Source organism: Pinus tabuliformis, chromosome 5_2 (genome assembly GCF_031772625.1).
Source record: "Pinus tabuliformis cultivar Carrire ecotype Pingquan chromosome 5_2, CPIR1, whole genome shotgun sequence".
NCBI lineage: Eukaryota > Viridiplantae > Streptophyta > Pinopsida > Pinales > Pinaceae > Pinus > Pinus tabuliformis.
Window position 1 is genome coordinate 251,335,135 of NC_142306.1, and position 288,358 is coordinate 251,623,492.

Here is a 288,358-nt window from a genome sequence, read left to right on the forward strand (position 1 = left end):
GGTAATGAGTGACAGGATCGATACAAGGGAGATGAGAGGAAAGTGGAACTACAAGTAGGTCTTCGTATCTTTTCATCTTATCTATTGCTTATAGGAAAAGTCTAAAACACTTTAAACTGTTGTTCTAGATAAAACTACTTATCTAGGGAATTAGTATTTATCCATAGATACCAAATTATCCAAAACAAATTGGCAACTCCACTTGGGAAGATCCTCTTTCCTAGTATCTTATCCACCTCCTAAGACATCCTTGTAGACCTTATTTGTGTTCATAGATTGTAATTCAACTCTTTACATTGAAAAATTGGTCAAAATTGTGTCAAATTTCCTCTTGAAATGGCTTACTGTCACCAGCGCAGGCTTGTGAGGGACACAATGCGCCACAGAGCACCTCTGGCTTAGGGACAGTGCTTTGAAGCACACTGTCTCCAACTCTGGGCTGTGTCGGTCCTCCTAGGATCAGTTTCCCACCTTTGGAAAGTGTTTTGTGCCAACTTTTCTCTGTTTGTTTTTTTTCTGATTGATCAATGAATGTTATGTCTCAGAAAATAAGTTTCTATCTCCTCGTCTAGCCCAACTTTGATTGGATTGATTAATGTTTCTTAATTTTTTCTTTGTCATTATCGATCAATAGTCAAAGTTAGAATATAGTTGATAAATCTTCATTCAAAATAAAATGTCATAAAGTCTTCTCTTCCTTCGAATTAGAACTATCATAAAAGTCTTCGTTCTTATGAAAGATTGATTAATTGTATGTGCATATTTCCTTTTATTCATATTCACATTAAGGAGCTTGAAAATAAATACATGCATGTTGCATTGAAAAAGTTTGTGTGTGTTCAAAAGAATAGTGTAGGGAAATTGCATTTTGATTGTGCTCTTTGCTCTTTGATCGAAAGAAATTTGATTGCTCTATCCCTAAGTAGCTAGGATTTTCATCTTTAAATTGAATGGAAAGAATGCTTATCATGATAGTTGCATTCCTTGAAATTTCAGAATACATCACGTGGTGAACTTGAAAGGCAAATTCCTAAGCAAGATCAACTTAAAATTAACATCAATTTACCTAATGGAGCATTTTCATTAACGAAAACATTTAGTGGTTCTAGGCTAGAGATGTGTTCTAGCATCGTAAAACAAAGCAGTTGTCGCTAACTTGTTTGCAATACATCCTGAGTGTGATACCTCATTCCACGTACATGAGTATATCGTAGCTTGTCTACCTACCTTCGGGTATATAGGGTAGAGTTACAGTATCTACAGTATATGGGAATGCTCTCACTGTGCGGTTTTGCATTAAACAACGCTTATATGGATTGGGCCTCCACGTACTTTTGGGTATATATGGAAAGACACCACTAGGTTGCTATTCATCCTTAGGTAACCGAGTCGGCTGCCTTGTACACTGTGATACATCGAACACAACATTTGGGGAGATTGCCTGCCCGTACTTCTCGGTTCACTGGGAGGTATTCTGTAGTTCACAGTTGCTTGGTAAACCTTTTGCCTAGATTATCCTTCTTTTGTTTTGTTATGTTACTTTGATTAAAATAAATTTAATTGACCGCGAATAAAAATCCTCCATGCTCACTCCTTAGTTGAACTTAGGTTGAAACATATGGCGACAAATCTGGATTCCACCGATCAAGGAATTCCTTTTGATGGGAATCCTAGTCCTTTTCCTCCTTTCGGAAATATTGGTGCTCTTTATATGGCTGCATTGTCCCTTCCAGGACTTACTATTGGCTTGCCAGTATGGTTGTTTTCAACCTCCTTTATTCAAAATGTCATGATTTCTCTGCAGTCGAGTACACCTCCAACTAGACAAAATCAACCTCCAGTTGATCCTAAAGTTGACCCTTTGCCTTCTTCCTCGGTTGTTTCTTCCTCCCCTTCTTCCTCTTCGCTTGGTGAAATTATTGGTACCAGTAACCAGGTGGTTAAGAAGAAGAAGAAAGGGAAGAAGAAGAAGAAGAAGAAAATTCAGTAGAGGGGAAACCAAGTAACCAATGCTTTGAATGCAACATCTAATGAGAAATTGTCCATCAAGCCTCGCAAAGTTTGATATCCATGCAAACTTTGCATGGGATACCATCTTCTTCAAAATTATCCTAATATTCCTCAGATCTTAGAAGAATGGTCTTCTCGTTCACATCGTCCCGTGTCATCAACTTTTGGAGATCATGTTGGTGACACACCATCAACTAGTGGTAGTAAAGTTCATGGAAAGAAGGGTAAAGTTAAGTTTCCTTGTAGGTTATGTGAAGGGAATCACCCCATTCACCTTTTTCCCTATCTAGATGAAGCCAAAAACGTGTTGGATAACCGTCCTGCTTCACCACAACGACTTCCATCTAGTTATAGGAAACTCTCCCTAAGTCCTTCACTAGCTGATGAATTGACTGACCAAAATCAACCGTCGATCAAACCCACTCTCTATGAAAGTGAATCCTATGAGTCTATAACCGACCCGAATCAACAGGTCGAGGTAACAGTTGACCCGATTTCACCTTCAACTAATCGTACTGTTCTCGAAGGGAGTGAATATGATACCACTCAAGTTCTTTTTGTTTCTTAAGATTAAAATGAGCTTGGGGGCAGTCCCCTGTTCCATCAAGACAGGAGGAAAATCCTCCCACTCTCATAACTCAAGGGGTTAATTCTCCCATTCTTATGGTACCCCCTCCAAGTAGTCTAGTCACTTCCTTTGATTGGAATCGACTGGCAGGATTCTATCTTCCTTCTTATGTGCCTTTCCAGATCATAGTACAAGTTTCTAAAAGGATTGTATTTGGCACTATTATAGATGAAGGTGCATCAACGAGTATCCTTTCCTCAACTTCTTGGAAAGCGCTCGGTTCGCCGCTGCTTGTGCTTGTTACCCAAAATTTGTTGGCTTTTAACAGAGGAACCAACCAACAATTAGGGATCCTCCCTCAGTTTCCTATTACTCTGGGAGGAAAAATCGTTTATTTGAATGTGATGGTGTTGGAAATAATACTGAGAGGGGGGGGGGTGAATCAGTATTATCAAATTCTTTTCAATATGCCTTCCAGATCTATACTTTAATTTATTCTTCAGATATTGATTATTAATTTGTATGTCAGTGCCATATAATAATGAACAAGAACAAGAAAAATAGATAATCACACCAAAGAACACCAGATATAAGGTGGAAACCCAATGTGGGTGAAAACCACCTGCTGCAATATGTCTCTATCTTCTTTCAATTAGAAACTTCTTTTACAAGGATTTTGTACTAGTGTAGTCCTTTACCAGTATGCAGGCTGCAACCTGCAGAGAGCTACAAATCTCTCTCGTTTTCCAGTCTCTCCTAGAAGGGAGCTACAACCCCCTCTGCTCTTTTACTTCTTTAGGGACCACGTTTCATTAATTTTCAAACTGGATTAAGGAATATGAAATAATCATCAAGTACATGCAAATCACCCAATCTCCTTATACAATCAACCAATGAATCACCCAACTTCTCAGAATGCTGTAAACAGAAAAGTAATACCAGAAATCTAAACCCAGAACTCTGCAGCAATAGATAAAATACACCCAAAAAATGTTTCAAGATAGGTACACAACTTCACCAATAGTGGCCTGCGAATACCCGCAGCTCTTCTGTGTCTAAATTGCGCAGATCCGCACCTGGTCGGTCTACTGCTTTGCGTATCTCTGCACCACTCGTTCTACTGCCTTGCGTATCTCTGCTCAGATCCGCACCTGCACTGCCCGTCTGATAGCGTACCTCCACGACTTGTTCTTCTATTTCCCTACGTACCTCCGCACTGTGCCCGAGAGATCACGACTTATCAATAAATTTGCCTTAAATTTTCTCCTTGATTTAGATCTAGCTTTTAAAACCAATCACCCAAACTTTCAGATCTTAAGATATTCAAATTTCACAAGTGTCTAGCCAAGTGATCTCTTTTCCTTTTTATAGGCAAGTGCTTATTCAAAACCATGGGACAAAACCATCGAAAACCAATACAAGGGATCCGAATAGGGGTTCAAATAATTTAGATCCTAAACCACGGGCCAAAACTATAAGATCATGAACGACGGGCTAAATACCAAGGGCCAAACATAAGAAACCCCACGTGAGCGTGCTTCTCTGCATTGGAGTGAGTGAACTGGGGGATCGCACCTTATGAACAGATAACCTGCGGGTATGTCCGCACTTCCTAGACAGTGGACCTGCAGGTCCGCACCTTTTGAACGATGCACCTGCGAACCTCTTATTTTCCATCATTTTGAGAGCCTGAACAGAATTTTGCCACTTAGTGAGTTGCCATCAAGTACAACACCTGTACCATAGAGCCAAACCAGAATCATAATGCCAACAATCTCCTCCTTTGGACTTGATGGCAACCTCAATATCCTCAACGTCATTCTCCCCCTTTGACATGAAGGGCAAAGGGTTATGCTCCCCCTGACTATAAACCAGGTCTACAAAAGGAAAGAAATTTCTTCAAGAAGAACCATAATCCACCAAACACCATAATTGACCATGAAAAAGATAGAGACATATTGCAGCACTATTCAGATCAACATCCATGATCTCCTTCTGTACTTCCTCCAATATCTTCTACCATAATGCCAACAATGCTACCCCTGAACTTGTGCCATTCGATCTTCGACCAATCCGCAACCTAGCAAATGTACGCGTATACCCCATATGAAACTTGCGTACAACCAACAATCTCTGAAACAAATGAGATTCAACAACAGGATGATGCATCAACAACCCCCAGCTTTTGCCTAAGGTATTCAAAGGTCTCCCTCGGCAATGGTTTGGTGAGTAGAGTATATCAACAACTTGTTCCTTAGAAGGAACATACTCCAACTTGACCTTTTGTTCAAGCACTTGTTCCCTGAGAAAGTGATACTTGATCGGTATGTGCTTGGCCTTTGAATGCATGACTGGGTTCTTTGAAATGCTGATTGCACTTGTATTATCACATAAGATGGAGATAGGTGGAGTACAAGTGATTTGAAAATCCTGCAAGGTCTGCATCATCCAAAGGAGTTGAGTGCAACAAGATGCAACAACCACATATTCCGCTTCAGCTGTCGATAAAGCAATTGAACTCTGTTTCTTGCTGAACCAAGATACTAATCTGGAACCCATAAAGAATGCACCACCACTTGTGCTCTTCCTGTCATCCATGCTTCCGACCCAATCTGCATCTGTATAAGCATGAAGTGTGAGATCTGTATCTCTAGGATACCATAAACCATAGTTTTGAGTTCCTTGAAGGTACTTGAAAATTCTCTTTACTGCCTGAAGATGAGTTTCCTTTGGATTTGCCTGAAATCTTCCAACTATTCACACTGCATGCATGATGTCTAGTTGGGTACCTGTCAAATAAAGTAGACTTCCAATCATAGATCTGTAGGTTGGTTGATGCACTGCTGCTGATTCATAATTTGCACTGAGGCTACATCCTGTGACAATGTGGGTACATACTGGTTTTGCATCTTCCATGCCATATTTCTTCAAAATCTGCTTGAGATACTTGGTTTGAGACAAGAAGACCCCGCCTTCATTTTGTTGAATTTGCAGTCCAAGAAAATATGTCAGTTCTCCAAGAAAAGACATTTCGAATTCTTTCTGCATCACCAAGGCAAAGCTTTGACTCATAGCTTCTTCATTGCTGCCAAAGATAATATCATCTACATACACAACAAGTATTAGCAATTTGTCATTTTCAATTTTTATATAAAGATTGCTATCTGCTGATTCCTTTGAAAAACCTTGTTGATGAAGATATTTGTCCAAACGATAGTACCAAGCCCTTGGAGCCTGTTTAAGACCATAGAGAGCCTTTTTTAATCTGCATACAAGATTTGGATCATTCCCAAGGATGAACCCATCTGGTTGCTCAATGTACAATTCTTCTTCTAAGTCTCCATTCAGAAAGGCTGATTTTACGTCCATTTGAAATACTTTGAACTTCTGAAAGCTTGAGAGAGCAAGGAACATTCAGATGGCCTCAAGTCTAGCAACGGGAGCAAAAGTTTCTTCAAAGTCTATTCCTTCTTGTTGAGCATACCCTTTACAAACAAGTCTGGCCTTGTTTCTAATTACTTCCCCATTTTCATTCAACTTATTTTTGAAGATCCATTTTGTCCCTATGACATTCTTATCTTTTGGTCTAGGAACCAACTCCCAAGTGTTCTTCTTTTCGATCTGCTCAAGTTCTTCATCCATCGCTTTGACCTAGAATTCATCTTTGCATGCCTCTCTTACATTTTGTGGTTCAAAGGAGGAGAGTAATGACAAATAGCTTGAGGCTTCTACAATTGTTCTTCTTGTTTGTACACCTACCTCTTTCTTCCCCAAAATCTGAGATTCTGGATGATTCTTCTGAACGTACCTGGATGGAGTCTTCTCTTCTATCGTTACCTCTTCCTCTGGTGCCTCTTGAGGTTCTTTTCGTAATCCCAGTCATACTTCTTTGTTTTTGAGCTTCTCTAGTCATGATTGTCTTATAAGCACCACATTGAGCTGATTTGTGACCGAAGTTATGGCAAGAGAAACATTGGCCATTGAAGAAGCTTCTGCAACTATCAAATCTACTAGCCAAATGATTGTAATTTCTATTGTCATCCATTCTTGAAGCAAATTGAGAAGTTTTTACCTGTGGCTGGTTATAGCTTTTGTTCACCCTTAAGATGGATTTCCCTTGGTTTACCTAGTAGTCTTTGTTGGTTCTTGATGTAATTCGTCCCTGCCTTACCTGGTGATCTCCATTGGGCTTTTGCTCATTCCTCCTAGCTTCATCAAGATAACTCTTTGAGGTGGATGCTTGAGATGTTTCTCCATTATAACCCAGACCTGTCTTAATTAGTGGAGAACGTTGTACATTGATAATCTCATCCAGAGTTTCAGACCCTTTAACAAATTTAAGATTAAGTTCCTTTGTTTTCTCAATTTCTTTTCTAAGGCCAACAATTTCACATTCTAACTTCTCAAGAGATTTTTCTTTTTCATCAAGTTGGAATTGCAGAGTATCAATGATCATATCGTTTTCTTCTAAACATATTTTGAGTCGAGAAATCTCTTCATAAAAACCATCTACATCTATAGCGTCCATGTAATCATCATCTTCAAAGGCCATTAAAAGTTTATAATCATTACCTCGTTCATCTTCGTCACTATTTGATAGGCCATCACTGTCTTCATGAGTGTAGTAACTTTTCTTAGTTGCATTCTGTTTCTTGTTCCATCTAACAGGTTCCTTCCCTTTGTCAATTTTATCCTTGTGAGGACATTTGCCAACATAGTGACCAACTCTTCCACAAGCAAAGCATTTGAAAGGTAACTTACCTCCGAAACGACCAGTATCCCGTTGAAAATTTCTGACAAAATTTGATTCTTCTTCTTCTTCTGACACGTGTCCTGACTCATAGTACTCTCCTTTGCCTGAAGGCTTGAAGGCAGCTTCTCTCCTGTCTGATGGACCTCCTTTCCTCATTTCATAAGCAGTTAGAATTCTGTGCAGCTGTGACATTTTAAGGCTTTGTAGATTCTCTTTTTCTTCTATTACAGAAACTTTAGATTCAAACCTAGGGGACAAAGATCTTAGAACTTTTTCAACCACAACAACCTCTTTTATTTCTTCACCCAAATTTTTCATACAATTAACAATCTCATCTACACGAAGAAAATAGTTAGCCACACTTTCATCATTATGCATCTTGAGATTTTCATACTGAATTCTAAGGGTTTGAAGTTTTGCTCGTTTTACCTGATCATCTCCTTCATAGCTCAGAACAATCTTGTCCCATATCTCTTTTGTGGATTTAAACTACATTACCTTAACAAATTCTGATTGAGATAGGCATCCTAATAGAGTATTAACCACCTTTGCATTTGTTTCATATTTCTTCTTCTCAGCCGGATCTGTAGGAGTTGCTGATGGAAAAGTATACCCTGTATCTATGATATCCCAGACTTCTGTACCAAGAGATTGAAGATAGGCAGTAACTCTTACCTTCCAATAAACGAAGTTTGTCCCATCAAAAATCGGTGGCTTGATTGATGCTTCCCTCTCGTAGTTGCTCATGATGAAAGATATTTCTTCAAGCAATCAAGCTTCTTCTGAAGAACTTGCTCTAATAACAATTGTTGGAAATAATACTGAGAGTTGGGGGTGAATCAATATTATCAAATTCTTTTCAATATGCCTTCCAGATTTATAATTTAATTTATTCTTCATATATTGATAATTAATTTGTATGTCAGTGCCATATAATAATGAAAAAGAACAAGAAAAATAGATAAGCACACCAAAGAACACTAGATATAAGGTGGAAACCCAATGTGGGTGATGTTAGCGCTCGAATTTGCCTCAGGCCGAGGAAGGCGAAACTCAAGGCAACATCAAACCAAGCTCAGCCTCGTAGCTAGCCCTACGAGGACAGGAGAGGGCTCTCTCCGGGTATATCTCGGCAAAACATCTTCAAAGGGGCTGAGATGACCAATATGAATACTGATTTTAGGCTAGTAAATTGATAAATATAGTTTGATTTAAGATTTTAGGGTTTTGTTGGAAAACAGGGAAAGGCAATTTTGGGTGCGGGGATGTGACACAGTTTTTGCAGAGGTCTTTTTGGGGCAAGGTAGGCAATCATCCTGATGTATTTAAAGGAATTGAATGGATAGATATGACTTGTGAGGAGCTAAGGAGAGTGAGAAACTTTCAGGAGTTCTCCTTAAACAGATGAAAACATAGATATTAAACAAACTTAAAGGCAGAGCATACAAGATTATGAATTCTACCTCAACACTTCATTTGTTTAATTTGCAGAAGAGAATAGTAGGAAAATGATACACATAACAAACTTACAAGTGCTGAGAGAAACACACCATCAACACATAAGGCCACATGAATCCCAAATAGTGCTGCAAAACCCTGGTCTATCCTTTGCCAAAATTGCAGAGAAAATATGAACAATAGTGTATCAAGCTATTCCCAAGAGTCCAACCATGAAAATGACTAAGAAAATACATAATATAGGCAAGCTAACACATTCCCTTGCCTCTAGGGGTCGAGCTCATCATCCTAGGAGCTGTTTCAACCAATTCTAAACAAAGCACTATAATCTAGGCAGTCAAAACAACTTGCCTCTATAAGCTAGGAAACCAATTCATTCATTAAATGTTTGCTATTTTATGAATGAATCATCTAGAATAGGTAAATAAGTGTCAAGTCAACATAAAATTACATCAATTACATCAAGGAGGGTGAAAAATCCCACCACAAGTCAAAACTGGTCAAATTGGCTGCGTTTTCCTGAGCTGAAGATGAAAATTTTGGAAAATATCCTGATGCGTAGTGCGCCAAAACCCTACGCGTAGCGCGCCTTTCCACCCACTTTTGGGGCACTTCCAGGCATCCAAATTGGGCTCAGGTGGGCTTGTTGGAAAGGTTTGGATGTCTGCTTTCCAACCCAAGTGGAATTTTTCAATTTGGTGCCCATTTTCCCCTCCAAAAGTGCATTCTCCCAAGGCTGCTACCTGTGTGTCCAAAAATGGGCAGTGAGGTCGTTTTTTGCATGTTTTTTGACCTTTTGGAGACCCAAACCTTGATGAAATGCCTTGGAAGTAGCTGAGCAGGTGTATTTCATCATTAAAAATCCAAAAATGCAAACCTTTCGTGATTTGGACCTCCCAATCTTCAGGGTAGTGCGCGGCGCGCTACGCGTTGAGGCCAAAAACCTGTTTTTAATACAAAAATTTCAAAATTGACAAAAACTTCTCCAAATTTTTTGAAATTTTAGCTGCGGGTGCCTCATCAAGTACCATGCTCCTTCAAAGAGGCTACGACCAAAATTTGGAGTGGATCGGGCCTTTTTCGCTGTTTTAATGCCTTGCTCAATCGCCTTTTAAGGATCTTCATCTTCGCTTTGCAAACATGCATGCGAGCCCAATAATGAGTTTTCATATGTCAGAGCATGTCCTTGTCCCTGTTTGCCTTGGCTAACAATTTCTCTAAATGAGTGTTCAACCGGATGAGCATAGACTCTCGCTCAATAGGTCTCTTGTGGTCCAAGTTTCGGTCTTCTCGGATTTGCCGCAACTCTATAAGTGTGTGCTCATCTTCTAGATGTTTGTTGCGCTGCTCCAAGTAGTTAATTGTCCACCTAGCCATTTCTAACTTTTCTTGCAACAAGTGATTCTCAGCCTTTTGTTTCTGGATGATCTCCTTTAGCTCCGAGCTAGGAGAGCTAGTATCAAGGTCAATGATATCTGTATCCGGATCTCCTGAAGGACCCTCATCAAACATAGGTTGCTTACCCCTATCCTGGACCTGTACTTGTACTGAAGAAGGCGAGACCCTTTCCACCTGATGTGGAGATAATACTCGCTGTGCCGATGAAGTCAACGAGACCCCTTCCACCCTGGGTGGAGATAGTACTCGTCGTGCAGCTGCAAATAAGGCCCTGTGTCCTCGCTGATATGTCACACATGCTGGAGCGCTGACATGCTCTATCTCAGGAATGTCAAACCTTAGGAATCTGAAAGGAAAAACTGCAGTTAAGTGTCTTATACACCCGGGCTTAATATATGGCTCATAGTGAAACCTGTCTAATTGCTGGCGTTTACTCCATTCCTTTCCTACATTTGGTATCCCAGTGGCCTGAGCAATAATCTCGGGTGACAAGGTGAAATTCACTCCGGCAAGGTTTACATGACCATCCTGCAAATGTAGAACAAATAAACAAACTAGTTCTCGGTGATGCTAGATTTGTGAGATCCGCTCACAGTATTCAAAACATGATTGATACCGAAAACAGTTCATTGCAAGTGGACAAGCTTGCAAATGAGCCAAAGAAGTAGGCTCCTCCCTGACATGCCGACCACCTTTGCCACCTTTGTGATACCTCCTTGGCACACTTATTTCCGGTGTAGAATCACTGTCATAATCCTGCTCATAAGCTGACTCGGTCTCTGACATATTGTTGAAGACAAGATGGCTGGAATATATATGCTGATATACAACTGTGTACACAATTTACTGTAGATTCTTCTTTTTCTCAAAATGCTGTGTTTTGATGCTTGAGAAGAGGAGTTGGAGTGCGTTCTGGCGAATTTCTGGACAAAAATCCCAACGCGTAGCGCGCCTCACCCAACGCGTAGCGCGCCCCTGGTGCGTAGCACACATGTAAAATTGCACTGAGAAATGTTGCCTGATGCGTAGCGCGCCACCGATGCGTAGCGCGCCCAGCCTGATGCGTAGCGCAACTTTTAGATGATATTTGGAGGCCTTCCCAGTGTACAAATTGGGCACAAGATAGCTCGTTTGAAAGGTATTTTAGTCTACTTTCCAACCCAACTATAATTTTTCAATTTAAAGTTCATTTGCCCTATCAAAAATCAAATCTCCCAAGACTGGTCAAAATGTGCCAAATGAGGCTGCCTCAAGGCAGAGTGCTGTTGCAGTCAACTTTTGAATGCCTTCCTCAACTCCAAATTAAGCTCATAATAGCTCATTGGAGAGATATTTGTGTCTAGTTATCTCTTGACTTATCAAGTAAGTCATTTGGCCAACCAAGCTAGGAGAAAACTTGATTTTCCCAAGGTCATTTCAGAGGTGCATTCAATTCTCCTTAGGTAACGGTATTTTTGACATTTCTCCAAAACCATTATACCTGTGTAAAAAGTGAAGGAGGGTTTTCTTCCTTGGCATGTTGTGGAGAAAAACCTCTCTCAGTTTTCCAAAATTCATCTTTGATTTCTCTGAAACAGCTTTTGAGTGAAACTTTTCCCGATGTGTGGAACAAGGGATTTTGTCGAAATGAAGCGAAATGAAGGGGATAAGGGGTTTCTAAATTCATGGGGAAATTTTTTGAAGTAGGTAGGGATGTTAGGAAGTAGGGGAAAGTGGAATCTCAGAGATCGAGTGAGGGGAAGGGGTAAAAAAGGGCAAAACACAGGCCTAGCCTAGAAAATTGCCAAGTTGTGGCAAGAAACTAGGGTTTGTGTGAAAATGAGGAATTTGGGGGATCGCAGTGATGGGAAGTGTTTAATAAGGTACATTAAGGATAGGGGAAGGTGTACGAACATCAGGATACAAATTTTTCTGATGATTTGGCCATCCAAGAGAAATTACCTCCAAAACCCTAGGAGAGGGAAATGGACCTTACCAAGGCACAACTGAAGCATGGATAAGCTGTAAAATGACCCTGTGGAACTTGAAATGATGATGAAAACCCTCTGAATGATGATATACTTAGCTGAATGATGACATGGACTGCCATTTGGACAACTTTGAAAAGAGTGAAAACAAACCCTAGACCTAATTCCTAGTGACCAAATTTTGCTTGAAGACTCACTGAAATGACAAAATTTGACCTTGACACTTTAAAATCACTTTGTAAGAGCATGTTTGATCACTGGAGGAAGGCTACAAAGGCTGACACTAACATTGGCTCCAATGGGGATGGTAGCTCCTTGGAGGTGCCAATAACGGCAGATCTTTGGGAGAGCAGACCAGTGCCTTCATCCATTGGGCAATGGAGTCAAAAACTCAAGCTGAAATGCATGACTGAAAACCGACACTTAACAACAAGACTGAAAATTGATTCACAAATGACTCATGACTCAACTAAAAACTGACGCGATACTTAAACACAACCGACAAACTGGAAATGATGCTCAAGGTTGAGCTTATTCATCAAAACCTACTCTAACAGTTTCATTCATCACCTGATCAAGTGAAATGAAACAACCAGTGCAGCCAAGTAAGTATTCCGTTTGCTGTTCAAATTCTCTGCAAGTGCTCACTTATGAACAACAAGAGAGAACTATTGAAAGGAAACTCCCATGACAACTTGGAAACAGATCCGTAGAATGATATGAATTCTCTCTCCACCTCCAAAAACACTGCATAAGGATCTTGAAATTCAAGCACACTGGAACCTAGCTCATCTAATGGATTACTTCTCGTTTCCTCATACCATGAATGCAAACTTTGATCTGAGCCTTGTGACGAGACCTCTGCTGAAAATGAGAAAGAAACCGGCTGCCGGATCAAATTCATATCAGCACATGTTTCAAGCTCACATGTAGTCAATGGAGAAAGACTTTGACTGCAAACCTAATCCCAAACATTAGCTATTGGATCATGAAAAACTTGTAATGTATCCATTGAAAATGTATGACATCCTTCTAGCTATTCATCTTTTTCTTGAGAGATTTTACGAAGATTCTGCCTTATAAACTGAAATGCTTCGAAACAAAAGGGTATAGAATCTTCCTGCATCATCAAATCAGGTATTTCATCTTCCACAGCTTCATCTGTAATCTGCCCTTCAATTTCATTTGGTGGTTGCAAATCTGATGCTACAGGCTGCTCAAGAATTTTGTTATCTGTCTCATCCTCAACATTAACACTGAGAGATTGCTGATTTGTTATAGGCTGTTCATTTGAAGATTTACTATGCAATATACCCTTCAAAAACTGAAATGACTCAAAACAGAATGGTATGGAATCACCTTGAATCATTAAATCATGTGTGTCCACTTCCAAGTCTTCAGCTGCAACTTGACAATCAATGGCTTTTGGGGGCTGGAAATCTGAATATGAAAAGCCTGGAACAAAGTTTTCATGGCGCTCAAGAGGATCCAAATCAAGACTAGTCGATAGCTGATTTCTGATTGCATGGAAGTTGTCTCTGATGAACTGACATGAATCAAAACAAAAAGGCAAAGGTCCTTCACTTACTTCAAAATTTGCTGCACTTTCTTCGTCACTGTCATAGCTGATATGCATCATTTGATCATTGTACTCGAGCTGCTGTAAGTGAACCTCTTCCTCCCACAAACTAGCTGTTGATTTGTCTGCAATATTAGCTTCTATTTGGAGAACATAATCATCATCATACTGATCAAACTGAGGAAAATCATCGGTATAAAACATATCATCAAGCATGCAGGTCATATCAACAGTGCTTTCTTCGCCAAGGTGATCTACAAAACAATCATTATCAGATCTATGACAACTAGGATAAGAAACAAAATGTTTTGGATCAGCAACTTGTTCTTCTTCAATCAGCGAGCCATGGACTTGAACATCATAATCATTTCTTGTGGTGACCTTATGCATCATCTTTTCTACTGCACTTACCAAAATGTCAAGCTTCACCTCTAGAGATGTTGATTCGGCCGGATCTATGTTTTTCATCTCTTCTTCTTTCAACCTTGCCCTTCGGATCAGCAGATGAGCCTCTACATTTACTGCACTGTTTTGCATCTCGTGAAGTGTTGCAATATTCCTTTCTCTCAGCTGAAACTCCATTTCCGGATCAAAGGCACTCAGATAGTGCAAGAGAGCAGATCTAGGAGAAGGCCTTATATCAACTGGCATCGAATAATAAACTTGGTTAAATCTGGCTGAAAACTGTTGTATTGTCTCCCCTGGAAATCTTTTCAGTTGGTTATACTCTTCTACAATCAAGAAAAGGTTCTGCCCGATCATCCACCTGTCGAGAAAAACTTTTATGAATTGCCGGAAATCTGAGATGCTTGCGTCAGGCAGGGCTTTGAACCAACTCTTCACTTTGGCTTGCAAAGAAAGAGCAAAAAGCTTTATACTAACATCTTCGCTATCAACTTCAAAAAGGTCTAGAAAAGACTCAAAATTCTGCACATGTTGCTCAGCGTTGACATTCTTACTTTCACCATCAAACCTCGGCAAGTATACCGAAGGTAAAACAAGAGGTAAAACAAGAGGTTTATACCGATCTGGAATTTTACAAGGTGTAGGGGTATGTACAGTGGGTATAGAATTAGTCTTGGTCTCTTGAGACTCATCAATTTGAAGATGGTCATCACAAAATTTAGAAGAAAGGTCTTGATCAAGCTCAAAGGTATGCAAATCTTTGGTATTCACAATCTTCAAAGGGAAAGAATCAACTGCAGGCTGAGGATCTCTTCTCAAACATAGTATACTTTGCAAAGCCTTCTTGACATTCTTGGGAAAAGAGAAGAAATAATTTATGACAAAGAACAAAATGTCTTGGATGAAATTCCAACTTGAATACCTGATCTGTCCATGTTGTCCTTTCATGTTTTTGCTGGTCGGGATCATCCTCCAGTGGAGTCTTTGGATTTGATCTCGAAACTGATTTAGAGTCGCCAGGTGAATGATTTCAGCCTTTCAAGTGTCTGATCGTTTTCCACCATCAACCATCAGATTTGAACTTGATACATGTACTGGGGCAATTAACAAGTTAGATGTCACGATTACAAGCTAGACCGGAGATTGACTGAAGCAGCGTTTATCTACTTCCGCTAATGCAAAGCAAAAGCGTTTCGAAGGCTACCTGGCATAACTTCAGGCTCCGTCTGTAGCTTATAAAACAAATGAAATCAACAAGTAAACCATTCGTTCCTCCCCAGTATGGTCGCCAATATGTTAGCACTCGAATTTGCCTCAGGTTGAGGAAGGCGAAACTCAAGGCAACATCAAACCAAGCTCAGCCTCGTAGCTAGCCCTACGAGGACAGGAGAAGGCTCTCTCCAGGTCTATCTCGGAAAAAGGTCTTCAAAGGGGCTGAGATGACCGATATGAATACTGATTTTAGGCTAGTAAATTGATAAAGATAGTTTGATTTAAGATTTTTAGGGTTTTGTTGGAAAACAGGGAAAGGCAATTTTGGGTGCGGGGATGTGACACAGTTTTTGCAGAGGTCTTTTTGGGGCAAGGCAGGCAATCATCCTGATGTATTTAAAGGAATTGAATGGATAGATATGACTGGTGAGGAGCTAAGGAGAGCGAGAAACTTTCAGGAGTTCTCCTTAAACAGATGAAAACATAGATATTAAGCAAACTTAAAGGCAGAGGATACAAGATTATGAATTCTACCTCAACACTTCATTTGTTTAATTTGCAGAAGAGAATAGTAGGAAAATGATACACATAAAAAACTTACAAGTACTGAGAGAAACACACCATCAACACATAAGGCCACATGAATCCCAAATAGTGCTGCAAAACCATGGTCTATCCTTTGCCAAAATTGCAGAGAAAATATGAACAATAGTGTATCAAGCTATTCCCAAGAGTCCAACCATGAAAATGACTAAGAAAATACATAATATAGGTAAGCTAACACATTCCCTTGCCTCTAGGGGTCGAGCTCATCATCCTTGGAGCTGTTTCAACCAATTCTAAACAAAGCACTATAATCTAGGTAGTCAAAACAACTTGCCTCTATAAGCTAGGAAACCAATTCATTCATTAAATGTTTGCTATTTTATGAATGAATCATCTAGAATAGGTAAATAAGTTTCAAGTCAACATAAAATTACATCAATTACATCAAGGAGGGTGAAAAATCCCACCACAAGTCAAAACTGGTCAAACTGGCTGCGTTTTCCTGAGCTGAAGATGAAAATTTTGGAAAATATCCTGATGCGTAGCGCGCCAAAACCCTACGCGTAGCGCACATTTCCACCCACTTTTGGGGCACTTCCCGACATCCAAATTGGGCTCATGTGGGCTTTTTGGAAAGGTCTGGATGTCTGCTTTCCAACCCAAGTGGAATTTTTCAATTTGGTGCCCATTTTCCCCTCCTAATGTGCATTCTCCCAAGGCTGCTACCCGTGTGTCCAAAATGGGGCAGTGAGGTCATTTTTTGCATGTTTTTTGACCTTTTGGAGACCCAAACCTTGATGAAATGCCTTGGAAGTGGCTGAGCAGGTGTATTTCATCATGAAAAATCTAAAAATGCAAACCTTTCATGATTTGGACCTCCCAATCTTCAGGGTAGCGCGCGGCGCGCTACGCTTTGAGGCCAAAAACCTGTTTTTAATACAAAAATTTCAAAATTGACAAAAACTTCTCCAAATTTTTTGAAATTTGAGTTGGGGGTGCCTCATCAAGTACCATGCTCCTTCAAAGAGGCTTCGGCCAAAATTTGGAGTGGATCGGGCCTTTTTCGCCGTTTTAATGCCTTGCTCAATCGCCTTTTAAGGATCTTCATCTTCGCTTTGCAAACATGCATGTGAGCCCAATAATGAGTTTTCATATGTTGGAGCATGTCCTTGTCCCTGTTTGCCTTGGCTAACAATTTCTCTAAATGAGTGTTCACCCGGATGAGCATAGACTCTCGCTCAATAGGTGTCAAATCACCGGGTCTCTTGCGGGCCAAGTTTCGGTCTTCTCAGATTTTCCGCAACTCTATAAGTGTGTGCTCATCTTCTAGCTGTTTGTTGTGCTGCTCCAAGTAGTTAATTGTCCACCTAGCCATTTCTAACTTTTCTTGCAGCAAGTGATTCTTAGCCCTTTGTTGCCGGATGATCTCCTTTAGCTCCGAGCTAGGAGAGCTAGTATCAAGGTCAATGATATATGTATCCGGATCTCCTGAAGGACCCTCATCAAACATAGGCTGCTTAACCCTATCCTGGACCTATACCTGTGCTGAAGAAGGCGAGACCCTTTCCACTTGATGTGGAGATAATACTCGCTGTGCCGATGAAGTCAACGAGACCCCTTCCACCCTGGGTGGAGATAGTACTCGTCGTGCAGCTGCAAATAAGGCCTTGTGTCCTCGCTGATATGTCACACATGCTGGAGCACTGACATGCTCTATCTCAGGAATGTCAAACCTTAGGAATCTAAAAGGAAAAACTGCAGTTAAGTGTCTTATACACCCGAGCTTAATATATGGCTCATAGTGAAACCTGTCTAACTGCTGGCGTTTACTCCATTCCTTTCCTACATTTGGTATTCCAATGGCCTGAGCAATAATCTCGGGTGACAAGGTGAAATTCAATCCGGTAAGTTTTACATGACCGTCCTGCAAATGTAGAACAAATAAACGAACTAGTTCTCGGTGATGCTGGATTTGTGAGATCCGCTCACAGTATTCAAAACATGATTGATACCGAAAACAGTTCATTGCAAGTGGACAAGCTTGCAAATGAGCCAAAGAGGTAGGCTCCTCCCTGACATGCCGACCACCTTTGCCACCTTTGTGATACCTCCTTGGCACACTTATTTCCGGTTTAGAATCACTGTCATAATCCTGCTCATAAGCTGACTCGGTCTCTGACATATTGTTGAAGACAAGATGGCTGGAATATATATGCTGATATACAACTGTGTACACAATTTACTGTAGATTCTTCTTTTTCTCAAAATGTTGTGTTTTGATTCTTGAGAATAGGAGTTGGAGTGCATTCTAGTGAATTTCTGGACAAAAATCCCAATGCGTAGCGCACCTCACCCAACGCGTAGCGTGCCCCTGGTGCGTAGCGCACATGTAAAATTGCACTGAGAAATGTTGCCTGATGCGTAGCACGACTTTCATATGATATTTGGAGACCTTCATGGTGTCCAAATTGGGTGAAAGATAGCTCGTGGGAAAGGTCTTTGAGTCTACTTTCCAACCCAACTATAATTTTTCAATTTGGAGTTCATTTGCCCTATCAAAGATCAAATATTCCAAGACTGGTCAAAATGTGCCAAATGAGGCTGCCTCAAGGAAGAATGTTGTTGCAGTCAACTTTTGAATGCCTTCCTCAACTCCAAATTGAGCTCATAATAGCTCATTGGAAATCTCTTTGTGTCTAGTTATCTCTTGACTTATCACGCAAGTCATTTGGCCAACCAAGCTAGGAGAAAACGTGATTTTCCCAAGGTCATTTCAGAGGTGCATTCAATTCTCCTGAGGCAACGGTATTTTTGACATTTCTACAAAACCATTATACCTGTGTAAAAAGTGAAGGAGGTTTTTCTTCCTTGGCATGTTGTGGACAAAAAAATCTCTCAATTTTCCAAAATTCATCTTTGATTTCTCTGAAACACCTTTTGAGTGAAACTTATCCCGATGTGTGGAACAAGGGATTTTGTCGAAATGAAGCGAAATGAAGGGGATGAGGGGCTTCTAAATTCTTGGGGAAATTTTTTGAAGTAGGGAGGGATGTTAGAAAGCAGGGGAAAGTGGAATCTTAGAGATCGAGTGAGGGGAAGGGGTCCAAAAGGGCAAAACACAGGCCTAGCCTAGAAAATTGCCAAGTTGTGGCAAGAAACTAGGGTTTGTGCGAAAATGAGGAATTTGGGGGATCTCAGTGATGGGAAGTGTTTAATAAGGTACATTAAGGATAGGGGAAGGTGTATGAACATCAGGATACAAATTTTTCCGATGATTTGGCCATCCAAGAGAAATTACCTCCAAAACCCTAGGAGAGGGAAATGGACCTTACCAAGGCACAACTGAAGCATGGATAAGCTGTAAAATGACCCTATGGAACTTGACATGATGATGAAAACCCTCTGAATGATGATACACTCAGCTGAATGATGACATGGACTGCCATTTGGACAACTTTGAAAAGAGTGAAAACAAACCCTAGACCTAATTCCTAGTGACCAAATTTTGCTTGAAGACTCACTGAAATGACAAAATTTGACCTTGACACTTTAAAATCACTTTGTAAGAGCATGTTTGATCACTGGAGGAAGGCTACAAAGGCTGACACTAACAGGTGAAAACCACCTGCTGGAATATGTCTCTATCTTCTTTCAATTAGAAACTTCTTTTACAAGGATTTTGTACTGGTGCAGTCCTTTACCAGTACACAGGCTGCAACCTGCAGAGAGCTACAACTCTCTCTCTCGTTTTCCAATCTCTCCTGGAAGGGAGCTACAACCCCCTTTTCTCTTTTACTTCTTTAGGGACCACGTTTAATTAATTTTCAAACTGGATCCAAGAAGATCAAATAATCATCAAGTACATGCAAATCACCCAATCTCCTTATACAATCAACCAATGAATCACCCAACTTCTCAGAATGCTGTAAACAGAAAAGTAATACCAAAAATATAAACCCAGAACTCTGTAGCAATAGATAAAAGACACCCAACAAAAGTTTCAAGATAGGTCCGCAACTTCACCAATAGTGGCCTGCGAATACCTGCAGCTCTTCTGTGTCTAAACTGCGCAGATCCGCACTTGGTCAGTCTACTGCTCTGCGTATCTACGCACCACTCGTTCTGCTGTTCTGCGTACCTCTGCTCAGATCCACACCTGCACTTCCCACCTGACAGTGTACCTCCGTGACTTGTTTTTTCTGTTTCCCTGCGTACCTCCGCATTGCGCCTTCTCCTAATTTGCGTACCTCGCACTGCGCCTTCTGCTGTGCTGCGTACCCCTGCACTGCGCCTTCTACTGTGTTGCGTACCCCTGCACTCATGCCGTGGATCACCTACGAACCTCTGATTAGGGCCAAATTAATAGTCCTCCAATGTGCCACAGTCAGTCAGATCCACAGATATGATCATGTGCCCGAGAGATCACGACTTATCAATAGATTCGCCTTAAATTTTCTCCTTGATTTAGATATATCTTTTAAAACAAATCACCCAAACTTTCAGATATTAAGATATTCAAATTTCACAAGTTTCTAGCCAAGTGATCTCTTTTCCTTTTTATAGGCAAGCCCTTATTCAAAACCATGGGACAAAACCATCAAAAACCAATACAAGGGATGCGAATAGGGGTTCAAATAATTTAGATCCTAAACCATGGGCCAAAACCATAGGATCATGAACGACGGGCTAAATACCAAGGGCCAAACATAAGAAACCCCACGTGAGCGCACTTCTCTGCATTGGAGTGAGTGAACTGGGGGACCGCACCTTATGAACAGATAACCTGCGGGTATGTCCGCACTTCCTAGACGGCGGACCTGCGGGTCCACACCTTTTGAATGATGCACATGAAAACCTCTTATTTTCCATCATTTTGAGAGCCTGAACAGAATTTTGCCACTTGAGTGAGTTGCCATCAAGTACAACACCTGTACCATAGATCCAAACCAGAATCATAATGCCAACAATCTCCTCCTTTGGACTTGATGGCAACCTCAAGATCCTTAATGTCATTCTCCCCCTTTGACATCAAGGGCAAAGGGTTATGCTCCCCCTGAGAACATGCTCCCCCTGACTATAAACCAGATCTACAAAAGGAAAGAAATTTCTTCAAGAAGAACCATAATCCACCAAACACCATAATTGACCATGAAAGAGATAGAGACATATTGCAGCACTATTCAGATCAGCATCCATGATCTCCTTCTGTACTTCCTCCAATATCTTCTACCATAATGCCGACAATGCTCCCCCTGAACCTGTGCCATTCGATCTTCGACCAATCCGCAACCCAGCAAATGTACGCTTATACCCCATATGAAACTTGCGTACAACCAACAATCTCTGAAACATATGAGATTCAAGAACAGGATGATGCATCAACAACCCCCAGCTTTTGCCTAAGGTATTCAAAGGTCTCCCTGGGCAATGGTTTGGTGAAAATATCAACAACTTGTTCCTTAGAAGGAACATACTCCAACTTGACCTTTTGTTCAAGCACATGTTCCCTGAGAAAGTGATAATTGATCCGTATGTGCTTGGTCTTTGAATGCATGACTGGGTTCTTTGAAATGCTGATTGCACTTGTATTATCACATAAGATGGAGATAGGTGGAGTACAAGTGATCTGAAAATCCTGCAAGGTCTGCATCATCCAAAGGAGTTGAGTGCAGCAAGATGCAGCAGCCACATATTCCGCTTCAGCTGTAGATAAAGCAATCGAACTCTGTTTCTTGCTGAACCAAGATACTAATCTGGAACCCATAAAGAATGCAACACCACTTGTGCTCTTCCTGTCATCCATGCTTCCAACCCAATCTGCATCTGTATAAGCATGAAGTGTGAGATTTGTATCTGTAGGATACCATAAACCGTAGTTTTGAGTTCCTTGAAGGTACTTGAAAATTCTCTTTACTGCCTGAAGATGAGTTTCCTTTGGATTTGCCTGAAATCTTCCAACTATTCCCACTGCATGCATGATGTCTGGTTGGGTACCTGTCAAATAAAGTAGACTTCCAATCATAGATCTATAGGTTGGTTGATGCACTGCTGCTGATTCATCATTTGCATTGAGGCTACATCCTGTGACCATGGGGGTACATACTGGTTTTGCATCTTCCATGCCATATTTCTTCAAAATCTACTTGAGATACTTGGTTTGAGACAAGAAGATCCCGCCTTCATTTTGTTGAATTTGCAGTCCAAGAAAATATGTCAGTTCTCCAAGCAAAGACATTTCGATTTCTTTCTGCATCACCAAGGCAAATCTTTGACTCATAGCTTCTTCATTGCTGCCAAAGATAATATCATCTACATACACAACAAGTATTAGCAATTTGTCATTTTCAATTTTTATATAAAGATTGCTATCTGCTGATCCCTTTGAAAAACCTTGTTGATGAAGATATTTGTCCAAACGATAGTACCAAGCCCTTGGAGCCTGTTTAAGACCATAGAGAGCCTTTTTTAGTCTGCATACAAGATTTGGATCATTCCCAAGGATGAACCCATCTGGTTGCTCAATGTACACTTCTTCTAAGTCTCCATTCAGAAAGGCTAATTTTACGTCCATTTGAAATACTTTGAACTTCTGAAAGCTTGAGAGAGCAAGGAACATTCGGATGGCCTCAAGTCTAGCAACGGGAGCAAAAGTTTCTTCAAAGTCTATTCCTTCTTGTTGAGCATACCCTTTACAAACAAGTCTGGCCTTGTTTCTAATTACTTCCCCATTTTCATTCAACTTATTTTTGAAGATCCATTTTGTCCCTATGACATTCTTATCTTTTGGTCTAGGAACCAACTCCCAAGTGTTCTTCTTTTTGATCAGCTCAAGTTCTTCATCCATCGCCTTGACCCAGCATTCATCTTTGCATGCCTCTCTTACATTTTGTGGTTCAGTGGAGGAGAGTAATGCCAAATAGCTTGAGGCTTCTGCAATTGTTCTTCTTGTTTGTACACCTACCTCTTTCTGCCCCAAAATCTGAGATTCTGGATGATTCTTCTGAACGTACCTGGATGGAGTCTTCTCTTCTATCCTTACCTCTTCCTCTGGTGCCTCTTGAGGTTCTTTTCATAATCCCAGTCATACTTCTTTGTTTTTGAGCTTCTCTTGTCATGATTGTCTTATAAGCAACATATTGAGCTGCTTTGTGACCGAAGTTATGGCAAGAGAAACATTGGCCATTGAAGATGTTGGCATTATGAGACAAGTGTTGTCCTTGATGGAAAATCACACAAATGATAAATTATAGTGCAACAAATTTATTTGATAAATTATTGTGCAACAAAGTTTCCTTCATGTAGAGAAAAGTTCACGCACTTTTATGCAGAGAAAAGTTTATTCCATGTAGAGAAAATTTCACGCACTTTTATGCAGAGAAAAGTTTATTCCATGCAGAGAAAAGTTTATTCCATGTAGAGAAAAGTTCACACACTTTATTCAGAGAAACGATTATTTCATGTAGAGAAAATTTCACGCACTTTTATGCAGAGAAGAGTTTATTTCATGTAGAGAAATGTTCACGCACTTTTATGCAGAGAAAAGTTTATTTCATGTAGAGAAAAGTTTACGCACTTTCATGCAGAGAAAAGTTCCCTTCATGCAAGAGAAAAGTTCACACACTTTCATGGTTGGTTCATGGTATTAGTTCGATAGTTTTTGATCCTATGGTTTTGGTCCGTGGTATTGCATCCAAAAGTGTTGATCTCACGCACTTTCATGGTTGGTTCATGGTATTAGTCCGATAGTTTTTGATCCTATGGTTTTGGTTCGTGGTATTGCATCCAAAAGTGTTGATCTCACGCACTTTCATGGTTGGTTCATGGTATTAGTCCAACAGTTTTTTGATCCTATGGTTTTGGACCGTGGTATTGAGAAAGGACTAAGACTATAAAAGAGGAAGGAGATCATTTGGCAAAGCATCTTCTGAATCATTGAATATCTGATAAAGTGCTAGATCTGGAATATGGTGATTGGGTTATGGTGCAGATTTGGATCTGAATGAAGAAGGAACCTGAGCGTAAGGAGAAGGATAAGTTCTATTGCTGGGTCAAAATCTTAAGGCTGGAATAGTGGTATCTCTATATGATTTTGATCTGTGATATGTGACACATGCTTGATCTATAAATATAATGATCTGGGTTAACTAATATCTAAATATTTGAAAGAATGAATTTATAGATCTGAATTATTGATGCATGTTTTATTGTACACATGTTATGATCTGGGTATGTCTGATGTATGGAACAACTGCAAAGTTATAAGGAAATATTTGTAGATCTGTATGCGGGTTGGCTTTGGTGAAAGCATTGATTCAGTATTGGATAAATCAGAGATTGATGATGCAAGTGTAGTTGATGGGTTTTTGATGTTCTTGGATCCAGTCTGAAAATTAATGAAAAGTGGTCCTTGAAAGAAAAGAAGTAGGGGGTTGTAGCTCCCTCCCAGGAGAGACTGGAAAACGTGAGAGAGAGTTGTAGCTCTCTGTAGGTTGTAGCCTACGTACTGGTAAAGGACTGCACCAGTACAAAATCATTGTAAAAAGGAGTTTCTTATTAAAAGAAGATAGAGACATATTGCAGCAGGTGGTTTTCACCCACATTGGGTTTCCACCTTATATCTGGTGTTCTTTTGTCTGACTATTTGCTTTTCTTCTTCCTGCTCATTATTTTATGATACTGACATACAAAGTAATGATCAATATTTGAAGAATTATTCAAAGTATAAATAAGGAAGATATATTGAAAATAATTTGATAATACTGATTCACCCCCCCTCTCAGTATTATTTCCAACAGAAGAAACTTCTGCGATTATCAAATCTACCAGCCAAATGATTGTAATTTCTATTGTCATCCATTCTTGAAGCAAATTGAGAAGTTTTTACCTGTGGCTGGTTGTAGCTTTTGTTCACCCTTAAGATGGATTGCCCCTAGTTTACCTGGTAGTCTTTGTTGGTTCTTGATGTAATTCGTCCCTGCCTTAGCTGGTGATCTCCATTGGGCTTTTGCTCATTCCTCCTAGCTGCATCAAGATAACTCTTTGAGGTGGATGCTTGAGATGCTTCTCCATTATAACCCAGACCTCTCTTGATTAGTGGAGAACAATGTACATTGTAATCTCATCCAGAAATTCAGACCCTTTAACAAATTTAAGATTAAGAGGCTTTGTTTTCTCAATTTCTTTTCTAAGGCCAACAATTTCACATTCTAACTTCTCAAGAGATTTTTCTTTTTCATCAAGTTGGAATTGCAGAGTATCAATGATCATATATTTTTCTTCTAAACATATTTTGAGTTGAGAAATCTCTTCATAAAAACCATCTACATCTATAGTGTCCATGTAATCATCATCTTCAAAGGCCATTAAAAGTTTATAATCATTACCTCCTTCATCTTCGTCACTATTTAATAGGCCATCACTGTCTTCATGAGTGTAGTAACTTTTCTTAGTTGCATTCTGTTTCTTGTTCCATCTAACAGGTTCCTTCCCTTTTTCAATCTTATCCTTGTGAGGACATTTTCCAGCATAGTGACCGACCCTTCCACAAGCAAAGAATTTGAAAGGTAACTTACCTCGGAAACGACCAGTACCCCATTGAAGATTTCTGACAAAATTTGATTCTTCTTCTTCTTCTTCTGACATGTGTCTTGACTCATAGTACTCTCCTTTGCTTGAAGCCTTGAAGGCAGCTTCTCTCCTGTCTAATGGACCTCCTTTCCTCATTTCATAAGCAGTTAGAATTCCGTGCAGCTGTGACATTTTAAGGCTTTGTAGATTCTCTTTTTCTTCTATTGAAGAAACTTTAGATTCAAACCTAGGGGACAAAGATCTTAGAACTTTTTCAACCACAACAACCTCTTTTATTTCTTCACCCAAATTTTTCATACAATTAACAATCTCATCTACACGAAGAAAATAGTTAGCCACACTTTCATCATTATACATCCTGAGATTTTCATACTGAATTCTGAGGGTTTGAAGTTTTGCTCGTTTTACCTGATCATCTCCTTCATAGCTCAGAACAATCTTGTCCCGTATCTCTTTTGTGGATTTAAAATACATTACCTTAACAAATTCTGATTGAGATAGGCATCCTAATAGAGTATTAACCGCCTTTGCATTTGTTTCATATTTCTTCTTCTCAGCCGGATCTGTAGGAGTTGCTGATGGAAAAGTATACCCTGTATCTATGATATCCCAGACTTCTGTACCAAGAGATTGAAGATAGGTAGTAACTCTTACCTTCCAATAAACGAAGTTTGTCCCATCAAAAATTGGTGGCCTGATTGATGCTTCCCTCTCGTAGTTGCTCATGATGAAAGATCTTTCTTCAAGTGATCAAGCTTCTTCTGAAGAACTTGCTCTGATACCAATTGTTGGAAATAATACTTCGGGGGGTGAATCAGTATTATCAAATTCTTTTCAATATGCCTTCCAGATTTATACTTTAATTTATTCTTCAGATATTGATCATTAATTTGTATGTTAGTGCCATATAATAATGAACAAGAAGAAGAAAAATAGATAAGCACACCAAAGAACACTAGATATAAGGTGGAAACCTAATGTGGGTGAAAACCACCTGCTGGAATATGTCTCTATCTTCTTTCAATTAGAAACTTCTTTTACAAGGATTTTGTACTAGTGCAGTCCTTTACCAGTACGTAGGCTGCAACTTGTAGAGAGATACAACTCTCTCTCATTTTCCAGTCTCTCCTGGAAGGGAGCTACAAGCCCCTTTTCTCTTTTACTTCTTTAGGGACCACGTTTCATTAATTTTCAAACTAGATCCAAGAAGATCAAATAATCATCAAGTACATGCAAATCACCCAATCTCCTTATACAATCAACCAATGAATCACCCAACTTCTCAGAATGCTGTAAACAGAAAAGTAATACTAGATTTAAAGTAATACCAGAAATCTAAACCCATAACTCTGCAGCAATAGATAAAAGACACCCAACAAATGTTTCAAGATAGGTCCGCAACTTCACCAATAGTGGCCTGCGAATTCCCGCAGCTCTTCTGTGTCTAAACTGCGCAGATACGCACCTGGTCGGTCTACTACTCTGCGTATCTCCGCACCACTCGTTCTGCTACCCTGCGTACCTCTGCTTAGATCCACACCTGCATTGCCCGCCTGACAGCGTACCTCCGTGACTTGTTCTTCTGTTTCCCTGCGTACCTTCACACTATGCCTTCTCCCACGCTGCGTACCTCGCACTGCGCCTTCTGCTACGCTGCGTACCTCTGCATTGCGCCTTCTGCTGCACTGCGTACCCCCGCACTCATGCCGTGGATCGCCTACGAACCTCTGATTAGGGCCAAATTAACAGTCCTCCAATGTGCCACAGTCAGTCAGATCCACAGATCTGATCATGTGCCCAAGAGATCACGACTTATCAATAGATTCGCCTTAAATTTTCTCCTTGATTTAGATCTAGCTTTTAAAACCAATCACCCAAACTTTCAGATCTTAAGATATTCAAATTTCATAAGTGTCTAGCCAAGTGATCTCTTTTCCTTTTTATAGGCAAGTGTTTATTCAAAACCATGGGACAAAACCATCGAAAACCAATACAAGGGATCCGAATAGGGGTTCAAATAATTTAGATCCTAAACCATGGGCTAAAACCATAGGATCATGAACGACGGGCTAAATACCAAGGGCCAAACATAAGAAACCCCACGTGAGCGCGCTCCTTTGCATTGGAGTGAGTGAACTGGGGGACCACACCTTATGAATGGATAACCTGCGGGTATGTCCGCACTTCCTAGATGGCACCTTTTGAACGATGCACCTGCGAACCTCTTATTTTCCATCATTTTGAGAGCCTGAACAGAATTTTGCCACTTGAGTGACTTGCCATCAAGTACAACACCTGTACCATATAGCCAAACCAGAATCATAATGCCAACAATCTCCTCCTTTGGACTTGATGGCAACCTCAAGATCCTCAACGTCATTCTCCCCCTTTGACATCAAGGGCAAAGGGTTATGCTCCCCCTGAGAACATGCTCCCCCTGACTATAAACCAGATCTACAAAAGGAAAGAAATTTCTTCAAGAAGAACCATAATCCACCAAACACCATAATTGACCATGAAAGAGATAGAGACATATTGCAGCACTATTCAGATCAGCATCCATGATCTCCTTCTGTACTTCCTCCAAGATCTTCTACCATAATGCCAAAAACTCTCCCCCTAAACTTGTGCCATTCGATCTTCGACCAATCCGCAACCCAGCAAATGTACGCGTATACCCCATATGAAACTTGCGTACAACCAACAATCTCTGAAACAGATGGGATTCAACAACAGGATGATGCATCAACAACCCCTAGCTTTTGCCTAAGGTATTCAAAGGTCTCCCTGGGCAATGGTTTGGTGAGTATATCAACAACTTGTTCCTTAGAAGGAACATACTCCAACTTGACCTTTTGTTCAAGCACTTGTTCCCTGAGAAAGTGATACTTGATCGGTATGTGCTTGGTCTTTGAATGCATGACTGGGTTCTTTGAAATGCTGATTGCACTTGTATTATCACATAAGATGGAGATAGGTGGAGTACAAGTTATCTGAAAATCCTGCAAGGTTTGCATCATCCAAAGGAGTTGAGTGCAGCAAGATGCAGCAGCCACATATTCCACTTCAGCTGTAGATAAAGAAATTGAACTCTGTTTCTTGCTGAACCAAGATACTAATCTGGAACCCGTAAAGAATGCACCACCACTTGTGCTCTTCCTGTCATCCACACTTCTGACCCAATCTGCATCTGTATAAGCATGAAGTGTGAGATCTGTATCTCTAGGATACCATAAACCATAGTTTTGAGTTCCTTGAAGGTACTTGAAAATTCTCTTTACTGCTTGAAGATGAGTTTCCTTTGGATTTGCCTGAAATCTCCAACTATTCCCATTGCATGCATGATGTCTGGTTGGGTACCTATCAAATAAGGTAGACTTCCAATCATAGATCTGTAGGTTGGTTGATGCATTGCTGCTGATTCATCATTTGCACTGAGGCTACATCCTGTGACCATGGGGGTACATACTGGTTCTGCATCTTCCATGCCATATTTCTTCAAAATTTGCTTGAGATACTTGGTTTGAGACAAGAAGATCCCGCCTTCATTTTGTTGAATTTGCAGTCCAAGAAAATATGTCAGTTCTCCAAGCAAAGACATTTTGAATTCTTTCTGCATCCCCAAGGCAAAGCTTTGACTCATAGCTTCTTCATTGCTGCCAAAGATAATATCATCTACATACACAACAAGTATTAGCAATTTGTCATTTTCAATTTTTATATAAAGATTGCTATCTGCTGATCCCTTTGAAAAACCTTGTTGATGAATATATTTGTCCAAACGATAATACCAAGCCCTTGGAGCCTGTTTAAGACCACAAAGAGCCTTTTTTAGTTTGCATACAATATTTGGATCATTCCCAAGGATGAACCCATCTGGTTGCTCAATGTACACTTCTTCTTCTAATTCTCCATTCAGAAAGGCTGATTTTACGTCCATTTGAAATACTTTGAACTTCTGAAAGCTTGAGAGAGAAAGGAACATTGAGATGGCCTCAAGTCTAGCAACGGGAGCAAAAGTTTCTTCCAAGTCTATTCCTTCTTGTTGAGCATACCCTTTACAAAAAAGTCTGGCCTTGTTTCTAATTACTTCCCCATTTTCATTCAACTTATTTTTGAAGATCCATTTTGTCCCTATGACATTCTTATCTTTTGGTCTAGGAACCAACTCCCAAGTGTTCTTCTTTTCGATCTGCTCAAGTTCTTCATCCATCGCCTTGACCCAGCATTCATCTTTGCATGCCTCTCTTACATTTTGTGGTTGAGTGGAGGAGAGTAATGCCAAATAGCTTGAGGCTTCTGCAATTGTTCTTCTTGTTTGTACACCTTCCTCTTTCTGCCCCAAAATCTGAGATTCTGGATGATTCTTCTGAACGTACCTGGATGGAGTCTTCTCTTCTATCCTTACCTGTTCCTCTGGTGCCTCTTGAGGTTCGTTTCGTAATCCCAGTCATACTTCTTTGTTTTTGAGGTTCTCTAGTCATGATTGTCTTATATTAGCAACACATTGAGCTGCTTTGTGACCGAAGTTATGGCAAGAGAAACATTGGCCATTGAATAAACTTCTGCGATTATGAAATCTACCAGCCAAATGATTGTAATTTCTATTGCCATCCATTCTTGAAGCAAATTGAGAAGCTTTTACCTGTGGCTGGTTGTAGCTTTTGTTCACCCTTAAGATGGATTGCCCCTGGTTTACTTGGTAGTCTTTGTTGGTTCTTGATGTAATTCGCCCCTGCCTTACCTGGTGATCTCCATTGGGCTTTTGCTCATTCCTCCTAGCTGCATCAAGATAACTCTTTGAGGTGGATGCTTGAGATGTTTCTCCATTATAATCCAGAAATGTCTTGATTAGTGGAGAACGTTGTACATTGATAATCTCATCCAGAGTTTCAGACCCTTTAACAAATTTAAGATTAAGAGGCTTTGTTTTCTCAATTTCTTTTCTAAGGCCAACAATTTCACATTCTAACTTCTCAAGAGATTTTTCTTTTTCATCAAGTTGGAATTGCAGAGTATCAATGATCATATCTTTTTCTTCTAAACATATTTTGAGTCGAGAAATCTCTTCATAAAAACCATCTACATCTATAGCGTCCATGTAATCATCATCTTCAAAGGCCATTAAAAGTTTATAATCATTACCTCCTTCATCTTCATCACTATTTAATAGGCCATCACTGTCTTCATGAGTGTAGTAACTTTTCTTAGTTGCATTCTGTTTCTTGTTCCATCTAACAGGTTCCTTCCCTTTGTCAATCTTATCCTTGTGAGGAAATTTTCCAGCATAGTGACTGACCCTTCGACAAGCAAAGAATTTGAAAGGTAACTTACCTCGCAAACGACCAGTACCCCATTGAAGATTTCTGACAAAATTTGATTCTTCTTCTTCTTCTTCTGACATGTGTCTTGACTCATAGTACTCTCCTTTGCCTGAAGGCTTGAAGGCAGCTTCTCTCCTGTCTGATGGACCTCCTTTCCTCATTTCATAAGCAGTTAGAATTCCGTGCAGCTGTGACATTTTAAGGCTTTGTAGATTCTCTTTTTCTTCTATTGCAGAAACTTTAGATTCAAACCCAGGGGACAAAGATCTTAGAACTTTTTCAACCACAACAGCCTCTTTTATTTCTTCACCCAAATTTTTCATACAATTAACAATCTCATCTACACGAAGAAAATAGTTAGCCACACTTTCATCATTATACATCCTGAGATTTTCATACTGAATTCTGAGGGTTTGAAGTTTTGCTCGTTTTACCTGATCATCTCCTTCATAGCTCAGAACAATCTTGTCCCATATCTCTTTTGTGGATTTAAACTACATTACCTTAACAAATTCTGATTGAGATAGGCATCCTAATAGAGTATTAACCGCCTTTGCATTTGTTTCATATTTCTTCTTCTCAGCCGGATCTGTAGGACTTGCTGATGGAAAAGTATACCCTGTATCTATGATATCCTAGACTTATGTACCAAGAGATTGAAGATAGGCAGTAACTCTTACCTTCCAATAAACGAAGTTTGTCCCATCAAAAATCGGTGGCCTGATTGATGCTTCCCTCTCGTAGTTGCTCATGATGAAAGATCTTTCTTCAAGCGATCAAGCTTCTTCTGAAGAACCTACTCTGATACCAATTGTTGGAAATAATACTTGGGGGGGGGGGTGAATCAGTATTATCAAATTCTTTTCAATATGCAGTCCAGATTTACACTTTAATTTATTCTTCAGATATTGATCATTAATTTGTATGTCAGTGCCATATAATAATGAACAAGAACAAGAAAAATAGATAAGCACACCAAAGAACACTAGATATAAGGTGGAAACCCAATGTGAGTGAAAACCACCTGCTGGAATATGTCTCTATCTTCTTTCAATTAAAACTTCTTTTACAAGGATTTTGTACTAGTGCAGTCCTTTACCAGTACGTAGGCTGCAACCTGCAGAGAGCTACAACTCTCTCTCGTTTTCCAGTCTCTCCTGGAAGGGAGCTACAACCCCCTTTTCTCTTTTACTTCTTTAGGGACCACGTTTCATTAATTTTCAAACTGGATCCAAGAAGATCAAACAATCATCAAGTACATGCAAATCACCCAATCTCCTTATACAATCAACCAATGAATCACCCAACTTCTCAGAATGTTGTAAACAGAAAAGTAATACTAGATTTAAAGTAATACCAGAAATCTAAACCCAGAACTCTGCAGCAATAGCTAAAAGACACCCAACAAATGTTTCCAGATAGGTCCGCAACTTCACCAATAGTGGCCTACGAATACCCGCGGCTCTTCTGTGTCTAAACTGTGCAGATCCGCACCTGGTCGGTCTACTACTCTGCGTATCTCTGCACCACTCGTTCTGCTGCCCTGCGTACCTCTGCTCAGATCCGCACCTGCACTACCTGCCTAACAACGTACATTCGTGACTTGTTCTTGTGTTTCCCTGCGTACCTCTGCACTGTGCCTTCTCCTATGCTTTGTACCTCACACTGCGCCTTCTACTGCACTGCGTACCCCTGCACTATGCCTTCTGCTGCACTGTGTACCCCCGCACTCATGCTGTGGATCACCTACGAACCTCTAATTAGGGCCAAATTAACAGTCCTCCAATGTGCCACAGTCAGTCAGATCCATAGATATGATCATGTGCCGAGAGATCACGACTTATCAATAGATTCCCCTTAAATTTTGTCCTTGATTTAGATCTAGCTTTTAAAACCAATCACCCAAACTTTCAGATCTTAAGATATTCAAATTTCACAAGTGTCTAGCCAAGTGATCTCTTTTCCTTTTTATAGGCAAGTGCTTATTCAAAACCATGGGACAAAACCATCGAAAACCAATACAAGGGATCCGAATAGGGGTTCAAATAATTTAGATCCTAAACCACGGGCCAAAACCATAGGATCATGAACGACGGGCTAAATACCAAGGGCCAAACATAAGAAACCCCATGTGAGCGCACTTCTCTGCATTGGAGTGAGTGAACTGGGGGACCGCACCTTATGAATGGATAACCTGCGGGTATGTCCGCACTTCCTAGACAGCGGACCTGCGGGTCTGCACCTTTTGAACGATGCACCTGCAAACCTCTTATTTTCCATCATTTTGAGAGCCTGAACAAAATTTTGCCACTTGAGTGAGTTGCCATCAAGTACAACACCTGTACCATAGATCCAAACCAAAATCATAATGCCAAAAATCTCCTGCTTTGGACTTGATGGCAACCTCAAGATCCTCAACGTCATTCTCCCCCTTTGACATCAAGGGCAAAGGGTTATGCTCCCCCTGAGAACATGCTCCCCCTGACTACAAACCAGATCTACAAAAGGAAAGAAATTTCTTCAAGAAGAACCATAATCCACCAAACACCATAATTGACCATGAAAGAGATAGAGACATATTGCAACACTATTCAGATCAACATCCATGATCTCCTTCTGTACTTCCTCCAAGATCTTCTACCATAATGCCAACAATGCTCCCCCTGAACATGTGCCATTCGATCTTTGACCAATCTGCAACCCAACAAATGTACACTTATACCCCATATGAAACTTGTGTACAACCAACAATCTTCGAAACAAATGAGATTCAACAACAGGATGATGCATCAACAACCCCCAGCTTTTGCCTAAGGTATTCAAAGGTCTCCCTGGGAAATGGTTTGGTGAGTATATCAACAACTTGTTCCTTAGAAGGAACATACTGCAACTTGACCTTTTGTTCAAGCACTTGTTCCTTGAGAAAGTGATACTTGATTTGTATGTGCTTGGTCTTTGAATGCATGACTGGGTTCTTTGAAATGCTGATTGCACTTGTATTATCACATAAGATGGAGATAGGTGGAGTACAAGTGATCTGAAAATCCTGCAAGGTTTGCATCATCCAAAGGAGTTTAGTGCAGCAAGATGCAGCAACCACATATTCCGCTTCAGCTGTAGATAAATCAATCTAACTCTGTTTCTTGCCGAACCAAGATACTAATCTGGAACCCATAAAGAATGCATCACCACTTGTGCTCTTCCTATCATCCACACTTCCGACCCAATCTGCGTCTGTATAAGCATGAAGTGTGAGATCTGTATCTCTAGGATACCATAAACCATAGTTTTGAGTTCCTTGAAGGTACTTGAAAATTCTCTTTATTGCCTGAAGATGAGTTTCCTTTGGATTTGCCTGAAATCTTCCAACTATTCCCACTGCATGCATGATGTCTGTTTGGGTACCTGTCAAATAAAGTAGACTTCCAATCATAGATCTGTAGGTTGGTTGATGCACTGCTGCTGATTCATCATTTGCACTAAGGCTACATCCTGTGACCATGGGGGTACATACTGGTTTTGCATCTTCCATGCCATATTTCTTCAAAATTTGCTTGAGATACTTGGTTTGAGACAAGAAGATCCCACCTTCATTTTGTTGAATTTGCAGTCCAAGAAAATATGTCAGTTCTCCAAGCAAAGACATTTCGAATTCTTTCTGCATCACCAAGGCAAAGCTTTGACTCATAGCTTCTTCATTGCTGCCAAGGATAATATCATCTACATACAAAACAAGTATTAGCAATTTGTCATTTTCAATTTTTATATAAAGATTGCTATCTGCTGATCCCTTTGAAAAACCTTGTTGATGAAGATATTTGTCCAAACGATAGTACCAAGCCCTTGGAGCCTGCTTAAGACCACAAAGAGCCTTTTTTAGTCTGCATACAAGATTTGGATCATTCCCAAGGATGAACCCATCTGGTTGCTCAATGTACACTTCTTCTTCTAAGTCTCCATTCAGAAAGGCTGATTTTACGTCCATTTGAAATAATTTGAACTTCTGAAAGCTTGAGAGAGCAAGGAACATTCGGATGGCCTCAAGTCTAGCAACGACAACAAAAGTTTCTTCAAATTCTATTCCTTCTTGTTGAGCATACCCTTTACAAACAAGTCTGACATTTTATCTAATTACTTCCCCATTTTCATTCAACTTATTTTTGAAGATTCATTTTGTCCCTAGGACATTCTTATCTTTTGGTCTAGGAACCAAATCCCAAGTGTTCTTCTTTTCGATCTGCTCAAGATCTTCATCCATCGCCTTGACCCAGCATTCATCTTTGCATGCCTCTCTTACATTTTGTGGTTCAGTGGAGGAGAGTAATGCCAAATAGCTTGAGGCTTCTGCAATTGTTCTTCTTGTTTGTACACCTGCCTCTTTCTACCCCAAAATCTGAGATTCTGGATGATTCTTCTGAACGTACCTGGATGGAGTCTTCTCTTCTATCCTTACCTGATCCTCTGGTGCCTCTTGAGGTTCTCTTCGTAATCCCAGTCATACTTCTTTGTTTTTGAGCTTCTCTAGTCATGATTGTCTTATAAGCAACACATTGAGCTACTTTGTGACCAAAGTTATGGCAAGAGAAACATTGGCCATTGAAGAAACTTCTGCGATTATCAAATCTACTAGCCAAATGATTGTAATTTCTATTGTCATCCATTCTTGAAGCAAATTGAGAAGTTTTTACCTGTGGCTGGTTGTAGCTTTTGTTCACACTTAAGATGGATTGCCCCTGGTTTACCTGGTAGTCTTTGTTGGTTCTTGATGTAATTCGTCCCTGCCTTACCTGGTGATCTCCATTGGGCGTTTGCTCATTCCTCCTAGCTTCATCAATATAACTCTTTGAGGTGGATGCTTGAGATGTTTCTCCATTACAACCCAGACCTGTCTTGATTAGTGGAGAATGCTGTACATTGATAATCTCATCTAGAGTTTTAGACCCTTTAACACGTTTAAGATTAAGAGCCTTTGTTTTCTCAATTTCTTTTCTAAGGCCAACAATTTCACATTCTAACTTCTCAAGAGATTTTTCTTTTTTATCAAGTTGGAATTGCAGAGTATCAATGATCATATCTTTTTCTTCTAAACATATTTTGAGTTGAGAAATCTCTTCATAAAAGCCATCTACATCTATAGCATCCATGTAATCATCATCTTCAAAGGCCATTAAAAGTTTATAATCATTACCTCATTCATCTTCGTCACTATTTGATAGGCCATCACTGTCTTCATGAGTGTAGTAACTTTTCTTAGTTGCATTCTGTTTCTTGTTCCATCTAACAGGTTCCTTCCCTTTATCAATCTTATCCTTGTGAGGGCATTTGCTAGCATAGTGACTGACTCTTCCATAAGCAAAGCATTTAAAAGGTAACTTACCTCGAAAACAACCAGTACCCCGTTGAAGATTTCTGACAAAATTTGATTCTTCTTCTTCTTCTGACACGTGTCCTGACTCATAGTACTCTCCTTTGCCTGAAGCCTTGAAGGCAGCTTCTCTCATGTCTGATGGACCTCCTTTCCTCATTTCATAAGCAGTTAGAATTCCGTGCAGCTGTGACATTTTAAGGCTTTGTAGATTCTCTTTTTCTTCTATTGCAGAAACTTTAGATTCAAACCTAGGGGACAAAGACCTTAGAAATTTTTCAACCACAACAGCCTCTTTTATTTCTTCACCCAAATTTTTCATACAATTAACAATCTCATCTACACGAAGAAAATAGTTAGCCACACTTTTATCATTATACATCCTGAGATTTTCATACTGAATTCTGAGGGTTTGAAGTTTTGCTTGTTTTACCTGATCATCTCCTTCATAGCTCAGAACAATCTTGTCCCATATCTCTTTTGCGGATTTAAACTGCATTACCTTAACAAATTCTAATTGAGATAGGCATCCTAATAGAGTATTAATCGCCTTTGCATTTGTTTGACATTTCTTCTTCTCAGCTGGATCTGTAGGAGTTGCTTATGGAAAGGTATACCCTGTACGTATGATATCCGAGACTTCTGTACCAGGAGATTGAAGATAGGCAGTAACTCTTACTTTCCAATAAACAAAGTTTGTCCCATAAAAAATCGGTGGCCTGATTGATGCTTCCCTCTCATAGTTGCTCATGATGAAAGATCTTTCTTCAAGCGATCAAGCTTCTTCTGAAGAACTTGCTCTGATACCAATTGTTGGAAATAATACTGGGGGGGGGGGGGTGAATCAGTATTATCAAATTCTTTTCAATATGCCTTCTAGATTTATACTTTAATTTATTCTTCAGATATTGATCATTAATTTGTATGTCAGTGCCATATAATAATGAACAAGAACAAGAAAAATAGATAAGCACACCAAATAACACCAGATATAAGGTGGAAACCCAATGTGGGTGAAAACCACCTGCTGCAATATGTCTCTATCTTGTTTCAATTAGAAACTTCTTTTACAAGGATTTTGTATTGGTGCAGTCCTTTACCAGTACGCAGGCTGCAACCTGTAGAGAGCTACAACTCTCTCTCATTTTCCAGTCTCTCCTGGAAGGGCGCTACAACCCCCTTTGCTCTTTTACTTCTTTAGGGACCACGTTTCATTAATTTTCAAACTGGATCCAAGAAGATCAAATAATCATCAAGTACATGCAAATCACTCAATCTCCTTATACAATCAACCAATGAATCACCCAACTTCTCAGAATGATGTAAACAGAAAAGTAATACCAGAAATCTAAACCCAGAACTCTGCAGCAATAGATAAAAGACACCCAACAAATGTTTCAAGATAGGTCCGCAACTTCATCAATAGTGGCCTGCCAATACCCGCAGCTCTTATGTGTCTAAACTGCGCAGATCCGCACCTGGTCGGTCTACTGCTCTGCGTATCTCCGCACCACTCGTTCTGCTGCCCTGCATACCTCTGCTTAGATCTGCACCTGCACTGCTCGCCTGACAGCGTACCTCCGCGACTTGTTCTTTTGTTTCCCTGTGTACCTCCACACTGTGCCTTCTCCTACGCTGCGTACCTCGCACTGCGCCTTCTACTGCGCTGCGTACCCCTGCACTGCGCCTTCTGCTGCGCTACGTACCCCTGCCACAGTTAGTCAGATCCATAGATCTGATCATGTGCCCGAGAGATCATGACTTATCAATAGATTCCCCTTAAATTTTCTCCTTGATTTAGATCTAGCTTTTACAACCAATCACCCAAACTTTCAGATCTTAAGATATTCAAATTTCACAAGTGTCTAGCCAAGTGATCTCTTTTCCTTTTTATAGGCAAGCCCTTATTCAAAACCATGGGACAAAGCCATCGAAAACCAATACAAGGGATCCGAATAGGGGTTCAAATAATTTAGATCCTAAACCACGGGCCAAAACCATAGGATCATGAACGACGGCTAAACACCAAGGGCCAAACATAAGAAACCCCACGTGAGCACGCTTCTTTGCATTGGAGTGAGTGAACTGGGCGACCGCACCTTATGAACGGATAACCTGCGGGTATGTCCGCACTTCCTAGATGGCGGACCTGCGGGTCCGCACCTTTTGAATGATGCACCTGCGAACCTCTTATTTTCCATCATTTTGAGAGCTTGAACAAAATTTTGCCACTTGAGTGAGTTGCCATCAAGTACAACACCTGTACCATAGAGCCAAACCAGAATCACAATGCCAACAGATGGTAGTCCTAGTCCTTTAAATTACAATTTACTTCTTGGGCATGACTATGTTTATGACATGGGAGCTATTATTTCAACACTCTTTTGAGTGATGTGTTTCTTTCATGAAGGAAAAATTGTCATCGTTGACTAGCTTTCATTTCCCGGTCCAAATATGGCTTTGAGCCAACCATCTTCCCTAAATGGTCCTTTTGTACCATTCGTATCATCCCTGCCACAGGTTAATTATGTGGCAACCAGTTCCATGCCTACATCAACGGATGATCAATTCCATGATGTTGTACATTATGTACTAGGGGCATTGGAACTAGATCTATCCCTCCAAAGCATTGTTCTGCCATCAGATGAGAACCTCTTGGAAGTCATGACCTCCTACCATGGGTTGTGAATAAGGAATACGAGGATAGTTCTTTTACTGTGTCAACCTCATTAAAAAATGAAACAGCTCCCATGAGGACAGTTCCTAGTCTTGTGTTAACCTCATTAAAAAATGAAACAAGGAATATGAGCATAGTTCCTTGTCTTGTGTCAAGCTCGTTAAAAAATGAAACAAGGAATCTGAGTAGAGTTCCTTGTATTGTGTCAAGCTCATTAAAAAATGAAACAAGGTCCCCTGGAGCAAAGTTCTAATTCAAGTCTTTCGTTAGATCTCGTAGAATCCCAGTCAAGTATTTCACTTGATCTCGTAAAAGAACCTTCATTCCATCCACCTGATAGCCATGAGTAGTCTAATTAGGTGAATGTAATGAAGCTTTGGGGGCATGCACCTAGTGATAAAGTTAAAATTCCTTGTAGGTTATGTGAAGTGAATCACCCCATTCACCTTTGTCCCTATCTGGACGAAGCCAAGAAGGTGTTGGATAACTGTCCTGCTTCACTACAACGACTTCCATCTGGTTATAGGAGACTCTCCCTTTCATCATGCTAGGGGCATGTAAACTAATCTCAAGCATAGTTCTTCATTTCAAGCTTGTGTAAAAATGAAACTGAATCCAAGCATAGTTTTTCATTTCAAGCTTGTGTAAACATGAAAATGAATCCAAGCATAGTTCCCTATGGTTCAAGCTTGTGTAAAAATGAACCCATCTCCATTTTAACCCTCGTGATTTTCATTCTATCAGCCTCTTCTATCAGATGAGACTTGGTTGTTTTCATCCCATCGCTACCATCCCTTTGGTCGATCATATGGTTTCACTTGGTTGTTTTACCCTTTTTTGAGGAACGATTGCAATGAGTGGTCTTATTAGCTAGCCTATTCACATAAATCAACATGTTTTGAGAAGTTCCAACATCACCGGAACTAGTTGCTATCCTAGACACCACTCGTTCCTCAAAGTGGAGTCATCTTTAAGCTCTTTTCAAACTCTCTAAACATGAAAAGATTGTCGAGCACTTGTCCTTTCCAGCTCATTAACATATTGGAAATGATATCTCTCTTGTATTATTTTATTTTATTTTGGGCTTGAGAGATTAATTTATGAAAAAAAACTTGTGGATTTTTATTTTTGTACCTTTTCAAACACTCTAAACATGAAAATGACCAAGTTATCTTTGTCGTTAAACTTGTTAAAACATCAAATAGCGACAAACTTGTCCATCTAGACAAGACCAAGTTTCACCATCTCTAGACTCGTTAAAACATCAAATAATGATGGATTCGCCCGAAGGGGGAAATTATACAACAAACATATGTTATCCTCCTCAAGCTTGATAAAAATAAAGAGGTACTGGTAAGCAATGACTGGGGAAAATGGGAAAAAGGGGAAAACCACTTTATGGTAGCAGGTCGCTCTTGAAAATTACACATTCACTTCATCACCATAACTATCTGGGTTGGGTTATTAGCTTGATGGTTATCACATCATTGGTCTATCATCCCATCCATCACTTTTTTTTGGGTCAATGCTACCAATTCATTTCAGTGTCGCCGACATGTTCAAGAGAAGCCATTCAGTCAAAATCCATCCTTTGCAATACCATAAACCTTCATTTTCATGATTGCCATTCCTGAACCTTATGTCGTTAGACAAATTCCATCTCTAAAATCACTACACTCATTTCATGTCGTTGATGTGGGATACATCAAGGCCCTCCTGCGACGAGTTGCTTCTTGTCGACGTCAGCACATTATCCAAGAAGTTGACTTAGAAACACCCTTCCAGTACCTTGAGGCTTGCATGCATCAAGGACATGTTTCTCGCTTTCGACGATAGGCATACATCAATGGCCTTCAACTGAAAGACTTTGTATGGTGTTCGACATCAAATCATCCATTCACACCATGCAGAATGTACTACAGTACCTTGAGGATCATTATCATTATCAGTGATTTCTCTCGCATTTGTTAACAGCTTACATCATTGGCTGGTAATCAGATGGTGTCTTCCCATGTTCAACTTCAGATCACATATTCACATGGTTAGACTTGTACTTGAGTGAACGATTGAACGAGATAGAAGACCCTGTATCTAGTTTCATCTATCCGGGCTACGATTTCAGGAGTACTAAATCATATGTACAATGGCTTTACATTGATGGTCATTCTGATCATGTGTCTATATTTGTAGACAACTGTTTATGTACATGTAATGAAATTTTATAAGCTGAGCATGGGTATGCCTTCCCTTAGAAATTCATGTAAAATCAAATATCATGATATATGTATTGTAATTGATGCAGGTCACCTTCCACTTCACTACCTCCTCATCACATCGTAAAGCATTTCATTCGACATTGGCATTTTTTCCGACTTCATGATTTAGGGGTTAGCTGTTACAGATCCATTTGGGCACATCAAATCCCAACATCCCTATCAGTGGTTTAGGGCTCATCAAACCCTAATTTTAGTTGCTTCATGCCCTAAATAAGTCACCCCTTTGAATGCCTCCTTCCTAGATATTTTCATGACTTGAAGACATCCGGAAATAGCCTCTAGAGGGACAAGCATTGGTAAGCCCTTGAAAGGTGGGTTGTAGAGTAGTTGAGTCCACTGCTAGCGTGTTCTATAGAGCACTTAGGCTTCCTTTCACTTGCACTGGGTGAGGATGAGTGAAATTCACATAGGGTTTGGGGAATTTCTTATCTTTTGGAGTCATCAAGAAGGTTCCCTCACTTATCAACTCCTATGAGCTCGAAAATGAATGAGGACTGAGTTAAGGTGCATCTTGTCCTCTCATCCCTTCCTCCATGGAACTAATTCTAAGTATGGAAGGCTATTCAATGCCACCATTTATGACAAAACCTCCTTCATCTTCCAATAAATTTACCACTCATCTAAGTGATCAGGGGTTGGATTATGTTGAATTGTAAGGAGATAATGCTGCTATGAGATTTGGCTTTGAAGCAAGTATTATAATGCTACAATTTTGTCATGCTTTTGATTTGATGTGGATGGGATCCAAGCTGGAGGAATGACTTTGAATCAGACACCAATGGTTGTAATTCCTTCTTCTATCTAATAAAGTGTTTGAACCTTTTTCCCATATGTTTGTATTGTTTCATAATTCTTATATGTGTGAATTGTATCTGATTCCTTTCACTTATATTCAATAGATTGTATGCTTTGATCGGTTCTTTGTTTTCTGTTGTGTTTGTAGGGTACTTCTCAAGCGTATTAAGTATGGGAAGGAGTGACAGGATCGATACAAGGGAAACGAGAGGAAACCAAAACTACAAGTAGGTCTTCTTATCATTTCATCTTATTTATTGCTTATAGGAAAAGTCTAAAAGACTTTAAACTGTTGTTCTAGATACAACTATTTATCTAGGGAATTAGTATTTATCTGTAGATACCAAATTCTCCAAAACATCCACCTAGGAGGATGTGAGAACCCTATAATACACCACCTATCACCTGAAACAAGCTCACAATATAGACATCAAATACATGAAAGGAATCAAACCAAAGTCCTATCCATTTCTAGGATGGAAAAAATCCAAATTGAATTAATGAACTAAAACATAACAAAATTTGGAATAATTGAAATAACAATGCATGAAAATGAAATAGCTGAAATAAAATGGGAATGCAAATGAAAAATGGAAAATAACATGCAATACTCTAGTGCTCATAATATAATCTTATTCATCCTATCCTAATCTAATATAAGAGAATGAAACATGTTAAGTATAATGAAACACGAAACATGTTGATGTGTGGTGGGGACATACTTGATAATTGGATGGATTAGAATTTATATTGTCCCGTTTTCTTATGATGCTAATGTGGTTGGATGATGTGTTGTAGTAGTGAACTTTGCTTAATTGGATTTCCCTAGTTGATATGACTATATATTATGGAATTTTGATGGATATTACCTAGACGGTAATGCATTTCATGATGTTATTACCCCTTTATATGTACTTCTTCCTAAATTTGAGTTTGATGTGCAGGTACTACATACATCTTTGATTATCAAGCCTTATCCTAAGGTTTTTTGAGGTATTATCATGTTACAATATTTTGATGGCACACTTAAAAGGAAATATAACTTATTTCCATGACACAACACTTGTTGGAGTGTAGCCCCCCTCATTAGAACACATGGTCATGTTGACATAATTAGTTGATTACTATTGAGAGGTTGGACTATGGTCGTATTTGAGCATTAACATTTGTGCACACATGTTGAGGTTTCTTTAACCATTTAATGTTTAATTTAATCCATTTATTTACCTTAGAAGTTAGTTACTTTAGCATCCTACTTCACTTGGTAGTTGTTTACAGTAGAGGGGTTCATTTGGAGGATATTTAGTGATATTGATAGATTGGGGATTCATCGTCCCTTTTTGTCCTCTTGCAACTTCTTGGTGTTTTAAGCATTATTTTCATACATGTTTACATTAAAAATGCATCGTGAGAATGTTTACTAACTTGGTGAGTGGTCAATGTGTCCTAGCATGCAAAAACACATGACCAACATACATCTAAGTCTCTAGACAAGTTATCACACAAACACACACACACACACACACAAACACACACACATGGTTTTGTGTATACTAGGGGTTAAAACCAAGGCATCAAATTTCCCTCCCCCTTAGTTACTACTAACATTGGTGCAATATAAAAATGAAAAAAGATGGGTAGGCCTCCCTCTTGGAATATTAGAATTTATATGTCTTCTAATCAATGTTATAATATTTCCATTGGACCTTTACCTACTTGATGAAATTGGTCCATTAAAATGCTAATTTGTAGTCGAGAATGCATAATTCTTATTTATGGAACTCTTCTTTTGGTTCCACCTTAATCAAAGGCCAATAAATTATATGGTTAGGGTCATATACATATTTCCTTAAAAATGTGCATGAAACACATTGTTATATTTTATATTAGTAGGCAATGGACTCCTATCGTGACAACTTGTTCATCCATTTTCTTGAGTATTTAAAGAAAACCTATAAATTCATTAGGGGAGTTTTGAGGTCTAAAATGGGCCTCCTAAGGAAACTATATAATAATAGTGGAAATGATACATTAATATTAGATTACATCATCAAATTTTAGAGGTAAAAAAGAAAAAACTATTTTTCCTCGTATTTTCAACTTATCTCCCTATGGATTTACTCCAATTTCAAGCGGAAACACTCATTGGATGCATAATTTGAATCCTCATCCAAGGAGTACACATGTTGCATACTTTTGATGAAACCTACTACATGAAAAATGGGAAATACATGAAAAACATAATTGCAATCACATTATTTCATGTATTTCTCATTTTTTGTGTAGCAGGGTCAATTGAAAGCATGAAATATGGGTACTCCTTGGATGATGAATTAAATTTTGCATCTAATGAATACTCCTGCTCGAAATTTGAGTAAAACCTTAGGGAGTTAAGTTTAAAATACGAGTTGAAAAAGTAGTTTTATTATTTTATTATATTTTTACTTTTTTACTCCAAAAATTATGAATCAACTCCCATGGTTGACATCATCATCTTGAATCTTATTGATTCTTATAAAGTATATTTTGGTTGTACATTTTTCTTAGGAGGCCCATTTTAGACCTCAAAATTCCCCTAATTAGTATGCCAATTTCACCCCCAACAAACTAGGGTATCTTGGTTTTTTCCATGTAATACTTCAAACATACTCATTCCTAAAGAAGTATGATTTCCATTTTTGTAGCAAACTCCACCAAGTACAAACATTCTTTCCACCTTGATGACTTATCTATTTTTTTTTTTCTCGATAAGACTAATTCTATTAAGCAGTAAAATATTGTACAAGAGGATACATTCCAGAGAAGCAGGAAACCGGCAACCGGAAATGATAGGACTATCAACCTCGGTTCCAGGAAAAGAGTGAAGCAAGCAAGGAGCTACAACTAGTCACTGAAAGCTTAAGAAGCAATGAATGCTACCCTAAAAGAGTAGGGGTTTCAACACGAAGCTTTTTCCCTTTCCTTTTTTTAACTTCAACCCAACCACTTTGGGGTGGATGGGCGATTACAACTTGCAGATTGGGGTCCTCCACAGGGGGGCTCTCCTTTTCTGAGTCCGAGGAAGAGGACAAATGGACACGTTTCTAAGCAATGGCTGTATCAGAAGAAGGTGCCAGGCCATCGGTGGAAGGGGCCACAGAGTGAGGGGCCTGATTTAATTCTTCATCGCTGTCTTCATCTTCAGAACTGGAGGAATCAGAGTCCCCGACTGGAGGGGGAGAGCATGGAGCCCATCGTTTGGACTTGGGCTTGGAGTCGTTGGCCTTGTTCTTTTTTGCCGGGCGAGATGGGCAAGTATTCTGCAAATGCCCAGATTGTTGGCAATGTCGACACCGAAATGCAGTGTTCTCGTAATCCAGCGTCTGGGTCCAGACAAAGTCATTTATCTTGAGATTGATTTGTTCTGGAAGACCTTTGCTCAGGTCTAACTCCACACACACTCTTGCATATGAGTAGAGACCTTTAGTTTCCCGCCACATATCTCCATGGATGAAGCTGCCCAATGTGTCTCCTATAGCTCTGAAGACACGAGTATTCCATAGATGAGCAGGTAAGTTTGGAAGCCGAATCCATACCGGTGTCTTGGTAATGACTGCAGTGGCTAGATCAAAATCTGGGAACCAGGGAGTCAAAAAAAGCCCTGCAGTTCCCATGAACCAAGGACCCTCTTCTAAGGCTTTTTCATAGTGCTTAATGTTATCAAAGAGAACAATGAAATAACCTTTCGAGAAAAAAAATATCTTACAATGATGTGTCCAGTTTGCCTGGATCCATGCATAGAGATCCTGAGATCGGGGCCATAGACCATTAAATCTGCAAATGATGGCTCTTTCTGCAAATTCTTGATGCTGGGAAGCCAGTTCTTCATGCATGAGTTCAACAGAGGGAACTTCTTCAACTTTTTCAACCAAGAAGGCCTTAGATTTAAGGGCTTCCGGGGGTTTGGGGATCTCGGAGTGGACTGCGTCCTTGTATGAGAAAGGCCGAGTGGAGGAAGATTGTCCCGCTGTACCTCCTCTCAAACAAAGGGAAGCCACTACCGTGCTGTTCCTGGAAATGCTGTAAGCAGAGAGGGATAGTGGGTTTTCAAGTTGTTTACCTTGAAAGAGAAGTCGCAGAAGGCTAGATGGGATCCCCATTTTGTGCTCTAAATTCAGTATGAGGTCCTGCACCAGGTCTGAAGGGCGAACCCATTGCATGATGGTCCTACCTGCAGGCTGCGAAATCTGGATCTGAAAGGAGTCAGATAAGGGCTTTGACCCCATGCATAGCTCTGGATCTGGCCAGAGCATGGGTTCTTCGGCCTTCTGGATTACCAGATCTGGCTGATCTTTGTCCGATCTGAAACAGAGACTGCGATTCGGATAGCAAGTGGTTGCCTCAGATCCATGCATAGACCCTGCGGATGGAGCAATTTCCGACTCTTTCTTGCTTGATTCCAAGGACGGCACGAAGGTAGCAAAGCCAGAGCCTTGGTCTTGGGAACTTTAAGCTCCTGCTGCTGAGGGATCAGCAATCGAATCCCCCGGGGGTTGCGCTTCCGAGCAAGCACAGCAGAGGCCCAGTCGTTGAGAGCGAAATATGCCTTCCTTTTTACTCCTCGCAGGATCCAGTTGGAGTCATGGCATGCATGGGGTGCGGCAAGCTGCTTGGCCCCCAACCTAATCTTCACACCCCTTTCTTGAATGTTGGCCTCGCCCTTAATGATTTTTCTGAGAAACGCGAAGTGACCAGAACTGGGAAGGCCGAAAGGGGGCAGGGGTTCAACATCGCGTGCAACCCAGCCCTGTATGACTGATCCATCCTCGCCGATTCGTACAGCGTCTTGAACAAAGATAGGGTCCGATCGACATCTTGCTGCTCTAATCCCTTGCAGCGCTGATCCATTACGGCGCAGTTTCCTGGTTCTCTGAACGGCGGCAGCACGATGAGTTTCCTCTGTAACCCTAGCCATCTCCCGGATCCCCACTCTTTTAATCCAAAATCTATTTTACATAATATTTTTTCTTGATGACTTATCTATTACATACATTTGAAATGTATTTTTAATGACTTGTTTCTCCAATTACATAATTTTGATGTCTAAAATGATCCTTTTAAGGAAAACAATAAAATGATAGTTAAAATAATAAAATAATAATTACAAAGTTTTAAAGCGAAATAAAGAAAATTGTTAATTTTTTTTAATTTTATTTTTGACTAATATTGTTATAGGTTTAGTCAAGTTTGAAATATAGGCAATTGTTGGATGTGGAATTCAATTTCACATCCAATGTGTGCCTACTCTTGAAATTTGAGTAAATTTATAAGGGAATATGTCAAAAATGGGATTAAAAAACAATTTTATTTCTTTCCCTAAAAACTCTTTACCCTTGTGGTTGACATCATCATCTCAAATATTATTGTTTTTTTTTAAGTTGATGTTGATAACACTAATTTTTGTTTTGGGGCCCATTTTTTATTTCAAAATTTCTCTAATGTTGTTTGTGTGACCATTAAGCTATGGATGACATCTTATACTAAAATTCAAATTTGTACAAAATGCCTCGAATAATCCTTTCAAAAAATATCAAGTGAACATAGATTCTTTGTTAGACATACTGACCTTTATATTCCAATGATATAAATCCAATAGTTTATTTCATGTAATTGCCTATTATGTTGTTTGTCTTGTATGTGGACTTGACTAGAAAAAAATGCATAGACTTTCTCAATGCATCTGACCACCATGATGGGCCATGTTACCTCAATATTATTAGTAATCTAGTGACAAGATTAATGGTTACCACCTCCCTTTTCCATTATGTGAATGAAAATCATGGTAGTAATCTCATTTGATGCATATGTTCAACTCTAACTTATTCACATTCCATACATTTTTCTTTGTATTCAAAATCATCTATTTTTATTCAAGGAAAAAAGTATTGTTTCTTTATTGCTGCAACTATTTTTGGTGCCTAAGCTGGCTGGAATATGTAACATTAAATATTTCATTCAAGACAAATTCAACTTGAGAAAATTAGGAACATAAATATGATTTTTATGCAAAATAATTCTAGCATCTTTTGTCTTATACTCTTCATACATCTTCTAACATTTGGTTGTTGCAATCCTTCCTTTACTCTCAAGTAATGCTTATTTATTAAAATATTTTCAAGGATTTTTTTCTCCAAATATGATTTGCACATGCTACTTCTTGTTGCATGCATTATTTTCCTGAGTGCATTGACCAACTTGTTCTCTTTTTATTTAATGTATTTGATATCAAAATAAAACTCATAAAGAAATTATAACCATTTTGCTTGCTTAGTATTTTGTATTTATTGATCAAAGAAAATGTTTGACATTGTTATGGTTCATTCTCAACTCAAATTTTCTTCTCATCAAATAATGCTTCACATTTTTAAATACATGCTTGTAACAGATTTCCAAATCATGTGTAACATTTCCAAGATTCATAACACAACACTGACCATTTTGGGTGAGAACTCGATTAATCCCTTATTTGCAAACATGTCTATAAACGAAAAAGGATTCATTTTGGATATGCAAATTTTGGAATTGGAGTGATAAACAAGTTCTTTAATAGAAAAAGTTATCATAAAAGTGCTATGTGTAGTATAACTTTTTTCTTTTCTTTTGGAGAGACGTAATTGTACACGTAAATTGATAAAATCCTTCTACAAACCTTTTGTAATAACTCAAAAGGTCGATGTATGAACTCTATTTGAAACATTATTGGGAGAATGCTACCCTATTATAGATTTAATTTTCTCTAGATATATTACTATTTCCACACCACTAAAAACTTAAGTTGTTAGTATCTTGTTTTTAACATGGTTTCATGGAGGCCTTGATCTTTGATGGAAACCTAACTTCAATTCATTCTTTGGACCAATGAACATCATATATTCTAGGTTAGATTATATATATATATATATATATAGAATTTAATCATCTAATCGCAATCAATGCATAGCTCGAGATTCCCATCTTTCTTATTCATGGATAGTATGGTGCTCCTCGAGGTGAGAAACTTAGGCATATTTATCCTTTCTCTAACAAATCTGTCAATTTTGGTAATAATTTTGTAAATATACTTGGACACAAGAGAGGCTTTAAGAATAATATCAATAAATAAATAATGACGGTTTTTAAAGGTAACCTAGGTACTTCCTTGGGAAAAAATATCTAGTTTCGTATAAGACTGGAAAATAAACATTATGCATGCCTTTATATTTTGTTGGTTCCACTAAATGGATTGCAAAAAATTTAGCCTTTGCTTGAAACATTTCTTCAACTATAATGAAAAAAAATTCCTTATGGATATTGGCCTTAGAAAACCCTTCACTACTCTTTTTCTTCCATGTAAAAAAAATTAAACATTTTGTTGTAAAAGTGATGAATAAAATGGTGTAGAGAAAACCAATACAATCCAATAAGAACATTATGAGATCCAAGTGAAAATATATTTAGTTTCACGAGTATGAAGTCCATATAACATGAATGGAAAATGCTTCACCATCACACTATCTTCCTTTTGCGTTTAGTAGCCAATGGGACCAACCAAGGATTGTTATGCTTACTCTGCTTAAGAATAAAATTATCAACAAGATTAGGAGTAACATAATAACGGAATCTCATGGTATCACCTAAAATCCAAATTAGTTTGCTTTACAATTTTACCTTAACCTTCAATTACATTTGACTTACGGTATGGTTGGAGATTAGCTAATGTTGAATAGATGTGGGGAATGTTTGGTGCTAGATAATTCACTCTAGTCACTTCCTAGATGTTGCAAATACTCCTCATTTTACGTTTGCAATATGGGTAGTCTTTTCACATATGATAATATCCACAACTTCAACATTTACTTGGTTTGCTTTCATTTTTTCCCCAAGTTTTAACCATCTTTGTCCCATTTTGGGCTTGTTGGTTTCATTGGAAAATGTTAGGATCACTTCTAAAGAAAAAAAGGTTTGAAACCCTTATTCCTTTGATCTTGTTTCTCTATTTTATTTTCATTTTAAGGATTCTAAAATTTGATTTTCCTTTACTATGTTCATAGAAATACTTGGATTTTTGGATTCGTATTTTGGGTTCATCAAATTAAATCCCATCCTTGTAGAAAAAAGTTACCCCCCCTCAAAAAAGTGTTGTATCTTAATTTTATCATCTTAGATATACTTAATATATTTCAATAACTCCAAGAATTTTCTTTCATATTCATCCATATCATAAGCTCATGAGACTCTCATATTTTATTTTCATAGTAATGGTAAAAATGATAATTATGCTAGAACTAATATTTTGTAAATTGCATCTACTCAATATTTCTGTCATGCTAGAAGTATTTCCTTAATTTCATTTAATCAATATCCCTTTATTGATCCTCTTTATTTGATAGTGATTATCTTTCCAAATAGAAGCCTTGCTTTGTGAATTATAGATATAAAAACTATCACATTCCCTGTGTAATTGTGAAGCAGTAAATGTTTTCTCATCCACAACATCTAATATTGAACATCCCAGTCAAATTTGTTCTCACCATTAAAGGTAGGCATACTTTTTATACAATTCTCCTTGTAAGATGCGTTTATGGTGTCTCATTATTGGAATTATAATTGGAAATATTTAGAGGTTCATGATTCATTGATCTCTGATTTAGATGGAGATGATGATATGTCACAGCTTGGGAGGAGGTTCTTCTTTTTTCTTGGGATATTCTACTAGGAAAACCCCTTCCTAAGCTATATATATTCCCTCCAACATGATTGATATGTAAATTCTAGTGATATTCCATTGGAATAGTTTTTCCCAGTAGAACTTACAATATTCGAAAATATTTATTATGTAGTTTACTACCTTATATTTGAGATTTAATATGACTAGTGTAGCACTCAAAATTGTTTAATTAACTGAGACCAAAATGAAAGAAACAAGAAAATGAGCACACCATCCACACAAATGAATATAATATGTGACCTAGAAGGTGATGCCGATGCTAGCTATCTTATTTTTAGCTATGAAATGCAAGTATGAAGAAAGGGGCACTCATTGTGGAGTTTCCATGGATGCTATGACCTGAATGGTTGCTACAAAATATTCTACCCCACTTGTCATTATTTAATACCTCTCACTTATATTCTTTGATCAACTATGGAATGATAATAATACCAAAATAATGGAATGTATTTCCTTGCTAGCATCCTAATATTTAACACAACTTGATATTTGTTTAGGGTTTGAGTTGGTTTTTGCATGTCTCAACCCTAAATTAATGTTATGGTTTTGGATCCTTTATAATATCATATAAATTAAACATATGAATAGTCCCAAATGTGAATAATAGGAGTTGACATGGAATCCACTTGATTTAACTATGAGAGGTGTAACTTTTGCATGCATATTCTTATTGAGGTGATTTTTGCACCATTGGAATGATTATGGCATGTAGAATAATATTGAGGGGTTGGGAGGTAATATTGTAAAATTTTGACCCAAAAACATGCCATTTGATGCCTTATACCAAATATGGAAGTTTCCAGACCCCAAATCACCAAAATGAGACTTGCCACTAAAAGGGGTCCTGCAAGCTGATTTCTCCAGTTTCTCACCCACAAAGTATCAAGATAGATGACAAATTATATTAAAGATCTATTTTGAATAAATTATTAGAACAATATCCATATTATAATTGTATTTGTATTTGATTCAAGCTACTAATATCACCTTCATTTTGTTTTGCATCTCTTGAGCTCTAATCATATTTTTGTCGTCTTCATGAAAACTTTGGATCTCAACCCTTGAAATCCCAATGGTTTTCACAAGGTCTTGAAGTTTCTCTTAGTTTCCATTTATTGAATAAATGTCTCAACATTTCTTAGATTGACCTTCTCAAATAACACCCTTCTCATTCTCAAAAGGTCTCATCTTTCTTTTATTCTAACTTATTCATTGATCTTTCACTTCGATTTTGACCTATAAGTATATTTGATTATTATTAGATATGTACAAGTGTTAAATATGTTAAACAATTTTTATTTTCAAACAAATTCAAGATATTTTTAATGAATTTTGGAATTAGTTCACACTAATAACTTTATTGTGAATCCCTAGGTCCAAAAGTTCTATTATGTTTCGAGTGATCATTCCAATGGCTACACTCTTGATCAAACAAGACTTTATGGTTGGAGTAAATTTTTTACTCAAAATAACAACATAAATTATGGACTTGAAATTTATATTAGTTAACAACATTTCAAATCAAGTTCTTAACTCTTCATTGCACTGTTATTGAATCAAAATGTTCTTCATAGTTTTCTATTTCTAAGGATTGCTATGGGTGATGAAGGGTATGCTACCTTTATTGAACTCCATATCTCATTGTTCTAGGTACTTGGAATGGCTCCACTACTCATTATCTATTATCAAAAAGGCCCACCACCATTTACATGCCATGTAATTTGTGGCCCTGTTTATTTATTTTTATTATGGTTTTTGTTTTCCATATGGAACTAACAAAAACCCACCTACCATTAATCTTGTACATTTGGATGGTATGCATGCTTTTGGAATAAATTAGGTAATATGTTAAGATGAAGTACATATTTCCATCCTTCCTAATCCCACGTTACCTCTCCTTATAACCTTGATGTGTACCTTTTGATAGATATGTCAACCCTAATTCATAATGTATATCTACTTGATGATGTGCACCTTAAAGAATGTTAGGGCTTTGTGTTAGGTGTAGTGCATATTTACCTCATGTGTCCTTCCCTTAGCCCCATGTTGATTGTATCTAGAGCTTATTACTTGCGTGGCCATGACCACAAATATGTAGGTTTTCATACTCCCATAGATACAACCTTTTACACTTTATGTGGTCTTCATGGGCCCCTTATACTAGAATCTCCCAACATTCTTCCACATTGTTGATCTTCCTATGCCTACTAGTATGTGCATCTTGGAGATGTGTTAGAGCCTATGTAATAAATCCTAGATTTGGCAATATGTGCATCTTGTAGATGTGTTAGATCCTATGTCATAATGGACTACACATTTGTTTCATGTGTCCCTTTAAAGACATCAAGTTGGCATCATATATAATTTTCCTATCGTGGTTGGATTTTTTTGGGATTTTTCTCTAGCGTGTAAAGGTTACATGATAACTTGGCATGGATCCCTTTGTGATTTTTTAATTCAAACCTCACTAAAATCCATGATTTTTGAGGTGGAACTCCATCATCATAGCTATAAAATCAATGTTGACAGGATTCAAATGAATCCCCTTTTAATTCCTTCCATTGTATCAATATGTCTCTTTGCATCAAGAATAATATTTCATCCATTGTTCATGGCAGGAAAATTCCCTTTTGAAATTTAATGTCCATAACAATGCCAGTGCATATAATTTGTGCTTTATAGAATTCCAAACTTGTGTATGTTCATTGTTGAAGCACCTCTTTAAAATTTTCCTTTCTCCATTACCAACATCGATATATTATCATTGGAATATATGGCTCTAATTGATTATTATCAACCATCTAATGCACACTAGGATGGAATTTAAATGCAAGAAACATACTTAGTGTAAATTCCATACAACAACATAAGTCATTAATTAACAGAATCCATTATTTACCCATTTCATATACAAAATTCACACAATACCATTGCCTCAATGAATAAATGGAAGGAGCTATAAACCAAGTTAATGAAAAAATGACACATTGCTTCAATTTATGCAATTTTGTACCCGTCATTTACCCAAATGCACATGCATGCTTTAATTTCATACATTAATTAGTTTGACATGAATTTGAGGACTAACTAATAAGAAAACATTCCCATTCCAATTGGATACATATTAAGACTATAAAATTCACCATGGGAATAAATAACATGCACATGATTAATTAATAAATAAAGAGACAAACACTTATCTTTCTCTTAAAAATCAACCATCAACTTGCTACAAATGAGTGATTTTCCACCCAACCATAGGCATTTTCTATAGATTCTTCCCCTAAGAAAAGGCTATGAGACCAAAACAGAGAATTATTGAATACAAGCTCTAAATTATCACACATCCCAATCCACAATACTCTGATAGAATAATCCCAATTCTATACTTCACTTTCTCACATTCAAACTACTACATGCAAAATCATCCACCTTCAACTAGCCATATATATTCCCTCTTATTGTACAAAACACTTGGAAAGGTATATCCCTACTTATCAATGTAGTTCCTCATATAATTTTTTACTTCCAATCCTTTAGTGTAGGAAAGGGAATCTCTTTTGCTAGTTGCCTTTGGTTTTTCCTGAAGAGGTAGACATTGGATTTGGCATTTGTTAATTTGGTTACAAGCATAGGATTCATGAAGTACTAATTTTTCCAATCTCTATTCTTCGTTACAACCATGATATTCTACAATAGTTTACAAGGACAATGCTTAGGTAATTGTAGGCATGGTATATTCATAGGGATAAACATCATTGAGGAAAGATATTTAAGAGAAAAAAATATTGCACAAATGAAAACAATATTATATATTACAAAGGTGAATTGAGACCACATATTTCTCATGTTGAAACCAAAGATAAAATTGGAGTGATCCTTAATGATTAAGGTCAAGGGATGGATAAATTTAGATAAAATAAGAGCGTCGATAAAATAATGTTATTTCTTCTCTCCCCATTCCTTCCCATTTGTTGGAATCAAATTCACATGGTGTTTAGTGCAACTTGTTGGTGATTTTAATGTCATATTTGTGTGTCTGTTTACATGGAAAAATACATTGTGGGAATGTTTACCCACATAGTGAGTAGTCAATTTATCATATTATTCTAAAAATAAAATGAGAAAAAATATGAGCCTCCAACCAAGTTATCATTTTGCATAGATATAGCTAATCTTATATAATTCATGGGTAAAAAATGAGGTATTATTGATGCATTTTAAGCTTCCCGTTTTTTTGATGATAAAGATCTTCATCTTGGATTTTGTAAGACAAGTTAAATATTTATGATTTACATTTTTTTGGAAGGATGTAGAAATATCATTTCCCCCCTTTTCTTTTGATAACAATGTTTTTACTAACAGAAATAGATATTTAGAAGCAACAAATATCTCCAACTCATGGTTTTATGATTGAGGAGTTGTGGAATTATGACCCTTCAAATATCATTTCTTAGAAGGTGGGATTTGCATATGGCATTAGTGTATGTGAATAGAAGCAAAGGGAATGAATGAAAAAGTTTTTATGTGGATTAAACCACTCATGATAAAATTTCAATACCAAAGTGCAAATAGAAAAATCTCTAACTATATTTTATTAAACCAAACACTAGCTTATATAGTTTTTCATGAGGAAAATTAACTTAGCAGATTTAGGAGAGAAATGTCACTAGATCCTAAGAACTAGCATCTAAGTAGAATAAAGGAAGTAATTGAAATAATCTCAACTACTCCATAGGATAGGAAACCAAATGTCTTTGTTACTCTCAAATACAATAATAATCCCCTACTCAAGTGAGAATGAGAAGCACATATGCACAAAATACTTATGGTAAGAATAAGGACTTCAGTCCTATCATTCATTCCAATAATAGAATCATGGTCTTTAATTCTTTTAGGTGAGAGGGAAAATGTTGTTGCATCTAGTAGAATGAAATACAATGAGTTTGATGTGCATGCTGATATTTTTTAGAAACAATGTAATAAATAGTGGATCATTGATGAGTTTTTTGGTCAAAAACCTAATCAACATTAAGCATAGGCTAAAAATTGGGAAAACTATTTATGGGATGACTCATGATCTGGTTTGAGAAGATCAACATTTGCCACATCATCGATTCCAAAGTGACCTGACATATCAAGGCAAAAAGCATTGTCAAGTACCCATTGGATTATTGAGTGGGGGCCATATCGAGTAGGTTTGGCCTCATTATATGTTTTTTACTGAAATTGATATTTGTTGAAATGCAATTAGACTTTTTCGACAACTTAGAAATGGCATGGAAAATGATGATGGTCCATGAGTTGTTTATGTTTTTTTTTGAGTCTTTTGAAGAATATGAGTGACTTTGGATTAGAGAGATTTCAAGTGCTATTTTTTGTGTGCCTATTATTGTTCTTTTTTAGGATGTGAAGTAGCTAGAAGAGGCAAAGATAAGGGCAAGTAACGGGGTGCCAAAGGTTGAAAACCAAGATTGAACTCAAAGTGAGAATTCCCAATGGAGTCAACTACTCAATTATATGCATGCTCAATATGGGTGAGACTCAAATCCCATTTAGTTTGATAAGTGTGGTGGTAGATGTGCAAACTTTGCACTAAGGTACTATCAATCACTTTAGTTTGACCATCAATTTGTAGATGAAAGGTAGTGGATATATTAAGATATGTTCCTAATATTTTCAAAAGGGAATGCCAAAAGGGGTTGATAAAATGTAAGTCATGATTAGACATAATGCTAGTGGGAAGACTAGAGGATTGTGAAACATAGTCAAATAATAACTAGGCTAAGTCACCAAAAGAACTAATTTTGCATAAAGAATGAACTTAGCTAGCTCTAAATATATCAAAAATAAAAAAAATACAATCATGGCATTGGATAGTCATTGAAAAGCCACTAAAAATATCCAAAGAAATGCTTTCCCAAGGACAAGAGGATAGGTAGAGGTCAACTCAAACCAAGATCCCTGTTGGTTTAGAGTACAACATATTACACAATGGTCTAGGAAATGAGGAACATCCCACTGCATTTGAGGCTATTAGAAAAAGTGTTGAAGATGATGAATAGTCTTTCACTCACCAAGGTGACCATCATAGAGAATAAAAGATGTTACTTTGAGCATAGTTAAGTGGTGATCATTGTGTACACATTATTTATCAAACTTGAAAAACAATACTTCCTTGTTATGAAAATATTACAAAGGAACTAAGTTTGAAGAGGTTGGATATTGGATACTTTTATAGATGTCCCCAAAATTTGGATCATTTGAATATTGTGTAACCCAAGTTTGACATCAAAGATGTGAAGTTTTGAGAATTATTAATGCATGAAATGAGCGTGGGTGGCTACAATTGGCCATTTTTATTTGTGTTTTCATTTTTTTACTTGATAACCAAATGTAATTGTTGCAACTAGGATGCCTATTTATTTTTTTTAGAGGTGGTTCACGGGTGGCCGCTACATCCATGGAAAATCTGGGCAGATCAACCCCGAAGGGAATCTTTTAAAGCCCTTTGGCCAACTAGCAGGGCCTAACCCCAAGGGCGTCGAGGAGAGTTGACCCTGTGACCTCACGATCGACGAGGTACTTAACAATGGGGAATCGACCAGTTGAGCTAACCCTTGGGGCTACTAGGATGCCTATTTCATATGCTGAGGTTCTTCAATTTTATTTTTGGATAGAAGAAATTTCAAAGGTAAATAATTAGTATGCACAATTTTTTATTTTCCCATTAGATAATGTATCTAATATTTGCTGAATTTTGTATCTATGGTCGGTCTTCATAATAAACATTTTTAACCCTCTCTCTCTCTCTCTCTCTCTCTCTCTCTCTCTCTCTCTCTCTCTCTCTCTCTCTCTCCCCCTCAAGAAAGAGACACCCATTTGGCGTCCTCAAACACTATAAATAGACTACTCTCTCCCCTCCTCTTGGAAATTCAGGTCACTCACACAACATATCTTCTATTTATCTAAGCGAATGAGTCATAAGTCAAGGAGGTCGAGGTCAGCCATACAATCCAACGTTTGAATGATTTTTTTCTTTCACTCTATTTGACCTTGCACATGTGGATTCTATCTCTACTTGGCCTCGCATGTGTGGAAAACATGTCGAGTTTCTTCTAGGAAAAAATACAGAGCAAAAAACTGAGTTTTTGAGGCGAAGAAGAAGGCCGAAATTCGAACTAAATGATCAGACTTGACCAAACTTTTTGGGAAAAAGTTTGACTTGGATAGAAGACAATTTTACTAGGTTTGACCAAGGTTTTATTGTTTTTCCATTTGACTTGATTTTAGACTGGAAATATTAGTTGTATCTCTTGTTGAATTGAATAATTTCTCTAAGAAAAAGGTTTTTTGGTTTTTTTCCTAGAAGAGGGTTTTCCCAGGGTAGAATTTGTGTTGTCTTTGTGCATTGTGATCTATATTGTCCTACTACATTTTATGGTTGAAATTATGAAGTGTAATTGATTAATGATACACTAGAAGTGTTAAAGATAATATCATATCATTAGAACTAATTATTATTTTCAAAATTTTGTGCTTGTATCTATTGGACTTGCAAAATCAAAATGGTATCATAGATTTTATTAAGGGAAGAAGGCATTGAGATCAATTTTGAAGACATTTTCCTTTGTAAATTTAATTCTTGAACTAGATATTTGAACATGGGTTCTTATACTAAGTTTGAGAACAAATTGGAAGGTGCTACAAATTTCAGGGCATGGAAGACAATGATTGATCTCATCCTTGAAGAAAATGATGTTATGGATTATGTGAAGGGATAGGTAATAGAAACTCAAGATAATGAAGGAAAATCAAGGTACAGGAAGTCTGAAATCACAACCAAGAGGATTCTTGTTGAATCCATCAGAGATCACTTTATTCCATATGTTTCAGGGTTGTACACTTCAAAGAAGATGTATGATGCTCAAGTAGGTTTGTATAACATAAATAACATTGATCAGAAAATGATTTTGAGAAACCTAATTTGTGATGTTCATATGACTAGAGATGATACAATGGCATCCTACTTCATGAGGATCTCTCAACTGAGAGAAAAACTCAAGGCTATTAATGAAAACATTGAAGAGACAAAAATTGTGACTACAACTCTTAATGGTATACCTGATTCATGTGATGCATTTGCATCTAGAATTTTTGGTAGAATAGAAATCCCTAAGTTATATCAACTATGGACCTCATGTACTCAAGAAAAATCTGGCCGATATCCAAAGGGAAGATTCAAAGCCCTCAATATGGTGAATCTCAATAATTTCAGCTCATGTAGAGTGGTAAAGCAAGAAGGAATTTTGGAAGATTTCAAAAAATAAATAGAGGAAGAAGAGCTACTCCCAATCATGATGAAAAGAAGAAATATTTCTCAAATATTCAATGTTTTCATTTCCCCAAGTTTGGCCATTATAAAAATCAATGCATTGAAATGAAGGATGATAAGAAAAGGAAAGGAAAATTGCATGCCTCTATAACAACCATTTATGATGAGCATCCAAACCAAACAAAATTCAAGAATGAAAATGAAGAATATTTTGTTTTTTTTTTTTTTTCTCTTTTAGGCACTATTACAAGTAATAATGATATCTGGTTAGTAGATAGTGGTGCCTACCAAGATATGATCGATAACCACAATAGTATCACAAAATTGGAAGAGAAGAGGTTAACACTAAATGTGGAGTTTGGTGATGATGGAAAGTATGAAGTCAAAGGTGTTGGGTCAAAATACTTCCAACTGGAGTCAAGAGGAAATATTTATTTGAATGATGTATTATATGCTCTGTTTGAAAAAGAACTTAGTCTCTACTTCATCTTTGGAAGAAAAAGGATATAGAGTTGCATTTTTTGATGGACATGTTTTTGTTTGGAAGAAGGGCTCTAAAATATATTATTCCAAATTGATTAGTGTTCAAGAAAGAGGCTTGTACAAAATCCTAGGAAAGTTAACTCAAGAATTGGTACGTAATAACACCAATCTATGTGAGGCTTGGCATCATATATTTTCTCACTATTCATTATAAGGATTTATCAATATTAAGGAACATTGTCACATCTCTTCCAAAACTCCAAGTACAACATGAAGGTGTTTGTAAAGGTTGTGAACTTGACAAGAATGCTAAGGGATACTTTCCAAGCATTGGAAACAGATCCAAAGGAATTTTGGATCTAGTCATTCAAATGTATGTGGATTGATCACAATAAATTCCTTGGATGGTTTCTTGTATTGTGTGACATTCATTGATGATTTCTCTCAGAAAACTTGCATATATTTCATTAATGTTGAGAAATCAATTAGGGTAGCATTTATATTTCATTTCTCTAATTTGAAATTTAATTGTGATATTGTATTTGTCTTATGTTGACTATATTGGTTATTCTCATCATCAAATAAATTCCAAAAACATAATGAACACCAGATGCAAGCACTCAACTAGGGAAAAAACCCTAAGGAGGGAAAAACATAGTAAAACTCTTCCTTAGTAGTATCGAAATCAAATTGAGACCATCCTTGAACCATGACCTAAACCTCTCTCCATCCATCAAGTCATCCTTTGAAGTATTCTTCTTCTAGAACAAATCTTCAAGGTTTCTATCCTTCTTGAAATCTCCTGTAATTCCAGAAACTTTGACTTCCTGTAATCATAGAGACTTTGGTTCTTGCACTTATAAACTTCGACTCCCTAAAATTATACATACTTTGGACCTATAATATAGTTTTTCTTGCAATGATGTCTCGGTCCCATGGTTACTTCAAATTTCGCTATCATTTTTCTTCACTTCGCTGTTCTATAATATATCTGAATTCTTCTCTTCTTTTGGTCCAGTTCACCTAGGTATATATAGTTTTTTCTACCTGTAATTGAGCTGACATGAATAATAGGAGTAGCTAACTTGTCAATTAGTTAAGGCAAACTTTTCATCTTGTTAGAGGCCGACTAGTAGACTGTTGAAGAGGCTGACTTGATGGAGAAAGAATAAGACAATAATTTATTTTTATTTCTTGATTGTAAGGAGCCCAAGAAGGGTCTCTTAAAAAAATGACTTTGAATTTGACTAAAAAAATCCTAAAGCACTCAATGGGTGCTTTTACCTATTGAATTGACCCAAGCATGAAACCCATGCTTTAATAAGTCAATAAAATTTTCTTTTATAAATAATATTTCTTTTCTTTCAAATAAAATTTTGAAGACTGATGCTAGTTACATTCTTCAACATTCCCTCTTAAGTAGGGAGGTTTTCATAATTACATACACATAGAGGTACATCGAAGATCTCAAAATGATATGAAGTATGAAAAGTTCTAGTACACTCAGTGTTGCAGACTAGATACCTGACCAGGGTATTCTATCCAGGTGGGACTAAGGGGAATCAAGATTTATCCAGTCTAGGTACCATTAGGCTTTTAATCTCTACCACCAACCCAAGGATCTAGGTTCGTATCCAAGGTCGAATCCTACCATACGATTCTTCATTTATCCTAATCAACTAAATAATATATATCCACCAATCGAAGCACTCTTCAAACGTTCAACCTTTTCTGGATATATCCTGCACAATCACAACCACAATCAATAATAAACCTTTAAATACATATTCAAGTAAACACAAATCTTTGGGATCCTCAGTCATTCAAAAGCTTCTTCTATCATCATCATTTTATCCAATAAAATCTTGTAGGAATCTTTATTTTTCACTTATTCAAACCAAATATAGCCTCAATACTTCTCAAGTCTTTTGATTGAAATTTCATGAATCATGAACATGACTTTGTAGTAATTTCATTCATTTGGTTTCATTCTTACTTCAAGGTATTCCCTCTCTCTCAATTGGGGAGATATACTATTTCTTCAAGCCAGGCTCCCTCTCAACTTAAGGATATCAATGACTTCATAATATCAGAGAAACCTCATTCTTCCAAGGCTTTATTTCTTTCTTATGGCATCAAGGTCATCATGATCATCATCATTCTTATAGATTCCTTCATCATTTTTACTAATATTATCAAGTCATCTTCACCTACGAACATCTTCAACATCTTGAAGATTATGTACCTGCAAAACTTTAATAACAAGTACAAAAAATATATATATAAAAAAGCATGAAGTTAACTATGTTATTACAATGGAAACATCAACTCATTCATGCTTTTAGACATCAAACACCTAAACCTAGTTAGGTTAATAATCAACAAGGGTCATATATTTTATATTCTATACTTCAACTTCTTGTTAGGGTTTTGTCATAAACCCTAGACTCTCATCTTCGAGACACAAAGCCTTAGATATCAGTAATTCAATCAAATAACAATCCTATTATACATATAAGGTTTAAAAAATATGCTTTTACATGTTAGGCTGCTACTAGGGTTTGTTGCAAGCCCTGTATTTTAGCATCAAAGCTAAATCATATCCGATAATATCAATCTCTACTAAGGTTTTGTTACAAACCCTAAATTTCACAAACTATGAGCATCAAAAATTAAGTTAGGATACTTGCCTATACATATCTAAAATGCATTTCATATTGATATCTACTAGGTAAACCCAAGACACAACATTAACACATCAAACTTATATATACAAAAATTTTATTCTGATTAGGGTTTAAATTATACAGAAGCACATATACCCATAGATCCATTTCTAGGATTTTATATTGACTATTACAAGGGTTTAGTCATAATCCCTAATATACTAAACCCTAAGAAAAGTTGGGGTTTCTAGACATCAAAAAGAAACACCAAACGACTATGGTTTCATAACATTAACAAACCGTAAACATCAAGCATAGAATTTCAATAAACCCTAAGCATAAAAAATGGTTTATGGTTTTAAAGTGAACCCTAAAGGTTAGGGTTTCACCTAAATGACCAAACAAGAGATAGTATGATAAGGGTATATTCAATATAATTATTAATCACCATAACAAGAATCTTTATTATTAAATACCCTAGGCATAAGATAGTTAGTAATATGAAGCAAATCTAAAAAATGATCATACTCTTAAATGAAAAGGATTAACTACCAAATCTTGTGGTTTTAAGCATACCTGAAGTTGCCTCGTTTAAAAATCTTGTAGGGCTTCCTTGTTGAAAGGCTCCCTTTAAGAATTTTAATGGTCCATGTCCAAGGATCCAACTTTATTTACCAAGTCTTTATTCTTAAGATCGACATATCTATCTACAATATTGACAAGCACAACCAATATAGTACAATAGTGTGATAATTATCTGAGGTTTCCATTACCATTTTGAAGGATGGATTCCAAGGGATTTTTAAGTATAAACCCTTACTAGCTTTCAATAAACATTATTCAAATTTGTTCTAAAAAGGATTATCATATATCTTTATACACCCTAGGTATTATGAGATAAGATTTTTAATAAGGAACAAATGAATGAGGTTTTTAAAATTTATACTATCTAGCTTTACAATCCTAGATATTCAAAAACTTTTAACGCAATGAGAACTTTCCAACTTAAACCAATAAACGTTTCATGTTAGACTCTTTAAATATACATACCTCAAGATTACACACTTTTTTTTGATATTCCATTGAGCTTGATATTATTTCTTGCAAACTGGAAACATGTGGTTAGTTGATTGAGACATAAAGAACAAAACAATACTTACTTGAAATGGAAGATGACTTTAGGCTAGTCTTCTTTCTCTTGACTATTATTGTAGATTTTATTTCCTAGGTACAAGTGTGGTTATGCTTCAAAATTCGGCTTCCTTTATCATTGTTGTGGATTGAATTATCGATACAAAACTACGTCCAAAATATTTGTTTTTATACCGCTAATTAGGATTTGGATTTGAATGATTTTTCTTGGGTTCCTTTTTTTTAGTATACAATTATGCAAAGGACTTCGTTCTTTCTCAGTTCTATCTACTAAGTGAATATAGCTTCAAATTCGACCTTCCAGCTAGACTTGTAAGGCTTCTAAACAATTCGATTTTGATTAGTCAACAAGTAAATTCTTATGGTAGCATGTAAAGGCTTCTTCTAGTTTACAATGAGATATTATACTCCTTGAATTAATCACCCATAGGCATGTACAATTTCTTGAGCTTTTTAGATCTTTGAGATGGCATAATGCTCAAATTTTAATGGATATTTCATACCTTAATTCTTGAGCACATAACTATGATTTTCTTTTCAAGGATTTCGACCTACTTTAGACTAGAGATCCGACCTTTCGGTTCATGAAATAGGTTCTTAAAAAATCCTTCGTTATTCTTGTTCAGGCCTGTGGCCTAGACACAAAGATTTTCTTGAAAATGTGTGCCCAAAATTTTGTTCTTGATCTTAATACTTACTTTGGATAATTCCATTTTCAAAGGGCTGATTTGGAACCCTTACTTCTCGCACAGGAATGATCTTCTAGCTTCTTATTATACAGTCCTTAGCTCTGATACCATGTTGAGAAATCCATTAGGGCAACATTTGTATTTGATTTCTATGATTTTACATTTACTTGTGATATTTTATTTTTCTTATGTTGATTATATTAGTTATTGTTATCATCAAATAAATTCCAGAAACACAACGAACACCGGATGTAGGCACTCAGCTAGGGAAAAACCCCTAAGGAAGGGAAAACCCTGTCAAACTTTTCCTTAGTAGTATCAAAATCAATTTGAGACCATTCTTGACCCTTGAACTAAACCTATATCCATACATCAAGTCAGCCTTTGAAGTATTCTTCTTCCAGAATAGATCTTCAAGGTTTCTATCCTTCTTGACATCTCTTGTAATTCCAAAAACTTCAGATTCCTGTAATCATAGAGACTTTGGTTCCTGCATTTATATACTTCGAATCCTTGTAATTATAGATACTTCGGACCTGTAATAGAGTTTGATCTGCAATAATTTCTCGGTCTCGTGGTTACTTAACATTTCACTATCCTTTTTCTTCACTTCATTGCTCTTTAACATATATGAATTATTCTCTGCCTTAGGTCTAGTTCACCTAGGTATATATATATATTTTTTCCTGTAATTGAGATGACATGAATAATAGGAGTAGCTGACTTGTCAATTGGTTAAGGCTGACTTGTCATCTTGTTGGAGGCCAACTAGTAGGCTGTTGAAGAGGCCGAATTGATGGAGGAGGAATGAGACAATAAAATAATTTTCTTTCTTGACCTTCCCAAGAAGGATCTCTTAAAAAAATTACTTCGACTTTGACTCAACAAAAATCCTAAAGCACTCAATGGGTTCTTTGACCTATTGACTATTTGTAAGTTTTAACCCTATACAAAAATTAGCTGCAAACGATTTCTTAAAAAAAAAAAAAACAATGGCGAGGGCATAAAACATAAAACTGATATACACATAAATTTTCCCCTAGATCCCAAAACTAGGACCACCAGATTGATTTTTTATTATTTTCATTTAAATGTTACAATACATATATATACATGCTGAAGCATCCAGAAAACCCAATCCATTAACAATGGATTAGAACATAACCATAGTTCCCTTGACTAGATCTACAAAACACATGGGCAGAAAACCATCACGCCCAAAACCATGTGCGAATTCCATGCACAAAGCCATAGGTAGGTACACCCACCTAATATAGAGTCCAATTTTTTCTTTTGGGGGTGCTGCCCTGAACCCTATACAGGGGGGCTACTTCTCCCCTCCAAAACCCCCGACAAGGGGGGCTATCAGCCCCCCTGTGACCTCCCCGTTGTGACTGATACAATGAAGGGGGTGCTAGCCGCCCCCCTCTAACCCTACGACTTCATGTCTAGGGCTAGTCATGGAAAGAATATAACACAAACCCAAAAATATTGACCCAAGAAAGAAATCCATGATTTAGTAAGACTATATATATATATATATATATATATATATATATATATATATCTATATATATTTATAATAAACAATCTTTCTTTTCTTTCAAATACAATTATGAAGGCCAACACTAGTTACATTATTCAACAATTAAGACAAAAGATGAAGTCTTAGACATATTTCAAGAATTCAAGACTCAAATAGAGAACTCAATATGAAAGAAGGCCAAAACTCTAAGATTAGATAATGGAGGAGAATACACTTCCAAGAAACTCATTTCCTTTTGTAAAGAAACTAGGATTAAGAGGGAATTGATAGTCCCTTACAACTCTCATTAGAATGGGTTCGCTGAAAGAAAGAATAGGAATATTGTGGAAGCTCTGAAGGCAATGATTCATTATGAAGGTTTTCCTATGTTCTTATGGGGATAAGCATCCAAGGAATCAATTTATGTGCAAAATAGAAGTCCTCACTAGATTTTGGAATTCAAGATACTTGAAGAAGTTTTCACAAGTGAGAAACCAGAGGTTGGGAATTTGAGGATATTTGGATGTCTTGTTTACATTCATGTACCCAAGGAGAAGAGGACGAAGCTAGAGCCTTCTAGAATTAAGGGGATTTTTGTTGGGTACAATGAGACATCAAAGGCCTACATTCCAAGACAAGGGAAGATTGAAATCATTAATAGATACATTATCTTTAATGAGGATGCGACCTTCAGTAAGTATAAGGATGTTGATGATGATGGATAACATGAATATCCCATGAACATTGGCATAGGGCCTTCTGAACTAGTGGAACATCCTTAAGATCCTCAGGAAGACCCAAAAGGGCCAAATGATCTAGTGGACCAACCTAGGGTTGTTGTTCCAGAACCCAAGAAGAGACCAACATGGATTTGAAGTACTTTGCAGGAAGTAGAAGGACATCCAACTCCTCGTGGAACTTTCAGAGAAAGTAAACATCACAATAACTATGAAGAATATGAAACATTAATGAGTCCTATAATTGATTCCAATCCATCTAACTATGAGGAGGAATTAGGTCAACAAGTTTGGAAAGATGCCATGTTGGAGGAATATTAGTCCATCATGAAGAATGACATGTGGGATATTATGCCAAGACCTAAGGGGAAGTCAATGGTGACATCCAAGTGGATCTACAAGATCAAGCATGTAGTGGATGGTAGCATAGAGAAGTACAAGGAAAGATTTGTGGAAAGAGGGTTCTTTTAGAAAGAGGGAGATGATCATGAGTAAAAATTTTCTCTAGTTTCTAGGTACACTTCTATTAGAATTATCATTTCCATTGCTTCTGTTATGGGATAGAAATTAAATCAAATGGACATGAAGACAAAATTCCTCAATGGAGTGATTGATGAAGAAGTGTACATAGAAAAACCTCAAGGTTTTAAGGTACATGAGAGGGAGGATCATGTTTGCAGACTAAAGAAAGCCTTGTATGAACTCAAGTAGGCACCTTGATCTTAGTATTCTCAGATTAATGGATATATGATGAGTCTTGGTTTTACCAAAAGTGATGTTGATCCCAACATTTACTATAAGGTTTCTAGAGGTGAGCCTATGATTTTATTATTATATGTTGATGACTTGTTTATGATAGGAGAAAATAATCTCATTGATCAGTGTAAGATGTATTTGACTACTTAGTTCAATATGAAGGATCTAGGCTTAATGCATTACTACTCAGGATTGGAAATATGGCAGATGCCATGAGAGATCTTCCTTGGTCAAGGGAAGTATATCATTATGACCCTTCAAATATTTGGAACAATTAAATGCAAGTTCATGTCTACTACCATGGTGATGAACCTGAAGAAGCTTAGAGAATCTTATTCATATTTAGTAGATACCTCTATGTATCATCGATTGATTAGTTCATTGATGTATCTGGTTAATACTAGACTAAATATTTTCTTTGCAGTGAACACTCTAAGTCAGTTCCCAGTGGAACCGAGGCATATATATTGGATTGTGGCAAATCATGTGCTTAGATAGCTACGTGGCACAATCAATTATGGTTTGAGATATGTATCAAATAGTGGAGTTCAACTGTAGGGATTCTTAGATTTTGATTGGGCAGGGACTACAAAAGACATGAAGAGCACATTGGGATGTTGTTTCAATTTTGGTTTTTCTATGATATCTTGGATGAGAATGAAGTAGACATTTGTTGCAATCAACAATGCAAAGTCCGAGTAAATTGTAGGTAGTTTGGAAACTTATGAAGTAGTATGGCTTCAAAAGCTACTTGCAGGATTACTTTTTTAAGTGTAGGATCCAACCATGAAACATTGTGAGAATCAAAGTTTTGTAAAGCTTTTAGAAAATATAGCTTTTCATGACAAATTTAAGCACATCTAGATCAAGTATCATTACAACTAGGAAATGGTAAAAAAGGGATCAATGAAGCTACAATACATTTATATATATGAGAAAGTTACTAAAATTCTCACCAAGCCTCTGCCCAGGGTAAAGTTTTTATACTTTAGGGACAAGCTTGAAGTGGTTGAGAATGCCTTCGTCATTGAGAGGTAGTGTTGATGTTGTAACATTAGGAGGCATAAATTCTCCCAAGTTTAGGATATAAATATGTCAAAATATTGACTAGGGGCCATAAAATGTGGCTAGAGAGAATAACCAAGAGAGCATCAAGGCCTAGATTGCTCCCTAGGTGGGTGAGTGAGTGCCTTTAGCACTGGGAATTAGAATTATGATTCAATAAAATGCAAGAGTAATAATAGCCCAGGGTTTCACTCTGGTGTTGTCTAAGTTCCAAATGACCACTTGTATAATTGGTGAATTTATCCAAGTGATAGCTTGCTGAGCATGATTCTTTCCACATGTAGTTGATGGATACATCAACATAGCTAGCTCATTCACTCTTGTCTTAGAGATTTTTTTCAACAAGACCACATTTGAAGAAGTCATTATGAATACCTCCCTCACTAAAAATGTAGTGTTGAATTTTTTAGCTATGGTATGCCTTCATAGTAAAGGTTTTTATCCCTCCATATGTATGATGTGGTTTTAAAGTCAACTTGAAAAGGGAACTTCTGATTTTTGAAATTCAATTTTTTCGTACCAAAATAATCAAGTTTTCCCTCAAGAAAGAGACACCCATTCAACCTCATCAAACACTATAAATAAACCACTTTCTCTCCCATTGGAAATTCATATCATTTACACAACATATCTTCTATTCATCTAAGTGAATGAGTCATAAGTCAAGGAGGTTGGAATTGACTAGACAATCCAATTTTTGACCGAGCTTCTTCTTTATCTTTGTTTGACCTCACATGTGTGGATTCTATCTCTGCTTGACCTTTCACATGTGGAAGATAGGCCAAATTTCTTCGGGGAAAAATTACAGAGTAGTAGATCAAGTTTTTGAGGTGAAGAAGAAGGCTGAAATTTAGCCTAGTAGATTAGAATTGATCAAATCTTTTGGGAAACGATTTGACTCTAATAGAAGAAAATTTGACCACGGTTCTATTGCTGGTTTGTTTGACTTGATTTTTGACTAGAAATATCATTTGTATCTCTTGTTGAATTGAATAATTTCTGTAAGGAAAAAGTTGGGTTTTCCCTTGAAGAGGGTTTTCCCAAGGTAAAATTTGTGTTGTCTTTATGCATTGTGATCTCTATTGTCCTACTGCATTTTATGGTTGAAACTGTAAAGTGTAATTTATTAATGATGAAATCTAAGCGCTAAAGATAATATCATTTAATTAGAGGTAATTATTAGTTCAAAATTTTGTGCTTGTATCTATTGCACTTGTAAAATCAGCAATATTTTATACTTTGAACTATTGCATGAATTTGTTTAACTTAAGTGGATATGTTTCTTTTGGATTATGAAAATTTATCTAAATGATAAGCCATTGGATTTTTTTTCATCAAAACTAATCCAATTGGAAATTGTGAAGCATTAGTCTTAATTTTAAAACACTGTGAGAGATTTTGGAAACCAAGTATAGTTGCATAACACAATTTTTCTTTCAAAAGATTAAAAGCATGAGAATGATCTTGTGCCCACTTGAAAACAACACTATGTATTTTCAACTGATGTAAAGGCAAAGCAATTATGAAAACATAGAGATGAACTTATGATAGATTTGGCAAGACCAAGAAAAATCCATAGCTCTTTTAGATTTGAAGGGATAATTTAATTGCAGAAAATTTCAACCTTAATAGGGTCAAGCTCATGGAAAATTTTAGGGGCGAATTTGGCTAAATTAAGGGGTTTTATATTTTTATTGGGCAAATATTTTGTATCATAGTACATTGTTACAAGTCGCCTCAAATTTAACTTATAAAAAATTAGGTATGGAGGTTAGCCCACCTTATTTTAAGGGAGAGGGTAAAAAAAGTAAATTTAACCCTTGAAATTAGGAGTTACAATCTTCCATTCACCCTCATTTTCAAGAAAATGTATTTATGATAAATATAAATACAGTGGAGGTATGGTAAATAAATAAAAGATCTTTTTATACTTACTCCAAAGGTATGGTAAATAAATAAAACTTCTTTTTATATTTAGTCCATAACCCTCTTTTTATTTAAGAAGGCCAAAAAACGAGGTTTCATTTAAGTGAACCCTATGGGCCAAATACCATATTTATAAAATAGGTATGGTAAATTAATAAAAATATAAATAAAGTGGAGGTATGGTAAATAAATAAAACCTCTTTTTATACTTCAAAGGTATCGTAAATAAATAAAAATATAAATAAACTATAGGTATGGTAAATAAATAAAACCTCTTTCTATATTTAGTCCATAGCCCTCTTTCTATTTAAGAAGGCTCAAAAAAGAGGTTTTATTTAATTGAATCCTATGGGCCAAATACCATATTTCTAAAATATGTATGGTAAATTAATAAAAATATAAATAAACGAGAGGCATGGTAAATAAATAAAACATTTTTTATATTTACTCCATAAGCCACCTTATATTTATGAACACTCAAAAAATGTGTTATATTTAGGTGAAGCCTATGGGCCAAATACCATGGGACAAATTATTATTAATACCATGCAAAAAAACATTATTAACCCTAATATTAGTATTAATAAAAACAAAGATGGCACATGTTATTGACCCATGGTATTCACATGGAATGCAGCCAATTTAAAGGGGGGAATTAAACTAGCATATATCCATCTTTAATCTGGATCAAATATCGCGATATGCAAACTAACATAGAGTGAAAAAATATTTGATCCCTCTCGAGGCTTGGTAGATCAAGAGTAAAAATGGATCTTGTAATTTAATGTCACTTAAACATTTTAACTTGGTTAAAATAAAAATCAATTGTTAGTTTTATTAATTTTGATAAATTACTAATAGTAGTTTTTAAGCTTCAGGTTTATGATAACCCATGGTATTGACCCATGGTAATACCATGGAATTCATGTGAGCATAAACTATTTAAAGGGGAAATTCTATCAGCGTAGATCCAACTTAATTCCGGGTCTACCAAGTGCTAGGAGGGATAAATAGATTTCATCCCGCTAAGAGTGGTAGATGTGGAGTTAAGATGGATAGAGGTTGGTTTTTATGATAATGAAGATATTAAATAGACTTAGGAAATTATATTGGGAAACAATTCTTAAGGTGAATGGTTAAAGCTACATTTAGTCACTTCACAAAATTTAGTAAAAAATACTGATATCTCCATTAATATTGGTTTTTCTGATTTAACAAAAAAAATTCAAAACAATGAAATCTTAACTCTTTCCGCATCACCCTTGCAAAAGAGAGATAGTCGTTGCCTAGATTTCCCACCATTTTTCAAACATTCTCAATATGATATCTTCATGAAAAAGTTAAGGTACTGATCTTGGATTAGTTGTTTGAAAAATATGCTAGTTTGTACAACCTTTCATCTTCTTTGCTATTCTTAGTTTGTCGTAATGATCTATAGGGGTTGGGTCACTACACCATAGTGTCCTAAAAGGTGGAGATTGTGCACCAAAAAGGAAATTAATCCACATGTTACAACACTGTTAAAAATGGTATGAAGGTAGTGAATTATGCTAATAAAAAATTTAGATTGGGAGAGACATAATTAAATTTTATTATTTAATTGAAGATTTCAAATTAAAATAATAATAAATCTACATTTATATATTTATATATTGATTGGAAGGCTTCTGACAATAGTCACTTTCCGTTAGATCCCCTTCAGGCCTTTGGGATACCTGCTACTTCATTATATTATATAGTTGGGGCTTGCTAATTGTTGGCGTGTTGGGGTAAACAAACTTGATGTGTTTTTTTTTATCTCTTAGTTGAAGTCTATGGAATAAGAAAGAAATTTGATAGCTTGGCAAAAGTGGTAGCTTGACAAATGTGGTAGAGAAAACATTAATCTCTCCTACCATGACAAACATGGCCACTAAAACTTGCAACATTGTTTGTAGGAAGTGAAAATTATGTTTCTTTTTTACAAACATGTATGTTAGTATATTACAATTTAATGAATATGTTTGATTATTATCATATATGGTTTCATACTTTAACAAAACATTCGCCAAGACTTCACAATGTTTTATTATTCAGTGAAATATTTTCCAAGATCTTACAAGATTTTATAATTCAGTGAAATATTCGCCAAATATATATATATATATATATATATATATAGATAATATATTAGTGATAAAATTATCTCCCATTTTCCCTATGTATCATGGGGATTCGCCCATTTATTGTACATATAAATTTATGGTGGTTCTTAAAATTTTCCCTGGTCCAGCTTAGTTCCATGTATTGAGAAACCAAGTGTAATGAATTATACCACCTAATTTCTCTTCCCAATAATTACTTGTGAATATTAAATGTATTCTTATTACTTATTATGTCTTCTTCATCAAGAAATTATACACATGTTCAATCTTTCAGGAAAATATAGAGATCACAAAGAGACAAGAGACACCAAAATTAGGCTGCTATCTAGGGCAAACCCCATAAGGGGAAAACCCAACAACCCTTCTCTTATAGAATTAGATAAAAATGAGATAACACAAGACCAAGACCAAGACCAAGACCAAACTGCCACCAAGATACCAAGTGAAACCCTCCTCCAAGCCACCTCTAAAGTCAAAGTCAACTTTGGTAAAACCTCTTCAAAACTAGTCAAACTTCAAGATTTTTGGACTTGCAATTAGAGCCGAATTTTAATATGAAACTATCTTAGAATTTTTGGCCTCTACCACAAAAATTTCATCCTGCAACACATATGAACTATCAAAGTCAAATATTCAACCAACAAAGGGATATTTTTCTTGTCTTTAACCTCTCTCTCTCTCTCTCTCTTTCTCTCTCTCTTTCTCTCTCTCTCTCTCTCTCTCTTGGCTCGAATTTCTCTTCTCCTTTGCTAGGCTCATATATACTTCTTCTTGTAAGAGTGATTGGGCTAGCAAATGAGTTGAACATGTCCTTCATATATAGTTATCTAGGAGCATTGAATAGGTGTCTCTTAGAGGATTATGCTAACTTGTCCAAGGAGGGTTATTTTGGTTATCTTTTGGACTTCTGACTCAATATAAAAATTTGAATTATTTTTCTTTTCAATGTCCAAATGGGACATGACTCAAATACTATTTATTTTGACTCATAATAATTTTTTTTTGACACTCTAATCATGAAGAACATGCTTTGACAAAAATATAACAAATACAAATATAAATATAAATATAATAAATACGTTAATGATAAATTTACGTCATGAAGACTGAACCTAGTTACAACTTGAACACTCCCTCTTAACAAGGGATGTATTCATAATGACTCAACAAGATAATATAAAGTTGAAATATTCATAGAAGAAGGGATCCAAAATGATAAACATCGATATAAACATCATCATAACCAACATTGTCAAACTACCAAGGCCTTGACAAGTACACTCTATCTCTCCACTAGATCATAGCACAATGCTAATAGGAATTTAATAGGATAGCACCACCTCTCAAGGAAAATACTCCTCCTAGGTTCACCAAAGTATGTCATAGGACCATTTCCTAATCCATTGTCACAATACTTGGCATAAGGAAATATCGATTCCCCAGACCATTCTTATACCAAATTAATGTACCTGACTTACGACTGTTAGTCCTAGTCATAGTAAATGTCTCAAGAATGTCGGTTAATGATGGTTATCCAATCCACCGTTATCCCTATCCATGCTCATGAACTTGACTTACGACTATTTGTCCCAACCACAATACATGACACATGGAGAATAAAGGTGTCCATCCTTACTCCCTCTCAAACAGGGAGGAGATCTACACAAGCCCAAGATTGTCTAAAAATACTCATCCTTTCCCTTAGGAATGGACTTCATCAATGCATTGGCTACTTGTTCGTCAGTGGAGATATACTCTAGCTTCATAGCTCCATTCTACATCATGTCACAAATCATAATGCGCTTCAACCTTATTATTTCTATGACAATCTTCATATAGCTTTAATCAATGGAATCCAACATGTCATCAAATAGTTCATGAAAAATTTTATGGAGAAAAATGCTTCATAGTCGATTGTACAAATTTCCATTTCTTCTTTCTTTGCAGTGCAACATAATTGTACTTCATGCTCTCTTAAGAATTCATACCAAATTCCAAGTAGAACCAACCATTAGTAGTAACTTTATTCATCATTAACACTGCTAACATAATTGATGTTTCCTTGAATAAAATGTATCAGGGAACCAATAAACTACCAGTACAATGATGGATTAATAATATTGGAATTCTTCAACTACTGCTAGATGTTGTTTCCATAGGTCTATAATATGTCATCCAACCTTCTTGAGGATATTGGTCACACAATTTTTAGTTTTATTCCAAACCTCAAGTAATAGTGTATCCATCTAAGAAATGTCATACTTAAATTTCAATTCCCTCTCAAGATGATATCTCTAACTCATGAGTTCTTGTTTCCAAAATACAAGGGATTCTTTAGTCTTTCAAGAATCAAGAGTAACCTTTCCAGCTGAGGATTGTGAACTTCTTCCTTTTACTAGGATAACCTTTTCAAGACTTGCTTTCATGGTTCCATCTAATGCTAAGTGCCATCTTATTTGATGTATATGCTAAGTGTCGTCTTATTTGATGTATACTTAAAACTGTTTTCTTCTTGAATCTGTAGAATATGCTCTGCTACATCCTTCTATATGCATCATAAATGTCTACTTCCTGAAATAATCTGCTCTAGCCATCATAGTATCACTGGTACATTCTTTCATGCATAAGTTCGAATTAGATTCATTGGGGTTTGAGGTGAATGTTAGCTCTTTCTGGTTGAAAGAATCTCTAACATGTTACAAGCTAGATATTAACTGCATATTGACTATTTTGCCCTTTTTCCCGACTGCCATCCTTGTTATAGGTCATTTTGTCACATCCACTCAAAAGGTCTGAAAGCCCAAATAAATCAACATCCTTGACACCTTTTCATTATCCCTTTGAAAATCCCTAAGAATTATCTCTCTAAAAAGTCCAAGTTTCTAGGTCAATCAATTCAAAAACTATGTTTTTGACCCCAACACACCTTGCACTCTAGCCTACATGCGTTGGCCGCATGTTTCATAACTGGTCACTTGCACTGACCAGCACATGTTTCTATACTTTGCAGGTGTGATGATTCTATAATTTCCTAAAAATAAAAGATAATTTTGAAATTGCTTCTTCTAGAAGCTTCTAAGATGGTTTTAACCATTTACCTTCAATAGAGATATAGAATTCCTATTCTAGAGGTCTTATCTCTTATCCCTAGAGCTTATCCTCCTTCATATATGGATCTCAAGCCTAGATTGGTAAATCCTAAACTACCATTTTCAACCTATAAATTCACTGCCTTCCATAGAGTCATGGTTTGATTTGGAGATTATTAGTGCCTTCATACTGTTTGTTGTAGTTTTTTCTTCTCAAAGATGTATGAAAAGAACCCACTTAAGATTGTGAATGACAAAAAATCTCAACAATATAAATGGCTGCTAAACATTGTAGATTTGAAACAACTGATAGAAACAAAACCTGTCAAAGTATGGATCTATGCCATAATCATAGTTAAACAAAAAAAAGAAAGAGTAATAACTCCAATTATCCAATGGAAACCAAATATACAACGAATAGTTTTATTATAACACCTATGAAGGGAACAAATAAATGTTACCAATCCCCCTCTATGGGATGGGTTCTTGGCTATCCTCAAACGTCTTCAGCTTGTGCAGAGTCTCTCTCCTCTATAATGTGTAAACCCAACACAAATATGGTGTGCGAAAATGAAAATAAGCAGAGTTAGAACAATGAGTGCAACAATGAAAATAATCGAAAGTGAATAATGAATGGAAAACCCTTTTATTTATAATAAAATATTGAGTTATCTTTGAATAATGAGCAATAATAAAATATTATTGATCTCATTCTTGGAATAACCAACTGGGAATATTTTATTATATTTGTTTAGGAGGGAAATATTATTTAAACTTTTATTTAGAAATAATAAATAAATGAATGATTTATTTATCATCTCAAGGAATTAGTTAAGGAATAATAAATAAATAAGGATTTATTTAATTATTCTTAAGGGATTTAGTCAAATTTAACAAATAATAATATTTAATTATGATTAATTAATTATTCTTAGAGAAAAATAAGATAATTAATGATTTATCTATTTATTTTTCATGATTGGGCAAATATGACAAGAAATAATAATTTAACAATGGTTTAATTACTTATTCATAGAAAAAAGCCAAATAAATAGTGATTTATTTAATTATTCTTCATGGGTGTAACTATAAATTACTTAACAAAGGTGGTTTATTAAGTAATTTCTCATAGTGAAAGCAATTTTACTACGGTAAAATGGGCTTCACATGGTTTACTTTGATCCATCTAGTAAATTAGGCTAGATGATCAATTTTTTGGTGATAACAATGTTTCCTTGAGCTTAAAGAGTCATCACATTCATGCATTAGGGTTGATGTTGAAGGTTCACTTTATTGCAAGGAAGAACAAGACAATTGGGGAGACACATGCAAAGTCAAACATCTATAAATGGTTGTAACTCCATCTTTTATTTATTAATACAAAAAGGAATTTATTTTCCTATACTTGTGTCATGTTGATGCTCATGTATTTCAATGCCATTTGACTCATTGATTAGAGATATTGGATTATGTTATGTGGATATTGTAGTTCCTTTTCTTGTTTTAGTCATTTGTGTAGGTCTTAAATATATCACTTGGAGCTAGAGTTGGAGATTAAAAGAAAGGAGGAGAGGGGGACTTACTAAATATTCTAGGTAGATCTATTTTCCGTATTCTAATATCTCTAAGGAACAATGATCTTTTTTTCCTGTTACTTCTAGATCGAGTCACTAGATATAGGGAGTTCATTTTTGTTCATAGATGTGAATTTTACTTATAACAACTTGGTGACTCCACCAGGGAATGAGATTTCCCTTTAGTGGTATATCCCCAATATGGTCACCTTCCATATAACAAGTTGGTGATTCTGTCGGGGATCAAGATTTCGCTTTAGTGGTTTCCTTGACCTAACATTTTTTTTACCTTTTAAAGAAACCTTAGTTGACTTATTCAGATAATGATTGACCTTAAGAAAATAGAATTCTGAGCTTGGTAGGGTTTGTGTGTCATAGTTTCCACAAAATTAGCCCTAGTGCACTCTCTGGTCTAAGACAGTGCGACCCAACACAATCTCTCTTCTCTGAAAGTGCGATAATATGCATTGGTGCATGTTTTGCACATGCGATGATCTTGTAGAATGAAAAAAATTCTTTACCTGGCTCTGAGTTTTAATTTGATCCATAAGTTTTTCTTGAGTCTCTAAACTTGTCTGTGTCTCCATGAAGCCATCATTATGTTTGCATTTGAATTTTAATGCCTTTGATGAGAGTGTGTTTTATTTTTTCTTCCTTCTTATCAATTAGGTTTAGTAAAAACTTAGCTTGATTATTGATTAGGGAAAGGGATTTTCGTATTGCAGCTCTAGTCTATGTGAATTCTTTGATCGATGATCTAGCTACATTTTATTTTCATTTCATATGAAAATTGGAAAAGGAAAGAAAAGAAAAAGTTTCATTATTTGCATTACATTTAGGGTTTTGAATGAAATTGGAGCAGTTGCATTGAATGATTTGATTAGGAGGTTCTGTTTGGTATATTATTAATTGTTGCATTATTGTTTGTCTCTTCCTTCTCATAGATAGATATTTATTGAAATGTAAAAGAGTTCTTGTTATCATGATAGTTGTGTCATAGGGAATTCAGGTGAATTCATACCCTTAGCCTTGAAAATGAAACATAATTGAAGATTAACTTTACAATTTACTCAATTACCTTAAGGAGAATTTGTAATGTTAAGGACACACATAGTGGTCTAGGCTAGAGGTGTGATCTACCATCTTTAAACATAGGATCTATCATTATTTTTTTTGTATTACATTCTGCGGGTACTCGATATTCCACGTACGTAAGTATATTAGATCATTCTCCATGTACCCTTCGGTATATCAGATGGTGCTCTATATATGAAAAGTATATCGAAATAATTCCTATCGTACATGATACATAAGACAACACTACCATAGAATATGCTTCCATGTACCTACGGATATATTTTGGAAGTCCCCACTCGGTTGCTATCCTACCATAGGTAACCAAGTTGGCTACCTTATCATCTATGATACACCGAACACAACATTTGGGGATATTGTTTACATGTACTGGAAACAATATTTTGCAGTTCACAGTGACTTGGAAATCCTTATATGTCTACTTATCCCTTTGTTTTATTTCGTGTCTTTAATTTATAAAATCAATTAATTAATCGTGGAACAAAATCCTCCGCGTGGAAAAAATCCTTAGTAGATATTAGGTTGAGACTAATGGCAATAGTTCCTAAGTCTACCAATCAAGGAAATCCCTATGAAGGGAATCCTAGTCCTTTTCCTCCTTTTGGAAATATTGGTGTTCCTTATATGGCTATGTTGTCCCTTCCTAGATTTACCATTGGTTTACCAGTTTGGTTATTTTCAACCTCCTTGGTTCTGAATTTCCAAACTACTCCTCAATCAATTAGTCCTCCACCTGAAAAACATCAACCTCAAGTTGATCTCGCATTGACCCTTTGCATTCTTCCCTTGTTGTTTCTTCCTCCATTTCTTCTTCCTCGTATTGTGCAAGTATTGGTGCTAGTAACGAGGAGGCCAAGAAGAAGAATAAAAGGAAGAAGCTGAAGACGCCAAATAAGTAAGGGGACAAAAAAAGCCATTTCCATTGATGTAGCTAGTTGTTCAAAGCCCCATAAAGTCAAATTCCCTTGCATGCTTTGAAAGGGTGACAACCTCCTTATAGATTGTCCTGGTATCCCTCAGGTATTAGAAGTGTAGTCTATGGGTTCATATCATCCCTTGTCGTTAGCCTCTAGAGATCATGTCGGTGACCATCCTTTGACTAGTGCTAATAAGATCCATGTAAAGAAGGGTAAAGTTAAGTTTCCCTTTAAGTTATGTGGAGGGAATCATTTGATTCACCTTTTCTCTTATTTCGATGATGCCTCCAAACTATTTGAAACTCTTACAGCTTCTCAACAATAACTTCCAGTTGGGTACAATAAGATTTCCTCAAATCCTCCACTAGGTGATGAATTAATTGACTCAAATCCATCTCCAGTTAGTCCTACTCTCTCTAAATGTGAATCCCATGAGTTCATTCCCAACCAACCATTGGTTGAGAAAGTGGTTAACCTGATTTCACATTGAGTCAATCACACTTTTCCCATAGAGAGTGGAGATGATACCACTCAGGTTCTTCTTGTTTATTATGATTCTACTGAACAACGAGCCATTTCTCCTTTTGTCATGGAACCCCCTCCAAGTAATGAAGTTATTTATTTTAATTGGATCCTATTGACAGGGGCCTCATATCCCTTCGTACATGCCCTTCCAAGTCATGGAGAAGGATTATATTATGAAAATATTTCACACTTTATTGATGAGGGTGCCTCTATTAGAATTTTATTCTCCACTGCTTGGAAAGCTTTGGGTTCCCCATAGCTTGTGTCCACCGCTAAATCTATTAGCTTTTAACAGAAGAACCAATCAACCTTTAGGGATCCTTCCTTGCTTTGCTGTTACTTTTGGAGGAAAGACTATATGTATTGATGTTATGGTTGACATGGGTCCCTTGGATTTCAATTTCCTCTTGGGGCGAGACTATGTTTACGCTATGAACAAAGTTATGTCCACACTCTTTCAAGTGATATCTTTCCCACATGATGGAAAAATAGTGACTATAGATAAACTTTTGTTCATTGGTCCTGATTTGACTTCCAATCATCTAAAATCCCTAAATTTTCCAAGTATGCAAGTGGTATATCCCCTTCCATAGGTCAATAGTGTGGCAACCTGTCCCACGCCCTTACCTACTAATGCAGATGGTCTTTTCACTATTTTCTCAAGTTCTTTTGACCTAGATCCAATATGTGAAATGATTATCATTTATTGGGGGCATTAGAGACTGATCTTTCCATCAGATCCCTTGATATGGATACCTTCCAGAGTGTTGTTATCCCATTTGATGAGAACCTCTTGGAAGCCATGGCCTCCTGGAGTTCATAATAAAAGGTCCCAGAGTATAGTTCCTTTTCTTATGTCAAGCTCGTTAAAAAATGAAACAAGGTCCCTGAGCAGAGTTTAGGATTTTTTTGTTTCAAGGTCATTAAAAAATGAAACAAGGTGTTAGAGAAGAGTTCCTTTTCTTGTGCCAAGCTCCTTGAAAAATGAAACAAGGTCCCTTGAGCATAGTTGTTTTACTGTGTCAAGCTCATTAAAAATTGAAATAGATCCCCTTCCAATTTGAATCTTTGACTAGATCTCGTAAATGTTGAGTCGAGTCTTTCACTTGATCTCATAAATAAACCTTCATTCCATCTGCCTATTTGTAACTAGTAGTCTACTTAGGTGAATGCCATGAAGCTTGGGGGGCATGCACCTATAATTGTGTTAATATGCTGGGGGCATGAAAACCAATTTCAAGCATAGTTTTTTCCTTTATTCCAAGCTTGTGTAAAAATGAAGCCAATTCTAAACATAGTTTCCACATGTTTCAAGATTGTGTAAAAATGAAACAATCTTCATATTTTACCTCTTGTGATTACCATTTTTTATCAACTTATTTTTCCCAATTGGCACCCTCTGCTTGGTTGATCATACACTTTCACTTAGTTTTTTACCCTTTTTTGAGGAACCACTTTGATGAGTGGTCTTATTAGCCAACCTCTCGACCTTTGTGTGTTTTGAGTAGTTCCATCATGACCGGAACCAATCGCTAACCTTTATACCACTCATTCCTCCAAGAATAGTCCTCTTTCATCTCTTTTCAGACTCCCAAAACATGAAAATACTACCGAGCACTTGTCTTTTCGAACTACCCAATATAAGTTTAACCCTTTTCCGGATTGGGATAGACTTATGAAAAAGGAATACTTTAGTCTAAAATGACTAAAAGGTTCTCCAAAGTATTGTTTTATTCCTTTTCAGACTAAAGAGACTAAATCTACGAAAAGGAACCTTTGGAGTTTTCTTTTTCGCCTCTTTTTCAAACTCTCTAGACATCAAAAATAAGTCGAGTTACACCTTTGTTGGACTCGTAAAATCATTAAACAACATTGGAGGCATCGAACATGACGAGACTGAACCACTCCTTCTCAAGGTTTATTAGAAATACTCAGAAGGATTCATCCGAAGGATGTAGTTATAGATCAAGCATATGTTATCCTCCTCAAGCTTGTAAAAAATAAAGAGGTACTGACCATAAATAGTTGGGGAAATTAGGAAAGAAGGGTACTTAACCTATTAATGATAGTGAGTCGCTATTTAACATGACACTCTTTTACTTCATCTTCGTGACTATTGGGTTGGGAAATCTGCTTGCCTCTTTGGTTAATCACACCATATTAAAAGCCTTCGTAATGAGTTTTAAGTAAATGCTGCTAACTCCATAAAGTGTCATCGATATGTTTAATAGAAGTAATTCAGTTGATATTGGCTACAATACTTTAAGCCTTATTTCATGTCTTCTGATTCTGAACCATCTCTGCATCACCATATTCTGTCTTAAATATTAATACTTGTTTCATGTCATTGACGAAGGATACATTAAGGCCCTCTTGCAGTGGGTCATTTCTTGTTGACACCAACACATTGTCCATGAAGTTGACTTAGAAACTCCTTTCAGTACCTTGTAGCTTGCATACCTCAATGGAAAGTTTCCTCGCTTTCAGTGATAATTTTTCATCATTGGCCTTCGACCAGAAGATTTTATGTCGTGTTCAACTTCAGCTCGTTTATTCACACCACATAGCATGTATTGTAGTACACTAAGAGCCATTATCATTAAAGTGGTTTCTCTCACATCTGTTAACAAATCATACAACTCACATCATTGGATGGTAATCAGATGGTGTCTACCATGTTCAACTCCAACTCATTTTTCGCATGGTTAGACTCGTACTATAGAGTGACAAGATAAAAGACCCCAGATCTAGTTTCATCCATCTAGACTGTAATGATGGCTATGATCATTCAAATAGTCATCCAATCACGGGTCTGCATTTTGTCATTAGTGTATGAGACTTCTTGATCATTGTACATAATATTGTCTTATATGCCGAGCATGGGTATGCCTCCCTCAACAATGATATCATGATGATAAAATGTATTGTAACAGATGATGATCTTGACCAGTTTTTTCTTGACCTAGAATTTTCAAAGGGTAAAGCACTTCAATCCTTAGCCATTTCTTATGACTTTTTACTTTAGGGGGTAATTTGTTACAGGTCATTTTTTCACATCCACTCAAAAGGCCTGAAAACTCGAATCAATCAATGTCCTTAACACCTTGTCACTGTCCCTTTGCAAATACCTAAACATAATCTCTCCAAAAATTACGAGTTTTTGGGTCAATCAACTCAAAAAATATGTTTTTAACCCAAGTGCACCTTTCAATCTATCCTATGTGCGTTGGATGCATGTTGCATAATTAATCACTTGCACTGACCAGCGCATGTTTATATACTCTACAAGTCTGATGATTCTAATAAAAAATATTTTTGAAACTTATTATTCCAAAAGCTTCTAATGTGGTTTTAACCATTTACCTTCGACAGAGATCTCGAATTCCTACTCTAAAGGTATTATCTCTTATCCCTAGAACTTCCTTCTTCATATTTGGATCTCAAGTCTAGATTGGTAAATCCGAAACTACCATTTTCACCCTATATTCACTACCTTCCATAGAGTCCTAGTTGGCTTTTGGAGATTGTTAGTTCCTTTATGATGTTTCCTTGAGCTTAAAGATTCATCAGATTCATGCATTAGGGTTGATGTTGAAGGTTTTCTTTGTGGCAAGGAAAGACAAGACAATTGGGGAGACATCTACAAAGTCAAACATCTATAAATGGTTGTAACTCTCTCTATTTAATAATACAAAAAAAATTGTTTTCCTATACTTGTGTCATGTTGATGCTCATGTATTTCAATGCCATTTGACTCATTTGTGTAGGTTCTAATTATAGCACTTGCATCTAGAGTTGGAGCTTACGAGCAAGGAGGGGAGGAGTACTTACTACAGATTCTAGGTAGGTATCTTTTTTGTATTCTAATTTCTCTAAGGAAAACATTGATATTTCCCCCCTATTGTTTCTAGATCAGGCCACTAGGTCTAGGGAGTTCATTTTTATCGGCAAAAGTGAATTTGCCCTTATAAAAATCATGTTAGCTTCCTTACTTCTAATTGGTAAGAAATGTTAGCTTCCACTAGATGTTCATGATGAAATTTTGGAGACATGAATATTTCTACATTATCTACAAATGTAACTGAAAGCTTCTTCTAGAGTTCTGTGATGGATTATATGTAGACAACAGTCAAGGAGGATCCTCTTCTTATTTTAGTGAGTTAATTCTAATTACTTCATTGTAGATGACTATAAGACCCCCCTTAATTTAGATCTCCATGAAAATACTTAATTTACGAATCCCAATAATATTATAAACTAACACCCCATAAATCATATAACTATCTTGCCATCAATAAATATTATTCTATCTATCATCTTCTAAACAAGAAATAGAAATCAAACTTGACTGCAAACCTGGTACAAAAGTGGATTGTAGAGCTATGTACACTTGTCATATTCTTCATTATCATTAATAGTAGAGATCCTTGTTGTCTTTGACCTTGGGTTTCTTCAGAACCTCTTTCTTCTTCAACTGTTAATGCTTCATGTCTTTCCTTCCTTTTATTGCTCTTATTGTTCTTAGGGTTCTTGGGACAATCTCTCTTGATATGTCCATATTCATGACAACCATAACATTGAAATTTGGACATATCCTTGTTTCTATGAGACTTTTTGAAATTCTTTATGTGTTGAGATCCAAACTTTCCAAAATTCTTTCTCAATCTGACTATGTTGACGCATGGGGGCTTCACCTAATGAACCTTTGACATATCATGTGAATTTGTGGCATACTAAACAATACCCTCATTTTGTCTACATATTCGAAAATATGATCCAGGTGGATATTGGTGGCCACCCACCTATTCCACTTGGACCCTCATCGTTGTTTCTTTTAGTTTCCTTAATTATAGTACAACTTACTATTTTTGGTTATTTTTTTAGATCCTAAACTTTTGGAGCCATTTTGAGGGCCTAAAACACATTTTTTTGGAAAACAGAGAGACTGGAAAAGTACAATATTGGTTTTTTAGTCTTTTTCTGGCCTCCTCTTAGAGAGTTTCGAAATGAGGTATTATGATACTAAAACAAATATCATATGCCAAAGTTATGAACCCGAGAATTTGATGTTCCAACTAACCCTAACTGGGCCCACAAACCTTTGGCACTTCATCTCCTCGGGATAGGTTTTTGGATATTTATGGTTTCCCATTCTTTCTTACTGATAAAATCTCTCCGCTCCTCATTGTAACATAGTTCAGAAGACATGTAGCCACCACATCTCTTCTTAGAGATAAGCTACCATTGCTCGAACTAGTTTATTTCCTTTCTACATGTAACAATTTTCAGTACATTGTTATTAATGAATTAAGTTCTTTTTTCACTGTAACTATGTGTTTCTGTTTATGTCTATATTTCATTTTGTTCCTGCATAAATCTAGATCAGTGGTATTGTAGAGGTCTTCTCTTTCTTTGATTTTCCATGCATGTCCCCAACGAGGTCGGGGTATAAGAAGTTGGGACTTAAATTGGTTGAACCCTTGCAATACCATCCCCGCTGACACTGATGACCTCCCATTGGCGAAGAAAAGAAAAACAAAATGACAAAAGAATGAGATGATGTATAACGTTTCCCAGATCCTTCTATGGATGCCAACAGGTGAAACATCTTCATCCAACAACCGCTTCAGAGGTGCCACCCCCTTCAAGGTACAATTTAACTTTGACATCCCTATATTTGATGGTCAAATAGATGTAGATGTCATAGATAAATTGTTAAATCTACTAGAAGGATAGTTTTTCGTTCATGATTTTTACGATAGGGAAAATATTACTTTTTCTCTCCTCAAATCCACGCCCCACAGCAAGGACTAGTGGGAAACCTACTGTGAGTAGAAGGATGAGAGGGAACCCTCACTATTTTTAGCCACACCAACTTAGAATTCTTTCTAAGACTCTGCCAAGGAACATTATTACCTTGTCAGGAGATATGAAGATAACTACATAAAATGGACCACATTGTGGCAGGGAAGGGACCAAGATGTGCCAAAGTTCATAAATATTTTTCATACCCTTCACAGGAAGTTGGGCATCAAGGGTTTTGGGAGATATCTCATACTCAAGTACCGTGACTATCTACACAAATACATCTAGGAAGAGATGGAGTCCCTGGACATCTCCTTGCTCGACACCACATACTGATATGATATCAATATTGAATATAAATTGGTATAGAAGAAGTGAAACTTTGGATCTGTGAATCCGAAGCAAGGAAAAGGCACCCCCAAAACGAAAAACAAAGGGAAAGGCCAAGGAAGGGTAATGTAGGGTAACCCATCGAAGCAACAAGCAAATAATAACACCACGAAGATGAAGAAGAACACAGATAAGTAGTGTGAGTTCCACAAGAGCCCCACTCACAACAAAAGTGAGTTTCGTGCCAAGTAGTTAGTAGTGGCCGAGCTAGAGGCTTCAGATTCAGATGTTTGTTCCGACTTTGAGTTAGACCTCGACAAGGGTAATGAAAAATGGAAGAAAATTGTTAATGCAGATCCCAGTGCCATTGTTGCCACCACCTATTAACAGGAAAAGTGTCTATTCAGAACAACCCTATCCCACTAAGGTGTGACAGTGACCTTAGAAACAAACAGAGAAAACTACTTTCGTATTCTTCTTTATGAACTATAAACGAAGAGGAATAGGATGAACCAACCTGTGTCTTGCGCTAGTCCTTTGATCCAATCTCTCTCCTCTTTGACAGCTTCCAGCTACCTGCTTCCTTACTTGCCCAGCTTCACCAAGTTCCTGTAAGATCAGAGAAGAAGAAAACTACACAAAGACATGGATTTATATTCATAAATAGCTTAGGATCAGATTTAAGCTAAACATACAAATGTAACAAACATCAATGATACACAAGCATGTAGGAGAAACTCAAATAGTTTTATTGATATAACAAGAAGATCCAGGAGGAGTTACAACCGATGATTCCTGATCCAACATCAACCTCCCAGCAAAGAAGCCTCTCTTCACCTCCAACAAAGCATAAATCACCCAATACTCTGATATCTATCTCAAAACCAACAACAATTATCTGCAATGTACAAAATTCCAGCCTTTGGATCTCTAGGATGAGGGATCCATATATAGATGTATGCAAAGAGGATGAGTCAGCTTATGATTTGACTAGTGTCTTCTCTCTGTCAGTTCTTGCTTCCACTTGGAGACTAAGAGCCTCTTACTCATCCTTGGTCGAACTCAGTGAGGCAAGTGTCATTGGAGAAGATTCTGGAAGCTTCCATTGTCTTTCCACCTCGTGGAATGACACTGCCATTTGTCATTTCCCACTCAACGCACCCTGGTAGTGCATTTAGGTGCGTTGCAACACACCTAGCTAGTGTATTTGGGTGCTATGCAACACAGCTAGCCAGTGGAGCAGCTGAAATGATCCTGATTTGACTGATTTTGAGCAGTTTCTGGTGGAGAACTTCTGGGAGAAGCTGTAATTTGTTGACCTTGTTCCTTTAGGGGTCGGAACAACACTTTTAGGGACTTAGGATCCCTTGGTTTATGGGCATTTCATGCTTAGAGCTGTAAGGCACAAAAATGTCTATAACAGTTGTCCCCTAAAGTATGAGGCTATTTATCAGGTGAAATGCTTTATTAGGAGGATCCGAAGTTCTTTCAATGCTGGGAGGAGACCTGTAATAAGATACAATACAATACATTATCTTCATACTGTTTTCATGATCTAGCTGAGGCGGGCATTCCCATGCTCAACTTTATAAATTCATTTTCATGTACATAGGATAGACAATCGTTTGATGGTAGACTGATGATTCTGATAGAGCCATCATCCTTTTGGTAGGATGATTATCTGTGCTGCAATGTTGTACATTTCAATGTCTTTATTTTCCTGAATATATATCGCAGCCCGGATGGATGAAACTAGATCCGGGGTCTTCAATCTCGTCCGATCTTCACTCGAAGTACAAGTCGATCCATGTGAGAAATGTTCTGAAGTCGAACATGGAAAGACATTGCTTGATTACCAGTCAATGATGTAAACTGTTAACAAGCGCGAGAGGAATCACCGATAATGATAATGACCCTCAAGGTACTGCAGTACAATTCACGTGGTGTGAGTAAAGGACTTGGCGTCGAACACCACACAAAATCTTTCAGTCGAAGATCATTGATGTATACCTGTCGCCGGAAGTGAGAAACTTTCCATTGAGGTATGAAAGCTTCAAAGTACTGAATGGGGTGTTCCTAGATCAACTTCTTGGATAATGAGCTGATGTCGACAAGAAGTGATCCGTCAAAGGAGGGCCTTAATGAATCCCACATCAATGACACAGAACGGAGCAAATGATTTTGATGGAGGTGAAAACAATCTGATGATATACGGTTCAGGATGGCGGTCATGAAAGAATGAAGTATAATGTATGGTAGTGGATGGGACACAGGTGACTTCTCTGGATGACTTCTCTTGAACATGTCGGTGACAGTTATGTGATGGATTCGTAGCATTTACCCCAAATGTGGATGGTATGGTGTGACCATGGTGATGTGACCAGTGAATGAAACAACCCAACCCGATTCGGACATGGAGTGGAAGTGTCATGTTCAAGAGCGACTTGCTACCAATAAAGATTCTTTGAGTTTTCTTCCCAATTTTTCCCCAGTCATTGCTGACTAGTACCTCATTATTTTTGTCAAGTTTGAGGAGGATAACATATGCTTGTTCTATAATTTTCCCTTCGGGCAAACCCATCACTATGTTTTAACGAGCCTAGCGATAGTGAAACTCGTTCTCATCTAAAGACAAGTTTGTCGCTATTAATCTTTTTAACGAGTTTAAAGACAAAGATAACTCGGTCCTTTTCATCTTTAGAGATTCTGAAAAGGTACGTAAAGGTAACTCCAAAATTCCTTTTTCGTCATCTAATCCCTTAAGTCCGAAAAAGTATCAAACAATACACAAGGGATGAATTTTCGATAGTTTTAATGAGCCGAACAAAACAAGCGCTCGATCTTTTTGTGCAATAATCCCTCAGGTCCAAAAAGATTAAAATCTAGAGGAGGGATAGCACTTCCCGTCGCTTTAACGAGCTGGAAGGCCAAAACTCGGCAATCTTTTCATATTTTACGAGTCAGTTGAAAAGAGCTTAAAGAAGACTCATCTTTTGAGGAACGAGTGATAAAATGGGTAGCAGCTGATTCCAGGTAAGGGTTGGAATTTTCCAATCATGGCAGTTGTCACAAGGATGGCTAGTGAAATCACTCTTCGCATCTGTTCCTCAAAATGGGTAAACAATCAAATGGAGGTGAATGATCGGCCAATGAAAAAGTGGAGGTGACGGTGCAAACACGACCAAGGCTTTAATGGCTGAAATGCTACATTCACGGTGGTTATTTACCGGGGAATAGTTCATTTTTTAACGAGCTTAAACGCGGGTGGAAACATTTGCTCATGTCTTATGTTTATTTTTTAACAAGCTTGAACTATGTGCTAAAACTGCTCGAACAATCCAGTCATATGATAAGAATGTCTCATATGAAAACGGCAACTTTTAGATTTTTGCCCCACATCCTTTCTTTATGCAAGTTAGGTGACGACTAATCCTACGAGTTTAAAGGGTTAGAGGTCCTAAAAATTTTAAAAATAAATAGCCGCCCCTTGCTTGCACTCCAAAAGGTTTGCATGCCCCCAGGTATAGAATATGGTTTCAAGGTTACCCCTCAATTTACAGACAAAACATTTGTTCTATCAGGAAAGGCCTACCTCTTATAGGTTACCAAAGATTGTCTTATTCGCGGTGCAAACAAAACACTTCTTCGGCGATGTCTACCGAGATAAACAAAGGTGAGCGACGATGCCCGCCAACTCACATAACTTTGACAAGAGAATCTTATTCTAGAATAACCCCTCTTCCACTGACGGACGGGGTACAGACTAGTCATATTCTCCTGCGGAAACCTACCCTATACCCGAAGTTTTCCTGCCGAAGCAGACCGGGATGCATGCCCCCCGGGTTTCAGTCATATCCCTCCGAATTACTCGCGCTTATCGGGAGGACGGACTGGGGATTGAGACATTTCTTGTGTGAAGAGACCATTTAGGGATGGTATATGACTATTTGCTATGCGTGATCCGGGAAATGAAAGCTGGTCCACGAGCTTGACCACTCTTCCTTCGTGCGGAAAACACATTACTCTAAAGAGTGAGGAGACGATGGCTCCCATGCAATAAATATAGTCTCGTCCAAGGAGTAGGTTATAATCCAATGGTCCTTGAACTACCATTATGTTCATGCGAACTATCTTCCCTCTCAATGTTATGGGCACATCGGGAAGGATCCCTAAAGGTCGACTGGTTCCTTTATCAAAACCTGTCAGATTTCTCATCTCAGTAAAAAGCGATGGTGAACCAAGCGCTTTCCAAGCAGTAGAGGAAAGGATACTCACAGAAGCCCCCTCATCTATGATGGTACCAGCCATGACCATTCTATATATTTGAACGATAATTCGGAATGGTATACTTACTGGTAAACGGGGTCTGCCTAGTTGATTCCAGTCGAAGGAGACAACTAGGTTGCTTGGAGGTGGGACCGAGTAGACGGCCAGGTATGGCTCTGACGAACTTCCTTCCTGCGGTAAAGGAATGGGTAGATTGCCCCCATGTTCGTCGGAGTTTGTGTTGATGAAGAGAATTTGGACGGTGTCATCCTTATTCTCTTCAGTGACTGTATCATCCGAAGATAAAACCTCTGAAGGCAAGACCGGGTCAACTGCCGCCTCGACCTTTTGACTTTCCTCTGGTATGGATTCAGTTGGTTTATCTTCAATGATAGGTGCTTCATCTGACCACTTGAGCGGGCCAGCTGGATTCTCAACTAGCGATGGACTCGGCAAGAGTTTTTTATATCCAGGAGGAAGTCGTAACGGTGAAACCGGATGATCATCCAAAACTCTTTTAGCTTCATCTAAGAAGGGACAACGGTGGACGGCATGACTGCCTTCGCACAATTTACAAGGAAATTTAGCTTTCCCTTTTTGTCCTGGGGCTTCACTTTCGCTAGTTGACGGTGTGCTTTCAACATGATCATCAGAGGTTGATGACACCGGATTGTGCAAACGAGGAGACCAGTCCCTTAGTATCCGAGGGATGCAAGGACAATCTCTGTGAAAGTGGTCTCCTTTACAAATGACACATGGTGATTTAGGCCTGGTCGGTGCAGTGTGTGGATTTTCGTTAGACGACACTCGTTTTCCCCTATTCACCTTTGGCTCCTTCTTCTTCTTCTCTTTCTTCTTCTTTTCCTTCTTCTCCTTAGGAACATGAATTTTGGCTTTGCCAGTCCCATCAAGCGAAGAGGAAGGAGGAGAGGAAGAATTAGAGGAAGTAGAAGGTTGGTGGGCAACTCTGAACTCGTCTAATTGTTGATTTGATTGTTCAGGAATAGTGGTGTTCTGAACGACATTGGTTGAGAAGAGCCATACCGGCAAGCCAATTGTCAGTCCTGGAAGCGACAATGTGGCCATATGGGGTGCACCAACATCTCCCCAAGAGGAGAAGGGACTAGGATTTCCACCAAGGGGAATTCCTTGGTTGGTAGACTCCATTTTCTCAACCTAAGATCAACGTTGGAAAAGAGTAATGAATATTCCGTTTAAAATAGATTTTAGATGCTTTGACACAACTTGTTTTTTCAGTTTTTAAGAGTCGAGAAAAAACAAAAGATGACTCTAGTCTCCTTCGATTTTTAATGAGCCTTAAGTGACAAGTGCTCAGATGGACCTTTTCCGTTAAGGAGTCTGAAAAGGAACGAAAGGGACTGCTCTGGAGATCTAGGTAGAGGGAGTACCAAACCAATCGCAAAACTGCAGAATACTTTTTACGGTACGACAATCAATCTTCCCAAATGTTGTGTTCGGTGCATTGCGATCAGTAGGGCGGCCGACACGGCTTCCTATGGATAAAAGGTTTTAAGCCTATAGGGGTCTCCCAATATATACTCGACGGTGCGTGGGAGCACAAGTCCGTACTGGCACTTATCGCCTCAAAGTGGAGGAATCACCCAACCATCAGTGAGGACAACAGTTGCCAGGCTTTACGACGCCGGAATACGTCTCTAGCCTAGACCTCTAAATGTTGTGCGTTAAGTTCCAAAGCGTTGTTAGATTCATTGAATTTATTTTAAGTTGATCTTTCTTATGAAGTTTGCCTTTTGGGTTCACCACGAGATGTAGATGTAATTCCTAAAATGCAATCTAAAGATGATAAGCAATTATCTCTTTTCAGCAATGAAAATCCTAGCTACAAGGGGAAAAGAAAGACACAATCTTTTCACAAAGAGCAAAGAGCACACTGTAAATGCACTTTCCTAAATCAAGCCAAACAGACTGTCAATATGCAAATGCACATGTGCATGTATTTGTTTTTCACTTTCTTAATATTGATGCCTAAAAAGAAAGTTGATGTACAAATCTGAATTTGCTTTCAAGTGACAAACACAAACAAGCTTCTTTTCGAAATCAAAAGGTAGAGATGATTATGACACTTTATGATTTTAAAATAAATACTCGTTTCGACACTAGAAAGTCACAAATTCAAACCAAAGGCAAAAGTAAAAGCATAATCGACTGTCAACAGCAAATAAACTTTCTCCTAAGATCAAATTCGACACTTGTGACAGATCTAAATCAAAGGACGACAGTATGATTATTCTACTTTTGCAATGTAAAACTGTAAATGACGCCACAAACACATAAAAACATCTACAGTCTTTTTGTACAAAGGAGGCGGAATTACGGCAAAGAAAAGGGGTTTTTAAATAGACACATACACTGGTCACAGGCTGCAAAAATCAGAGACAAAACTGAAAAAATGAAGCAAAGAACCTCAGCTGCACAAAGCTAGGCTGATCAGCACACCTCTTACACAGAGAAACTACATTTTAGCGCAGGTAGCCCTCTCGGGAAGTGCGTTGAAATGCAGAACCTCTTCAGAGAGCCTGCGCTGGGGCAGAAACGAGAATTCTATCTGGGTTTTGGGTCACGGTTTGCAGTTTAATCTATGGCTTTTGGCCGAGTAAAAGCAATCAGTAATGCACAATCAGAGGGTAGATTTAAAGAAGGTGTAAGAGCTATCACAAAGGGAAATTAGATCATTTGTGAATCAGCTGTTCAGATCATAAACAGATCCAGTGAATGGATTGAAGTAGCAGATGTCTACTTTGCACTTGTTAATGGCAAATGCAGTTCGATTGCTACTTCTAAGTTTATCAAACAAACAACAAGAGAAACACAAACAAACTAATTAGACACGATCCCCAGCGGAGTCGCCATTTTGTTAACGGGAAAAGTGTCTATTCAGAACGACCCTATCCCACTAAGGTGTGACAGTGACCTTAGAAACAAACAGAGAAAACTACTTTCGTATTCTTCTTTATGAACTATAAACGAAGAGGAATAGGATGAACCAACCTGTGTCTTGCGCTAATCCTTTGATCCAATCTCTCTCCTCTTTGACAGCTTCCAGCTACCTGCTTCCTTGCTTGCCCAGCTTCACCAATTTCCTGTAAGATCATAGAATAAGAAAACTACACAAAGACATGGATTTATATTCATAAATAGCTTAGGATCAAATTTAAGCTAAACATACAAATGTAACAAACATCAATGATACACAAGCATGTAGGAGAAACTCAAATAGTTTTATTGATATAACAAGAAGATCCAGGAGGAGTTACAACCGATGATTCCTGATCCAGCATCAACCTCCGAGCAAAGAAGCCTCTCTTCACCTCCAACAAAGCATAAATCACCCAATACTCTGATATCTATCTCAAAACCAACAGCAATTCTCTGCAATGTACAAAATTCCAGCCTTTGGATCTCTAGGATGAGGGATCCATATATAGATGTATGCAAAGAGGATGAGTCAACTTATGATTTGACTAGTGTCTTCTCTCTGTCATTTCTTGCTTCCACTTGGAGACTGAGAGCCTCTTACTCATCCTTGGTCGAACTCAGTGAGGCAAGTGTCATTGGAGAAGATTCTAGAAGCTTCCATTGTCTTTCCACCTCGCAGAATGACACTGCCATTTGTCATTTCCCGCTCAACTCACCCTGGTAGTGCATTTAGGTGCGTTGAAACGCACCTAGCTAGTGTATTTGGGTGCTATGCAACGCAGCTAGCCAGTGGAGCAGCTGAAATGATCCTGATTTGACTGATTCTGAGCAGTTTCTGGTGGAGAACGTCTGGGAGAAGCTGTAATTTGTTGACCTTGTTCCTTTAGGGGTCGGAACAACACTTTTAGGGACTTAGGATCCCTTGGTTTATGGACATTTCATGCTTAGAGCTGTAAGGCACAAAAATGTCTATAACACCACCAAGGTCCAAAAGATTGAGTCTGGAGACCCAAAGGAAGGGGAGAATCTCTTCCACTCACATATGTGGGAGAAGGATTTGCTATTGCAGTTCATTGTCTATATCAGGAGCCAAAAGAACCTCATCTCAAAAGAAGTCGTTAAGCGGCTAGGCATGCTGACCACACCACACCTATAGCCATACACCATTGGGTGGCTCCACCAAGCACGAGATCTTCACATCAGCCAACAATGCCACCTTCCTTAAAACATCAAACCCTTCACAGATTAGGTATTGTGATGTTTCTCCTCTTGAAGTTTGTGATGTATTATTAGGCCAACCATACTTGTGGAAGCGCCATGCTATGTATGAGTCTAGGCCTCACACTGTTATTTTTACTTTGGGCAATAAGTTATACGTAACACTGGAGGTAGCCCTTCCTACCACCATCTATTTGATCTTTGCTAAGAAATGCAGTAAGATCATCTACCCGACTATGAAATTTGTTTTCTTTCTAATTCACTCTCAAAATAAGGGGAAGATCATGGCCACATCCATGGCCCCCAAAAAGGGTTACTCCACACAATAGAGGCAGTTATATAAGGTCATGGAAGAATACAATGAAATCTTCTCCTCACCCACATGGGTGCCCTTGCACTGCTAGGTCAAGAATTTGATCGATATCACTCATGGAGCACCTCTCCTATGGGCCGATATACTGCCACTCCATTCTTGAAAATGACGAGATCAAACAATAGATCGAGAATTTCCTGCAAAAAGGGCACATCTGACCAAGTTCCTCACCTTGTGGGAGCTCGATTTTACTTGTACAAAAGAATGATGGGAGTTGGAGGCTCTGAATTGATTATCGGGCACTAAAAAAATCACTGTCAAGAATAGGTATCCAATCCCACAGATTGATGACCTTGTAGACCAGCTCAAGGGGCCCAAGTATTTTAGCAAGACTGATTTGAAATCTAGCTATCAACACGTACCAATAGAGCCCATAAATGTATGGAAGACCACCTTCAAATTCAAGGAAGGCCTTTTTGAATGGTTGGTCATGCCTTTTGGGTTGAAAAATGCCCCTTCAACTTTTATGAGGCTAATGGATGACATCTTATGACCCTTCACCAACTTATTCATGGTTTTTTATTTGGATGACATCCTCATCTTCAGCAAGAGTTGGGAAGAGTAGTTGCAACACATTTGGCAGGTCCTTTAGACATTGTGCAACAAAAAAATTGTGCCAACTTGGAGAAATGTACCTTTGGCATGTGCCATGTCTAATGTTTGGGTTACATCATAGATTAGTAAGGAGTGTGTGTGGATCTAGATAGGATTTAAGTCATTCGGGATTAGATATCCTTAACCACTCTAATAGAAGTTCACAAATTTTTGGGCCTTGCGAATTTTTATCAGAGGTTCATGTTTGGATTCTCCCATATCACTTGGCCTTTGAGTCAGATCACCAAGGGCGGAGCAAAATAAAATCTTTCCTAGTATGAGTCCCAACAAAATGCGTTCATTGAGCTAAAGGACTTCCTATTCTCTGAGAGAGTATTCACATTTCTAGACCTGCAAAAACCATTTGAAATTGAGATAGACACCTCCAACTATGCTATTGATGAAATCCTCACCTAGCAAGGGCATACGATGGCCGATCATAGTGAGACACTTTTCGATACAATTTAGGAGTACCCCACCTATGATAAAGAGATGTATTCTACCGTGTAGGCTTTCTGACAAATGGAAACATTACATTATGGGGAAGGAGACAATCATCCACACTAATCATTGACCTCTTTAGTTTATACAGACATAAGGGAAGTTGTAAAATGATTTCCATCAAAATTGGTCTACATATCTACAACAATTCCACTTGAACATTAAATACAAAAATGGAAGAACCAATCATGTTGCAGATTGCCTCATTCGGCCCCCAGTTGCAGCACTGAATACTATTCTCAACTCTTGTGGCAATGAGACCTTTGGATGGTCACAAATGTACAGAAAGGATCGAGAGTTCGCCACCACTTAAGAAATGCTAGTGGATGGTAAGAAAGTTTCAAATTTCCATTTCCAAGGCACATTATTATGCTACCTTGGCAATCTTTGTGTTCCTTTAAGAGAGCATGCCAAGATGATTTGGGAAGCGCACTACAGTCGGGTCACAAGACACTTTGGTGTGGAGAAAACTATGGTCTTACTACAAAATTATTTTTATTGGCCCAAACTCTGATAGGATTTTGGACAATATATCAGATCTTTCACTGTCTGTGCCATCACCAAGCTAACTATAAAGAAGTAAAGCCTATACACTCTGCCTACTCCCAGAAAGCTCTGGGAATCTATCTCCATGGACTATCTGTTTGGCCTCCCCTCTACCAAGCATGGTAATGACTATCAATTTGTGGTCGTGGACAGATTCTCTAAGATGGCTATATTGGTGGCCTACAATAAGATTAAAACAATAGAGGACATTGCCAAACTCTTCTTTGAACGAGTGTGGGTACATTCTAGGATTCCATAGACCATTATATCAGATCAGGATAGAAAGTATTTTATCACATTCTGGTTGAGCCTCTGGACACTATTGGATACCAAGATCACCAAGTTGACCACATTCCATCCCCAGACTGATGGCCATGCAAAGGTTGTCAATAGGATGATAGTGCACATACTCTGCATGTCCAACTCCAAGCATCCACGAACCTTGGATGAGAGCCTTCCCTATGTGCAACACAACTATAACAGGGCTCTCCATAGCTTGACTGATCGTAGTCCCTTTTAAGTGGGTCTAGGTTTTCACTATTGTGTTCGATTAATGTTATCATGCCTCATGCAACTACAAAGACAAAATCCACACATGTACAGTCTGAGGCTAAAAAAGCAACCAAGTTTATTGAATGAATCTAACACATCTGCTAGTAGGTTCATGAAATCTTAGAGAAGTCCAATGCCAAGTACAAGCAATGACATGATCTACATCAGTTTCCACATAAGTTTCAGGTGGGCAAAAAAGTTTGGTTGCATTTGCAGAAATAGTGCCTTGCTGGAGCCCATAATAATATATGACGACTCCAATACGAGACTTACACCATCACTAAGCCTTATGGATGAAAATGCTTTTGTGATAAAAAATCCCCCATTCCTTGGCTTGCACCCAATGTTCAATGGTGACAACCTTTGTCCATACTTTCCACCATTACCGGACACATCAGACACTACAAAACAAATAACACCAATAAAACTCAACCCAAACTACATGGAACATGCCACAACTGATCAGATTATGGACACACAGATCAAGACTACTCGCCAACAGAAGATCCAACTATATCGGGTTGTCAAAGCTAGCTACAAGTGGCTCACTAGGCACCAAGTTCAGCAAAAGTTTCCCCATCTCATGGGGGCACTCAACGCAATGGGGACCATTGATTCCTAAGGGGGGAGGACTTATCTAGGAGTATATTGGTGGTCACCTACCTATTCCACTTAGACCCCCATCGTTGTTTCTTTTTGTTTCCTTAATTATAGCACAACTTACTATTTTTAGAAGTTTTTCAGGTCATAAATTTTTGGAGCCATTTTGAGGGCCTAAAATATGTTTTTTGGAAAATGGAGAGATCAAAAATAGTATAAGATCAATTTTCCCATCTTTTTTCGGCCTCCTCTTAGAGATCTTCGAAACAAGGTATTATGATAGTGTTGACGGAGTTGGAAACTACCAACATACAGGGGATCTCCTTGATATAAGGTCCCAATTATACCTTAAACCATTTGGTGTAGGAGTCCCATTCAGAAAATGGCCCAACTACCATTTACTTAAATATATGCCTTGGATTTAGCTATTGACATGAAAGAGAAGTGAAAATTTCATTTTGAATGAGCAAGCTAGTGCGCCTTGTGGATGTTCGATTGAAAATGGATCAAGGTTCTCTCACTGTGGAGGGGAAAATTAAGTGAGCCTCTAAGATAGAAGTAATAGTACTACCCTAATGGAGACACACGTAAAAGAGAGAGGTTCGTCTAACATTAAGCGAAATAGTTCACAAGGATGTGACAATCATGATAAACATAACAACATGTTTCCAACAAGAAGCACCGAATTCATTGAAATAGTTCAATTACTCCAGACACTACTAATGAAAGTAAACAAGAACCATAAACATTCAAAGAATAGTCTTAGAAATATTCACAATCCATGTTTGAAAATGTGTTGGCCTAGAAAGCTTCAATATTAAGAAAAAGTCCCAAGATACATAAATACAATGAACACAACTAGCTCCAATAGTGGAGACTCGTTAGAGCCATTGTTTACTCCCCAAAAGTACTAACTCTATCTCTCTAATGCCTTGTGGGAGAAGCCAAGATTAAAAGTACTTTACATGAAAAATGAGGATCTTTTTATAACTTGAGGAATGATCTTTCACATCCTAATGCATCTTGACTTTTTAACTTCTAGTAACCTTTGGACTTCTACAACCTTTGGAATTCCAAATGACTTTTGGAATTACATATGACTTTTGGTATTACATGTATTTTGGAGTTCCATGACTCTTTGGTTCATACATGACTCTTGGTCTTCCACTTATTTGTCTTTTACAATGATTACAATAATACATCATGACTTCCACATCATCATATGATGAGACTTGACATGTCACTATCTTGGATGACTGAGACTAATAGTGACTGATGACATGGAATTTCTCCAGTGGTGACATGGCTGCCAACTGTATCTTCATTCTTCATGCAACTTCAATCGTTGATGTCCTCTACCCTCCAAAGGGTCTCTAATCAAATGGAGTCTTCGAGGTGCTTTGATCATCAAGATTCAAGTGTGTTCTTCGTTCTTTCCGAGCTTCTTTTGTTTGTTCTCCTTTCCCAATCTTCCTCATGTGTGCTTGCTACAATGTTTCTGGAATACTTGTATCTGAAATCACTCATTATAAACAACTACCAGCCTGAAAATATCATATTCTACCATGTTTCATGCAGATCTTATGTCCATGCTTTTCTGGTGCATTTAAGAGGGATAAAAGGGGATTTAGGGCACATGGGCACACTTTGAAAGGTTGTAGAGATGCAGATGGGAGGCTATGGGGCTTCAGCGTGTGCTCATGCGCTTAAAGGAAGAAGACATTCAAGGCAGGGTGCATGTGCAAGTCTGAATGATAAAAGGGGAAGCTTCGGGCTTCCCAAGTGTGCTATGTACTCAAGGGAGTGATGGAGGGCACAAAGTGCACTCCTGGAGGCTGAAGGATGAAGGCTTCAGGCCTTCGGGGTATGCTCATGCACTCAAGAGGCCCAAGAGGGCATAGGGCACACTCCTGAAGGCTAAAGGTTGATGCTTCATGCCTTCAGAGTGCACTCATGCACTCAAAGAGTCCAAGGGGCTGCATGACGCACTGGGGAAGGATGAAGGGATGAGCTTAAGGCATTTAGGGCATGCTTATGTGCTTAAGGAGGGCACAAAATTTGAGTCGAAGGAGTGTGCTCAATTAAGACTTAGTCTCTAGGAGGGTGGAGTTCGGAGTGAGGAAGGGGGCAGAGGGTTAAGGAGTGCGCCTTGCACCTTGGGAGGGTGCATGGAACGCTTCTGAAAAATGAAATATTCCCCTTCAAGGTTTTAGAGCATGCTCATGTGCTCTTGGCCTTAATGAGTTCACTTTGAAACCACTAAGTCTAGAATATGAGGTGAGGGGTGAACAAGATGAATTTAGACATATAACCATGTTCGAAACATATTAACTCATAAATAAAAGTTAGAAAAAGTTGACCAACGATGAATACACATCAAAACGCCACTTTATACACATTCCCCCAATGCAACAAGTGTAGTATGTGCTAATGTGACCTAGAAATTCCATTTTGCAACAAAAAAGATGTTATGACCACGAAATGCATTAAAAGGTGTTCTGATAAATGCAACGACACTTGATACCATTCAAAGATGCTTGAAACACATAAAATACCATGAAACAATAATTGGTGATCAAAGCGACTTTATATTTGATGGTGATAGTAGGCTCCAAAATTTAATTCTAATGAAATTTCAAAGGGTGTTGTAGCAGTGACAAAAAACAGTCAAACATAGATCGTATGCCAAAGTTATGACCTCGAGAAGTTGACGTTCTAATTAACCCCAATGGGGTCCACAAGCTTTTGGTGCTTCATATCCTAGGGTTAGGTTTTTGGATGTTTAGGGTTTCCCATTATTTCTTAATGATAAAATTTCTTCGAGCCTCATCATAACATAGTTCAAAAGACATGTAGCTTCCACTTCTCTCCTTAGAGATAAGCTACCATCGCTTGAACTAGTTTATTTCCATTATACATGTAACAATTTTTAGTACTTTGTTATTAATGAATTAAAGTTTTGTTTTCGATGTAGCTCTATGTTTCTATTTATATCTATATTTCATTTTGTTTCGACATAAATCTGGATCAAAATACCTCTAAAAATCATTATTTCACTCCCTATCAATACAAATGCAATACACCTTCCCCATTAAAAAAACCCCTACTTTCACTAGATATTGTAGGTATCATTTTTTTCTTCAACATTTTTTACACCCCTTTATATTTTTTCATTAACTTTGAGATCCTTTTTTATACATTCCAATATAAAAACCCTTTACTCCCTATTATATGATCAAAATATTATGTCACTTTTTCCTCAATATATATCCCCAATATGAACACATGTGGTATGGCATTTATCCCCCAGTGAAGGCCCCGTGTGTTGACGCAAGTGTTTTCACGCCTAAGTCAAAAAGGAGGAAGTGACCTAGACTGAGGCTCTTTAATAGTCCAAGCCATTTAGAGTAATCACCCCTGACAGATTTATAGGCTTCGTTGACCTTGGATCCTTTCTTCTTACAAAGGAGTGAATATGGTAAAAGCCAATCCTAATCTAAACTAAAATTATCCTATACTAATCGAAATTAATCATACGCTAAACCATGGTTAAAATAAACTAAAAATAAATTATTAAGTTAGCTATACAGATAAAAATGATGAGAATCTAACAACCTGAATCTAATTTAAGCATGAAAACAAAATGCTCAATGATTCATTGTTAATGAAATATGATATACTAAATAATTATAGTTGATGTATTTGATTTAGAAATTAAATTAGAAAATATAATATAATAACTACTGCTATAGAATCAAGATATGATACATGAATATTTTACAAAAAATGAAGTAGGCCAGAACATAACATAATTGGCTCAAAAGAGAGATGCATTTACAAGAAACTTTGTAAACAATATTTGTAAAATGGAATTAAATTATGCTCCTAAATGAATTTGCAAATAGAAACTATTTCTCAATGTAAATACTAACAAAACAAGTAATTGTAAATTTACAGATTGCTTATCCTCGAAGAAAAACACAGATCAACTATATTTTCTTTCAGATCTTACATTAGGTATAAATGCAAAGGCTAAATAATATATAATTCTAATTACTTCTTAGCTGAGACTAATAAAAGGGAAAACTGTAAAAGATCCCTTTTAAATTCATATACTTTAATCATTGGCTTTATGAAAATAATAATAAAACTTGCTAACTAAAGTAATGCTATGAATGAGATAAACATCTACATCACCAACACTATTATCAACTTGTAAAGAAGAAATGACATTTTATGTCAACTTGAATATCTAGAAAATATTCACAGAAGTTCAAATTAAACTAATGCCAAGATTAATACTACTTCTTAGGACACAGGTCATTGAAGAAGAATATCAATAAGGTGAAATAATTAAAAATTGAAATCATAATTTATCAACAACGAAATGCAATAAGAATAGTTTTTTTCTTTAAGAATAAAATAATCAAGCAAGCAACATCATATTCTATATCTCAAAAATAAATTCTGGGAGAATAAAGAAGATAATCACATGAATATGGAGCATATTGACAAAATAACCATATTGAGTGAAATCAAATCAAACTTATATTAAGAAAGGTATTTCGTAATCAATATTTCACCAACATTTCCTTGTCCAAAAATTTCCCTTTCTGATCCCCATTTTGGATCAAAATTATGGGTATATATACACATAGGATTATAGCCTTTTGAGATCAAATAAAAACTAAAATTGTATTTTTAAAAATCGGTCATAGAAATAAAAGAAAAAATATTGTAATTTTAGGCCTTTTGGCCGAATGACCAAATTGAAATGAAACAGGTGGTAGACAAAGTTCCCATATGAAGCTAAGAGCAGATAGACAATGATCAAGAGTACTGCAGGTATTGAAGTTTGAGAGGAATATCTTGCACACATGGAAGCCCTGCCACAAAAACAAACTAAAATTAAATAAACTAATAACAATACTAAAATGAGGCTACTACAAAATCTCTGATTATGTAGCATCCTTTTATTTAAAAATATAAAAATGAATTGAAACAAATCATACTTGAAACACTTCACATATATAGACAAAAATAAATTCACTATTTATCTGCATTATATCCCTCTAATTATGAGGAATAATGACTATGGGATTCAAATATTTAATCATGATGTGAGTGTCCTTGGACTGGGTTGTACCCTCAACACTAGGTGAATTTTGTTCATTAGATTTATCCTTTGCTTGAAATGAGGCTCTCAATTGTTATTCTCATAGATTAGTTGGTTGATTCGATGTTCTAGATGAGGGACCATAACCATTATTTTTGTTTCCGATATATTGGAAATTAAATCATATGAATGAGGAGTAACTGAGGAAGAATCATCACAATTGGCCATGTTGTCGTGACACAAGGAGCTCCCCCATATTGGGGCTTGTTTTATTCAGCAATGGCTTAGGATTAGTTTCCAAGTCAACCAAGGGAATGTCCACAGGGGGACTTTTATGCCTTTTCCTTATGGCTTGAGAAATTATTCTTTGAAGTTTCTTTGTTTTAACCATATCCTGTTTAATTTGACCAATTATTTGTTCTTGTGTAGGCTAGGCAGAATCTGGTTTGGGCCAAGGAGACTTTATGGAGCATTTTCAATCATGGGCTCTTGACACACTTCTGGTAAAACGAGGAGAGGTTAAAATTTTTGAAATGGAAGTCTAACTGTCATTAGAAAGAGGTGACGCCAATGTTTGAATAGAGGCCTCACACTCATGTTTTCGATGTTCATCAGCGAATGATGGAGGTGAACTAATAGGAGAGGAATGAGGAGCCTTTGTAGTAGAAGATTGAATAGGGTCAAATCACAAAGTCTTATCATAGCCATTGTGAGTAAGAAAAGAATCACAATTATCACTAATTTGAGCCAAATGATGTTTAACTAAAATGCAGATTAAGCTATGGTGGAAGAGGGACCTTTCAAGGTTCTTATGGTCGTCTTGATATGCCCTGGCCATTTTATTTAAATTCTTCAAAAAATAATAAGGCAGGTTAAGCTTTCATCTTAAGAAAACCATTAACAACATGATATGATACATAAAAAGTATGTTATACTGTCATTCACAGGTTATATACCTATGGATTAAGTGCAACAACTGATGAAATTTTGGCATCAAAGATGATACAAGCATACCTTTAACATGATACTAACAATTTGTACTAGAAAGCAACTTCCTCCATGGAACCTTTCAAATTTCAACATTCTTGGACCAACATTCACCTTCAAGAGGAAGGTACGTGGCTGCTGCTACAAATTCTAACTTGATTTTAATATCCATATTGTCTACACAAGCTTTCCTCTCATTAAAAGAGGCAACAAAAGCTTTGATGACTTCATTGTTGTGTCCCTGAAACAATTGCAAACATTCTCACCAACCAACTTGGTGGAACAAAGTTAGGCACTCATCATTTGCTTCAACAAGTTTCACCCCAACAAGCTTGATTCGCACTTTGGGCTGCATATTGAGGGATGAGACTAGAAACGTAGTGAAATAGGCTTTGATAAAAAATAAATACTAGCCATCAAAACCTAAGTTGTAAACCGAAATGAGAAGAGATGGAATGAGGATTTTTGGGAGAACCCTCTTGAAAAACGACTAATGAATTCAACAATTGTCAAGTACTAGCTTGAGTCAGGGTCCATGATGGCCTAGGGACATGAGCGATGAATGGTGGTTGTGGGATAATGAGCCATGTAACAATTGGCATCACCATGAGTTGACACACAAGACTTTGGGTTCCAAGTTGGTTGATGAATAAGCATGAGAACATAACACATCACTCGAAACCAGTATTTTCCATAAGCTTTAATCCATAAACAAATCGTCAAGAATCATATATTTAATTCGAGATCAAAGGACCATTAATCGATGGGCTTGATATGATTGAACTATTAAATGATGTAAATAAAATGTTTAGAAAACATACAATTCCACCAATATAGGGTATAAAACTTACGTTATGACCATTGTTTTGAACATTAAAACATTTAAACTGACACATAATACATAGATAGAAGGATTAACATAAAAGTCGATTTGATAATTAATATCCTATTAGATTTCAAATTGAATTAGGGTTGCCACATAATCTCTGATTCTATAGCGGCCCATAAACAAAACATTTTCTTGCTATTGTGATAAATGCATTAATCATAAAAATCAAAGGAAATAACCTTTACATCACTGATGATTGAAATAATAGGCCATATGATGTAACACACGTCATGAACAAAATAGAAATCAACATAAAGATCAAAATTATGATTAGTGGAAAAGAAGCAGAAATTAATCCAATCAAATCAATCGAACCAAAAGTGACAAAATTAATAACAATATCTAGGAGGGCCCTTTATTTTTTCAAAATAAAAGGGAGTAGGTTGGCTAGAAAATAGGCGAAAAAGCTGGAGTGTCTTCATTATTAGGTTGAGTATCAAGTTTATCCTTTAGTCTTGATTCCTCTAAACCACATGAAGCCCATAATTCTTCAAAAGTAGGAGCTTAATTTTTAGGGTAGATGCCCCTTGCAAAACTATCCCAAGCTGGAGGTAAAGCATTGATTACATAAGTGATCAATTCAGAGTCAGATATGGTTTCACCAAGCCCTTGAAGTTGATATTTGATTTTTGATATCTTCATAAAGTATGAAGCTATGTTCTCTTCTTTTGACATCCTTGTTCCATAGAGTTGATTCCTTAGAGATATCTTTTGATCGGTTGTGTTGATGGAGTATAATTTCACCAATGTATCATAGAATTCCTTGGATGTAGACAAATCTAAAACAAAATAAATGAGATGGTCTTTGATGGACTCAAAGAGAATCCTTTGAGCTCTGATTTCTCCCTTATTGTATTTGGCTACTTCTTGAGCATTGTTTTTATCTAGTATTGGAACATTGCCTTCAACGAATTGCATGGATTAATTTTCTTTAAGAACTAAATCAATCCTCTTCTTCCAAGATTTGAAGTTGGATGCTCCATCAAGTTTGTTTCCTTCCTTGCAGATAGATGCCATTTGATTAGAAGTATTAGACATAGAGAATAGAAGAGTACTTACTTGAAAGCTACTACAAGAATATCTTCAAGGATGTCTTCAAATGAGTGAGAGTTGTTGTAATGATGTCTTCAAGAGAATGATATTCAAGCTTCCTTCCTTAGCTTTTGTCAGGCCAGGGTAACTCCATCAATTAATGATCGCAAGACAGAATTGATGATTTTTATTCATTAGACAATTGTTATTTATACATATACAAAACGGATCAGTTCATCTTCTAGATCACTGTCCAGCTTCACCTCATCCGTTTCGGATTAGGTGTCAACATTCCCCCCCTTAATCTGAAGGGATGTTGGTGAGTCCAAGCATCGTTCTGAATCTTTCAAGCTTTTCTCTTCCAAGCGCTTTGGTGAAGATGTCTGCAATTTGCTCGTTTGTGGAACAATGACGGAGATGGATTGTTTTGGCCTCAACATGATGTCGGATCAGATGATATTTAGTATTGATGTGCTTAGTACGATCATGGAACTTTGGGTTCTTGGCCAACTTTTTTGCAGAGGTGTTATCAATCATGAGTGGAGTTGATTGTATTTGTTTTACCTGCAAATCTTCAAGAATTTTCCTGAGCCACACAATTTCTTTCGTTGCTTCAGCTGCTGCCACATATTCTGCTTCTGTTGTGGAATCTGCTGGTACTGATTGTTTGCATGATCTCCAGGAGACAGCTCCTGATCCAAGACTCATAGCATATCCTGAAGTAGATACCCCAGTTTCTTTGTCTCCATCGAAGTCTGAATCAGAGTATCCAATCAAGTTGAAGTCGTCCACCTGTGTATACTTGATTCCAAGGTCTTGAGTTCCCTTCAAGTACCTTAGAACTCTTTTTGCAGCAGACCAATGTCCCTCACAAGGCTTTTGCATAAACCTGGAGAGGATTCCAACAGCAAATGAAATGTCTGGTCTGGTAGTAGTGAGGTAGATGAGACTTCCTACAAGCTGTCTATACTTTGTTGCATCCTCAAATTCCTTTCCTTCAATAGATGTGAGCTTCAAGTTTTGTTCCATTGGAGTAGAAAGGGGATTGCACTCTGTCATGCCAAATCTGTTTAACAAATCTCCAATGTATTTCTTTTGAGAAAGAAATATGGACTTTGGATGTTGGGTTACTTCAATGCCAAGATAGTAATGAACATAGCCCAAATCAGTCATTTCAAAAAATTTTCCTAATTCTTTCTTTATGGATGCAATATAGCTTTCATTGTTCCCTGTCATTAAAAGATCATCTACATATACCACAAGATATACAACTGTTTTGCCAACTTTCTTGACAAATAAAGTTGCATCATCAAGATCAAAATGTTTGAAGTTGAGTTTCAGAAGATGCTCAGTTAGTTTTTCATATCAGGCTCGTGGTGCTTGTTTGAGGCCATACAAGGACTTCACAAGTTTGCATACTTTGTGTTCATGTCCTTTCACAGCAAATCCTTCATGCTGGGACATAAAAACGTTCTCTTTTAGATCCCCATTCAAGAATGCAGTTTTTACATCCATTTGATGGAATTTCCAACCGTTCTGAGCAGCTAGTGCAAAGAGTGTCCGGATGGTGGCCCATTTTGCTGTGGGAGCAAAAGTTTCCTCATAATCGACCCCTTCCTTCTGTGAAAAACCTTTTGCCACAAGCCTAGCTTTGTGCTTGTCAAGTGAGCCATCAGCTTTGTACTTGTTCTTGTAGACCCACTTGCAGCCAATTGGTTTGGTTCCAAATGGAGGATCAACCAGCTTCCAAGTGCCATTCTTTATGAAGGCATCATACTCCTTCTGCATCTCTTCTTTCCATTCATTATGAGAAGCAGCTTCTTTGAAGGAAGTTGGTTCAAAATCTGTAGACAAGTTCAATTCACAATCATAAGTAACATCCATATCAACAGGTGAATTAGAGTTATCTACATCACCTCCATCTTGTCGGTTTGTATTTCTGGTTCCTGTTTTTCCAATTTCATCAGGATGAAAACTTTCAAGTGTCTTTGTCAACCACTTTGGGGGACCTTTCTGAGATGGTCCAGGCTGTTCTGTTGATTGAGTTGGGTCTGAATCAAGATTGAGTCTCCCAATTCTATCAATTACATCACTTGAAGCATCATCCGTTGTTGGAGTGTCATGCAGGGGAGATTGTTCTTCAGAAGAATATTCCACATGTTGATCTAGTATAGGAATCCCCCCTTCAAGATGTGGAATCTGATTATCAAACTCTTGGAATGATTTCGGTTTTGTGAATCTATCCAATCGATCAAGTTGCCGCTCAACAACACTGTCAGATTTGGATGATAAGAAAAATGACATCTCTAGATAAAAAAACTTTTTATTTACTTCATCATAAAGGCTGTATGCTTTAGATGTGTTTGAATACCCCAGGAAGATACACTTACGACTTCTAGCACCAATTTTGTTTCTATGTACCTTTGGTATTAAAGCATAACAAGTGGAACCAAAAATCCTGAGATGTTTTACCGAAGGAACATGTCCATACCACAATTCATAAGGAGTCTTGTTTCTTATAGCACTAGATGGACATCTATTCTTTATATATGCAGCACATAGAACAACATCAGCCCAAAACATTGTCTTTACATTTTTGAAGAAAAGCATGGATCGTACCATATTCAAAATTGTTCTGTTTATTCTTTCAGCTACACCATTCTGTTGAGGATTATAAGGCACAGTTGTTTGATGTTTAATCCCATGTTGGCGAAGATAGTGCTCAAATTCATTTGATGTATATTCTTTTCCATTATCAGTGCGAATAGACCCAATATGAGATTGTGCATCATTTTCAATCCATTTATGAAAATTCTTGAATGTTTGAAAAGCATCAGATTTGTTCTTCAAAAAATAAACCCAACACATTCTGGTGTAATCATCAATAAATGTCATGATATATTTATTTCCATTTGCAGAAGGAACAGGCATTGGACCACATAAATCGGAATGAATAAGTTCAAGCTTCCTATGTGCTCTTGAATGTGAATCATGAAAAGACTGTTTGCTGTGCTTTCCTAGAATGCAAGAATCACATTGTTTATGTTTTCTAGGAATTGTAGGCAAACCAGCAACACCATTTTTCTTCAACAAGCGGAGACTATCATAGTTTAAATGTCCAAATCTAGCATGCCATAATAAACTTGATGGAAGTGCACCTTCTTCATGATGAGAAATATATGAGAAATGCTGTGCATGAGCAGAGGTTCCTTGCAGTTTAAGGAGTCTTTCTTCTTCTATACCCCTCATGACAAGTGAGTGGTCAGATGCCTTTCTTACCTCAAGCTTGCCATCAAACATGTGAATGGAGTGACCTTGCTGGCGGATGTGGACCAGGGACAGCAAGTTTCTCTTGAGATGTGGGAGATATAGAACATGATCCAGAAGAAAGTCTGGAAGACCAGGCAGTTTAAGCCTGATTGTGCCAAGCCCTGATGGCTTGATTTTTGACTGATCTGCAAAGTATACTGCTCCATCAACATTGTCAGTGAAATCTTCAAAGAAATATTTCCTATGAGTCATATGACAGGTTGCTCCTGAATCAAGCAACCAGTCATTTTTCGAAGAAGCAAGTGAAGCATTAAACAAATCTTCGTTTACTCCAATGTTACATTGTGCCTCAATATAGTGAGCGGATTCAGGTGCTTTACCTTTGTCTGTGTCATCAGTTTTACCTTTCTGCTGATTTCTTCTCTGCTCAACTTTGTCCCATGGTAGCTTGCATGTAGAAGCATCATGTGATCCATTTCGTTTGCAGCGAATGCAATGCAGATCTGCCTTTTCTGCTTGAGGATGTCTGCCCCCCCTGCCTCTGAAGTATCTTCCTCTTCCTCTTCATCCACCTCTTCCTCTTGTAGAATCTTGAGTAGGATGCTTTTCTTTATGAGCAAGGCAAACAGTCTCTTCAGAAGATTCAGGGACTGTTTTCTTTCCAAAGGCTTTCTCTCTTTTAGCAAACTTTTTCACAAGAGTGTCAAAGGTTATATCTTTAAGATTTCCATTTGCTTGTAAAGACTCAAGATAGTTAGAGTAGGTAGGATAGAGTGCTTTGAGAAAGGAAATAAGAGAGATATCCAGCTCAACCTTAGTGGATTTAATATCATGCACTATAGACTTTATTTCAGATGCAAGAGTAAGAGGATCATTATTTTTCAGTTCAAGAGTGAAGAGTTTAATCATGAGCTGAACAGCTTCAAGTGCAGAATGTGTATCATAGAGTTCTTTCAGCTTTTGTAAAGCTTCAAAGGTAGTGGAATAGGATGAAATATGACGACTTACATCCTCATTTACAGATGCTGTGATCAATATAAAGGCTTTGCTGTTCTTGTTTTCCCAAATGGCGAGTTCTTTGTCTGATGTGGGCTGCACAGGGTCTTTGTCTTCTTCTCCGACACACACTCCTTTCCACAGCTCATTGTAGATGAGGGTGTGTTTTACCATCCGAGACCATTCTAAATAGTTCTCCTTGCCAGTGAGAACTATTCCTACCATAGAAATGATTGAATGCATTCTGTAAAAAAAAATCTCTGCCAAAAACTTCTGTTAAAAAAATCCTTATATCATAGCCTTATGCATTTTAACATCAGCATCACCATTAATTATACCACTTCAACATATATCACTTCAATATATATCAATGCATATCATGTAATACTACAGATGCTTTAGACCCAAAACTGCTCAACCACAAACTGCTATCATCACATAAAACTGCTCAATCAAAAAAGGCTGTGGAATATTTAAAGGCTGGTGCTGCAAAATCAACAACTCATAAAAAACTCAACGCTTACATATACTGATGACAATACTCTGGTCATGTCACAGCAATTCCATGGAAAACACAGTGATACCAATAGATACACAAGCAACGCTTCAATAGAATCTTATCAAAAAAATGCAGCGATACCACAGTCTTTACAAAAGCGCAGTCACAATGAAGAAATATACAGTTGAAATATTAAAGGCGGTATGAACACCGCAATGAAGAAATATACCATCAATATTCTACCATGTCAATATTCTAATTTCCAGAATCTTTGTTAGTCCTCATCAAAGTGGGGAAGAGCTTGGCATAATACACATAATACACCAAGTATTTAGATGTAATATTTGACATGGGAGAAATCAAGAATTGCAATGATATTCAACTAACTTTGAGGCTGCCCCTTTGTCAGCAAACCAAACCAATGAATGAACGCTACACAGAAACCACCTACCCCAGCAGGCCGCGGGGATTATTGAGAAATGAAAAGGAAAGAAGCAACTGCCATTGTCTCGTTCCACTAACTCCCATAGAAAATACAAAAGGATAAATGCAACGCAATGCAGGTCCGGTAGGATTAGTTAAATCGGCTGCAATCTTGTCTGATCTCGCCCTGGAATCCCGTCTTCACTTCCACACGCCCCAAGTTCCTCATGGCGCTCACGAAGGCCGTGTTAAACGCAGTCACCATACCAGAAAACGCAGTCACCACAAGAAAACAGTCTTCAATACAACGCAGTCACCATTACAGCAATACAACGCAGTCACCATATACCAAAACGCAGTCACCATTATATCAATACAACGCAGTCATGAAGATGGCATGGCTTTGATACAAAAACGCAGTCACCATTTACAAAAAACGCAGTCTTCATTACAAACTCCAATATCATTTTTCAAAAAAACGCAGTTGCATTTTCACCAAAAACGCAGTCATGGTTATGACAGCAGAAACGCATCAACGCATACTTACATTCAACAGCGCATTCCACGCTCACCGCACCATATTTTGTCAGAGGCGCTCAGAACACCGCCAGAAGCACGCAGTCTCAGGACAGAGGTTTCATGAGGCAGCAGAAACCTGGCAGAGGAGTTACAACTATTTAGGGACTGGGACCTGGGCTCTGATACCATGTCAGGCCAGGGTAACTCCATCAATTAATGAGCGCAAGACAGAACTGATGATTTTTATTCATTAGACAATTGTTATTTATACATATACAAAACGGATCAGTTCATCTTCTAGATGACTGTCCAACTTCACCTCATCCATTTCGGATTAGGTGTCAACAGCTTTTATGGAGAGAAATTTGCTACAAGGGTGTCATCAAATATGCCAACATATTGTGATCTTCAAGCTTCCTTTTCTCACCTTAGCATTAATACCATGTTGAGAAACCAAGTGTAATGATGTCGAACACATAATTTCTCTTCTTGATAATTACTTGTGAATATTAGAGGTATTATTATTACTTCTTATGTCTTCTTCATCAAGAAATTATAAAAATGTTCAATCTTTCAGGAAAATATAGATATCACAAAGAGATAAGGGACACCAAAATTAGGTTGCTAGCCAAGGCAAAACCCACAATGGGAAAACCCAACAATCCTTCTCTAATAGAATCAGATCAAATGAGATACACAAGACCAATACCAAGACCAAATTAGCCCCAATATACCATGTCCAACCCTCCTCCAAGTCACCCCCAAAGTCAAAGTCAACGTTGGTCAAACCACTTAAAAATAGGTCAAATTTAGGATTTTAAGACCTGAAATTAGGGCTAAATATGAACTTGTAACTATCTCATAATCTTCTGCCTCTACCACAGAAAAATTGTCCTTCCACACACGTGAACCGTCAAAGTCAAATATTTTGTCAACAAAGGGAATTATTCCTACCTTTATCTCGTCTTTCTTTATCTTTTGACTCGGCTTCCTCTTCTCCTTTGTGAGGTTCAAATATACTTCTTGTTGTATGAGTGAGTCAACTACTAAATGATTTGAACTTGTCCTTTATATATATCTCTCCAGGAGGGTCGAATACATGTCTCTGGGAGGACTAGGCCAACTTGTCCAAAGAGGGTCGACTTGGTCATCTTGTGGACTTATGACTCAATATAAAAATTCAAATCCTTTTTCTTTTTAAAATGGAACATGACTGAGATAATGTTTCTTTTGACTCATAATAAATTATTTTTGTCTCTTTATGAGTCTCTAGGCATGAAGAACATGCTTTAACAAAAATATAAAAAATATAAATATAAATATAATAAATACATTAATGCTAAATTTACATTATGAAAACCGAACCTAGTTATAAATTCAATGCCATGTGCATCAATAATAAAAGAAAGGTAAGAGATTGTAGTTTAAGCTAAAGAGCACTTTAAGAGATGAGAGATTAGCATAAAATTGAATTTGTCTAAGCTAAGAACCTATTCCAAGTATTGGAGGTATGTGTTCCAAGTGTTGGAGGTGTGTCTTCCAAGTGATAGAAAACAAGGATGTCATCTAAATAGGTGATTTTTTTTTTATCAATACAATCTTTGAAGATATCATTCATTAATCTCATAAAGTTAGTAGGAGAATTAGTGAGCCCAAAAGTCATCACTAGTCATTTAGAAAGTGTTGGGTCCTTATAATACTAGTGATTACCCCATTACTATTGTAGTTATACCCCTTATTTATATTGTTGTGCCCCCATTACCCCCATATTGTTATTAATGTGCCCATAGAATCCCTCTGTTGTTATTTTTGTGGCTTTATATTATTATTGTTAGGTCGGCTGGATTATATTGTGACTCCATAGACTCCTATATATAGAAAGGAGGTTTTGTCATTTGTATCATCCAAGAATTGTTCATTTATGTAATGTAAAGGAGGTTGCCCCCTCGAAAAGGCTGAATTCTAAGGCGTGTATCTCTCTTTTCTATCTTTTTGTGAGCTGGTTTCATAACATTTGGTATCAGAGCTTTGGATTCTAGGGTTTCGCTGCTCCAAACAGGTCATCGTGGAATTTTCGCTATAACTTTTTTTCTGTGACGTTTCAGAAGTCGCAAAAAAAACCCATTTGAGAAGAAATCACACTGAACCTTGGGTCCGAATTTCAGAGCTTTTCACACGATATTTTTGGAGATATGATCTCAGGAAGTTGGTCTTTTTGCAGACTCCTGAATTACACTCAAAACAGGTGACCTGGGGAAAATCGTCATAACTTTCTTTCTGAGCATCGGATTGAAATTTCGTAAGAAGGTAAAGAAAGAGGACAGACTGTAGTGTTCTTTTATATATTTTTCAGAGTCAAAGGTTGAAACAGTGACATGTGGAACTTCATACGAGTTCGCTCTATTGAACTAGTCTATAATCAGGTCATTGCGAGAGATTGGGCATAACTCTTTCATGGAGAATCCAATTTGGTTCAGACTAGGCATTGGAAATAGGACATAGAAGGCTACTACAGGCCACAATTTCAAAACTGGATGATTCGAAATTACAGAGATACATCAGATTCAATATCAGGCTTCTACAAAGTAAAAAAAGGTGTGTAGTTTTTATTTTTTATTTTTGCATAATCTTGGTTTGAAGGAATTCAAAGGGCATAGTAAAACATTATTATCGGTAACTGATGCCCTGAGGAAAGAAAATGCAAACACCTAGTAAGGAACCTGAAAGCTCTAGTATGACTCATGAAGAAGAGGAAGAAATGCTACATGATATATCAAAATTACAAGAACAAGTGCAACAAATGTCACGCTCACAAAAGCTAACAGATGCTAAGATAAATGGCGTGGAATCTAAGATAAAGGGTATGGAAGCTAAGATGTAAGATCTGAAGACAGATTTGAAGACAGACATGGAAGATTTGAAGACAAATTTGACAAATTTTCTACCAGAAATACTTACTAATGGTGAAAAGGTTGTAAAGGAAACTCATGATGTGAACAAAAGAAATGTTAATCATGATTCCATAGACTCTAATGTTGGATCTAAGACCCACCATATTCAAAAAATCGATATGAGGAAGTTTCATGGCAAGGATTCCGCCACATGGATATTACAGATGAAGCAGTTCTTCGATCTCAATAATGTGCAAAACACACAAAAGGTACGTATGGCAACTTTATATTTGGAACCAAATCAATTTGTATGGTATCAATGGCTTTGCTCTTGTAAACAATTTATCACTTGGGCAATTTTTACGGAAGAATTGATAGCACATTATGAGGATACAAAAAGCAACACTTTTTTTAGCCAATTGATAAGTCTCAAACAAAAGGGTTCGATAATGGAGCACATTGAGGAGTTCCAAAAATTGAACATAAGGGTAAAAGATATTCCAGAGGAGCATAGGATTGATGTGTTCATAGGGTCTTTAAAGGATAATATCCAACATGATGTTCGACTTTGGGAACCTGATTCATTAGAGAAGGCATTCAGGTTAGCAAGAAAAATGGAAAGAAAAATTATGGCAACCAGGAAGCATACCACTCACAACTATAAAGACGGAAGTGTTGTTGCCTCTAGTCTTCCACAACCTATAAGGTTGACACCACAACAATTGGAAGAAAAAAGAGCAAAAGGGCTTTGTTACAGTTGTGATAGCAAATACACTAAAGGTCATAAGTGTGCTGAGAAGAAATTATTCTACATAGATTGTGAAGAGGAAGAAGAAAAGGAGCAAGAAAGGTCAAAAGAAGAGGATATATTCCAGAACAAAGCCTAGATGAAGAACAAATAAATCTGACCATATCTTGTAATGCATTGGCGGGAATTACCACTCCTCAAACCATCAAGATAGAAGGACAAATCAAGAAGAAAAAGGTAATAGTGTTGATTGATTCAGGAAGCACCCACAATTTTATTCATTGTAGGGTAGCAAAAGAATTGAATTGCTTCCTATATCCAGCACCAGAGTGTCAAGTGATGATTGCAAATGGAGGAACAATAAATTGCTCTGGAAAGTGCCATAATATCAAGCTATCCATGGGAGAATATGTATTGACTAGCCCAATGCTTTCCATTCCAATGGGAGGTGCTGATGTTGTACTAGGAGTCCAATGGCTACAATCCTTGGGTACAATAGCTTTTAATTTTCAAGAACTTTTCATCAAATTTTCTGTGGAAGGAAAGGAAGTTGAATTAAGGGGTATTGCAGGGAAACCAGGAAAGATAATCAGCTCTAATGGTATGACAAAGCTTCTAAAAAAGGAGCAAAGGGGTGTAATTGCACAATTATGTTCGCTAGATGTTTCCACATTAGAATCATCTATTTCTCCAGATCTCCAAAAAGTCCTGGACAATCATTCCAAGGTATTTGAGACTCCCAAAGGTCTCCCACCTATGCGTGATCATGATCATGCTATTCATCTGATTCCAGGAAGTGTTCCTCCAAACATCAGGCCGTACAGATATCCCTATGTCCAAAAAAGTGAAATTGAACGTATGGTTGCAGAAATGCTAGAGGCTGGTATAATTCAACCGAGTCAAAGTTCTTTCTCTGCTCCAGTAGTATTGGTGCACAAGAAGGATGGATCATGGCGCATGTGTCCGGATTATAGGGAGCTCAACAAGCTCACTATTAAAGATAAGTTCCCCATTCCTGTCATTGATGAATTACTGGATGAATTGCATGGATCAATTTACTTCACCAAGTTGGATCTTCGTTCAGGATATCATCAAATCAGAATGAAGATTGAAGACATTCCGAAAACGGCATTTAGAACTCATGAGGGTCATTATGAATTTTTGGTCATGCCTTTTGGCCTTACCAATGCACCTTCAACATTTCAAGGTTTGATGAATTCAATTTTCAAACCATTCCTTAGAAAATTTGTGTTAGTATTTTTTGATGATATACTAATCTACAACAAGTCTTGGAAGGATCATGTTGAACATGTTGACAGGGTGCTACAACTATTGGAGGAGAAACAATTATATGCCAAAAGATCCAAATGTTTCTTTGGAGTCCAGGAGGTGGAATATTTGGGTCATATTGTATCTCATGAAGGAGTTAAGGTAGACCCTAGCAAAATTAAAGCCATTAAGGAATGGAAAATCCCCACATCCATAAAGCATTTGCGAGGATTTCTTGGGTTGACAGGGTATTATCGCAAGTTTGTTAAGAATTATGGGAGAATAGCAGCACCTCTAACGACATTATTGAAGAAAGATGCATTTTCATGGACTCCGGAAGCAACAAAGGCCTTTGAACATCTTAAAGAGGCAATGTGCCAAGCACCGGTCTTAGCTACACCGGACTTCACAAAAACCTTTATTGTGGAATGTGATGCTTCAGGAAATGGAATTGGTGTTGTTCTAATGCAAGATGAAAGACCCATTGCTTTTGAAATTCGTCCAATCAAGGGAAAGTTTCTAAGCAAAGCTATTTATGAGAAGGAAATGTTGGCAATACTCCATGCACTTAAGAAATGGCGACCCTACCTAATGGGAAGACACTTCAAGGTAAAAACGGATCATGATAGCCTTAAATACTTTTTAGAACAAAGATTATCCTCTGAAGAGCAACAAAAGTGGGTCACAAAGATGTTGGGTTATGACTTTGAAATCATCTACAAAAAAGGGAAGCAAAATGTGGTGGCAGATGCACTCTCAAGAAAGGATGAGGATGTGGAAGCATTGTTGTGCGCTATTTCTATCATCCAACCAGATTGGATAAATGAAGCAAGGGAGGAATGGAAGAATGACGAAGAAGTGTGGGCACTTATTCGAAAGCTACAACAAGATTCCAGTACGTCTGATACATTTAGCTGGAAAAATGATTCGTTATGGTACAAATATCGCTTATACCTCTGTAAGAATTCCCAGCTAAAACAAAAGATTCTTATGGAATTGCACACTTCTCCGTTAGGAGGGCACTCAGGATTTTTAAAAACTTACCACAGGGTTAAGAAGGATTTTTTTGGGATGGCCTTAAATCAGATATTCAAAAGTTTGTGGCAGAATGTTTGGTTTGCCAACAAAATAAAGTTGAAACAATTAAGACACTGGGTCTATTACAACCTTTATCCATTCCAAGCCAACGTTGGGAGGAGGTATCAATGGATTTTATCACAGGTTTACCCAAGTCTGAGGGAAAGAGTGTCATCATGGTGGTAGTTGACAGAATTACCAAGTATGCACACTTTTGTGCATTATCACATCCATTTAAAGCCAGTACAGTTTCTACTGCATTTATGGAAACAATTCAAAAGCTACATGGAAACCCAAAGATTATTGTAAGTGACAGAGATCCCATTTTCACTGGAAATTTTTGGACACAATTATTTTCTTGTCTTGGTACTCAGTTAGCTCATAGCTCATCTTATCATCCTCAATCTGATGGGCAAACTGAGATAGTAAACAAATGTTTGGAAGGATATCTTCGTTGCTTTGTATCTGATAAACAAACACAATGGGTCAAATGGTTGCCTCTGGCTGAATGGTGGTATAACACTTCCTTTCATACAGCAACAAAAATGACCCCATTTATGGCACTTTATGGGTATTAACCACCATCCATCACATCATATTTAAGAGAAAATTCTAAGGTTCAGGCAGTGGAACATCACATCGAACATCAACAACAAGTCCTCCAACTCTTAAAGGATAACCTCGTGTTGGCACAGAATAGAATGAAACAACAGGCAGATCAACATCGTAGTGAAAGAAGTTTTGATGTAGGTGATTGGGTATTCCTATGGCTACAACCATATAAGCAAATGTCCCTCAAGCAAGCTAAGAAGGATAATAAATTATCACCAAAGTATTATGGTCCGTACAAGGTGTTGCAAAAGATTGGTACTATGGCATACAAATTGGAGCTTTCTGCAGCTTCTTGATTGCACCCAGTTTTCCATGTTTCATGCTTAAAAAAGGTTATAGGCTACAAGCTCCCAGTTCAAACAATATTTCCAGAACTTGACAAGGAAGGAAAAATTATATTGGAACTGGAAGCAATTATAGAAACAAGAACTCGACAGCTACGAAATCGATCAATTTCAGAGTACCTTATCAATTGGAAGAACTTATCCGCTGAAGATTCCACATGGGAGGATGAGAATTTTATGCAGAAGTATCCAGAACTACTCAAGCGTTGAGGACAACACTTTTTTGAAGGAGAGGGGCATGTTGGGTCCCTATAATACTAGTGATTACCCCATTACTATTGTAGTTATACCCCTTATTTATATTGTTGTGCCCCCATTACCCCCATATTGTTATTAATGTGCCCATAGAATCCCTCTATTGTTATTTTTGTGGCTTTATATTATTATTGTTAGGTCGGCTGGATTATATTGTGACTCCATAGACTCCTATATATAGAAAGGAGGTTTTGTCATTTGTATCATCCAAGAATTTTTCATTTATGTAATGTAAAGGAGGTTGCCCCCTCGAAGAGGCTGAATTCTAAGGCGTGGATCTCTCTTTTCTATCTTTTTGTGAGCTGGTTTCATAACAGAAAGACCCATTTTGGTTTTAAAATTTATTTTCCTAGAATCGTTTGCTTGAACCTTGACCTGATGATATCCACTTTTCAGACCAATTCTGGTGAACAATCGTGCACCTTGAAGTTGATCAAGAAAATCATCAATGCAGAGAACTCAATATCAATTTTTTAAGGTGATTTTATTTAATGCCCTCAAATCAATATAGAGACACAAAGTTTCATTTTTATTAATTATAGGCAAGATTGGTGATACATAAGGAGAAATGCTAGTCTAAATGAAACCTTTAATCAATTGATCATGAATTTTCTTTTTAATTTCATCACTTTGAATCTTTGAAGTGTGATACATAGGTGCATTGGGAAGAGATATTGTGTGAAGAAGATCAATCATATGATTGATTGTTCTTGGCAGACCACGCATTGTCATTTTTCAAACGCAATTGAATAAGTTTGAAAAATTTGACTGAGATCTAAATGTGGTCTATAAATTGTAATACTTGTTTACATTTCATGAGATTGTGGCCTTGAGAAAATTAATGCCAGTGGTATTTCTTGATCAACTACTTTACTTGGGTGCGTGCAACTAAGTGCCAAATTAGTTGATTTTGACACACTTTTGATTAGTTATTTTCTAGTGTCTTTCTATATCGTATATGTATTATTATATGCATCATAATAATATTTCCTATCATACTGATAGGGATTACCAAGAAACAAACCTCAATAATCCATACTAGTCACATTTCATGTGACTTTATCCACAAACACATGACCAAAAACAAATATCATAATGTATGTGTGTGTGATTTCTATAGATGACCTGTTATTTTTCCATCCAAGTGTGTATGGATGAGGATGAGCGTCCATTGGTAAATGTAGTGTGTCAAAGATGGCCTTTGCAATTATATTTTTTTGCAAGTCATTGTTTATTATACAATCCACTAAAAAGTAATGTGAGGTGGGAATGAGTGACAAACAAATTGTCATGACCCCCCTTGAATAGGATGGTGGTGCATCAAAGTAAACTTATTGCGTTGGCCTTTCAAATCTTCATAAGTCTTATCATCACTATGAAAATCTTGATAGGAGTATCAATAGCTCATCGTTCTTGAGACAGTTCAAGTGATGATTTCTTATTTAATTTAAAACATTCGAAGTTGTCATGTCATGTTTTATTACAACATTTGCAAAATTTTCCATTTTTCTTGGTGTCAAAAGATGATGATGAAGAAAAAGATTGTCGTGACACAAGCTGTAGCCTTTGTGGATGTTGTCATGTGCTTGTTGGAAGATGATGACAATTTTTAAACTCTATGGTTATCATAAATATTTTGTTTGGCCAACTGTGTGATATTATATGTAGTGTCAAGTGTGGCAATCTATTCCTGCAACTGACCATTATATTTAAGAACAATATTTTCATTTGAATTAGAAATTTCAAGAAAGATTGATCACTGATTAAACATGTTAATGTACTCTTGTATAGGCACACTGAAACCATGATGCAAGCAAAGCTAGTTAATGTTCATATCTTGTTTTAAGTTGGATGGATAGAACACAAAACTAAAGGATTTCACAAATTTTGTCCAAGTGTTAATTAGATTTTGATTTACTACATAGTTTACAACCAAGAATTTGGCAACTTCTCTAAGCTTCAATTTGATAATGGAATCTTCTTGTGGCTAGGGATTAACTTGTAGTCAAACTTAGTATCCATATCAAAAAATGTAATTGCCAAGTACTTTGGAATTACAAAATCTGTCATAGATAGGCACCTTATATTTGGCGTGTGACTGTTGACTAACCATGATATCTTTAACCTTTGCAATTAATGAGACAATGGTGTTGACTAATTTTGCCACCTTTGTACAAGCAACAGTGTTACCATGGTTTATATGGTTGCTATAGGATGTGAAAGGCAACTTGCAAAGAAAAAGAAAAAAAGCTCCCACCAATAGATTTAGCTTTCCTTTAAGATAATCTCTTATAAAAAGATGAGTAAAGAGATTTAAAAGAAAAGAAACTTCATACATATCAGAAAAGTATCACATGAATGAAATCTCTCTCTTTACAATGACCAAGACAAACTGTTTACATGCCCTTTCAGATAATTAAAAGGTAGAAGCACGTTACCTTTCAAATAATTAAAAGGTAGAAGCACGTTACCTTACAAAACCATGAGATCTTATAAACTTTTGTCATTTTCAACCAATATATTTAGTTTTGCATGTGATGCTTTTTGAAAAATGAATCTATAAACACTTGAATTTACAAGAAAGAAATGTTGGTTTTATGACCTCCCAAATAATGAACACCAAGCTTGCAAGGATCGTGTAGTCCAGACCATATCTACGACCTCCCATTAACTCAATTATTCGCATGTTTATTCTTCTCATGACAGAAGTCCACGTGACCTTTAAAAGCAATGCCAATTTGAGTGATTTTATTAACTATAGCTCGAGATATGGCCTTTTAAAATTTGGGTTACAACTATCATTATATTTCTTTTTTTATTATCCTTGGCCATTAGATTTGGTGGTTAGGCCTTTATACCATAGGGATTGGGTTTGTGAAGTATTTATTCTTTGTAAACAAAAGCACCCTTCCATATTTGTATTTGAGCGATAAGTTGTCTCTATAGTCCTTGTCCCTCATACCCATGATAATTTTAGGTCAACACTATCACCCCTAATGAAACATTTTCATCGATGAAATTTGTTAATTTATTTCTAACCTATTACTAGATGAAACACATATTCTAATTCATTTTGTGAATTCCACATTTCCTCCACTTAATGTTTATCCAACATTGTGTATGAGTTGTTTGGGAATGCCATGTAGAGGATATGGGGAAATGGTAAATGATTTGGTTGGGAGGTGAGACATACCTTTGTCCTCTACCTAAGGGGAAGGTGAAGTGTAGAGTGTGAAAAGGAATTGTGGGGTAGAGGTATTTCCTGGATGGAAATAAGTCTTATCGTCACCCTCCACCCTCTTAGTCAAGTGAAAGAGAAGGAACATGGTGCAAAATGCGAGAAAGGGATAGATGCTAGTTTTAGGGATAAGGTAGTGGCGTGGGAGAAAAGGGACAAGGTAATGGGTTGGAGGCTCACTTGGACTAAGAAGTGAAAAATGAATGTTGTCTTCCTCATTCACGTGTTAAGAAGTAAGGGATGAAGGATGGGCTCTCCACAACCCCAAGGAAATGCCACAATAGTTACGTTGGAGGGGATAACTCCTTTAAAAACTGTTGAAAAATAAATTATATGAAGCATATAAAAAGAGTTATAGGAAAAAATATCGAGTACCTATTGAATATAATAATATTTTTATTTAATGGGTTGTCATGGCTTCCCAAACATATTGAAAAACTCCTTTCCCTTTTAAAATGAATTTCAATAGTGTTTTTACATGAATAATCTTTCCAATTTTAGGTGGTAACTCTATGGAATTGATTATATTGGTAATATTAAGCAAGGATCTTGGAGGGTGCATGATGTTGAAAAACACCCTAAAGGTATAGGTCTTGGAGATGATAAATATACTACCTTTAGAAATAAGTAAGAGTTGGCATATGTTTTCCAAAATGTAGCTTCCACCCAAAATATTGATGCTATCATTGATGTTAGCATTGGAACTGCAGTTACTAATACTTAGTTCCAACAAGAAACCATTAGTCAATATCCAAGTGTTCCTTCACCTCTCACCAAGCCATAAAATAAAAAAATAATTCAACCAAAGAGCATTGAATTTTATAGATATATTGGAGGCGGTGCCCCACCAATTGATGGAGGTGACAATAGATATAAAAATGAATACAAAGGAAAGGGTAAGGAGGATAAAAAAGTAAAAGGAAATGAAGATAATGAATATTGACTTGATCTTAAGAAAGAGAAGAATATTGGAGAGGAATTTGTTGTTAACATTTTGATTGAAATCCAAAAAATATGATAACCTTGTAGTTACTACTTCTACATCGTCATCCACCATTGTTGTTATATTATTACATTAAATAATTAATTTGTCATGGATTCCTTTGGTAATAATCCCTTTTTTGTTTTCTACTACATATATGTTTAATATTACCTTCACAAGTTGTTACTTATCTCCTTTCACTATTTTTCCAACTTTCTTTCTCATGATCTTTACCTACATTGGATTGTTGAATAAATAATTTTCTAGTCTTGTTTCATCTATAATAACTCATTATCCAATGAAAATATCTCAATTTTTTTTTTCTATTTTCTAGTGTATCCCAATCCCAACAAGCTATGGATGTGATTATGCTGAAAGAAGTTGTCATTGATGTCAAAGGATGTTCAATAAAAAGAGAATTTGATACCATTTATTTAAATTGAATTTTACTCCACTGACCTAGCTCACATTGAAGCATACCATATATGGTTGGAAAACTTATTATGATACCTTTCAAATGGTATATGGCACTCCATCTAACTCCTCATAGTTGAGGAGAAATAATTTTTGGATTTTTTATGCCCCATTTGGATACCTCATCTTTGAATGCATTTTAAATCCATTTAACTAGCTCAAATAGAAGTATAACATATATGGTTGGAAATGTTATTTCAATACCTTTCCAATGATATATGACACTCCCTATAACTTCTCACAATTGAGAAGAAATGAATTTTGAATATTCACCAGGGAAAATTTTAAGAACCCCCCTAAATTTATAAATATAATAAATGGGCGAATCTCCATGGTATATAGGAAAAATGGAAGGCGATTTTATCAATAATATAATATGTATATATAATTTTTTTGGCGAATCTCTCACCAGGCATGGCGAATATTTTTCTCAATTATAAAATCTTGTAAGACCTTGGTGAGTCTTTCACTAAACAATAAAACTTTGTAAAGTCCTAGTGAATCCTAGCATAGGCTGCATGATGGTTTAATTCCCCCATTTAAATAGGCTACATTCCAGGTGAATACCATGGGTCAATACCATGTGCCATTTTGGTGAATACCATGGGTCAATACCATGTGCCATTTTTATTTTTATTAATTCTAATATTAGGGTTAATAATGGTTTTTTGCATGGTATTAATAACAATCTAGTCCATGGTATTTGTCCATAGTATTTTGGCCATAGGTTTCACCTAAATATAACCCATTTTTTGAGTGTTCGTAAATATAAGGTGACTTATGGAGTAAATATAAAAAAATGTTTTATTTGTTTACCATACCTCTCATTTATTTATATTTTTATTAATTTACCATACCTCTTTTACAAATATGGTATTTGGCCCATAGGATTCACTTAAATAAAACTTCTTTAAAAGAGGTTTTATTTATTTATGATACGTCTAGTTTATTTATATTTTTATTTATTTACCATACCTTTTGGGTAAGTATAAAAAGACGTTTTATTTATTTACCATACCTCCACTTTACTTATATTTTTATTTGTTTACACCCTTACATGTATATAAGGTGACTTATGGAGTAAATATAAAAAAAGTTTTATTTATTTACCATACCTCTTATTTATTTATATTTTTATTAATTTACCATACCTCTTTTATAAATATGGTATTTGGCCCATAGGATTCACTTAAATAAAACCTATTCTTGAAAATGGGCGAATGGAAGGTTGTAAGTCCTAATTTCAAGGGCTAAATTTACCTTTTTTACTGTCTCCCTTAAAATAAGGTGGGCTATTTGAGGTGATTTGTAAAAATGTACTATGATACAAAATTTTCGCCCACTAAAAATTTAAAACCCCTTAATTTCGCCAAAGGGCGAACATTCGCCCCTAAAATTATCCTTGATATTCACTAGACATTTTGTTAGTTGCACAAGCCAATCTAGCCAGTGGACAAGTCAACCTAGCTAATGGACAAGTTGGTCCGTTCTAGACCTCAAATGCAATATATATAGGAACAAGAAGGAGAATTTCAATTCATTCACTCATGAAAATTCGGTTTTGTTAAAGGAACACAAAAAATAAGGGTTTCTAAGGTTCATAGCTCATGAACCAAAAGTCAAGAAGAGTTGATTTGGTGTTTTTCTTAGGGAACATTTTTAGCACATGTTTAAGGGTTTTTAGGATTTTTTTAGACTACTTTGAGGACTGTCTTTTGGAGATGATTTCTTGGGAGGAGAAAAACAACCTTAGATCATCTTAGAGTCTTTTGGAGTATGTTTTGGCTAATTATTAAGGTATGATATGTAATAGATTTTTCTCTTGTGCAATGTATGTGAGAGGGCCAATATCCTTGGTACGAGAGTCCTTATTTCTATTTATTAGAGCAAGGATGGCAGGGTGGTGCACGGTAATGGAGGCATAACTTCCTTTAGGTTGAAGTCTATAAATTAGGACGTTGGAACCTCTTTCCATTAGGTGATGGTAAACTAGGGGCTTGTAGCTTCCTTCAAGTTGGTACTTGTAAACATTGAAACTATTTAAGATAAGTTTCATGCATAAATTAATGTGTTGTTGTTAAGTATTATTTGCATTTTTCCTTTAAATTTTTAAATGATTGTTAAAATATTACAATACTGATTCATACACCCTCTTAGTATTGGTTATATTTTTAATATTTTATTACCTTGTTACTAGACCGAGTAAAACACATAACTTGGAAAATGAAAAAATTATCTATTATAGATCTTAATTCCTTTGCATTACGTAGATTACTCTCCAATATGATCTGTGATAACAATATTTTCCATAATCAATTTGGAACCATATATTTTAAATAATTTGTCAATATGAAGATTGAGTATTATGATGTGAAAGAAGTTAAACTTGATATATTTGATGTGAAACTATAATACAAATTAATGTTTGACAAGGCTAGTACCCAAAGTGCTTACAATTTCTATTCCATGACATCACATGAGAAAGAATAATGGTAGAAAAATATTAAATAATTGAATGGGGAAATTTTATATCTAAATATTACTATCACATATTTGGAATACAAATTAAAGCAGTTGTAGTTTAACTATTGATTAAAGAAACTATAGATCATCCTAACAAAGAAAATCAAGTTTATAATTACTTTGATTCAAAGAAAAAATACATCAAATAGTTCAATCTTTAGCCTTCCTCCAAATCTATTGATCCACTTAAACACCTCATTATTATTATACTTTATGCAAAGGATTCATTGGAAAGGGAAAATGAAATAATTTCTAATGGATATAAGTAAAATGCAGGAATATATTGATGCTTTGAAGAAATAATCAATAAATATAACTTCGTATGAAATAATTCACAACCCTAAATCTAACACAAACCTTGAACAAAAATATCAAATAAGTAGAGGTGATCTCATGATTAGGAGATATGGTGCCCTTACAAAAAATAAGCAGTCACTAATGAACCAATATGACGAAGAATGACTTATAAGAAGTGAATGTATAAACGACTTGTAAGGTGTGGTTCCTTCATTAATAAGGGGGTTATAGGCCCACATAAATGTTGGAAATACATAGAGGGAGGTGAATTAGTATTTCCCTTTATTTTACACATTTGGTTAGTTTATTTCCTTAAACATTTAGAGCATATCACATCTATGAAAATGCACAAAATATGTCATCAAGAAAAGATTTTTTATGTATGATTACATACACATTTACCAGTTGAACTAGAAGGAAGTATAAGACTCCCAAAGGGTTTTACCAACAAGCTAAAAGGAAGAAAATTCTCCCTGAGTTTGGGCTCCCATACTAGGGACAACGACCCAAATATAATCTCATCAAATTGTAGCCTCCACTGCTACACTTCACTACCACTGCTACCTCCATTTCTACCATTGCTTCTACTATTGTCCATTGATTCCCACAGCTTGTCTATTCTCACTACCACTAATGCTGCTGCAATACCACTATCCAATCCTCCTATGCGTTGGTGCCTCGGCTGCTACTAATATCACTCCTACTTCCACACTTCTTTCTCTTCACTATTGTCGTTGTTGCTACTTCATCTATTCGCTACCACTGAATCTGGTGTAGCTTCACTTCACTACTACCACTGTCGTTGCCTCTCTTACTTTTGTGACTTTCAACTACTCCACTTGCTACCAAGGTTGTTGCTTCTCAACACCAAAATTCCACATTGTCACTATTATAATATTGCTACCATGCATATTGTCAAATAAAGGTCTTTCCATAAAATATTACTACCATCAATATCACAACAATGTTTCCATGTTTCATAGTGTCACTGTCATACCAAGATTTCTGTCATAGTCAATAATTTTAAAAAAGTATCACTGTAATATAAAGTTATGACCAGTTCACTGTCATATCAAAAAGTCAAATAATATAGTCATTATATCATATAAAATTTCTTGCTTCAATCCTAGCAATGCACTTCAAATCAAGTCATCTTCTCCCAATAGGCCTTTCACAAGCATTGTTGTCATCAATAAGGTTATTGATTTATATTTGAAACGCAATAAATTCTCATTTTTAAGGATGGAGGATCACTATTGTGGAACAAGATCCAATTCATTGCAATAGAATCACTATCATGGTCATACAAGGGTACACTAAGGTTTTTTCAGTTACTTCATCACAAATCATTGTCAAATGTCATGTATTATAGAGCTACTATCATGCATATGTCACTGTTGGTTACTATCATGTCTCAGGAACAAAGTCTAGTAATCATTGAGAACATCCTGCCATATATCTACAGGAACTATGATATCACAAAGTCCAACCATAAATCTCACCCTGCTATGTAGTAAACTTAGTAAAAAGGCCCCATTATAGTTAGCAACTAGAAAAACAACGCTTTTTCAAGCATATGATATGACTCATGGAGACAATACAAACTTATGCAATAGTTCACTGACAAAAAAAATCTTGTCTCTAGTCAAATACTCAAGCCTTGATCTTCACAAAGGTTAATTATCATGATGTTGTCATCACAACATATTAACTCAATTCAACTCACAATATAGGGCTACTAATCAACAAGTTCAACAAATCATTTCAACCTCAGTCTAGTTTACTAGGACATATTTTCTTATATCATGTACTCTATCATGCCTTAAGTAATTAATGCACTAGAAAATACTTTGCACATGAAATACTAGTGTCAACCCTCTGCTTAGTATCCAACTACTAGGTCAACCAACATATATATAGTGTTGTCATACAATTTTTCAAGTATATCTTTCTCAAGTCATGATTGAAACTCATTGAATTTGGTCAGCTACAAGGTTGTTTTATGTAGCACTAAATAATTTCTAGAAATTTTGTTTACTTTGGTCATATCAGAATTTGGATCTATCTCCAATAAAATTAGAAATTTCTGGCAAATATTCAAGGACACTAGCTCAAATTTATCTCAAGATAAATGTGTCCATAATTTCATTATGTTTCAAAAAGGTGTAAAATTCAGAAACCTTGGTTGCATCAATGAATCATTAAATAGGGACCACCTTAGATGTTGAGAGATCTAGGACTCGAAATAATGTCAGTTAGGACACATTGTTCAAATCAAATTCAAACATTTCCCCTAGAGAACCGAGATGTCTCTTCCAAATGACAAGAGATCAATTAGCAATGCAGGTGTTATTTTTCTTGTAAAATCAAGGTGTAGGTAAGCTTAGAAATGAACAATTTATGATGATTATGCTTTGGAACTAATGCCAAAACTTGTGCAAACAATGAAACCCTTTCAATACGAACATTAAGCCCTTGCTTCCTTAAGGCTAAAACATCATGCATGTTCCAAATATACCTTAGAATTGTCCAAATTACGAGACCAAGAGAGGTTTGCAAGTTATGAAGACAATTCCTAAGTCAACCCAATGTGATACATGTTGGAAATATGTTGTCATTGATGGAAACAAGGTGTCCATTGATGTCAGCAAGTGGCACATGTGTCAAATAAGTCCTCAAGAGATCCAGTTCAAAGAAGAAATATAAATAAGAAGCATGGACGAGAGTGGTGCATAGAATTTGGAACCAATTTTGGTGAAATATATTCCCTTAGACATAGGTCAAACCAACCTAGATGGAAAGAGATTTCGAGTGGTATGTGAAAGTCATAAAATGGCCTCCTAGATCAAAATATAGATCTATTCAAATTTTGGTGACCTAAAGTCAAAGATAGTAGGGATAAGAGGTGGTTGGATAAGCTTTGGCGCATATCCAAAGGTGGAATAAGTGCCAAACCTAATGAAGAGGTTGGAAGAGCTGTTATACAAAGCTCTAGGATGACATGGATGGACAATGCAATAGAGGGGGGTATTTTTATTGGCTCAGACAGAGCACACCCGGTAGATGTACCCCGATGGTATGGAGATGGTCGTAGTGAGACACGAGACAGGAGCGCCATCCAATAAAAAAAATGAGCGACAGGCCCCCACTTCGACAGCTTAGCCAGTTAAGTACTATCTCAAAGATGCATCCTGGAGGGATAACAAAGAGGCAACGTGAAGGAGAGTTGACCTAGCAGAAACCTATGCAGAATCCAAGAAAATGGCTGATAAGCCTTGAAAAAAATTAATAAATGATTTTGTTGCAAAATAGGTCTCCAAGACCCCCTTTCTCTCTCCTTTGAGAGGATAGGTGGCACCATACAATTTTCCTGGATGATGCAATTGATGACATCAACAGGTTAGTCAACAATGGATACATAGAACTCATATTTGGCATTTTTGGGCATCCAAAAGGTTCATTTCTAGGTGAAACATGTCACCAATCATTAGTCAACACATGGCATAGGTGACAATGTGATGTCATCTCGTTGGATGGTGCCCGACGATTTGTTAATAATTTGCAAAGAGGAAGTGTTAGGAAGGAGAGAGTCGGGACATGTCAACACTGACAACACACAAAAAAAAAACTAATTAAAAAGGTGTGTGGCAGTTCATACAAGACACAACAAGCTGACGACATGACCCTGTCAGATGTATAAAGAGGCACAATCTTGGTGCACTGAGAGACAAGTGTTGAGACACAGAGGCATTGTGACGACCAATGAAAAGGGCAACAAGCGGACCCAGGGGTATAGGTCAATGTATAGGAACATGCTTGGAGAATTCCTTTAGTGCATCATAAACAAAGTGTCAGGATAGAGGGAGCTCTGGCCTTAGTGCCATGTACAAGTTATATGTAGTTGCAAAAGACCAATGACACAGAGCCATTAATAAATAAATTTATCCCTCGGAGCTTAAGGTGCAACAGGTTTGGCAGATTCATTGTTTACAATAATGTTATTATAAAATATTTCAAAACTAAAGCACCAAACAAAGGGGCTCTAGGAATAAGCGCTGGTTATTTCATGTAGAAACAAGACCAAAGGTGTGAAGCATACACAAAGGAATTCAACCCTCAATAGGTAAAAAGTGGATTAGTGCCTAAAGACCTAGCTAGTGGTCATGAAGACCTGGTCTTATGGAAGAAAATAGGTAAAGAACTAGAAAAAAGTTGCTGAAGGTCAAAGCGGAAGAATTGGTAGCATTCATTTAATATAATTTGGCAACAAAATTTAATAGTGGCATGGATGAGAAGACAACTATTTTTGGCACCACATTGAGCCAATGGTAAAGTGACAATTTAGTCACATAGTTGGAAGTTAAATCCAAATGTAGAATAACGTTAAATGCATGAACAAGTTGGCAGCAAATTGGGCAGTTAAGAAAAAGTTAACTGCAACGAATAATAGAAGAAGCACTGCTAAAACCTGTTAAAAACCCAAAATTGAAAATATAAGTAGAAAAACTAATAGTTTGAGTTTTGAACAACAATATTAGAATCTGGAACTTAAAAATAACATCCATAGGATTTAGTTGAATAGGAAAAAGGAAAATTATAAGAATGTATGGAGCAATACAAAAAAGGAAACCAAAAATATCAAGCCAAAACTCTATAAAAGAAGGCTTGAGCAAACTTGTTGGAAGAGATGAACAAATAAGAGACATGAGTTCTGTGAGTGAGTTGTGGTCAAGGTGTTGGTGTTTTCTTAGTAATCAGAGATTGTTGAAGGTGTTCGTGATTGAAGAATTTGTTTAATTTATTTTGGAAGATAGAGAAGGAATTCATGGCTCTAGTATGAAAATGGATCAAAACATGAACCATTGAGGGACAATCAAGTTGTAGCTAGCAAATCAGGGGTTGGTGCTCCTTCAAATGGGTGTTAGTAAATATTTTGGGTAGTATCTCCATTAATTTGTGGCTAATAAATCAGGGAGTTGTAGCTTCCTGTTGGTTGTAGCTAGAGAATTGTAACAACAAGTTGTAGCTTGCCTTGAGAATGAATTAAAGAGAAATTTTGAATAATTTAGTTGTTCCTTGTGTGTTCCATTGATTCCTATCATGCTTATTTAAATAATTTTCCGAAGTATTTAATGGTGTCCTATTGTTCTTTCACAGAGTAAAAGAAAGTTTTTAAAGTGGTAAAAAACAAATTCCTACAATATTGATTCATCCCCCCTATCAGTATTGTCATGTTTCCAACAATTGGTATCAAAGTAGGTTACTTCAAATAAGTTTAACAATTGGAAGAAAGATAAAGGACCATGGAAAACCATGAAGGAGGATTTACCAATAGGGCGCCCATGATCAATGGAACAAACTATGTGTTCTAGAAAGTGAGGATGAAGACCTACATTTAATCACTTGGAGTTGGTGGGTGGGATGTTGTGGAAGAAGAATATTAAAAGCATCCAACAGTGGTTACCAAAGGTTATAATATGAAATTTAGATTCCATGCTAAAGCAATGAATGCCTTGCTTGTTGGCTTACATGAATCAAACCTTGTTAAAGTAATGGACTGTACATCTGCCAAATATATTTGGGACAAGATGAGAAACTACTATGTAGGAGACAACAAGGTAAATAAATCTAAAATCTAAGGGTATAGGATGAAATTTGATTCTTTATGTATGCATGATGATGAAGATATTTCCAATTACTTTTTAAGAGTTCATGAGGTTGTGAACACCATAAGAGGGCTTGATGAAGAGCTAGATGAAGATGTAGTAGTTTAAAAGGTGTTAAGATCTATTCGCTAAAAGGTTTAATCCCAAGGTCTCAACCATTGAAGAGATGTATAATTTGAATACTCTCACTCTAGATCGACTGTTTCATATACTCACTGCCTATGAGATGAGGATTTCAAAAGGAAAGTATCCAACCAATGAATCAACCTTCAAAGTAGAAAATAAGTGCAAGGATGAGCATGATGACTCATGTTGTAAATAAGATGAAGAATAATCCAACTTTGTAAGGAAGCTTAAGCATGAATCAGGAAAGTATAAAGGTAACCTACCCTTTAAGTTTTTTAATTGTGGCAAAGTCAGTCGTTATGCATCAAAGTGTCTTGAAAAGTAAAAGAAAGATTATGATCCTAAAGTAAGATTCAAAAATGTTCAAAAGGATAGAAAGAATGCTAAGAAGAGGGGTTCCTATGTTCAAGAAGATATCTCCCCAAAAAGTGAACCTGAGGAAAGATATGATGAGAGCCCTAAAGAATTTATGTTGATGGAAATAGAAAATTGGCAAGTCGAGGCTATTAATTCTGATGATGAAGAGGGGGAATTAGATCATGAAGGAGAACTGGTAAGTGCACTTTAGGAAATAGAGAGGCTAAGGAAGAAAAACAAATCCCTAAAGGAGTCTTTGATAAAATTAAAAATTGAATTTTTTGAGCCATTGCTCTTGAAAATAGAAGAAGGTAAGAAGATTCATGATTCTCTGAACCAACAACTGAATGACAAGGTTCAATCACGTGAGAGGCTGGAAGGAGAAATCATGTTGTTGAAGAAGGAGTTGGAGAAGGTTAAAACACAACTCAGTTTCAATCAGAAATTTGGAAAAGACACTGAATATTTAAATGAAATATTTGAAGCACAACGAGTCTCTAAAGACCATAATGGTCTTGGTTTCTAAGTAGAGTTCAGCGCAACTATAGAGCTAAAGGGAAAGAAACAAATCACCTTTGTTATAGCATCAAATGAAGGAACTGTACAACAATAAAAGGAGATTATGCATCCCAAGAAAAATCAATAACAATAAAAGAACAATGCTGACCAAGCAAATTGAACTGCCCAAAATTAAGCTTAGTGTAGAATTTAACCTTCTAGGTACAATGATATTTTTCTAGGGTATTGTTTCACATGCACGAATTATGGTCACATAGTAGTAAGTTGCAGAGTCAATATTTACTAGAAGCAGCTTAGATCTAGAAGAATATTTTAGCAAAGAAATAGCAGACCCATGTATAATAATTATTTTTCTCCTCTGAATTATTTGGTGCAATGTTTTAAATGTAAACATTTTGGGCATATAACAGTCAATTGTGGACTTAAGGAGAGGAAGACAAAGCCAATAATTGAGAAAATTGAACAAAAACCTAAGGTATAGAAAGAAAAGGAGAAACCATAGTAATGTAATATTGCTTTGTGTGCTCAGAATGGAGGGAGAAATTGGTATGTGGATAATGGTTGTTCCAAGCACATGTCAGGAGATAGAAGCAAGTTTATGACTTGGAAACTAGCTGACAAAGGTAATGTGACTTTTTTGAACAATTCCCTAGGAAAAATAATTGCAAAGTAGTGGCTAGTCTATCAAATGGAAAATGTAAAGATAAAAATGTTTTATATGTTGATGGGTCGAAGCACAACTTGCTTAGTGTATCTCATATGTGTTATCAAGTTGGCTATGATGTAATTTTTAAATCCAAAAGTTATTAAATAAATTCCGCATGCACATGTGAGATAGTTGTTGAAGTTGTGAGAAAATATAATAATGTTTATGTGCTCAAAGAGAAGACAAACAGTTGTTATTTGTTAAAGATCTTCGAGAGTTGGTTATGGCATAAAAGACTTGGACATATGAACTTTGATCAGATATTCAAGCTTAGCAAGAAAAACAATGTCAAGGATTTTCCTAGGCTTTCTAAACCACACAACACAATTTGTAAAACTTTCCAACTAGGAAAGAAATCTCAAGTTCCATTCAAGGCCAAACATAACTCATCAACAAATCTATTGCAGCTGGTACACATGGATCTATGTGAACCATCTAGAACACAGCCGCCCACAAGTAAATTATATTTTATGATAATAATTGATGATTTCAACAAGATGATGTGGGTTTCCTTCCTTAGAAAGAAATATGAATAGTTTAAGAAGTTTAAAGAGTTCAAAGCCATGGATGAGAATGAAACTGATTGAAAAATCAAAAGCATAAAGTTTGAAAATGGAGGTGAGTTCACTTTAAAATAATTTGATGAATTTTGCAAGAAAAATGGAATCAAAAGGTAGTTTAAAATAACAAAGACTCCCCAATAAAATGGTGTAGCAGAAAGAGAAAATAGATCAGTGCAACAATTAGCCAGAGCTACGATGAATGAAAGAAATGTACAACAGATGTTTTGGGCATAATCTATTCATAAAAAAATGGTCATCATCAACAAAGCTAATTTTAGATTGAATAATGAAAAAATCCCTATGAGCTATGGTATGGCAGACCTGCAATAGTCAAACACTTGAGAGTTTTTTGGTAGCAGATGCTAGCTCAAGAGAAATGATGAGAAACTTGGAAAATTCATTGCAAGAGTAGATGAAGGAATTGTTTTGCGATATTCACACAACAACAAAGGATACAAATGCTATAATAAAAGCACCAAGAGGATCCTTGAATGTATTGATGTCAAAGTGGACGAATACATTGAGAAACAAGAGAAACTGTTGGAAAATGTAACTATGTTTGGTTTTCATTAATGTACTGGAGTCATCATGTAATGTACTTGTCAAAAGAATAAAGAAAATGATTTAATTATTATTATTGTGACTTACTAAAGCATGGGTTTCATGCTTGGGTCACCATGTTTTAGATCAAAGTCCCCATTGAGGAATGATAGGATTTATTATGAGTTAATAGAGTGATTGTACTTTAAAAGAGACCCTTCTTGGGCTTTTGAATCATGTCAAAATGTTAAGTATTGAATCAGATATGAATTATGTAATCTACACACCATGTCAGCCTAGAAGAAGATCAAGTCAGCCTAAAGACCCTATTTGACCTCACATGAGCCTATAAATGTAAGCTCATTGAATTCGTTTAGAGCATCATTCTCAAACACAAGTTAGATATCTCTTGTATCTAGGAAGAAGTGAGAAATTCTCATGTAGTTGGGAAGAAGTGCAAAATTCTCTTATAGCTGGGAAGAAGTGCGAAGTTCTCTTGTAGTTGGGCAAAGGTGAAAAATCTATTGTTGGGAATCCTAAGTGAATTTAAGTTTGGGGAATTCTAAGGAGAAGATGAAAATCAAAATTTTAGTGTTTCTCTCTCTATGTTTCGTGCTCTGGATTGGGAGATTGAAGCCTTCCAAGATTGTCTATTACCAGAAGTTGTCAGTTGCCAGAAGTTGTTACCTTGTCAAAGTTTCTGGAAACTGGTTGAAATTTTGGGAGGCTGACTTGGTGTGGAGGAAAGGTGTTGTCTTGGTCTAGGGTGAAGAGTCTCAAAGGATACTATTGAAAGGGAGAATTTCTTGACTGGGATTTCCCCTCGAGGGGGGGTTTTTCCCTGGCACTGTGCCTACATCTAATGTCTATTATTTTATGTGTTTTTGATTTGGTAATTCCTTGATGAACTAAAGGAAATAAGATATTAAGAATCTTAATAACAAGAAAAATCATAATTAATTATTAAGAATAAGAAAATATTTATGCCTTTCTGATTTTCTAACATGGTATCAGAGCTTTGGTGAAGAAGGAAGTAAAAGGCAGTCTGAAGCACTTTATCAAGGAACCATTCAAAAGGACTATCTTAGGGAAGGAGTCTACTATATTCAAGGAAGATGTCTAACATAATCAAGGGAGAGAAAAAACTTGAAGGGAGCTCTAACTACAGGTCTTGGAAAAAGAGGATTGACCTAATCCTTGAAAAGAACAAGGTATTGGACTTGGTCAAAGGAAAAGTAAAGAAGCCTACAGAGGGTTCTAGTGATGCTGACAAAGTGAAATATATGGAATTAGAATTGGTGGCCATGACTGTGATGGTAGAAGGAATAAAGGACAACCTTGTCCCATTCATAGCTAACATCGATCATGCCCAGGAAACGTATGAAGCCCTGTAAAATTTATTTACTATTAATAACATTGGTCAATAGCAAGTTTGAAGAATGAGCTAAGGACCACAAAGATGACTAAAGAAGACACTTTGGCAACCTTATTTGTGAAGATAGCTACAATCAGGGATGATCTCTTGGCCATTGATGAAATTGCTCCAGACAAAGAACTCATGATCACTACCCTATTAGGATTACCACATGCTTGGGGTGCATTTGTTGTAGGTCTTAACAATTGGATGAAATCTCCAACTTTTGAAGAACTATGGACTGCCTGTAGTTAGAAAGAATTGAGGATCTCTTTAGTTTCCATTTCTAAAGGTGTTTCAAATTATTATTTTTCTCAACATAAAGGAAAGAGATTGAAGGGACCAACGAAAATAATTTACATGTCTAAGATAGAGTGCTATCAATGCCATAAGAAGGGTCACTACAAGAGTGACTATCCCAACACTCCAAAGAACAAGAAGAGAGATGGAGATCATGCTAATTTTTCTAAGGAAGGAGACTCAAAGAAGGCCAAGCCCGAAGAGTCTGACATTAGGGACTTATAGTACTAATTCCTTTGCTTGTAGCTTTATATATCCTGTTTTATATGTTTTAAAATTTATAGGAATTTAACATATTTTGGAAAATACATTTTTTGTTGTTTTTATAAGTTTTTAGGTATCCCGCAAGCTTTGGAGGGAGCCTCCAACAAATCCCAAAGATAAGTATCTCATTTCCTTTTAGTTTTGGGTTCATGTATTCATTTAGTTTTGATTATATTAAATAATAATCACCATTCTATCTCTATTATATTGATTAGGAAAACATCTACAAGAAGTATAAGGAGGACCTCTCAAGACAAGGTTGGTAAAGGAACAAAGGTATTTCTTAAATACATTGTTGAAAGGATTATTCATTTGACAATATATTACTAACATTGTTAGGTCTAGCTATATTGAATCATAGTGATTCTTGCTTTGGGTTATTCATCACGTGTTAAATCTACCCACCCCAATCATATTCTTGACTGATTATGTAGAACCATAGATAAGTTCTGGAAAAACCTAACCAAAGGGTATGCTAATGTAAATGTTTGAAACCCTAAGTTTCTTAGGGATATTGTGAAATGCTATTTGAAGATGTCATGTTTGGGATTTTGGTATGATCAAGAAAACCTAACTTGTTATGGTTGAATGATAAGGTCTAAAATCCCAAACCCTTGAAGTTTTGGTAATGTTGAGTTTGCTATGTTTCTACATTAAAACCCTATATCTTTAGGGTTTGGTGGAATGTGTAAGAAAGACCATTATAATGTCTTAGAAATGATTTCCTTGATATGTGTTTGTTTTTCCGATCAAACCCTAGTGTAGTCAATATTGTTGTGTGTCTAACTCTTATTGATATTTGTGAAGATGGGTTTGACTAACACATGATATGAAATGTATTTGTATGATGATAAAATATAGGCATATATAGATATTTCCTTCTGGCTGAAACCCTAGCTTGATCCATGTTAGATGTATTAATGTTGTCAGACATATGATATGCTTATGTATGATTATGAATTCCTAGATATGTGTATTGACCTAGTTATTGATGGTCATAAGTCTTAGGATTTGATGGAACTCCTTGTATGAGATACTACGATGATGATATTTGGAGATCTAGGGTTTTCAGCTAAATCCTAGTGGTAGTCACATTGTCAGGTATGTGTGATATAAAAATCTGAGATTTATTTATTTAATGATTGTTGAGATTGCGAAAAATGGAATTCTAGGGTTTTTGGATTTGAACCTTAGTAGAAGTAAAATCTCTAATGTATGATGACTGTTAACACTCAGGTTGTTCCAAAAACTTGTAAGAAAGGGAATATAGCCGAGGTAACCACAGACCAATCTTTTAGATACAGATTCTAGCCAATCTACATCCAGAGAGGACTCTCTCTTTATGATTTAGCTTCGTTTTAAAGGTATTAGGCTAGTTATGAAGTTCAAGGGTTTTGTTTTGAGTTTGGGTGATGAGATTCAATAGAACGGTGAGGCAAAACTGAAGAGTTTAGTCCATTGGGCATGATGGAGTCAAAAGAAGGATGGTTTCCTGGATTCGGTTTCTAATAGAGGATGGCATCACAAAGCAAGGTACTTAAACATGGAACGATTTAAAGGCTGGAACCAGATGGAATGGACTCAAATGGGTGAAGGACAGTTAAGAATCCTTCATCATATTGACAGAGGGAAAATGGATGATTACTGTTAAGGAGAAATTAAGAATTCCTTAGCAAATACTCAACGTGAAAGAATCAGGGGAAACATGAGCAATTAAGAATTCACAGTTTATTCTAATTCTGAAGAAAACACAGAGAATAGTAGAGACTGAAAACAGAGTGCAGCTAAGCAAATTCTGGATTAATCTTTTTCTTTAATATTCAAATCATGAAACATAGATAATATAACAGACAGGAAGACTGTAAAACACAAAGTAGAGAATACTTATTGATCCATGGGTTGATTCGAGAATTTTGTAACAAGTCCTCAGTTTTGATTCCTCATCCAGTAGACCAGACAACAGTTTGATCCCAACAACTTTTTATACCAAAGTTCAGAGTTACAGCAAAGTCTAAGAAATCTACACAGACCCAACCTCTTCAAAACTCTAATGAAGGGGATATTTATACAACAAATATGTACAACAGGATGTCTCATCAAAGCTATGAGATAATCCCTAAGTTTAACCTGAAGTAATTTACAAGAAAAGTAGAAACAGCTAACTTATGTTGTGCTGGAAGCTGACTCTTTAGGGTTCGGCCTGCAGCTGTCTGAAGTAGCTGTGTGCCGACTCTCTGTCTTAACTGATGAATTAATTCTGATCTACTTTTCTTAGTCGGCTTAGATACTCTTTATTACTGATTTGATTTGCCTTTAATTCTGTGCTGATACTCTTTATGGCTCCTCTGATACTCTTTGACTTTAATCATCTTCTTTAATGCTCCTCTGATACCTGATCACCGCTTTCTGGCAATAAATGAAACTTCAACATGTCTTCTCACTGCCTTTCCTCTGCAACTGAGGTCTCTGCAGGTTTTCACTGGCCAGAGTAGCAAAACATCCCCGTTTATCCTGGTTTCTCTCTTCTGCGAGCTTGGGAACGCTTTGCTTTCAACTGTATTACAGAGGAAGAAAACTGTATTGTTAGATTGGCTGAGGGTGAAAGCTCATTGCTGGAGCTTTCATGGTTGGGAGGTGGTTTAAAACATTGGAAATGTGACCTCGGCTGACATCAAAACCCAGAGCACTGTTCGTAGTAAAATTTATAACAAAAATGACCTTTTTACCATATATTGAACAAAAATGATTTTGGCAAGAAATTTTCGTTCAAAGTATGGATGACGTCAGCAGAGGAAAGTTGATGTCAACGGATGACGTCAGCTAGGGGTCAACGGGAGGGCGGTAAATGGTTTTGCCCGCACCGCTTTTGGATTTTGGCAGTTTCGGGCGGAGGGGTAGCGAACAATCTGGGCGCGCGACACGTGTTCTGATACGAGCGGCAATACTGCTAATTCCCCGGGACTTAACGTGTGGCAAATGGGGGGTAGAGAAATGGATATGGACCGTTGGATGTGGAGGTCCAGATCAGAGAGTTGGCGTTAAATGGAGATGGCAGAGGCTTAACACTGCGGACCCGATCAATTAAATCAAGGTTTTTAATATCCCGGGACTATTTTGATTAGGTTTGCGGGGTGAATGGTTAGGTTATTAATCAACTCTAATGATGATTAATTCCATTATATGCGTGCGGTGGGTTATTAATCATTTCCAAATGAAATATTAATCCCCATTTGGAATAGTGATATACAGTTATAGCTAACCAGGGCGGGGAATATTAACATTTTGGGTTTTTTATAGTATATATACATATTATGGGAAGGGGTTTATATATGGGAGTTATATAGTAAAGTTAGGGTTAATATGAATTTTGAAATGGAGCACTAAGTTATAAAAATATTTTAAATTTTGTAGATAAAACTTAGGCTAGAGTTTGTAAAGGGTTTTTATGGAGGATTGTTTGCCATTTTCCTAAGCAAAACAGAGTTTCACTTAGGCAATGTTGATGAAATGAGATAAGTGTTTTTTAGTGATATCAAGCAAATCTTAATACCATTAGGGGGAATTAGTAAATGATTGGGGAAATAGTATGAGGAGAGTTAGTCATGCCTCACTTGAGTTGCTACAAGATACGAAACTACCATGGTACCTGTGATAGAGGTGAAATTAACACTTTGAGAGACAAACTTTATCACAAGTCTCGTTCTGCAACATCAAAAATCCCTACCCTGCCTACATTTCCTAAAAATTTTTCTTCTTTCTTTTTGGGTGCATTTAGACTGACAAACCCTTATCAATCTTTTCTTTTCTTTGCATGGTAAGCCTACCTAAGTCTGTACTTATTTCTTTCAAGGGCTCAGATTAAAAAGTTGAGCTCCTTTGTTTCTCTACCTATCTACTTATCTGCCAAGTTTAAACAGTTTGGATAGATATTTATTATCTATCTCTAAAACAGGAAATTGAAACATGAACTGGCCAATTATAAGCTGTTTGGCCATTCCTCAATGGTGGAAAATTTTTTTACAAGCTGTACATAATGCTTTATTTACAGGAAATGAAATAGTAGTGGCATTTGGACTTGCACACTTTCTTGGTCTATTTTTATTTGGGGTTCATTTATTTTCATTTTTTCTTTTGACCATTTATTTTTTTCACCCTTTGATTTTTCTTTTAGGGTATACCCTCTTCACATTTTTTAAATTTTTTGATTTTTTCTTGATAATATGGAAACCTTTACAACAAGGAAAGGATGAACATATTACAGAGCTCAATCAGTCAATCATGAAATATGACACCTATTACTATAGGAGTATAACACTGGCTCCACTTGGGGATGGCTTTCCCTCATGGAAAGTCAAGAATACCAGGTCAGAGAGCTTTATGAATAACTTGGACTGTGCTCTGAAATTTTCCCTTGCTGAATGTAGAAACTGTACAAAAAAGCATGATGTAAAATATATACACTACTCTTTAGCTGATTGCAAACAATTGTACATCTATTCTGGATAGTCTTCACTTGGATTATTTCATCTTATTTTTTTGCTCCCAAGTCTTCTTTTGCAATCTCTGATAAACTAAAAATGAGGCAAGACAAAAAGGTTCATTCACTGATTTCAACATTTACTGCACTTTCCTCCTTATTCTCATCACTTCAAAACACAAGCTTATCACATCTTTCAAGCTGTTTAAACATGAATTTCCTTATGTACATGTTAGAGTCAGAATATATCAACAAACTAGATCAAAATAATGTTTCAGCATTCGACCATTCACTGGTCCTTCTTCTATTTCTATACCATCCAGGCTTTTTAGAAAGTAAGTATTGTTCCCTTGCAATGCTTGGATGATAAATGGCCCTTTCCACAGGAATTCAAACTTCCCATGTTTTCCTTTGTCTTCTCTCCTGGAATACCACTTTAGAACTTTGTCTCCAATGTAGAAATCTTCTGCCTTGGTCCTTTTATCAAATATCTTCTTAAGTTTTTCTTGTAACACTTGGGATCTTTGGTGCACTTCTTCTCTGGTCTGCTGCAAATGGATGGTCTGATTTATTCTTCTTTGAATGGCATTGGGTTCCACTTGAGCCTCTTGCAGTAATTTCATCACAGGAACTCCTAGAGATGAAGGAAACATAGCCTCCATGCCATAAACTAGCTCATAAGGGTTGGTTCCAATAGATCTCTTTGTAGTAAGCCTGTCTACCCATAGTGCATTTATAAGCTTTTTGTGCTAGTTTTTCTTATTCTCTTCTAGTAATTTCTTAATAATGTTGATCAGGATTTTATTGGAGGACTCAGCTAGACCATTACCTTGAGGGTAATAGGCTGTGGAATGGCCTAAAGTGATATGGTATTTGCTGCAAAAATTTATCAGTTTCTTGGATTTAAAGGCAGCAGCGTTATCAATTATGATTTTTTGAGGGCAGCCAAATCTAGATAAGATGTTGGTCTCTAGGAATCCTATGATCATTGTATCATTGGCATGTCTGGCAGGGATGGCTTCTATCCATTTGGTGAAATAGTCTGTGGTAGTAAGGATCCATTTATGCTGGCCAGATGAGGGAGGATGGATTTCTCCAATGAATTCTAAACCCCATCGCTGAAATGGTTTTTCAGTGGAAATTGGTCTTAAGGTCAAAGGTAACAGTTTCCTTTTGCCTTCAAAAATTTGACATTTATGGCAAGCAGTGACAAAGTGCTTCACATCAGCAAACAAGGATGGCCAGTAAAATCCAGCCCTTAGGATTTTGTCTGCAGTTGGTTTCCAGTAAAGGTGTCCACCACAGTACCCTACATGAAATTCTTAGAGAATTTTATTAGCTTCTTCTTTTATCAAACAATTCAATAAAATATATTCATGATTTTTCCAAAAAAGAGAACCATCTAAAGTACAGAATTTTGATGCTTTCATCTTTAAAAATCTTTTCTTTGTTCTGGATAACCCTGTAGGAGCCTGCAGGTTTAATAATACATGAATTATGTCAGGATACCAAGGTGATTGTAAGAAGGCCTAGCTGATTTGTGGAGTCAACATCTCCTGTTCGTTATCCAGTTCATTGATATCTAGGGCTTGAAAGTTTGTTTCAGTCATGAGTTTAGCTAATCCTTGTCCTTTTATCAGCTTTGTGGGTTTTATTTCAATGTCATACTCAAATATTTTAGCTATCCATTTACCTCGTTTGCCCTCAATTATGTCCAGAGTCAGGATATCTTTTACAACAACATTTGGCACATAAGCTATTACATGTGTGTACAGTATATAAAATTTGAAGTCGTGAATGGCTTTCACAAGTGCATAAGCTTGTTTTTCCATGATTTTGTATTTCAGAGGTGCATCTCTAAGTGCTTTACTAAAAAAGGCTAGGGGCTTCTCACATCCTTGATCATCTTTTTGAAGTAAAACAACTACTATAGTGTGTTCTGATGCAAAGGAGAAAACTATAAAATCTATGTCAAACTTTGGACTTGTGAGGACAGGTGTTCTGGTTAAAGCCATTTTAATCTCTTCAAATGCTTGTTTGGCTTGTTCTGTCCATTTAACCTTTGAATCCTTCTTCAACATTTTGTTCAATAATCTAATTAATTCAGCCAAATTGGGTATGAATCTTATAAAAAAGTTAATCTTCCCTAGGAAATCTTGAATTTCTTTGACATTCCTGGGGTGAGGTATTTGCAGAATAGCTTGAATTCTAGCAGCGTTAATTCGGATGCCATCTTTGGAAATGATGTGGCCTAACAGTTTACCCTCTTTTAGACCAAACAAAGGTTTTTTAGGATTCAGCGAAATACCATATTCTCTGCATTTTAAAAACACTTGTCTCAAATGATCTAAATGTTGCTGGTCTATTTTGGAAAACAAAATGAGGTCATCTAGATATACAACCATAAAATCGTGAATCTCTTAGGCAAAAGCTATGTCCATGGCTCGTTGAAAGGTTGCCCCTGCATTCTTAAGTCCGAATGGAATTTTGACATATTTGAATGTACCCCATGGTGTTGTGAATGCAATTTTGTCTTGGTCATCAGGATGAACTAGAATCTGATTGAAACCCGAAAACCCATCCAAAGGTGAAATCCTAGAAGCACCTACTACCATTTGTAAAATGTGATCCATCTTGGGTAAAGGGTAGTTGTCCTTCAAAGAAACCTTGTTTAAATTTCTCAAGTCTACACATAATCTGATTTCTCCTGTTTTCTTCCTTGTGGGCACTAAATTAGACACCCACTCTGAAAATCTAATTGGTGCAATTATCCCTGCATCATGCATTCGTCTGATTTCTTTTTCAATTAAAGGAAGCAGTACAGGGTTGATTCTTCTGAGCTTTTGTTTGAATGGTTTTTGATTTTCCTTGAGGGGTATTGTATGTTGAAATACAGAAGTTTCATAAGATTTTAGGTCTTCATAACTCCAGGCAAAAACATCTTGTAATTCTTTGATCAGTTCAACATACTCCAGCTTTTGATCAGGGGGCAAAGATTTGGAAAATTTTACCATTTTTGGATTTTGTTAAGTTCCTATGTTGTAGTCTTCAATGTCTGCGTTTGGAGGTTCCATTTGAGGTTTCTTTGGAATGTCATCCATGGTACCTGTGAGGTGAAATTAACACTTTGAGAGACAAATTTTATCACAAGTCTCATTTTGCAACATCAAAACTACCTACCCTGCCTACATTGCCTAACATTTTTTCTTCTTTCATTTTGGGTGCACATAGACTGGCAAACCCTTATCAATCTTTTCTTTTCTTTGCATGGTAAACCTACCTAACTCTGCACTTATTTCTTCCAAGGGCTCAGATTAAATAGTTGAGCTCCTTTGTTTCTCTACCTATCTACTTATCTACCAAGTTTAAACAGTTTGGACAGATCTTTATTCTCTATCTCTAAAATAGGAAAGTGAAACATGAACTGGCCAAGATTAAGTTGTTTGGCCATTCCTCAATGGTGGAAATTTTTTTTACAAGCTATACATGATGCTTTATTTACAAAAAATGAAATAGTAGTGGCATTTGGACTTGCACACTTTCCTGGTCTATTTTTATTTGGGGTTCATTTCTTTTCATTTTTTCTTTTGACCATTTATTTTTTCACCCTTTGATTTTTCTTTTAGGGTATACCCTCTTTACATTTTTTTAATTTTTTGATTTTTTCTTGATAATATGGAAACCTTTACAACAAGGAAATGATGAACATATTACAGAGCTCAATCAGTCAATCCTGAAATATGACACCTATTACTATAGGAGTATAACACTAGCTCCACTTGGGGATGGCTTTCCCTCGTGGAAAGTCAAGAACAACAGGTCGGAGAGCCTTATGAATAACTTGGATTGTGCTATGAAATTTTCCCTCGCTGAATTAGAAACTGTACAAAAAAACATGATGTAAATATATACACTACTCTTTAGTTGATTGCAAACAATTGTACATCTGTTCTAGATAGTCTTCACTTGGATTATTTCATCTTATGTTTCTGCTCCCAAATCTTCTTCTGCAATCTCTGATAAACTGAAAATGAGGCAATACAAAAAGGTTCATTCACTGATTTCAACATTTACTGCACTTTCCTCCTTACTTTCATCGTTGCAAAACACAAGCTTATCACATCTTTCAAGCTATTTAATCATGAATTTCCTTATGTACATGTTAGAGTCAGAATATATCAACAAACTAGATCAAAATAATGTTTTAGCATTCGACCATTCACTGGTCCTTCTTTTGTTTCTCTACCATCCAGACTTTTTAGAAAGTAAGTATTGTTCCCTTGCAATGCTTGGATGATAAATGGTCCTTTCCACAGGAAGTCAAACTTCCCATGTTTTCCTTTGTCTTCTCTCCTGGAATCCCACTTTAGAACTTTGTCTCCAATGTAGAAATCTTCTTCCTTGGTCCTTTTATCAAATATCTTCTTAATTTTTTCTTGTAACACTTGGGATCTTCGGTGCACTTCTTCTCTAGTCTGTTGCAAATGGATGGTCTGATTTATTCTTCTTTGAATGGAATTGGGTTCCACCTGAGCCTCTTGCAGTAATTTCATCATAGGAACTCCTAGAGATGAAGGAAACACAGCCTCCATGCCATAAACTAGCTCATAAGGGCTGGTTCCAATAGATCTCTTTGTAGTAAGCTTGTCTGCCCATAGTGCATTTATAAGGTTTTTGTGCCAGTTTTTCTTATTCTCTTCCAGCAATTTCTTAATAATGTTGATCAGGATTTTATTTGAGCACTTAGTTAGACCATTACCTTGAGGGTAATAGGCTGTGGAATGGCCTAAAGTGATATGGTATTTGCTGCAAAAATTTGTTAGTTTCTTGGATTTAAAGGCAACATCATTATCAGTTATGATTTTTTGAGGGCAGCCAAATCTAGACAAGATGTTGGTCTCTAGGAATCTTATGATCACTGTATCATTGGTCTGTCTGGCAGGGATGACTTCTATCCATTTGGTTAAATAGTCTGTGGCAGTAAGGATCCATTTATGCTGGCCAGATGAGGGAGGATGGATTTCTCCAATGAAGTCTAAACCCCATTGCTGAAATGGTTTTTCAGTGGAAATTGGTCTTAAGGTCAAAGGTAACAGTTTCCTTTTGCCTTCAAAAATTTGACATTTATGGTAAGCAGTGACAAAGTTCTTCACATCAGCGAACAAGGATGGCCAGTAAAATCCAACCCTTAGATTTTTTCTGCAATTGATTTTCAGTAAAGGTGTCCACCACAGTCCCCTGCATGAAATTCTTTGAGAATTTTGTCAGCTTATTCTTTTATCAAACAATTCAATAAAATACATTCATGATTTTTCCAAAAAAAGAGCACCATCTAAAATACAGATTTTTGATGCTTTCATCTTTAAAAATCTTTTCTTTGTTTTGGATAACCCTGTAGGAGCCTACAGGTTTAATAAAGCATGAATTATGTCAGCATACCAAGGTGATTGTAAGAAGGCCTGGCTGATTTTGGAGTCGTCATCTCCTGTTCATTATCCAGTTCATTGATATCTAGGGCTTGAAAGTTTGTTTCAGTCATGAGTTTAGCCAATCCATGTCCTTTTATCAACTTTGTGGGTTTTATTTCAATGTCATACTCAAATATTTTAGCTATTCATTTACCTCGTATGCCCTCAATTCTGTCCTGAGTTAGGATATCTTTTAGAACAACATTTGGCACATAAGCTATTACATGTGAGTATAGTGTATAAACTTTGAAGTCGTGAATGGCTTTCACAAGTGCATAAGCTTGTTTTTCCATGATTTTGTATTTCATAGGTGCATCTCTAAGTGCTTTACTAAAAAAGGCTATGGGCTTCTCACATCCTTGATCATGTTTTTGAAGTAAAACAACTGCTATAGTGTGTTCTGATGTAAAGGAGAAAATTATAAAATCTCTGTCAAACTTTGGACTTCTGAGGACAGGTGTTCTGGTTAAAGCCATTTTAATCTCTTCAAATTCTTGTTTGGCTTGTTTTGTCCATTTAACCTTTGAATCCTTCTTCAACATTTTGTTCAATAATCTAATTAATTCAGCCAAATTGGGTATGAATCTTCTCAAAAATTTAATCTTCCCTAGGAAAGCTTGAAGTTCTTTGAGATTTCTGGGGTGAGGTATTTGCAGAATAGATTGAATTCTAGCAGGGTCGATTCTGGTTCCATCTTTGGAAATGATGTGGCCTAATAGTTTACCCTCTTTTAGACCAAACAAAGATTTTTTAGGATTCAGAAAAATGCCATATTCTCTGCATTTTAAAAAAACTTGTCTCAAATGATCTAAATGTTGCTGGTATGTTTTGGAAAACACAGTGAGGTCATCTAGATATACAACCAGAAAATCGTGAATCTCTTTGGGAAAAGTTATGTCCATGGCTCATTGAAAGGTTTCCCCTGCATTCTTAAGTCCAAATGGCATTTTGACATATTTGAATGTACCCCATGGTGTTGTCAATGTAGTTTTTTCTTGGTCATCAAGATGAACTAGAATCTGATTGAAACTCGAAAACCCATCCAAAATTGAAATCCTAGAAGCACCTACTACCCTTTGTAAAATGTGATCCATCTTGGGTAAAGTGTAGTTGTCCTTCAAAGAAACCTTGTTTAAATTTCTCAAGTCTACACATAATCTGATTTCGCCTGTTTTCTTCCTTGTGGGCACTAAATTAGACACCCACTCTGAAAATCTGATTGGTGCAATTATCCCTGCATCATGTATTTTTCTGATTTATTTTTCAATTAGAGGAAGCAGTACAGGGTTGATTCTTCTGAGCTTTTGTTTGAATGGTTTTTTATTTTCCTTGAGGGGTATTGTATGTTGAATTACAGAGGTGTCATAAGATTTCAGGTCTTCATAACTCCAGGCAAAAACATATTGGAATTCTTTGATTAGTTCAATATACTTCAACTTTTGATCAGGGGGCAATGATTTGGACAATTTTACCATTTTTGGATTCTGTTCAGTTCCTATGTTGTAGTCTTCAATGTCTGCTTTTAGAGGTTCCATTTGAGGTTTCTTTGGAATGTCATTGAAATCAAAGAGATCTTCCAAAGGATTTAATCCTTTGGGTAAATGATTATCTTTCAAATGGACGACTTCAGATTCTTCTTCAATAATTTCATCAACACGTGTTTCTTCAAGCTCCTGAATTTCCTTTTTGGTAAATGTTGTTGGATGAAGCATTTGAGTCACGTTTTCTATTGAAATCTCTATCTCTATCTGATTTGCTGAATCAATTTCACTGTCCGCGTCTTCATCTGCGTTAGTACTGGAAAATTCATCTTTTAGGGTCAAAAAATTGTTGATCTATATATCATTGTAAAACACTTGCTAGTTCTTCAAATTATCAGGTATGGCTGGCCTGTGTTTAATTTCTACTGTGCATTGATGATTTAGTTCGAAAGGAAATTTACATGTGCTGGAAAACATCGCTAGGCTGTGAGCTTGCAAGTTATGTTTTCTTGGAATTTTGGCAAGCTGAGTTTCCAAAAATGTGTTAAGAATCTCTATGGTTGTCCTTATGTATTCTCTAAATCTGGGATCATTTGTCAAGAACTTCCCTTTTATCTGTTGAATGATTAAATTAGAATCTCCTAGGACTGACACTCTAGTTGCTCCTAACATTTTTAGTAGTTTAAGACCTAGCAGTAGAGCTTCATATTTAGCCATATTATTAGTGCACCTAAAGTTCAGCCTGTAGGCATGGCCTTCAACATGTTTCTTCTTAAGGTTGTGCACCAAGACCTCTACCCCTACCCCTGCTCCTAATTTGTTCACAAAACCATCAAACTCTAAGTACCAAAGGATTTCCTATTTATAATCAGCATCTAGAGTTGCAAGGATATTTTCAGCAGGGAGATCTGGTTTTTCAGACTATTTTGGTTTATCCATCGTTTCATGATTTTCAGAGATTTCTTGGATTTGGGAACTGGACTTTTCATGTGATGTTTCTTTTGTTTCATCTGCCAAAACTTTTATTTCATGTGGGGGATCGATTTCAACATTGTAAAGGATAAAAGAATCCATGTCTGAATGCACTGAGTAGATAGGGAAATTTTGAGGTTTCTCTTGACCACTAACTACATACTTCATAAGGGTTTCTTTGTATAGTCTCTTGGGTTGACCAAACACTGAAATAGTAGTGTACGACGTGTCTAACTGTAGAGATCCCTGAAGCTTAGCACCCCAAGATCTAGACAATAACATACCATACTTTGGAGGAATATCAACTACTACTATGTCCATTAAGATAGTTTTGGCAGAATATTGGACAAGTGACACACACAAATCTTTGATTAAACCCAAACATTTGACTTGACTTGAATCAAAAGAGAACAGATCTTTATATGGCATGGTGATGTCAAGGTCAAGCTTTTCCATTACAGATTTAGGCATTAAGTTATGGGAGGCACCATAATTGAACATGGCGTTATGGAGTATCTTATCATGTATTTTTAAAGCCACATAAAAAGGAGGAACTTGTCCCTCTGCTATTTTTCCGTTTACTTCAGGGCTAAATATCAGTTCAGGCTGCTCATCAAAAACATTCACTGACTCTTCGTTGAGAGAAATTTTGAGTGATCTGTTGATTTGACTTCTGTAGACCTCGTGTTTAGCTAATTCTGATAAGGGAACAACTATCTTTAGTTTGCCTACTTCTGTCTCAAGATTGAAAGGTTTCTTGGTCTGAATTTTAGTATTTCAGACAGCTGAATTTTCTGCTTTTTTTTCTTCTTTTGGAGGCGTAGGTTTATGGGCTGAAGTTTTTTCTGAATCATGTTCTAGAGGTTGTTCTTCTTTTTCTTTAGAAGGAACATCAGTGGAAGGTTGTCTATTAGGTGGCTGATTTCCTAATATATCTTCAACAATTGGGTTATCAGAGTTAGGACCTGTTCTGGCAAGAATATGTATAGGGGCTTTATTGATCTTATCTTTGTTGGACTGTTTGGTATCTTTCTGTTTGCTGATTTCAGGGACATCTATTCTCCCACTCCTCAGATTGTGTTGTTTGTGGACTTCATAAATGGTTGTATCATATCCCTCCCTAAATTCAAATGATTCACCTGACTGAGTTTGGAATTGTTTCACAATGTGAGTTTCTTGATCCTCTTGGGTCAAGAAAACTTGTTGTTCATTGTTGAGTCCCATCAGATTAATTTGAGTACCTTCTGTTGGTTCATTAGAAGTTGAGGCTTCAGCATAATTTTCTTGAAATAGGGGCCTAATATTTTGGTTAGGCCCTGTATTTGTAGTGATATGATTTTGGTTCTTCCTGAAATTTGGATTTCTCACAATGTTATTTGGTTGACCATCCCAAGGGGATTTTCTCTCAATTGTTTCTACTCTATCTCCAATTTTGTGCATCCCATTAAGAATTGCATCTAATTTCTTCTCAAAGGTAGAAGGTTCTTCCTTGAAAGGTGTTCTTCTTTCAGCTCTGGCTCTAGATCGTTTGGATATCAAGTTGGCCTCAACACTGACAGCTATACCCTACATTTCTTCTAAGTTTTAGGGAGCTCTTTCCCTAAGTTGGTATGCCATATCAGAATCAAATGCATCAGGGAATTTGATCAAGGCTAGATCTGGAGGAGGTCTGAGATTTTGAGGGATAGCATTGTAGATACTATTGAATCTGGTGCAGTAATCTTGGACAGTTTCTTGTGTTCCTCTTCTTAGGTTTTCATATTCTGATAGAATGTGGAGAGGATCTTTCTTCTTTTCCCATCTGTTCAAGAAGGTCTGATAAAGAGCTTGCGGGTCATTAATACTATTTGCAGGGAGGTATCTAAACCAGGTTCTAACATATCCAGTTAAACTTTGAACAAATACTTTCATTCTTACATCATCATCAACAATCTCATAGTTTTCAAAATAGTCGGTCATTTTCTTAGTATGTTGTTGAGCTGTGTAAGTACCAGTATAGTCAAAATAAGTGATTTTTCTTTGATAACTTTCAGGCATAGCACCTGGATTTTCTAGTAAGTTCAGGGGATTATATCGGTTTTCCATGATTGCAGAGATGAATGTGACAGCTGGAAGAGCAAGAATAACAGTGGGAATAAGAGTTACAGATGGAGGAGTGGAAAATATGGCCAGAGGTGCTGATGGTGAACTAGGAGAAGTTACAACAATGATAGAAAGGCTCGGTGTTTTTTCAGAGGTAAGCTCAGATTGAATGGGTTTCTGCAAATTTTTTTCAAGGTGTGAATTAGCATAATTTTCTTGGCTCTCTTGGCTTCTAAGGATCCTGGGAATCATATTAGGATTTTCAAATACAGGAGAAGGATTAGGAATAGGATTTGATCTGGTGTAACGAATCTTTTTCGAAGCCAGTTTCTAGGTATGTTTTTGGTTTTTTCTTAAAATAGATCTGATAATACAACTTTTAACGGTTTCTTCTGGGAGGTTTCGGATATGGGAATTTTGAACTTTCCTAAAAGATTTATTTGAAAAGAGGAACTGATCAAGTATTTGCAACCAATTGTCTAATACATAAACTAGACCGGAGATAAATTGAAGCAACGTTTATTTACTTCTAGAATTGCAAAGAAAAAACAGTTTCAAAGGTTTCCAGGATCAGTTCAGGCTCCATCTGTAGCTTATACAATAAACAATAGTAACAAACATTTATTCGTACCCTGTGGATTCGCCAATGATGTTAACACTCAGGTTGTTCCCAAAAGTTATAAGAAAGGGAATACGGCCGAGGTAACCACAGACCAATCTTTTAGATACATATTCTAGCCAATCTGCATCCACAGAGGTCTCTCTCTTTATGATTTATCTTTTTTTTTAATGGTATTAGGCTAGTTATGAAGTTCAAGGGTTTTTTTTTTAGTTTGGGTGATGAGATTCAATAGAATGGTGAGGCAAAACTGAAGAGTTTAGTCCATTGGGCATGATGGAGTCAAAAGAAGGATGGTGTCCTAGATTCGGTTTCTAATAGAGGATGGCATCATAAAGCAAAGTAATCAAACATGGAACGATTTAAAGGCTGGAATCAGATGGAATGGACTCAAATGGGTGAAGGACAGTTAAGAATCCTTCATCATATTGACAGAGGGAAAATGGATGATTACTATTAAGGAGAAATTAAGAATTCCTTAGCAAATACTCAACGTAAAAGAATCAGGGGAAACAGGAGCAATTAAGAATTTATTGTTTATTCTAATTCTAAAGAAAACATAGAGAATAGTAGAGACTGAAAAGAGAGTGTAGCTAAGCAAATTCTGGATTAATCTTTTTCTTTACTATTCAAATCATGAAACATAGATAATATAACAGACATGAAGACTGTAAAACACAAAGTAGAGAATACTTATTGATCCATGGTTTGATTCGAGAATTCTGTAACAAGTCTTCAATTCCGATTCCTCATTCAGTAGACCAGACAACAGTTTGATCCCAACAACTTTTTATTCCAAAGTTCAGAGTTACAGCAAAGTCTAAGAAATGTACACAGACCCAGCCTCTTCAAAACTCTAATGAAGGGGCTATTTATACAACAAATATGTACAATAGGATGTCTCATCAAAGCTATGAAACAATCCCTAAGTTTAACCTAAATTAATTTACAAGCAAAGTAGAAACAACTAACTTATGTTGTGCTGGAAGCTGGCTCTTTAGGGTTCGGCCTGCCGCTATCTGAAGTAGCTGTGTGCCAACTCTTTGTCTTAACTAATGCAATAATTCTGATCTGCTTTTCTTAGTTGGCTTGGATACTCTTTATTATTGATTTGATTTGCCTTTAATTTTGCGCTGATACTCTTTACGACTCCTCTGATACTCTTTGACTTTAATCATCTTCTTTAATGCTCCTCTAATACATGTTCACTGCTTTCTGGCAATAAATGAAACTGCAACATGTCTTCTCACCGCCTTTCCTCTGCAACTGAGGTCTCTGCAAGTTTTCACTGGCCGAAGTAGCAAAACATCCCCGTTTATCCTAGTTTCTCTCTTCAGCGATCTTGGGAAATCCCCCAGTTTGCTTTCAACTACATTACAGAGGAAGAAAATTGTATTGTTAGATTGGTTGAGGGCGCAAGCTCATTGTTGGAGCTTTCGTGGTTGGGAGGTGGTTTAAAACATTGGAAATGCGACCTCAGCCAACATCAAAACCTGGAGCATTGTTCGTAGCAAAATTTATAACAAAAATGACCTTTTTACCATATATTGAACAAAAATAATTTTGGCGAGAAATTTTGGTTCAAAGTACGGATGATGTCAGCAGAGGATAGCTGACGTCAACGGATGATGTCAGCTAGGGGTTAGGGGGAGGGTGGTAAATGGTTTTTCTCGCACTTCTGTTAGACTTGGGTGGTTTTGGGCAGAGGGGTAGCGAACAATCTGGGCGCGTGACACGTGTTCTAATACGAGCGGCAATACCGCTAATTCCCCGGGACTTAATGTGTGGCAGATGGGGGGTAGCGAAATGGATATGGACCGTTGGATGTGGAGGTCCAGATCAGAGAGTTGGCGTTAAATGGAGATGGTGGAGGCTTAACACTGCAGACCCGATCAATTAAATCAAGGTTTTTAATATCCCTGGATTATTTTGATTAGGTTTGCGGGGTGAATGGTTAGGTTATTAATCAACCCTAACAATGATTAATTCCATTATATGTGTGCGGTGGGTTATTAATCATTTCCAAATGAAATATTAATCCCCATTTGGAATAGTGATATACGGTTATAGCTAACCAGGGCGAGGAATATTAACATTTTGGGTTTTTATAGTATATATACATATTATGGGAAGGGGTTTATAGATGGGAGTTATATAGTAAAGTTAGGGTTAATATGAATTTTTGAATGGAGCACTAAGTTACAAAAATATTTTAACTTTTGTAGTTAAAACTTAGGCTAGAGTTTGCAAAGGGTTTTAATGGAGGATTGTTTGCCATTTTCCTAAGCAAAACAGAGTTTCACTTAGGCAATGTTGATGAAATGAGATAAGTGTTTTTTAGTGATATCAAGCAAATCCTAATACCATTGGGGGGAATTAGCAAATGATTGGGGAAACAGTATGAGGAGAGTTAGTCATGCCTCGCTTGAGTTGCTCCAAGATACGAAACTGCCATGGTACCCATGATAGAGGTGAAATTAACACTTTGAGAGACAAACTTTATCACAAATGTCATTCTACAACATCGAAACTGCCTACCCTACCTACATTGCCTAACGTTTTTTCTTGTTTCTTCTTGGGTGCACTTAGACTGACAAACCCTTATCAATCTTTTATTTTCTTTGCATGGTAAGCCTACCTAAGTCTGCACTTATTTCTTCAAAGGGCTCAGATTAAATAGTTGAGCTCCTTTGTTTCTCTACCTATCTACTTATCTGCCAAGTTTAAACAGTTTGGACAGATCTTTATTCTCTATCTCTAAAACAAGAAATTGAAACATGAACTGGAAAAGATTAAGTTTTTTGGCCATTCAATGGTGGAAAAAAATTTTACAAGCTGTACATGATGCTTTATTTATAGAAAATGAAATAGTAGTGGCATTTGAACTTGCACACTTTCCTGGTCTATTTTTATTTGGGGTTCATTTCTTTTCATTTTTTCTTTTGACCATTTATTTTTTTCACCCTTTGATTTTTGTTTTAGGGTATACCCTCTTTACATTTTTTAAATTTTTTGATTTTTTCTTGATAATATGGAAACCTTTACAGCAAGGAAAGGATGAACATATTACAAATCTCAATCAGTCAATCATGAAATATGACACCTATTACTATAGGAGTATAACAATGATAATATGATAAATTGAGACTTGTGTAAGATTGTTGAAATATGAGTTGATCGGAAATCTAAGGTTTGCAACTAACCCTGGTGGAAGCTGGTCATGTTAATTCTTTTGTATGAAATATAGGATTTGTATGAAACCCTAGTAAGAAGTCTAACATATGAATTTTGAAAAGGTTGTTAGATGTTGTGTAGATCTATATTTGTTTGAATTGTTTCTATGGGTTGCTATATGTTGAAGTAAGGTATGTCATACCTTTGAAAGGAACATTGAAACCCTAGATGGAATGAAAGTTTTTGTGAAGTAGTCTAAGGTTTATGACTAAGTCTCTAGCAAGATGTTGAATAATATATCTCTCTTGTTTAGTTTGGGTATCTGATATGAAAAAACTTGAAATGCTTCCGTGATTTTGATATGGATAATTTCATGCTTCTATAGACTTAATTGTATTTTCTATCTAAGTTGTCAAGCACACAATCTTCAACTTGGTGAAGATTCTCATTGATGTGATAAGAATGATGAGGATAAATCTGATGAAATAGTTGGAAGCTACAAAAGATTCTCTGATGACGAAAAGAAGAAGATGATCTCCCTGAGGAATACTGCATAGAAGAGATGTCCCTAAGATTAAGAGGGAGTCCGGATGAGGAGGCGCTTCCTGGTTGAGAAGGAAGGGATACCTTGGTGTTAACTGAAGAATAAATTTTGGAGGGTATGTTGCTACATGAGAAGTAGGAAAGGAAAGTATGTGATTGCAGAATCCTTTTTCAAATATTTGGTTGATAGCCCTACTGAGTTGAGGAGAAACATCTAGAACGACCCCAGAGTTTTGTATGTAATTATGTACATAAGAAAGTATATTATTAATAGGGGTTGTGTGTGTACATGTGAATATCTCAAAGGTTTTAGCATGTTGGTTACCGAACAGTTTGATTAGGAGATATTTATGGTCCTTGATCTTCCGGATCAAGTGGTGTTGAGGCTTTGTGAGTGAATAATTTCTTGGGAAGACATCTGGCTAACACTTTTTGCTGATGTCTGGTCCTGAAGTTGGAAAGGTGGTGTTGGTTATTGAGCTATGTTTTGATACACACTTGGTTTTTTGGGTTAATGGTTAGAAAGTAAGCCTGATGGTACCTAGAGGGGATGAAAGCATGAGTCCACCTTATTCGCACTTGGATAGATTTCCCTGGTCAAGAATCTAGTCCATGGCATTGCGGTGCTTAAATTGTTGAGAGACCACTTGGATAGATTTCCTTGGTTAGGAATCTAGTCCATTACATTACGATGCCTAAAAGTTCTTCATGGTTCATATAGTTTGAGATATTCCATTGTATTTGTACATTATGAATACCTCCCTATTTAAGAGGGATTTTTGGAAAATGTAACTATGTTCGGTCTTCATTAATGTACTTGAGTCATGATGTAATGTACTTGTCAAAAGATTGTGCTGTTTGTGGACTTCATAAATGGCTGTATCATATCCCTCCCTAAATTCAAATGATTCACCTGACTGAGTTTGGAATTGTTTCACAATGTGAGTTTCTTGATCCTCTTGGGTCAAGAAAACTTGTTGTTCATTGTTGAGTCCCATCAGATTAATTTGAGTACCTTCTGTTGGTTCATTAGAAGTTGAGGCTTCAGCATAATTTTCTTGAAATGGGGGCCTAATATTTTGGTTAGGCCCTGTCTTTGTAGTGATATGATTTTGGTTCTTCCTGAAATTTGGATTTCTCACAGTGTTATTTGGTTGACCATCCCAAGGGGATTTTCTCTCGATTGTTTCTACTCTATCTCCAATTTTGTGCATCCCATTAAGAATTGCATCTAATTTCTGCTCAAAGGTAGAAGGTTCTTCCTTGAAAGGTGTTCTTCTTTCAGCTCTGGCTCTAGATCGTTTGGATATCAGGTTGGCCTCAACGCTGACAGCTATACTCTACATTTCTTCTAAGTTTTAGGGAGCTCTTTCCCTAAGTTGGTATGCCATATCAGAATCAAATGCATCAGGGAATTTGATCAAGGCTAGATCTGAAGGAGGTCTGAGATTTTGAGGGATAGCATTGTAGATACTATTGAATCTGGTGCAGTAATCTTGGACAGTTTCTTGTGTTCCTCTTCTTAGGTTTTCATATTCTGATAGAATGTGGAGAGGATCTTTCTTCTTTTCCCATTTGTTCAAGAAGGTCTGATAAAGAGCTTGCAGGTCATTAATACTGTTTGCTGGGAGGTCTCTAAACCAGGTTCTAACATATCCAGTTAAACTTTGAACAAATACTTTCATTCTTACATCATCATCATCAATCTCATAGTTTTCAAAATAGTAGGTCATTTTCTTAGTATGTTTTTGAGCTGTGTAAGTACCAGTACAGTCAAAATAAGTGATTTTTCTTTGATAACTTTGAGGCATAGCACCTGGATGTTCTAGTAAGTTTAGGGGATTATATCGGTTTTCCATGATTGCAGAGATGAATGTGATAGCTGGAAGAGCAAGAATAACAGTGGGAATAAGAGTTACAGATGGAGGAGTGGAAAATATGGCCAGAGGTGCTGATGGTGAACTAGGAGAAGCTACAACAATGATAGAAAGGCTCAGTTTTTTTTCAGAGGTAAGCTCAGAGTGAATGGGTTTATGCAATTTTTTTTCAAGGTGTGAATTAGCATAATTTTCTTGGCTCTCTTGGCTTCTAAGGATCCTAGGAATCAGATTAGGATTTTCAAATACAGGAGAAGGATTAGGAATAGGATTTGATCTGGTGTAACGAATATTTTTCGAAGCCAGTTTCTAGGTATGTTTTTGGTTTTTTCTTAAAATAGATCTGATAATACAACTTTTAACGGTTTCTTCTGGGAGGTTTTGGATATGGGAAGTTTGAACTTTCCTAAAAGATTTATTTGAAAAGAGGAACTGATCAAGTATTTGCAACTAACTGTCTAACACATAAACTAGACCGGAGATAAATTGAAGCAACGTTTATTTACTTCTAGAATTGCAAAGAAAAAGCAGTTTCAAAGGTTTCCAGGATCAGTTCAGGCTCCATCTGTAGCTTATACAATAAACAATAGTATCAAACATTTATTCGTACCCTGTGGATTCGCCAATGATGTTAACACTCAGGTTGTTCCCAAAAGTTGTAAGAAAGGGAATACAGCTGAGGTAACCACAAACCAATATTTTAGATACATATTCTAGCCAATCTGCATCCACAGAGGTCTCTCTCTTTATGATTTAGCTTTTTTTTTAATGGTATTAGGCTAGTTATGAAGTTCAAGGGTTTTTTTTTGAGTTTGGGTGATGAGATTCAATAGAATGGTGAGGCAAAACTGAAGAGTTTAGTCCATTGGGCATGATGGAGTCAAAAGAAGGATAGTGTCCTGGATTCAGTTTCTAACAGAGGATGGCATCACAGAGCAAAGTACTCAAACATGGAATGATTTAAAGGCTGGAATCAGATGGAATGGACTCAAATGGGTGAAGGACAGTTAAGAATCCTTCATCATATTGACAGAGGGAAAATGGATGATTACTGTTAAGGAGAAATTAAGAATTCCTTAGGAAATACTCAATGTGAAAGAATCAGGGGAAACATGAGCAATTAAAAATTTACTGTTTATTCTAATTCTGAAGAAAACACAGAGAATAATAGAGACTGAAAAGAGAGTGTAGCTAAGCAAATTCTGGATTAATATTTTTCTTTACTATTCAAATCATGAAACATAGATAATATAACAGACATGAAGACTGTAAAACACAAAGTAGAGAATACTTATTCATCCATGGGTTGATTCGAGAATTCTATAACAAGTCTTCAATTCCGATTCCTCATTCAGTAGACCAGACAACAGTTTGATCCCAACAGCTTTTTATTCCAAAGTTTAGAGTTATAGCAAAGTCTAAGAAATCTACACAGACCCAGCCTCTTCAAAACTCTAATGAAGGGGATATTTATACAACAAATATGTACAATAGGATGTCTCATCAAAACTATGAAACAATCCCTAAGTTTAACCTAAAGTAATTTACAAGCAAAGTAGGAACAACTAACTTATGCTGTGCTGGAAGCTGGCTCTTTAGGGTTCGGCCTGCAGCTGTCTGAAGTAGCTGTGTGCCAACTCTTTGTCTTAACTAATGCAATAATTCTGATCTGCTTTTCTTAGTCGTCTTGGATACTCTTTATTATTGATTTGATTTGCCTTTAATTTTGCGCTGATACTCTTTACGACTCCTCTGATACTCTTTGACTTTAATCATCTTCTTTAATGCTCCTCTGATACCTGCTCACTGCTTTTTGGCAATAAATGAAACTGCAACATGTCTTCTCACCGCCTTTCCTTTGCAACTGAGGTCTCTGCAAGTTTTCACTGGCCGAAGTAGCAAAACATCCTCGTTTATCCTAGTTTCTCTCTTCTGCGAGCTTGGGAAATCCCCCAGTTTGCTTTCAACTGTATTACAGAGGAAGAAAACTGTATTGTTAGATTGGCTGAGGGTGAAAGCTCATTACTGGAGCTTTCATGGTTGGGAGGTGGTTTAAAACATTGGAAATGCGACCTCGGATGACATCAAAATCCAGAGCACTGTTCGTAGTAAAATTTATAACAAAAATGACCTTTTTACCATATATTGAACAAAAATAATTTTGGTGAGAAATTTTGGTTCAAAGTACGGATGATGTCAGCAGAGGATAGCTGACGTCAGTGGATGAATTTCAGCTAGGGGTTAGGGGGAGGGTGGTAAATGGTTTTGCTCACACTGCTTTTGGACTTGGGCGGTTTCGGGTAGAGGGGTAGCGAACAATCTGGGCGCACGACACGTGTTCTAATACGAGCGGCAATACCGCTAATTCCCTGGGACTTAATGTGTGGCAGATGGGGGGTAGCGAAATGGATATGGACTGTTGGATGTGGACGTCCAGATCAAAGAGTTGGCGTTAAATGGAGATGGCGGAGGCTTAACACTGCGGACCCGATCAATTAAATCAAGGTTTTTAATATCCTGGGATTATTTTGATTAGGTTTGCGGGGTGAATGGTTAGGTTATTAATCAACCCTAACGATGATTAATTCCATTATATGTGTGCGGTGGGTTATTAATCATTTCCAAATGAAATATTAATCCCCATTTGGAATAGTGATATACGGTTATAGCTAACTAGGGCGGGGAATATTAACATTTTGGGTTTTTATAGTATATATACATATTATGGGAAGGGGTTTATATATGGGAGTTATATAGTAAAGTTAGGGTTAATATGAATTTTTGAATGGAGCACTAAGTTACAAAAATATTTTAACTTTTGTAGTTAAAACTTAGGCTAGAGTTTGCAAAGGGTTTTTATGGAGGATTGTTTGCCATTTTCCTAAGCAAAACAGAGTTTCACTTAGGCAATGTTGATGAAATGAGATAAGTGTTTTTTAGTGATATCAAGCAAATCCTAATACCATTGGGGGGAATTATCAAATGATTGGGGAAACAGTATGAGGAGAGTTAGTCATGCCTCGCTTGAGTTGCTCCAAGATACGAAACTGCCATGGTACCCATGATAGAGGTGAAATTAACACTTTGAAAGACAAACTTTATCACAAGTGTCATTCTACAACATCAAAACTGCCTACCCTACCTACATTGCCTAACGTTTTTTCTTGTTTCTTCTTGGGTGCACTTAGACTGACAAACCCTTATCAATCTTTTATTTTCTTTGCATGGTAAGCCTACCTAAGTCTGCACTTATTTCTTCAAAGGGCTCAGATTAAATAGTTGAGCTCCTTTGTTTCTCTACCTATCTACTTATCTGCCAAGTTTAAACAGTTTGGACAGATCTTTATTCTCTATCTCTAAAACAAGAAATTGAAACATGAACTGGAAAAGATTAAGTTGTTTGGCCATTCAATGGTGGAAAGAAATTTTACAAGTTGTACATGATGCTTTATTTATAGAAAATGAAATAGTAGTGGCATTTGGACTTGCACACTTTCCTGGTCTATTTTTATTTGGGGTTCATTTCTTTTCATTTTTTCTTTTGACCATTTATTTTTTTCACCCTTTGATTTTTGTTTTAGGGTATACCCTCTTTACATTTTTTAAATTTTTTGATTTTTTCTTGATAATATGGAAGCCTTTACAGCAAGGAAAGGATGAACATATTACAAATCTCAATCATTCAATCATGAAATATGACACCTATTACTATAGGAGTATAACAATGATAATATGATAAATTGAGACTTGTGTAAGATTTTTGAAATATGAGTTGATCGGAAATCTAAGGTTTGCAACTAACCCTGGTGGAAGCTGGTCATGTTAGTTCTTTTGTATGAAATATAGGATTTGTATGAAACCCTAGTAAGAAGTCTAACATATGAATTTTGAAAAGGTTGTTAGATGTTGTGTAGATCTATATTTGTTTGAATTGTTTCTATGGGTTGCTATATGTTGAAGTAAGGTATGTCATACCTTTGAAAGGAACATTGAAACCCTAGATGGAATGAAAGTTGTTGTGAAGTAGTCTAAGGTTTATGACTAAGTCTCTAGCAAGATGTTGAATAATATATCTCTCTTGTTTAGTTTGGGTATCTGATATGAAAAAACTTGAAATGCTTCCGTGATTTTGATATGGATCATTTCATGCTTCTATAGACTTAGTTGTATTGCTGGCATTATGATTCAGGTGTTGTCCTTGATGGCAAACCCATTCAGATGATAAATCAAGAAGGACGCAGGAATCATGTTCAGCAAGTGCGTCCCCGCAGGTATACCATACAGAACCCGCGTCCAGGGACGCAGGCCAGCCGTTCAGGAGGTGCGTCCGCCCAGTGCACACATTTCAAGGCAGAGAAAAGCACGTGGGGGTTTCTTGTGTGGTATCTAGCCGACGGTTTTGTGTTTCTATGGTGTCGGCTCGTGGTATTGTTCCATGTTTTGGGGAGAAGCTTGCCTATATAAAGCAAAGGAGTTCATTTGGATTAAGTATCATCTTGGTTGAACATCTCTTGGTGAGATCTAGTCTAGATCTATAAGGGCGAATCTTCTAATGGACTATGATCTCTATGGCGCATGATCAGATCTGTGGATCTGAGTGTTTGGGTTGGTTCTGAAGTCCTCATATTTCTCATATCTGAAGGGACGCAGGTTCAGTGAAGAGCAAGTGCGCCGGGACGCAGTACAGTAAAAGCTCAGGTGCGTCTCTGAGGCAAAGGACGTGGCGCGACTGTGTTATTGGATGCGTCTCTGAGGCAAAAGACGCGGCGCGATAGTGCTGCTGGGTGCGTCGGTCGCAGAAAAGCTTAGAGGAACAGTGCGTCTGCACGCAGAACAGAAGAAGGTAGACTGCGTCCAGTCGCAGGCCACAGAAAGAAAATATGCGTCCCGGTCTTAAGATGATCTGTTGACTGTATATTTCTGTTCATAAGGTGTTCTGGGTTGTTTCTGTAATTACTGATCTGATATCTGTAGTGGACTGTATCTGTTGTATACTTGTTGATCATTTGTTTCTTCATAAAAAGAAGTAGGGGGTTGTAGCTCCCTTCCAGGAGAGACTGGAAAACGAGAGAGAGTTGTAGCTCTCTGCAGGTTGCAGCCTGCGTACTGGTAAAGGACTGCACCAGTACAAAATCATTGTAAAAAGAATTTCTTGAAAGAAGATAGAGACATATTGCAGCAGGTGGTTTTCTCCCGCATTGGGTTTCCACCTTACATCTTGTGTTCTTTGGTGTGACTGTCTATTTTCTTTATTCATGCTCATTATTTTATGGTACTGATATGCAAGAATAATTCAAAAGATCAAATAAGGAAGATTTGGTAAATTGCTTGATAATACTGATTCACTCCCCCTCTCAGTATTATTTCAACAATTGGTATCGGAGCAGGTCCTTCAGAAAAGCTTGATCGCTTGAAGGTAGATCGTTCATCATGAGCAACTACGAGAGAGAAGCATCAATCAGGCCACCAGTTTTTGATGGGACAAACTTCAATTATTGGAAGGTAAGAGTTACTGCATATCTTCAATCTCTTGGTACTGAAGTTTGGAACATTGTAGAAACAGGCTATGCTTTTCCTTCAGCTACTCCTACAGATCCAGCTGAGAAAAAGACATATGAAACAAATGCAAAAGCAGTCAGTACTCTATTAGGAAGTATATCCCAAACAGAATTCATGAAGGTCATGCACTTCAAATCAGCAAAAGAGATATGGGACAAAATGATCACTAGCTATGAAGGAGATGAACAAGTAAAGGAAGCTAAACTTCAAACTCTCAGGATTCAATATGAGACTCTCAAGATGTATAATGATGAAAGTGTGGCTAATTATTTTCTTCGGGTAGATGAGATTGTTAATTGTATGAAAAATTTGGGTGAAGAAATAAAAGAGACTATAGTAGTTCAAAAGATTCTAAGATCATTATCCCCAAGTTTGAATCTAAAGTATCTGCAATAGAAGAAAAGGAAAATCTCAAAGTTCTCACTATGTCTCAGCTACATGGAATTCTAACTGCTTATGAAATGAGAAAGGGAGGACCATCAGACAGAAGGGAGGCTGCTTTTAAAGCATCAGGCAAAGAAGATTACTATGAAGCAAGCCATGATCCAGAAGAAGAGGAAGAAGAATCAAATTTTGTCAGAAATCTTCAAAGGGGTTATGGAAGGTTCAGAGGTAAGCTACCTTTCAAATGCTTTGCTTGTGGAAGAGTAGGTCATTATGCTGCAAAATGCTCTTATAAGGATAAAGGAAAGGAACCAGTTAGATGGAACAAGAAACAAAGCGCAAATAAGAAAAGCTACTACACCCATGAAGATAGTGATGGCTTATCAAACAGTGATGAAGATGAACAAGGTAATAAATATAGGTTGTTAATGGCATTTGAAGATGATGATTATGAGGATGCTGTAGATGTGGATAACCTTTATGATGAAATTACTAGACTCAAGAGATGCATAGAAGAAAAGAACATGATTATTGATACTCTACAATTCCAAATTGATGAAAAGGAAAAACATCTTGAAAAATTAGAAGGTGAAATTGTTGGTCTTAGAAAAGAAATTGAGAAAACAAAAACTATTAATCTCAAGTTTGTCAAAGGATCTGAAACTTTGGATGAGATTATCAGTGTGCAGCGGTCTCCACTAAATAAGACAGGTTTGGGCTATAATGGAGAAACTTCTCAAGCATCCACTTCAAAAAGTTATCTTGATGCAGCAAGAAGAAATGAGCAAGAACACAAGGAAGATCATCAGGTAAAGCAGGGACAAATGTCAAACAGAAACTATCAGGGGCAATCCAGCTTAAGGGTGAACAAAAGCCACAACCAGCCACAGGTAAAATCTTCTCAATTTGGTTCAAGAATAGATGAAAATAGAAATTACAATCAGTTGGCTGGTAGATCCAATAATCGCAGAAGCTTCTTCAATGGACAATGCTTTTCTTGCCATAACTTTGGTCACAAAGCAGCTCAATGTGTTGCATATAAAACAATCATGACTAGGGAAGCTCAAAAACAAAGAAGTATGACAGGGATTACAAAAAGGACCTATAACAACTTTTCAGCTCTTGAAAATGAAGTTGAATGTTCTATTTGCAATAATTTTGGACATAAAGACTTTGAATGCAGAAGTAGGTTTCTGGAAAGAAAGGTACAAGAGCAGAAAAAGGAACAAGCCTCAGGCACCAAAACATGGAGAATAAAGGAACCTCAAACAGAAAGATGTGGGATAGCATTTTATGCAGAAGGACAAGAAAATCTATGGTACATTGACAGTGGATGTTCGAAGCATATGACAGGTGATAAAGAAAAACTTGAGTCTTATTCTAATTTAGAAAAGGGAAAGAAAGTCTCTTTTGGAAATGATACTCCTGCAACTATAAAAGGAAAAGGTATTGCTCCTTTAAAAGAAGATGTTAAGGCTGGAAATGTTTTGTTTGTTGATGGATTGAAGCATAATCTGCTAAGTGTCAGCCAGATGTGTGATCAAAGAACCGAGGTTATATTCAGATCAAATGGATGTCTTGTTCGTGATCTTGATACAGGTAAAACAGTTCTCAAAGGGAAAAGAACTCCAAATAATCTATACATATTTGAAGAAGGACAACAACAATGCTATCTAAGCAAGGATGAAGAGCACTGGTTATGGCATCGAAGGTTGGGACATCTAAGCTTCTCACAAATAAGGAAAGCATGTAAATATCAGGCAGTTCGCGATCTTCCAGATATCAAAATTCCTGACAACACCATATGCAGATCATGTCAGTTTGGAAAACAAACCAGGACTAACTTTCCAGAGAAAGAAGGATCAGCTAGCATGCCTCTTGAGTTAGTACATACAGATGTATGTGGACCATTCAGAAAAAGAACACCTAGAGGAGAGGAATACTTGATATTATTTATTGACGATTTCTCCAGGTTTGTTTGGTTAGGACTTATGAAGCACAAAGATGAAGCATTCGAAAAATTCAAATCCTTCAAAGCCTTGGCTGAAAATGAATCAGGTCACAAAATTAAGTGCCTCAGATCCGACAGAGGTGGGGAATTTACTTCAAATGAATTTTTCGATTTCTGTGATGAACATGGGATAAGGAGAGAATTCTCTACAGCTAGAACTCCTCAGCAAAATGGAGTTGTTGAAAGAATGAACAGAACAATCCAACAAATGGCTCGTGCTATGCTTGATGAATCAGGAACTCCCGCAACCTTCTGGGGTGAGGCTGCACATACTGCGGTTATTATTCTCAACAAGACAAATGTCCGGGTGAACAGCACTCAAACTCCTCATGAGCTCTGGAGTGGTAAAACTCCTTCAGTCAAGCACTTCAAAATCTTTGGGAGCAAATGCTATATCAAGAATACTGAGGAGCAGCTTGGGAAACTTGATCCTAGAGCAGATGAAGGCATTCTTCTTGGCTATTCTCCACATAGCAAAGCATACAAATGCTATAATAAAAGACTTGGAAGAATTGTTGACAGCATCGATGTGGTGGTTGATGAGAAGGGATACATTCCTAGGCAAATACATCGTGAAGACATCGAAGAAGATGAAAGCTACCCTCAAAGACAGAATGATGAACAAGAAGAACCTCACGAAGACACAGAAGAACGAACAAGAATAGAAGAAAAGACTCCATCCAGATATGTTCAGAAGAACCATCCAGAATCTCAGATCATGGGACAGAAAGAAGCAGGTATACAAACTAGAAGAACAGTTGCAGAAGCTTCAAGCTATTTGGCGTTACTTTCTTCTACTGAACCACAAAATGTGAAAGAGGCATGCAAAGATGAATGTTGGGTAAAAGCAATGGATGAAGAACTTGAGCAAATCGAAAAGAATAACACTTGGGAGCTGGTTCCTAGACCAAAGGATAAGAATGTTATTGGAACAAAATGGGTCTTCAAAAATAAGTTGAATGAAAATGGAGAAGTAATTAGAAACAAAGCCAGACTTGTTTGTAAAGGGTATGCGCAGCAAGAAGGAATAGACTTTGAAGAAACTTTTGCTCCTGTTGCAAGACTTGAGGCCATCCGAATGTTCCTTGCACTCTCAAGTTTTCAGAACTTCAAAGTATTTCAAATGGACGTGAAATCAGCCTTTCTAAATGGAGACTTGGAAGAAGAAGTGTACATTGAACAGCCAGATGGGTTCATTCTTGGAAATGATCCAAATCTTGTATGCCGATTGAAAAAGGCTCTCTATGGTCTCAAACAAGCTCCAAGGGCTTGGTACTACCGGTTGGACAAATATCTTCATCAACAAGGTTTCTCAAAAGGCTCAGCAGACAGCAATCTGTATATAAAAGTTGAAAATGACAAATTGCTAATACTTGTTGTGTATGTAGATGACATTATTTTTGGCAGCAATGAAGAAGCTATGAGTCAAAGCTTTGCCTCGGTCATGCAGAAAGAATTTGAAATGTCCTTGCTAGGAGAACTGACATATTTCCTTGGTTTGCAAATCCAACAGAAGGAAGGAGGAATCTTTTTATCTCAAACCAAGTATCTCAAGCAGATTTTGAAGAAATATGGCATGGAAGATGCAAAACCAGTATGTACACCCATGGTCACAGGATGTAGTCTCAGTGCAAATGATGAATCTGCAGCAGTACATCAACCAACCTACAGATCTATGATTGGAAGTTTACTATATCTGACAGGTACCCGACCGGACATCATGCATGCAGTTGGAATAGTTGGAAGATTTCAGGCAAATCCAAAGGAAACTCATCTTCAGGCAGTGAAGAGAATCTTCAAATATCTTCAAGGGACACAAAATTATGGCTTATGGTATCCTAGAGATACAGATCTTACTCTTCATGCTTATACAGATGCAGATTGGGCCGGAAGTGTGGATGACAGGAAAAGCACAAGTGGTGGTGCATTCTTTATGGGTCCCAGACTGGTATCTTGGTTCAGCAAGAAACAGAGTTCAATTGCCTTGTCTACAGCTGAAGCAGAATATGTTGCTGCTGCATCTTGTTGCACCCAACTCCTTTGGATGATGCAGACCTTGCAGGATTATCAAATCACTTGTACTCCTCCAATCCCTATCTTATGTGACAACACAAGTGCAATCAGCATCTCAAAGAATCCGGTTATGCATTCAAAAACCAAGCACATACCAATCAAGTACCATTTTCTCCGGGAACAAGTACTTGAACAGAAGGTCAAGTTGGAGTATGTTCCTTCTAAGGAACAAGTTGCTGATATTTTCACCAAACCATTGCCCAGGGACACTTTTGAATACCTCAGGCAAAAGCTGGGGGTTGTTGATGCATCATCTTACTGTTGATCATCTTCCTATTGGTGGTATAGGCTCAGGGGGAGCACATAATGCATTGTTGGCATTATGGAGAAGGAGATCTTGGAAATAGCTGCAATATGTCTCTATCTCCTTCATGATGGATTTCTGGTTACAGATCTGGAGAAGCATGAGCATAGGGGGAGCATACCCTTTGCCCTTGATGTCAAAGGGGGAGAATGAAGCTGAAGAGAAGATTATGTGGTTGCCGAAGAGAAGATTATGTGGTTGCCATCAAGTCCAAAGGGGGAGATTGTTGGCATTATGATTCAGGTGTTGTCCTTGATGGCAAACCCATTCAGATGATAAATCAAGAAGGACGCAGGAATCATGTTCAGCAAGTGCGTCCCCGCAGGTATACCATACAGAACCCGCGTCCAGGGACGCAGGCCAGCCGTTCAGGAGGTGCGTCCGCCCAGTGCACACATTTCAAGGCAGAGAAAAGCACGTGGGGGTTTCTTGTGTGGTATCTAGCCGACGGTTTTGTGTTTCTATGGTGTCGGCTCGTGGTATTGTTCCATGTTTTGGGGAGAAGCTTGCCTATATAAAGCAAAGGAGTTCATTTGGATTAAGTATCATCTTGGTTGAACATCTCTTGGTGAGATCTAGTCTAGATCTGTAAGGGCGAATCTTCTAATGGACTATGATCTCTATGGCGCATGATCAAATCTGTGGATCTGAGTGTTTGGGTTGGTTCTGAAGTCCTCATATTTCTCATATCTGAAGGGACGCAGGTTCAGTGAAGAGCAAGTGCGCTGGGACGCAGTACAGTAAAAGCTCAGGTGCGTCTCTGAGGCAAAGGACGTGGCGCGACTGTGTTATTGGATGCGTCTCTGAGGCAAAAGACGCGGCGCGATAGTGCTGCTGGGTGCGTCGGTCGCAGAAAAGCTTAGAGGAACAGTGCGTCTGCACGCAGAACAGAAGAAGGTAGACTACGTCCAGTCGCAGGCCACAGAAAGAAAATATGCGTCCCGGTCTTAAGATGATCTGTTGACTGTATATTTCTGTTCATAAGGTGTTCTGGGTTGTTTCTGTAATTACTGATCTGATATCTGTAGTGGAATGTATCTGTTGTATACTTGTTGATCATTTGTTTCTTCATAAAAAGAAGTAGGGGGTTGTAGCTCCCTTCCAGGAGAGACTGGAAAACGAGAGAGAGTTGTAGCTCTCTGCAGGTTGCAGCCTGCGTACTGGTAAAGGACTGCACCAGTACAAAATCATTGTAAAAAGAATTTATTGAAAGAAGATAGAGACATATTGCAGCAGGTGGTTTTCTCCCGCATTGGGTTTCCACCTTACATCTTGTGTTCTTTGGTGTGACTGTCTATTTTCTTTATTCATGCTCATTATTTTATGGTACTGATATGCAAGAATAATTCAAAAGATCAAATAAGGAAGATTTGGTAAATTGCTTGATAATACTGATTCACCCCCCCTCTCAGTATTATTTCAACATGTATTTGCTATCTAAGTTGTCAAGCACACAATCTTCAACTTGGTGAAGATTCTCATTGATGTGATAAGAATGATGAGGATAAATCTGATGAAATAGTTGGAAGCTACAAAAGATTCTCTGATGACGAAAAGAAGAAGATGATCTCCCTGAGGAATACTGCATAGAAGAGATGTCCCTAAGATTAAGAGGGAGTCCAGATGAGGAGGCGCTTCCTGGTTGAGAAGGAGGGGATACCTTGGTGTTAACTGAAGAATGAATTTTGGAGGATATGTTGCTACATGAGAAGTAGGAAAGGAAAGTATGTGATTGCAGAATCCTTTTTCAAATATTTGGTTGATAGCCCTACTGAGTTGAGGAGAAACATCTAGAACGACCCCAGAGTTTTGTATGTAATTATGTACATAAGAAAGTATATTATTAATAGGGGCTGTGTGTGTACATGTGAATATCTCAAAGGTTTTAGCATGTTGGTTACCGAACAGTTTGATAAGGAGATATTTATGGTCCTTGATATTCCGGATCAAGTGGTGTTGAGGCTTTGTGAGTGAATAATTTCTTGGGAAGACATCTGGCTGACACTTTTTGCTGATGTCTGGTCCTGAAGTTGGAAAGGTGGTGTTGGTTATTGAGCTATGTTTTGATACACACTTGGTTTTTTGGGTTAATGGTTAGAAAGTAAGCCTGATGGTACCTAGAGGGGATGAAAGCATGAGTCCACCTTATTCGCACTTGGATAGATTTCCCTGGTCAAGAATCTATTCCATGGCATTGCGGTGCTTAAATTGTTGAGAGACCACTTGGATAGATTTCCTTGGTTAGGAATCTAGTCCATTACATTACGATGCCTAAAAGTTCTTCATGGTTCATATAGTTTGAGATATTCCATTGTATTTGTACATTATGAATACCTCCCTATTTAAGAGGGATTTTTGGAAAATGTAACTATGTTCGGTCTTCATTAATGTACTTGAGTCATGATGTAATGTACTTGTCAAAAGAATAAAGAAAAGAATTTTTTATTATTATTGTGACTTATTAAAGCATGGCTTTCATGCTTGGGTCACCATGTTTTAGGTCAAAGTCCCCATTGAGGACTTCTAGGATTTATTCTAAGTAAGAGACCCTTCTTGGGCTTTTAAATCATGTAAAAATGTTAAGTATTGAGTCAGATATGAATTATGTAACCTCCACACTATGTCGGCCTAGAATAAGTTCAAGTCAGCCTAAGGACCCTATTTGACCTCACATGGAGACTATAAATGCAATCTCATTTAATTAATTTGAAGCATCATTATCACACACAAGTTCGATATCTCTTGTAGCTGGGAAGAAGTGTGAAGATTTCTTATAGCTGGGAAAAGGTACGAAGTCTGATGCTGGGAAGATGAAGTGAATGCGAGTTTGTAAAGTCTAAGGAGAAAAATGTTAGAAAATTATATATTACAGAGAAATGGAACACATAAAATATATTGAAAAAATATAAACACAGAAAACAAGAGAGACACAAATATATGTGGTTCACCCAATTTGGGCTACGTTCGTGGGAAATAGCCAATCCTTCTTTTTATATTATCTAGCAAACTGAAGAGATACGACCTACAACAAATCTGTTGAAATTCCCTCTTCACTCTCACACAATATCCTCTCTCTTTCTCACTCAGAATACTGATCTACATAGACATAATAAAATTCCCTCATATATAGTGAGGGGTTTCCTTATAGGGCAAAAAACTCTAAATTAAACGTAACTTATATCGTTAGATCTCTGCCAATGAATGACCAAGATTGAATACGAAATTACAACATTGTAAAAGGCAAATTTACATCTATTTTTAGATTCTGGGGAGCTACCCCTGATCCCCTGCGGGGGGGGGGCTCCTAAATATTATTGTCGTCCCCCGAGACTCCCCTTGCAGTGAAAATATTACGGGTGGCAACGAACTAGGGTCCAATGCGGTGATACCTCTAAATAAAGAAGATAATTAGGCTCCACACCCAACAAAAAGGAAAAACAAAATTTTTGTGTTTCTATCTCTCTCTCTCTTTCATGCTCTTGATTTTGAGATCGAAGTCTTCCAAGGTTGTCTGTTTACGAAAGCTATTAATTGTCAAACGTTGCTGCCTAGTCGAAGTTGCTGGAAAGGGGTCAAAAGTCTGGGAGGCTGACTTGGTTTGGAGGAAAGGTCTTGTATTGGTTTAGGTTGAAGAGTCTCAAAGAATACCATTGAAAGGAAGAATTTGTTGAATGGATTTTCCCCTCAGGGGGTTTTTCCCTGGAACTGTAACTACATCTGGTTTCTATCATTTTATATGTTGTTTCTTTGGTAATTGATTAATTAACTATAGGAAAGAAATATAAATAATCATCATAACAAGAAATATCACAAGTAGTTATCAAGAATAAGAAAATATTTCTGCCTTTCTAATTTTCTAACAAGAACAACCAGTAAATTGTTGGAAATAATACTGAGAGGGGGGGGTGAATCAGTATTATCAGATCAATAAAACTTTTTCAATGCTCAGAAACATATACGCTACTTCAGTTAAGTGAACCAGCGTGTACACGCTACTGTGTCTAAAGAAAACAGCGTATAACCAGAAAACTTATAATTCAGTTAGTTTATCTTCAGTTAAGTGCATCAGGTCATTATTCACCATATTAAGAGTAAACAGTATAACAGAATAGATCATCACACAAAATCCACACACATGAACACCATGATATAAGGTGGAAACCCAATGTGGGTGAAAACCACCTGCTGCAAGTCGTCTCTATCTTTCTTTAATAAGAACTTCAGTTTACAATCTTTTGTACTGGTGCAACCTTATACCAGTACGCAGGCTACAACCTGCAGAAGGCTTCAACCTTCTCTCGTTCTCCAAACTTCCTTGGAAGGGAGCTTCAACCCCCTTTGCTCTTGTACTAGCTAAGATACTACTACGTAGGTGCAGGCCTACAATCTTCTTTCCTTCAGGTACCACTTTTCATACATTTTCAGACTGGATATTCCTGAAGCACAATATTACAATCTGAAGACCACAATTCATTCAACCTTCATAGCAGATTACAAAACAACCAATACTCACATCAACAATCTTTGAATCACTGAACCACTGAAACCCTGTCAAACCCAGTCACCAGAACACAGAGAAGACTATAGAACTCTGCAATAACAGTCAGACCCAACTGCAACCCAAAAATCAAGCTCCAAAAGATATACGCTACTACAATGAAGGCAACCCGCGTATACACGCGGTTTTACCGAAGACAACCTGCGTACAGATCTAAAAATAAGTTTTCATAACTTGCAGCTGTACCAGATTTCAGTGATGCCCAGAACATAACATTGCGTCAGTATGCAGATCTAGAAATACGCATAATAAACCATATAAAGATAGTTCATTTCAAACCGTTTGATCCCGATCTCTCCTTAGATCTTGTTCTCCATCAACCGATGAGATCTCTCCTTAGCTCAGATCAAGCAATACATCATCAACCAGTAACCTGCATACTGGATCTAATACTTCATCAGATATTCAAGACTTTTTCAGATACACTTGCCTAATGATTTCCTTCTCCTTATATAGCCTTAGGCCTTGTTCAATACCAAGGGCCAAAACCATAGAAATCCAATACCATCATCTTCAAAACTAGGGATCAACACGTCCGTCGAGACACCAAGGTCCAAAACCATAGGCACAACTTCCAAGGAATAACCGCCGTGGACCAAAGATAAGTTTTCCACATACACACGCTTTTACTGAAGCCAACCAGCGTGTACACGTGACTTGGTATATAGCGAACCTGCGTATACGCGACTTGGTATATAGTGAACCTGCTTGTATATGCGACTTGGTATATAGTGAACCAGCGTGTATATATTTTTCTTCATACTTGTAGACTGATCATCAATTCCTTGCTGCTATCCTATCAGTGTGATTTGCCATCAAGGACAACACTTGTCTCATAATGCCAACAATCTCCCCCTTTGGACTTGATGGCAACAATACCAAATCAAATCACTCTCCCCCTTTGTCATCAAGGGCAAAGGGCTGTGCTCCCCCTGAGTACATGCTGAAATCTTTGCTTGGCTGTGCTGAAGCATGCTTCCTCTGACTGTAGGCAAGATTTGCAAAAGATGTTCTTCAAAGGAACCAAGACTTATACATCATAAGGGACCTTCCTATTACCAAAAGACTCAATACATACATCCATACTCCCAACCAAGAGGGGATACATCAGAAACAACAATTATATTACATCATTCATCCCAGGCATAGTGGGGAAACCAACATAGGCCGTTACATGACCTTGACACCATAAAAGAGATATCACAGAAGAGATACATGACATAGAGACAATAAATCTAGACCAAGACATATGAAAGTCACAAGCAGCATCTGATACACCTCTTTTAGATCAGCATCCAAGATTTCCTTCTGAGCTCCTTCTCCTGAAACCAACAACAGTTGTGTACTAGAACCAAAAGCATCTAAATGCCAACAATGCTTTATGAGACTTTAATCTGCTCCCCCTGAACCTGTGCCTGCTGCTCCCCCTGAACCTGTGCCTGAAGAATTCTGGCATACCCATCTCAGACCTTCTCTGACCAGAGTCTGCCCTTGTTGTTCAGAACTCCATATACGCGACTTCTCCTGCAGAAAACGGCGTATGCACGCGGATATGCTTTCTGCAACACGCGTACACCATACACGTGACTTTCCCAGTATAAATCGGCGTATATACGCGGATATCCCTTACGTAACTTGCGTATACCAAATTTTCTGTAGAACAGACAAGCTTCAACAGCAGGATGAAGCATCAACTACTCCCAGCTTTTGTCTGAGATATTCAAAAGTTTCCCTGGGCAGTGGTTTTGTGAGAATATCAGCAACTTGTTCCTTAGAAGGAAGATACTCCAACTCGACCTTCTGCTCAAGCACTTGTTCCCGAAGAAAATGGTACTTGATTGGTATGTGCTTGGTCTTTGAGTCCATGACTGGATTATTTGAAATGCTGATTGCACTTGTATTATCACATAAGATAGAGACTGGTGAAGTGCAAGTGATTTGAAAATCCTGCAAGGTCTGCATCATCCAAAGAAGTTGTGTGCAACAAGATGCCGCAGCCACATATTCTGCTTCAGCTGTAGATAAGGCAATCGAACTCTGTTTCTTGCTGAACCAAGATACTAATCTGGAGCCCATAAAGAATGCACCACCACTTGTGCTCTTCCTGTCATCCACGCTTCCGGCCCAATCTGCATCTGTATAAGCATGAAGTGTGAGGTCTGTATCTCTAGGATACCATAATCCATAATTTTGTGTCCCTTGAAGATATTTGAAGATTCTCTTCACTGCCTGAAGATGAGTCTCCTTTGGATTTTCCTGAAATCTCCCAACTATTCTGACTGCATGCATGATGTCTGGTCGGGTCCCTGTCAAATAAAGCAAACTCCCAATCATGGATCTATAAGTTGGTTGATGAATTGCTGCTGATTCATCATTTGCACTGAGGCTGCATCCTGTAACCATGGGTGTACATACTGGCTTTGAATCTTCCATGCCATACTTCTTCAAGATCTGCTTGAGGTACTTGGTTTGAGACAAGAAGATGCCTCCTTCATTTTGTTGGATTTGCAATCCAAGAAAGTATGTCAATTCTCCAAGTAGTGACATTTCGAATTCTTTCTGCATAACCAAGACAAAGTTTTGACTCATAGTCTCTTGATTGCTGCCAAAGATACTATCATCTACATAAATAACAAGTATTAGCAATTTGTTATTTTCAATTTTTATTTAGAGATTGCTATCTGCTGATCCTTTTGAAAAGCCTTGTTGGTGAAGATATTTGTCCAATCGATAGTACCAAGCCCTTGGAGCTTGTTTGAGACCATAGAGAGCCTTTTTTAATTTGCATACAAGGTTTGGATCATTCCCAAGAATGAAACCATCTGGCTGCTCAATATATACTTCTTCTTCTAAGTCTCCATTCAGAAAGGTTGATTTCACGTCCATTTGAAATACCTTGAAGTTTTGAAAGCTTGAGAGAGCAAGGAACATTCGGATGGCCTCAAGTCTTGCTACAGGAGCAAAGGTCTCTTCAAAATCTATCCCTTCTTGCTGCGCATACCCTTTACAAACAAGTCTGGCCTTGTTTCTAATTACTTCTCCATTTTCATTCAATTTATTCTTGAAGACCCATTTTGTCCCTATGACATTCTTATCTTTTGGTCTAGGAACCAGTTCCCAAGTGTTGTTCTTTTCGATCTGCTCAAGTTCTTCATCCATTGCTTTGACCCAACATTCATCTTTGCATGCCTCTTTCACATTTTGTGGTCCAGTGGAAGAGAGTAATGCCAAATAGCTTGAAGCTTCTGCAATTCTTCTTCTTGTTTGTATTCCTGCTTCTTTCTGCCCCACAATCTGAGATTCTGGATGATTCTTTTGAACATATCTGGATGGAGTCTTCTCTTCTATTCTTGCCTGCTCCTCTGTTTCTTCTTGAGGTTCTTCTTCTTCATCATTCTGCCTTTGAGTGTAGCCTTCATCTTCTTCAATGTCTTCATGATGAACTTGCCTAGGAATATATCCCTTCTCATCAACCACTACATCAATGTTGTCAACAATTCTGCCAAGTCTTTTATTGTAGCACTTGTATGCTTTGCTATATGGAGAATAACCAAGAAGAATGCCTTCATCTGCTCTTGGTTCAAGTTTGCCAAGTTGCTCATCAGTATTCTTAATATAACATTTGCTCCCAAATATTTTGAAGTGCTTCACCGAAGGAGTCTCACCACTCCAGAGCTCATGAGGTGTTTGAGTGCTGTTTACTCGGACATTTGTTTTGTTAAGAATAATAACCGCAGCATGTGCAGCTTCACCCCAGAAAGTTGCGGGAGTACCTGATTCATCAAGCATAGCACGAGCCATTTGTTGGATTGTTCTGTTCATTCTTTCCACCACCCCATTTTGCTGAGGAGTTCTAGCTGTAGAGAATTCTCTTCTTATCCCATGTTCTTCACAGAAATCGAAAAATTCGTTTGAGGTAAACTCCCCACCTCTGTCAGATCTGAGGCACTTAATTTTGTGTCCTGATTCATTTTCAACCAAGGCTTTGAAGGATTTGAATTTTTTGAATGCTTCATCTTTGTGCTTCATAAGTCCTAACCAGACAAACCTAGAGAAATCGTCAATGAATAATATCAAGTATTCTTCTCCTCGAGGTGTTCTTTTTCTGAATGGACCACATGTATCTGTATGTACTAGTTCAAGAGGCATGCTAGCTGATCCTTCCTTCTCTGGAAAGTTAGTTCTGGTTTGCTTTCCAAACTGACAAGATTTGCATATAGTGTTGTCTGGAATTTTGATATCTGGAAGACCACGAACTGCCTGATATTTGCATGCTTTCCTTATTTGTGAAAAGCTTAGATGCCCCAACCTTCGATGCCATAGCCAGTGTTCATCATCCTTGCTCAAATAGCATTGTTGTGGTCCTTCTTCAAATATGTATAGATTATTTGGAGTCCTTCTTCCTTTGATCACTGTGTTATCACCAAAATAGGACCCTGATAAGCTGTTGATCAGACTATCTTAGTGTAACTATTTCAAACCAATCTTTTAGCTAAGGCTTAGCCTCCTTAGCCTGAGAGGGCTCTCTCAAAGGGTTAATGATATTGATTAAAGATATGGATATATGGCTAACTCTATGGTTTGTGATTTTATATGTTGGTAGATTGGAAGATGGAGACTTGCTACCATTGGGCTATGGAGTCAGTGACAGAGATAAGGATAAAAAATAGCTCTTCTTATAAAACTGAGGCTTGTATATACTTCAATGAAAGAGTGACACATTCAAGAAAGTCTCAATAACTTGAAGTTCATAGGAGTCAGAGCATGTGGGCATGAATTCTGAGTAATGATACATCAAGGTATTTAAAAGGAAAGAATTTAAAGTGATATATCAGAGTTTAATACCTAAAGGAAGTCAAAGCATGAGTAACCATGAATTCTGAGTAATAAGTATTAAAACATTGAAGAAAAACATCCAAAGATAGGACTCAAAAACTCCATTCACCATAGTTTAACACTTAAAGGAAGTCAAAGCATGTTCCTCCATGAATTCTGAGTAATAAGCATTAAGACTATGGAAGTTAAGCATATCAAAGATAAAAGATGAAGCTCACTGAAGTACACTAAGAATCTCAGCTTCTGAAAAGTCCAATTGCTTCTGTATATATCAATCCCTGCGTAGCATTTACAAAAGTAGTCTTTTTCTCTAACATTTTCCAACCCTTTGTACATCAGTTCTTCTCCCATATATAGAGTTCATGTAGATTCATTCCTCCAGCATGAGGGGAATTCGAATTCCTCCTAATTTGACACCTAATGACATTCAAAACTAACTATTAAATGCAAAGGACAGCTAACTAGGAGTCCTAGAGACCTAATACAACTAGGAGTGTAACTCCTTATTATTATTACAACAAACTTATCTAAACATTTAAAGAATTCATTGACACCTAACACTCCATGAGGTCGAATTTGATGAAGCCTCCCACGTGGTCACCCAACTGCTGATGAGAAACCCTAGAAATTAGGGAACATGTTTCCCTGTTTTTAGGGTTAGATCCTTGAAAATTGCAGAGCCTTTATCTCTTCATCCATGACACATTTTACGAAACTGAAGGAGGTTTTTGTAGCCCATGTTGTCCAGAACAAAAAAATCCCCTGGTTTTTGAAAATATTTCTCCAGCTGTCCAGAAACTGTCCTTGAAAAACACGTGGCAAACAGGGAAAAATCCGTTTTCTGAAATTAGGGTCTCAATGAAAGCTTCTTATCTCCCAATTGAAAACACATACGAATAAAGTGAGATAGGTTATTGTAGCTGGACATGTTATGAAGCGAAACCTCCTTCAGAATTCCAAGATAGCCTTTCATGTGACCAGAAACTGATTTTGAAAAACACTACTAAAACCAGTAGACAAAGCTTGACTTTCTGCAGTTTCGTAGCGCAATGTTAACCATAAATTACTCCCACCTCAGAACGAATTTGAAGAAAATGAAAGAGGTTTTTGTAGTTCAGCATGTTAGGAAGAAAAGACTCTTTCAGTTTGCAAAATTAAGTTCTCAGCTGCTCAGGAAAGCTTTTAGAAATTGACTAATAAAAGCAGAAAACAGAGTTTCTTCAGCTGAAACAGGCTGCTACAGGGGTTTCGCAGCGCGCTGCGAAATCACCTAAAAGATGTTGCGCTGCAAAACTACTAAAAAGGATTTATGTGTTTTACCATCAAACAAATGTAAGACATTTGGCATTGAAATTTTGTCAGTGATAACACACTGTTTTACCTGTATCAAGATCACGAACACAACATCCATTTGATCTAAATATTACCTCTGTTCCTTGATCGCACATTTGACTGACACTCAAAAGATTATGCTTCAATCCATCAACATACAAAACATTTCCAGCTTTGACCTTCTCTTTCAATGGAGCCAGACCTTTTCCTTTTATGGCTGCAGAGATATCGTTTCCAAAAGAAACTTTCTTCCCCTTTTCTAATGCGGTATATGACTCAAGCTTTTCTTTGTCCCCTTTCATATGCTTCGAACATCCGCTGTCAATGTACCATAGACTTTCTTGACCTTCTGCATAAAAGGCTATCCCACATCTTTCTAGTTGTGGTTCCTTTATTCTCCATGTTCTGACATTTGAGTTTTGCTCCTTCTGAATTGTCTTCCGGAACCTGCTCCTGCATTCAGAGTCTTCATGACCAAAGTTATTACAAATAGAGCATTCACCTTCATTTTCAAGAACCGAAAAGTTGTTATAAGTCCTTTTCATGGTTTCAGTCATTCTCCCTTGCTTTTGAGCTTCTCTAGTCATGATTGTCTTGTATGCAACACATTGAGCTGCTTTGTGACCGAAGTTATGGCAAGAAAAGCATTGGCCATTAAAGAAAATTCTGTGATAATCAGATCGATCATCCAACCGATTGTAGCTTCTATTTTCTGGAGCAAATTGGGAAGATTTTACCTGTGGCTGATTGTAGCTTCTGTTTTTCCTTAAGGCAGTTTGTCCCCAAATTTCTTGATGGTCTTTATTTGTTCTTGAGGTAAACTGTCCCTGATTCACCTGATTACTTTTATTTGGCCTTTGCTCGCTTTTCCTTGCTGCATCAAGATAACTTTTAGAGGTAGAGGCTTGAGATGTTTCTCCATTATATCCAAGACCTGTCTTGATCAGAGGAGATCGATGCACATTGATAATCTCATCCAAGGTTTCAGATCCTTTAACAAATTTAAGATTAATAGCTTTTGTTTTCTCAATCTCTTTTCTAAGACCAACAATTTCACCTTCTAGTTTTTCAAGATGTTTTTCCTTTTCATCAATTTGAAATTGTAGAGTATCAATGATCATATTCTTTTCTTCTATACATCTCTTGAGTCTAGTAATTTCATCATAAAGATTATCCACATCTATAGCATCCATATAATCATCATCTTCAAATGCCATTAACAACTTATATTCATTACCTCGTTCATCTTCATCACTATTCGATAGACCATCACTATCTTCATGAGTGTAGTAGCTTTTCTTATTTGCACTCTGTTTCTTGTTCCATCTTGCAGGTTCCTTTCCTTTATCCTTATAAGGACATTTTGCAGCATAATGACCTACTCTTCCACAAGCAAAGCATTTAAAAGGTAACTTACCTCTGAACCTTCCAGAACCCCTTTGAAGATTTCTGACAAAATTTGATTCTTCTTCCTCGTGGCTTGCTTCATAATAATCTTCTTTTCCTGATGCCTTGAAAGCAGCTTCTCTTCTGTCTGATGGACCTCCCTTTCTCATTTCATAAGCAGTTAGAATTCCATGTAGCTGAGACATAGTAAGAATTCGTAGATTTTCCTTTTCTTCTATTGCAGATACTTTAGATTCAAACTTGGGGGACAATGATCTTAGAACCTTTTCAACCACTATAGCCTCTTTTATTTCTTCACCCAAATTTTTCATACAATTAACGATCTCATCTACCCGAAGAAAATAGTTAGCCACACTTTCATCATTATACATCTTGAGAGTCTCATACTGAATCCTGAGAGTTTGAAGTTTAGCACGCTTTACCTGTTCATCTCCTTCATAGCTCGTGACAATTTTGTCCCATATCTCTTTTGCGGATTTGTAGTGCATTACCTTCATGAATTCCGTTTGGGATATACATCCTAATAGGGTACTGACTGCTTTCGCATTTGTTTCATACTTCTTTTTCTCAGCTGCATCTGTAGGAGTAGCTGAAGGAAAAGCGTAGCCTGTTTCTACGATGTCCCAGACTTCTGTACCAAGAGATTGAAGATAGGCAGTAACTCTTACCTTCCAATAATTGAAGTTTGTCCCATCAAAAGCCGGTGGCCTGATTGATGCTTCTCTCTCATAGTTGCTCATGATGAACGATCTACCTTCAAGCAATCAAGCTTCTCTAAAGGACCTGCTCTGATCCCAATTGTTGGAAATAATACTGAGAGGGGGGGGTGAATCAGTATTATCAGATCAATAAAACTTTTCCAATTCTCAGAAACATATACGCTACTTCAGTTAAGTGAACCAGCGTGTACACGCTACTGTGTCTTAAGAAAACAGCGTATAACCAGAAAACTTATAATTCAGTTAGTTTATCTTCAGTTAAGTGCATCAGGTCATTATTCACCATATTAAGAGTAAACAGTATAACATAACAGATCATCACACAAAAGCCACACACATGAACACCATGATATAAGGTGGAAACCCAATGTGGGTGAAAACCACCTGCTGCAAGTCGTCTCTATCTTTCTTTAATAAGAACTTCAGTTTACAATCTTTTGTACTGGTGCAGCCTTATACCAGTATGCGGGCTACAACCTGTAGAAGGCTTCAACCTTCTCTCGTTCTCCAAACTTACTTGGAAGGGAGCTTCAACCCCTTTTGCTCTTGTACTAGCTAAGATACTAGTACGTAGGTGCAGGCCTACAATCTTCTTTCCTTCAGGTACCACTTTTCATACATTTTCAGATTGGATATTCCTGAAGCACAATATTACAATCTGAAGACCACAATTCATTCAACCTTCATAGCAGATTACAAAACAACCAATACTCACATCAACAATCTTTGAATCACTGAACCACTAAAACCCTGTCAAACCCAGTCACCAGAACACAGAGCAGACTACAGAACTTTGCAATAACAGTCAGAACCAACTGCAACCCAAAAATCAAGCTCCAAAAGATATACGCTACTTCAATGAAGGCAACCCGCGTATACACACGGTTTCACTGAAGACAACCTGCGTACAGATCTAAAAATAATTTTTCATAACTTGCAGCTGTACCAGACATCAATTATACCCAGAACATAATATTGCGTCAGTCATGCGGATCTAGAAATACGCATAATCAACTATATAAATATAGTTCATTTCAAACCATTTGATCCCGATCTCTCCTTAGATCTTGTTCTCCATCAACCGATGAGATCTCTTCTTAGCTCAGATCAGGCAATACGTCATCAACCAATAACCTGCATACTGGATCTAATACTTCATCAGATATTCAAGACATTTCAGATACACTTGCCTAATGATTTCCTTCTCCTTATATAGCCTTAGGTCTTGTTCAATACCAAGAGCCAAAACCATAGAAATCCAATACCATCATCTTCAAAACTAGGGATCAACACGTCCGTCGAGACACCAAGGTCCAAAACCATAGGCACAACTTCCAAGGAATAACCGCCGTGGACCAAAGATAAGTTTTCCACATACACGCGCTTTTACTGAAGCCAACCAGCGTGTACACGCGAATTTATAGCGAACCTGCGTATACGCGACTTGGTATATAGTGAACCTGCTTGTATACGTGACTTGGTATATAGTGAACCAGCGTGTATATATTTTTCTTCATACTTGTAGACTGATCATCAATTCCTTGCTGCTATCCTATCGGTGTGATTTTCCATCAAGGACAACACTTGTCTCATAATGCCAACATAAATGTCAATGTTGAGGAACCAGTCAACATTGGTGAAGAATACAATGAGTCTTCTGTAGGAGAAGATGATGAAGAACCCTCTAGTACTCAAGCCAAATATCCCTCAAGGTATGTACAAAAACACCACCCAGTTGATCAGATTATTGGTGAATTAAATATTAGTGTGTAGACAAGAAGGAATCTGTTAAATCTCCCTATGGAAGCACATGTTTCCCTCTTGTCCATGGAGTAACCAAAATGTGTTGTACAAGCCAATCAAGATCAACATTGGTTAAAAGCAACGAATGAATAATTGGACCAAATAGAGATAAAAACAAATTTGGGAACTTGTTCCAAGGCCAGCTAAAAGGAATGCCATTGGCATGAAGTGGGTGTTCAAAAATAAATTAAATGATCATGGAGAAGTGGTAAGAAACAAAACTAGATTGGTATGCAAGGGCTATGCTCAAATAGAAGGAGTGGACTTTGATAAAACTTTTGCTCATGTTGCTAGATTTGTTAGAAAATTATATATTACAGAGCAATGGAACACATAAAATATATTGCAGAAATATAAACACAGAAAATGCATAAAACAAGAGAGACACAGATATACGTGGTTCACCCAATTTGGGCTATGTCCACGGAGAAATAACTAGTCCTTTTATATTATCTAGCAAACTAAAGAGATATAACCTACAACAGATCCGTTGTAATTCCCTCTTCGCTCTCACACAATCTCCTCTCTCTTTCTCACTCAGAATATATATATACATAGATGCAATACAGTTCCCTCATATATACCAATGGTTTTCCTTCTAGGGAAAAAAACCCTAAATTAAACATAACTTCTACCATCAGATCTCCGCCTAATGAATGGCCCAGATTGACTATGAAATTACAACATTTTACAAGGCAAATTTACATTTATTTTTAGCTTCGGGGGCACTGCCCTAATCCCCCGCTAGGGGGGTGGGGGGCTCCAAATAATCATCGTCGCCCCTTTGGCGGTGCACATTTTATAGGCAGCGTTGCCGCCACATTACTAACTAGGGTCCAATGTGGCGATACCTCTAAATAAAGAAGATAATCAGGCTCCACACCCAACAATCTCCCACTTGGAGACTGATTATAGTAACTCCACTGTTGATTCATTTGCTAGACAATGACTCCACTTTGGACTTGGTTTTTTCTCATCTTATTCAACATACTTGAAGGCCAATTGAAACAAAGACAAATCTTAGTTTCTCCCTGGTTACAACTTTTGTTAACATATTTGCAAGATTTTGGCTAGTGTGTATCTTTTCCATCTGCAACTGTCCATCTTCCAACATTGACTGTATGAAATGGTAATTGAGTTGTATATGTTTAGTCTTGGAATGAAATGTAGAGTTCTTTTCAAGATGTATGGCACTCTGGTTGTCACTATATAACTTGCCCAACCCCTGCTTCTTATCTAATTCATCCAGAAACTTTTGTAACCAAATCATTTCTTTACTAGCCTCTGTAGCAGCAACATACTCTACTTCTGTTGTTGAGAGTGCAACAACACTTTGTAATTTTGAAACCCAACTGACAGTTATTCCACCTACAGTAAACATGTACCCGGTTGTGCTCCTCTTGTTATATCTATCACCTACCATATCTGCATCAACATATCTCTGTAGAGCAATGTTTGAACCACCAAAGCATAATGCTTGATTTTTGGTACCTCTCAAATACTTGAGAATCACTTCACCGCCATCCAATGTTCTTTTCCTAGATTGTTCATGTACCTACTTACAACTCCCACTGCATGTGCAATATCAAGCCTTGTGTAGACTATTGCATACATTAAGCTTCCAACTACTGATGCATATGGAACTTTAGACATATAAGCCATTTCTTACTGAGTCTTGGGACACACCTCGTACTTATTTTGAAATGGCTAGTCAAAGGTATACTAACTGGTTTTTCATTCTGCATATTAAATATTTTCAACGCCTTTTCTATGTACTCACTTTGAGACAATGTTAATTTTCAGTTCTTCTTGTAACTAGTTATTCTCATACCAAGGATTTGTTTTGCAGCACCCAAATCCTTCATTGAAAATGAGTTCGCCAATTTTCTTTTGAGCATATTTATTTCCTGCATGTTAGAACCTACAACAGTCAGGTCATCTACATATAATAACAATATAATATAGCTGCCATCATTTTTCCTTTTGAGATAAACACAATGATTAGAGTGACATCTAGTATAACCTTGTTCAGACATAACCCTGTCAAATTTTAGATACCACTGCCTCAGAGCTTGTTTTAATCCATACAATCTCTTCTTGAACTTGCACACTAGTTTCTCCTTCCCTTTTACCTTATATCCTTGTGGCTGCTACATATATATCTCTTCCTCCAAATCCCCATGGAGAAAGGTTTTCTTTACATCTAATTGCTCAATATGCAAATCTTCAGCTACTACTAGACTTGAAATAGTTATGATTGAAGCATTTTAACAATAGGAGAAAATATCTCATCAAAGTCTATACCCTTTTTTCTGTGCGAAACCCTTTACCACAAGTCTAGCTTTATACCTTTTTCTACCTCCATCTTCTTCCTTGAACTTTTAAACCCATTAATTCTACAATGTTGTTTTACCTGCAGGTAACATGACTAAGTCCCAAGTCTGGTTATGTGCTAAGGAGTCCATCTCTTCTTTCATGGCTTGCTCCCACTTCTTCCTGGTTTCTACCTGCACTGCTTCTTCATAACATTCTAGTTCACCAAAATCAGTCAACAATACATAATATAATGAAGGAGAGTATCGTTCAGGGGGTCTACTTATCCTGGTAGATCTTATAACATCACTTTCAAGCATTTGAGGTGCTTGTTGCTATTGTGGTTGTTGTTGTTTTTTCTGGCTGTTGATCATTATGATTTTCAAGCACCTTCACTTTTTCTATGATCTCATCAAGCACTATGTATTCTCTATTTTCTTTTTCCTGTTTCTTTTACTGCATCTGATCCTTATACAAAACCTTTTCATTGAATATGACATCTATGCTCTTAATGATTTTGTGTTTTTCATAATCATAAAAGTGATAACCAAAATCATTAACACCATATGCAATAAAGGTACATTTCTTTGATTTTTCTTCAAGCTTTGTTATGTTTTATTTATTAATGTGGACAAAGGCTTCACAACCAAAAGTCTTTAAAAATGAGTAATTTACCTTTTTACCGGTCCATGCCTCCTCTGGAATACCACCATCCAAGGAACTTGAAGTCCATCTATTTATTAGATAAACAATAATATCTACAACATCTGCCCAAAATTGTAAATGAGATCTTGCATGAAATCTCATGCACCTTGCACGCTCCATTATTGTCCTGTTCATCCTTTCTGACACACAATTTTCTTGTGGTGTTCTTGGAACTGTCTTTTCTCTGCAAATTTCATTCTCTGAACAGTACCTATAAAATTCTTTGCTCAATATTTTCCTCCATTGTCTGATCTAAGACACTTCAACCTTTTTCCTATCTCATTTTCAACCAAAGATTTCCATTTCTTGAAAGTATCAAATAGATCAGATTTATTTTGAATATAATAAATCCAGGTTTTTTTTGTTGCATCATCAATAAAAGTAACATAATAACGAGTGACGCCAAGAGATGATACTTGAGCAGGTCCCCATACATTCATATGCACAAGCTCTAATTTTTCGCTCTTCTTTTCTTTCCCAACTCTGAGGAATCTGACTCTCTTCTATTTTCCATAAACACAATTCTCACAGAATTCTAAATCAACGTGCCTCAAACCTGGAAAGAAATTTCTTGAGTGAAGAATCCGCATCCCATTCTCAATCATGTGCTCGAGCCTATGATGCCACAATTCCGTATCTTCTCCTCTAGAGGTTAATGCATTAATAGAATTAGAAATACCATTGCATAAATGCAATGTACCAACCTTTTCTCCTTTTGCTTATATCAGGGCTCCTTTAGTGACCTTCCAGGTTTTATTTGTAAAAGTAGTTACATAACCTTCACCTCCCCACTGCCCTGTTGAAATTATATTTTTCTTCAAATTTGGAACATGACTTACCTCCTTCAACAACCATTGATTTCCATTTTGTTGTTTTATGAAAATTGTACCCATTCCAATGATTTTACAGGGTTTATCATCACCCAATCGAACTTGTTCAAAATATCCTTGAACATAATCATGAAAATGTTTCCTATCAAGTGTGGCATGGAATGAGGCTCCTGAATCTACCACCCAAGCATCAATAATATTTTTTAATGAAATAATCAAATCATATTGCAACACACCACCTGTCACATTTGCTTCATGATTGTTTTCTTGTTACGCGTCTCCTTATTTTCCCTTCCAAGACTTGTAGTCTTTCTTCAGATGTCCTTTCTTCCCTCATTTCCAGCACACTATCCCCGATCTGGACTTGGATATACCTTTCCTTGACTTACTATGATATCCTAGGCTCTTTCCTCTTTTCATTTTTCTTTTCCTAGTCTCTGTAGTCAAAGCATTACCTGATGTCTCACCAGAGCTTTTTTGTCGCATTTCCTCGCTAAGGATTGCATTGACAACATCATCAAACTTTAAAGTACTAGATCTAGAGATAGAGTTACTAATTGCCATAACTAAATAATTCCAACTTTCTGGCAATGAGCACAGAAATAACAAAGCCCTAATTTCATCATCAAAAGTTACCCTTATAGAACTTAACTGACTGGTAACTATATTAAATTCATTTAAATGATCAACAACAACTCCACCTTCTGACATCTTCATATTAAATAAACACTTCATAAGAAATACCTTATTTGAGGCCAACATTTTTTCATATAGTTTTGCCAATGTTGACATTAAACCCTCTATTGTCATTTCCTTTGAAATATTAAAGGCTACTAATGTTGCTAGGCATAACCGTATTGTTCCAAGTACCTTTTTATCGATAATATCCCATTTTTTGTTTGTCATACTCGTCGGCTTCTTTGTCTTTCCGCTCAATGGTAGGTATAGATCTTTCTGATATAGATAATATTCCATCTACATCTTCCACACCTCGTAGTTTTGGCCATTAAACTTTTCGACCCTAAACCTACCATCTTCTGCCATTGCTCCCACTCGAACCAGGAACCCTTCTCTCCTATGAGTTTATCAGCCAAATAGACCTTTGACTCTAATACCAGTTGTTATAAAATTATATATTACAAATCAATAGAACACATAAAATATATTGGAGAAATATAAACACAGAAAATGCATAAAACAAGAGAGACACAGATATACACGGTTCACCCAATTTGGATAACGTCCATGGAGAAACAACCAGTCCTTCCTTTTGTATTATCCAACAAACTAAAGGGATACATCCTACAGCAAATCTGTTGTAATTCCCTCTTCACTCTCACACAATCTCCTCTCTCTTTCTCACTTAGAATACAAATCTACATAAACACAATACAATTCCCTCATATATAGCAACGGGTTGCCTTCTAGGGGAAAAAACCCTAAATTAAACATAACTTCTACCATCAGATCTCCACCTAATGAACAACCCAGATTGACTACGAAATTACAACATTTTACAAGGAAACTGTACATCTATTTTTAGCTTTGGGGGCGTTGCCCCCAATCCCCTTCCAGGGGGGGGCCTCCAAATAATTGTCATCGCTGCCCCCCTGGACCCCCTTGGAGGTGGACATTTTACAGGTGGCGTTGCCGCCACATTACGAACTAGGGTCCAATGTGGTGATACCTCTAAATAAAAAAGATAAGCAGGCTCCACACCCAACAAGATTAGAAGAAATAAGAATGTTTTGGCATTTTCTTGCTTTAAGAAATTCAAAATCTATCAAATGGATGTCAAATCTTCCTTTCTCAATGGAGAATTACAGGAGGAAGTATACATAGAGTAGCCATAAGGTTTTCAACTGACAAAAAAGCTAGATTATGTTTGCAGACTCAAGAATGCTTTGTATGGTCTCAAGCAAGCCCCTAGAGCTTGGTATTCCAAGCTAGACAACTACCTGCTCAAATGTGAATTCAAAAGAGGTGCAGGTGACAACAACTTATATGTCAAAGAAAAGGATAGAAAATGTATCGTTGTGGTTATACATATGTTGATGACATTATATTTGATAGTGATTCATAATTTTTGACCAATGAATTTGTAGTGGATATGAAGGCCGAGTTCAAGATTTCAATGCTTGGAGAGCTTTCCTACTTTCTTGGATTGCAGATTGTGTAGACCCCCAAAGGATTTTTTATCTCTCAAAACAAGTATCTCAAAGAACTGTTGAGGAAATTTTTCAAGGAAGAATGTTCTTTAGTGAGCACTCCACTGGTGACAAGTTGAAAACTTATCATATGGATGAATCTCTAGCAGTGGACCATAATTTATATAGATCCATAATTGGTAGTCTCTTATATTTAACATCTTCAAGACCAAACATCATGTAGGTAGTTTCTATAGTTGGGATATTTCAAGAAACTCTTAAACAAAGCCATATACTACCAGGAAAGAGGATTGTTAGATATCTAAGAGAAAGAATGGATTATGGACTGTGGTACCCAAGAGGTAAAGACTTCCCATTAATTGTTTATACTGATGTTGATTGGGTAGGTGATGTAGATAATTGAAGCAACACAAGTGGTGGTGCTTTCTTTCTTGGAGAATGTCTAGTTTCATGGTTGAGAAAGAAGCAAGCATCCATTTCCTTATCTACAACTGAAGCGGAGTACATTGAAACAACTTCATGTTGCACTCAACTTTTGTGGATGAAGCAGACCTTACAAGATATACAAATTTTCTATTATCAACCTATTCCCATTATTTGTGACAACATAAGTGCAATAAGCATGTCCAAGAATCCAATTTTTCACTCCAAGACAAAGTGTATTCTAATCAAGTATTATTTCTTGAGAGAGAAGGTTGCAAAAATAGATTGTGAAGCTGGAGTAAGTTCCTACCAAAAAAAAATTGATTATATTTTCACCAATCCACTTCCTAGAGAACAATTTGCGTATTTGAGGCAAATATTGGGAATTGTTCCTCTTGCCTCCTTACACTAGCTCTTCCTTCAAGAGGAAAAAAAGGTAGTTGTTGTACCTTTAGCATATCAAGATTTAAGCTGCCAGGTCCATAGGATCAACATGATCAGAAAGATTGTTGATGAAAGGAGCATGGTGAGAGGGGGAGCATGTTGGTTTCTTTTCCATTGATGTCAAAGGGAGAGAGATCGTAGTGATCATACAAAAATAAAGGGGGATAGCTACATTGTGAAAAAAAATGGAGTGATACATGGTGATCAAACAAAAAAGGTACTTGGTGCAGATAAAGCAAGAAAAAGAGCATCAACATCAACAAAGCATAAGAGAAACACATCTCAAGGGGAGCATACTCAAAAGAAACAATCATATTTGTAAGGATGTTTTATTGTCTCTTAGTGTTTCCATCAATGTCAAAGGGGGAGAATGTTGGAAATATGCTATCATTGATGGAAATAGGGTGATGGCAACAAGGTTTCCATTGATGCCAAAAAATGGCACAAGTGTTATAAGGCCTCAAGGGATCCAGTTCAAAGAAGAAGTATAAAGGATCAACTTGGAAGAGAGTGGTGTAGAGACTTTGGAGCCAATTTTGGTGTAGAAAATTCCCTCAAAAATAGGTCAAACCCACCCCGATGGAAATATCTTGGAAAGAGCTTTCAAGTGGTATGTGGAAGTATGAAAATGGCCTCTTGGATCAAAAGATAGACACAGTCAAAGTTTTGTGACCTCAAGTTAAAGATAACAAAGATACGAAGTGGTTGGATGAGATTTGGCGCATATCCAAAGCTAGCAGAAGAGCCAAACTTGGTGGAAAGGTTATGTTAGGTCTCTATAATACTAGTGATTACCCCATTACTATTGTAGTTGTATCCGTTATTAATATTTTTGTGCCCCTATTGTCCCCATATTTTTATTATTGTACCCCATAGAATCTCTTTATTGTTATTTTTGTGGCTTTATATTATTATTGTTAGGTCGGCTGGGTTATATTGTGACTCCTTAGACTCCTATATATAGAAAGGAGGTTTTGTCATTTGAATCATCGAAGAATTGTTCATTTGTGTAATATAAAGGAGGTTTCCCCTCGAAGAGGTTGAATTCTAAGGCGTTGATCTCTCTTTTCTATCTTTTTGTGAGCTGGTTTCATAACATTATGTATCAGAGCTTTGGATTCTAGGGTTTCGCTGCTCCAAATAGGTCATCGTGGAATTTTCGCTATAACTTTTTTCTGCGACATTTCAGAAGCGAAAAAAAAAACCCATTTGAGATGAAATTTCACTGAACCTTGGATCTTAATTTTAGAGTTTTTCGCACTATATTTGCGGAGATATGATCTGAGGAAGTTGGTCTTTTTGCAGACTCTTGAATTACATTCCAAGTAGGTGACCTGGGGAAAATTGTCATAACTTTTTCTCTGAGCATCAGATTGAAATTTTGTAAGAAGGTACAAAAAGAGGATTGACTATAGTTGCTTTTATATATTTTTCAGTGGCAAAGGTTGAAACAGTGACACATGTCACTTCATACAAGTTCACTCTTCTGGAAAGGTCTATAATCAGGCCATCTTGGGAGATTGTGCATAACTCTTTCTTGGAGAATCTAATTTGGATCAGACTAGTGGCATTGGAAAGAGGACGCAGAGGGCTACTACAGGTCGCAATTTCAGAACTGTGTGATCCGAAATTATAGAGATACATCAAATTCAATATCAAGCTCCTACAAAGTGAAAAAAAATGTGTAGTTTTTTTTTTAAATTTTTGCATAAGCTTGGTTTGAAAATTAGTTTGAAGGAATTCAAAGGGCATAGTAAAGCATTATTATCGGTAATTGATGCCCCAAAGAAACAAAATGCAAACACCTAGTAAGCAACCTGAAAGCTCTAGAATGACTCATGAAGAAGAGGAAGAAATGCAACATGATATATCAAAATTATGAGACTAAGTGCAACAAGTGTCACTTGCACAAAAAGCAACAGAATCTAAGATGGATGGTTTAAAGAAAGATATAGAAGCTAAGATGGATGGTTTAAAGAAAGGTGTAGAAGCTAAGATGGATTTTTTAAAGAAAGGTGTAGAAGCTAAGATGGATGGCATGGAAGCTAAGATGAATGGCATGGACGCTAAAATGGATGGCATGGATGATAAGATGGAAGAATTGAAGATAAATATGAATAAGTTGCTACAAGAAATGGTCACTAATGGTGAAAGGGTAGTAAAGGAAACTCATGATGAGAACAAAAGAAATGTTAATCATGATTGCATAGACTCTAATGTTGGATCGAAGACCCACCTTATTCCAAAAATCAATATGATGAAGTTTGATGGCAAGGATCCCGCAACATGGATATTACAGATGGAGCAATTTTTCGATCTCAATAATGTGCAAAACACACAAAAGGTATGTATTGCAACTTTATATTTGGAACCAGATCAGTTTGTATGGTATCAATGGCTTTGATCTCATAAACAAATTATCACTTGGGCAATTTTTATGGAAGAATTGACAACACATTATGAGGATATAAAAAGCAACACTTTTTTTAGCCAAATGATAAGTCTCAAACAAAAGGGTTCAATAATGGAGCATATTGAGGAGTTCCAAAAATTGAACATAAGGGTAAAAAATATTCTAGAGGAGCATAGGATTGATGTGTTCATAGGGACTTTAAAGGATAATATCCAGCATGATGTTTGCCTTTGGGAACCTGATTCATTAGAGAAGGCATTCAGGTTAGCAAGAAAAATGGAAAGCAAAATTATGGCAACCAGGGAGCATACCAGTCACAACTATAAAGGTGGAAGTGTTGTTACCCCTAGCCTTCCACAAACTATAAGGTTGACACCACAACCATTGGAAGAAAAAAGAGCAAAAGGGCATTGTTACAGTGGTGATAGCAAATACACTAAAGGTCATAAGTGTGTTGAGAAGAAATTATTCTACATAGATTGTGAAGAGGAAGAAGAAAAGGAGAAAGAAATGTCAAAGGAAGAGGATATACTCTAGGAACAAAGCCTAGATATGAGTCCAACCATATCTTGTAATGCATTGGCTGGAATTACCACTCTTCAAACCATCAAGATAGAAAGATAGATCAAGAAGAAAAAGGTAATAGTGTTGATTGATTAAGGAAGTACCCACAATTTTATTCATTGTAAGGTAGCCAAAGAATTGAATTGCTTCCTATATCCAGCACCAGAGTGCCAAGTGATGGTTGCAAATGGAGGAATGATACATTGCTCTGGAAAGTGCCATAATATCAAGCTATCCATGGGAGAATATGTATTGACTAGCCTAATGCTTTCCATTCCAATGGGAGGTGTTGATGTTGTACTAGGAGTCCAATGGCTACAATCCTTGGGTACAATAGCTTTTAATTTTCAAGAACTTTTCATGAATTTTTCTACGGAAGGAAAGGAAGTTGAATTAAGGGGTATTGCAGGGAAACCAGGAAAGATAATTAGCTCTAACGGTATGACAAATCTTCTAAAAAAGGAACAAAGAGGTGTAATTTCACAATTATGTTCGCTAAATGTTTCCACATCGAAATCATCGATTTATCCAGATCTCCAAAAAGTCTTGGACAATCATTCAAAGGTATTTAAGAGTCCCAAAGGTCTCCCACCTATTCGTGATCATGATCATGCTATTCATCTGATTCCAGGAAGTTTTCCTCCAAACATCAGGCCGTACAGATATCCCTATGCCCAAAAGAGTGAAATTGAATGTATGGTTGCAGAAATGCTAGAGGCTGGTATAATTCAACCTAGTCAAAGTTCTTTCTCTGCTCCAGTAGTATTGGTGCACAAGAAGGATGGATCATGGCGCATGTGTCTGGATTATAGGGAACTCAACAAGCTCACTATTAAAGATAAGTTTCCCATTCCTGTCATTGATGAATTACTGGATGAATTGCATGGATCAATTTACTCCACCAAGTTGGATCTTCATTCAGGATATCATCAAATCAAAATGAAGACTGAAGACATTCCAAAAACAACATTTAGAACTAATGAGGGTCATTATGAATTTTTGGTCATGCCTTTTGGCCTTACCAATGCACCTTCTACATTTCAAGGTTTGATGAATTCCATTTTCAAACACTTCCTTAGAAAATTTGTGTTAGTATTTTTTGATGATATACTAATCTACAACAAGTCTTGGAAGGATCATGTTGAATGTGTTGATAGGGTGCTACAACTATTGGAGGAGAAACAATTATATGCAAAATGATCCAAATGTTTCTTTGGAGTACAAGAGGTGGAATATCTGGGTCATATTGTATCTCATGAAGGAGTTAAGGTAGACCCTAGCAAAATTAAAGCGATTAAGGAATGGAAAATCCCCACATCCATAAAGCATCTGCGAGGATTTCTCGAGTTGACAGGGTATTATCGCAAGTTTGTTAAGAATTATGGGAGAACAACAACACCTCTAACAACATTATTGAAGAAAGATGCATTTTCATGGACTCCAGAAGCAACAAAGGCCTTCGAACATCTTAAAGAGGCAATGTGCCAAGCACTGGTCTTAGTTACACTGGACTTCACAAAAACCTTTATTGTGGAATGTGATGCTTCAGGAAATGGAATTGGTGTTGTTTTAATGCAAGATGAAAGACCCATTGCTTTTGAAAGTCTTCCAATCAAGGGAAAGTTTTTACACAAAGCTATTTATGAGAAGGAAATTTTGGCAATACTACATGCACTTAAGAAATGGCGACCCTACCTAATGGGAAGACACTTCAAGGTAAAAACGGATCATGATAGCCTTAAATACTTTTTAGAACAAAGATTATCCTCTGAAGAGCAACAAAAGTGGGCCACAAAGATGTTGGGTTATGACTTTGAAATCATCTACAAAAAAGGGAAGCAAAATGTGATGGCAGATGCACTCTCAAGAAAGGATGAGGATGCGGAAGCATTGTTGTGCACCATTTATATTATTCAACCAAATTGTATAAACAAAGCAAGGGAGGAATGGAAGAATGATGAAGAAGTGTGGGCACTTATTCGAAAGTTACAACAAGATTCCAATACATCTGATACATTTAGCTGGCAAAATGATTCGTTATGGTACAAATATCGCTTATACCTCTGTAAGAATTCGCAACTCAAACAAAAGATTCTTATGGAATTGCACACTTCTCCCTTAGGAGGGCACTCAGGATTTTTAAAAACTTACCACAAGGCTAAGAAGGAAATTTTTTGGGATGGCCTTAAATCGGATATTCAAAAGTTTGTGGCTAAATGTTTGGTTTGCCAACAAAATAAAGTTGAAACAATTAAGACCCCAGGTCTATTACAACCTTTATCCATTCCAAGCCAATGTTGGGAGTAGGTTTCAATGGATTTTATCAAAGGTTTACCCAAGTCTGAGGGAAAGAGTGTCATCATGGTGGTAGTTGACAGACTTACCAAGTATGCACACTTTTGTGCATTATCACATCCATTTAAAGCCAGTACATTTTCTACTGCATTTATGGAAACAATTCAAAAGCTACATGGAAACCCAAATATTATTGTAAGTGACAGAGATCCCATTTTCACTGGAAATTTTTGGACAAAATTATTTTCTTGTCTTGGTACTCAGTTATCTCATAGCTCATATTATCATCCTCAATCTGATGGGAAAACTGAGATAGTAAACGAATGTTTGGAAGGATATCTTCGTTGCTTTGTATCTGATAAATAGACACAATGGGTCAAATGGTTGCCTCTGGCTGAATGGTGGTATAACACTTCCTTCCATACAGCAACAAAAATGACCCCATTTATGGCACTTTATGGATATCAGCCACCATCCATCACATCATATTTAAGAGAAAATTCTAAGGTTCAAGCAGTGGAACATCACATCAAACATCAACATCAAGTCCTCCAACTCTTAAAGGATAACCTCGTGTTGGCACAGAATATAATGAAACAACAAGTAGATCAACATTGCAGTGAAAGAAGTTTTGATGTAGGTGATTGGGTATTCCTACGGCTACAACCATGTAAGAAAATGTCCCTCAAGCAAGCTAAGAAGGATAATAAATTATCACCAAAGTACTATGGTTCGTACAAGGTGTTGCAAAAGATTGGTATTGTGGCATACAAATTGGAGCTTCCTGCAGCGTGTCAAGTGCACCTAGTTTTCCATGTTTCATGTTTAAAGAAGGTTATAGGCTACAAGCTCCCAGTTCAAACAATATTGCCAAAACTTGAGGAGGAAGGAAAAATTATATTGGAACCAAAGGAAAAAGGTTACCAAAACCCATAAAAAGGAAAAAGGTTACCAAAACCCATAAACCCTTCAAGGTGTTTGTTCAACCCAGTGAACAACCAAGAAACCATATTTGCAACATATTTCAAATAGTCTGCTATTGGGAAATTAAGCTCCAATAAAACCTTTGAGTGAACCCATAAAATCATCAAAATGTTCAAGGCACATGAGATAAGCGTTGAATACAAAAATCATGACTGCGCTCTCATTTACGACTAACTTAGTTGATGTTATTTTAGAGATAGCTCCCATATGTTTCTTTGCTTGTGATTAAATGAGTCCCTTTTTGTAGTGATGCAAGAGGGATAAGAGAGTTGACTTAATTATCAAGGAGGGAAAATAAAAATTTAACTTTTCATTTGAATTTAATTTAGGCCCAAAAATTAATTTAATTAAACAAACCTTTCATATATCATTTGGCCCCTTTAAAGATGACATACTTGCCACATCATCATTTTCTTAGGGATTTCAATCAATAAGTCATCATGCCATATCATACTATTTGAGAAATAATGTGATGTCACCTTAGTAGCCCTCAGGGTTTTGTACCATTCGTTGGGGTCACGAACTTTGAATGAGTGTACCTCTCAAACAATGAAGGTCCATGAGACACTCCACATGTCAAAAAAGTTTGCATGATTACTATAATCTAATGGCAAGGGTCTCTGAGGTAAACTCATTGATTTGCTTCTATAAAAACTCCAAAAAATGTGGGGTATATCCATCCTCCAAGGAAACCAAACCCTAGACCTAGGTTTTCATTACTACATCATCTCATTCATGACAACCAACATACTGAGGACATCAATGGATACATACTACACCTGTTTCAATCACTTTGACATCAATGAAAACATACTCAACAATAAATTTCTAGACCAACCTTGTTCTCTTAAAATAATTTAGAATAAGTTGACTATATTAGATTTTAAACCATAACCTAATAATACAATAATCAGGGTGTTTAGCCATGATTTCAAGCAACCATAAGTGAACATTACCATAATTTCAATATGCACATTTCCATAAATATTCCACTGGAACAATTTGTGACAACCTATCTAATAAAATACTTAAATTTTTATTGTGAATGTTAACTCCCTTTAGATCTCAATTTATTTATTTATTTCTTTTATTCTTAAATGAATAAATTAGCTAAAATGTGAGTAATGGACCCTTGAATTGTACATTTAAAGGCCCATATACAACCTCTATCACCTATGAATACATGTACTTATAATCATGATTATTGTGCATTTTTCTAGTTTATATGTCATTTCTTATGTTGAAATGCATGCCTTATGAATTTAACCATACCGATAACTTTCATGATCTTTGGAAGCCTTAGCATCATAATGTGGACAAATTTTTGAAGGCCAACAACTTCATCCAACAACCCACTAGTAGCATGTGGTAAAGATAGGGGCCCTTTCCCCTTGGCTATCAATATACACCTATAGAATTACTAGAAAATCAAAGCTATCAATAGTTAAAGGCAAGGTGGTTTCTTAGCAAGCCATACGGGGATAATCACCATGATTCTAGAGATTTTTGAAGGGAGACACAACCCTCCTATTGAGGAGGCTACTCCCTCACATTTTTTATAAAAAGGAGAACTCGAATAGGTAAAGGAGACTTCCTTTTTTGTGGCAAAGAGAATCATGTTGTTATTTTTTAGATTTCTAGCTTCTACATTTCCATCTTTTGTAATGAAAATTTTCTATTAATGAAAAAAATTAAAAATTGCAAATTTTCTTTGTTGATTTTACTTGATGTTCTTAAGCACCTTAGGGAGGGCCCACCAATAAGCAGTCTAGAACCCTTATTCTATTTTTTGTACTATATTTCCACATGTCTCCTTAAGCTATTATAATTTATACTTGATATACAATTATATTAGCTTAATTTCATATTCCTATAAGTGCTTGAAGATATAAATTCTTATTGGTTGGGTATTGATCTTAGTTCCTGTGATTTATTATTAGTTTATATGTCTGATTTCAAATTTCCTCATTGATTTTCTTCTTTTATATCATTTGTAGAATTTCCTATAGAATTACAAGACTTCCTATAGAAATACTAGTTTCATGTATAGCAAACTTAAGTTTGATGTTTTTTCTTGAATCTTCAAGATTTCATGTTGGTTATTTGTAGAATATTTTAGTTAGTCAATTTACCATGATGAAGGGAATGATGAGGAATTGACAAATAAGTTGCCACAACTATAGGATTATTTGATTGTCTTATTTTAATTTTGTTGATTGGATCACTTTACTTTTTTGTAACATTAGTATCACATAATTTTCCTTGCAAATAGAGTAGTTTCTTAAACTCCATTAGTGTAGTTTGAGTTGTTGCAACTTTTCTTTCTAACACTTTTTACTTTTGCATTTATGTTTCGTTTGATTTATTGCAACTTTAATTTTGTAGTTCTTGCACTTAGATTCTTGAATCTTGACCTTTTTCCAAGCTAGACGAATTAAAGTGACAACTAATTAGCGTTACCACTTTGTTCACTTGATCAAAAGAGTCATAGATCTCATAGATTCGTGTTTATTAAAAGAAAGAAAAAGATGTAAATTGAATACATAATGTGCAATATCTCTCAAGTTTGTATGAAACTTGGGTTGACATATTAAACTTGAGACCTTCAGGTCTAAAACATTGTTTCTAGAATATTGAGGGCCATCGCTTTTTGGTGTTGTTGCTGGGAGGTATCAAATTTTGCAATCTTTATTTTTTTCTTATAATAGAAAAAAATATTATTTTCTTAAAAAAATTCATGCCTTGTAGACTCAATGATCAGTTATGAATTTTTTAACCAAAACTCTCCACTTCTGAGCCTCTAAGTAACAATTCACAATAGTTGGCTGATTGTGAAAAATTACCTTTTACAACAAGGAGTTTTGAGACTTATCTAGAGGAGAAAGCTAGAGAATTTGAAAACTTATTAGGATGTAGCTCCCCTTCTCATTATACAATGGATGAGAATGGAGACCTACCTAAAGTAGTTGAATTTTCTATCAAGGAGACTAATGGACAAGCTAGAATGAAAAACATCATTCCATATTTGCTTCTCAATTTTTATGGACTAACCATTGAGGATCTTGACACTTTTCTATTTGAGTTTGTTATGGTATGTAAGACTAATGATTATCTTATAGACAAATAGAAACTCAAGTTATTTACTTCTACATTGAAAGATGTGACTTTAAGATGGTTCATGATACTTGAAGGGAACAACATTACCACTTGGGAGTAAATGAAACAAGCATTCAAAAACAAATATAGGATTATTGTCAAGTTAGAGACACAAGGGATGAGATATTTCAGATGACCCAAGGAGGCAATGATTCCTTGGTGGATTTTGAGAAAATATTTGATTAAGATACAAAATAGAACCTAAATGCACCTTGAATGATGATTCCTTGAAACTTATTCTTCTAAGAGGAGCTAAGGAATATTTTGATGGAAACATTGAATATGTGAGTAAAGAGGGACATTTACTAGCTATAATATTCTACCATTAAGAAAAATTTCAAAACTTATTACGGGGCTAATAAAAAGATGGTATGGTATAAATATGGCAAGTCCTTATAATTCTTCCCTCATGCTTACAAAAAATGAAATAGGAGGAATTTTAGAAGATATGAAGACAAATATCTTTCACTCTCTAGCCTTGCATATGGATACATGGCACGCTAAGAAAAAGGGAAAAAAGCAGAAAGAGAATTAGCTATCTTTAGTCCTAAGTGCACCAAAAGGCACACTTTAAATGAGTGCTCACTTTATGACATAGAAATATGTGCACTTTTTGAAGAGAAACACTCTACTAACAAATGTCCTTCCTTGCTAGGATTGAATGCTATCTACTAAGGAGTTGAGGGATGCATAGATTCAATATGTTTCATCAACCAAAAGAGGTTAGCAACACCAATCCATTATCAATAAGGTATGTTTTATAACTCTTATTGGTATTTCAATAATTACACTACACAATTTCAACCTCAGTCTTGGTGCCCACCTGGTCCCTCACCTTGGTCCATGCCTGCCCCCTAGTAGTACCCAAGACAATTTGGCATCCTTCCTTGCCAACCATTTTTGAATTAGTCTCCTCAATTGAATATTTCTACTCAAGGATGGAGGCCTCTCATGGCTCAAGAAATAGCCTTAATTCATTAGCCTTAATTCATCCTCCTCAACAACGTACCCTTTCCATGAGATATTAACCATTAAAAATACACATACGGAGAATTTGAATTGCTATGGGATTTGAATAATTTATGTGTTAAGATACCACTGTTACAAGTCATCATCGATACCACTTCCTAAGAGAAACCTATATTGTGCTCCAATTAGCTATAGATCTATAGTCAAGCCAAGGGTATGCTAGAATATGTCATGATTTCCATAGACTCTTTAGAATACCTAACCAATTTCCTAGTTTTACAACCAAAGGCTAAGTTCAATGGATATCCACTAATTTTGGGAAGATCCTAGTTAGCTACAACAAATTCTTATATCAACTTTAGGGTTGGTAATGTGATTATCATCAATAGAAATCCCAAAAGAAACTTGTATTATATCCTCCCACTCAAACTTTGGTTGAGAAATATTTTCCTCTATGGGTGGAATATGATGAAGAAGATAATGTTGTCCTCTCATTGTATCCTGTTTGTACCATTGAAAAATCCCTTAGTAGAAAACAAGTTGATGAAGATGATTTGTTTGATAATTTTCTAAAAATTAGGTATTCTATTGTTATGTAAATCAATGGCTTAAACTATGATCAGCCCTTAGAAAAACCTAGTAGTTCAAATACTTATGAGTGGGAAAAGTTGCTCACTACTTCTAAAGAGAACACTAAAAGTAGTTGAAAATTTCCCCTCCAAATTGCTAAAAATCAACACTTCTCATATTAATAACCAAGAACAAGAATTTGTCACTATTTTAGGGAAACACATTGATATTATTTCCTACGATTATCAAGAGATGAAGGGATATATCCAACCATATGTACCCATAACATTTACATAAAAGAAAGTCAGAAGCCCATTTTCCAACTCGAGAGAAGGATTAAATCTACACTAAAGGAAATTATCAAAGTAGAACTATGTAAACTCTTGGATGTTGGATTCATTTATTCTATTTCTGATAGTGAGTGGGTGTCTCCTTTCATTATTGTTCCCAAGAAGAATGGAAAGTGGACAATATGTGTCAACTATCAAGAGTTAAATAAAACCACTAGAAAGGATTATTTCCCTTTACCTTTAATTAGTCAAGTTTTAAATGTTTTGGCATGGAAGAAATTATTTTCATTTATAAATGGCTTTAGTCGATATAACCAAATTCAAATTAGTCCAAAATACTAAGATTTGACCAATTTCACTTGCCCTTGGGGGACATTTTCTTATAAAACTTTTCCCTTTGTCTTAGGTAATGCCCTAGCCACATTCCAAAGGGTAGTACTTAGTATATTTTCTTATCTTGCTTATGATATAGTAGAGATCTATATGGATGACTTCATAACCTATGGAAACCAATTTCAAAAATATATCACCAATATTACTAGAGTACTTCATAGGTTTGAAGAGATTCTTTGACTGAGTGATGAAAAATTCCACTTTCTCATGAGTGAAAAATTACACTTTGTTGTGATCTACCTATCCTCTAAATGGATTGAGGTAGATCCAAACAAAGTGGACATCATTAAAAATATCCCCGTCCCCAAAAAGCATAAGGGTGTTAGAAGTTTCCTTGGCCATGCAGGTATTGCAGAAGGTTCATCAAGGATTTTAGCAAAATTTCTTCCCCTTTGTTTTCCCTTAAGTTAGCCCCCCTCCTCAACAGTCATGACGGTTTAGTGTGATTGAACTTATATAAATATAAGTCATCCATCCTCCATTTTATCACTAATTCAATTAAGAAAAAGAAATAAATTGGCCTAATGTTATGAAACCAGCTCAAGAAAAGATAGAAAAGATAGATCAACGCCTTAGAATTCAGCCTCTTCGAGGGGGCAACCTCCTTTACATTACATAAATGAACAATTCTTGGATGATTCAAATGACAAAACCTCCTTTCTATATATAGGAGTCTATGGAGTCACAATATAATCCAGCCGACCTAACAATAATAATATAAATCCACAAAAATAACAATAGAGGGATTCTATGGGCACATTAATAACAATATGGGGGTAATGGGGGCACAACAATATAAATAAGGGGTATAACTACAATAGTAATGGGGTAATCACTAGTATTATAGGGACCCAACATGCCCCTCTCCTTCAAAAAAGTGTTGTCCTCAACGCTTGAGTAGTTCAGGATACTTCTGCATAAAATTCTCATCCTCCCATGTGGAATCTTCAGCGGATAAGTTCTTCCACTGGATAAGGTACTCTGAAATTGATCGATTTCGTAGCTGTCGAGTTCTTGTTTCTATAACTGCTTCCGGTTCCAATATAATTTTTCCTTCCTCGTCAAGTTCTGGCAATATTGTTTGAACTGGGAGCTTGTCGCCTATAACCTTCTTTAAGCATGAAACATGGAAAACTGGGTGCAATCGAGAAGCTGCAGGAAGCTCCAATTTGTATGCCATAGTACCAATCTTTTGCAACACCTTGTACGGACCATAATACTTTGGTGATAATTTATTATCCTTCTTAGCTTGCTTGAGGGACATTTGCTTATATGGTTGTAGCCGTAGGAATACCCAATCACCTACATCAAAACTTCTTTCACTGCGATGTTGATCTGCCTGTTGTTTCATTCTATTTTGTGCCAACACGAGGTTATCCTTTAAGAGTTGGAGGACTTGTTGTTGATGTTCGATGTGATGTTCCACTGCCTGAACCTTAGAATTTTCTCTTAAATATGATGTGATGGATGGTGGTTGATACCCATAAAGTGCCATAAATGGGGTCATTTTTGTTGCTGTATGAAAGGAAGTGTTATACCACCATTCAGCCATAGGCAACCATTTGACCCATTGTGTCTGTTTATCAGATACAAAGCAACGAAGATATCCTTCCAAACATTTGTTTACTATCTCAGTTTGCCCATCAGATTGAGGATGATAAGATGAGCTATGAGCTAACTGAGTACCAAGACAAGAAAATAATTGTGTCCAAAAATTTCCAGTGAAAATGGGATCTCTGTCACTTACAATAATCTTTGGGTTTCCATGTAGCTTTTGAATTGTTTCCATAAATGCAGTAGAAACTGTACTGGCTTTAAATGGATGTGATAATGCACAAAAGTGTGCATACTTGGTAAGTCTGTCAACTACCACCATGATGACACTCTTTCCCTCAGACTTGGGTAAACCTGTGATAAAATCCATTGATACCTCCTCCCAACATTGGCTTGGAATGGATAAAGGTTGTAATAGACCCGGTGTCTTAATTGTTTCAACTTTATTTTGTTGGAAAACCAAACATTCTGCCACAAACTTTTGAATATCTGATTTAAGGCCATCCCAAAAAAATTCCTTCTTAACCCTGTGGTAAGTTTTTAAAAATCCTGAGTGCCCTCCTAAGGGAGAAGTGTGCAATTCCATAAGAATCTTTTGTTTTAGCTGGGAATTCTTACAGAGGTATAAGCGATCTTTGTACCATAACGAATCATTTTTCCAGCTAAATGTATCAGACGTACTGGAATCTTGTTGTAGCTTTTGAATAAGTGCCCACACTTCTTCGTCATTCTTCCATTCCTCCCTTGCTTCATTTATCCAATCTGGTTGGATGATAGAAATGGCGCACAACAATGCTTCCACATCCTCATCCTTCTTTGAGAGTGCATCTGCCACCACATTTTGCTTCCCTTTTTTGTAGATGATTTCAAAGTCATAACCCAACATCTTTGTGACCCACTTTTGTTGCTCTTCAGAGGATAATCTTTGTTCTAAAAAGTATTTAAGGCTATCATGATCCGTTTTTACCTTGAAGTGTCTTCCCATTAGGTAGGGTCGCCATTTCTTAAGTGCATGGAGTATTGCCAACATTTCCTTCTCATAAATAGCTTTTCTTAGAAACTTTCCCTTGATTGGACGACTTTCAAAAAATGGGTCTTTCATCTTGCATTAGAACAACACCAATTCCATTTCCTGAAGCATCACATTCCACAATAAAGGTTTTTGTGAAGTCCGGTGTAGCTAAGACCGGTGCTTGGCACATTGCCTCTTTAAGATGTTCAAAGGCCTTTGTTGCTTCCGGAGTCCATGAAAATGCATCTTTCTTCAATAATGTCGTTAGAGGTGCTGCTATTCTCCCATAATTCTTAACAAACTTGCGATAATACCCTGTCAACCCAAGAAATCCACGCAAATGCTTTATGGATGTGGGGATTTTCCATTCCTTAATGGCTTTAATTTTGGTAGGGTCTACCTTAACTCCTTCATGAGATACAATATGACCCAAATATTCCACCTCCTGGACTCCAAAGAAACATTTGGATCTTTTGGCATATAATTGTTTCTCTTCCAATAGTTGTAGCACCCTGTCAACATGTTCAACATGATCCTTCCAAGACTTGCTGTAGATAAGTATATCATCAAAAAATACTAACACAAATTTTCTAAGGAATGGTTTGAAAATTGAATTCATCAAACCTTGAAATGTTGAAGGTGCATTGGTAAGGCCAAAAGGCATGACCAAAAATTCATAATGACCCTCATGAGTTCTAAATGTCGTTTTCGGAATGTCTTCAATCTTCATTCTGATTTGATGATATCCTGAACGAAGATCCAACTTGGTGAAGTAAATTGATCCATGCAATTCATCCAATAATTCATCAATGACAGGAATGGGGAACTTATCTTTAATAGTGAGCTTGTTGAGCTCCCTATAATCCGGACACATGCGCCATGATCCATCCTTCTTGTGCACCAATACCACTGGAGCAGAGAAAGAACTTTGACTTGGTTGAATTATACCAGCCTCTAGCATTTCTGCAACCATACATTCAATTTCACTCTTTTGGACATAGGGATATCTGTACGGCCTGATGTTTGGAGGAACACTTCCTGGAATCAGATGAATAGCATGATCATGATCACGCATAGGTGGGAGACCTTTGGGAGTCTCAAATACCTTGGAATGATTGTCCAGGACATTTTGGAGATCTGGAGAAATAGATGATTCTAATGTGGAAACATCTAGCGAACATAATTGTGCAATTACACCCCTTTGCTCATTTTTTAGAAGCTTTGTAATACCATTAGAGCTGATTATCTTTCCTGGTTTCCCTGCAATACCCCTTAATTCAACTTCCTTTCCTTCCACAGAAAGTTTGATGAAAAGTTCTTGAAAATTAAAAGCTATTGTACCCAAGGATTGTAGCCATTGGACTCCTAGTACAACATCAGCACCTCCCATTGGAATGGAAAGCATTGGGCTAGTCAATACATATTCTCCCATGGATAGCTTGATATTATGGCACTTTCTAGAGCAATTTATTGTTCCTCCATTTGCAATCATCACTTGACACTCTGGTGCTAGATATAGGAAGCAATTCAATTCTTTTGCTACCCTACAATGAATAAAATTGTGGGTGCTTCCTGAATCAATCAACACTATCACCTTTTTCTTCTTGATTTGTCCTTCTATCTTGATGTTTTGAGGAGTGGTAATTCCCGCCAATGCATTACAAGATATGGTCGGATTTATTTGTTCTTCATCTAGGCTTTGTTCCTGGAGCATATCCTGTTCTTTTGACCTTTCTTGCTCCTTTTCTTCTTCCTCTTCACAATCTATGTAGAATAATTTCTTCTCAGCACACTTATGACCTTTAGTGTATTTGCTATCACAACTATAACAAAGCCCTTTTGCTCTTTTTTCTTCCAATTGTTGTGGTGTCAACCTTATAGGTTGTGGAAGACTAGGGGCAACTGCACTTCCGTCTTTATAGTTGTGAGTGGTATGCTTCCTGGTTGCCATAATTTTGCTTTCCATTTTTCTTGCTAACCTGAATGCCTTCTCTAATGAATCAGGTTCCCAAAGTCGAACATCATGTTGGATATTATCCTTTAAAGACCCTATGAACACATCAATCCTATGCTGCTATGGAATATCTTTTACCCTTATGTTCAATTTTTGGAACTCCTCAATGTGCTCCATTATTGAACCCTTTTGTTTGAGACTTATCAATTGGCTAAAAAAAGTGTTGCTTTTTGTATCCTCATAATGTGCTATCAATTCTTCCGTAAAAATTGCCCAAGTGATAAATTGTTTACGAGAGCAAAGCCATTGATACCATACAAATTGATTTGGTTCCAAATATAAAGTTGCCATACGTACCTTTTGTGTGTTTTGCACATTATTGAGATCGAAGAACTGCTCCATCTGTAATATCCATGTGGCGGGATCCTTGCCATCAAACTTCCTCATATCGATTTTTGGAATATGGTGGGTCTTCGATCCAACATTAGAGTCTATGGAATCATGATTAACATTTCTTTTGTTCACATCATGAGTTTCCTTTACAACCTTTTCACCATTAGTAAGTATATCTTGTAGAAAATTTGTCAAATCTGTCTTCAAATCTGCCATGTCTGTCTTCAAATCTGTCCTCAAATCTGTCTTCAGATCATCCATCTTAGCTTCCATGCCCTTTATCTTAGATTCCACGCCATTTATCTTAGCATCTGTTAGCTTTTGTGAGCGTGACATTTGTTGCACTTGTTCTTGTAATTTTGATATATCATGTAGCATTTCTTCCTCTTCTTCATGAGTCATGCTAGAGCTTTCAGGTTCCTTACTAGGTGTTTGCATTTTCTTTCCTCGGGGAATCAGTTACTGATAATAATGCTTTACTATGCCCTTTGAATTCCTTCAAACCAAGCTTATGCAAAAATAAAAAATAAAAACTACACACCTTTTTTTACTTTGTAGAAGCCTGATATTGAATCTGATGTATCTTTGTAATTTCGAATCATCCAGTTCTGAAATTGTGACCTGTAGTATCCTTCTATGTCCTCTTTCCAATGCCACTAGTCTGAACCAAATTGGATTCTCCAAGAAAGAGTTATGCACAATCTCCCGCAGTGACCTGATTATAGACTAGTTCAGTAGAGCGAACTTGTATGAAGTGCCACGTGTCACTGTTTCAACCTTTGACTCTGAAAAATATATAAAAGAAAACTAAAGCCCATCCTCTTTCTGTACCTTCTTATGAAATTTCAATCCGATGCTCAGAAAGAAAGTTATGATGATTTTCCCCAGGTCACCTGTTTTGAGTGTAATTCAGGAGTCTGCAAAAAGACCAACTTCCTGAGATCATATCTCCAAAAATATCATGCAAAAAGCTCTGAAATTCGGACCCAAGGTTCAGCGCAATTTTTTCTCAAATGGGTTTTTTTGGCGACTTCTGAAACGTCACAAAAAAAAAGTTATAGCGAAAATTCCACGATGACCTGTTTGGAGCAGAAAAACCCTAGAATCCAAAGCTCTGATACCAAATGTTATGAAACCAGCTCAAGAAAAGATAGAAAAGATAGATCAACGCCTTAGAATTCAGCCTCTTCGAGGGGGCAACCTCCTTTACATTACATAGATGAACAATTCTTGGATGATTCAAATGACAAAACCTCCTTTCTATATATAGGAGTCTATGGAGTCACAATATAATCTAGCCGACCTAACAATAATAATATAAAGCCACAAAAATAACAATAGAGGGATTCTATGGGCACATTAATAACAATATGGGGGTAATGGGGGCACAACAATATAAATAAGGCGTATAACTACAATAGTAATGGGGTAATCACTAGTATTATGGGGACCCAACACCTAAAGGAGGAGATAAAAGGTTCATATCTTGTAAACCTTGTAGATGATTGAATACAATGTTGTGGTTTCTTGGCTAAGGTTTCTTAAGACTTTCTAATAAGATATTGGAGTAAAACACTGTATATTCTTGGAGCACATATTGGAATCATTTGTGGCACAAGAATTTAGTCTACCAAGAACAAAATTCAATGTATATTCTTTAGGAATGAACTTTATGAACATACTTTGTGCACATAATTTGTGAGAAAACTTTGAATTAGATCAGACCTGCGGAAAAAAGAAGACTCGAACTGTGGAGGTGACATCATACTAAGGAAAAAATTGGACAAAAATGAGAAAAAAATTAGACTGTGGCAGAATCATCTCAGACTGTGGCATTTTAGACTGTGTCTAGCCCTGATATCAGACTATGGCATCTCAGACTAAGTTGACTTGGATCACGAACTATGTACCTTGAGTTGTGGAAAACTTAGACTTATAACCATGGTAAGCCTTGTGGTAGATACTTTGACATTGTTTTTGAGTAGACTTAATCTCAATTTTGAAGCAGCACTTTTTTCATCTTTGGAGTAGAGTTTGAATAATTATTTAGCAGAGCTTGAAGTTCTTTTATAGTAAGCTTTGAACAACCTTGTTGACCATTCGTTGAAGATAAGTTGAAGGACATTTTGATAGAACTTGGTGACTCTTTGTAGGTGACTTGAAGACATCCTTTGTAGTGGCCTTGGAAACATTTGATATAACAGTTGTAGAAGACTTTAATGTAACATCTTTGAAAGACTTTGTTGAAGAAAAATTGAATAATTCTTTGAGAAGGTTGGAGAAGACCTTTTAAACCTCTTTTGAAGTTTATTTGGAACTGATTGAAGACAAGGATGGAGCCTTGAAGAAGTTATTAATTTTTTTCATAGGTTGGAGCTTGAATTTTTGTAAAAGAGGATTGGAGTCGTCACTATCTTTGTTAATAAAATTATTTCTTGTTCTACTTTTTGTGGTATGGTTTAACTTGTGATAAAATCCTACAATTAGTATTTCCAATAGTTATTATCAGATCCAACTTCTTCAAGATCAACTTAACAGATGGAATAGGAATTTTTCAATCATAATGGCTAGTAAAGATGCTATGGTTCCCCAATTCGATGGAACAAATTTTTCCTTTTGGAAGGTCTGAATCAAGTACTACATAATGTCTCTTGGAGTTGAGCTTTGGAAATATATCTTAAATGGATGAAAAATCCCATCTCCTTTACCAACAAACCTGGATGGGAAGAAAGCATATGTGGTAAATGCCAAGGATTTGAATTCTATAGCAAGTGGTTTGTCATATTGATAATTCACTAAGGTTATGACTATAGAAATAGCTAAATATATGTGGGACAAACTCATCAATATTTATGAAGGATATGGAAATGTCAAAAAGGAAAAACTTCAAACCTTTATAAGGAAGTGTGAATGTATCAAGATGAATTATGAAGAAGATATTTCTACTTACTTTCTTCAAGGAGATGAGGTAGTAAACTCTCTTAGAAGACTAGGTGAAAAAGAATGAAAATAAGATTGTCCAAAAGGTCTAAAGAGCCCTTCCATGTCGTTTTGATGCCAAGGTTTGTGCCATAGAAGAAATAAAAGATTTGGAATCTATATCAATGGATGAACTTCATGGAATCGTCACAACATATGAGATTAGGTTAGGAAATTTAACTCACAAGGAAGTTGCATCAAGGCATTAAAGTCATCAAGAAAGGAGAAGAATTGTGATTGCGACAATGATGATTGAATGATTATGATACTAAAATGGTGCAATTTGTCAGGAGGTTGAAGAAAGGATCCAAACTCAAAGGTAAGTTACCTCTCATTTGTTTTATATGAGGTAAAATAGGACATTATGCAACCAAATTCCCTTTAAAGATGATAGTGATGATGAGGATGGACCTAAAAAAATAACTTTCAAGAAGATAGGCTCAAGAAAAAAAATTCCTCTCCAAGAAAGATAGTGATGATTTTGATGAAGAAGAAGAATATGTTGGAAGTAGAGAAGTATTGTTCATGGCCTTCACAAATGAAACAAATAATTCAAAAGAAGAAGATGAAATTCTAGAAGAAGCAAAAAGAAATATAAATCAACTATCGATTAGCGCCATAGAAGAAAATGAGAGACTCAAGAAAAATAATGGAAGGTTATCTTAGGAAATAATCTCTCTCAAAACCGAGAAACAAGAAGCTAAAAGGATAGAAGAAGCCTTGAACAATAAACTAAAGGAAAAGGAAGAAATTTGTGAAAAATTGGAAGTTGAAGTAGTATCTTTAAAAAGGGAGTTGGAAAAATCAACAAGAATTTGAGTTCTTAAACCATGGATTTTTTTCTCAATTCCCAAAGACTGCCACATGAAAATATGGACTTAACTATACAAACAAATCTTCAAATTCAAAGGATGATACCAATGTTCATCATGAAGAAAAACCTAGAAGTTTTGTTGATGTTCTTAAAGGATATCATCATAATAATGTTGCAAGAAACAAGGTTCAACCAAGGAATGAGAAGTGTAATGCCCCATAATAATAATAATAATAATAATAACAACAACAACAACAACAACAAAAATAATAATAACAATAATAATAATAAAATTAAAATAAAGAATAAAGAATAAAGAATGGAAAGTGTAGGGACATTCCTATGATGCCCATTTTTTTTAAAATGTACAAATCATAGTAGTAATTAAGTTACCAGGTATAAGGGCCAAGTCATATTTAATTTACAATACTAAAATAATAAGTAATAATTCCAATCAACTAGTCATTTATCAGCCTTCCTATTATGAAGTCACACACTACTTAAAATTTCATCATTACTAAAAATACATGAAGTTGAGATACCTACATCAATAGCCATAATTTGCAATTCAATCATAATGAAATTCACATTTACATTCTAGTCATTATAAATACATCACTACTCATATAAGAAAATTTATGAATACACAATGTAGCATTCACCAAGGAGTGGAGTTTCGGTTCATGGACTTGTTGCTTCTTACACTCCCATGTTGTCGTCCAAGTGTGAATGTTGATGTTTTTTGACTAAATGTTGGTGACCCACCGGTTTATCTCCCAGCCTATTCCTTGGGCACTCTTCTTCCCCGCGAACCCCCGAGCTACAATAGGGTTGTATAATATAGGAAGATTACTAGCTAATGGAGGTGATCCCTCTTGGCTCAAGAGTCCTTTCTCTAAATATCTCCACCTCACCAAACTCACTATGGCTCATAATCAATCAATGTAACATTAGCTCATCCATTCAACAATAGGGTAAGAAGGTCCCCACTCCCATAGCTTTCCGCTTCTTTTATAGGAGGCTTCATAGGTGACACTTGGAACTTCACACATAATTATTTTTTTTAATAATCCAAAATTTTGATTATTCACCCACCCATGTGTCACCCTCTCACAAAGGCTCTCCAAAATTATTTACTTAAATTTTAATTCAAAAATAATATTTTTCCTCACCCCAACATGACTCCCTATTTCTTCTCCTAGTTGTCTCTTGATCCCCCTTTTCTACTCCTTAATTTGTGTTCATTATTGAAGCCAATTTATAGGTCTTAGATTTGACCCCCAACTACATACTAGATTAACTCAAATTGAATATTATATGGAGATTCTTGTGTTGGCTCTTTCCACATGGAGGTTCTCTAAATTTTCTCTAATTTAATTTATTAATATTTATTTTCATTCACCACCATCTTTTCTTAATGAGGTTAAACTATTTTATGATTAATCTTTCTTATTAACTCTATGTCTAATTAATTATATGTCCATTTCTCCTCTTTTCCTATTAAAACACTTATGCACATCATCTACCTAAGATTTTCCAAACATGGGAAAGGAAGATATCTCAAGTGGTACAATATTTTTATTTCTTCCTATTCTCCCTTTACCCCAAGTTTTATTCTTGATTTAAATAACTTGGTTCTAAAACCTCATTTACCACATTATGTGAATTAGTATTCTTATCATTCCTTGATTATATTTCACTAGCTTCTTCTTGATTCCAAGGGTGGCAAGTTGGTTGTGCCCTTCAAGAAATTCCCTTCGAAGTTCCAAGGGTTCCACACCAAATAGTTCCTTCTTGATGCCAAAGGTGCCAAGCTAGTTGTTCCCTTTAATAACTTCCCATGAAGTCCTAATGGTGCCACGTTGCTTGCCCTTGAAACATCCAGTGACTAGGAGGGGAGAAACTAAGTTCGATGATGGATACCACTATCTTATCCTATGTCGCCTGTTATAGTGAGACTAATGATGTTGGGGATCAAGGAATCCTCATTGATGTGCGCTGCCTAGTAAAATTCTCGTGATTGGCCCAAATTTGAGGTTCACCCCCACGTTATCGTGATCTTCAAGGTGAAGGTATCCCAACACCTTCCATCCTAAGTCATGGTGGGAGTACTAATGAGTGAGATCAGGGACGTTATCCCATCCCTCCCATGAAGTTTCATCTATTTACACATCCCCATCACCCATGTGTGAGTCATTCGACCAAGCAACTAACCTGTTACTGCAGTCAGGATCATGTCATTGGAATTCAAAAAATAACTTTAACTTGAACTTTAAAAATTTCTTGAGACAATAGTATGTAATTCAAGCCAAACTAGAGGTTTTCAACTCATCAAATACAAGTGCATCTGGATAGTCTCCTGCCACACTTAGTAATCATGAGTAATATTTGACTCATAATATTAGTCATCAATATAATTTTGTATGCTAAATCATCATCATGAGATAATCGTCAACATCTTTGTAACCATGAGAAAGAACTAATGTAACCAGACACATAATGAATCCATCACATGATTAGACATAGTCATAAAACATGTCCATCGAATTTATTTTCATTATAACATCAAAATGGGAAAACAATTGTTATCACATCCACTCATAGTAAGAGACAAATATCTAAATCCTCAATTTGAGGTCCTCAAATAATGTATATGTCATAATGAAATTTCAAAGTTAAAATAATGTCTATCAAAGGTCAATTAGAGCAGGGCACTACATAAAATAATTTATTTTTTATTATTATATCAAATTAACGTTATATTGAACAATTATATTGGTAAAATGAATTTGCATAGTGAATAAAAATGATTGGTAAATTTGAATCTACATGGAAATTTACCTTTTTGTTATTTTTTCTTTCTTTAATACCTCTTTCTTAAAAAAATTTCAAAGATTCTTTTGAAGAATTTTATCTAATATGCTCTTAGCAAACACATGATCCATTGTATTAAGGACCTTTAATTGTCAATTTCCCTCATATTAAATACATAAAGGTATTTACATTCTTATATAAAGTGTAATTGATGTATTATCTCTCTTTTGTTTGAATTCTAAAAATATATATATGTGTTAACTTATAAAATATAAGTTGCGCCAAGTGATTTATGCCTTCCAAACTATGAATTATTTTATGATTAAATTTTTACATGTATAATAAGTAGGGAAAAAGAATGTCTCGAGGGGCAACTCAATTGGTTAATTTGAGAAATGTGAAATCGTTGAAACTCAAAAGACCCAGGTTAAAATCCCTCTATTTCAACTCTAGGTATGGGGAGGATGACATATCGCAGCCTCCTAGAGGTTTACTAGTAGTTATGAGTCAGGCGGGTTGTTGGGTTCCTCAGGGTCACAAATTTTAGGCATAAAATTTTTTTAATAAGATTTGGCATGAACGTGGTTCATAGGTCTCCAGAGTTGTAACCTACCTCTGATACCATACGTAACAACCATGTCATTCCCTGTAATAATAATAATAATAATAATATATAAATAAATAAAACAATAAAAAATAAAGAAAATATAATAATAGAAAATAAATAATAAATAAAGAATACAAGATAATAATAATAAAAATTTGAAATCCTAAGTAAATATATATAAAAATAAATGATAATTTTTTTAAGAATAAGAAAAGTTAACAAAAAGTAAAAAAAAAACATAAAATAAGAAAAAGTTAAATTAAGAAAAGGTTGAGTTAAGTAAAACTTAACAAAAAGAAATAAAATATGGCATGTTGACACATGGATTGTGTGCATGCAGACCCCTTTCTAATCCTCCTCCATTTTTGGAATAATATTTTCTATTTAATGGGCGAAAAGGGCGATGAGAAGAATTCATTCATTATTTTCAAAGAAGAGTGTTGTGAGACAAAGGGATCCCTAACAATAGTAGTTGATTGAGGGCTTGGGGGTGGCCAACTATATAAATAATCTATTCATTTGCACCTATGGTTAAGTAGAGTGTCGTCCCCAAAACTTCGTTGTTGTCACCAGGATCCAAGTAGCATTACAACTTCAAACTCACTTGTAAGGTATATCATCGCTACAAGTAAGTCTTCTCTGCTAATAGTTTTGAAATTCAATGCTAATTAGTTGAATAGTTTTTGTTTTGATTATTAATCACATAGATTGATGTAATTAATCATATGTTTGAATTCTGGATCGTTACAAGAAGCATTCCCTCCCCGAAAGGAATATCTTATCAAGGAAAACTTATACTAATATTAGAGAAATTTTGAGGCCTAAAATGGGCCTCCTAAGAAATATTATAAAATAATAGTGGAAATAATGAAATAAGATTAGATTACATCATCAAATTTTAGAGGGGAAAAAAAAAAAAAAAAAAAACTCTTTTTCAACTTATCTCACTATGGTTTTAGTCAAATTTCAAGTAGGAGAACTCATTGGATGCATAATTTAATTCCTCATCCAAGGAGTACCCATGTTGTATACTTTTGATGGACCCTATTACATGAAGAATGAGAAATACATGAACAAGCATGATTACAGTCACATTTTTCATGTATTTTTTCTTCCAGCAGGGTCCATCAAAAGTATGTAACATGGGTACTCGTTGGATGAGGAATTAGATTTTTCATCCAATGAGTGCTCCTGCTCTAATTGTGAGTAAGACCATAGGGAGATAAGTTGAAAATACAATTTGAAGAAGTAGTTCTTTTATTTTTTTAAATTTGTTAATCTTTTTACCTTTTTACTCCAAAAATGATGAATCATCCCCCATGGTTGAAATCATCATCTTAAATCTTATTGGTTCTTATAAAGTTGATTTTGGTTGTACATTTTTGTTTTGAAGCCCATTTTTTACCTTAAAATTTCTCTAATTAAATAGGAACAACTGCTAAGAAAAATAGTTTGATACCTGAGGTATCAAACTATTTTTCTTTGTAGTTGTTTCTATTGTAAATTTTTTAATCATTTATAAAAACATTGCAAGGAATATAGGGAAAGTCACCAAGACAAGGTTCTTGACCTAAACAGATAAGATCAAATCAAAACTTATAATTCCTTTGCTCCACTTTCAAATTATAGTCTAGAATGTTACAAATGCAACAATCTAGGCCATGAAGCACAAAATTGTCCACTAGAGCTAAGAGAGAAAGTTTGGAGAAGGAAGACTGGAGAATCTAACTTTGAGAAATGAAGTCTAGCTTTATGTACTCTGAAAGAGGAAAATCAATGGTTTGTAGATAGTGGATGTTCTAGGCACATGATAGGTGACTAGAAAAATTTCATCTCACTAAGCACAAAAAAGGATGAAAATGTGACCTTTGGAGATAATGGATCTGCTAAACTTGTTAGAAAAGGTACAATGAGTCTCATCAATGGCAAGGGGAATGAATAAAATGCTCTATATGTTGAAATGCTCAAGTGTAATATTTTGAGTGCCATCCTAATATGCAATCGAGGACATGATCTCATATTTCATTCCATGGATTGTGAGATAAGGATATCATCTTCAGGAAATCTAGCAAGAAGAAGAGTAAGAGCGACATATAATATATACATTCTTAGTGAAATTCAAGAAGAAATATGTTACATGATTCAAGAAAATGAAATTTGGTTGTGGCACAAACCTTTGGGACACCTAAGCTTTGATAACTTGGTGAATATTAGAAAAACTCAAGTAGTAAAAGATATCCCCAAACTCTCAAACACAACAAATGCTATTTATGCACCATGTCAACATAGAAAGAAAATCGAGACAAACTTCAAATCAAAGGAATGTTCAACATCAAAGCCTCTAGAAATCATTCATGCAGATCTGTGTGGTCCAACTGAAACTCTAACTCTACAAGGAAAAAGGTACGCTATTTTATTTATAAATGATTATACTAGATTGATATTGGTATTTTCATAAGATATAAATTAGAGGCACTAGATTGTTTTAAAAATTTCAAAGAAACAATTAAAAATGAAAGTGAGTTGAAGATGAAATGCTTAAGAATGGATAGAGGTGGAGAATATAACTTAGGAGAATTCAATGAATTTTGTGAAAAATATGGAATCAAGTGGGAACTTTTTGTAGCCAGGACTCAACAAAAATTGGAGTAGTAGAAAGAAAGAATAGTTATGTACAATAGAATGCAAGAACAATGTTGTTGGAAGCTGACTTACAAGCTAAATTATATAGGGAGGAAGTTGGGGAAATAGTCTATATCATGAACATAGGTCAATTCCGAGTAAAAAGTGATAAAAATGTTGCCTCTGTGAAACACTTTAGAATATTTGAAAGTGAGTTTTTTATGAAGATTAAAGGTGATTCAATAGGAAACTTTGTTCGCGTGTTAAAAAAGGAATTTTCCTTGAATACTCATTAATAAGCAAGGCCTACAAACACTAAAACAATCTTTTATGGAAGATAGTTTAAAGCACTTATGTAAAGATTGATGAGGCTCTTCCTAAAAACTAAGTTGCTCAAACCAATGAAGAAGACCCTATCCTTGAAGATCTAGAGGAAGGTGCTTCAAAAGAAGAAAAGGATCATATTGGCTTGGTGGGTCCTAACCTAGGTTTAGAGTTAGTTGCGCCAAACAAATCGCTACACTACTGACCCTTTCGGCATTAATCCGCGAAGTGCAAACTGAAGTCTCACCCAAAGCAGTATGGGGGGCTACTGGAACCAAGTTTTCACACCCAAAGATCACTGTGATTTCGTTTGTGCCCTAAATCTTCCCTCACGTAGATCGATGGATTATCTATGTAACTTCCTTTAATCAGCCCCTAGACCTCTGCGAAGGTCTACGACTAGCTTTTACGGACCCTAAATAGGTAAATTAACTACTTATGCGCATCAAAGATTACTCTTATCCCAATATTTACTCATATCTGCTTAAGTGTTTGATAGCTTTAACGTACAACGATATAATCTTCGCGTAAACCCTTAATGTCAATTGTGTTCACATAACAATATAGATCCAGTAAAGTTGCGCATCAATACAAAATTATTTCATAAACCCATCATTCATCACAACATAAAGCACATTCATACATAACATAAGTAAATAGGTAAAACACATGAATTTTTGTAATAATCTTCTTTATTAATATTTAGTTCAACTTATAGACTCAAGACTTCCCAACACACTCAGCTACAGGGTTACGCGCACTCAGCTGCGGACTCAACTCTAGGCCTCTGCACACAACTGCATAGCCCTTTTCCTCCTCTAAGACCTCTACGATCTTCCTTCTATTGACCCATTACATTCGTCTTCATCAATATCCTGCCTTAGACTCTCTAAGACACACCTATTTATACAATCCCATGGTGCGTGGACCATGGGTAGTTCTTCGAAAAGCCAACCTAACTTACATAAAGAAGGGTAAAACCTTTTTTGACTCTTTAACTATCTACGCGCTCTATGACCACAAATTATGGATACTTTACATCTTTTTACATAAAAATTGGGCTTTTGCCCCAACACTTGGGCTTTTTCCCCAAAACTTGGGCTTTTGCCCCAAAATTGACCCTAGGGGACCCCATCCCAATATATCCCCAAAACAAAGATCGTGACTTGCCCTTGAGTCACTCGACTAGTGTGGAGATCTTGCTGTGAAGATCCCCCAACTCCATTTCTGCAACCGCTACTTCAACAACGCTCTATGTGGCTTCCTGTTTGATCTATTCCACTAGCTGCTCTGTGGCTGGTCCTGCACTGTCTTGCTTGATCTTCTATTGCGTACTCTGTAAGTTTGCCAATTTTTCCTGAATATTGGTGGAGACTATGTAGGCCTCATCCAACTAAGGCCCCAATCTGGCCTTAAGGATTGCCTCTTTCTTTATCGCTTCTTCCATGCGTGTAAGTAGCTGCTTAGCCTCCTACAGTTTGGCGGGGTGCTGTATTGTAGAAACAGTGTGTGTTGTCGCCCTTACTTCGTCATATTGTTTCTATAGCTCGCGGAACTCTATATTTAATACCTGCAGGGTAGTCACTACTTCCATGTCCTATTCGAACAACGTGGTTCATTCCACCACCGCAGAATCTACGTAGCAACTCCATCCTTGAAAGTGGCTTCATGTTGTTACCTTTCCTATGGTGGGGTTGAAGGATGTGACTTCAGCTCTTGTTCTGTTATATTCATGTTCAACATGAACTGAACTCTAGCTACCTCTGCCTTCGCATCCCGCACAACTGCAGCAAGCTTTCTGAACTTTACCTCCAGCGGTGCCTCCTTAGGGATATGAAATTCTGGCACCATCTTGCATGCTTCTCCCACCGTGACCACTATATGGGCACTTTGCGCATGAATTGTCTTCTCTGCTTCCAGAACCATAGTCTTTTCAGCAAACATCTGCTCGTTGTTCACCTGATACTTGCTTATGAGGCTGAGTGCCTGTTGATCCTGTGCTCTTATCTCCATTGTCACACCTGACTGCAGTGTGTGAAGGTACTCATTGGGGACTATGGCTAGGTTGAGGCCGATGTTCTTCAGATAACTTACGACGACCTTGTCATAGGTTTCCTTCACGCTCAAGGATCCTTTTGGTAGCATGACTGCCCAAAGATCCAATGATCTAACCATCTCTACTACCTGACTAGTCCCGGATGCCAAAATTGTCTGTGCGGCCCTTACCTACCCTGCGCCTACCTAGATCTTACTCGTCTGAATATGCAACTCGTGCAGATCCTTCTGAATGGTACTTAGTGCCTACTGTTTTTGTTGTTCAAACTGTTGGGGAAGTTCCACTATAGTATCACACACCTTATCTCCAATTTTTTCAAGGTCACCTTCTGTTAGAGTGATTGGATCTAGGGGTGGCTTGGTCACTTTAGACTTCTTCCAGGACCCCTCCTTTTCTTGTTCCTTGTACCGCTTCACCTAGAATGGCATGCTCTGTCCTTCTTCTCCACCATCACCCTGCTCTGACTGCTCCTCTTCCTCTGTCTGGGGCAAAGGGGACTTACCACTCTGCTCGGAGTCATGCTCTTCTTGTACGGCCTGCTACATCGTGGCATGCTCCTTTTCCACCTGAGCCTTCCTCGGCCTCCTTTTTGCACTTCTCGGCCAGCTGCTGGACCTTCTACTTTGTTGCTTCCTTCTTTTTCTTCTCCGCGGATATTCTGGAGCCCATGGCCAGATCGGATGGAGTATGTCAATTTGCCAACCAACACTTGATGGTTTCCTAAATGGCATCATCCGTGGCCAAGTAAGGCAGATCAAACCATTTTTTTGCGGATCCTTCCGCAACCTGATATATATGTGGTGGAAATCTGCCTTAAACTCCACGTAATCTGCGAATTGCTCAAAAAATGTTGGGGACATCTATGGCTTCTGGTTGATGGCCATGCGAATGCTTGCCTCCATCAACAACCAGAAAAATTTGGTCTCTGTGACCCACGCAGCATCCTTTGTGGCCCAAAGGGAGGAAAATTGAGTAGCCATCGGCAATCCTTTGTCCATAGGAGGAAACTGACTATCCTTTGGTAGGTCCAAAGCGATTAGCACAATGGAATGCAACAACCATGCATAGTGGAAGGATTTTCTCTCATCCTATGCCTCACGACAATTCGTGAGGAACTCGCTACAGAGGTAGCATGACCAATTGAACTGCATGCCCTTTGCACACTGTGGAACCAATGAAATTATGGGTGCCAGAACCTCGTCCGCGTGGCATTTTCTCATGACCTTGTTAGCTAAGATATGTGTGGCAACTTGTGTTGTTGGGTCGGTGATAGATGTGATGGAGTACCCATGCGGCTTCTTTACCAGCTTGAACTTTTCCTTCATTTTCTCTGCTAGGTCGCGCTCACTCGTCTTTCCGCCAAACTCCTTGGTCAGATTCAACCTTGAGTGTGCAAATAGAATGATCCAATGGATCATCATATCAGTGATATCGATTTGCACGCTCAGCCACAAACATCTATCATGCACCAAGGTCAGCAATTTCTTGATAACAATAAGGTTGATGTTGGAGCAGTGGTAATGGGGCACCCATAGTAGGTTCAACAGCCCCAACTAATTCACTCCACGAATCCATTCCACAAGCTCCAATGCGGTGACACCTGATTCCTTGTAATATACCCTCTTCATATGGTTCTTTTTTATAAGGTGGGGGAACCTCTCGTGGTCTGCCAAATCCCAATCTTCTAGCTATAGATGGGGAATACGTGCCAAGCGCGGACCTTTAACGGTGATGCCCTCTGGTATCAGTAGCATATTGAGGAAGAATTTTCCTTCATCTGGGTCCTTAGGGATTGATGCAAGAGCATCTGACACTCTTCATTAAAGGAGGAATCCAAAGCGGAGCAAGGAGGATGATGTGGACCATCGCAGCAAACCAAGGAAATTCTGTTTAAAACAAAGTAAATGACGGAATGGATAAAAGTCTTGAGAAGACTTGATTTAATGTAATCTGCCATATATATCCATATAACAAGTTGTAGAGAGAATTAAGGGATTTTTTGAGTGATTGTGGGAGGAAATCATGCATCTTAACTGATCCATGTTTGTTGTAATCTCTTATAAAAAGAGAGTTTGTGTGTGTGAGAGGGAGAGTGCAATAGATAGAAAAATTGTGGAAATAGAGTGTGGGATACAATGTAGTTGAAGGAGAACTTGTGCCTAAGGCTGAAATGCCTTAGAATGTAACTGTGCATGTATAATATAAAAGTGTGTTTCAATGTTGATTTATGCACCTATGTATGACTGTATAGATATCTTGTGTGTGTATTCCATATATAGAGTTGAATCCAGTGTTTGTAAGTGTGTTGATCGACCATCGATCACTATAGGATTGATGGTGATCCAATGAAATATTGTTATATATGACTGTTCTGTGTGAAGACAGAGTATGACAGAGAAACAGGGGTTTTATCATAAATCCATCAATAGGTGAGGATCAACAACATAGGTGACAAAGAATGAGAAGCATCGATCGTTTAGATCAACATTCATCGCATGGTGAAAGAGTGCGGAAGATAATCGGTGAAGAGTGGATTTTAAACATTGGAAGTGATATTTAGGGCAGCCTCAAACCCATAAGTGGTATTGAAGGGTGAGCACCTGATTCCACTCATCAAGCGACACGTAGCAGTGAGGAGGTGAGAGGAAACTACCTTTTGGGCAGTTAATCCTCCTGCTTGTTGTCTACCCAAAATCATTGTGAACCGTTGACTCTTGCACGAGTTGATTGACGGTGGAAGATCAATGGGCTATTTTGATATTTCGAAGTGGATATTGACCATTGGATCAAAGGATGAAAAGGACGGTGGAGATGGAATTGCGATATGTCGATGGGCCAATTAAGCGATGTGTCGATAGCTGTTGGATCAGAGAAACAAATGGACCATGGAGATCAGAGATCGGAGATCAGAGAATGCAGAGTTTAGAGAGCACTATGGAAGGGATTGAAGGAGTGGACCTAATGAAGTTATGAGCGTGAGTGTATAAAATTTGAAGTCTGACATATCTGTTCAGGTGCGTTGTTCCCGTGTATCCTGTGTATTTCAATATGAAGTGTGGTCCCAGTTTAAAGGATTAAGGCTTCAAATTTACACTTCCAATATGTTTGTGGGCCATAACCCACAGGCCTCAGGATCAAAAATTCTAAATGAAATGGGAAATTGGTATACCACAAAATCTCCTTTCATCATTTGGCATCAAAACAGGGAAAGATTAAGGGAAAGGGAAGAAGATTTCCTGCCAGAAGGAAGAGTGCAAGCAGAAGGAGAAGGAGGTACAATTGATAAAGCTTGAGAGTTATGATCTTACTATCGTACATATAGCACCAGCAGAAGGTGAGAAGACTTGCAGCAACCTAGAATAAGGAGTGCTCAAATGGTTCTAGAGGAGAGAACCAGAAGGATGCCAAAATACTAAAGCTCAGAGGAGAAATCTTGGTGAGGTATCATGTAGCAGAGGAAGACTGTTACTGCAGAGGTTGGTTGTAGCTCACAGAAGATCATGAAGGCAGTTTCACTGAGAAGTGGGTAGAATTTCTAAAGGATAAGGAGAAGCATATGACCAGGAGGTCATAAATTTTTGTGCCTCGGAAGTCTGATGCAAGAGCATCTGGCACTCTTCATTAAAGGAGGAATCCAAAGCAGAGAAAGGAGGATGACGTGGACCATTGGAGAAAACTAGGTAAATTCTGTTTAAAACAGAGTAAATGATGGAATGGATAAAAGTATCAAGAAGACTTGATTTAATGTAATTTGACATATATATCCATATAGCAAGTTGTAGAGAGAATTAAGGGATTTTTTGAGTGACTGTGGGAGGAAATCGTGCATCTTAAATGATCCACGACTGTTGTAATCTCTTATAAAAAGAGAGTCTGTGTGTGTGAGAGGGAGAGAGAAATATACAAAAAACTATGGAAACAGCGTGTGGGATACAATTTATTCGAAGGAGAACTTGTGCCTAAGGCTGAAATGCCTTAGAATGTAACTATGCATGTATAATATAAAAGTGTGTTTCAATGTTGATTTATGAACCTGTGTATGACTGTGTAGATAGCTTGTGTGTGTATTTCATATATAGAGTTCAATCTAGTGTTTGTAAGTGTGTTGATCGACCATCAATCACTGTAGGATCAATGGCGATCCAACGAAATTTTGTTATATATGAGTGTTCTGTGTGGAGACAGAGTATGGCAGAGAAACTGTGGTTTTAGCGTAAATCCATCAATACGCAGAGGATCAATGGTGTAGGTGACAAAGAATGATAACCATCGATCGTTTATATCAACAGTCATCGTATGGTGAAAGAGCGCAGAAGATAATCGGCGAAGAGTGGGTTTTAAATAGTGGAAGTGGTATTTCAGGCAGCCTCAAACCCATAAGTGGTATTGAAGGGTGAGCACTTGATTCCACTCATCGAGTGACATGTAGCAGCAAGGAGGAGAGAGGAAACTGCTCTTCGGGTCGGTTAATCCTCGTGCTTGTTGTCTACCCAAAATCCTTGTGAACCGTTGGATCTTGTGTGAGTTGATTGATGGTGGAAGATCAACGGACTGTTTTGATGTTTCGGAGTGGATATTGACCATTGGATCAGAGGATGAAAGGACAATGGAGATGGAATTGTGATACGCTAATGGGCCGATTAAGCGATGCACCGATAGTCGTTGGATTAGAGAAAGAAATGGACGATGGAGATCAGAGAATGCAGAGGTCAGAGAGCGTTGTGGAAAGGATTGGAGGAGCAGACCTGATGAAGTTATGAATGCGGGTGTATAAAATTTGAAGTCCGTCTTATGTGTTCGGGCGCATTGTTCCCGTGTATCCTATATATTCTGATATGAAATGTGGTCCCGGTTTAAAGGCTTAAGGCTTCAAATTTACACTTCCGATAGGTTTGTGGGCCACAACCCACAGGCCTTAGGATCAAAATTTCTAAATGAAAGGGGAAATTGGTATAGCCCAAAATCTCCTTTCATCAAAGACCTTCACTTTTCCCTTACGTGGATGGATATAATTTGGTAGTTTGGAGATAGGCTCCACCCCCTCGGCATCTATATCCTTTATGCCTTCTTCATCCTCCAAATCGACCACTTTCCCCTTATTCTTCACCGGTTGTTTTTCCTTCATTTGGGCCTAGGTAGCAGCATGCTTCTTCGGTGACTCACGCACCTGCATTTGCTTCTTCTACTTGTATTTCTTGGGCTTGGGGACTTCCCGCACCATTGTAGGTTTCCGCCTAGGCAACCTCGGTGTTGTAGGCACAACAGTAAGAGCCTCCATGCTAACAACCTCTAGAGCAGCTCCCTTAGAAGCGACATCCCGACCAATACTCATAGTTTCCACAGGGCTTGGTCCTAACATCTTTTCCAGGATGAATGTATGAATTAACTATGATATCTTGGAAAACACAGGGCTCACAACTAAATCCTCCTAATACGAGCGATTCATAAGCAATTGGTGGCACAACGCAAAAATTATAAGGACACAAATTGTTCTTTGTTGGATGACCACGCGTAATTTATAGGCGAATTCGAATTAAAATTCAACCATTCTCCCTAAAATCCATCCATAGATGTTGATTTGGCAGAATATATCCTAAGATTTCAACCTTAAGTTCCTTAAATTCTGCGCCCCCACTCCTCTTAACCATCTCTTGGCAGTCAAATCATGAACAGTGACTGTAACAGTCATTTTCTGGCTATGCTGCACAGTGCCTCCCTCTGTAGCGCAGCTCCCTTTGCGCCTCTGCTGGTACTGTGACACCACCCTTTTTCGCGCAACCCCCTTGTCACGTAGTTCCACCAACTGGGTAGTGTATTTTATAGTCTCGCGCTTCCTTGCAACTACCTAGAGTGTTAAGACTGTGCTACCATCATGTAGTCATTGGGTCAGATCCCTCGTGTATAGCTTCAATTGGCTTCCATTTACCCTTCCCAGAAATGGATCTTCATTAAACTTTGTGTGCTGAACTACTCCACCATCTGTAATTTCTTTGATGACATATGGTCCCAGCCAGTGCACCTAAAACTTCCCTGCAAACTTACTGTCATATAACAAAACCAAATCATTTACCTTGAAGGTGTGTAGTTTGATGTGCCAATCGTGCATGATTTTTCACATTCCTTCTGAACCCACTGATGGAATCCAGCCAAGAATATATTTAGCTATGTGAGCCGTTTTTCTAAGGCTCCACAGTCTGCCATTCCTGTGAAAGACACTATGCATAGACTAGGCACAATGTACTCCATAGGCATTATAGCTTCTATGCCATAGACCAACCTAAAAGGCGGTTGACCAGTAAGCTTTTTATAAGTAGTTCTTTAAGCCGATAACACTACCGGTAAGCGCACATCCTAATCATTCCACTGCATGTTTCAAACCTTTGTCAACGCATTTCTAATATCTTATTAAAAGCCTCATCTGGTCCATTGGCCTGAGGATGGTATGGTGTACTCTTCTGATGGTAAACCTATAACTATTCTATTAGCATGCTGATCGTTTCATTAAGAAAATGTGTACCATGATCACTCATCAAAACCTTTGGGCAACTAAACCTGGTCAAAATGTATTAAAACAAAAAAATTGTTGTTGTCGCCCCTATACAGTCTTTCACAAGCTATGCCTCCGCCCATCTAGTTAATCATTCGGTTGCGGTGATGATATACCATGCACCCGTCTTCTTGTCGGGGGTTGAATTGGTCCTACAAAATCAATTGCCCATTTCTCAAATGACTGCAATGACACAAGTGGATTGAGAGGTAGCTCATCCCTCCGTAATGGCCTGCCCATCCTCTGACATGCATCACATGCCTTACAATATTCTTTAGAGTTTTTAGGCAGCGTCAACCACCACAACCCAGCGCGCAAAATATTTTGCGTTGTTGCTTTCCTTGCATAATACCCTCTCACAGCTCCACCATGAGCTTCAGTGAGGATACTGTTTCTCTCAAAATCAGGCACATAATTTCAAAGTATTTCATTCGATCACAGCTTATACAAATGGCCCACAATGACTGAAAAGTCTATCATGTGAACCACCAATTCTTTCTTCTGTTGACTAGCATATCCTTCTGGAGCTGTTCCTGTAGTTAGGAAGTGGATAATATCCGCGAAGTGATTATATGCTACACACACCATGAAGAGCTGTGCATTAGGAAACCCTTCCTCCAAATTGATAGGCTCCTCTCCTGTTTCAATGCACGACAGATGGTCTGGTCCTGTGTTCAATCTTCTTGGCTTCCCAATTACTTAAAAATCATATTCTTGAAACAACAGCAACCATCTGCATTTCCCCTCCCCCTCCCCCCCAACACAGGCTTATTGACTAGATACTTTAATGTAGAATGGTCTTTGTACATATTGAAATGTCCACCTATCTGGTAATGTCGGAATTTCTGGAGTGCGTACACCATAGCCAACCCTTCGCGCTCTGTTGTTGAATAATTATTTTCAGCTTTTGATAGCTTCCTGCTTGCAAACGCTATAGGATGATCCATCTCCCCTTCATAGGCCCGTGTCAACACTGCTCCCAATGTAATATAGGAGGCATCAACATGCACATGGAATTCTTTCTTCTAGTCCAGGAAAACCAAGATCGGCGCGGTAACCATTTTCTCCTTCAATACATCCAGACTGTGTTTAAATTCTTCATTCCAATAGAATGTAGCATCCTTCTTTAGTAACTTTTCCATGGGTGCAGTAATCTGAGCATAACTCTTGACGAACTTTCAATAGTATCCAATATGACCCAGTGTTGCGTGCAGCTATTTGACACTTCTTGGTGCCTCCAAATTAATTATGACCGCGATCTTAGCAGGGTCCACCATTAATCCTTGCTTGCACACCACATGACCCAGTGAGATTTTGAAAGGGATACAAAACAAACATTTCTTCAATTTTAGCACAACTTGATACCTTTGGCATGTATCCAACATCAAGCGCAAGTTGTGTACATTGCGCTTTACAAGCCCAAACATTTTCCAGACATCAAAATATACTTCCAAGAATTTATGAATGAACTCCTTGAACGTGGTGATGACTACACACAAGAAGATCATCGATGCATTCTTAAGTCCAAAAGGAATCACTGTATACTAGAAACATCCCCACTCTATCATGAAGGTGGTCTTACTCCTGTCTTTTGGTGTGGTCTTAATCTGTGGTATCCAGAGAACCCATCACTGAATGAGTAGACCTCCTGCCCACCAACATTATCCAGTACTTCATCTGTGAAGAGTGTCAGAAGAGGATCATGAACACATGCATCATTAAGCTTCCCGATATCTACGCAAAATTCATATTTCTCCCTTCTGTTTATTTTCTTGAACTACCATTAGACTCACCCAATTAGACTCCTCCACAGGTTCAATAATACCTGCTTCAAGCATCTTGTCCAACTCCAAGTGAACCTTTTCCTTGTATTTGGGATTAAGACGATGTGGCCTTTGCTTAACAGGCTTCACGTCTGGTTTTAGATTTATTTTCATCACTCCCAAATCGCCTATGATGCCTTTCAAGTCCAAAAATTTCATACGGAACAAATCTTGATATTCGTGGAGCAACTCAGTGACTTTATCTACTGTAGCATCATCCCAATAATCCCCAATCTTCACAAACTTTGTCTCTGCCTCTGTGCCAATTTTTACTTGCCTAGTTTTCAATGGTGCGGTGATGTCTGGATTCTCTATCTGTGGTCCCTCTACCTCACAGTGGCCTTTTATTTCTAGAATTTTAATATTCCTTGGATCCACATTGTCTCCTTCAGAAATCACATTATAGCATTCCAACGCATGGCACAACTAGGGGCTCCAATCTAGTTGAATCAATTCCAAGGGATCCTGCGAGATTCAGAAGATTGCTGCCTTAACCTCCTTCAATGCCTCATCAATGCTTTTGAACCCATCTTCAAAGCTGAAGGTCCTCACAAATCCTTCTCTCAAAACATCCCACTCCGCGGTGTCGTGGTGGAGCTCTGTTTCCAAATACTAGTTCATAGGGATTATATCCAGAGTGTGAAAAAATAAGTGTACCCGTTCCAGCTACGGCTTCGTTCCAAAAACCTTAGTCCAATTTGCTAAATGATCATGCAGATCATTTCTCCCATCATATTTCTCAGTTAGCCAAAATTTTGGGTGACCAAACAGCAATCTCATCATTCTTCGGTACTCACGCCATTCTTCAAAACTGTCCTCGTGTGTACACCACCACCGAGCGAGCGTAGTGTGCAGTGCCTAGTCCAACGCCTGGAAACGGTAATCCTCTGGAAATTCTCTTTCAAAAGCATCCAAAAATTTATCCACGTTAGTTAAACCATCATAATAAGGCAAATTTCTTACCTCCGACGACACACAATGCAACGATTTGGTCATCATGTTGCAGTGCAGTGTGGATACTTCATGCAACCTGTTCTACCAATGCTCCAACTCTTCATTTGAATATTATGTACAAGAACTTTCACAGTCCCATGCAATTCCTCCATCAGCTGTCAGATTAACCCAATCTTGGTCTCGCACTGTTATTTTATAGATTTGATCCAGATCATCGTCGATTTCATAGTTGCAGATTGGTTTAGTATAATGTGGTCCTTTTGCAGGGTCCAGTGGGACTACCACACAGAGTGATTTCCTTTCAAATGACATTGTTCACTTCTTCAAATTGATTACCCCGTTCATGTCTATAGCCCAATCGATTCCCAGGAGCACTAGATATGGACTGTTGTCATCAACAATCTCCATCACTTCAAAATCAGCGAGTGTGCTTGCTCCTTCTATATCTACGGTCACTCCATGCAATCACCCCATAGGGATAATCTTCTATTGGTTTTTCATCCTTAATTGAATCGGGGACCATTGCAGATCAGGTCTCCCCATTCTTTCCCATGTCTATTTAGGAAAAACATTTGCATCTGACCCCAGATCCAAAATAACTTGGTCCATCTCATGGTCTCCTATTTGCATGGTGAGCCTCATTTCACACCCAGTTCTCATATTGTGTTTGCATATCTTTCTTACTACACGGTGTACTTCAGGAGAACCTTCCTTACTAGCACACTTATTTATCAGTTCTTGTAACCCTTTCACGGCCTTGTTATCACTCAGCAGGTTCATACAAGTCTCCAAGAAAGTAGTAAGCATGGAGGGGTCAACCTCTTGAGATATCGTGTCCTGACTTCCTAAGGTAGAGGCCTCAGTGAAGCTTTTCTTTTCTTCCATGAATGTTTCCTTCAAACACTCTAGGTCAAACCCAACTTATTTTTCTGGAGCCTTGCAAACCCATTCACTTTCTTCAAGTTGTTTCCCTTTATCATCACCAATCATCATTCCACTTCGCAGCACAATGTTCACATTGGGGTCCTCTTTCATAGGGCTCGGCCCTCATCATTTGTAAATTCTGGGTAGGTTGTTGATCTTGTGCCTTCTTCTCCTACATCTTAGCTATCAATATAGGGCATTCTTCTATCATGTGGTCAAACTGAGTATAATATCGGGATGATGGGCGTGTCTGGGTTGTACACTTACGCACGTAGTGTCCTAGCACTCTGTAATTATAGAAAATAACTTGTCCCAGACCTCTACCAGGTCCTCCTCCCCCTCGTCCTCATCTACACCCATGATATCCTCTGCGCACTCTCCCAGTGCCTTGATTTGGAGGCCGAGTTTCTGTTTGCATTCGATACGCAAGCGTTCTTTCCATCATCAATTCATAACTATGGCAGTTACGCTCATCATGGCCCACTGATTTACAAAAATTACAAAATAATTGTTGCAGCATCTGTACAAACTTCAATAGCAGATGACAATTATTTGTAACATGTTTTCCAACCACCTGAAAAATAATGCACCATAGCACGGGCCCTGTACTTGGTCCTGCTAAAGCTTCTTGCCTTAGAGCCATTGGTCATCCTCCTATAATATAATTCACGAAGACAGGGCAGTGATATTTATCATGCCCCTAGTTTTTACATTTGAGGCACCAAACTTCTTCACGCACCTCTGGCTGAGCTGCTTTCTCCTTTTTCAAGCTCTATAATTCCAAGCACAGATTCTGCAATTCTGCATGAATCTGCTAAACTCCCAAAGCATCGTACTGAATAGGCATTTCATGCAATCTCATCACAATTTCCAGGGCTTTCGTCTGGGTCCCTATCTTTTGCTGTGATAAAGCAAACCTCAGGTGGGGTAGGAGCAAGGCTAAAAACCATTCGCGGTGCTGACTATCTGTGAGATTCATATTAGCTTCACAGATCTAGCACTTCAATCTGTGATCTAATTCCCAGGGCGTTTCACCAAGCCTGATCATTATTTCCTTGAATCCAATGACTGGTTGTGATTCAGACTTAGGCCTACTGGATTCCTTATTCAGAGTAGTTTGAGTGTCCGCTAACGATGCCAACGGATTATCAATGTAGTACTTAATGTACCATGTCAACATGCGATCTTGTAGAGTAGTAACCAACTGCACCTTCTTTATATGATCATCTGTAATATTTTGTACAGTCTATACAACCTTTGTAACAAACCAAAATTGATCTGGGTCCTCACTTCCAAAGCCCTTGAAAACATACAACTTCATGGTATTCAACATGTTGAATGGTGGCAGAGGTGGTGTGGGTGGATGAGGTATTCGCGGAAAACCTTGCCTTATCAACTGTACAACACTTTGCAGTGAGGCCTATATCACTCCCTTGTCGTCACTTGAAGGAGGCTCTATCAATGGGTTATATTCAGGGTTTGTTCTTCTTTGATTTCTAAAACTTCTGCTTCGCGTAGACCCAAACATAGTGGCATAACCCGCTTTTCACACAAGAGATTCTTAATCCAAGTATTCAAAGATCTCAAGTACTTACCTCACGATCCCTTGAAGAAGCGTCACTCTGCTTCACTATAACTGACTGAGGTTTCAACCGCGAACTCTGTAACAAATCCTCTGATGACTCAATCAAGCCAGTGATCAACAGAATGCATGAGCTTATCTTCAAAAGCTTCCAACCTTCGCACTAGCTCCGGGGTCCACACTATTGGACCGTCAAGCCTCCACCTTCCTTGGTTTTTTGCCAATTTAGCGATCCACTCATACAGTTCGATTGGGAAGGTGCAGAAGAAAATTTCATGTATCTTCATGTACAGATATCTATCCAACCATTGTTCTTTTGTCAGGCGCGGATTTATGTTCTCTTGCACTATGAATTCGTGGATATTTCTATCAAACCACTTCTCAATTTCTTGTTTTGTCGAATTCCAGTGATGCGACATCACACATCTCTTTAGGCAGATCCTGGTCCCAGTAACAAAACCATTTGTTGGCTTATTGGGTCCTGAGCCAGGTTCATAGTTAGTTGCGGCAAACAAATCCCTACACTACTGGCCCTTTCGGCATCAATCTGTGGAGCGCAAACTGAATTCTCACTCGAAGTAGTATGAGGGGATTCTGGAACCATGTTTCTACACCCAGAGATCAGGGTGATGTCATTTGTGCCCTAAATCTTCCCTCGCGTAGATCAGTGGCTTATCGATTGAAATTCCTTTAATCATCCCCTAGACCTCTGTGAAAGTCTACGACCAAATTTTGCAGACCTTGAATAGGTAAATTAACTACTTACACACATCAAAGATTACTCTTATCCAAGTATTTACTCAGATATGCTTAAGTGTTTGATAAATTTAACATAAAACAATATAATCTTTGCATAAACCCTTAATGTCAATTGTGTTCACATAACAATATAGATCCAGTAAAGTCGCACATCAGTAAAACATTATTTCATAAACCCTTCATTCATAACAGCATAAAGCGCATTCATACATAACATAAGTAAATAGGTAAAACACAAGAATTTTTGTAATAATCTTCTTTATTAATATTCATTTAAGCTTACAGACTCAAGACTTCCCTGCGCACTTAGCTGTAGGGGTTTGCACAATCAGCTATGGACTCAACTCTAGGCCTCTGCGCACACAACTGCCAAGCCTTTTTCCTCCTCTAAGACCTCTACAATCTTCCTTCTATTAAGCCTTAGACTCTTTAAAACACACCTATTTATACAATCCCATGGTTCGCAGACCATGGGTAGTTCTTCAAAAAGCCAACCTAACTTACATAAAGAAGGGTAAAACCCTTTTTGACTCTTTAACTATCTACGCGCTCCACAACCACAAATTATAGAGAATTTACATCTTTTTACATAAAACTTTGGCTTTTGCCCTAAAATTGACCCTAGGGGACCCCATCCCAACAAATCCAGAAAATCAAGAGGAACCATCTCAAACACCATCAAAATTAAGTTTTGTACAAAAACATCACCCAGAAGACCAAATCATCGGGGACGTGGATGATGGAATACAAACTCAAAGAAACATGAAAAATGTACTAGAATGAATTATCCTCACTAGATAAAGGAATGGTCCTAGGAATATTGCCTTGCTATCCATAGTCAAACTAGATAATTTCACTCAAGCAAGGATCCTCACTAGATAAAGGAAATGGAAGAAGAGATGAACCAAATTGAAAAGAATGGAACATGGGAACTAGTACCTCATCCAAAGGATAATAATGTCATAGGAACCAAGTGGGTGTATAAAAAAAAAATGAATGAATATGGATAAGTCATCAAAAATAAGGAAAGATTGGTGTGCAAGGGATACATTCAATTTGACGTAATTGACTTTGAAGAAAATTTCACTCTTGTTGCTAGATTAAAAGATATTAGGATGTTTTTAGCATTTTCTTGTTCAAAAGGCTTCAAATTCTATCAGATGGATATGAAGTCATCCTTTCTAAATGGAGATATGAAAGAAGTATACATGGAACAACTAGAAGGGTTTGACTTGTCAGAAAATAAATACTTTGTATGCAAATTGAGGAAGGAATTGTATGGATTAAAACAAGATACAATAGCATGGTATGCTATACTTGATCAATCTAATCAACAATAGGGATTCAAGAAAGGATTTACAGGAAGATGGACAAATACAACCTTCTAATCACACTGATATATGTGGATGACTTGATTTTTGGCATCAACAATGATGAACTGAGTCACAAATTTTCTCAAGAGATGACAAAATAATTTGAAATGTCGCTGATTGTAGAAATGTCTTAATTTCTTGGACTTTAGGTAAATCAAGATAATGTTGGAATGTTCATATCACAAGAAAAATATCTTAGGGATATGCTTAAGAAATTTTGGATGGAAGACTGTGATATTGTGAGCACACCTATGACTATACATTGCAATATAAGCAAGGGTGATGAATCTCCTTTGGTGGATGCAACTCTTTATAGATCAATGGTTGGAGGTATCTTATATTTGAAAACTTCATGACTAAACATCATGAAGGTAGTAGGTATGGTGGCAAGGTTCCAATCAGCCCCAGAGGAATCTCACATGCTAGTTGTAAAAAGGACATTTAGATATCTAAAAGGAACTCTTGACTTTGGAATATGGTACCCTAAGTGCAAAACTCTTACCTTGACAACATACATTGATACAGACTGCGAAAAAAAAAATGATTATGAAAAAAGAACCAGTGGAAATGTATTCTTCTTAGGAGACGGTCTTGTATCTTGGTTAAGCAAGAAACAATCATCTATATATCTCTCCACAACTGAAGCCAAGTATATAGCAACAACAAATTGCTGTACAAAAATTCTAAGGATGAAGGAAGCCTTGAAGGATGTTAAAATAGAAGAAAATAATATTATCACTATCTATTGATACAATACCAATGCAATCATCTCTCAAAAAAAAATCCACACTGAAAAACAAAACATATTCCAATCAAATACCACTTTCTTCATGAATAGTTTGTTAATCAGGTCATCAAAATGGAATACATCAAGATTAAGGAACAAAATTTTGACATCTTCACAAAGCCCATACATCAAGAAGCATTTGAATATCTTCGTCAAAAGATGGGGGTCATCTCTCTTGTGTCATGGTAAAGCATCCTTTTTCTATTGATGTCAAAGGGGGAGATCATGATAGGGTGAGTAACAATAATAATAGGGAGAGAAACACCATGACAGACGGAGCAACATGATGTCAGAGGGAGTAGCTTATGAGGAATTTTTTCATCAATAACAAAAGGGGATATTGTTGGAGAAAATAATTGTTATTGATGTCAAAGGTTGTCCAATTGAAGAATAAAATTACATAGGCTTAAAGAGTACTTTAATCCCATTCCAACGAGTATTTACATGCCTCCTAACTCCTCCTCATTGAAGATAAATTAAATTTACAAGTTGAAAGTACATATTTTTTTTATCTCTATTAATTCAGCCTTCATAAGTACAAGTTGGACCCTCTCCTCAAAATTCGTCACAGTTCACTGTGATTCAAATTATATAAATATAATTAATTAATCCTATGTTTTATCACCAATTTGGTCAAGCAGAAGAAATAACTCGGTCTAAAGAAGGGAATAAAAGGTTCAAATATCATGAACCTTGTAGGTGATTGAAGACAAAGTCATGGTTTCTTGGCTAAGGTTTCTTAAGGATTTTATAACCAAATCTTGGAGAAAAATATAATCTATTCTTGGAGCACATCTCAACATCATTTGTAGCACAATAATTCATTCTACCAAGCACAAAATTCAACCTATATTATTTGTGAACATACTTTGTCCACTAAATTTGTAAAGATACTTTGACTTAGATCAGACATGTGGAAAACAATAGATTCAGATTGTGGAGGTGAACTTAGAATGAGGTACAATTTAGAAAATATTGTGAAAAAACTTAGAATGTGGCATCTTCGACTGTGGGAGACTCATCTTAGATTGTAGCATCTCAAACTATGGCATTTCATATTGTGGCTAGACTTGATCTTGAACTATGGCATCTAATACTGAACTGACTTAGTTCTCATATTGTATACCTTGAATTGTGGTAGACTCAGAATTATAACTATGGTGAAAAATTGGCCTTGTGACGAAGACTTGTCGTGGAGACTTCAACATTGTTTTAAAGTAGACTTGATATCAATTTTGAAGCACCCCTTTCTGTATATTTGGAGCAGAGTTTGAAGAAATCTTGTGTAAAGCATGGAATCCATTTATGGTAGGCTTTTGAGCAGCCTTTTTGACCATTTATTGAAGCTAACTTCAAGGACTTTTGAACAAAACTTGGTGATTCTTTGTAGTTGACTTGAAGAGATCCTTTGTATAAACCTTTGAAACCTTTGATATAGCGACCTTCGAAGCCTTTATTTTAGAAACTTTGAAAGCCTTTGTTTAAGTAGACTTGAAGAATTCTTGGAGCAGGTTTGTAGAAGACTTCATAAACCTATTTTGAAGTGTAATTGGAACTGATTAAAGATAAGGTTGGAGCTTTGAAGAAGTTAGTGGTTTTTTGCACAAGTTGGAGCCTAAATTTTTGTAAAAGAGTATTCGAGTCCTCACTATCTTCATTAATAAAATTATTTTCTTGTTCTACTTTTTTTGTTTTGGTTTAACTTGTCATAAATCTTAACTAGAATAATATAAAAATGGAAAGAAACACTAGTTCACCCCCCTCTGAGTATTTTCAACAAGATAATGGGGCATATTTTCCCATCCATTGTATGGGAACATTCTTGCTAAGCCCTACATAGATCTCTATTTGAATAAGTATTATGCCTAGACCATTGGGTGTGGTGCCCTATACATATGTAATTAGTGTATGCTCTTACCTTTTCCTGCTTGTGTGTTACATTTTAGTTCATGCTTATCATGTTTGATACTTATTTTATATATGTCCATATATTTTTCGATCAATGCAGGACATGTTGATGTCACCAACTGTAGTTCATGGAACATTGATTTTGTAGTTTAGGTGTTATTTTCACACACTAATGAACTTTTGAGTTTAGGGGGCATCTTTCTGGCCCTTTCCACTAACAACGTAGTGGAATACAGTGTTATCATTAACTCTTAACCAAGGCCGCATCTTTAGGCGCCCACTAGTTGGTGGTCAATATGGACTCTCAACTTGTGATATCACAGCTAAGTCACATATGTCGTGTTAGGAATCCTATATTATTTCATCATCATCTTAGGGTTCATATTCTTGAGTTCTCATTTGAGTGTATTATTTATCAACATGTCCCTATAATTTCTAATGCATTGATTATTCGTTAGCTAACTATGTGCTAGAGTGGCACCTACCACACATATAAAATCAAGAAAGCTAGAAATTCATGTATATAATACACATGGGATCACTTGCATCATCATTGTAAAACATCCATAAGTAATGTTTGAAACACATATGTATATATGTAGAATACAGTTTTCATACATCATAACAAAATACATAATCTGGTATAGTGCCAAAATTGGGCTCACAGGCCCAGGCTCATAATCCTGTCATTAATACATGAATGTAAAATAACCTACCCGAAGCAAGAATACATTGTCATAATGAGATTTCATGTAGTTAATCATCATATGAGTCTCTATGTGATCACATAAACATCTTGGCCACACGACAAAGAAGTTGTCCCATCTTGTTGGACACACCTACAATGCGGTTTTGCTTGTGTCGTAGTACATTCTCTAGTTGGATGAATGGTACACCCATCATCAGCCCCTATAGGTTCAAGTGATCCTACCCTAGCTCATTTTGGTCACTATCCTCCTCATCTGAATCCTCCTAGGTTAGTAGTGGCTCCACATATCTTACCTCTCCTCGACAAACATTTAAAGATTCTTCCTTTGTTATTTGTAATGCAACATCTATGTAATCCAACATGTTAATAGTTAGTGAATTATACCAAAAAAACATAATAAAACATAAAACCCCAAAAAAACTTCACCTACCCAAGTCTCCCCACTTCTCTCCAATGGAAAAAATTAGGTCTAGGTATGGTAGGAATCAATCCTTGCATACACAAGCATTGACCCATATGAATTTCTCCTCAAACCAATTGAATTATTCATTAGAATATGATCAATTTTTTCCTGTTGCCTCTAACCTAAACATAATATTGGTCCACCAATCCATTTTGGGTGTTTTCCTCCCTGGACATGGTGTAGAAATTTGTGGCCATAGTATCAATACTCACTCAAAGAAAAAATAAATAATGATGTTTCCATATCCAAACCTACTCATCTTTCATGTCCTGCACTTATTTATTTTTTCCTTTAAGCTCACCAGTAGTCCCTAACACCTGTTAAACATTGTTGGGGCCATACACCAAACCACAATGTCTACCTAGATTTTCGATGCCAAGTGGGTACTAGTTGTACCCACCACTTGGGTCATCATAAATAATAGAGTGTAGAGAGGGAGGTATACTATATATCTTATTGAGATCTTCCCACTTTCCTTTCATACAGTGGGAGTGTAGTACTCTTCCATCACATCCTCCATGGTCCTCTCTCCCACTAGTCTGCCTCCAGATACCTTGATAGGGGATCCTTGTCTTGACAGGCCCATGAGAAAGTAGACGTTTTCCACCTATATATTTATCACCTATTCCTATACTTCGAAGTACTCCTCTATAAGATCCCACCACTATATTATTGCCTCCAATAGTCTAGGTTGCCTCTCATGTTTTGGGTTCTAAAGAAATTTAGAATACCACAATTACTAAAGCTAATATTGTCCTAGATTCTTCCATGGAAACTTCATCATAAACTTCATGTTCTTTTTCCCTCCATTCCAAAATCTTGAAATCACTACAAACCCATCATAGGAAACATCAAAACACATCCATATGCAAAAAACTAGGTCCGACATAGGCTTTCCCTCTTCTAGATCTAAGAAAGACTAGCTTCAATTCTTTACCACTAGTTAAAGGGCCTAACAATGTACCCTTTTCTCCATGACAATGTGTTGGAGTGCACACGACTTGCGTAGAGTCTCAATAGCATAGAGTTTTCATAGAAAACCAAGACAAAACTTGCATCAAATGAAAGAGGAGGTTAAGAGCAATAACCTGGTGGTGACAAAATATCGGTTCATGTTGTGATGCTCCCAGGCAGGGAAAATTTTAAGAACCCCCCTAAATTTATAAATATAATAAATGGGCGAATCTCCATGGTATATAGGAAAAATGGAAGGCGATTTTATCAATAATATAATATGTATATATAATTCTTTTGGCGAATCTCTCACCAGGCATGGCGAATATTTTGCTCAATTATAAAATCTTGTAAGACCTTCGTGAGTCTTTCACTAAACAATAAAACTTTGTAAAGTCCTAGTGAATCTTAGCATAGGCTGCATGATGGTTTAATTCCCCCATTTAAATAGGCTACATTCCAGGTGAATACCATGGGTCAATACCATGTGCCATTTTGGTGAATACCATGGGTCAATACCATGTGCCATTTTTATTTTTATTAATTCTAATATTAGGGTTAATAATGGTTTTTGCATGGTATTAATAACAATCTAGTCCATGGTATTTGTCCATAGTATTTTGGCCATAGGTTTCACCTAAATATAACCCATTTTTTGAGTGTTCGTAAATATAAGGTGACTTATGGAGTAAATATAAAAAAATGTTTTATTTTTTTACCATACCTCTCATTCATTTATATTTTTATTAATTTACCATACCTCTTTTACAAATATGGTATTTGGCCCATAGGATTCACTTAAATAAAACTTCTTTAAAAGAGGTTTTATTTATTTACGATACGTCTAGTTTATTTGTATTTTTATTTATTTACCATACCTTTTGGGTAAGTATAAAAAGACGTTTTATTTATTTACCATACCTCCACTTTACTTATATTTTTATTTGTTTGCACCCTTACATGTATATAAGGTGACTTATGGAGTAAATATAAAAAATGTTTTATTTATTTACCATACCTCTCATTTATTTATATTTTTATTAATTTACCATACCTCTTTTATAAATATGGTATTTGGCCCATAGGATTCACTTAAATAAAACCTATTCTTGAAAATGGGCGAATGGATTCATTTAAATAAAACCTATTCTTGAAAATGGGCGAATGGAAGGTTGTAAGTCCTAATTTCAAGGGCTAAATTTACCTTTTTTACTGTCTCCCTTAAAATAAGGTGGGCTATTTGAGGTGATTTGTAAAAATGTACTATGATACAAAATTTTCGCCCACTAAAAATTTAAAACCCCTTAATTTCGCCAAAGGGCGAACATTCGCCCCTAAAATTATCCTTGCTCCCAGGATCTAAAATATAATTCTGACTACAAGATGGTTTCTCCAAAGTTTGTCTTCCTATAAGTCACAAATGAACACAATGGTAAAAAAAAATCCTCTTTTCAATGGTGAATGTGGGTCCAAATTTTCTCCTTTCACATTATCCATACCTCTTTATGTTAAGCATTTCATTCTCAGGGGTATTTTTCACATCTTTTTATTCCTTTATCATGCTACTAATGATTCTGTAAGGAACTTTTGACTGTTTTACACAAGAATATGGAGCTTTCACTACATTTACTATAGTCTCAAGGTATGCTGTTGAATCTAGCATATAGGGTTAGGATTCATCACTCTTGACACTACATTTTTTACCTTTCCCATACTATTCCACTATGCCTTAGGACCCACACTCTTAGGTTGTTGCATTAACCATATATTTACATGTTGTAATTTCTACAATAGATCCTACCCTTCATGGGAACCCTAGAATAACATCTTAGTACTATTTGGCACCCATGTTGTGATTATTTATAGGTTCAAGGATCCTCTTTAGAGCTTTCCATGACATCTAAATTGCGCCTCATGCCTCTCTTTGTCTACTATTTCTGGCCACTATCACCCTTATAGTGGTCCTAACTCTTTTTATCATTGTTCTATGGTTGCCTATGCTTATGGTCTTTAATTTCTTGCTAGATATTGTCATAATGTTTCTTTCCTTCATTCCTCGCATCAACCTTGCAGCCATGCTTGACCTCTTGCCTGTGCATCAGTCTTGCCTCCATTTTGCAACCCATCTCACCCATTCTAAGAGACCACTGTGATGAGTGGATTTCCATTACGAGAAACTTTGTCACTGCCTCCTGCTTTGATTAGGTCAGTCCCGTGAACCTTGAAACAAGATGCATATTGTTATACCACTTGTCTCTCTCGAACAAGCTTTCTTTTGATCTCATTTTTATGCTCGTTAAACAGTAGAAATCCAAAGCTTCTTTTTCTGTCTCTTCATAATAATTTAATATTTAATTTTCTCACACATACATAAATAAAAAATTATAATAATTTAAATTATAAAAAATCATCCTAATAAATTAATCTACATTTATCACTAATAATTTTTTTAATTAATTTAAAATTCAACACATAATCCAATATTATATATTCATTATGAATATTTACATTTTATAACATTTTTTATACTTTAAAATTATTATAAAACTATCTTTAAAAATGTTTTCTTTGCATATTTAATACCCTTTAATTCTATAAGACACTCAACAACCTTAGTATAAACCAATGAAAACATTGTAAATAAACCTCAGCGTTCAACTCTATAATACAACTAGAACCTTCCTTGGTATAGCCAAAAGAACGAATACAATATACCTGTACATATAAAAATGCATTAAATAATAAATACCATACAATTTTTCTAAGTAATTAGAATCATAGATATAAAAAACATTATTTTAATAATTAATATTATAGGTAAATTAAAGAATACTATTTTAGTAATGGATAATATACTTAAATTAAACAAAAATATTTTAATAATTGAAATAATTTGCTAGGTCCCTATAATACTAATGTTTCCCCCAATACTATTGTTATTGTATCGCTTATTGTTTTATTGTGCCCTATCGTCCCTATATTGTTATTAGTGTGCCCCATAGAAACCCATTATTGTCATTGTTGTGCCCTTATGTTATAACTGTTATGTCGGCTTGATTATATTGTGACCCCTTAGACTCCTATATAAAAGGGAGGTTTAGTCATTTGTATCATCCAAGAATTGTTCATTTGTGTAATGAAAAGGAGGTTTCCCTCTCGAAGAGGCTGAATTCTAAGGCTTTGATCTATCTGTCATGCGGAAAGAGTCGATAATGCGGACAAAACGGACCTCCCTAGAAGCTAAGGCTTTCTAGTGACAAACAAGACAAGTAAACACTACCTTTCTCTAAATATGCATTTAGAATACAAGTAATCAGGTGATAATAACATACCTTTAGTCCAACGCTTTGTAGTAGTCCAGCCTCGCCGATCCGGATGAGCTCCTCCTTTTCTTCGAAACCTGCATTCATTAACAAGCCAAAAGATTACATAGCACCTGAATAACTCATAAAATAAAACATATTCATCATACAAACCAAGGAGTATATGAAACAAATCATGTATAACAATCTGTTGAGAAAAATGAGCTTAATTGTATTAAGTGGAAACAAAAGAAACCATTACAACATGAGCCTTGGTGTTGTGCAGGTCCCTCGTAGGGTCTAGCAAGAGTTCTCCTTTACTTTGATCAGCTCACCCACTTCCAAATGAAGCTAAGAAAGGATGGGAATCTCTCCTCTCAAGCTCTATAAGGGAGTCCTAATTCCAGCAGCATCTACCCTTAGGAATGTTCAACTTTCATCCTCCCCTCCCTCTGGCCCAATGCCTGTATTTATAGTGCTTTGGAGGAAGTTAATCAGGTCCACCATCAATGGGATAAGCCCCTCTTTGAATGGGATAGCTCCCCTCTTGATGGGATAAGTTCCTCTTTTATAGGGATACATGAACCATCTGGAGGCGCTCAATACACATCAAACAAGCTTCTAGAATGCTCTAGAAATGACCACAAGTAACTTTTTTGAAGTGAAACTTGCGCCTTTTGACCTTTACAGGAGTACGCACCCACCCCTTTACAGACAGAGCGTACAAGTACGCAGGTATTGTGAACTTGAGGTGCGTACACGTAGGTAAGGCTAAGAGAAACTACGTACCCAGAGATATATAGATTTTTAAAGACTTTCTCTCTTTCTTGGAGTTTGACATGAAGAGCAGAGGTATGAGACTTGCCAAGGAGGATAGTATGACAGTTGATGGAGCCATACTAACTGCAAATAGTCATGGTGACAAATTTTAGTGTAACAGATTGCCCCCTAAAGTGCGAAGCCTGTAGTAGATTAGGGTTTCATATCATCTAGGAAGGGTGAAGTACTTTATCATTTCAAGGATTATCTTGTGGAGAGCCTAGTCAGAACCTGCAAGTATTCAACACAAAATACATATATAAGATTATATCATCGCTGAGGTAGGCATTCCCATACTCAGATCAAAAACTTTAACTAACAAACTAACTACTGCTCTGATACAGGAATGATTTTGCAGTACATCATAATCATAGACTTGTGTAGACATAGTATGGACACAGCCATCTGTTTATAGTTGGTCTACTATACAATGAATACAAAACTCCTCGCAGCCTGGATGGTGGAAACTAGATCCAGGGTCTTCATTTCTACTTCCCGAAATAGTACGATTCTATCCACGCGAATAAATGAGTTGATGTCGAACATGGTAGAAACCACTTGATTACCAGTCGATGATGTAAATGTTAACAAGTGTGATAGAGACCACCAGTGATGTCAATGGTTCTCAAAGTACCCAGTACAATCCATGAGATGTGAATGAATGAGTTGATGTCGAGCATTTCACAGAATCCTTTGATCGAAAGTCAATTATGTAAACCGTCGTCAAAGGCGAGAAACCTGCCATTGATGCATGCAGATTTCAAGGTACTGACGATTTCTAGGTCATCTTTCTAGATAATGTGCTGATGTCGATAGAAAGCGACCCGTTGCAGGCAAGCCCACAACACGAAATCATAGATCAAGTTGAAGAAATGTAGCTGTAAGGACTAACTCAGGGATGGTTGAGATGGATGACGGGTATTTTGCAGATGAATGGTTTATTTGCAGTGACCTCTTGAACACATAACGACACGACAGATGGCTTGGTGACAATTGAACCAAAGTTAATACCCAGAACCGGTTGAAGATTTTCAATGTGGTTTGATCAACTGTTAGGCAAAGGATTTCCCAACCCAGGTGAATGAAAAGTGTCGTGTTCAAGAGTGGTGATAAGGCTTCTTCTGAGACAAAGGATAACAAATAGGCTCATTTTTCTCTCTTTTCCCCCACCATTTCTGGCAAGTACCTCTTTATTTTTTACAAGCTTGAGGAGGATAACATATGCTTGATTATAAGCTCATCCTTCGGATGAGTCCAACTTAGTTTTGATTCAAACCCTAAGAAGGAGTGGTCTGTTCCTGTTTGTAATCGAACAGGTCCTTTACTGTGAAATTTTAACGAGTCCAGCATAGGAGAAACTCGGCGTTTTTCAATTTTAGAGAGTCTGAAAAAACTTAAGAAGACTCCAGGGTTGAACTTTTTCGTAAATTTGTGTCTCCCAAGCCCGAAAAAGTATAAAATAATACTTGAGAGAACCGCTTGATCTTTACGACCAAGGAGTACTTTCATGATTAGTGTCTCTGATCTGAAAAGTAAAAAGCGATCAAGGACACGTCATTTTATTTCCAATATCGAATTTGAAACGAGAAAAATCCGGCAATCTTTTCATGTTTTTACGGTCAGAAAAGGGTTGTAAGAGGACCGTCTTTTAGTTCCGTTTTAACGAGTTTAAAAGAAAAACTCGGCGATCTTTTCATATTTTGAGAATCTGAAAAGGGCTTAAAAGAGAACTCCAAGGTTTCACTTTTTCGTAAGTTTTAACGAGTTCGAAAAAATGATAAAAATGTACTCATGGTTTTCACTTTTTTGTAAGTTTTAATGAGTTTGAAAAAATGATAAAAATGTACTCATATGGCCGACTTTCAATTTAATTTATGAGCAGGAAAAGATGGAAAGAACTCGGCGTTTTCATTTGTTTTACGAGAATGAAAGATAGCAAAATAATCTCGGGATTTTCATGAGTTTAACGAGTCTTGAAAATAACTAAAATTGACTCGAGATAGGTTTCATTTTTATAAAAGCTTGAAACTGAGAAAAACTATGCTTCAAAGTAGTTTCATTTTTACACAAGCTTGAAACAGAGATAAAACTGTGCTTGATGCCCCCTAAGCAAAACTGCTAGAGCGCATGCCCCCCCAGCTTCATTTCATTCAACTAGTTGGATGAAGTGAAGGTTGAGTTACGAGATCATTTGAAAGACTTGACCTAAAACTGTAAGAAAATTATGCAAAACACTGAAATAACTAGTTTAAATATACAACTTAACATTTATGAGATCTAGTCAAAATCATGACTCAATTAGAGGAGGATTTGTTTCATTTTTTAACGAGCTTGACATAGGAAAAGAACTATGCTCGGATTCAGTTTCATGTTTATGCAAGCTTGAAACGAAAAACTATGCTTGTTAAAAGTTCACATACCCCCAGCATAATGGCACAAAACGAGGTACATGCCCCCCAAGCTTCATTGCATTCAATAAGGTGAATGGAATGAAGCTTTACTTTCAAGATCTTGAAAAGACTTGTGGGAGTTGTTTCATTTTTTAGTGAGGTTGACACAGGAAAAGAACTATCCTCAAAACCCTTGTTTCATTTTTTAAACGAGCTTGACACAAGATAAGGAACTATGCTCATAACTACTCTCTACAATCTACCTACCAAAAAACTCTACTCTAAAAAACCTTGATTCATTTTTTAACGAGCTTGACACAAGACAAGGAACTATGCTCGAAAATCCTTGTTTCATTTTTAATGAGCTTGACACAAGACAAGGAACTATGCTCATGACTACTCTCTACAATCTACCTACTTAACCTACCCTTGTTTCATTTTTTAACAAGCTTGACACAAGACAAGGAACTATGCTCAAAAAGTTTGCATGCCCCCAGTATAATGATGCAAAGCGAGGTACATGCCCCCCAGGCTTCATTGCATTCAACCAGATGGATGGAATGAAGGTTTACTTTCAATATTTAACTTGAAAAGGGAGTTGTTTCATTTTTAAGGAGGTTGACACAAGAAAAGAACTATCCTCATACCTGATTCATTTTTTAACGAGGTTGACACAGGAAAAGAACTATCCTCATACCTGATTCATTTTTTAACGAGGTTGACACAGGAAAAGAACTGTCCTCATATTCATTGATTCATTTTTTAACGAGGTTGACACAGGAAAAGAACTATCCTCATACCTGATTCATTTTTTAACAAGGTTGACATAGGAAAAGAACTATCCTCATACCTGATTCATTTTTTAATGAGGTTGACACAGGAAAAGAACTGTCCTCATACTCACTGATTCATTTTGTAACGAGGTTGACACAGGAAAAGAACTGTCCTCATAACATTGATCATGGCTTCCAACTGGAAGAAAGACATGTCGATGGAAACTCCTTGATCATGGCTTCCCAGAGGTCTTCATCAGAAGGGAGAAAAGTTCTCTGGAAGGAACAGATGTCAAGGGACTCAAAAGGGATAAGAACATCGTGTTCAAGTAATCCCATAGAGTTTTCCATGTCAATTACTGGATCTAAATCAAAGGAAGATGAGAAAACAGTGAGAGGCTCACTTACATCGGTAACTGAAAACATGGGACTAGTTGCCACATAATTAACCCGTGGCAGGGTAGATACCACTTTAGAATCAGGAACATTTAGGGATGTCATATTATTGGTAGTTGAGACAAGACTAGGGAACGAAAGCTGGTCTACAGTCACAATACTGCCATTGTGAGGGAAAGACATCACGCGAAAGAGTGTCGATATGACAGCTTTCATTGCATAAACATAGTCTCGCCCAAGGAGTAAATTGAAATCCAAGGGACCTCGAACTACCATAAGATTAATACAAACAGTTTTACCTTCCAAGGTAATAGAAAACTTAGGAAGGATCCCTAAAGGTTCACTAATGGTTCTGTTAAAAGCTTTCAGATTCCGCGTAATAGGCGCAAGCTGAGGGGAACCCAAAGCTTTCCAAACAGTTGAGGATAAAATACTGACAGAAGCACCTTCATCTACCTGAGTACGATGTATGTCCCTACTACCAGCCTTGACAATGATTTGGAAAGGGATGGAGGAAGGAAGACGAGGTTCTGTCAGTCTATTCCAATCAAAGGAAAAGACCTCAGTACTTGGAGGGGGTTATGTAGAAACAGGTGAAATGCCCCCCGGCATAAAAGAATTTGATGTAACAAGAAGAACCTCAGTGGTATGAAGTTCACTCTCTAAAGGGAAAGTGGGATCGACCGAATGTGAAATTGAATCGACCACTTGATCAACTAATGGATCATCAACCTGAGTGACATGAGTTTCACTCTCCAATGGAAGAGTGTGATCGATTGTACTTGAATTTAGATCAATCACTCCGTCAGTTGACGGTAGGTTGGGAGAAAGTTTACGGTAACCGGTTGGAAATTCTTGTTGTGGAACAGTAAGGTTTTCCAACAATTTTGAGGCTTCATCCATGTGAGGGCAAATGTGAGTTTGATGACTCCCTTTGCATAACTTACAAGGAAACCTAACTTTACCCTTTTTCCCAAAACCTGACTATCACTGGTTGATGGATCAATGGAAAGTTGATGAGATTTTTCTGACCATACTTCCAGGACCTTTGGAATACCAGGACAATTGACAAGGAAGTGGTCACCCTTACAAAGCCTGCAAGGGTATTTGGGTTTACGATGCATGTCGGAGTTTTCCTCAACACAACTAACACTTACAGTCGTGGTTGGTTGGTTGACTTCTTTCTTATCTTGCTTCTTCTTCTTCTTTTTCTTCTTCCCTTTCTTCTTCTTCTTAGACACCTGGTTACTAGCATCAAGGCTTTTACCAAGCGAAGAGGAAGAAATGGAGGAAGAAAAATTAGGCGAAGAAGGTAAAGGGTCAACAGAAGGTTGGTTATGTTGAGATGGTGAACTCTGTTGAGGTGAAGCATTCGGTTGAGGTGGAACAATTGGAGTATTTCGGGCCAACGAAGTTGAAAATAACCATATCGGTAAACCTATTGTAAATATAGGTAATGACAAAGTAGCCATGTAAGGAGGACCAACATTTCCAAAGTAAGGAAAAGTACTAGGATTCTCGTTAGGAGGGGTTCCTAGGTTGGTAAATTCTGGAACGCTTGCCATTATATTCAACTTCAGTGAATTTTATTAACAATTTATAACTAAAATTAACAATTCACAATTCACACCTACGGTCTCTAAAAGTAAAAACAAACAAATTAACACGCGCTATCAAATCTAGGAGTCAAACCACACACAAACAGTAGCCTTCCGGACCGAAAACACTAGTTTGTGATGAAATCCAACATCGCAGAATTCAGTACAGAAGTGGCGGGTGGAACAGTTACCCCGGCAACCTGCTTAATGAATAGACTGGACCAAGTTCCTCCACTTTAACCGTCTTGAGTGAAGTAAACCCCCCAGAAAATCCAAGTGAGTCTAGCCGATGTCTGCTCCAGGTACAGTGGGATCTTCCCTCCACCGTCACCTTGGGTAGAACCCTAAAGATAATGGTCACTAAGGTCACCAACAGCAAAAAATACACCTGGGGGAACATTCTACGACCCGATAGCACGCAAAAGCAGAGTAACAAGCTCAATCCCCTTTGCCGGCTCCTTGACAATAATCCAAGGTTTACCGACAAGTGACCCCAGGCTCCTCGATAATAATCTGAGGTTTACCGTTTGTAGTACGTGCGTATCTGGCGTCTTTCCCAATGAAGGAGGATTGATCCCCTCACTGGTTCGGACACGGCCTCGTGCTTCTCCTTTAAGAGGAACTTTCCCAGAGCATAAATGTAACAGTTGGATTTATCCTACCACAAGATGAGCTACTTGTTTGGTTTTGCTGTCTTGGAGAGTTAATTACTCTCCTACTCCAAGACACTAGCCTAAGCTATGTTGGTGTATCAGAGCCCTAGAAATGTAAAAATTACTAGATGAATTTTAATTAAGCGTTGTGTTATTTAGGCTGTTATTACTCAAAGGGGTAAATGGATATGAAACCAATGGTGTTATGACCCGACTCAACTGAATGCAATCGAATATGATAATGTAATCCTTTCAATTCGATGAATCCTAACTAAAGTAAGGAGAGAATTTCCATTCACTTCCAACAATGCAAAAAATTGATCACTAAGAGAAAATATAACAAATTCTCTAATGCACTAATTTCATCAAGAAAAACTAATGCAAATCAATTTCAAAACATTTTTTATTTTTATTTTTATTTTTGTGTAAATTCAAATCAAAGAAAGCTGATCTAAATCTACGATTGATTTTTCAGAATGTAAACTATGCAATGGTAATCTAAGCACAATTCACTTGAAAAGTATGCAAATGTAATCTATGCACATTTTTCATTCATATTTTGAAAATTAGAATTCTAATTATGCAAATGTGATCTATGCAAGAGAATTCTCAAACACAAGACGATTCTAATGTAATCTAAGAATCAATCAATTGCAAGTCGAGAAAATTGGGTGAGAGTTCCAAAGATCAAAAAATAAAAACACTCAAAGGCGATTAACACTTATACACAATTTAGGACCCCCCCCCCCCCCCCCCCCCCCCCCGACAAATGAGGGGGAAATTTTTTTGCAAAAACAAAAGCAAAAAGATGCAAAATTGTGAAAATACTGAGACAAACCTCCAAGTAATGACCAAAGGAAATCAAATTAAGAATTTCTCAAAAAAGAGACTCAAAACACCCAATTGATGAAAGCTTAAAGTAGGAATGCCAATGAAATTAACCAAGGAAAGTTTTTGACAGGGAACAAGCAGGCCTGGGCAGTGGCTAAAACTTATAAACAAATCCTAAACTGATAAAAAAGAGAAAAATTTAAAATTTCTCAAACTTTTGACAGGGTACGCAGGCAGCCTGTTTACACAGGTGCGTCCACGCTCTGTGCACAAAGCAAAAGTGCGTACAAGTACGCACTGTGCTTAACTCAGAGGGTGCGTACCTCTCTCAAAACTATGAAAAATAAAAACTAATTCAAAATCAAGTAAAGCTACCCAATCCCACAATCATCAAGTCAAAAACAGAAACCGGAAAGAGTCAATAATGCGGACAAAACCGACCTCCCTAGAAGCTAAGGCTTTCTAGTGACAAACAAGACAAGTAAACACTACCTTTCTCTAAATATGCATTTAGAATACAAGTAATCAGGTGATAATAACATACCTTTAGTCCAACGCTTTGTAGTAGTCCAGCCTCGCTGATCCGGATGAGCTCCTCCTTCTCTTCGAAACCTGCATTCACTAACAAGCCAAAAGATTACATAGCACCTGAATAACTCATAAAATAAAACATATTCATCATACAGACCAAGGAGTATATGAAACAAATCATGTATAACAATCTGTTGAGAAAAATGAGCTTAATTGCATTAAGTGGAAATAAAAGAAACCATTACAACCTGAGCCTTGGTGTTGTGCAGGTCCCTCCTAGGGTCTAGCAAGAGTTCTCCTTTACTTTGATCAGCTCACCCACTTCCAAATGAAGCTAAGAAAGGATGGGAATCTCTCCTCTCAAGCTCTATAAGGGAGTCCTAATTCCAGTAGCATCTACCCTTAGGAATGTTCAGCTTTCAACCTCCCCTCCCTCTGGCCCAATGCCTGTATTTATAGTGCTTTGGAGGAAGTTAATCAGGTCCACCATCAATGGGATAAGCCCCTATTTGAATGGGATAGCTCCCCTCTTGATGGGATAGGTTCCTCTTTCATAGGGATACATGAACCATCTGGAGGCGCTCAATACACGTCAAACAAGCTTCTAGAATGCTCTAGAAATGACCACAAGTAACTTTTTTGAAGTGAAACTTGTGCCTTTTGACCTTTACAGGAGTACGCACCCACCCCTTTACAGACAGAGCGTACAAGTACGCAGGTATTGTGAACTTGAGGTGCGTACACGCAGGTAAGGCTAAGAGAAACTGCGTACCCAGATATATATAGATTTTTAAAGACTTTCTCTCTTTCTTGGAGTTTGACATGAAGAGCAGAGGTATGAGACTTGCCAAGGAGGATAGTATGACAGTTGATGGAGCCATACTAACTGCAAATAGTCATCGTGACAAATTTTAGTGTAACACTATCTTTTCTATCTTTTTGTGAGTTGGTTTCCTAACATTTGGTATCAGAGCTTTGGATTCTAGGGTTTCTCTGCTCCAAACAAGTCATCATGGAATTTTTGCTATAACATTTTTCTGCGATGTTTCAGAAGCTTAAAAACAACCCATTTGAGCCAAAAGCATTCTGAACTTTGGGTCTAAATGTCAGAGCTTTTCTCATAACAATTTCGGAGATATGATTTGCGGAAGTTAGGGTTTTTGCAGACTCCCAAATTACATTCCAAACAGATTGCCTAGGGAAAATCGTCATAACTTTTGTTGTAAGCATCAGATTGAAATTTTGTAAGAAGTTTCAGAAAGATGACGGCCCTTATTTTTTTGTATATTAGTTTTAGGTACTAAGGTTAAAATAGTGAGACATGGAACTTCGTACAAGTTTGCTTTACTGAACTAGTCTATAATCAGGTCACCGTGGGAGATTTGGCATAACTCTTCCTTGGAGAATCCAATCTTGATCAAAGATGTGGGGTTAGAAAGAGGACTCAAAGGGCTACTATAGGAAGTGATTTCGGATATTCGAGATCTTCAGTTACAGAGATATAACAGATTCAATATCGAGCTCTTACAAAGTGAAAAAAAGGTGTGTAGTTTTTTTAAATTTTGCACAAGATTGGTTTGAAAAAATAGTTTGAAGGAATTCAAATGGAATAGTGAAGAATTATTAGCATTAATAGATGCCCTGAAAAAATAAAATGGAAACACCTAGTAAAAAACCTAAAAGCTCTAGCATGACTCGTGAAGAAGAGGAAGGAATGCAACATGATATATCAAAATTACAAGACCAAGTACAACAAATTTCACTCTCACAAAAGGTAATTGAAGCCAAGATGAATGGCGTGGAAGCTAATATGAATTTCATACAAGTTAATATGGATGGCGTGGAAGCTAAAATGAATGGCATAGAAGCTAATATGAATGGCATGCAAGTTAAGATGGATGGCGTGGAAGCTAATATGAATGGCATGGACGCTAAAATGAATGGCATGGACGCTAAGATGGAAGAATTGAAGATAAATTTGAATAAGTTGCTACAAGAAATGGTTACTAATGGTGAAAAGGTAGTAAAGGAAACTCATGATGAGAAAAAAATAAATGTTAATCATGATTTCATAGACTTTAATGTTAGATTGAAGATCCACCATGTTCCAAAAATCGATATGAGGAAGTTTGATGGCAAGGATCTCGGAACATGGATACTACATATGGAGCATTTTTTCGATCTCCATAATGTGCAAAATGCACAAAAGGTACATACTGAAACTTTATATTTGGAACTAAATCATTTTGTATGGTATCGATGGCTTTGCTCTCATAAACAAATGGTCACTTGGGCAATTTTTACGGAATAAATGATAGCACATTATGAGGATACAAAAAGAAACACCTTTTCTAGCCAATTGATAAATCTCAAACAAAAGGGTTCAATGATGGAGCGCATTGAGGACTTCCAAAAATTGAACATAAGGGTAAAAGATATTCTAGAGGAGCATATGATTGATGTGTTCATAGGGACTTTAAAGGATAATATCCAACATGAGGTTCGCCTTTGGGAACCTAATTCATTGGAGAAGGCATTCAGGTTAGAAAGAAAAATGGAAAGAAAAATTATGGCAACCAGAAAGCCTACCACTCACAACTATAAAGATGGAAGTGTTGTTCCCCCTAGACTTCCACAATCTACAAGGTTGACACCACAACAATTGGAAGAAAAAAGAGCAAAAGGACTTTGTTACAGTTGTGATAGTAAATACACTAAAGGTCATAAGTGTGCTGAGAAGAAATTATTCTACATATATTGTGAAGAGGATGAAGAAAAGGAATAAGAAATGTCAAAATAAGAGGATATACTCCAAGAACAAACCCTAGATAGAGAAGAAATGAATCCGACCATATCTTGTAATGCATTGGCTGGAATTACCACTCCTCAAACTATCAAGATAGAAGGACATATCAAGAAGAAAAAGGTAACATTGTTGATTGATTCAGGAAGTACCCATAATTTTATTCATTGTAAGATAGCCAACGAATTGAATTGCTTCCTATATCCAGCACCAGAGTGTCAAGTGATGGTTGCAAGTGGAGGAACTATAAATTTCTCTGGAAAGTGCCATAATATCAAGCTATTAGTGGGAGAATATGTATTGAATAGCCCAATTCTTTCCATTCCAATGGGTGGTGTTGATGTTGTACTAGGAGTCTAATGGCTACAATCCTTGGGTACAATAGCTTTTAGTTTTCAAGAACTTTTCATGAAATTTTGTGTGGAAGGAAAGGAAATTGAATTAAGGGGTATTGCAGGGAAGCCAGGAAATATAATCATCTCTAATGGTATGACAAAGCTTCTAAAGAAGGAACAACAAGGAGTAATTGCACAATTATGTTCGCTAGAGGTTCCCACATCGAAATCATCTATTTCTCCAGATCTCCAAAAATTCTTGGACAATCATTCCAAGGTATTTGAAACTCCCAAAGGCCTCCCACCTATTTGTGATCATGATCATGCTATTCATTTGATTCCATGAAGTGTTCCTCAAAACATCAGGTCATACAGATATCCCTATGCTCAAAAGAGTGAAATTGAACGTATGGTTGCAGAAATGATAGAGGCCGGTATAATTCAACCTAGTCAAAGTTCTTTCTCTACTCCAGTAGTATTGGTGCACAAGAAGGATGGATCGTAGCACATGTGTTTGCATTATAGGAAGCTCAAAGCTCACTATTAAAGATAAATTTCCCATTCCTGTCATTGATGAATTATTGGATGAATTGCATGGATCAATTTACTTTACCAAGTTGGATCTTCATTCAGGATATTATCAAATCAGAATGAAGATTGAAGACATTTCGAAAACAACATTTAGAACTCATGAGGGTCATTATGAATTTTTGGTCATGCCTTTTGGCCTTACCAATGCACCTTCTACATTTCAAGGTTTGATGAATTCCATTTTCAAACCCTTCCTTAGAAAATTTGTGTTAGTATTTTTTGATGATATACTAATCTACAACAAGTATTGGAAGGATTATGTTGAACATGTTGACAGGGTGCTCAAACTACTGGAGGACAAACAATTATATGCAAAAAGCTCCAAATGTTTCTTCGGAGTACAAGAGGTGGAATATCTGGGTCATATTGTATCTCATGAAGGTGTTAAGGTAGACCCTAGAAAAATTAAAGCCATTAAGGAATGGAAAATCCCCACATCCATAAAGCATCTATGAGGATTTCTCGGGTTGACAGGGTATTATCGCAAGTTTATTAAGAATTATGGGAGAATCGCAGCACCTCTAACAACATTATTGAAGAAAGATGCATTTTCATGGACTCCATAAGCAACAAAGGCCTTCAAATATCTTAAAGAGGCAATGTTCCAAGCACCGGTCTTAGCTGTGCCGGACTTCACAAAAACTTTTATTATGGAATGTGATGCTTCAGGAAATGGATTTGGTGTTGTTTTAATGCAAGATGAAAGACCCATTGCTTTTGAAATTCGTCTAATCAAAGGAAAGTATTTACACAAAGCTATTTATGATAAGGAAATGTTGGCAATACTACATGCACTTAAGAAATGGCGACCCTACCTAATAGGAAGACACTTCAGGGTGAAAATGGATCATGATAGTCTTAAATACTTTTTAGAACAAAGATTATCCTCTGAAGAGCAACAAAAATGGGTCATAAAGATGTTGGGTTATGACTTTGAAATCCTCTACAAAAAAGGGAAGCAAAATGTTGTGGCAGATGCACTCTCAAGAAAGGATGAGGATGTGGAAGCATTGTTGTGCACTATTTCAATTATCCAAACAGATTGGATAAACGAAGCAAGGGATGAATGGAAGAATGGCGAAGAAGTGTGGGCATTCATTCAAAAGATACAACAAGATCCCAGTACATCTGATACATTTAGCTGGAAAAATGATTCGTTATGGTACAAATATTGCTTAGACCTATGTAAGAATTCCCAACTCAAACAAAATATTCTTATGGAATTGCACACTTCTCCCTTAGGAGGGCACTCAGGATTTTTAAAAACTTACCACAGGGTTAAGAAGGAATTTTTTTGGGATGGCCTTAAAATGGATATTCAAAATTTTGTGGTGGAATGTTTGTTTTGCCAACAAAATAAATTTGAAACAATTAAGACCCCTGGTCTATTAGAACCTTTATCCATTCCAAGCCAACGTTGGGAGGAGGTTTCAATTGATTTTATCACAAGTTTACCCAAGTTCGAAGAAAAGAGTGTCATCATGGTGGTCTTTGACAGACTTACCAAGTATGCACACTTTTGTGCATTATCGCATCCATTTAAAGCCAGTACAATGTCTACTGTATTTGTGGAAACAATTAAAAAGCTACATGGAAACCCAAAGATTATTGTAAGCGACAGAGATCCCATTTTCACCGAAAAATTTTAGACAAAATTATTTTATTGTCTTGGTACTCAGTTAGCTCATAGCTTATCTTATCATCCTCAATCTGATGGGCAAACTGAGATAGTAAACAAATTTTTGGAAGAATATCTTCGTTGCTCTGTATCTGATAAACAGACACAATGGATCAAATGGTTGCCTCTGGCTAAATGGTGGTATTACACTTCCTTCCATACTGCAACAAAAATGACCCCATTTATGGCACTTTATGGATATCATCCACCATCCATCACATCATATTTAAGAGAAAAATCTAAGGTTAAAGCAGTGGAACATCACATCGAGCATCAACAACAAGTTCTCCAACTCTTAAAGGATAACCTCACATTGGCGTAGAATAGAATGAAACAACAAGTAGATCAACATCGCAGTGAAAGAAGTTTTGATGTAGGTGACTAGGTATTCCTACGGCTACAACCATATAAACAAATGTCCCTCAAGCAAGCTAAGAATGATAATAAATTATCACAAAAGTATTATGGTCTGTACAAGGTGTTGCAAAAGATTGTCACTATGGCATACAAATTGGAGCTTCTTGCAGCTTCCCGAGTGCACCCAGTTTTCCATGTTTCATGTTTAAAGAAGGTTATCGGTGACAAGCTCCCAGTTCAAACAATATTGTAAGAACTTGACAAGGAAGGAAAAATCATATTGGAACCGAAAGCAATCACAGAAAAAAGAACTCGACAGCTACGAAATCGATCAATTTCGGAGTATCTCATCGAGTAGAAGAACTTATCCGCTGAAGATTCCACATGGGAGGATGAGAATTTTATACAGAAGCATCCATAACTATTCAATCGTTGAGGACAATGATTTTCTGAAAGAGAGGGGCATGTTAGGTCCCTATAATACTAGTGATTCCCCCATTACTATTGTCATTGTATCTTATTATTGTGCCCTATTGTCCCCTTATTGTTATTAGTGTGCCCCATAGAAACCCACTATTATTACTGTTGTGCCCTTATGTTATTATTGTTATGTCGGCTTGATCATATTGTGACCCCTTAGACTCCTATATATAGAAGGGAGGTTTAGTCATTTGTATCATCCAAGAATTGTTCATTTGTGTAATGTAAAGGAGGTTGCCCCCTCGAAGAGGCTGAATTCTAAGGCATTGATCTATCTTTTCTATCTTTTTGTGAGATTGTTTCCTAACATAAATACTATCATAAGCATAATTGTTTTTGTGTGAATTATATTATCTCCTGAAACTAAAATTTACAAAGTTTCAAATAGTCAAGTCAGTTTCTTCCTCTGGAGATTTGCCCATATCCAAAAAAAATGCTCTCCTTAAGGAGGAGAGGGAAAACTAAATTCTAATAGATATAAAATTAAACAAACTAGGACTAAAACACTAGCTTAAATGTCCTAGTACATAATAATATATAAAGAAAAAGTAATAACTAGAAACATTTCACACCCAAGTCAAGGGTTTTGAATCTGAGATTACAGCTTGGATAGATCATTTTGGGTCCTCTAAGTTTCCTCTTGTTGTTAGAGGAATGTTGATATGTTGTTCAATCCTCTCCATTCTCCGATCTAGATCCCTTAGATGCTTGTGTAGGTATTCAAGAGAGTGAAGGATATCCATGCATTTCTCATGCCAGTCCAACATAGTTCATCCCAATAAAAACTTCTTCTACTAGTAAAGACCATGTTGTAGCAGCTACAACCACCCTCTAAAATTTTTCCTTTGTTTCATTTTGGAGCCTCCCTACTAAAATCTGAGCAACTTGATTTACACTGCCCAGGTACTTGTGCTTTCATTGAGTTTTATCTTTCCTTTTACAGCTTGTGTTTTCTTGCTTTGCCATCTAACCACAAGCCGACCTGGTGACTAGGTTGCAAATCGGTTCTAGCACTCCCTAGATGATCTACACAATCCTTCATGGCAACTATCCTTTCTCTCAGGAAATGCACAGTGCAACCCAGCAATGAGCTTCGACTCCAAAATGGTGTAAACACAATTATTGGAAGCTTGTCCTCAATTGGGAAACTATGTAGAGTAGTCCAAGCCAGCAAGTGAGCCTTCAGCTCCAGAATTGAGCAAAGCTAGTTGACAACCTACCTTCAACTGGGAAATTGCGCAGAGCCTAAGAGGCAGCCAAGAGCCACTCAACCTTGAAATTGTGTAGAACCTACTGGGCTTAGAAAACTGCTCAGTGCATGAACCAGAGAGTTTCTCGGTCCTTCCCAGAACTGCGCAATCTTTCTAGGAAATGCATAACAATTTTCCCAGAAAGTAAGAAGATAAGAACAAGAGCATCCCTAGGAAGTAGGGATCTATTAGTAGTTTCCCAAAGGTGACACATTGCCTCTTTAGAAGTTTTTGTCAAGTGTCGTTGGTGTCCTTGATCTCAAGTATATGCATCATGAACTCCATTTTTCTCAACTTTATGTAATGGACACCTCTAGAGCTCATGTATACATTTGATCATCAAGCTCTAGTTTCTCTAGGAGATCAAAGGGGCCTTCAGAGCATTGTCATTGCTTTTCAAGGTGGGTTTTTCTTTTATAGTCTTTTGCTTATTTTTTTGTCGCTTTTGTCTATTTATATTGTGAGAGTGTTGTTTCAATCGTTTTGTTAAATGAATGCTGGTGTTTTAACTTTTCTTAGCTTGTATACATGTTGTTTCAAGTTATAGTTTTGCTTTCTAAAGTGTCATATGATTTTCCCATTTTGCACCAACAGTTGAAATTGCGGTGACTCCCTTCACATGCATCATTTTCCTTTAGTTTAACCGATTATTGCACTTGTTTCACATGCATATATCTACACTTAGCCAAATGTTTATGCATCCTCATATCATCCTTCAAATTTTATTTTTTTCACACTCCCCATGAACAGGTTTGGGCCCCCCTTGTCGGGATCTCACATCTCACTGCATTCACTACGCAATCTGGGAGCTCAAGGCCTTTGCCTTGGTTTATGGAATTGTGCAGAGTCTGTCCAAGGATGGCTCCAAATGCATACTACATAGTTCCAAGAGCCAGTACCCCAACTTGGCCACTAAGACTACACAATGTGTAGTCTCTCCCAATCCATGTCCGGGACTAACTACATTGCGTAGTTTTCAGTCATTAAGATTACATATTGACTGTTGGGACTGCACATTGTGCAGTTCCCACAGTCATTCAGTTGACACCCCTTGTCAGTAAAAAATGTGCATTTCCTCTCATCGAATGCCCTGGTTGCTGCATGATCATGTTATAAAGTTAGATTTATAAGAGCTAATGTTTTCTTGCCATGAGTGTCTGTTCTATCCCATAGATACCACACTCATGAATCGCTTCTCTCTAATAGTAATTGTACAATGGCACCAAAGAGATCTTCTTCAAGGAAGACCACTGAAACCTGTACTAGGGAAGCAGTTGAGTAAGTGATGGTTTACTTGCAAATATATAAAGATGCTTAACTATTTGAAGAAAAGGAATCAACACTAAGATGGTAGCAAGACCAACAAAAGAGGTAGAAAGCAGTAATCCAGTACAAGATTAGGGAAAGAGGAAATTGTTGACATAATAAAGGGAGAACTAAGGTGTGTAGAGAAAGTGCATTCAATCTTCATGCAAGGAGCTTTCATATCATAAGAAAAAGGAAGGAAAGGACATAGACAATGGAGCAGAGGAATAGAGAAGAGCATAACTTGTAGGTAGCAAAACTATGATTGCAGCAAGCAGAACAAGAGCCGAAGGAAGAGGGAGAGTTGAGAAGGAAAGAACAGGAAAATAAGAAAAATCAGGAATAAGAAGAAAGTAAAGGCGCAATGACAGAGAACATAGTGCCAATACAGGTTGATGAGCTAGAACAACCAGTAGTTGAGGAAGAGAGTGAATAGATGTAGGTTCCCTCATCAAATATAAGCACAAGAACCAAGTTCAGTTCGATGTCGATAGGTACATGAAGTAGCGAAAGTGAGAGGACACCAAGGATGACCTTGATTTGAGTGCACCAAACATGCAGAAGCACATTGGTGAACCTGTCATGGTCTACACCATGCTGGACATGCTTTAGGATGAGACAAACACAGGTTCCAAGACCATATACCTAGAATCTATGGAGCTCAGAGTCTGCTATCAGGAAGACACCATCAAGTAGTTCGGGGACATCATAGCATAGTACCAAGCTTGGCATCAGTACGTGACCAAGAATCATCAAGTGGAGGTTGTTGAGTTGGTCTTGCCCCAAACTTTAGAGTCATAGTGTTGTGTCTTGTTAGGCTGTCTCTAGCCTATTTTGTCTCATATATATGTGGAAAATGTATATTATTTGTAAATATGTTGTAAGTGAAATTCCAAGTGTCATTAGTGGAATGTGAAAAATCACTATGTAATGTAAAGAGTTATTTGTAAAAGAGTTGAAGATTCATGAGGGTAGTTGGTGAGCACCAGTATTGTAGCAATAATGCTACAACTCCTAGGCTGCCTACTTCACTCTTATAAACCTGGTAGTTTGTAACAAACTTGGAAGTGACGGTGTTGTATGCACAAGTACTAGTTCTTACTGCAGGTTGTGACTTGGTCAGCCGGCGCAAGATCACTAGGAGCTCAAACCAACTTCTATGGATTATAGAAGAATCTCTTTATGTGATGAAAGGAGAGAAAGACTATTCTATAGATACTACTCTAACTGCAGAAAGGAGAAAGACTAAAATGTAAAGCAAACCAAGTAAATCTTAATTAACCAACTAATCCTACTTTTGCATAAAGCACTATGAAAACCATGAAAAGAATGCCATTACCTACTCAAGGAAGTAAACAACATCTAACTAAACTATTTCTAGAAGTAAATGAGCAAAAAACATCTTTTTGGATTTTTAGGTATTTTTATGTGAATTTGTCATGCATGTAATTTATTTGTTTGTGAATGTGGAAGCGAATAGGTGGCGTTAAACGGTGGTTTTGGGACTTGAGAGGATGTAGGATGGTGTGGTTAGGTCGTAGGAGGTCTCAGGTGGCCTTCTATAGGGTTTTCCCATACTCAGCCTTCAAAAGAGAGCCTATAGTAAAATCTACAAGAGGACACAAGAAATCTAGAGGAGGAAAAACAACGTTCTACAGGAGGTCTATAGGAGGAGGTCAAGAGAAGTTTTCACTCTTTTTAAGGTGTGAGAGCAGGTGGAAAAGGTGGATGAAGGTTGGAGTGAGGTTTTAGGGCACCTAGGGTCTACCAAGAATCATTAGGAGAGAGAAGATGATTGAATTTGCTCAAGGAGAGAGGAAGAAAGTCTATGGAAAATGCAGGAAACTAAGGCAGAATGGAGGGGAGACTTCGGTGACCTGTAGGGCATGGACCAGATGGAGGATGGGATGGTTGATAGGTTGGCTTACTACTAGAATATATATGTTGCATAAACAACTGACAGTCAACCAATGAGATTAAGCAAGCAATGAAATAAGTGCATCTAGAAAAATAGAGTTTTGCATCAAACTAGTCTAAACTATGATCTATGAAAGGAAATGCTGAGAAATGTTGCAAGAAAGGAAAGCATGAAAGAAGACTGTTGTAAATAAAGAAGTGAGCATGATGAAGAAGTTCTGAAGCAAAGAAAAACTGGACTATTAACCTACTAAAAAGCTGCAAACACTAGAAGTCCTATGAATGAGGAAAATCTGTGTTTTTGGGGTAGCAAGAGGGTCTTTGCCTCAAATCATGGTCCCAAAGGGAGGAAGAGAGGCCAAGGCACTATTGCTATCCTTTTGAATCTTTTCTTTATCACTGCTTAACCTGCTATAGAAATCACAAATGGAAGCAAACTATTGAATCATCAAAAGCAACCTATTCTTAACCATAAAATAAATGCATCTAATAGCAACCTAATCTACAAATTGAAATAAAACATACAAATACAAGTAAAGAGGAGCTTGGCTACCTGGATTGGGCCCTAACCCAAGAGCTTCAGCCCTCTGAGGTAACTCAGTGTTCGCTCAAAAAGGATTCCATCTTTATTTCCAATATAATAACAAGATTACATGGAAATGTCAAAATAATAAGCTTGAAGTTGGAGGAGAGTTTACATAAGCAAAAATACAACAAAAATCTAACCATAGTGAGGCCCTAGGCCTCTCTACTTATACAAATGAAGCTACCAACAACTTCCTTAAAATCATGGAGGCTTGGCTCCCAAAACCCGAGATAATCATCAGTCATCCTCCACTTACTCAACTGCCTTCTTGTGCATGACTTAGCTACTTGTACTCCGAGCTAAATGAAGGGGAATTCAATGTGAGGAGTAATAAATGAGGGGAATTATCTCTTATAAGTCCTCTCCTTTGTCCACTTCGAGTTATTGTTTCCATTTGTCCACTGGATCCTTGACATTGACCTCAAAAATCATCAATAATCTGCATTAAACACATGTTAGACCACATGGCATCATAACTAACTCAACTCACTCTATAAGCGTAAATATAATTAGAAAATCATACAATAAGCTAAGAGAATGGTTGATTTGACTAGGTTAGGAGGTAAAATGAGCCCATATAATTACCCATTTATGAGGCTCATCATCACCCCCTACTGAAAGTGTTGCTCATCCTCTAAGCAACTTAGTCCATCTCCTCATCTTTTATGGCCCCGGTGGCCTCCCTAGCATCCCATGCTTCTGATGTGGTCTCCTCTTCCTTGTCATAGAATCCTGCCTTCCTGTCTATCTCTTCCCATTGCTCCTGCTCTTCTTCTTCTCTTCTACCTTCCAGCATGCCTAGCAGCAGTGGGGGACTCAATTTGAGGCCAATCCAATTGACCTTTAGCCTCTGCATGGAGTGCTTGTACATTGGCACTCTCCTTAATGCCTCCTTCATCCTCATTGGGGAATGATATTCCCTGATCTGCAGACTGTGTGGTAAGGTGTTCCATCTCCTCATACATGCATGCACACAGTCATCCCCAAGTAGCCTTTCCATATCCTCAAAGTGTGCAATGGATTGTGCCTGATCACTTATATATCTAGGGGAAATCTGAGGATTATTGGCAAGTAGGTTATGTGTGTTGATGAGTGCCATGGGGTCTGATGGCTCAGCTCTAATCATTAATGGCTCATTCTGCTCCTTTATTATCAACCTTCTTATTTCTGCTGCCCTTAACTCTTCATGGTTCATCCATGAGGCCATGGCCATTAGTTGCAGGTCCCCTAGCATGGCATTGGGGTCCCACGCATTCATGTCTGTGAGGGCCATGTTATGTAGTTAGAATTCTGCCATCTTTGCCTTATCTTCTGATGTGCTTTGGTCACACAGGTCCATAAACTGCCTGTAATATTGTAAAGGCATTGTGCCTCTTTGTACCAAAGTCTTTATCTGAAATTGCAACCATTGGTCCTTGAGATACAAGCCATAGGATTTTGTTGGTGTTCTACATTGCAATGCCTCCATGGACCAGCTGGCCATGCATGCCAGTTGGGTCTCTTTGTCCTGCAGCTGCCTCCTTAGTAATTCATTTTCAGTTTCAAGGTGGTTTCTTGTAATTTCTTCTCTGTGTCTGATAGCACTCAACTCTCTACCCATTTCTCTAAGTTTTTTCTCCATATGGCCAATATCCTCAACTCCCTTGGATTTGGCTATTTGCATCCACCTATGTATTCTTATTCTTTCTTTCTCTAATTCAAAGAATAGTGGAATTGCAAATTTTTGTGTAATTATCCTTCCCCCCTCAAGAAGATTGTAGTAGGAGCCAAGACTGGGCTGGGGATCAAGTTCTTGTAGCTATGTTTCTTCCTCCTTCCCCTGTGGCTATCCTTCTATCCTTTTCTCAAGCTTTTGGGTCTCCTGTAGTTTTGACATTGTCTCCTGTAGAACTTTCTGTGCCTCCTGTAGGACTGTTTTTGGGTCCTGTAATTCTACCTTTTCTTTCCATGTGGGAGATCTAGGAATCCCCCTTTCATATGTGATAGGTGCCTTAGAAGGGGATTCCTTTCCTTGGGCAGAGGGTGAATCTTCAATTATAATTGGCACTTTTGAAGAAGGTTGGGGTTTCCCTGTTTTGATTCTTGTGCTCTTCCTAGCCCTGAAATACATGGAGGCCTGCCTTTTCCTCTTTTGTTTTGGCTTGATTGGGGTACTGAGGGTAGTGAGAGCAGTTGCTACCTCTCTTTCTAGAGTCTTAGGGGACACTTCTCCTTGTTCTATCTTTTCTGCCTCTTTTTCTCCTCACTGCCAATAGGACTGATATCATATGTTAGGGTCTTTATGTCATCCTCAGCTGTCATGTTTCGGAATATTTCCCATGCTATAGGGAGTGTAAATGTATGGAGGGCTTATTCCACTAAAAGTTTTATTAACCCATGGTGAGCTAGTTGCTCTAAATATCCTACTTGAACTTTAGTGTTGGAATCAATGAGAGACTGCAGGAGGAAGTAGGGGATGTTGAGCTTCTGAGGGGCTGGAGTGTCCATGCCATACCTTCATTCATGAAGGATTCTAAAGTGGTAACCATAGACAATGTTGTACCTCCCCTCACAGGAAATATATTTGATTATTTCGTAGCTGACCTCATCCCAAGGATATGGTATGCTAGCCCTTCTAATGCCATTTTTTTCCTCTACAGGGGTATCATTGTTTTGGAAGAAGTTTTTCTTAGCAGCCTGGCCAATTGGTTTCTCATCCTTACTCCAAGGCAATCCAAGAGGAAGGGTAGTGACCCTACTGATAAATTCAGGGGTTATCTCCATGGAAAGACCTCTAAAGGTGACAGTGGCATGTGTTCTAGTGTGAGGGACCAAAGAGTGGTCAAATTCCTGAGCAATTTCCTCATCAAATCCTCGGAATTTCTCAAAAAAGTTCATCCAATTTTCTCTTGTGAATATGTCCACTACTTGGGGATGTGCATGGAGCTTGGAGGAGTTGATGGGATCCTTCCTCATAAAACCTCCTGTAATTTTTTTTATGATTCTTTGGAAAACCAAATGTGGAGATGGAGACAACAATTTTTGAAGAAAAACAAAGAAACAGAGAGACTGTGTTTTTTTAAGAAATAAGAAGAATTTTTTTTTATGTATTTCCTCCTCCTAAAGACTTTATCTCCTCTTCAAATTTAAACCACTTCTTGCATATTTTGATATTCAATGGGGGTATGCATGGAACTTGCCTCTGCAGATCAAAAATCGTGCTAAACCTATGTTTTCTCCTCTCAAAACAGCTCACTGCCCGTCCTGTAGAAGCCTGTTGTCCCTCCTGTAAATTCGTGTAGGTGCTCCTGTAGAACCTGTAAGTGCTCCTGTAGAAAACTCCAAGAGCAAGAATATGGGAGAGATCAACGGAGAATGATGGTTACGAGACTCTGGGGGCACGAGGAGATTTGCAGGAGTGGAGTTTCGAGGACAAAATGAAGGAAAAGTTGGTGAGAGTGCTCGGGGAGGAGTACTTATTGCCCTTTATGGATATTTCCAGTGATGGAAGGTGAGCTAGAAAAGTGTAGATTGGCCATATTCAGACCATTGGTCCCCACCTGCCTTGTCATCATGGCCCTTTCCTCGTAATCATCCCTCATAATTGCATCGAAGTTCACACTTCCTCCACTACTTGTCCTTGACATCTTTCTTGATTTGATTGTGCGCACATGTGGGTGACATCTTCGGATGAGCGGAGTCAACTAGATGAAGGTAGCCAAGTTAACTGGACACCTTTCCCTCATTCAAACTCAAACATCTCATTGTTGTTGCATGCCTTCTAATTACACAAATGCAAACAGAGGAGCAAGTTAGTTACTTACCTGAGATCCAAATGCATTCGTTGTGAGGTGTTGTGGCTCTCTCTCTCTGCTACATGCCTTTGTTTCTTTTGATGCATGTTGTTTGCTTGCTGATGTGTGGTTGTTTCTTATGTAGGTTCTTCTCTGGCTAGATCTGAGCTTCAGGTGTCTCCTTCAACCTTCATGTTTGCATTCTCTTGCTGCTGATGCTGGATTTTAATGGGATCAGCTGCTACAGGAATTCTTACAGGAGCTCATGTAGTTGCTTCTCCCCTTGAAACTTCAGCTTCTTCCTGTGCTTGGAGCTGTGAGGATGATGCCCGAGATGTAGATAGAGATGGAAAGGTAATAGGTAGGTTTTTGGTGAGGTGGATGGTGTTGTTTCCTTTCTTATTTTTTATTTTTTTTCTTTTCCTGAAAAACTGTTTTTTTCTTTTCCTGAAAAACTGTTTTTTTTTTTCTGTATTTTTATTGGACAGGAAAAAGAATGATGCTTGGGATGTGATGCAAGCTTGAAAATGATGGAAAGGAGGTTTGAAGACTGTAGGAGGATTTATAGATTTTTTATGAAGCTTCCTTGTCCCTCAAAATTCCTTTTATATCCATTTTTGTCTCTCTGTAATTTCTACAGGAGCCTCCTATAGAAAACACAGTTTTTGAACAAGAAGCACAGTGAGGTGAAAAAAATGCCAAGAATGATGGAGAAAAGTGTGGGAAGGTAGGATAGGTGCTGGTGTTGGTTTTAGGGCTCCCTTGGCACCTTCTACTACTTCCTGTAGTCTTCCTGCAAACCTGCAATGCAACTGAAAATTCATTTTTCTTTTTCTCTCTTTTTTTTGTTTTTTGTTTTTGAAAACAACTAGGGTGCCTCCAAAGGAGGTTTTCACCCAGGGATCTTATTTTTCTCTTCTTTCTTTTTTTTGACATCACTAGGCCACCCCAGAAGAGGTTTTCAACCCAATGATGGGACTCAAGCGCCTCATGGAGGTTTTAACTTGAGTCCTTATTTATTTTTTTGTTATTTTTTTTTTTTTTTCAGTGAGTGGGTGAAGTAGAGGCTAAGACATGCTCCACTACCATCATTGTCTTATTCAAATCTTCAATGAACTCTTTCTTCAAGAGGGGTTTCTTGAAGACTTTCAACTGGTGTCCATTGACAAGCATGGGGATGGCTTCATCATCAATGGTTCTGATCAGAACTAAACCATTGTCATTGCATTTCTCCACAGTGTAGGGTCCCAGCCATCTTGTCCTTATATTGCCCTTGAAATATTTGTATCTTGAATCATAGAGTAGTGCCCAATCTCTCTCTTGGAATTGCTTTTCCTTAATATTTTTGTCATGCCATATCTTTCTCTGAAGCTGAACTACCTCTGTATGGAGAAGGGTCTGCATTCTGTGTTCATCCAATCCATTGAGCTGAATTAATCTTTCTTTTTGTGCATGAGGTCTAGGTCCAGCTGAGCTACCATCCTTAGGGTATTGAATTCAAATTCTATTGACAGCAACGCCTTCTTCCCATAGGCCAACTTATAGGGTGTGAACCCTCTAGTGGTCTTCCATGTTGTGTTGTAGGCCTAAGTGGCCTCAACTAATCTGTCTGCATAGTCTTTTATGTTGCCACTCACTACCTTTGTCAGGATCCTTTCCAATGCTCTGTTAGTGACCTCCACCTGCCCATTGGCTTATGGATGGTAAGGGGTCGAAGTCCTGTGCTTGATTCTATGATGTGTGAGCAGATCTTCAATCAAATTGGAAGTGAATTGACTACCTTGATCTGTGACCAACTCTCTTGGATACCCAAACTTGTAGAATATGTTTTCTCTCAAAAATTTAGCTACCTTTTCCTCTATCGTTGCTTTGATTTCTTTTGTCTCTGCCCACTTTATCAGGTAATCAGTGCACACAATGATGTATTGCTTCTACTTTGAAGGAGGGCTAATAGGCCCCATAAAGTCCATGCCCCACTTCTCAAATGGCTCAAAAGTCACTTGAGGTTGCATGGGCATCTCATCCCTTGGAGTAGGTTTTCCCATCCTCTGACACCAATCACACTAGCTGGTATATCTCCTCACATCCTAATGAAGAGTGGGCTAGTAGTAGCCTACTTGCAATATCTTGAAGGTAGTTATTTTTGCTGCAAAATGACCTCCACAAGGCCCATCATGACAGGTCAGGAGGATGTCAAAGACTTCCTCCTCCTTGACACGTCTTCTCAAGATCTGATCTGGGCCAAGTTTGAAGAGATTTCCCCTAATCTAGGTGAAGGGGCACTTTTCCTTACTATCTTTCTCTTCTCCTTTGAGGACAGGTGTGGTGGGAACTATGCTGAAACCAAGTAGTTTGCTATATCAGCAAACCATGGAGAGAGTACTGAGATAGAAAACAGTTGTTCATCTGGCATTGGTCATCCACCATTCCTTCTTCACCTAGAGGAAAATTTACTCTAGACAAAAAGTCAGCAATAACATTTTCTTTACCAGGCTTATCAATAATGGTCAAATCAAACTGCTGCAGTAAAAACAACCATCTAATAATGCGAGCATTTACATCCAGTTTGTTCATTAAATATCTAATTACAGCATGATCATTGTGCACAAAGGTTTGATATCCTGTGATATAATGTCTGAATTTGTTTAAGGAATGCACGACAGCTAGGAGTTCCTTCTCGGTCACTGTATAGTTTAACTTGGCCTTTGACAAGTTTTTTCTTATAAAGTCTATGGAATAAGGCAACTTTTCGTCAATTTGTCCCAAGGCTACTCCTATTTCTTTGTTCGAGGCATCTGTGTGAATGTGGAAAGGTAGGGCCCAGTTTGGGCCTCTCAAAATTGGGGCAATCATGAGCTTGCTCTTCAAGGTATCTAGGGCTTCTTGACAGTTTTTTTACAATATAAACTCAACAACTTTACCTAATAGGCCAAACAAAGGAGAGGCTAGGTTGCTGAAATCTTTAATGAATCTCCGGTAATACCTAGCTAAGCCTAGGAAACTTCTGACATCTCTCACTTTTTGAGGAGGTGGGACCCTTTGGATGATGGCAACTTTGTTGGGGTCCACCTGCAGTCCCTGTTGAGATATTGCATGACCTAGCACGGTCCCTTCAGTCATCAAAAATTCACATTTTTCCAGATTGAGGGACAGGTTCATCTCAATACACTTGTCTAGAACTTTTCCTAGGTTAGATAAAGCTTCCTGAAAGTCAGAGCCATAAGGAGCAAAGTCATCCATGTATATCTCTACTGCATGATGAACTAATTTGGAAAATACACTCAGTACTGCTCTTTGGAAAGTGGCTGGAGCATTACGTAAACCAAAAGGAAGGACCCAGTATGAAAAGGTTGTTGGAAATACTGTGGGGGTGAATCGGTATTTCTTACTATTTAATTTTTTTTTTTTTAATTGTTCTAGTGATTGCCAACAGCCTATATAGATATGTATATGTATACACATAACACAGAAATCAACAGCTATGTTTAATTATTTTATTAAAACTCAAGACAGTACAAAGAAATAAATACAATATAAGTATAAATGTAATTATGAATAGTTGCCAAGCTCCAACTTGGACTTCAGTGAGGCTCCAACCTCTAGAGCACCAACTCTGTTTTTCAGTGGTTCTGCACTTAGGAGCACCTACCCCAATGACTTCAGTCCTGTTCAGTTCTGAGGCTCCAACCTCTTGGGCTCCAACCCAACCTTGGTATAAACAGGTATGCTGCTGCACTCTATTCAGCTGAGGTTGTCTCACTCCTACTCTCCTGCCTCTGCTGCTTCTGCTGCCACCGCTACTTTTTCTACCTCTTTTTCCTTTGTTGCTTCTACTATCTCACCCTCGGGTTCTTCACCACCATAACCGCACCAACAGTTCTCTATTCCTATTGTTTTATACATTCCCATGCCTTTTTCCATTCATTTCCACTTGCATCGTCTCTTAGGATTCCTCCTCAGTCGTTGTCATTTCCTCTAACTCTCTTAATCTTCAGCTTCCCTCCTTGATCGTTGTGAGTGTTAGCTCTGTTATAAGATTAAGCTTTTGATGGGTAAGAAGCAGGTTTGGTAGTGCTGGTTTGTGCCGAGAAAGCAGCGCGCAACAGTCTTTTCACCTTTGTCTCATTCGGTTTCCTTACACTCTTTTAACCTCTTGCTGCTTCTATTCTCCTCTAAATCCTTCTTGAACCTATATTCTCCTCCGCTCCCACTTTCAGCTGTCTTCATTTCTTCCATGAAAATCTTCTTTCCCTGCTTTCCTCCATCCTTTTACAGAACTCTTCGAAGCCTCGTGCCTTCATTCAATCCTCAAGATAACCTTCTCCCTGTCATAACAATGGGAAACCTCTGTAATTAACCATCCACCTTGATCTCCACCTTCGATCACCCATGATCGACGATCTCTACTATGATTACCACATGATTAAACCCTGCGCACTTTCCTCGTCATCTGATCGTCCGTCGCACGATCAGAAAGTAGTCGCAAGCCCTGATCGCGGGACTTGCATGCACGTTAACCCGTGGGGGTGGTGGTTTTTTTCTACCATGCATCATAATCTTACGGGATCGCGCCATCATATATGAATACCACCGAAACTCGGTAAGCGGTGCAGGGAAACCGCCTGTTGCCTGAAACCGCTATTCTCCCACGCATTAATCTTCGTGCGTCTTTCACCTCCATCAACCATCAGATCTGCCACATCCAGATCCAACGGCCTTCGTTCCTCCATCCATATTTCCTCCTGATACCTCCTTCGGATGCGATCTCCACCGTTGATTTATATGATCTGACAGCTCACGATGTACTCCACCCCCTTCTCCTGATAGCCCCTGCAATTCATCATCAGTCGTTCATCTTTGGATCCGACGGTCGATAATTTTTCTCATCTTGTGCATGCCTCCATTTACGTTAATGGATATTTATATGGTTTCTGCTCCGATAATATATTAAATGCATATATGGGCTTTACAGGCCCAATAAGCTTCCGATAGGCTTTTGTGGCCTATACGGCTCCCAATGGCTCCTGATAGCATTATATGTTGTATATTTGCTCCTCTTGTCTCCATCTGCTCTGATGGCTCTGTGTGCTCCTCTTCTTCAGCTCTGTCTGCTCCTCTTGTCTCTATCTACTCCTCAAATATTGCCATATTGACATTAATGACAATCTTTGTCAAACAATCTCCCCCTTTGTTATTGATGGCAATATTCTTCTACTTTCTCCCCCTTTGACATCAATGGAAAAGGGATGCATATGGACTCCCCCTGTCAAACTGCTCCCCCTGTCTTGCTACATCTTTATGAATGAACTTGACTGATGATAAAGAAATAACCCCCATCTTTTGACGCATATGTTCGAATGCTTCTCGAGGAAGAGGTTTTGTGAAAATATCAACTATCTGCTCCTTAGTACTGATATATTCTAGGACGATGTTTTGTTCAGCTACTTGTTCATGAAGGAAATGATACTTGATTGGTATGTGTTTGGTTCTTAAGTGCATCACAGGATTTTTGATGAGACTGATAGCACTTGTGTTATCACAATAGACGGAAATTGGTTGATCTGTACATATGTTGAGATCTTTTAGAGCTTCCTTCATCCATAGTATCTGAGAACAATAGTCTGCTGCAGTAATATACTCAGCTTCGGCTGTGGATAATGATATAGATGATTGTTTTTTGCTGAGCCAGGATACCAAACAGTCTCCTAGGAAGATTGCATTTCCACTAGTGCTTTTCCGATCATCTATACTTCCAGCCCAATCAGCATCGGTGTATGCAGTTACAATCAGTGTTGAGTCCTTTGGGTACCAAAGACCGAAATCAGAAGTTCCCTTCAGATATCTGAGAATTCTTTTTATAGCTAATCAATGGGATTGTTTGGGAGCAGACTGAAATCTTCCCACCATTCCTACTGCTTGCATTATGTCTGGTCGTGTAGCTGTTAAGTATAGAAGGGATCCAATCATTGACCTATAATGAGTTGCATCTATTAGAGGGGAGTCATCATCTTTTCTCATTTTGCAGTGTGTGGTCATAGGTGTGCTCATGGGTGCACAATCCTCCATTCCATATTTTTTGAGCATGTCTTTTAGATATTTGGTTTGAGATATACACAATCCTGCTCTAGTTTGAGATATTTGAAGTCCAGGGAAGTGGGACAGCTCTCCTATCATTGAAATCTCAAACTCTTTTGACATGTTTTGAGAAAATTCATGGCTCATTTCATCATTATTACTAGCAAAGATTAGATCATCGACATAAACAAGAGAAACTAGTAACTTACCTTGATCTGTCTTTATGTATAGATTGCTTCTAGCCACTCCCTTTTTGAAGCCTTGTTGTTGTAGATAGTGATCCAGTCTTGCATACCAAGCTCTAGGAGCTTGTTTCAACCCATATGAATCCTTTTTCAACTTACAAACTAAGTCCTTTCCTGCTATTAGATCAAAACCTTTGGCTGCTCCATGTAGACTTCCTCCTTGAGTTCCCCATTTAGAAATGCTGATTTCATGTCCATTTGATAGATTTTGAATCCTTTTGAGCAAGCAAATGCCAAGAACATCCTGATAGATTCCATACGGGCCACTCGTGCAAATGTCTCTTCAAATTCAATTCCTTCAATTTGTGAATAGCCTTTGCGGACAAGTCTTTCCTTGTTTCTGATAACCTGTCCTTCCTCATTCATTTTATTTTTGAACACCCATTTGGTTCCTATTATGTTTTTGTCCTTTGGACAAGGTACCAACTCCCATGTCTTGTTCTTCTCAATTTGAGTCATTTCTTCTTCCATGGCTTTTACCCAATGAGGATCCTTACTTGCTTCTGCAAATGTTTCTGGTTCTATCATGGATAGGAGGGCAATGAATTTTATCTTAGGTATAATGGTTATCTTTCTTCGGGTCTGCACACCTTCATCTTTATCGCCAACGATCTACTCTTATGGATGGTTTCTTTAGACATACTTCGTCTTATAAGGGGTATTAGGTGGTTCTCTTTCCTCTTCTTCTTCTTCTTCTTCCTAATCTATTTCTTCTTCTTTAGGTTATTCTTCTTCAATGAGAGAGTCATCTTCATGTTCTTCAATTTCCTTTACTAGAAGATCTTCATCAACCTTTACATCAATTCTTTCCACTATTTTTTTTAGTTGATAATTGTAGCACTTGTAAGCCTTGCTCCGTGTAGAGTATCCAAGAAATGTCCCTTCATCAACCCGAGAATCAAACTTTCCTAGTGAACCATCATTTATTTTTATGAAGCACTTTCTTCCAAAGATCTTGAAGTACTTCACCGAAGCAGGTCTTCCTTTCCATAGCTCATAAGGATTTTTATCACAATTTGGTTTTAATTGAGTTCGATTCAGTGTGTAGACAGCTGTCCCTACTACTTATCTCCAAAATCTAGGCTATAAGTCTGCTTCTAATAGCATAGTTCTTGCCATTTCTTGGACTGTTCTATTTCTTCTTTCAACTACCCCATTTTGCTGAGGTGTTCTGGCAGCCGAGAATTCCCTTTTAATTCCATGAATATTACAAAACTCGCTAAACTCATTTGATGTGAATTCTCCTCCTTTGTCTGTTCTGAGGCACTTAATTTTTGAATCTTTTTCATTTTCTACAAGGGCTTTTAGATTCTTGAAACACTCAAAAGTTTCAGATTTATACTTTATGAAATATATCCACATCATTCTAGTACAATCATCAACAAATAACACAAAGTACCTTTCTCTTTGGAGTGCTTAATTTATAGTTGGCCCACATACATCAGCATGGATGATCTCTAAGGGATTTGATGTAGAGTGTTCCTTTGTCTTCTGGTCTTCTTTCCATGTTGACATGGACCACATATTGCTTGATTTGGTTTGAATAGCCTTTGGATGTCTCGTATAGCTTTGATATTACTGATATTGATCAGATTTTTGAAGCTTGTATGTCCAAGTCGCTTGTGCCATAGCCAACTCTCATCTGTTTGACTCAGGTAGCATTTATTTTCTTGAATCTTGTTCAGAATGTAAATGTTGTATGGTGTCCTCACCCCTTTTTCCACAAGTTTCCCTGAGGCAGAGTTCCTTATTTCACAGTCTTTGGTGCTAAAAACAACCTTATGTCCTTGATCACAGATTTGGCTGACACTCAAGAGGTTGTGTTTGAGTCCATCAACCAGCAAAGCATCTTGAGCTTTTCCTTTTCCATTGATCAGAGTAACTGTTCCTTTTCCTGCAATTCTGCTAGATCCACTTCCAAAGGACACATTCCCTTCCTTTTTGCTCAGTGAGACAAACTTCCTTCTGTCTCCTGTCATGTGTCTGGAGCACCCACTATCTATAAACCACTGGTTTCCATTATTTTGAGCATATAGAGCCAGGCCGCATTTGTCCATGCTAGAGTTCTTGCTACTCGTCTTCCTTCCTTTGAGTGGGCAGTCTTGTTCATAGTGTCCATTATTGTAGCAAAAAGAGCAAATCAGATCAAATTTGGTCAAGGGATCAAATGAATTAAAGGTTTTGATTTGTCCCTACCTTTTGGGGGCATATGAGTTAATTATTCTATCCTTTAGCTTTGTCTTTTCAATTCTACGAGCCATACAATGTCTGGCTTGATGATTGAAGCTTTTACAGTGAAAGCAATGTCCAAGAAAGATGGTTTTGTACTTGTTGAAGCAAGCACGGTTTGAGTCGATTTCCTTCCTGGGAATTACTCCTCCCTCGTTCTTTGGATTTGCGATGCACCCTTGGTGGAGTACAGGTTTGTATTTGTTGTAGTGTCCATGATTTGACTCCACATTCTTCTTTGGAGTAATTCTCTCTTCATTCTTGGGATCTGGGGTGCACTCTTCATCTTTTGGATTGCAGGAAAGTGCATCGGCATAGATTTTCACATTATTCTTAGTGCTTGAGGATTCTCCTTTGAAACCTATTCCAGACTTGTCATGTTAAGGTTTTTGATTTTTCAAAATAGTCTCAATTATTTTAGAGCTTTTACAACCCTTTTTAATTTGTTCCAACTCCTTTCTCAGAGACACTATTTCGATATCGCGTTCTTCACAAGTCTCTTCCTTTTCTTTAAGCTTTGCTTCCAAGAGATCTTCTCTCCTTCTTATTTCCTTGTTTTCCACTTTGAGAGAAATGATTTTGTTCCGTAGTTTCTCATTTTCTTCAATGGCACTTATTAACAATTCATCTACATTTCCTTCTAGCCCTGAGTCATCATCATCTGCGAGTGCCATGAATAATGCTTCTTGGCTTTCATCATGATCGCTTTCTTCATCTGATTTCCTTTTGATGACCATAAACTCATCCTCATTAGACTCATCTTGCTTGGAGAAGAAGTTTTCTTATTGAACCCTTTCTTTTTATGTGCCATTCTTTTAGAATTTCCTTCATCATCACTGTCATGTTTATGAGGACATTTTGTTGCATAATGACCTATTTTACCACATTTAAAACAGATAAGAGGATACTTCCCTTTAAGCTTAGATCCTTTCTTCAGCTTTCGTACAAATTTAGCCAATTCGGATTCCACATCTGACTCATCACTACAGTCATTCCTTTCTTTCCTCTTCTTTGACCTTGAGGCCTTGAATGCTGCATCTTTGGAGCTTGGGCCACCTTTCCTCATTTCATAGGCAGTGAGAATTCCATGGAGTTCATCCATTTTGAGGGTATCTATATCCTTTGCTTCTTCTATAGCACTTATTTTGGAGTCAAGCCTTTCTAGAAAAGACCTTAATACCTTTTGAACGATGGTAATTTCTTCAACTTTTTCATCCAATCCTTTCAGGGAATTTACCACTTCAGCTACTTGGAGGAGGTATACTACAATATCTTCTTCATATTCCATCCTCAAACTTTAAAATTGTCTTCTGTGAGTTTGAAGCTTTGCCTTTTTTACTTTTGAGTCTCCATCGTACAAGCCAACTAGCTTCTCCCACATTTCTTTGGCCAAGGTACCGTGCATGATTTTTGTAAACTCGGAATCAGTGATTCCACTAGTGATGGAGTTCATGGCCTTTGCATTTGCGATGTAGTCTTTCCTCTCGTCTTGGTATGTTGGAATAGTGGAAGTAGTTTTGTATTCATTTTGAACAAAATTCCAGATTTCAAGTCCAAGGGACATTAAGTAGTAAGTCATTCTTTTCTTCCAGAAACCAAAGTTAGTACCATTGAACAAAGGAGGTCTTCCTGACGCTTCGTGGTTTCTCATCATGGCTGTGGATCCTTCTTCAAGCTGTTAAGCTAGTATGAAGAAGCCTGATCTGATACCAATTGTTGGAAATACTGAGGGGGGGGGGGTGAATCAGCATTTCTTACTATTTAATTTTTTTTTTTAATTGTTCTAGTGATTGCAAACAACCTATATAGATATGTATATGTATACACAAAACATAGAAATCAACAGCTAAATTCAATGCTTTTATTAAAACTCAAGATAGTACAAAGAAATAAATACAATATAAGTATAAATCTGATTGTGAATAGTTGCCAAGCTCCAACTTGGACTTCAGTGAGGCTCCAACCTCCAAAGCACCAACTCTGTTTTGCAGTGGTTCTGCACTTAGGAGAACCTGCCCCAATGACTTCAGTCCTATTCAGTTCTGAGGCTCAAACCTCTTGGGCTCCAACCCAACCTTGGTATAAACAGGTATGTTGTTGCACTCTATTCAGCTGAGGTTGTCTCACTCCTGCTCTCCTGCCTCTACTGCTTCTGTTGCCTCTACAGCCTCCGTTGCTTTTTCTGCCTCTTTTGCCTCTACTGCTTCTACTATCTCACCCTCGGGTTCTTCACGACCATAACCACACCAACAGTTCTCTGTTTCTATTGTTTTGTACATTCCCATGCCTTTGTCCATTCGTTTCAGCTTACACCATCTCTTAGGCTTCCTCCTCAGTCACTGTCATTTTCTCTGAATCGCTTAATCTTTTAGCTTACCTCCTTGATCGTTGTGACTGTTAGCTCTGCTATAAGATTAAGCTTTTGATGGGTAAGAAGTAGGTTTGACAGTGCTGGTTTGTGCCAAGAAAGCAACGCACAGTAGTCTTTTCACCTTCCTCTCATTCTGTTTCCTTACACTCTTTTAACCTCTTTCTGCTTCTATTCTCCTCTAAATCCTTCCTGAGCGTATATTCTCCTCTGCTCCCACTTTCAGCTGTCTCTATTTCTTCCATGAAAATCTTCTTTCCCAACTATTAGAGTTGGTATTTTCATCCCTTCGTCAGAGATAAAATCCTCTTGTTGCATTTCATATTAGGTGTCTCGCTCAGTCAACTGCATTCCATTAGGAGCATGGATCATCTGATGGTAGTGGCTTTCTGTACAGTTTCCCTCATGTCGTTTACTTTCTAGCTCATGTTTATTGATCAAAAATTGTATACAGTAACCTTTTTGTCTTAAAGATTGCTGAAATCTTTTCTAGGGTTTCATTGTCATTTAGGTCTAGGGTTTCATTAGGGTTTCATCAAAAAGGTCTCCAAAATGTCCAATAACAGTCAGCAGGCACATGAGGAGGTTCCAGTACCAATAAAGTTCATAATAAATTGCTTAGCAATGTATTTTTCAGAGTATTCTAGGTTTTTATTGTATTAATTCATGTATTTTCAGTTCTCTTGAATGTAAATCACCTTAGAGGAAACCCTGGTCTCCTTCCCAAGCTTCAGCTGCTCCATCCTCTGTAAAACAAGCAAAGCTCAAGTCATTTAGTTCATCACAAAACCCAAAAAGAAGTGAAAAATTCCAAAAACAGAGTTTGAAATAAAGTCATTTTCAAAACATTATGAAAGTGGGTTTGGCAAAAATAAAATTTGAAAAGCTCCATGTATAAATCATTTCTTCAAATGTTTGAAGTTCATTTGTACTCCAAGAGCAAAGAGAAGCACAGTGCACTGGGCAGGAGGCATGGCACACTCACCAGGCACAACACTTTGGACCGCATTTCGCAGTGTAAAACAACATGGGCGTGGCGCATACGTGGGGCATGGTGCATTGGGCTGGATGTGTGGCGCACACAGCCAAAGAGCCTGAAAATTTCCAGAACTCACTCAAATCGCCCAAAAACGCACGAATTTGTCAGGTAGAGCCTCCATTACTATTTTCTATCCAAGTTGGGTGCTTGCTTCATGGTGCTTGTTTCATGGTGATTGCTTAAAGAAATCAAACCCTACCATTTGAAATTCCTCAAACAAAAATTTCTACCTAGGGTTTTGATTAACTATTTTGCTACCAAGTCTATCATTCCTCCACCACTCCCTTATCCCATTTGTCCCTTGATTTCATTGTCCCCTAAGTTCCCTTACACCCTAAATTCACTAATCCCCTATCCCAAGTTCCCTTTCCCAAAATCCCAATTGTAAATCCCCAAACCCTAATCCTATATAAAAACTCCCAAAACATCCCATATTTGTTTAACTAGAATCTATCCCAACAGTCCCTAAATTCCACAATTTTTCCCTCCCCTTATAGTCCCTCATTTCACTGTTTTCCCTTGGTGGCAAAGGTCAAACACATCATCAAAGGTAGTCCAAGACAGTTTGACACATCAGCACCTATTTCTCTAAGACAGTTTACTTACTAGCAGCCATGGCATCTGACCCTTCATATGATTAGGAAGAGGAGACCCAAAGTGACTCACCCACAGAGGGACATACACCCAGGAGGCCTCATGGAGGTGGCAAACATATCAGAGAAGAACCAACCACTCTTGCTGAGTTACAAGCCTGCCCTTTTGCCATCTTTTATTTCCAGCATGAGTCATGTTATGAATTTTGTGAGAAGGTTGCTAGCATTCAGTTTCATCACGAGTTGGCCCGCTTATTTGTGTTGCATTTACATGGTGATCAAGCCACTCTTGCTGGTGTCACTTTCACATTAACACCCAAATCCCTTTCATTAGCAACCGGCATACCTAACATTGGAGAGCCATGGAACAAGAGGCAGAAAATTGACCGGCAGCATTATGAACCATACATCAAACCTGATTTTTTGAGACAGCTCAAGAGAGTGTTTCCTTTTCAGTACCTTAAGGATGAATATGCTCCTTTAATGAAACTCATCATGAAGTATTTCAGTTGTGAGGGCCGGTTCTCCCACTTGTATGCTTATCACATCAGGCTGCTGATGCATTTTACCTGGGTACGGATGATGAACACTCCTTACTTCATATGCCGAAACATAGAAAGGATGACCACTCTTGTGCAGCACAAGACCCCTCAGCAGCAGTTCAACAGTGTTTATCATTTTTCTCTCATCAAAATTGTGTTCGTTCATCAGCTTGGTTTACAGGGCATCACTTGGGATGACTTCATCTCCCATGAGTTTTTCAGAGCTTCACAAGGACCTTCAGAGGCTGGGCATGAGATAGGTGGACCTTCCTATCAGCATGAGGGCCATGAGACCGCTAGTGTTCTAGTGTTCATCACCTATCATAAGGTTATTAGACGGTTGTTTGCAGCAGCAAAGTGAGTGTTATCTCCACCCGAGGTGGAAGGGGCCTCGCTTCCATCGTCCACATAGCAGGTTCAAGACTGAGGCAAGAGGCCACTACAGGAGGAAGGACCATCAGGTGAGCAGGAGACTAATTTCATCCTCATTGAGGGTGATGATACCTATATGGGCACAAATCTTAGAGAAATGATTAAGGAGCAGCAGGCAGACATTGATGCCTTTTCTACCAACTTGGATAGAGCCCAATGGACTATACAGTACCTAGAGTAGAGGAATAAGCAGCTTGGGGACTAGCAGGTGATTATAGAGTTGCGAAACATTCGGGAGAATCGCCAAGCTGCCCAAAGGAGAAGGGTGGAATCCACTTCATTGGAGCAAGAGATGAATGCCGATAGGAAGCCATGGATTGAAAGAGTCAATGTCCACTTGGAGAGGAAGCTGGAGAAGGCCATCAATGAGAAGAATATGCTTAGAAACCTATCCTATCATTATTTGTCCCGGAACTTGGTGTGCCAAGCAAGAATCGGGAGTTTGAAAGCAAAATTGAAGAGAGCCTCAAGGAAGCAAAATGAGGATGAAGGACTTAAGATATTGGCTGAGGCTTCTTTGGCCCAACATCATGCTTGATAGAGAAGACTCAGCCCAAATTTCAAGAAATTTGGAGCAATTTTTTCATATTGAAAATTTTTTGGCACAAAATCAGGTTTTTCTGCCCTATGCGTCGTGCCACATGGTGCTCGCTTTTGCTATAGGCCTCCAAATCATAAAAACTCAGCATACTTGGATTTTTCATGCAAAATTACACTTTCCTACCTATGGCCAAGAAATTTGGGCAGGTTTTGAGCCCTCAAAAAGGTCAAAAACACTCAAAAAATGACCTCACTGCCCCTATTTTGACACATAGGAAGAAGTGTTGGGAGAATGGACTTTTGGATGGGCCAATGGAGGCCAAATGGAAAAATTCCACTTGGGTTGGAAAGTAAACAGGCAGACCTTTCTAGCAAGAACACCTAGAGCTCATTTGGACATCGGGAAGGCCTCCAAAAGTGGGTCCAAATAGGCGCAACACATAGAGAATCAGGCGTGGTGCATAGAGGAAAAATTCTAATTTGACCAAGTTTTGCTCTGTTTTTCGCCCAGCTTTGGCTAATTCGAATTTTTCACTTTCATAATGGAAAATTTGTGATGTAATTTGATGTACATTGATGGATCATGATGTAAATATGTTATATTTTCACTTGTATAGGTAGATTCATCAGTTTAAAGGTTGTTTGAAACTGAATCAATCAGTTCCGTTGTTTTTAGAGGCATGTTGTTATGTTGCCTAGTTTCTAGTTCTCCGTTTAGAATCAGTTGGATCTGCTCCTAAACATGTGAGCTCAACCCCTATAGGCAAGGATGAGCTATGTTTGTCTATATTATGTTTTTTTTCAGTCATTAGCATGGTTGGACTCTTGAGAAAGCCTTGAGCTTCATTGTACATTCATTTTCAGCATTTTGGCTAAGGAATTGAGACCAGGATTTGCAGCACTCTTTGGGATTCATGTGGCAATTTGTCTTGGTACAGTGCTTCTCTTTGTAATTTTGATTTTTTTTATGTGATTGCATGCCATTATCTATCTTATTTCTTCTGAACTAAACAAACAAGAGTGTAAGTAGAATTCATTGAAAGTGCAGTGCTCTACTTGAAGTTTGCTTTAGTTATTTGATGTTTTCAGCTATTTGGGAGGATTCATGATTGTTCTTGCCCTCTTCAACACCTCATCTATCTATTCCTTCCATTTCACTCAAATTTAAGTGCCAAAACGATTGCCTACCTTGCCCCATTGAGATCTCTGCAGAACTGAGCCTCAATCCCCGCACCCAAAATTTGCCTTTCCATCTGAACCAGCAAAATCATCATTTTATTCAATCAAACCCTCTTGCACATATACCTAGCCTAATATCAGTAGATATTTCAATCATCTCAAACCCTCATCGATCATAATTTGCTGAGATTGACCCAGAAAGAGCCCTCTCCTGTCTTGCTAGGGCTAGCTACTAGGCTGAGCGTGGTTTGATGTTGGCCCTGGATCCTACCTTTTCAGCCTGAGGTAAATCTAGGCACTAACATAGTGGTGACCATACTAGGGAAGAAAAGTTTATTTGTTTTTTAGTGTTCTTTTTTTTATAGACTACAGACAAAGCTTAAAGATTAGCCAGGTAGCCTTAGAAACGCTTTTGCTTTGCATTAGCAAAAGTAGATAAAAGTTGCTTCAGTCAATCTCCGGTCTAGTTTATAAACTGAACATCTGGCCTACAAATTGCCCCAGTACATGAATCAACTTAGATCTGATTGTTGATGGTGGACAATAGTCAGACACATATGAAGGCTGAAATCATTCACCTGGTGACTCTAGTGTCAAAGAATCCCAAGGTTTATAATTTTCATGGCGACTCTACTCTTCAAGAACCAGTAGCTTGAAGAATCTCTTGGTGAATTCATTGTTATCAAAATGGATTTGCTTGCTCGACGATATGCTCCCATGAGCTGAGATCACATTCCAGGTTTCCAAAATAAAATTTCTAAGGTAAATTGGCAAAGGAATTTGCCTATGTTTAAAGATGATGATAGGAATAATGTTGCTTTACATCTGGTTAGATTTCACATGCATATTTGCAAGTTGAAGGTTGATTTTCCTGAAGATTTTTTAATGAAGATATTCATGGCCACTCTGGAAGGTGAAGCCCGATCTTGGTATGAAAGTTTGCCGCCTGCTTGTATTTACTATTTAAAGGATTTTCATACCATGTTCTTTGAGAGGTATAAAGAATCTTATCCATCTTTAAATTTGGTTCAGAACTGTTACAAACATGTTTATAGTTTTATAGAAAGTATTGAGAAAGTGTATGAAGATGATGATTTCATGATGATGAGATCATAGAATCCCTGTATGAAAATCCATTTCAACAGTATAAAGAGAACTTAGACGATACTCATCAAGATGCTAAGGAAAATTTGCAGCAGGATCAATATCTAAGAACACTAGAAGATGATGAAGGAGAAGGTTTTATTTCAAATCTGTCCATAGAAGAAGTCAGAATGCAGGAAAGTCAAGTTTCAATTTCAGAATGTGATAGAGTCAAGTCAGCTATTTCAGATCATGATGATCAAGAGTACCTTGTTTTGAATCCCATGAAGGAGAGCTCTACTATTGAGATCATCTGGAATGAAGAAGACAGAGTTATTGACCTAAGTTTTCTCATTTCATTAGAAAAAATCCTTCATGAGCAGGTAATCTAGTCATTTGATGAAAAACAAGATGAAACCTTTGTTCAAGTAAGTGAAAAAACTTCTTTTGATAACTCAGTGGTAAATGATAATTTGATTGCCATGTCATATGAAGATGATCAACAATGTTTTCAAATTTCAAAAGATCAAGGAATTGAGGACTGTCATTCAGGTTTTTCATGTTTAGAAATGTTATTTCAAGAAGACAATACTTTCTTGAGCAAAAGGAAACAAAAATTTGTATATCCTCTATCTGAAGATGAGATAGATCAACTCCTAAAATGTCATGTTACAACTCAAGTTAATGCAGATCTACAGTGTGCACATGGTCAAGAAAGTGTTGGTGAAACTTCTTCCACTTTTGAAAATAATGATAGTCTTGAAATTAGCTTTATTGATCAGCAAAAAGATAATGTTTTCTTTCATGAAGATGATAAGGCTATCATGTTTGATAATCTTGAAGATTGTTTTCTGTTTAAGAATGACCTAGACCATGAAATTGAGGAATATGAGCCTAAGAGGGATAATATGCCAGAATGTCTCATGGTCGAGGAATTTACATCTAACACTCAGATGGCAGAAGCTTATACCTCTCTATGCCTTCCTATCACTCGGAAATCAATTGAAATTCAGATCAGAATGAAGGGAGTACTTGTATTTTTACTGCTGGATCTCAAGACAAGCTAGTGCTTCAAGATTTTCAAGATCCTTTCGGCATTCTTTTGCAAGAACTAGAGAATATGAATGTTGGCTGGTTTGTTAGCATAAGCCTTGGTTTCAATTTTTATTGTGAGTTTCTTACATGTACATCATTCTACCTGCTTGGGAAAAGTGAGAACAGAATTTTAGTATGTAGCCATCTACTGGATTGGTTACATTGGAAGGCTCACTACACATGATTGTACATATTTCATCAGTAGGCAGGTGGTTGTCATCATGATTTGAAGTTCTCAAATCTTGATGATATGCTGCCATTTAAAAGCTTTGTAAGGACTTGTTTCAGTTAATTCAGTCTTGAGTCATTTTTTGTTTCAGTCAGTTTAAAGATAGTTTCAGCTGAGTGTCGAGTTTCAGCTTCTGAAAGTCTTGTTTCAGTTTTGGATTGGTCAGTTTAACTATGAGTCTTGAGTCAAAGTTTTGTAGTAATTGGTTTTTGGGTATTTTGAAGTTATTGACTCCATTTCCCAATGGACGAAGGCACTGCCTGCTTTCATAAAGATCTGTAATTCTTGGTACCTCCAAGGAGCTACCATCCCCATTGAAGCTAATGTTAGAGTCAGTATTTTCATCCCTCCGTCAGAGATCAAATCCTCTTGTTGCATTTCATATTAGGTGTCTCGCTCAGTCAGCTGCATTCCATTAGGAGCATGGATCATCTGACGATAGTGGCTTGCTGTACAGTTTCCCTCATGTCATTTACCTGCTGGCTCATGTTTATTCATCAAAAATTGTATACAGTCACCTTTTTGTCTTAAAGATTGCAGAAGTCTTTTCTAGGGTTTCATTGTCATTTAGGTCTAGGGTTTCATTAGGGTTTCATCAAAAAGGTCTCCAAAATGTCCAATAACAGTTAGCAGGCACATGAGGAGGTTCTAGTACCAATAAAGTTCATAATAAATTGCTCAGCAATGTATTTTTCCTCAAAACTCTGTTTTGAGGAAAAACAGAGTATTCTAGGTTTTTATTGTATTAATTCATGTATTTTCAGTTCTCTTGAATGTAAATCAGCTCAGAGGAAACCCTGGTCTCCTTCCCAAGCTTCAGCTGCTCCATCCTCTGCAAAACAAGCAAAGCTCAGGTCATTTAGTTCATCACAAAACCCAAAAAGAAGTGAAAAAGTCCAAAAACAGAGTTTGAAATAAAGTAATTTGCAAAACATTATGAAAGAGGGTTTGGCAAAAATAAAATTTGAAAATCTCCATGGATAAATCATTTCTCCAAATGTTTTAAGTTAATTTGTACTCCAAGAGCAAAGAGAAGCAAAGCAAAACGATTTTGGTGAGTGAGCGTGAAGTTTGGGTAAAAATTGTTGTAAGTTGTCGGCGCGGCGCACTGGGCAGGAGGCACGGCACACTCACCGGGCACGGTGCATTGGGCTACATTTCACAGTGTAAAACAACACCAGCACGGTGCATATGTGGGGCATGGTGTATTGGGCTAGATGCGCAGCGCACACAACCAAAGAGCTCGAAAATTTCCAAAACTTGCTCAAATCACCGAAAAACGCATGGATTTGTCAAGTAGAGCCTCCATTACCGTTTTCTATCCAAGTTGGGTGCTTGCTTCATGGTGCTTGTTTCATGGTGATTGCTTAAAGAAATAAAACCCTACCATTTGAAATTCCTCAAACAAAAATTGTTGCCTAGGGTTTTGGATTAACTATTTTGCTACCAAGTTTATCATTCCTCCATCACTCCCTTATCCCATTTGTCCCTTGATTTCATTGTTCCCTAAGTTCCCTTACACCCTAAATTCACTAATCCCCTATCCCAAGTTCCCTTTCCCAAAATCCCAATTGTAAATCCCCAAACCCTCATCCTATACAAAAACTCCCAAAACATCCCATATTTCCTTAAGTAGAATCTATCCCAACAGTCCCTAAATTGCACAATTTTTCCCTCCCCTTACAGTCCCTCATTTCACTGTTTTCCCTTGGTGGCAAAGGTCAAACACATCATCAAAGGTAGTCCAAGACAGTTTGACACATCAACACCTATTTCTCTAAGACATTTTACTTACCAGCAGCCATGGCATCTGACCCTTCATATGATTATGAAGAGGAGACCCAAAGTGACTCACCCACAGAGGGACATGCACCTAGGAGGCCTCATAGAGGTGGAAAACATATCAGAGAAGAACCAACCACTCTTGCTGAGTTACAAGCCTGCCCTCTTGCCATCTTTTCTTTCCAGCATCATTCATGTTATGAATTTTGTGAGAAGGTTGCTAGCATTCAGTTTCATCACGAGTTGGCCCGCTTATTTGTGTTGCATTTACATGGTGATCAAGCCACTCTTGTTGGTGTCACTTTCAAATTAACACCAGAATCCATTTCATTAGCAACCGGCATACCTAACATTGGAGAGCCATGGAACAAGAGGCAAAAAATTGACTGGCAACATTATGAACCATACATCAAACCCGGTTTTTTGAGACAGCTCAAGAGAGTGTTTCCTTTTCGGTACCTCAAGGATGAATATGCTCCTTTAATGAAACTCATCATGAAGTATTTTAGCTGTGAGGGCCGGTTCTCCCACTTGTATGCTTATCACATCAGGCTATTGATGCATTTTACTCGGGTACGGATGATGAACACTCCTTACTTCATATGTCGAAACATAGAAAACATGACCACTTTGTGCAGCAAAAGACCCCTCAGCAGCAATTCAACAGTATTTATTTTCTCTCATCAAAATTGTGGTCGTTCATCAGCTTGGTGTACAGGGCATCACTTGGGATGACTTCATCTCCCATGATTTTTCAGAGCTTCACAGGGACCTTCAGAGGCTTGGCATGAGACAGGTGGACCTTCCTATCAGCATAAGGGCCATGAGACTACTAGTGTGTCGTGTTCATCACCTATCAGAAGGGCACTAGATGATTGTTTGCAGCAGCAAAGTGAGTGTTATCTCCACCCGGGGTGGAAGGGGCCTCGCTTCCATCATCAGCACAACAACTTTAGGACCGAGGCAAGAGGCCACTACAGGAGGAAGGACCATCAGGTGAGTGAGAGACTGATTTCATCCTCATTGAGGGTGATGATACCAATATGGGCACAAATCTTAGAGAAATTATTAAGGAGCAGCAGGCGGACATTGATGCTTTGTCTACCAACTTGGATAGAGCCCAATGGACTATACAGTACCTGGAGTAGAGGAATAAGCAGCTTGAGGACCAGCAGGTGATTATGGAGTTGCGAAACATTTGGGAGAATCGCCAAGCTGCCCAAAGGAGAAGGGTGGAATTCACTTCATTGGAGCAAGAGATCAATGCTGATAGGGAGTCATGGCTTGAAAGAGTCAATTTCCACTTAAAGAGGAAGCTGGAGGAGGCCATCAATGAGAAGAATATGCTTAGAAACCTATCCTATCATTATTTGTCCAGGAACTTGGTGTGCCAAGTAAGAATGAGGAGCTTGAAAGCAAAATTGAAGAGAGCCTCAAGGAAGAAAAAAGAGGATGAAGGACTTCAGATAATGGCTGAGGCCACCTTGGCCCAACATCATTCTTGATAGAGAAGACTTAGCCCAAATTTCAAGAAATTTGGAGCAATTTTTGCATTTTGAAAATTTTTTGGCACAAAAAACAAGTTTTTCTGCCCTATGCGCCGCGCCACGTGGCGCTCGCTTTTGCTAGAGGCCTCCAAATCACAAAAACTCAGCATTTTTGGATTTTTCATGCAAAATTACACTTTCCTACCTATGGCCAAGAAATTTGGGCAGGTTTTGAGCCCTCAAAAGGGTCAAAAACACTCAAAAAATGACCTCACTGCCCCTATTTTGACACACAGGAAGTAGTGTTGGGAGAATGGACTTTTGGAGGGGCAAATGGAGGCCAAATTGAAAAATTCCACTTGGGTTGGAAAGTAGACAGGTAGACCTTTCCAGAAAGCACACTTGGAGCTCATTTTGACATCAGGAAGGCCTCCAAAAGTGAGTCCAAACAGGCATGATGCATAGAGAATCAGGCGTGACGCATAGAAGAAAAATTGCCAGTTTGACCAAGTTTTGCTCTGTTTTTCGCCCAGCTTTGGCTAGTTTGAATTTTTCACTTTCCTAATGGAAAATTTGTGATGTAATTTGATGTACATTGATGGATCATGATGTAAATATGTTAGATTTTCACTTGTATAGGTATATTCATCAGTTTAAAGGTTGTTTGAAACTGAATGAATCAGTTCCCTTGTTTCTAGAGGCATGCTGTTATGTTGCCAGTTTCTAGTTCTCAGTTTAGAATCAGTTGGATCAGCTCCTAAACATGTGAGCTCGACCTCTAGAGGCAAGGATGAGCTATGTTTGTCTATATTATGTTGTTTTTCTGTCATTAGCATGGTTGGACTCTTGAGAAAGCCTTGAGCTTCATTGTACATTCATTCTCAGCATTTTGGCTAAGGAATTGAAACCAGGATTTGCAGCACTCTTTGGGATTCATGTGGAAATTTGTCTTGGTACATTGCTTCTCTTTGTAATTGTGATTTTTTTTGTGTGATTGCATGCCATTATCTATCTTATTTCTTCTGAACTAAACAAACAAGAGTGTAAGTAGAATTCATTGAAAATGAAGTGCTCTACTTGAAGTTTGCTTTAGTTATTTGATGTTTTCAGCTCTTTGGGGAGGATTCATGATTGTTATTTCCCTCTTCAACACCTCATCTATCTATTCCTTCCATTTCACTCAAATTTAAGTGCCAAAACGATTGCCTACCTTGCCCCATTGAGATCTCTGCAGAACTGAGACTCAATCCCCGCACCCAAAATTTGCCTTTCTATCTGAACCAACTGAATCGTCATTTTATTCAATAAAACCCTCTTACACATATACCTAGCCTAAGAACAGTAGATATTTCAATCATATCAAACCCTCATCGATCATAATTTACTGAGATTGACTCGGAGAGAGCCCTCTCCTGACCTGGTAGGGCTAGCTACCAGGCTGAGCATGGTTTGATGTTGGCCCTGGATCCTACCTTTTAAGCCTGAGGCAAATCTAGGCACTAACACCCACTTTCGTCCATCCTTTTACAGAACTCTTCGAAGCCCTGTGCCTTCATTCAATCCTCGAGATAACCTTCTCCCTGTCATAACAGTGGGAAACCTCTGTAATTAACCATCCTCCTTGATCTCCACCATCGATCATCCACGATCCGACGGTCTCTACTATGCCTTCAACACGATTAAACCCCGCACACTTTCCTTGTCATCTAACTGTCCATCGCACGATCGGACAGTAGTCGCAAGCCCTGATCGCGCGACTTGCGTGCACGTTAACCCGCGGGGGCGGTGGTTTTTGTCTACCACGCGTCGTGATCTTACAGTATCGCACCATCGTATACGGATACCACCGAGCCCTGATAAGTGGTGCGAGGAAACTACCTGCCACCCGAAACCGCTGTTCTCCCACGCGTTAATCTCCGTGCGTTTTCCACCTCCGTCAACCGTCAGATCTACCACGTCCAGATCCAACGACCTTCGTTCCTCCATCCATATTTCCTCCCGATACCTCCTTCCGATGCGATTTCCACCGTTGATTTATATAATCCAACGGCTCATGATGCACTCCACCCGCTTCTCCCGATAACCCCTGCAATTCATCCTCTGTCGTTCCTCTGTGGATCCTACGATTGATAATTGTTCTCATCCTATGCACGCCTTCGTTTACGTTAATGCATATTTATATGGTTTCTGCTCCGATAATATATTAAATGCATATATGGGCTTTACAGGCCCGATAAGCTTCTGATAGGCTTTTGTGTCCTATACAGCTCCCAATGGCTCCTGATAGCGTTATCTGTGGTATATTTGCTCCTCTCGTCTCCATCTGCTCCGATGGATCTGTGTGCTCCTCTTCTTTGACTCTGTCTGCTCCTCGAATATTGCCATCTTGACATCAATGACAATCTGTGTCCAACAAAGGTACCCCAAGGACAAGTGAAAGTGGTCTTATCTTGGTCTTTTGAGCTAATTTGAATCTAATTGTACTTGCTAAACCCATCTAGGAAAGAGAAAAACTTTTTCCCTGCCAAACTGTCTAACACTTAATCTATGAAAGGTAAAGGAAAATGGTCCTTTTTAGTGGCTTTGTTCAATTCCCAATAGTCAACACAGTTTCTCCACTTACCATTTTTCTTTGGCACTAGCACCAAAGGAGAGACCCATTCACTGTTAGAGATGGGATAGATGAATCTTGCATCAAGCAATTTCTGTAGTTCTTCATTAACAATATTTTTAAGTGTTGGATTCATCCTTTGAGGCTGCCTGATTGTCTTACAATCCTCCTTGATGTATATATGATGAGTACATACTGAAGGGTGCACTCCCTTCATCTCCTTATAACTCCAGGCGAAGGCATCTAGGTGTTTTCTCAACAGGCTACACAGTTCCTTCTCCTAGGAAGTGGATAGGGATGGATTGATTTTCAAGGTTCTTTCTGGGTCGAACTCTATATTCTTAACACAAAGAGAGGTGGAGTCGGCCGCACAGAGATCAGTTGAGGGGTTGTTTTGGGTTTCTCTTACTATGTCATCTAAGGGCGATACATTGGGAGGTGGATTCTAATCCGATTTTCAATCATATCATCCTCATCTTGTTGTTCCCACCATGGTGATTCCTAATGCACAAAGCGGTGCAGAATATACTTCATCCTCATCTTCCTCCTCCAACTAGAGAGGTAGATCATGTTCTAGCAAGGGTTGGGCAGGAGGATATAGGATTAACTGTTTGGACATGTGCCTATTCTTTATGGTCATGTTCCTAGCTTGACAGCTAATGTACGCATCGGCAGTATCCAACTAGGGTCTTCCCAGAATTATAGGATACCCAGTGAGCTTTGCCTTTGGTTGGAGAACTAAGAAATCAACAGGGTACTCCCAAGAATCAATGGAGACCATCACATATTCCACAATCCCCTCGAGGGTCATGGTGGAGCAGTCCGCTAGCTGCAGCATGGTCGTGGTCTTCCTCAAGGAGCCATGGAGGTTGAGTTTGAGCATTGTGTCCTTTTTCATCACTTAATGGCAGCTCCTGGATCAATCAAGGTGTGTGGGATAATGGTGCCATTGATGTGGACATCAACTACTGGGCTTCTAGGGTCTAGATATTTTGGACAGATTACCTGCCCCAATATCAGGTCGGACAGTTTCCCTATGACATTGATGGTTGGGGCATCTCTCTTGTGCCTTCCTGGATTCCTAAAGCACTTATCTTTGATCAACCTATTGTAGATAGGCACATCTTTTATGGCTTGGAGAAGTGGTATCTTCACACATAAATGTTTCAATTCCCCCACGAGTTCAGTTTCTTCTGGGGTAGGCTAAACTGTTACGAATAATCTCTCAAGAAAGGGTGGAATTGCTTTAGGTTCACTTTCCCCTTTATCTTCCTCAACCTTCCTAGGTGGAGGCTGGCTATCTGGGAGAACTTTCCTAGATCGTAAGTTAATTTCCTGAATCTCCACAGCATAAGTTGGGCATGATGGTTCCCCACTATACACTTGTTGAGCTTGTCTATTGTTCAGGTTTAGATTCAGCTGCGTAGACATTTGGGGTTGCTTTGGAGGAGTAGGAGGTAATAGTTGTGGTTGGGCAGGTGGTGGAGGCAAAAGAGCGGGAGGAGAGTTGTATTGGGGCCTCCACCCCTGATGAGGTACATTCCACTGAGGTGGTGGCTGAGCATATGATTGAAATGAATGGCTAGCTGGTTGGGCATTTTATTGAGATGTGAAGGACCAAGGAGGAGGTGTGGACCAAGAAGGATGAGTAGGGGGGCCCCAAGAAGGTATGGAAGTGACTTGGTTGAGGTTGTAGTATGCCTGAGATGTCCCTTGCATCCCCTACTGGTATGATCTAGGTCCATGTGGCCTCGTTTGGTTTATGTAATAGAGCTATTAAATGACTCCCTCAACCCCTTGATATACAAATTTATGTCTGGGTAAGGAATGGCACTTATCTGTAGAATGATTTTCTTCACAGACTGAACAAACCTCTATAGAGTTCAATGGGCATTCGTTCCTAGGATGCCTCTTGGTGCATCTAGGGAAAAAAATGGCCAAGGCCCTCTTTGCTTCCTCTTGTTTCCTTTTGATATGCAAGGTATCCATTTGGATGGTAAGAGTCTGCAGCATCTCACTTTTGAAGTCTTCCAACATGTTTCCAATTTCTCCTTTAATGGATGAGTTAGAGGAAGATGCACTGGCTATGGGTTGACTCCCCCTACCTTTCTTTCTGGCTGCTCTAGAATGGTTTCTAAAAACAGTCTTTATGTCCTCATAAGACAGTTGGTAGATGTCTCCCCCAGCCAGCAGATGGAGGGTGTCTAAAAGATCTTCCCAAATTCCCCTGAGCAAGACCAGCTTCAGAGACTCAGGGTCAAGTGTTGTTACACTAAAAAATGTCACCATTACTATTCACAGTTAGGATGGCTCTATCAACAGTCATGCTACCCTCTTAGGCAAGTCTTATGCCTCTGCTCTCCATGTCA